We start from the raw sequence: 288,358 nt of genomic DNA on the forward strand, positions 1-288,358 counted from the left end.
AAGTATCAATATGTCACTACTTTAACATTCTTCTTTTGTAAATTACGATTTAACAATTTGTCATGTTACAGAATTAATTATTTTTTCTTAATTATTTTCTTTTTCTTTATTTTTGTTCTTTCATTCGGCTTATACAAAAATAAAATTCGAATGAGTTTTTTGGTCGAACTAACGTTATATACGTACGTATATAATATAATCCAAAGTATTATATTTATTATTATATAATAACGATAATAATAATAATAATAATAATATTTGTTCGATTTTATTACCGAGCATTCGTTTGTTCACTTATTAACCATTCTAAAAAAAAAAAGAAGAAAAAAAATCTGAAGTCGATTACAGGGTGTATATAAAATAAGATTACTTAATCAATATCGAATAAGAAAAGAAAAGAAAAGAAAAGGACCAAAAAATACAGATGTGAAGATAAATAAAAAAAAAAAGGAAGAAGTTTCAAATCAACTAGGGTGCGAAAATAAAACGGGTAACTTATGCGGAAGTCAAAATCGAATTAGGAAGAAGAAGAAGAAAAAATACACACACACACACACACACACACACACACACACATACAAAGAATAAGTAAAAGAGAAAGAATAAGAATAATAATAAGAAGAAGATGAAGAATAAGAAAAGGGCACTTGGTTGGTAGGGTGTCTGTAGAGTGTCGGTAGTAGGGTGTCGGTAGGGTGTTGGTAGGGTGTCAATAGGGGTAGTGGCGAGATGTGGCCAACAATATGGCCCGTGCTCGGTACAATAGCTCTCGCATTATGGTTGCAACACGGCAACACGGGAGGAGATGGGACGAACGCACGCTAAGATTACATTACACAACACAAGAGAAAAGAAGAAGAGAACCCGGTTGGTTCTTTCCTTCGACAAAGCGGACTCACGGTTCGACGAACAATATACTACGAGAGAGAATGAGAGAGAGAAAGAGCGAGAGAGAGAGAATAAAGCGACCACGTGCTAGCACCCTGCCCTCTTCTTCTTCTTCCTCTTCTCCACCTTTTTCGAAGGTAAACGGAGAAAGAAGAAGAAGAAGAAGAAGAAGGGAAACGGCTTCCAGCTTCTCTGAGAATATTCCCACGTTCTCGTTCGTAGCACGAGCCAAGGAGAGAGAGAAAGAAAGAGAGAGAGAGAGAAAGCACCTTATATACATGCTTGGAATTTTGATGTCTGCCAACCTTTCAAATATTGAACTTAAATGGTACTTAAAAAAAAAAAAAAAAAAATAAAAGAGAAAAAAGAAAGAGGATTTAAATATTAGTACGGAAGAAGAAAAGTATTTAATCTGATTAACTAAAACACAGAGTCGAAAGGAATACGGTATAATTTTCAAAAGATTACTTTTCCTCCTCCTCTCTCTCTCTCTCTATCTATCTCTCTCTATTCGTCTCGTAATATTCCTTTCAATTTTTAATTACGTTTCGAGAGATACGTAATCGTTTCCACCGAGCAAAACACAGAAATTGATTCGGATTGACATTAATGAGACTCAAAGGCACGTATAATACGCACACGTACGTATTAAGTATATGCTTGTATTCGTTATACGTACCCTTTTCCTCTTCCTCATCCTCCTCCTTCTCCTCCTCCCCCTCCTCCCTCACGTTTCTTATCTCTCTTTCTTTGGTAATGTTACGAAGAGAGTTGTTACTTGATCGAAAATACTCGATCGTATTAACGAAATCCAATGTAATGATCGTTTATGACTGACACACGAATATCATTAATTCATTTATATATATATGTATATATACTCTCTATCTCTCTTTGACGGAAATCGTAGCTTTCGATCAAAAAGGCACACACCGATTGGGATATAACGAGTTGTTAACGCTGGTAATAATATGTAGCTGGTGTCCCGGTGTGTTGCACCGGTAGCATGCCCGTGTCTGCATGCCCGCGCGGATAAAGCTCGTTTTGTTGCATCCAATGGCGTGTGCGCGAGTGCAACAGAACCAGAGATCAACGGGAAAAGAGTATGTGTGTATGTGTGAGAGAGAGAGAGAGAAGAGTATCGTGCGTGTGCAAGCATCCGGCTCGGATGACCAATCAGTGTAATTATTCTGCTGCTCTCTGCGAACACACATACACACACATATACACATACTATTGCACATTTACATTCTCTCCTACGTAGATACCCATTTTCACGTATATATATGTATATATGTATATGTATATACAATTTGGTTACATTCGAACAACCTGGGGGATTCTCCGTTTTTTTAAACATTGAAAGAGAAAATGATATATATATATATATATATAATGTTATATATAATGTTGTTAATCATTGGAACAACAGCAATAAAAAATTGATTGTGTTAAATGCATTCTTACAAAGACGATTAATTGTTTTTTCTGATCGTTTGAAATTGATTAAATCAGTTTTTATGAATTTTTATTATTTTGTGCATTGTATTATATTGAAAAATGTTTTTATTTCTTTTTTTCGGTATAATATATCGTATAGTAATAGTTTTCTTTCAATAGGAATAAATGAAAGAGAATTCGTCAAAGTTTCGTTACTTATTTTCGATGGGGGAAAAAACACTAACTGACAATTCTAAACTAATCTCCGATATACACCTGATACACGTATATTAATTCGTCACGCTATCTCCTTTTTAAAAAAAATTCCAAGAAATAATTTAATTTCTTTTCGTAACCCCACGTGGAAAGAAAACAAAATCTCTTATTTTAAAGGAAATTCTTGCTGACGAGTATCGAACTTAATCCCCCTACATCTGAAACGAATAAAGAAAAACTATCAATAGTCAAAGATATTTATTATCCTTAATCCTATTACAATAGTTGCCCCATTTCGAAGTTATTTATTTTCAACAAACAGTTCTTTTTGTCATTTCGAGAGATTTGCACCTGTGCTGACAATAAAAACAAATCCACACCAGGAAAACAAAATAAAAAGGGGGAAAAGTAAGAACCCGAATCTCACTGAAAAATTAACAAACGATTATACTTCCGATAGTACATTAAACATCCGATCGAATTAAAAAAATTATCTTACTCACACTTTTAGAAAAACAATATAATTTTCGCCAATAATATATTCGAATGTAAGGTACAAAAAAACAAAAAATAGAACAAAATTATCCGCAGTTGATATCTCTCTATTGAAAGGAGTAAATTACAGGATTTTTACAGGAGCAACAAAAAATTCAAACAAGGAATGATAAAATAAGAAAATGTTACGACTTGTGCGTCTGTTTTAGGCCTGGAAGGTCATAAATACCATGAGCGTAGTCTATTCAGAGGCCCTCGTTTAGGGTATCACCTTCTAAAAGGACTAAACACCTTGTTAAGTCCCGTAAGCAAAACCTGTCTCTACTACCTTCAAGAAAAGATAGAGAAAGAAAGAAAAATAAATAAAGAGAAAGAGAAAGAGATAGGGATAGGGATAGGGAAAGGGGTGGGAAGGGAGTGAGGGGGGGGGTCATTAAGATCCTACGTTTAATTCGAAAAATCGACCTACGAACGCGACTCGATCCCAACGCAGGAAACCGGTTGTCATGCGATCACGAAGAGATGGGAGAGATACGTCCGGTCTAATACGACGACGGTAGTAACGTCGCTTCTGCATCTCGAAATAATCCGAGCAATGCAGAACAGAACAGAACAGAAACAGTATCTCGCCAATTCGTTAGGCCAATACGGATAAAATACGTTAAACGTTATTTCTCAACCTTGAGTGTTCCTATTTTTTCCCTTGGAAGAAAGAAAGATTCGTTCCATTTGTAAAGAATACGAGTATAGATTTATAAATGTTCATTATAATGAATTGTAATACTCAAACACATTCCGATTACAGCTAAATATAACTTATAATTAATATATATGGCAGGTTGTATAAAAAGAAATAAGAGTGAGGAGGGGATGTTGAACGTCCCTGACACGTGACAAGATACAAAAAAAAAGAAAGTATAATAATGATAAATAGGATAGACAAATATTATGAATGAAAAATAGAATACGTATTTTCGAAAGTTTACGTAATACTAAATATCTATCGAAAATTACGAATGAACGAACGAACTAACGCAGATATCTACGTGTATAAATATATAACCTATATATATGTATAATGTAAAAGGAAGAGGGAAGGGGTGAAAAGAGGAAGAGGAGAATGAGAAGTAGGAGGAGGAGGAGGTGGAGGAGGAAGAGGAGGGGGAGGGAGAGTCACGAGAGAGGCACGAGTATCGTCGCGCGTCGTGGCGTGTGCTAGACGGGCTCTCTTTTCTTTCTTTTATTTTATTTTTATTTCTTTTTTCGTTCTCTTGTCCCGCGTCTCACCAACCAACACACACACACACACACATACAGACACACAACTGCACAAACAGCACACGTAAGAGATACGACACGAGTTATGCATGCAGGTGTGCATGTGTGCGTGTGTGCATGTGCGTGCGTGTTGGATAAAAAGTCCTGTTCTCTGGTGAGGCTCCCGCTTGCGGGGTCCTACTATACCTCCCCTCTATCGATTCAATGTTTGGGTCTTGCCGAGGTTCTCTTGTGGCCTTAGACTCTTTCTTTGGCCTTAGGCTGGCGGCCTTAGGCTGCCAGGAGCCACAGGCAGGCAGGCAAGCAAGCAAGCAAGCAGGCAGGCAAGCAAGCAAGCAAGCAGGCTCCCGGTCTGTGGGAACGCATCGGCCCGCGAGCTTCCCACGATACGTTCCTCCGGCTGCCGGCCGGCCGGTCGTCCGATCCGCCGCCGCCCGTGCGCCGTACCGCGCGTAAACTCTTCAGGAAAAAGGCAGTGGTGGGGGAGATTGGAGAGGGCACGTGACGTGCCGGGCCCAGCCATCAAACGAGTGGTGGGGGATGAACCTACAAATACGGCATACACGCGCTCCTACCAACTCAGAACCGTCATAAACACCGACGCGTTTGTATCGTATTGCCATATTTTGGAAGGCATACCGAGAGAAATATATAATCACGATACTCTGTTTTTAATATCTTACACGTAATAGTGTTATCACGCGTCAACTTTTTATACTGTATATTATATGGTATAAAGAGAGACAGAGAGAGAGAGAGATAGAGAAGAAGAAGAAGAAGAGAGAGAGAGAGAAAGTGTTAATTGGACGATATAAAACGAGTGTTGAGATAAAATCAAATCATGGCACCGCATACGAGTTATGCACCTATCACCAGTATGGAATACGAAGAACCGGTATCGAGGACCTATCAATATCGAAAAATTACAAAACCGTTGCTGGAGAGGAAAAGAAGAGCGCGTATCAATCGATGCTTGGACGAGTTGAAAGATCTCATGGTTGCGGTACATCAATCTGAAGGTGAAAACGTGGCGAAGTTCGAAAAAGCTGATATACTTGAAATGACAGTTCATCATTTACAAACGTTAAGGGCCGCTCATAGGCTAACTTTAACGCCAGAGAACAGTTACGCCGACAGATTCAGAGATGGTTTCACTCAGTGCGCGCAAGAAGTTTCTAAATTCCTCTCAAGTCCGGTCGCAGCTACGGTTCATCCGAATGTCGGTGCTCAGCTCATGAGGCACCTCGGTGGATGTCTTAGAAGATTGGAAGGTTCTCCTACATCGACGAATTCTAATTCCATTTCGTCTAATTCTACCTCACCGGTTCCAAGTACCAGCAAGGGTTATAACGAACCTTTGTCATCCCCTACTACTACTACTACAACGACGGCGTCAACTATGATGACTGTTTGTGTACCACAAAATATCTATACACCACCTCACAGTCCTATAAGCGTTGTCAGTTCTTCTGGGGAATCCATGGACTCGTCTGGTGCTATCTGGAGACCTTGGTAAAGATCATCGATCGATCAATCTTCGGGATCATCGACTGTTATTGGTCCCTGATTATAATACGACTACGGATTCTAGTGGATTCTTCGTGTGTTACTCGGACGAGTATTCGTTTCCGAATACTTCAGCAGCAATAAATCAACTTCCTCCTTTCTCGATGAACGATAATATAATTATTATAACGAAAAGGGAGGAAAACGACGAATCACCGTCTTCCAAATATTATTATTATTATTATTATTATTATTATTATTATTATTATTATTATTAATATTATTATTATTATTATTATAATTATTATAACGAACGTATAATTGTAAATACTCTTGGACATCGTTACTGTCCAATTTATTTCTGTTTCATTTTTTTTTCTTTTTGTTTTTTTTTTTTTTTACTTCTTTATATCATGATCTAATAGTTGCTTTTTCTTCTACATAGTGAATAGGTGATAAAAGCTTTAAAAAGATGTCTGTGATAGGGATCCATTTTGTACCTGAAATAATAACTATTTTTTTTGCTCGCAAAGTATATCGATTATTATATAATTATGTTAACTTGTTATGTTTAAGATATATCTTCCTTTTTTTTTTCTTTTTTTTTCCCCCTCCCCCCTTACTAGACATTAAATATTTTTCGGTATATCTTTGTTAAATACCGCGAAACATTTTATTGTGAGATTATTATAATAAAAGATATTGTTCGAGCATTAATTCAATTATTTCTTTTTTTCTATTTCACCTAACCATCCGATCCTTTTCCTAAACATTTACCAACGATTATAGAAATAAATCAACGTAAATGATATGATTCTTTTTCTATGTTTAAATAATTATTAATTATAATCAAAATTAAAGGAAACAAATATATCCGTATTTTTTTTGTAAAACGATACTAACGTTCGAAGATAAAACAGTTGTCAAGGTAAACGTTTATATGTTACGAGATTAATTGAAAATTCTTAAACGATCTCGGAAAAACAATTAATCATATCTAACAATTATCAAGTCAATTTTATTTTTCTTCTCTTTTTTTTTTTGTTTCAAATTATTGAAACTACAAGGCCATTTTACAAATGTAAAAAATACAAATGTCGATATTTTTTGCACAAGTAATCTTAGGGAATTTGATCAATGATCTTTCAATACAATATTCCGCTATCCTCTTTTCCCTCGATACATTTAATTCGAACAAAAGATGATATTTTTAAACCTAAAAGATTCATCGAAATAATGGAAATACACGATGTATGTGTTTGTTCGATTTTCTCACATCAGTTGTATCATATATACGTACATATATATATGTACTTGTAATTAACGTGATTGTACTTATATCTAATGTAAGCTATTTAAAATGCCAGTTGTTCTCTTTCAAATACAAAAAAACATTTGTTTGATCGAACGTTTCGACACATTATTTTGTTAACTGTTCAACTAAATGAACTATACTTACACGAGTTCTTTTAACGTACCGTTCAAAAAAGAAAAAAGAACCCGTTATTTCTTTTCTTTTTTCTTTTTTAATCTCAAGTCAAGATTTTGCGAATATCTATAAAAATATGTACAAAAACAGTGACGCGAATAGTTCTTTTCTAATGTAAATGAGATTTCGATTAGGTATCTATAGTAATGGAAGTTTAATTGCTTCACAGATCACTTCTTTCGATATTTAAGTCAAAATGCAAACTGACAACATTTAACTATAGACGTAACACAGACGTCAAATATCGTTTTAACATTTATTTTCGATAAATTATTAATCATTCATCAGTTTTCATGCACACATCTCTGTATATATATATACAATTTACAATTATTTCATTCTAATATATTATAATATACAATCTGAGAATTGTTAACATAAAAATAATAAGAGTTTATTATTTATTATAATCCTACTATTAATCGTTTGATCAAGTATTCGTTATTGAGTTGAAAAATGTTGAGTCTAATTGTAAAATAGATAACAGCAAAAAAAATTTCTCCTTTTCTTTTTATTTTTAATTAAACATTTTGTTCTTCGTAGTTATCATAACTTATCACAAATTTTCTTTATACGTAATTGCATTCTTATTATTAAATATAAATGTTTATATTGATAGTAAATCTTTTTTATTGTCTGTGTGTGCGTGTGTAACACGCCATCGACGTATCATAGACGTTATACAATCATTCACGTGCGAGAATGATTGTATTAGCAATTAAATAAAAAGACGTCATATTTGATGACCGCATCGTCGATCATATATTTACGTGAGCATCGACTCGTGGCGCGTAATCATCTTTAATGCAAATATTGTCACTAGATAATTATAATAATACTTGTGTTTTACGCGTGCACTTTATATGATTTATAGAATTATCTATCTTTCTTTCTTTTTTTGTTTATTTTCCTTAATCTCTTTTTCCTTCCCACACTTTTTTGTTGTTTTCTTATTCTATTGATTTGATGAAATATCTCGTTTGTAATTTTCTGTTGCAGTTACTCCTCCTGCCAACGTCAAAACGCAATGTTCACTGCCAATCATTTTTAGGTACGACAGGTGAGAGTATCATTTATTTTTCCGATCTTAATTAAATTCATAAACAATTTTCATATTTTTCGTAAATTAAAAGAGACATATATTTTCGGAACGATCCCATCAGAACGATTTACTTTTATTTGTTTATTTATTTATTTCGTCAATATTTTTCAACATTTTTAATTCTACATTTTTTAATAATTGGTAACTACTTTTATTTAAATACCTTGATAATATTTTGTTTTTAATTACCGATGTAACACTGACCTATTATATTATATAATATATGTATATATTACGAAAACTGACTAAAAATGTTGAGAAACATTTTACAAATTTAATTATAATCATCCTTATATGTGACTTTATAATATTATCATTTATTAACGTACATTCGATGAATATTTATAATCTTAATTAAATATAAAAAAAAAAACGCATATTTACTCCCAAGAAAGATTGTACTTATCAATTATCGACGCGAATGATCGATGAATTTCTTCGTGAAGACCATGATTTAATATAAAAATAACGTTCGTGTTTCTCTCGAATAAAATTAAATAATAAATTAAAAAGAACGTTTTTTGTAAATGTGTGTACGTGTGTGTGATTTTTTTTTTAATTGTTTTTTCTCTTTACAGATTCTATAGAGATGGACGTGATCGCTTATAATCATCATCGCGAGATCTCGAGTATAGTAAATGACATAGACGAGGGTGATCTCGAAGAGAGTAGTCAGTATGAAGCAGAAAGCGAAGAAATCGAACCTTATTTAGATATCGATCGGAATTTGTTGACTCTAGAAGAAATAAACGATAATGACGATGATAAAAAGTACAAGTTTCCGTTCAGGAGAAGCCTTTTTGACAATGTACCACCATACATAGCGTTCCAATCGTTTGATGGTAAGGGTCTGCCGTTACCCTACGAAGTTAGGAAACACCTGAAATGGCAATTAAGTACTATAACACCGTTCATCGTACGCCGTACTCTCGTAAATTCCGGTTTTCGGCTGATGAAGAAGTCCCGCGACTGGTCCGGTACTTGGGGCAAATACATGAAGTCAGTTTCTTACAAGAGCTTGAAAGAGTATCAAAAGGTCAATCACTTTCCCGGTACCTTCCAAGTTGGTAGGAAGGATCGTTTGTGGCGTAACGTCAGTAGGATGATGGTTAAACACGGTAAACGTGAATTCGGTTTCGTACCAAGAACTTATTTGTTGCCGCAAGACTTGCGTTGTTTTCGTCAAGTATGGGAGAAATCGTCGGGTAACAAGGAAAAGTGGATAATAAAACCACCAGCCTCGGCTAGGGGAAGAGGAATTCGTGTGGTACATCGTTGGGCTCAGATACCAAAGAAACATCCAGTAGTCGTCCAACAATATTTATCCAAACCTAAGCTGATAGGCGGTGCTAAATTTGATTTACGTTTGTACGTATTGGTAACGAGTTTCAATCCACTTAAAATTTACCTATACCCGGACGGATTGGTACGATTTGCTTCGGTAAAATACGTCGATGACATTAATTATCTAAGCGATCGTTTTATGCACTTAACGAATTATAGTATTAACAAGAGCAACTCGACATATAGGAGCAACGATAAGGCCGATTCCTGTACCGGACACAAGTGGACCTTGAGAACATTATGGTCCTATTTCGAGAGAGAACACATTAACGTTTCGAAAATATGGTCGAGCATGAAGGACATCGTTATTAAAACTATGATATCGGGCGAATCGTCGATCAATGCACTCAGCAGACCTAACATTCAATCTAGATACTGTTGTTACGAATTATTCGGAGTCGATATAATTTTAGACGAAAATTTAAAACCATGGTTGCTCGAAGTCAACATATCACCGTCGTTGCAATCTTCATCGTTGTTGGACAATGCGGTTAAAGGTCCCTTAATAAAGAATGTCTTCAATATAGTTGGTTTTCAACTACCACGTACCGTACCTGCAGATGACCTAGACAAAATATCACAAAAATATCAAATAGATCCGGTTTGTATAGATCTAAGACTTCACAGGACTACATTGAGTTATCAGGAAAGACACAAACAATCGTTATACGCTAATTTACGGGATCGCGAGGATTATATCGATGAAATTATCGACGATTTAACGCCCGACGACGTTCGTCATTTGATAGCATACGAGGACGAATTAACGCAATTAGATCAATTCGAAAAAATCTTCCCAACTAGTACCAGCCACGAATACATGCAATTCTTTGACGTACCAAGATATTACAATATGCTTCTCGATGCATGGGAATTTGCCTACTCCGATAACCGAGAAAAGGGGATCTCAAGATTGCAAAAACTCTGTCAAGCCAATTATCATCTCGAGCAACAAGTTGTTTATTAAATTTTTAGATACTTTTTTCATATTATTGGAATCGCGTGTACAAATTTAAATTTGAACAGTACGAAACTTTTTGATTTGTTTTTTAAAAATCGATTGTATAAAACGTCCTTTATAATATTATATACACATATTATGTGTATATATATATAGCGTATTCGTATCATTATTGTGTTCCATCGATTTTGCTTAAACGTAAGAATAAGCAATTCTAATAACGTGCCTTTGTAAATTGACGATTACGCTGACAAAAATTACTGTTGACAAAAATGATTGTAGACAAAATTTGGAAATTTAATAAAAATGTTTTATTTTATCCCTTTTTCTTTTTTTTATTCCATGAAACAACGTTTCCAATTCTTTCTTAAAACAAGTAATTTATATAAAAAAAAAACTCCTCCACGAGAAGAATAAATTTGCAAGTATTTTTTAGATTCCATTCTATTGGTTCTCAGATTAAGGTACGTATACAATCCAACGAGTATTCAATCAACAAAAATCTACATTTTCATAAACCTAAACACATAAACGAATATATTCTGTTCTATAAAATTAACTTAATAATTAACACAACCAACAGAATGATTCATAACATCATACTAAAAGATTCCTTCTCATTGGTTTTCAGATTAAGGTACGTATACAATCCAACGAGTATCCAATCAACAAAAATCTACATTTTCGTAAACCTAAACACATAAACGTATATATTCTGTTCTATAGAATTAACTTAATAATTAACACAACCAACAGAATGATTCATAACATTATACTAAAAGATTCCTTCTCATTGGTTTCCAAATTAAGGTACGTATACAATCCAACGAGTATCCAATCAACAAAAATCTACATTTCCATAGGCCTGAACACATAAACGACTATATTCTGTTCTATACAATTAACTTAATCATTAACGCAACCCGTCACAGAATGTTTCGTCGCGTCATACAAAATTTTCCGTAAGAGAAAAAAAAAAAAAAAAAGGAAAAAAAAAAATCGGTAGAATAAGAAACGAACGATGTAAGCACAAAAGCAAGCGCATTTTTAAAAACACAAAAGGTAAGGTAAGAGAAAAGCATCGAGGAAGAAGTTTATTATGAGGATACGTAAGAAGAAGAAGAAGGACGTCTCGACGGGTACCAGCCACGGCAAATTATGGAGGAATGACGAGTTCGAAAACGATGAAGGGTTCGAGTACGATGAGATAACCGAAAGGCTTTTAACGTTGACGATGACCAGGATACATACAGCTCGAACTAAGTTGCTGGCCATCGATGGCGATCGTTCCATCGAGACCGATCAGGTTGACAAGAAAAAGTCGAAACTACCGATGCGAGATAGCCTCTTTGCTAACGTACCACCGTACATCATCTTCCACTTGTACGACAAGAACGGCGCGTCATTACCTCAAGAAATTACGAGACACCTGCTATGGTGGCATACCAAGAACTTCTCGCCGCGAATGATACGTCTGACGGTTCTCAAATCGGGATTTACCATGACCGACAAGTCGATGGCCGATTGGTCCGGTACTTGGTGCAACAACTTGACTTACCTACGCACAGCTAACAGACTCAAAAGATATCAAAAGATCAATCATTTTCCAAATTGTCGACAGTTAACGAACAAGATCAATTTGTGGAGTAATTTTAATAGAATGGCCAAGAAATATGGTAAAAAGTGTTACGATTATATGCCACAATCTTATATACTACCTAAAGAGAATAACAAACTTAAGAGATTTATGGATAGGAAAAGTGGTACTACGTGGATCCTAAAACCAGGAGATTGTTGCGCCGGTCACGGTATTCGTTTGGTGTCCCGCTATTACGAGATCCCGAAAAGGTCTTCCTACCTGGCTCAACGTTACCTTTGCAATCCGAGCTTGATAGACGGTTACAAGTACGATTTACGTTTGTACGTCCTCTTAACGTCCATTGATCCTCTTCGAATGTTCCTTTACACGGAAGGTCTGGTTAGGGTTGCCACCGTTAAGTATCAGAATAGACTCGATAATCTTTACGATCGTTTCATGCACCTGACCAATACCTCGATCAACAAACTCAGTCCTACATTTCGTGGAAACGACGATCCTAACAAGCAACAGGGTAACATTTGGTCATTGACCGCTCTATGGGATTATCTTCGTTTGAAAGAACGGGCCGATATTAATGAGATTTGGGACAAGATTAAAAGTATCGTTATTAAAAGTATTATTTCAGCTGAATATTCTCTCGTCAGGGGTACGAAAAAATTTAATAATCTGTCTAGTTATAACAATTGTCAGCTGTTCGGTTTTGATATATTACTCGATGTACATTTGGAACCATGGTTGTTGGAAATAAACGATTGTCCGTCGATGGAAACTGAGACAACTTTGTGCGCGATTGTTAAAGGACAACTCGTTTGTGATTTTTTAAATCTCATTGGTTTCCACGTGCCGGATATTTTGACGGCTAACGATTTGAACAATTTAAAAGATATTTCCGATGAAACATTATCCTGTTACAATCGTTATCTTTACGATAACGTATTGACCGATATTGGTAAAACGAAAAAACATTTGTACGAAGATGACAATACCGATCGTGCTAAATATTTAAACGTGATTTTAAAAATCCTCACGCCCGACGACGTGAAAGTGTTGATACGACACGAAGATGAACTCTCGCAGACCGGCAGATTCGAAAAAATCTTCCCCACGTGTAACACGTACGAGTACTTCAAGTACTTCGACAACGTAAGCTACTACAACATGCTTCTCGATGCGTGGGAACACACGTACGGTAATGATAGGCTTCAAGGTATAGACAGGTTGAGAAAATTGTGCGAGAAGAAATATCACTTGATCCAAGGCTCGTTACAAAATATTCCGGAATTAATGAATACTTGATTACTATCTAAACCGGTCGTTTACATTTTTCATATTTTTATTATCAACAGTTTTAATGGTCAATACTTTATATATACTCGATATATGCGACATTCAACGCACACCTAATCGATAATCTAAAAAATCCGAGTACCTGTCAACAATTTTAGGTTAAATTTATCGTTAAATTGAAAATATACGAATTACTAAATATATTGTATTATTTACAAAATTAATAATTCTCTATTCTTCTCGTTCGCGTGAATACAAAAATGTTAAAGAGAAGATAAAAAGATTAAGCAAAGGGGAAAACGTTAAAAAGAACAAGCAAGAACTATGAACGTTTCAACGAACACGACAAACGGAAGGTTAACTTCGTTTCCTTACGAGTATAGCGAAGAGAACGAGGAAGATTTGTACGAATTGATAACGGAATATCTATTATTATCACCCTCATCGTTAAAAAATAATAAAATACCCATCGGTAATAGGATAGATTCGAAAAATGAATTGCCACTTCGTGCCAGTTTATTTCCACACGTTGCACCGTACATTGAATTTCAATCGCACGACGGGAAAGCCCGATACTTTCCCCAGGAAATTCAAGGACGTTTGCAATGGGATCTGACATCAACGACGCCAAATATCGTACGAAGAATCGTAAAAAATACGGGATTTCGATTGTCAACGGGTTGCGTCAATTGGTGCGGCACCTGGAACGAAATCATGTACACTTACAGTTTTTCGAATTTAAAAAATTACCAAAAGGTCAATCATTTTCCTGGATCATACGAGATCGGACATAAAGATCGTTTGTGTAGAAATTTTGCGAGATTGATGTCACTTCACGGCAAAAAGAGATTCGATTTTGTACCGAATACATATATATTACCCAACGATTTAGAATATTTATTAAAAATTTGGGGAAAAACGAATAGAAAGTGGATAATAAAACCGGCAGCATCGTCACGTGGTCGTGGCATCAAAGTTATCAGCAATAAAACACAAATACCTAAAACACGAAATTGCATGATAATACAACGTTACTTGTCTAAACCAAAATTGATAAACGGTAACAAGTTCGATCTGAGATTATACGTACTCGTTACGAGTATCGATCCATTGAGAATATATTTTTACGAAAATGGTTTGGTCAGATTTGCTAGTAACAAATACAAAGACAGTTTGTCGACTTTGAACGATCGTTTTATGCATCTCACAAACTATAGTATCAACAAGTACTCCTCGGATTACACCAAGAACGACAACGTGGATTCTTGCAAGGGTCACAAATGGTCTCTCAAGTGTCTTTGGAATCATTTTGAAAAACAAGCGGTTAACACGACTAATATCATCGAAAGGATACACGATATGATCGTTAAGACTATAATTTCCGCGGAAACTTGCGTTAATAATTTTTCTCGGGTTTATGCTAATTCCTGGTACAATTGTTACGAATTATTCGGTATCGACGTTTTACTCGACGAAAATTTGAAACCGTGGTTATTGGAAGTTAACGCTTGTCCTAGTTTACAAATTTCCTCGTTGTTGGACGAAAATATTAAAAGTTCACTCGTCAGGGATACATTGAATTTAGTTTGCTATCAAATACCATCGGAATTATCCAACGATTCGTCGCGTCGCGTTACGACGAAAAACGAGCGTTCAACGATTTGTCACGATTTTCGATTATACGAGAAAACGTTGACCAACAATGAAAAATTCAAACAATTACGATTTTTGTCGAATACAAAATTACGAAGTCATTATTTGAACGATATATTGAATGAATTAACGTCGGACGATGTAAGACGATTGATACAATACGAAGACGAATTAAATCGATTAGGTTCTTATAGAAAAATCTTTCCCACAAAGTATACTCACAAATATTTTAAATATTTCACTTACTTGAGTTATTACAATCGATTGTTCGATGCATGGGAGACAGCTTATGGTTGGAAAAGGAACGAGGCTGTTCACAGATTGCGTGAATTGTGTAACAAGAAATTTCATTTGAAACGTCACGATGATTAACGTCATTCTCCTCCTTATTCTTCTTCTTCTTTCTTGTCATTTTAATTTTGTTGTCGAGTTTTAACGAAATCTTCGTAAATTCGTAAGTGTTTCGAGGTAAAAAGGTTCTACAAAAAAAAAAAAAAAATATAAAAATTCATCTAAACACGCCACCTTAATCTTCGTGAAGCAAATAATGAGTTTCATGTCTGTAACAGTCAAACCCCCGGTTTAATAAATCTGTACTGACAATTTAATGTCTCTATTGTGACCGCGACGGTCGACTCAGTACTGGCAACTGAACTTGATTAAGTTAATACGAAAGGGGACCAGATTTCTTCGCTTCCGCCCTTTAAATTCAATTACTAACCAGTTCTACACTAGTTAAAACATCATATATCAGTTTTATACAGAGGAAGTACGGATTCGATGGGATTCGTTTATATATATATCTTCATCGTCCCTCAAAGGTCACCGACTTTCGGTTTTTTTTTGTTCTTTTTTTTTTTTTTTCTTTTCTTTAATTATACGTACCTACATGAAAAATTTTGTTTGTCAATTTTTCAATCCAATTATAATATTTTTTTATTATAAATAAATTATAGATATATTATTGCAATTTTAATAATTGTTAAACGAAGTATCTGAAATGATCAACTTTGTATAAATATAAATATAAATATAGAACGCGTTATTTAATATATTTTATATCTAATAGAAAAAGAAAAAAATATACGAGAATGGGTTAAAAAATGTTGCGACGATCTCTTTTACATCAACGAAAACTTTTCAACCCATTTACGTATAATACAAAAAAAAAATTGCATTTATGCGAGAGAGAAATTGTGAACAAACAAAGAAAAGAAAAAAAATGAAATAAACTAAACCAACTAACATTCTAAACCATGATCTTCAATTTATCAAACCTTGACGCGTACAAGACAAATATGTAAATCTCAATCTTAGATTCCCCTTTCAACAACCACTCCTCATTACTTTCTTTCAATTCACCCAATACGTATAAATTCTATCACACACACACACACACACACATATATAAAATTTCGATTAGAATTCAATAATTCGTTAACGCACAATAATCATTAAAATTTATTTAATTTTTTTTTTATAGACAATTAGACATAAAAACAAAGCCCCAAAAAAAGAAAATCTATATTAATAAAAAAAAAGTATTAAATATTTTAATCTCGAAAATTAAAAAAATAAAAAAAAATAAACCAAGTTATCATCGTGCGTCGTGTCATGGGTAACACAAAACATCGTGTAGTGCGAGATCATGCGTTCTTTGTAACCATGACTTATATACGAGAGGCAAATGATCGTTCGAAGACAATGGGCTCGGCACCAGTGCCGCGACGGTCAATGAATTGATATCGTTATTGTAACAACATAATAGACATATTTTCTTATTGAGATTGCAGTAACGTCGTACGTATGCGTGCTGCTACGTAAGTACGTGCCGAGCCGGCATCGTCTTTATGAATGTACTCATTCATACGCGAAGACTTCACGAGTGTGTGGTGTTGCGTAACAAACACGTAGCCTTCTACGTGTGTAAGGCTAAGGACCTCTTCTTCTTGACCGAGAGAGAAAGAAAGAAAGAAAGAGAGAGAAAGAGAGAGAGAGAGAGAGAGAAGTGGTACAGGGTGAAGAAATGACTTGCACTCTTGTAAGAAAGAAATGACTTTTAAAAACAATGGAAATATATATTCTTCAAACCCTTTCAAATAAAAACTTTGTCCTTTTAATTTCTGTTGTTTTTCTTTTTCTACTTTTCTTTTTTTTTCGTAAAAGAATTATTTTAGATTTTTTATTTTTAATTAATAGTATATAATTAATGTATATAATAAAATATATAAAATTTAATATATATTATAAAAATAAATATAATATATATATACTAAAAGTTCGTGCATTTATTGTGTTGAAATTTTACTTCGAAAATTCATAATGGATTGTTTTTGTAATATTTATTTTGAAAATATTCATTTTAAAAACACACGAACTTCTGATTTACTCTAATAATATAAAATATATATATATATATATTAGGGTGTTTCATTTTTAGGCAATATTTTTTTTTCATCTGTTATACCAGAAAATCTCATACTTTATGGAAAATAAAAAATATTGCCGCTGGGTAAAAGGTTTTAAGTCGAATAGCGGCTTAGCTCATTCAAAAATTCAATTTGCCATTTAAATAACACAGGAAAAAATTTTTCTTTGTTTTAATTGAATTTTTCACTGTCAAAAAAATTTTTTTCGAAAAATCCTTTTTATAGCTTTTGAAGGAAATTAAATTTTCTACAAAAATGTTTCATATGGTCGAAACCGTACGACCAGTTATTTCGGAGTTATAGCGCGTCAAACATGAACATATTTAAAAATAGAGATTAAATTCTATTTAATTACCAGTTTATTACATTTACATAAATAATTTAATTATATTATACATTTTAGAGCATGAACATTTTAATTTAACTATTGTCTCGTTTTATTCAAGCAATCGAATTATTATTATTATTATTAATTAATTGTAACTACTGTGAAATAGTAACACCCATGTACGGAAATCATATTTTCCCGCAAATTAAAAGTATTGTTAGTTCGAGATTTTATTGAGATTGGCGCTGTTTCCTATTTTTATCGATCTCTGCATTTTAATTTCCTTCAAAAGCTATAAAAAGGATTTTTCGAAAAAAATTTTTTTGACAGTGAAAAATTCAATTAAAACAAAGAAAAATTTGTTCCTGTGTTATTTAAATGGCAAATCGAATTTTTGAATGAGCTAAGCCGCTATTCGACTTAAAACCTTTTACCCAGCGGCAATATTTTTTATTTTCCATAAAGTATGAGATTTTCTGGTATAACAGATGAAAAAAAATATTGCCTAAAAATGAAACACCCTAATATATATAGTTAATGTATAAAACATTATATATAAATTATTATCGAAAAAGGGTAAAATCGTTTGACGTTTTGTATCATATAAAATGATAATCAAAAATGATAATCACTTACGTTTAAGATTTCTCTATATAATATGTATGTTTCGTATAATTACGTATATATATATATACGTATAAAACAAAGAAAGTAAAAACGATTAATGATTTCGACTCGTATTATTTGCAATTCGCGTGAGGATCGTAGATTTTTTTGCAGGTAAGATTAATAACGATCGTATATGATAGCAAACGAGAGACAAAGAGAGAAAGAGTTGGAGAGAAATCGTTGAAAACAAACAAAAAAAAATATTAAAAATGTACGATCCCATTTTCAAAGTATCACGGTCGAACCCGTCAAAAACTCGTTTCTAAATGGATGTTACCTTTTGACAGATACAAATTCGTTGGCTAAACGACCGATAATTATGGAAAATGTTGGAAGTAGGTACGCGTCCTACAAGCATTTGCTGACATACGTTGGCACATTTGCTTTGCTAGGAAGCAAAGTGAACGTCGAGAGCAACATTATTACTGTCTACTTTGTCCTGAGAAATAGAAATAGAAATAGAAATATAAATATAAGAGAGAGAGAGAGAGAGAGAGAATCATTTGAAGAAAATATATTGTATATATATACTAGCACATATGTCTTTCTGTGTATGTAATTAGCCTTCTTCATGCATTTATATCGTGATTATCCGAACAGTGATCGAGAGACTGGCTGTGCATAGTATGAACACTTTCAAGGTTTGCTTTCAACTCTATTTGTATCTCTAGTTTTTCTTGATTTTTATTTTTTTTATTTTATCTTATAATTTTTTTTTTCCTACATAAAAACATATCTTCGAAGGAAAAAAGAAGATCTAAATCGCATTAGCAATTTATTTACGATATTCGTTTGATCTTTTATCGAATATGCTATTTATTAAATCAGTATTTCTCAATTATTTTCAATGTATATTTTATTTGTCTCTTTTAACCCTTTTTACGAAACAAGAACGTTAATTATTATTTATTATTCGATAACGTATAATATATAGCACACGGATGACTGGAATAATTTTAAAAAATTATATATATTAATAATAATAGTGTAATATATTAATATAAAAATTTATATATAGATATATATATTTTTTTTTTATGTTGTAGAAATCCAACATCGGTATGGTAAAAGATTAAATCTTTCTCTCGTATGTCAATTATTTGTAAACAAATTATACAAATTTAAACACATATAATAATACATACGTACAATATAACGATGAAATATGACATATTTATATATATCAATTACCCCAGCAATATACACACACTTGCGCACACATGCATAATATTTGCATATTAACAAAATATGCACCACGCGTTTTATATACGGAAAATAAATTTTATACCTATCTAATATCGTTCTAACATCTTTCGTTGTTCGAATAAAACTAAATACGAAAATAACTAACGTATACACTCGACGGGGAATAACGAACGAATACGAAGGTTAACGTGTTTTCAAGTTCAACGGATAGATACTTAATAGAATAAAAACAACATACAACACACGCCTGAGGGAGTGGGGTTTGTATAGATGTATGTATGTATGTATGTATGTATGTATGTATGTATGTATGTATGTATGTATGTATAAACAAAACATTTCGATTAGTTTTTAATCTCTACTTTAATTTTCCCTTCTCAGCTTCCTAGCTTCCGGCATGACGTCTTTTATACGTGTTCCTAATTTAATTATTATACATTTTTTCATTTTTTTATCTATTTTATCTCATTTATCTCTTCATTTAGATTTATTAAATGCAACGTTTCGAGATACAATATACTATTTTATACTACATTCATTTTTACGTATACATCTTTATTTTCTTTTTTGCTCGTTTATATTCTATTGACATTTTAACAGTGATTAATTTAAATCATTTTTCTTTATATATTCGATCTTATTGCGTTGGTTATTTCTGCGAATTATCGACGATAGATAAGAATAAGACTCAAGAATTTTCGTATATTTTTAATTAAAAAACGTTCATCGAATTTTAATATTTCAATTATGTACGTTTATGCATATGCATGATAAATATCATGAAAATATTTCTATACAATATTGTTTTCTTCGAACATCTAATTATTTTTATTTTATATATATACATACACTTTAACGGTTACATATTATACAGATATATATAAATTTGTATACATACTACAACGTTAAATCATATATTTCAATTAAATCTTTCAAATTCTATGTTTTATGCATAATACTTAGACATTATTTTGGAAATCGTATAAAAATAATTAGATTATGCATACATCAAAATGAATAATTTGAAAAAATAATAAATTTATATTTGAAATTGTACATAATTACTTAACGAATAAAATGAGTTTATAATTAAACTTCTATGCTTCTTGGTGTTAACCGTAATTCGAAAATAAAAATATTAAACCTTTCTTATTCTTTATACATATAAATGAAGTAATACATATAAATGAAGTGATTTCAACACCTTCAATAACAAGCGGATACGAAAGTAAAGAAAAAAAGAAGTCTTCTTTACTAGTTAGATCGGTTTGATCCATTAATCTATCGTCCTCACGTTATATCAATATTTATAGTCTCTCTTCTAATCTCCAATAGGAAGTACCAATGTTAGTATACGTCGTATGGTGTATCGTGTAACAAGGATAAACTATTTCTACGGAGATCGCGTCAAGTATCAACGTATATTATGTACGTAAGTACAGCACTAAACGATGCGGGCAGATGGGTAGAAATCCTTTCAATACCCAACACCTACACATAACACATATACATAAGCATGCATACACGTATACACATTCATTATATGCAAGAAGTGTCGGATAGAAGAACCCACTCTTTCTCAAAGGCACACACCACACTATAAGATCGATATCGCATTGAATTTACATACAAGAAAGAGAGACACGCGTAAATTCTCCCCTTGATTTCTTACGCTTAGAAACTTTCTTGACAATCATCGATCATTCTCTACCTTCATTCGTTTAATCCTACTTAATCATAGTTTTTTTTTATTTTAAATCGATGTATAGAAAAATATTCGAATTAAAATTCGTTGCTAATTTATTTTATTTTTTTTATTAATTTATTTTATTGCATTTTCGTTTAATATATTATTATTGGATAGAATATTTAGTTTAATAATAATATTTATTTTTGGTATATACTTTTTTATTATTATAAAATTATTTATTTATATAGTTGTTTTATACATTAATGTATGTGTTGTTGTATTGTTAAAATGATATAATGAAATAACTTTGTAATTAAAAGATAATTTAAGAGTAAGAGTAAAAGTAATATGATCTATTATTTATATATAAATTTATATCTATCTATCTATCCATCTATCAATTAAATATAACATATATTAATATTTATATAGAAATTTACGAATAAATCAAAAATTTGATAATATTTAAAAATATAGAAAACAAATTTGAAATTGGAAACCAATAGAAAATTTGCATAATTCTCTATAATTGATTGTGATTTGATTTAATGTAATATATAAATTCTAATAGATAAGAACGAAATTTAAATAGAATAATATTTTGTTGTAAATCTAACATTAAATAAAATCTACAATAAACCAATAGAAAATTTGCATAATTCTCTATAATTGATTGTGATTTGATTTAATTCAATATATGAATTCTAATATATATGAACGAAATTTAAATAGAATAATATTTTGTTGTAAATCCAATAATAATAAATCTAAAATAAACTAATAGAAAATTCTGTATTACACTGATAACAAATATGCTTTAATAGATATAAAAAAAAAATCAAAAGAAATGAAAGAAAAAATGTTAAATGCTTGCTGAATTCGGCAGCGGTGGTGGTAGTGGGAGGTTGGGGTGGGGGCGGGGGCGTGCACGGTCTCTCGATAACGACTTAATAAACCACTGTGTAGCTCGAGTTGGAAAGTAAAAGAGAGAAAGGAACAAAATAAGAAGAATAAGAAGAAGAAGAAGAAGAAGAAGAAGTAGAAGAAGAAGAAGAAGAGTAGAAGGAAGGGTCGAGGGCACGCGTGGGGTAGACAGGCGTGCGCGCGCGCGCACGCATGCGAGAACCGAGCACACGAGCACACGAGCACACGCACGCACGCGTTTATTCTCAGGTGCGTCGCGTGCCCCCCATCCACCCCACCCACGCGTCCCACGTTTAGTATAACCAACACTATACCAAGCGTTCATCGTATATATATATACATTTATATGTATATGTATGTATGTATGTGTGTAAAATACGTATCTACTTTCTCGTAAACTTTTGTGTTATCTTTCCAAACGAAAATTAACTTATGAACGAAATTGAAATTGTTAATGTTTCAGAAAGTTGTTAATGTTGTTTTTAAGTCTCATTAACAATAGATAAATGATAGTTTAGATAGATAATACGAAATGGCATTAATTGTTGATTGAATCGTGTTTAATTGAAAAAATAATTAGAAAATAACGTGAATAAATTTATTTCGAGATCGAACTGATCTCGATTAATTTTTCGATGATTGGTCGAATCGTTTCGCGCGATACTGAAGAAACACGAAAATAGCAAGCACGTACGTACGATGACAGAGATTTTAAGTACAGTAGAAAACGCGTAACCGGAAGCTTCGTTCTACGTGTAATAAATAATGAAACGAATATTATACGATGGGACGTTCGGAACACTTGTAACGTAACCAATGCTCGAACACTATACATATGTATCATTCTTGTTACTTATTATATATTTACTCATAAACAGTTAAGTCTCTTTGAAAATTCTTCTAAAAAAAAAAACAAAAGAAATAGAAATAACTTTATCTTTGATCCATCCATTCCTCGTCTCAAAAAAATATATACTTTTACTTATTTTTTAAATATTTTTTCTTCAAACAAATGAACAATATAATATCGAGATAATATTTTATTCGTTAGAAACAATTATCAAATCGCAACTTGGCCCAATTTACCGACAACAATTTACATTATTAAATATTGATCTTTTGTTATAAAAATTCTCACAAACTATTGCTATTTACGAATACTTTAATCAAACTTTCCTATTAACACTAAACCTATCTCACGTGAGGTCAAATTATCGCGTTCTGTAATTTGTAAAAAAAATACGCTAAAAACGCACAAAATGTATGTTATTAATTTCTAAATAAAAAAATGTATAAAATCTTATTCTCTTATATCAGTACATATGATAATTTTAAACGATCGTTTGACCATTTACGGTAAAAATAAGTATACACGAAATATCGGTAGGTTTAGTTTATAACATTAAACTTCCTTATATTACCTAATAATATAATATTTTATTACATAAACAACTAACTCAGAAATAAGTATACTTCATTTTAATATCTAATTATAATCAAACATATATATATATATATTCTTCTACATACTATATTTAAATAAAATACTCATTTAATATCAAATCATCTATATATATATATATATAAAACGATTACAATTGGATACATTTATATCAATACATATCATTCATTCCCAATTTCTTTATTATGCTTTTGCAAATGAGTGTACCTACCTACACACACACATAAACACACATATATAGAACGTAAGAGAATGTCGAATAGAGAATCCCAAGAGTCGCGTGCGACGCGGCACGCTTGCTTTTCCTACATCCTCCAACACTCCTCTCTCACTCTCTCTCTCACTCTCTCTCATTATTTATCTATCTTACTGTCTCTCTCACTCTAATCATGATTCTTAACGTGCTCGTACATACAAAATAGAGAGGCCATTGTTTCAGCATCGTAATAATCCAGCTCGTGACGTCTATCGTTCTTTCCACGTACGTGTGTTATACTCTCTCTCTCTCTCTCTTAAAACTACTTAATTTCATTTTCTTTTTCTTTTCGTAGTCTATCCTGTTTCTCCTAGCAAAATCCTATGTGTACTTATTTCTTCTTGGTTGTTCCTATTTGCGTGTAAAGACGCACGTCTTGAGGCTGCGTCTCGGGGCCGAACGCTCCTACGAATCTCAATCAACTTCCCACATACTTTCACGGTGCCTCCTCGTTTCAACTCGTAAAGCGAGCTTTACTGGTTTTATCGGTGCGAACGATGAATATTGTCACGCACCTTATTCCCATCGGTATTACCTATGACGATGCTACCCTAACACTCCCTATCCCTCCCCCCCTCCCTCATCCACCGGACGTCCATTTTATTTTTATTTTTATTTTTATTTCTTTATTTTCTTCTACTATTTTATTTTCTTCTTTCAGTTAGATACGTCGAATGAAAAAAAATCTATCTGAGATATCAAGAGAAGAAAAAGAGATTTTAATTATTTTTTTTTTCTACTTTTATAAGATAATTATCATCGGCAAATTAATTTTACACAACGTATACGTAAATTCGATATTAAATACATTTTTCAACGATCTATCCATCAAACTCGATATTTTCATACTAGATTTACTTTAAAAATCATCATTTATTCTAATATTATAAATCGAATAGAAAAGAATTATTAAAATCTAAAATATATCTCATACATAATTAATGATTTGGAAAATGTTCTAAACTAATCTAAAAGAATCCTTGATCTCACGTTAAAAAAAAAAAGAAAAAAAAAGGAAAAGAAAATAGGAAAAATAATATACCGGGAGGATAAATTTCTTGGGTGGAATATTATAAAGGGTATAAAGGGGCACGAGGGTGCCACGAACACACCACGCGCTTAACGTATATAGGAATGCATAAAATATATACATGTACACATATATATCTACATATGCGTGTGCGATGCACGTGCAAGCGTGTGCTCGAAGAAGCGTGAAGGTTGTAGAGAAAAATTCCTATGGGCTTCTTCGGTTCCCACGAGTAGGGTGCGTCAGGTGGCGAGCGTGGGGTGCGCACGGTCCTCCCCTCCCCCTCCCCCTCCCCCCTACCATCCCCGTCCTCCCCCTCCTCTCTTTCTTCACCCCTGTCGAAATAGATGTAAAACTCTGATCGAGATAGTTTACTCTCTCTTTCTCTCTTTCACTTTTGGTTCTATAAGCTCCGCCCTGCTACCATTTTCGGCACGCATCCTGCACGTGTACTACGCATTTTAAAAGTACGTAGGACGATTCTACGAAATCTTTTGAAGTAAGAGCTATTCGTCAAAAGGCTTACCGTTCTCGTTTCTTTTTATTTTTCTTGTTCTTGTACTTTTTCTTTTTCTTATTTCGACCCTTGGCAATGTCACCCCTCCTTCTTTCATCGTCGTTCTATCAACCCCTCGTATCTTTTGTAACACGCGAGAAAGGGACGGAATGAAATAAAAGGTGGAGGGGGTGGTTGGGTAAAGGAATGCTTTACGTTTTCTTAAGATTCTTCTTTTAATTTTAATCAAAACGTGTGTTAGATTAATGGAGATGGGGGTTAGGGGTTGGGGAAAGTTATTAAATCTCTGGCTGACTTTTAAATAAGGGTGAGTCTCGAAAAACTAGATTCCATTGGAGGGGAGAGGTATTACTAAATCGTATTTTCTCAATTAATTATCCGTTTTAAAAATTAAAGACGACCTGACTGACTATTATGACTTCCTTCCCTTCCCTTTACTTCCCCCTTCTCGTAAAGTAATTAAATCAAAATGACGCGGCTATTTGTAAGGATCGTCAAGCTCGGTTAATTAGGATCGTAATCGAGAGTATATTACGTTGATATTTGTTTTTTGTATTTTGTTCGAGTAGTGCATCAACAACGACCACCTAGTTTCGTATTCATGATACTTTTTTTTCATCATTTTTAAAATCAAAATATAAGATTGATATTAGAAAGATAATTATGACGAAAATTTAGAATAATAAATGATGTAAATAACAAATTTGTCGAACAAATGTGTCTCGAATAAATAAAATTGCAATTAATGAATTTTTATTTGTTGATAATATTTTTTACAATAGGGAGGTATCCGTGAAGAAAGAAATAAAAATAAAAAACTAAAAAGACGAGGCGAGAGAGAGAGAGAGAGAGAGAGAGGGGTGTAACGAGGTAAAAAAATCAGAGGATGTAACTATTTACACACATTTACATGGATTTACATGGATTTAAAGCGTGAAATCATTGTCGTCGTAGTTTCGTTAGCAAGTAAGAGACAGATTAGAAAACGTTCTCGTTCTCATGAGAGAGAGAGAGAGAGAAAGAGAGAGAGAGAGAGATCATTTCGGTACTGGCAGACGCGTTTTTGTACGACGGCGGATCGAACCGTGCGGCCACAACGCGGGGGAGCATTCCCACGAGAGAAAGACACCAGACAAAATTATTATTAACGCTTGAAGAAGTCGTGCTTAAACTCTTATGCACGTCTTATTATCTTTTTTTCTCTTTTCCCCTTCTTTTTTCTTTTTTTTTTTACTTTCGTCTTTCGCGCTCTCTTTCGTTTCTTCGGTTGCAAACGTCACCGATATCAACTAATTTTACTTACTTTCTTTTTTATTAATACATAATATATTTGTATATAAGTATATATATTTTTCTTTTCACTCGTCGTTACACTTATTAGAAGAATTTGAAAAAAAAAAAGAAAAAAAACATTAATCAGGAAATTTTATATAAAAAAAAAAAAAAGAGAAAAGAAAATACGACCTGATACTACAACGATCCGTTTGATTTCCCTTTTAGATTCTTTTTTCTTCCTTTTTCGTGCACTTAAGAAGAGGAAAAAAAGATGTAAGAAGTGTAATTATAATATTTAAAGTATTAAGTAATCTAGCCCCGCCGCCTTATAATCTTTTTCTCATGTTTCTTTTCGATATATTTTTTTATTACAATCGATCGAAAAGAAAAAAAATCAAAAAAACAAAACGAATAAATTTATACCAACGAATAGTAGAAAAACAACAAAAAATTAAATCCCAACCTAGGAAATAATTATCCAAACTATTACAACATCGGATCGAATTGTTAAAAGTTGGTAATAAAAAAAGAAAGAAAAAAAGAAGAAGGAAGGTAATAAAAAAATAAAAAAAAATAGAAAAAAAAAATGAAGGGAAAAGATCATCTCACCTATTCTCTGACCGGGTAGCTCCGGTAGCAAACACCACACACCGGGTCCCGCCGCCACCCAGAAAAGTTGTCATGGGTTGCAAGTAGGTAGGTAGGTAGGTTGGTAGGTTGGTTGGTTGGTTGGTTTATTGGTGGGGGTAAAAAAAAGATCGGATCGCTAGTAAAGAAGCTCGAAATGCTTCCCACGTAATCGAAACGTGCTGAAAGCGTGCTGCTCGCGTGGCCGTTACACCAGAAAGAGAGAAAGAGAGAGAGAGAGAGAGAGAGGAGAAGGACGCACCCAAAGAAGACGGAACCTTTCTCACGAACGAGAAGAGGACGTCAGGTGCAGGACCTCCTTCAGGAAGTACAACGGTTCCCTTTACAGGGATTCGCGACTTCTTCTACCTTCCCACGCTCCTCCAGTTGTAACGGCCAGATTCGGCTTGTCCTCTCTTAAACCTACCCCCCCCCTCTCCCTACCTCCCTCTCCACTTTGCCACCGAACTTCTTTCCCCCCACTCCACTCCACCACGAAACCCATCATACTCCCATCCCTTTCTTTCTTTTTCATACTACTATCCTTTCCTTCTTCTTCTTCTTCTTCTTCTTCTTCTTATTCTTCTTCTTCTCCTACTTCACTGATATTTTTTTGTGCGTGATGAACGGCTTCGGAACATCGGAGATGATCGGGATCTTAAAGGGGGGAACAGTGGGGAGGAGGATAACCATCCTTATGGACCAAGCCAACGAAGGAAGGCGCCCATGTCATTATTCCTAATTACAGGAAATGCTTCTTCGTATGTTTTCCTTTGGAAAAAGAACTATATATATATATATATACTCTTTTTGGTTTCTTTGTAAACATACACACACGCGAGTGCAACTTCGATATAGGAATTTTTCTTATTTTATAATAATAATAATGATAATAAGTCATATGTTTCGTGCACCAATTAGACGTACTGAGAAAAAGGAGCTTCATTAGTCGCATATATTTACGAAAAAGGAATAATATTTGCTCTGGATAGAAATTTCATTGTAATGATATTAAAAATACATATATATATATATATATTATATATGGATACGTAGAAAAATGATTTGTTTTTTTAAGTAAATTAAAGTAGACACCCAGGTACTCTTTCTTCTACAATCGCGTGTTCTTTAACGAGCATAGTTACCAGTTGCTAAATTATTTCCGCTTCGAGAAGGATCCCTCCGTTCTCTTATTTCCCCTCACCCACCCCCTGCCCCCTCTCGACTCCTTTATACCAAACCGGATAAAAAAATATAAAAGAAAAAAAAGAAATGGTCGAGAGTCGATGCAAAAGTCGTTTACATTGGCAAAACGACATTTCCCGTTTTATCTCGAAATATATGTGTGTATTTACGTGTAAATATAGATATGTGTCTGTGTGTATGTGTATATGAGTTTACGCAAAAATATATTTTTATCTTGGCGAAGAACTAATGATCGGGTTGCGATCGGAGAAGAATTTTTTTGGTGACTCTTTCGTTGAACGCCATTTATGTCCTACCGTTCAAACCTTCGTACCTTGTCATCAGCGAGAAAAAAAAAATACTTTTAAACACTTGATGTGCTTCTTTAACTACTTCGCAAGAAGATTATAGTAAGATCAACGAAATTCGTCTCTCCGAATTTACTTTTACACTTCGATCTTCCGATAGTAGGCAAAATTGTGTATACGCGTATATATAAGCAATTATGTAAGAATCGTATAACATTTTTTTCGTAAATCTTTATGTCACACACTCTCTTTTTCTTTGACTTTCTCTCCAGGACGTAGATTGAAAGAATATATATTTCAAATTTTTATATTTTTTATTTTATTTTTTCATTCATTCATTTATCTAACGTCGCATTAACCATCCTATTCAACGATCAAAGAAATGATTTATAATTTATTATACAATGATATTGTAAATAAATTAATTAGTGAATCGGTAACAGTATTAAATTGTCAAAAACAAATTCAAATTTTATTTTTTATATATTTTATTTTATTTTTTATTTTATTTTTTCATTCATTCATTCATTTATCTAACGTCGCATTAACCATTGTATTCAACGATCAAAGAAATGGTTTATAATTTATTATACAATGATATTGTAAATAAATTAATTAATGAATCGGTAACAGTATTAAATTGTCCAAAAAAATTCAAATTTATTTTTTCTATATTTATTTTATTTTTTATTTTATTTTTTCATTCATTCATTCATTTATCTAACGTCGCATTAACCATCGTATTCAACGATCAAAGAAATGATTTATAATTTATTATACAATGATACTGTAAATAAATTTATTAATGAATCGGTAACAGTATTAAATTGTCAAAAACAAATTCAAATTTTATTTGTTATATATTTTATTTTATTTTTTATTTTATTTTTTCATTCATTCATTCATTTATCTAACGTCGCATTAACCATCGTATTCAACGATCAAAGAAATGATTTATAATTTATTATACAATGATATTGTAAATAAATTTATTAATGAATCGGTAAGAGTATTAAATTGTCCAAAAAAATTCAAATTTTATTTTTATATATTTTATTTTATTTTTTATTTTATTTTTTCATTCATTCATTCATTTATCTAACGTCGCATTAACCATCGTATTCAACGATCAAAGGAATGGTTTATAATTTATTATACAATGATACTGTAAATAAATTTATTAATGAATCGGTAACAGTATTAAATTGTCAAAAACAAATTCAAATTTTATTTGTTATATATTTTATTTTATTTTTTATTTTATTTTTTCATTCATTCATTCATTTATCTAACGTCGCATTAACCATCGTATTCAACGATCAAAGAAATGGTTTATAATTTATTATACAATATGATACTGTAATTAAATTTATTATTGAATCAGTCAATAATTGTCAAAACCAAATAATATTAAATATTTTAGAAATAATAAATATAATAGTTACGATTATTTGACGGTTAAAATATCGAACATTGCACATACGATAAACTAATATAAAGTGTAATATAATTAACCGACAAGATAATGATAAATATAAATAATTTGTTGTTTCTCTTAATCTCGTTTTCTTTCTTTATTTCTCTCTTTTATATTCTTTCATTAATATTACTTTCCTCCGTCAGCCAGCTGGAAAGGATATTGTCGAAAGCAGACGGAATACGCTTATTCTCTTCGCACCTCGATCAAACTTGTCCAAATTCTCTCTCTCTCTCTCTCTCTTTTCTTTTTCTCTTTTTATTTTTTTTCATTTCTTTTCTTTTCTTTTCCCTCCTCGTTTCACTCGATATCGTGGGAATTTCGTTTGGCGCTTCGAAATATCGAAGATTCGACTCACGAGCCTGAAAACGGAATCGACCTTTCGTCCCACTTTCATCTTAACCACGCGACAGACACGCTTTCGAAGAGAAGAAGAAGAACCCTCGGACACGACGCATCGTGACTACCGTTTACGACGACGAACAAAAAGGAACGTATTCACATACACACACACACACAAAATATATATATATATAATCAAGAAGATAGTACAAAAACAAGAAGAAGTGAAACGAATTACGTTTGTCTCTTTATTTCATCGAATCTTATCAACGAAAACAAAAATTCATTCATAATTTTGTCAATCCCATTTACTTCGAATTTTTCTATTCGTTTTCTCATTAAACGGGTTTAATGTTATATCACCATCGTATTTGGGTGATAAGTATACTTCCATAGATGAAGGGGGGTCATGGGGGATACGGATGAAGACATTCTTCTTGTTCGAGTTAAATCAAATTTTCAATTGATATTTGAAAAGGAATATTAACATTAAACGTATCGATATTTAATTTATACCTATTTTTTTATCGTGTTACAAACAAAAAACACATATATTTTCATATAGAATGAGATTTTAATTCAATTGTATAGCGAACAATCTTATTTTATTTGGAAATGAATAATACAGATTTTATGCGTTTATTTTGAATTGCTTGACGTTTTCTTTGGCCAATCATGATACGTTTAGTGTTAATTGAATAAAAACTGAAATATAAATATACAATATACAAAAAATAAATATATTATATAATTTGAATTAATTTATATTTATTAATTTATATTACGTAGTTCGATGAAAAATTCATCCGAATCACGGTGGACGACAAACGTATTCACAAAAATAACAAATTAAAATATTGAAATATAATGAAAAATACGTTATTCTATAAGATATCATCTAAATGAATAATAATAATAATAAGACTCCTTCTTCATCGAACTCGTTTAGTATACGAGATCATTATGATACCTCGTTACGGTACATTTGTATAGAGCTGAGTGAGTCATTGAAAGGTAAACAAGAATTTACCGTTCAACCACCGAGACAGTTAAGAGACAGAGAGCTATAACCATTTAGGTAAAACATCTATTCAATACCTATATTAAGAAAACAATACTCACTATAATCAAACGCCCCTTCAATTATTCAAAATAGAAAATACAAGAACCGTGTCATAAAAATATCATTAAAAAAACAAATCTGATCTATTTCACAATATTCTCTGCCTCCTATTAAACAAAAGAACAACAAAATCTCTTTAATAGAACAACAAAATGTGATAATAACAATAATAAGAAAGGAAGAAGGGAAGAAATATATTGTAAACGTGGATAAGTTAAATCATAACTATAGGTTTCTTCTTAAGATGAAGGCATTGGCAATGAAGAAGATGACTTGAGAATAGAAAGAGATTGGAAGGGAGGAAAGGGAGGAAGAAAAGGAAGAAGAATAAAATGAAATAAAATAGAAAGAAGAATATAAGAATAAGAATAAGAAGAAGGATCAGAAGGATCGAGATCGCTAGGTTGAAACGTAGCTGTTCGCGAGCACGCGTCGGCCACGCTCCTGGCGCGAGACTGGTAAGACAGGTATTCGAAAGTACGTGTGTGTGTGTGTATGTGTGTGTGTGAGAGAGTGAGTGAGAAAGAGATAGAAGTTGCCGATCGGATCGGATCCGATCGTTAGCACACCATCCGGTCGCGTACCTACGGCCAAGGCGCGGGACAAATGGAGCCTTTGGCTTCTCTTAAGGGTCCGCAGAAGGCTTAAAGGGAACGGGGCTAGGGGTATTTGAGGTTGGGGGAGGAGGAGGAGGATAAGAGAGGAAGAGAAGAAGAGAAGCGGGATCCGTGCCCGGTTTTATCGTGGGAACGAAGCGGCCGTCGGCGGTGAAGCGTTTCAGGAAGCGTTCTTCTTCTTCTCCGAGTGTTCCGCTCTCGCGAACACTCGGTTTCTGCTAGCTAGTTTGCGTTAGTTTGACTTCTCTTTTTCTCTTTCGAATCAGTTCTCTTTCTCTTTCTGTGTGTGTGTGTATGTGTTTCCTTCGAGACGACGCCCACGCACCAATCGGATGCCTCGAAGCACGAGAAAATGGGCCCGTTTCATCATCAAACCATCCACGAGGATTCTTCTTATTCTTCTTCTTCTTGTACTTGTACTTCGTGCTACCGTATTTTAACGTCGTGTATTTTTTGTTGTTCTTGTTGTTGTTGGTTTCTTTTTTCTCTATTAAACTATCTCTATTCTATCATCTTTTTCCATTATTATTTCATTTAGCTTATAAAATATCAAACGTGTTTTTATTCGACACAACCGATTACTATTACTTGCTTCTTTTTTTACCAGTGCCGTTTATTCGACCGAAACTCAACGGTCAATCATTTTTGTTCGTTGCGCATTATTTCGCGTTTCGTCAATTATTTATCTTACTTTTTTTTTTCCCCCATTTTTAATACAACTTTCGTCGATTTTTCTTTTCTATCTCTCTTTCCTCATTATCTCCGGGTAGATTTATATTTTTCGTTAGAACTTTTATCGTTAGACCGAAACTGACTTGGACTCGATTTTTTAGTTTCAATTTTTAATAATTAGTTTTTTTTTTTAATTCAGATATGCTATATTCTTCGCGAAGAGAACTGTGCTTGTTCGACCGAAACCACCATCTTACATTACCCATTCTTGTTTGTCTACTTTTTTACCTTTTTTTACCTTTTTATGTTTCATTTTCTTTTATTTTCGTAGTTTGCAAATTTCTTCCGTTTTCTTTTTTACTACAAATGCATTATATATATATACATTTTTTTTTTATTAAAACTGTTACTACTCGGACTCATCAAGTACCCGATTATGTTTTACCCGAGTAATCTACCCGTAGTACCCGGATATTTACTATGTTTCCGGTAATTTATATTTTTATACGAGATAATAAAGGTACGAAACAATGAATTCATTTTCAATTAGATATATCGTTAAATCAAAAATAATTATAAATAATGACAAATATCACGAATTCGTTAATTCGTGATAGAATTAATCCATCACGTTTAATACGATTATAAAAATTAGTAAATCGTATTGTCTGCAATAATAATGTGTACAATATAAACAAAACTTTAAAACCAATAAGATTTGTATTTAATAATAAAAGACTTGCTAGACGGAATAATTTCGAATCTTATAAAAATAAAACCAAATACTTGAATACTTAATACTTAAATATATGAAATATCCAAATAAACCCAATAGCAATAGTTATATTTTTCTTTACACGAATGTAATAAAATATACAATACGCGTTTAATAATATATCCCTAATTAAATTGAAAATAAAAAAGAAAGGAAAAAGGAAACTTAAAAAGAAAAACACAATTGTACTCACGTGGCAAAGTAATAGGCATATTCGCGTGCACGTTTCTAACCCATAGAACATAAAAGACTATAGAAAAGCTGTTCGCGAGCAACAAGAAGAGAAGAGAAGAGAAGAGGAACGAGCCCGGCGCCGGATACAGGGATCGTAGATTAGCAAGTACTCTTACAAAAAAAAAGAAAAAAAAAGAAAAAAGAAAATAGAAGAAGTAAAGTAGGAGAAATGGTCGATGGTTTATTACCGATAGAAAATACGCGACTTTAATGCTTTGCCTGTTGAACAGCAACGGTAAGTCTTATTGATAAATGCCGACAAAGAAAGAGACATTACACGGTATCATCAGTCCTATCTTCGAAAGATGTGAATTTGTAACGTTACATATATTTTTTCTTTCATTTCTTCATTTTCTTCTTTTCGATTTATATTTTCTTTTACATTTTATTCGATAACGAACACGCATATTATCTGATAAGACTCGATTAACGATTTCCGTTGAATCGTACCACAAACTACTTGTTAGTTATTTAATTGAACTACATATCACAACTGTATATATAATAATATAAATAAAATAAAAGGAAATAAGGAAAAAAGAAGGTTAGATGAATTTTTGTCAAGAACGTAACTACGTAGAATATTCTTGGTCACGATTAATTATGTATACGCGTACGTGGGATGGAATACCAATCAATGATCACCTAATCGTTTATAATTTTTTCTTTTTTTTTTAACAGATTTATTCGATCGATTAATCACAATTCACGTGGGTGTGTGCGAGTGTGTTGTTGGGATACTAACGTAGATAGAAAATGTCGGAATAATAATTCTCCTTGTTAAAATTAATCGATCTTTGTGTCAATGTATAATCATAGCAATACTAATCGAGTCATCCCCTCCCCCCATTTGCCGAAAAAAAAAAAAAAAAACATTATTTACCGTTCGTTCGAGAAATTGAAAATTTTTCACGTCGAAAACTTACCGACGATTATTACGACACTAAACAAACCAGTTTATCAAAGGGTTACAAAAGACAGAGAGACCAAAAAGAAAAGATCGACTTACGAGTAACCCGAGTGAGAAAAAGAAGAAAGAAAAAAAAGGATAGAGAAAATGATGGTGTCTCGACATTACTCGAGAGTCCCCGCACGCGATATTTTTTCACGTCGTCGTGGTTTCTTTTTACCAAACGAGCCAAGACGAGGACGAGGACGAGGACAACGACGATGAGGAATGTCATTGTCGAGAAGGAAAATGATATATCGAGTGGTCAGACTCTGTAGTTTCGTCGTTCTTTATCCTCGAAACGCGACCACGAAACTTTGATCGAAATAAGAGACGAAGAAAAAATAAAAAGAAAGAATACTTCCGTGAAACGCGTGGATCGTGTAAAAGTAAACCTGGTTATTTTTTTTTTTTCTTTTATCTCTTTTATTTCTATTGTTTCAAATGAGAAACCTACCAAAAAAATTCAATTTCAATATGGTAGAGATAGATATTAATTGATTCAATGATTTGAATTTTTTTGGTTTTATTTTATTCTTAATATAAAAATCTTAATTTGTGTAATATTTGGTTATATTACAATTTCTACAATTTTTGATCCAATAAATGTTTAAGTTGCATCGTAATAATATATATTTCGAACGAAAAATCATAAACTAATTAATTTCTAATAATATTGAATATCAAATTATCGAATCATTTTAATGAAATCAATTATAAGTATCAATATATCCTACAAATAACAAACTAATAAATTACTATGCTTTAGTAATATTTTTCTATACACCTAAACCAATGATAATTTTATTTCATTTAATAACAAAAAAAGAAAAGATTAGAATACCGATATATAATTTTGATCTTTAAACGTAGATGAGTCAAAAAAATTGATTAAAAAAAACCATCTCGAGTCAGGTGTGTATCCCTTTATCTTACTCTGTCAGATTTAGGTAAAACGTTTCTTCCTTTTTTCGTGTTCATCGTTTGTTGTTCCTCCTCTCTGATCTTGTCTAACTTTCGTTGGCGCATATTCTCACGCAAAATTTCAATTTCCGGTCCATCGCGGAGAACCCGGAGAGAGAACGCACGTAGAAACTTTGATCACCAACGTCAATGACCGGTCTTTTTACGCGTGAAATCATACGTTTCGTTTATTCTCTTTCACGTTTTTTGCTCTCGCGAATACGAAAGAGATTGTGTGTTACTTTTTCTTCTTCTTCTTCTTCTTCTTCTTAACCACTTGAATTCATTTCTTTCATTCTTTCTATCCTTCTTTTTTTCTTTTTCGAATATACAAAACGTTGTATTATATATTTAAAAATCAAAACACGAAAAGAACGTACACGCGATTCGGTCAATAGTTTTCTTGAATGGAAAGCTTACTTTAAAAGTGAACGTTTGAATCACCGATCGCAGAGATGAATAAAAGAACAAAAATTAAAACTAAGAGAAATGGGGAGGGACAGGGGGAGGGGAAAGTGCGCGAGGAAGAAAGAATTAAGCAGGATTTACGCGCGACGTACGTCACCTGGATTCTTTCGAATACATATATACATATTTATATTTATATATATATAAATCTCAGGACAACAACTCGTGAATCTATCTTTCATTGTTGTTTCATGAATATTCAAGCGTAGTAGCATTATCATAGTAAACCGTTTCGGCCGAGCGCGCGTGTTTCCCTTTAACTATATAAAATCGTGGGAATTATGCGATCTATTCTCGATTCATAAAAAATAATCGAGCGTGGGCATTTGGATGGTGTAAACGAGAGAAAAGAGAAAAGAAATAGGAGGGAGGGGGGAAAAAGAGAAAAAGAAACAAGAAGAAAAAGAAAAAAAAAATTGTCGATATTTGGGTCAGGAGACAGGTGACTAAATCCTGTGAACCAAGCTTTCGATGATTTCCGTATATATAATTTTTGTATACGTAATGCGCGCATACGTATATTCGAATTATCGCATGTTAAGCGTTATAATGAGAGAAGTTTTACGTAAGTCATCGAGAAATTCGTAATTATACGATGAAAACATAGTAAGACGATTGACGATAGCGTTAAATACATGTAAATAACTTGATCTCCGTAAAATATATTTTTGCCTGTGTAAAATTATGAACGAAAAATTTCCCTCGATCGTGACGTCCTTCGTATTTTAATAACAAAAATTACGCCGCGTTGAAAGAATATCTTTTTAATTTCGTATAAATGGACAAGAATATCGGATAAAATGTAAAAAACGAAATGGTTAGGGAAAAATAATGATTAAAAAAAGATCACATAAAAAAAGAAAATAAGAGAGAAAAAAGGGAAGGAAAAAAAGTAGACGGAAGAAGAAAGATACGCGTGCTCGGTACGTTATATTATAAATCGAGAGCTTGGGATAGATCATGACATGATAATTTTGAAATAAAATCTAATTGGAGTCAAATAGAGTAGAAAGAAAATTCTTTTTAAGTTGACCGACGTAGAGATTGAGAAAGAGAGAGAGAGAAAGAACAAAAAAATAAAGAAAACAAAAAATAAGAAAGAAAGAAGGGAAGAAAAAAAAAGTAGAGACAGGAGAAGGGAGACGCGCGTGCTTGGCACGGCGGACGCGTGCACGCGAGAGGATAAGAAGGGAAAAGAAAGGGAGAGGAGGTGTGGATGGTGGAAGTAGAAGAAGAAGAAGAAGAAGTAGAAGAAGAAGTAGAAGAAGAAGAAGAAGAAGAAGAAGAAGAGGAAGCGAGAGAGTAAGTAAGCAAGCAAGCAAGCGAGTAAGCAAAAGGGGGGCCCCTGTCGGAGGCTACCGTGAGAACGAGGCGAGGCCTCGCGTCCCACACGCTGCTCCCTCTCTCTAACGCGTCGGTAGCGTCGCCGGGCCCCTCGCCGGGCCCATCGGCGTGCCCCTCGGGTAACTTCGCCGGCGGTGCCACTACCGATCGGCGGCACGGGACCCCGCGGCCCGTGCGCGACAGAGACAACGACAGGCGCGAGCCCCACACGCGACTCGCACACGTCCCGAGCCAACAGCGCAAACCGCCTTTTCCTCTTTCTCCTCCTCCTCCTCCTCCACCTCCTTCTCTTCTTCCTCTTACTCTTCCACCACCTCCACTTCCACCTTCACCATCACCTCTTTCTCTTCTTCCTCGTCTCTCATCGATGATACTTAAGTAAGTAGTACTTCTTTTCCTCTTCCTCTTTCTCTTCTCTCACTATTTAACTCTAGCTTTTACATTTTATCATCCCCAGAGGTTGTTAGTTTCTTAACACGTTGAACGCCCCCCCCCCTCCAGTCACCCATATCTGAGTGACGTCTATGTTTATTCGGGGAGGGGGAAGAGGGCCCAATTTTCTTCGTCCAATTAAAATAGAATTTTGGGAGATAATTTTTTGTAGTCATTTTATTTGTAACACAATTAGAACGAATATACTAGATATAAAATAATAATATAAATAATAAAGTTAATAAAAACATATGTTACAAATATACTTATGGTAACCAATTAAAATTATACTCGCCTATAACATTTTATATCAGTAAAGATGATATTCGTTAAAATATAATAAATATAATTGAGGTGTATCGTTGTTGTGCTTCGTTTAAATGATTAGTATAGAAAATAAATGTAGGAAAGAATAATTTTATTTTGGGATTATATTGATAAGAATATGATTTTCCGTTTCTCTTTCTTCTGTTCGAAGACAACGACGCTTTTATCGTAACCCTCCGTGAAGACATATTTTTCTTATGCCTTTGAAAGCCAGACGAATGGCTGGATCGTGCATAGGTGTAAAACCGCGCTATTCTCGTATCGTTCGTGGAAGACATTCCAGTCGTTGCTATAAGCATCCGCGATAACACGATAGCTGCCTGCTAAACGCATCGATTTCGTAGCCGACACCAAACCAAAGAGATAAAAACTTTGACAATTTCCTTTACGACTACTTCGTGATATTTATTTATACAAATAAATGTATGTATATATTGTGTCGAGAGCGACCTATTCGAAAATTCCGAAGCCGGAATTTGACTCGTTGTCTTAACTACCGAAGACACGCTTTGTTTTGCAAAGATTCTTTTTCCATGAGTCAGTATTCTCGTATAACGACATAACAATGCGTTTTATTAATTTTTTGTTTTTACGTGTATTTTTATTACATACGTACAATATATATATATTCACATTTTAATATCCAATTCTACACGATAAAGAGAAGATTTTTATCGCAAATATTTATATAATAAAAGAAAAAAGAACGAAAAAGAACGTTTTAATTATAAACCATTTTTCGATAAAAATATGATCAAACATATCGAAATAAAATAACGATTAAATACAGTCCCGACACACGAGTCGAAAAGTAAAAGAAGGAGCAAAATAAATAAAGAAATAAATAAATAAAAATAAGTTGGGGTGTATTAAATATACATAAGAATCGTTGGCACGAGTGACGTAAAGTTGCTTCGAAAAAGGGCGGGAGGTTTTGAGTCAACAAATCGGCCAAGAGAACCGCATTCCCTGTGCTCGCGAGCCGTGCTCTGGTAAGGGCGAACGGAAAATAAAGAAACACACACACATACATACTTACATACGCGAAGAGAAAAAGAAAAGAAAAAAGATTGAGGAGAATAAAAAGAATAAAAAGAATAAGAAGAAGAGAAAGAATAAGAAGAAGAAAAAGGGCACGCGTTTGTATATATCCTCGGCGTCTTAAGCGAGAGCCACTGGCTCAGCAATCAGACGCGATAAAGCAAAGAGAAGGAAACGGTGGCTACCACTTTTTACCTGCACGCGAAAGACGATGTACTCTCTCAACTCGTAAACCGTCAAGTACCGAGAGAGAAAGAGATAGAACATCGATTTTCTACCGTGAGCATGCGAAACGACACGATGAACGTGAGAGAAGGGCTAAAGGGAAAGAACACTCTCTTTCTCTCTATGGAAAAGAAGAAGAAGAAGAAGGAAAGGAGGATGAAGAGGAGGAAGAGGAGGAGGAGGAGAGAAAAAAAAGAAGAAGAAGAAGAAGAAGGGCAGTTGAACGCACGGTTGTAAGAAGAGATATAAAGTGGCGCACGAATTGAAATTCTTCACCGACTGTACTTTATGCCTCGAACGAAAATCGTGAGTCGCCTAAGTACGAGACTTCAAACTTCACTTTTTTTCTTTTTTTTTTTTTTTTATATTTCTTTTCTTTCCTTTTCGTTTCTTTTTTCAAGAATAAGAAGAAGAATGAAGGAGATCATCTTCGTTTCTCTATACTCAAAAGTCTCTTCTTCTTTGAAGTAAACTACCACCTTTCGAACGACTTCATTTTATTAGTGAATTGGTATAATTCGCTTTTTAAGAAAACATGTATATATTTATTTATGTATTCGTACGAATCTTTCAACTTCTCGTTTACGAAGGATCCTTCACGAAACTTTTTCACACACACACATACACATACACACGTACACATACAGACACTGGGACAGGCGTATCTGTGTATTATTGAAGTTCAATTTTTAATTAAGATATTAATCGATCATTTATTACACAATCTTATATCGTATATTATTAATTATATAAATGTATATTGGAAATGAGTATGCTGAAAGCTCGTTTGATGCTATGCCGACCGATCCATCTAGTTTTTTTACACGAGATTAGAAAATTGTCAAGATGCGTATTGAATTTTTTCTACATCGAAATACCTCTCTAATATCAATTTTATTTTCATTCATTCGTTATACATAATATACTCGTTTACCATATACAATAATTTAATTGTCTTCGATAAGATGAAAAACAACAAGAAATTTAAAACTATTATATAATAATACACTAATAATAATCAACGTATTGAAAAATACAATTCCGAAAATATATAATTCTAATATATAAATAAATAAAATAGAAAAATGACTTCGAAAGAACGAGTTAAAATTTGACATGAGAAAATACGCAATATATTATGCATAAATACGTTTACGTTAATACATTTTGTTGTTTGTTCTTTCGATAAACGAGAAACACCAAATGGAAGAAGAAAAAAAAGATTAAGATGATAATGGGTTCGGATGTCAAGGAGACAGACGTCTGCGTCTATGAGGACGAACGACGTCATGGGTTCCCATTGACGCCTACGTGGCGTCAAAAAGAAGCCCGTTGTAAGACGACTCGTAAACATTCGCACGCTTTTGGTCGTTTAGTAAAGTAGTATGTGTGTATATGTGTGTATATATATGTACATTCCAGAGAGTCTTGCGATAGGATACGATATACCATTTCCCTTCTACGGACTCTCCACCACCCTTTTCTCCTTCCCTTTCATCATCACGAGTACGCGATAAGGACTCACCAAGGATAAGAAGAACTTCGAACGTTTATGGTGACATCACTAATTATTATTTTCCTTCCTAGTATTCCAACCGTGTCAGTTAAATGTCTCATCCCACATAACCCTCGTCAAAGTTATTCGAGAATTGTGAGACTTTTTAAGTCGAAGATAATAAATCCTTGAATAATTCACAATGGTTTTTTTTATTTGTATTAAACGAATAAATTTTAATATAATTTATCATATAAGGAGATTTTTTTTATTAGAAAATTAATTTATCGTTTAGTATTAATTTATATTTTGTATATAATTTTAATGTAATATTTTTAACGAGGAATTTTGTATATTTTTTTTTTTAATATAAAAAAAGCAAAAGAGAAGGGAAAGTTTTACGAAATTCGATTTAAAAAAAAAAGAAAAAGAGGAAAAACTTGTAAGGAAAAAAAAACAAATTTTATAACGAAAGGATAAAATTTGATCGTGTCAAGTAACGACTTGAAGAAAAGCATTGAATGAACTTCTAAGTATCTGCCGAACACCGACGAGAATAAGATAATCTTAATGGAACCACGTCCGGCCTAATATTCTCTCTTATCTGACACGAAAAAAATGCACGAGAAAGGTCGAAAGTGAAAAGAAAAAATGAGAACTTAAAAAGATAAATCTATCTTTCGGTTTTCGTCAACCTTTGATCAAAGTGACAACCTTCCACAAATTATAACACAATTTTAATATTAACAAAAGAATGAATATATTGAAAAAAAACTTCAATATATATATTTATTTATATTATATTATAATATATATATATATATTTTTTCCTAATATTAGTAACATAAAATATAATTCGATACTTTAAATTTTAAATTGAACACGTTGCCGTTAATAACTTTGCATCTATAATCAATTAATTAATTAATTAAATAAAAAGTTAAAAAAAAAAGAAAAAATACACGATTTTGATATGTTCAATAGAACATCGTCATATATTTATTCGTTATCCATTAATCATAATAAGATAAGGAAAAAAATAATATAATATATAATCCACACACACACACACATATACACAGATATAAATATACGTGGATAATATTCTCATATTATGCTTAAGTCGTCTACAATAGAAAGTCCCTTTCGATTATTATTTATCTTCGTAGGAGGAAGAATAAGAATAAGAAGAAGAAGAAGAAAGTTAAACGCTAATTCAGCGTATCAAAATGAAAGTTAAATAATGCGTGTATCAATGCCTTGAAGATATGCAATCACAAATGAAATTCAAATCGATTTTAATATTATACAACTTTGTTAGCTAACCAAGAAACCCCGTAGACACGTTACTCTTATTACCGTTTATAACGTTCGCGATATATTTTTTAAACAAAATCGACACGCGCCGTCAGTTAAAGTATAATACCGCAAAACGAGTAATTCGAGTAGGTTTCGTTTTAAGCGTCTAGTCGTCTCCATTATCGCGAACTAAGAATGATTTCCTGGAGAACGGGAAGAGAAAGAAATAGAATATATTTACATGTTAGTATAATACACATGCATAATGTTAATAATTAAAATAAAACAAAAAAGAAAGAAATTAAAAACTAGTCTATGGTTTTTTGAACTTACAAGAAAGAAATAGAAAAAAAAAACAGAAAAAAATGTGATTTGTATATTTTTTATATTTTATACAACAATAATTTGTTAATATTATACAACAAAATATTCAATGTTATTTATACTGCGGATATAATTTTACAACGGTGAAAGAATTGTTGTTAGAAAAATTTCGTCATTTTTTATTTTTTTATTTAATTTAATTTTTGGGGAAGAAAATTTTCGAATGTTTTCCCCTTTTTTTATTTTGCATTTGTATTTAAACAAAAAGATAGAGGAATAATGTAAACGACAAGAATCGTTTGATATATTTTTATAATAAAATTCATAAATATTTAAAAAAAAAAAAAAAAAATAATTCAACAAAATAAGGATTATTACATCCTACGGTAAAAATTTTCCGATTCTTTGGTTGCTCTTAATTTCGAGTATCAAAAAAACGAACAGGTGATAAATAAAAGAAAAGAAACCACGAGTCAAAGGGAGGGATAAAAAAATGGGAGATTGTTTATTCAATCGAAAAAAATACGGAAAATTGAGTTAGTTTGGTAGAGCGAGAGGTTTTATTTGAGAAAGTGCCTTTTACCAGGGACGGTTCCGGAGGGTTCGAAGTTGAGTGGAGGGTAAGCATTACAAGGGGGGAATGCCAAGAAGAGCTGAGAAGCATTCGAGTCAGTTCGCGTAGGGACTCGAAGCCGTGCACCAGCATTTTCTATCTCTCTTTCTCACGAACACTTATTTTCTCACTCTTATTCTCTCCAAATTTTTTGTTTCCCTTTTTCGATCCAATCGCGAATACTCGTATCGTATTATTTCCCTCTCTTTATTCTTTTTTTATTTTTTTTTATTTGTTTATTTGTTCTTATACTTGGCACGCATGCATCCAACGACGTATACGAAATTAAAGTCAATCGTAACCTCCCCACTCACTCCCTACTCCCCCCCTCCCTCCAACAAAATAAATCAAAAACTGTGTTTTCTTTTCCGTCGTCAAGATTTTAATTATAAAGTTTAACGGTGTCGATAATTTTGCCGGATGCAGTTGACGATATTCAAGGATAACGCGAAATCGTGCAATGATGTCGTACGATTGTCCGCATCCAGTTTCGAGAACGTATCGATACAAAAAGGTAAGGAAAAAAAAAAGGGATATTACGCGCGTATCTCTGGGTTTTATTTTTTGTTTTATTATTAATATTTTATTCCTCCTTCGTTGATTTGTTCTTCTTCCTTTCTTTTTCTTTTTTTTTTACCTTGTCGTATTGTTTTACAGTTTGAAATTAATTCGAATTAAATAATTTTCGAATAATATTTCTTCGATTAATAGTAATAATAATAATTCTTTGTTTTTCATTAATGTACACAATATAATATACATGTGTGTGTGTATTGTGATATGAAAAGAAATCAATTCGAATATGTCATACTCGAGTGCTTGACGAGGGGAATAGTATTATAAGGATACATTTTTGATTATGTATTTATTTCTTAGAAATTGTGATCAAGCATGATGACTGTACGAAGAAATTAATCGCACGAGAACCAACGAAATCGCGTCATGCGATAAAACACGTAGTCGAGAATCGTGACTCGATTATTCGCGTGTGTAAAAGAGAGAGAGAGAGAGAAAGAGAAAAATTAAGAAAATAATGATGAATGAAACACGCGTCATGAACTAAAGAATTAAAGTTTTTTTCTTATACAAGGTGTTCAATAAAAATCTAACTATAGAAATATAATATATCGTACTAGAAAAACAACGAATTAACTTTATTTTTTTCTTCGTTTATTTTATTTTATTTTTTTTTTTTCTAATAAAGTAGACTAGATCGAAATAAAAGAATTGATTTATTTTATATTACTATTATTTAATATTATTTTCCGTAATTTTTTTTTCTTTTTCTTTTTATCTTATTGTTAGAAAAATTATTATATATTTTGTTATATATTTTATTATTATTTTTTTCTAAATCGTTTTTATAGTATATTTCGGGGGTGGATTGGAATAATATTTTTTTTTTCTTTTTTTTTCGATCAAATTCAACTTTATTTTTCTACATAGGTACGTCGATACTTTTCAAATTTTATCCTCGTTTAATTATTATTATTATTATTTATTTGTAATATAATTATTTATATTATAACGTAAATCTACAAAAATTCATTATTTTAATTTTTTTGTCTTAGTTGACTATAATAATTATCATCACAAATATATATATATATATAAATTGTTATTAAGCATATTATCAATGTTAATTTTTTTCAGATAACGAAACCACTATTGGAACGAAAAAGACGAGCACGTATAAATCAATGTCTCGACGAACTGAAAGATCTCATGGTGGATGCACACGAAGTGAGTAGGATCGTGTAATGTTAAATATTATTAAGAAAAAATAAACAATAATAAAAAAAGAAATATATATATATACAATATAAAAAGAAAACTAGTCTATCATCATGATCTTACGGTATAATATATCGATGAACGAAAGCTATGTAAAAACATTTAAAACTTATATCCAGATATTCTCTAGAAACTCGATTCAAACGATTTCTCTATTAGTCACAGTCGAAAAACGATATAACGAGTGTCGATTAAACATCGTTTAGATTCATTCATGCGTGCGACCGTATAAATTAGAAAACTAATTCTAATCAAGAAGACTTTAGATATTTAGCAGATTTCAATATTAATTTTACTATTTTCGTTTTGTTTTATTTTTTTATTTTACAAGAGTTATTTATTTTATCATATATTTTTTTTTTGTATTCTCTAAAAAAAAATCCTTACATTATTATTATTTATTATTTATTAATAACAATTCCTGTTCAAAGTTTAAAAAATGAATACAAAGTTTACTAAATATATAGATATACGAAGGTTGAGATGAAAAGTTTTGAGCCTCAACGATAAACCCCGTCATTGTTTCTTTTTTTTTAATATAAAAAAAAAAATTGTTCCTATTATAGAAACTCAATTACTTTTTCAACCCATTCGCATAATTAAACGTATCCATCTTATTAAACAAAATTATAACACTTCTATATTATATATTATTATCTTTATTATTATTATTTATTCTTTATGTGTCATTCTATTATTTATCTATTATATGAAAAAATAATCAAATATATGATACGTTATCGTAATAATTATCGTTGATTAAAATGGAATACCTATTGTTAAATGAATGTTAGGTGTATTTATGTTTGACTCAAATAGCACGTGCGCTCGGTGCGATTTCTTTTTTTCCGTCCAAAAAGTAAGGCGTCTTGTTTTTCTGTTTTTCTTTTTTTTTTTCAAACTTCGCACGACTCTATTTACGATCTCTCCTCTGTTCTGCAATTTTACGGCTCGCGCTCCTGGCAGGAAACGCATTCTCCAGCCGCAACTACGCGTGGCAATACCATTTTCCTCCTCTTAAATATATTCCAAGGACCGTGGGAACTCGTTGAAATGTCAACGACATTTACTGTTGCCACGACAACTTCATTAATTATTCGAATAAATTTATCGCTATCTCTCTCTCACTTCTGTTAGTATTTCATATTTCTCTTCCCCCACCCCCCCTCACCCCCCCACCCCTACCTGTTCGTTCGTTCTAATTATTTTACATTATCTTACACAATTTCGAATACCGATATCCGCGCGGTTTTCAATATAAAATATTAATATAAGCATTTATTTTTGTTCATTTATGCGACGATATTTATTTAAAAATATAAAAAGATGATGTACGCTTATCGATTAATATATTTAATTATTGTTACAAATTGACATACTATCTCTCTCTCTATTTCTCTTTCTCTTATAAATGTATGATAAAACAATATTGTTGTTGCATGTTAACCCCGATAGAAGAATAATCCTTGATAAAATTTATTAACAAATATAAAAAAAGAAATCACGTTTTAAGATTCAAAGTTTTTCGATTAATTTTTTGTTTCCGTTCGGTCTTGTTTTTTAATAAAAATAATGAATAGTACGGAGATATACCGTAGGTAATATTATAGCTAAGATAATAGGATTGGAAAAAAATAAAGTCTATCGCGTTTCGCTTTGAAGATCAAAGACCTCAAAGAAATTTACGTGACTTTGGATTTGAATTCGTTTCGGTAATCAAACCGATCCATTGCTCGTCTTTCTATAAACCAACAAAAGGAACGTACCGTGTCCGTAAGGAAAAAGAAAAGGATTTCTTCCGTGATTCAGTCATGCACGACTCTCTTCATCAAATGAAAAAGGATCGATTCTCGAATCGTTCGTCGAGTTTGATCGCTAGATCGAAGGTAACTGCTAGCTCGTGCGAGCGAATCGAATCAAGAATTAAACGAAAAACTAAGATTACACTTGAGATTACGATCTTTAAATTCATCTAACACAAATTAGAAAACTATATGCGTGCTTTTAAAAAATATTTAAACTTTTACATTGTAAATTGTTTCTATTACTGTTTCTACATATTAAACACATATTGCATTATATTAATTATTAAAATGTAACATTACTTATATATTATATCTGTAAAACGGTATAATTCTTTATTTAATTAGTTTGATTAAATTTATCTTTTAAGTCTACGATTTAAGTATAATTTAAATTACAAAAATTGATCTTTGTGCGCTTTTTATTTGTATTTTTTTTTTTTTCTATCGTACACTAATTTTATCTCCACAAAAAAATAAATCATTACTCTTTACAAATCAACAGAGAATGTTAAAAGAAAAAATTCATTTGTCAATATATTTATTTATTTTATTTAATATTTATCTATTCAATAATCAATTTTATTTAATATTTATTTATTTTATTTTCTAATTCGTTCAAAATATGCTATACGATCATTTTCATTTAGATTAAAAGAAAATAGTTACGATAAAATTTCTTTATAGACGGAAGGTGAAAATATCAGCAAATTGGAAAAGGCAGAAATTCTAGAATTGACGGTACGACATTTGCAAAGATCACAAGCTGCTCGTGCCGCCGGTTTGTTTTCTGGTATTTTAACAACGTCAACGGCAACGGTAACAACAACAGCAACAACAACAACAACAACAACAACAGCATCAACAACTACAACAACAAGAATGACGACGATAATGAACGACGAAACTACTGCCGAAAGCCGATGGCAATCTGGTTTTGGACATTGCGCTACGGAAGCTTGCAGATTTTTAGCTGCACTTCCTGGCAAAGCAGCGGAAAACTTGGCCAGGCATCTAGCCGTAGGTCTTCAGAATAATTCCAAGATCAACTCGTTAAACGTGAGTTTATATCAATTTTTATATTCTTCAGAATAATCGAAAAAGAAAAAAAGAAAAAATAAAAAGATGAAACATTTTGTTTACTTTTTGTGTTTCAGATCAATCCTAATCTTTCAACGACGTTAATCGATCTGGATCATAGTACTTTGATCTCTTGTCCTTGTCCGATCAGTCCAATTTCTCCAACCGACATGAATATTCCAATTTCTGTTAATAAAACGGATCATTCTATCGATGTTAAAACAGGTACTTTTAAAAGTACTTCTAACGTAATAGAAACAACGATTGGCTCGTTAGAAGATTGTAAAAGATATCACGATAACGATCAGATTAAATTAGCATTGACTAAAGAAAATCGTAAAAATTCTATGGTCAAACGTAAAACAATTAATCCGCAAAGAATTAATATGGAAGAAGAAGAGGAAATTGACGTTGAACGGGTGGATGATGATGATCTCATGTGGAGACCATGGTAGCGAGAAATTATTTTTTGTTATAAATAATATTTGTATAATATTATTTATTCGCTTAATCAATTGTGATTAGTTTTACGTTGTATTAATCGTTAAAATCTTACGATATAAAATAACTTTAATATTAAGCAGGATTATAGTATTACGATACTATTGATCCTTATTTTGGTATATGGCTTTAATTCCGTAATTATAGTATTGTACGATTCATTCTTACGATATTATTTTAAGTTAATCATAGTTAGTACTATAAGAAAATGTGACAAAATATTACCTCCAATTATTTGTAAAATCATTTTAAATGTTCAACAACGAACTATACTTTTACTGTTCGTATAGTTTAATCGTATAAAACTTAAAACATTTGTTGAAGCATCGAATGAACGATTTGAAATATTGTACTTTTATATATTGAATCTTTAATCTTTTCTTTAATTATTATTTTACATTAGATTAAGTTTATCTAAGAGAGAAGAACATTTACGACAAATCATATCACTCATTATAGATATTTATTCCAGTTTTCATATAAATATTAATACTTTGTGTGTGATTAACCTGTGATAGCAAAATGAAAGTTACAGTTATACTTAAAACTTTATTTTATACTATTACGAGTCTTGATATTTTAATAAAAATATTTTATGCTTTTTATCTATACGCTTATTTACTTTAAATCAAATGAAAAGACAAATTTTGATATTACCGACAAATGATACAGTAAAACTTTATGTTATATGATGTCGATAAATAAAAATTAACTCCATACATGCATATAGAAGTTCTCAGGTCCCCTTTTTTATCCACCCAGATTCATCATAGTTACTACCACGGAACCACCAGTGGGCGATAGTAGGTACTTAATGATGACGGTGAAATCTATCAAAGAATAGATATATTCTTTGATAGTATATATAGTTATATTATATAATAGAATATTATATAATTATATTTAATTTTTAGTGTATAAACATGTGTGTGCCTTCAGAAATGCATTTATACAAATATTTAAAGATGAAGCAATTTAAGACACTCAAATAAAAAAAAATTCAGATGGTTCGATGATAAATCCAACGATGATCACCTGTAACAAGAAGAAACTATATTAATCATACAATAAAGTGATAGAATAGCTTAACAGATAAGTAGTCCAATTTACAGATGCACTTTTCATTTGAATTCCCTATTTAATTTTATCAAATCTCTATTCACCGTTCGTAAAATAAAATTAAATTAAAACGTTTGATTTAACATTATAAAATATAATTAATTAAGAAACAGGAAAAGTACAAATATTATAATAAGTTATTAATACAAAATATTATCCTATTAATTATTATAAAATACTTTTAAACTACTTTATATAAAAAAGAAAAACTACAAATTTAATAAAATACAATAACAGTAAAAAGTCTTAAAGACGAAACAAGAAAAAAGAAATGACTGTAATATTTACTGAACGTTATTCAAACTTCTAAATTTAATAATACGAGAATTTTAATATTTTTGACTCTAACTAACTAAAAACTTATGCACCTTTTGGACAATTTAGACACAGATTTGACGTGCCAAGGAGATGGAATGGTCCATCATCTCCAATTACAACTACAAATTAATGACGAGCAAGCAAGTAACATAATAAAATAAAAAATACGACTAGAGAACTATTCTCAGAAAGTTCGAACTTGCTGTTGAATCTTTGAAAATAGCTCAATAGTCTATGTAGTTGCCCTCTTCAGCCACATTTAAGTGGGGGCCTCTTCGGCATTAGCCTCTTCGGCATTTAGCCTCTTCTTTCTTCATACCTGAAAACTGCATTGGACATTTCCTACGTGCATGTAAGATAAAATCTTTCATACTACTTTTGCAAATAAGCTCGTATTCTTTGATGATTTTAATTCCCAATTATTAAAAAATTAATTTATATTCTTTGCTCATTATATTAAAGCTCGTGAACCATCAATGAACTTAGAGTTCATTGACATATACACGAGCACAATTAAACGAATGTCCAAGCAGATAATAATCGATGACCTAATAACACGTCGCATTTTTAATGTTAAAAAATAAAATAGAATTGAAATAAATAATGCAATAAATGTTATGCATTTTCTTGCTATATTTTCATTTCATTCATTCGTTATGTTGAACTATATCAAATATTACTAGTTGAGAAAATCGCGATAGTACGAAGTGCTAGTTATAATACTTAAAACTAAGTATCAAGTTAATCAAAGTATTTGCGAATTTGTTCTAGTCTATCTCGATCAAGATAGAATCGAAATAGAAAGGAATCTTTCAAATCGTTGCGAATCCCTTAGAATCTCATGATACATAATAAAGACTACAGAAGAGTCACAAAATAAGTTTACAAAGCAAGCATAATAGAATGAAAAAAGAAATATTTTGCAACAATTCTGTATAAACCAGTAGGCGAAATTTCCTCTCCGGAGTGGAAGCAAACCTCGTGCCTTTCCTGGATCCTACCTACTTAAAATTAAAATGTTCACATTCGCTCAGAGAAGTATGCTACCTGCCCGCCAAATACCCGTATTTAACAACAATCAAGTTACAAAACAAACATACATACCCACCCACTCAGTCCACGATTCTCACACATACCACCAGGGTGCAAAAGCCTAAACTAGAGAGCATGCCCCGGGGCACCTCCGACACCCTAGTTCAAACGCGTGTTTTCTAAAATTATGGGAGTACGTACCAATGCTGTAATCGACTGCCAAGGCTAATGATTATTTCATAAAAGACTAAGACAAAAATACTGGTACATACTAGTATATATGCATACTAGTAATGTACAAGTATATCAAAGTTTCCACAAATAAATGCGGTAACTCTACTATTCAAAACGATTTTATATATTACCAAAAAGAAATGAGAAAAATTTAATATAAATAGAAAAATACAACCATGTGTATTTTTCATATCACACCTAACTCTAGGTTTGCTATACTAAGTAGTATTCTAAGTGATAAATAATGCATTAATTAAAAAGTATCGCGAAACGATGTACAAAACACTCTACCTAATACGCACACACAGGTGTAAAGTACATCGTGCAATCACTAGCACAATGACAGCCGCCAATAGGGGGAGAAAAACTTAAAACTAAACCTATACTAACCGTTTCTCACCCATACGAGTAGCACCTGGGCACACGCATAGATGAGAACGCAGAAAGTATAGGGGGGAGAAACGGGAGATTAGTACATTAGAAGCTGAAAATCCTGATCTAAAAAATATGATTAAAAACACATATATACATAAAATATAAATACATTTTTATAAAAATTCATCTAAGCGGCTAAGGACTCTACAATTTATTTAATAAATAATAACTTTGAATATCTTTTAATATCTTGTATTATATTTCAAAACCTGGGACGACTCCTTTCATTAAGTTGGCTGTTCTAATAAAAGAACTGGGCTTTGAGCCACCACTTAATTGCTAGAATCTATCCGTCGCGAATGAGTTTGTCTTCTTGCTCATTTATTTATAATATCGAAGTATCGATATATTAAAATTAATCACGATTAGATAAACTAAGTACGAAGCAATGCATGTAAGACATTTATTACATGCTTTTCTGGACGAAAACGAGTAAATAAATGCTCGATTTCATCACTACTAACCACGAACACATCACGTAATTAAAAAGAAAGTGCATTAATCAATTGCATTATTAATTAAATGAATTTAACCGGTGAGACAAGAAAACCTATCCTGAACTAATATAAAATATACAATTCAATATACAATACAATATACAATTTTCATGAGTAACTTCTAGAAAGGAATTACTCATGTGCTCGTCACTAATTTATTGAAATAATTACAACCAGTAACTCGTGCCGATCAGGACCTTTCATCCTCGACATGATTGAGCACCGGAGGGACTTTAAACTTTTTGACTCACTGCGTAAGAAGTTCTACGATGGCTCCAAAACACTCCTACTTCGCAGCAAGTATTGTAGTCTGACGATCGAAGAATGCCTCGATTTGGTATTGAAGAAAATCCATCCAAGATCCATCGAAGATCCATCGAAGAATTCATTCCACATCTTTGCAAAGTAAGGAAATCCATCGTCTTATCTGTAACATAAAATAGAACATAACGATAAATTATCTGCAATATAATCCAAAATCATATTAAAATAAAATCGAATAAAATGTAAATAAAAATAGATACTTACAATGCATTCCAATGGGATGAAATTCAATTGCACCATGGCGATGCACCTCGCGTGAATCTAAAAACGCGGTATAAACGAAAATAAGAAACTATAGATGAGTTTCTTATCGCGAAACCGAAATTTTATTATACGGCGAACAACACTGATTCTTATTCTCGTTTGATTTTAATTTGTTTTACGCCCGATCACTGATTCTACACAACTAATTCAAAGACTGCTTTGCACACAGTCAATGCAAGTAGAAAAATCTTCATTGATGCACTGGCTCTAATACGCGAACAGTCTGTGCGACTGTTTAAAGATAAAAATACAACTTTACTCGAACAAACTCTAATGCAATTACTGCTTTGGTCGCAGTTAATTTAATATGAAAAATTTCTAATACAATCGCGTAACACGAACGAGTTGAAATGAGCGAACGAACGTGCTTCTAATTCGTGATTTTAATTATATTCAATCGATACAACACTCCCGTATATTGCTTCGCGCACGATTGCAATCTGAAACAGAAATAAAAAACAATACTATTAATATCATTACTATTACTGAAAACAATTAAAATGTTTGTTGAATTATTAAATACAAAAATATACTCACTTTGTATATACATCGATGAATGCACGATGGGTCTCCTACCCTTAGGATGACGATGAACACATGTTAAAACCGAATGAAAGAAACTTGCGAGTTTCTTAACCGAGCAAACGAAACTTTAACATGCGACGATCAACACTGATTCTACTCTTTCCGACTTTTTATATTTTATTTTATCGATGCAACACACGAGTATTTCATTGCCTACGCGCTCGATTGCAATGATGTTCTGAAACATAAAAAGAAAAAGAACAATTAATATCATCGTTATAATAAAAATCCATTAAAGTTATCATAGAAGTGTTTGATAGAAAAATATACTTACTTTTAGTCTTCATTGATGACTGCAGGATGGGTATCCTACCCTTAGGATGACGATGAATAAAATAAAATTAAATAAAACTCTGAAAAGCTGAAACATACTAAAAATTATATTACAATATTTCCTGCGAATCATTCCTGAAGGCATAGCACACTTTAAAAAATATTCTATCATAAAGAATCAATATAAATTCAAGCAATATTAATTGCCTTAATCTCACTACTTGTATAATATTACATACAAAGTATGTAATGTTATTTAAAATATTTATTGAAAATTTTTTAAGTTATAATATATAACTCAATAAAGAGTAATCTAAAAAATAAAACGTTTTTATACTATTTTATCTAATGAAAAACTTATTAAAGTATTTAATGTTAGAATGTAGAAGTATTAAACGTTAGACAACGTTAGAAATAAAATCAATAAATAGTTTAATACGTCACGTTCGTTAGATCTTTACTCGTTGAAGGACGGAAGGGGAATGGAGATCTCTCTGCGTATATCTCCTAGAAGTGTCGAATGCTCGGTGCTCGGCTGTTTACGTTTCGTATTCGGCGGTTATTCTTCTGTTTTCAGCTCGAGAAATTCCTGGAAATGTACACACACATTCATAATTGCCTGTAGGACGAATGTATTGTTTTCTTTCTCTCTCTCTCTCTCTCACTTTCGTTCTCACTCTTTGTATATATTTCTATATGGGTTAAAAAAAGAATAACGCTTACCTCGATGAATATGAAGATAAAAAAGAGTAAACACAATTGTTAGACTGAGTATATGTATTCATGCTGGGCTCTGTTAATGCTCTGTAACCTAAAAAAAGAAAAAAAAAATTACATTAGTATAATATAAAGAAAATCAAATATATGAGTGTGTGTGTACGAGCGGTTAACCTATACTTATGTATATATGCCTGTATGTGTGTGTATGTGACAGGAATCGAATTTAATACGAAATACGATCTTTGAATACATAATTATAAAAAATAATTAATTAGAGCATCATTAGAGATGGTAGTAAGTATCGATACCATGAAAAAAGCTGGAAATTAGAAGAGATATTGTTAAGTAACATTGGTGAGATTTGGTGGAACGTCGAGATATATCGATGTTACATTGTCACAGATATCGTTCGAACTTTTCAATATTTCGTTTTGAAAACACTCACGTATACAAATCTTGTGTCTAGCTATCGTTTGATATATAATAGAAAGGTGTAAAATACTTTTCAATTACCTGAATTAAACGAGATAACTCAGTATGCTGGAACATATACACTTGACAGGATTCCAATATGGTGGCAGTGACGTATTACGAAAGGGGTCCACCCGCAAGGAAACGTAGTTACATCTGATGGTATCATGGCTGCTTGATATTTTTGAATTTTTTCCATCTATTATAGAAAAATATCGAATAGTCAAAAATAGTATATAGGAACATAAAAATTATCGAAATATATACTTTATTAATCAAAACAATCAAAATTGAACATTATAGGTCGATATCTATAGAAATGATGCCGTAAAACAAGATATATACATAATTGCCTAGAAAAATGCATACCAATGTACATGGAATTTTTTTCTACACAAATACTTTTTATCCTCGACATTATCGTAATCTTTCGATTATATCATTTGAAAGTTATTTATTAGAATAATCGATTTGTATATAGGCAAATTATTTACGTTAGAAAATATATTTTAATTACTTGAGATTAACGGGACGACGAAGTATCCGTGCGATCTCCACGACGGCCAAGAAGAAAAGAGCGCTGATTCGCTAATCATCTTTGGTCTTACATTTTGGACGTAAAGTGACCAATCAGAAATTCCCAATTACCATATAGAAATTTCACGCAAACAAGCTTGCCCCGTCACACGTACGTAGCTCGCCTTTCTTCATGACCACGCTAGTCAAGCTAGATATGATAATTTATTTATTAAATAAATAAAAAATTTATTCTATTTTTCTATTTAAGGTACAAGTATCTTGTTAATATTTTAAAAAAGTAACGAAAAGAATAAAGACAAAATGCACTATAAACCTTATCACACCGCACAGAAGAACATACATAATTTATTTATTACATAAATAATATACATGTTTTGTGTATCAAGTACATACATTAAAGAAGAGTTTAAAAGATTTTAAAATGAATCCAGGCAATTTTTTTATAGTTTTTAAACGAGCAAACACCCCAGCTTTCTTCCATCATAATGGTAAACTTTAATAATTCACATTTTCCATTAGTATATGGTTTATTAATTGTTTGAATATATGATTGTATAATTGTTTAGAGAAATGTACTTTCTTTTTTCATTTACGTATACGTGTACATTACGTATACATTAACAATTATTTTAATACACTAATAAGAAAAACAAATGTACTAATGCACTTCTCTTATATTGCAGCTAAATTTTATCCTCGAAGTCATCACTGCGCAAGAGCATTAAAATAATTACATAAAAATTAAAAGAATACTAAGATGAGAACGATATAATCTTAAATTTATGGATTAGATGGATTATTCACTTTATACACATGCGCAACGTTCGCAAAGTCATATAAACAACATCTAATAAAAGTACTTTCATAGAGGACAACGTCTCGTTTCAACGGTGGATTTCGAAGGGGACGGTACATAGATCATATATTCCGATCTTTTAGACAACAATAGACATTCCTATCGATTATTTAACAATTATTTTAATATTCTAATGCAATCTCTTTATATTTCACATTGTTTAAACACATATGTACTGGTTTAAACATTACATACTTATTAACATACTTTGAATATAAAATAATTTTAATGTGATATTTTTTTGGATAAAATTTTATTATCCAAATTCATCATTGTACAGGGATGTTAAAACAAATGTATATTAGTTTAAACAATTACATAAAATTGAAGGAATGTTTATATCAAAACGTTGCAATGTGATTAAGTTTTTAGTGTATATTGTCTTTATCTTACTCCTTATTTTTTGAATATTAACAAGGAACGTAGAAGCCCGGATAGCTCAGTCGGTAGAGCATCAGACTTTTAATCTGAGGGTCCAGGGTTCAAGTCCCTGTTCGGGCGAATTTTTTTTAAGGTAGCATAGTCCAGTCAACGCGGGCCTTTTCCTCCATGTCTCAGGAAAGAGGGTAAGAACTTGATATAAGGGTAAATAGACGACGCTGAATCGAATGGTGCTAATTTTTTTGCGGTAAGAAGTGCCGTTTTTGAGTAAAAGGGTAAAAAAGGATAAAAATTGGTAAAAAATGGCTTTATCTTAGAATCTAGGCATTTAATCGAAAAAAGTTTCAAACAAAAGTTGTAGAGAATTAAAATATACATAAAAAATGTTCTATGAGTTATCTTCGTATTTTCAAAAATAAGCGAATAGAATTGGATTGAAGATGGGAAAATAATTGTAAGAGTGGGGAAGCAAGTCCCGCCTCTCAGTCGGCTTTTACACGCGAGCGGGCTAGTGTGCGTGCGAGCGTCCGTGTGCACTAATACACAAACGAAGGATCTTCGGCAATCTTCGGGACTCTCGGTCTTGAATGAAAGTGCGAGTGAGAGAACAAACCAATATTTCTCTCTTTTTATTTATCATGCGATAACGAGTATTATTGTCCTTGGCCATCGATTGTTGAGCGTTCTGATATTTCTCTTTTTATATTTTTTCTTTCGGTAGCGAGAATTTTACGTCTTGGCCATCGAGCGTCGAGCGTTTTGTATACGAGTGCGAGTGAGAAAGAAAACCGATATTTCTCTCTTTCTATTTTTTCTTTCGGTAGCGAGAATTTTTCGTTTTGGCCATCGTGCGTCGAGCGTTTTGTATATCTATATATATCGGCGTATAAGCGCGGCATTTTTAAATCGAATCTTGATGCTTATGGCACGCCGTTTCTTTATTTATTGTCAAAAATAATGAACCTTGAGTAAAAAAAAAATAATTCATTTTAACAGAAACTATTATTATTTAGTTGAGAGTAAAAATAATGAATTAATTTTGTGTCTCGCCATAAAATTAATTAGAATAATTAATTGATATAAATTCTTTGCCTCACAAAAATTTATTTGTATATCAAATTGAATACGTATTCTCTTTAAGACGAAATTTAAAATTTAAATATTTTTCCTATTAAATTATGTATTTTATAAAATTTTAAATTACTGACTTTTTGTCTCGTAAAAATTTATTAGTGTATCAAATTAAATACATATTTGAAAAAGAAGAATTTTATATCCACACATAAAATTAATTCAAGATATATATGAAAGGATATTCTAAAAACGTGGAATTTATTTTTTGTCTATACATAATTTTAATTCATTTTTATTATGTTATAAGAAAACAGTAATGCATTCTGATTCATCTTCGAAGTCTTAAGAATTGTACGAAATAAATTGAGCTATTATCAAGTGGTGCGTTAGCGTAAGTAGTAACGTCTTCGCTTCTCGCGCTGGGTATTTAACGTTCGATTCTTCGTGGGGGAATTATTTTTTTTATAAGTTTTTCTATCCTTAACAAGGAGACGGTCAGTGAGTCCCACCTCAGATTTTTTTCAAATTTTGCACTAACGATATAAAATTTATTAAGAAATCAACATTATTACGCGAGTAATAAAGTTACTAATTATAAATTAAATAATATCCAATAAATAACAAAAATTAATTTTTAACGTGCCGAAGCGAGACATTTTTAGGATGATATTTACAGGATGAATTTGTAATTTAAGTAATAAATCTTCCTTTATTTGTGCAAGATGTAAAAAAATTTATTGCTTTTAATTTTTTTGTAATAATTTTAATTTTTTTCTATATATAATTAGAAATTAGGAAATGTAAAAACAATTTATATAACCTAAGGATAGAAAAACTTATAAAAAAATAATTCCCCCACGAAGAATCGAACGTTAAATACCCAGCGCGAGAAGCGAAGACGTTACTACTTACGCTAACGCACCACTTGATAATAGCTCAATTTTTTCGTACAATTCTTAAGACTTCGAAGATGAATCAGAATGCATTACTTTTTCTTATAACATAATAAAAATGAATTAAAATTATGTATAGACAAAAAATAAATTCCACGTTTTTAGAATATCCTTTCATATATATCTTGAATTAATTTTATGTGTGGATATAAAATTCTTCTTTTTCAAATATGTATTTAATTTGATACACTAATAAATTTTTACGAGACAAAAAGTCAGTAATTTAAAATTTTATAAAATACATAATTTAATAGGAAAAATATTTAAATTTTAAATTTCGTCTTAAAGAGAATACGTATTCAATTTGATATACAAATAAATTTTTGTGAGGCAAAGAATTTATATCAATTAATTATTCTAATTAATTTTATGGCGAGACACAAAATTAATTCATTATTTTTACTCTCAACTAAATAATAATAGTTTCTGTTAAAATGAATTATTTTTTTTTTACTCAAGGTTCATTATTTTTGACAATAAATAAAGAAACGGCGTGCCATAAGCATCAAGATTCGATTTAAAAATGCCGCGCTTATACGCCGATATATATAGATATACAAAACGCTCGACGCACGATGGCCAAAACGAAAAATTCTCGCTACCGAAAGAAAAAATAGAAAGAGAGAAATATCGGTTTTCTTTCTCACTCGCACTCGTATACAAAACGCTCGACGCTCGATGGCCAAGACGTAAAATTCTCGCTACCGAAAGAAAAAATATAAAAAGAGAAATATCAGAACGCTCAACAATCGATGGCCAAGGACAATAATACTCGTTATCGCATGATAAATAAAAAGAGAGAAATATTGGTTTGTTCTCTCACTCGCACTTTCATTCAAGACCGAGAGTCCCGAAGATTGCCGAAGATCCTTCGTTTGTGTATTAGTGCACACGGACGCTCGCACGCACACTAGCCCGCTCGCGTGTAAAAGCCGACTGAGAGGCGGGACTTGCTTCCCCACTCTTACAATTATTTTCCCATCTTCAATCCAATTCTATTCGCTTATTTTTGAAAATACGAAGATAACTCATAGAACATTTTTTATGTATATTTTAATTCTCTACAACTTTTGTTTGAAACTTTTTTCGATTAAATGCCTAGATTCTAAGATAAAGCCATTTTTTACCAATTTTTATCCTTTTTTACCCTTTTACTCAAAAACGGCACTTCTTACCGCAAAAAAATTAGCACCATTCGATTCAGCGTCGTCTATTTACCCTTATATCAAGTTCTTACCCTCTTTCCTGAGACATGGAGGAAAAGGCCCGCGTTGACTGGACTATGCTACCTTAAAAAAAATTCGCCCGAACAGGGACTTGAACCCTGGACCCTCAGATTAAAAGTCTGATGCTCTACCGACTGAGCTATCCGGGCTTCTACGTTCCTTGTTAATATTCAAAAAATAAGGAGTAAGATAAAGACAATATACACTAAAAACTTAATCACATTGCAACGTTTTGATATAAACATTCCTTCAATTTTTATGTAATTGTTTAAACTAATATACATTTGTTTTAACGTCCCTGTACAATGATGAATTTGGATAATAAAATTTTTATCCAAAAAAATATCACATTAAAATTATTTTATATTCAAAGTATGTTAATAAGTATGTAATGTTTAAACCAGTACATATGTGTTTAAACAATGTGAAATATAAAGAGATTGCATTAGAATATTAAAATAATTGTTAAATAATCGATAGGAATGTCTATTGTTGTCTAAAAGATCGGAATATATGATCTATGTACCGTCCCCTTCGAAATCCACCGTTGAAACGAGACGTTGTCCTCTATGAAAGTACTTTTATTAGATGTTGTTTATATGACTTTGCGAACGTTGCGCATGTGTATAAAGTGAATAATCCATCTAATCCATAAATTTAAGATTATATCGTTCTCATCTTAGTATTCTTTTAATTTTTATGTAATTATTTTAATGCTCCTGCGCAGTGATGACTTCGAGGATAAAATTTAGCTGCAATATAAGAGAAGTGCATTAGTGTATTAAAATAATTGTTAATGTATACGTAATGTACACGTATACGTAAATGAAAAAAGAAAGTACATTTCTCTAAACAATTATACAATCAATATATTCAAACAATTAATAAACCATATACTAATGGAAAATGTGAATTATTAAAGTTTACCATTATGATGGAAGAAAGCTGGGGTGTTTGCTCGTTTAAAAACTATAAAAAAATTGCCTGGATTCATTTTAAAATCTTTTAAACTCTTCTTTAATGTATGTACTTGATACACAAAACATGTATATTATTTATGTAATAAATAAATTATGTATGTTCTTCTGTGCGGTGTGATAAGGTTTATAGTGCATTTTGTCTTTATTCTTTTCGTTACTTTTTTAAAATATTAACAAGATACTTGTACCTTAAATAGAAAAATAGAATAAATTTTTTATTTATTTAATAAATAAATTATCATATCTAGCTTGACTAGCGTGGTCATGAAGAAAGGCGAGCTACGTACGTGTGACGGGGCAAGCTTGTTTGCGTGAAATTTCTATATGGTAATTGGGAATTTCTGATTGGTCACTTTACGTCCAAAATGTAAGACCAAAGATGATTAGCGAATCAGCGCTCTTTTCTTCTTGGCCGTCGTGGAGATCGCACGGATACTTCGTCGTCCCGTTAATCTCAAGTAATTAAAATATATTTTCTAACGTAAATAATTTGCCTATATACAAATCGATTATTCTAATAAATAACTTTCAAATGATATAATCGAAAGATTACGATAATGTCGAGGATAAAAAGTATTTGTGTAGAAAAAATTCCATGTACATTGGTATGCATTTTTCTAGGCAATTATGTATATATCTTGTTTTACGGCATCATTTCTATAGATATCGACCTATAATGTTCAATTTTGATTGTTTTGATTAATAAAGTATATATTTCGATAATTTTTATGTTCCTATATACTATTTTTGACTATTCGATATTTTTCTATAATAGATGGAAAAAATTCAAAAATATCAAGCAGCCATGATACCATCAGATGTAACTACGTTTCCTTGCGGGTGGACCCCTTTCGTAATACGTCACTGCCACCATATTGGAATCCTGTCAAGTGTATATGTTACAGCATACTGAGTTATCTCGTTTAATTCAGGTAATTGAAAAGTATTTTACACCTTTCTATTATATATCAAACGATAGCTACACACAAGATTTGTATACGTGAGTGTTTTCAAAACGAAATATTGAAAAGTTCGAAGGATATCTGTGACAATGTAACATCGATATATCTCGACGTTCCACCAAATCTCACCAATGTTACTTAACAATATCTCTTCTAATTTCCAGCTTTTTTCATGGTATCGATACTTACTACCATCTCTAATGATGCTCTAATTAATTATTTTTTATAATTATGTATTCAAAGATCGTATTTCGTATTAAATTCGATTCCTGTCACATACACACACATACAGGCATATACATAAGTATAGGTTAACCGCTCGTACACACACACTCATATATTTGATTTTCTTTATATTATACTAATGTAATTTTTTTTTTTTTTTTAGGTTACAGAGCATTAACAGAGCCCAGCATGAATACATATACTCAGTCTAACAATTGTGTTTACTCTTTTTTATCTTCATATTCATCGAGGTAAGCGTTATTCTTTTTTTAACCCATATAGAAATATATACAAAGAGTGAGAACGAAAGTGAGAGAGAGAGAGAGAAAGAAAACAATACATTCGTCCTACAGGCAATTATGAATGTGTGTGTACATTTCCAGGAATTTCTCGAGCTGAAAACAGAAGAATAACCGCCGAATACGAAACGTAAACAGCCGAGCACCGAGCATTCGACACTTCTAGGAGATATACGCAGAGAGATCTCCATTCCCCTTCCGTCCTTCAACGAGTAAAGATCTAACGAACGTGACGTATTAAACTATTTATTGATTTTATTTCTAACGTTGTCTAACGTTTAATACTTCTACATTCTAACATTAAATACTTTAATAAGTTTTTCATTAGATAAAATAGTATAAAAACGTTTTATTTTTTAGATTACTCTTTATTGAGTTATATATTATAACTTAAAAAATTTTCAATAAATATTTTAAATAACATTACATACTTTGTATGTAATATTATACAAGTAGTGAGATTAAGGCAATTAATATTGCTTGAATTTATATTGATTCTTTATGATAGAATATTTTTTAAAGTGTGCTATGCCTTCAGGAATGATTCGCAGGAAATATTGTAATATAATTTTTAGTATGTTTCAGCTTTTCAGAGTTTTATTTAATTTTATTTTATTCATCGTCATCCTAAGGGTAGGATACCCATCCTGCAGTCATCAATGAAGACTAAAAGTAAGTATATTTTTCTATCAAACACTTCTATGATAACTTTAATGGATTTTTATTATAACGATGATATTAATTGTTCTTTTTCTTTTTATGTTTCAGAACATCATTGCAATCGAGCGCGTAGGCAATGAAATACTCGTGTGTTGCATCGATAAAATAAAATATAAAAAAGTCGGAAAGAGTAGAATCAGTGTTGATCGTCGCATGTTAAAGTTTCGTTTGCTCGGTTAAGAAACTCGCAAGTTTCTTTCATTCGGTTTTAACATGTGTTCATCGTCATCCTAAGGGTAGGAGACCCATCGTGCATTCATCGATGTATATACAAAGTGAGTATATTTTTGTATTTAATAATTCAACAAACATTTTAATTGTTTTCAGTAATAGTAATGATATTAATAGTATTGTTTTTTATTTCTGTTTCAGATTGCAATCGTGCGCGAAGCAATATACGGGAGTGTTGTATCGATTGAATATAATTAAAATCACGAATTAGAAGCACGTTCGTTCGCTCATTTCAACTCGTTCGTGTTACGCGATTGTATTAGAAATTTTTCATATTAAATTAACTGCGACCAAAGCAGTAATTGCATTAGAGTTTGTTCGAGTAAAGTTGTATTTTTATCTTTAAACAGTCGCACAGACTGTTCGCGTATTAGAGCCAGTGCATCAATGAAGATTTTTCTACTTGCATTGACTGTGTGCAAAGCAGTCTTTGAATTAGTTGTGTAGAATCAGTGATCGGGCGTAAAACAAATTAAAATCAAACGAGAATAAGAATCAGTGTTGTTCGCCGTATAATAAAATTTCGGTTTCGCGATAAGAAACTCATCTATAGTTTCTTATTTTCGTTTATACCGCGTTTTTAGATTCACGCGAGGTGCATCGCCATGGTGCAATTGAATTTCATCCCATTGGAATGCATTGTAAGTATCTATTTTTATTTACATTTTATTCGATTTTATTTTAATATGATTTTGGATTATATTGCAGATAATTTATCGTTATGTTTTATTTTATGTTACAGATAAGACGATGGATTTCCTTACTTTGCAAAGATGTGGAATGAATTCTTCGATGGATCTTCGATGGATCTTGGATGGATCTTGGATGGATTTTCTTCAATACCAAATCGAGGCATTCTTCGATCGTCAGACTACAATACTTGCTGCGAAGTAGGAGTGTTTTGGAGCCATCGTAGAACTTCTTACGCAGTGAGTCAAAAAGTTTAAAGTCCCTCCGGTGCTCAATCATGTCGAGGATGAAAGGTCCTGATCGGCACGAGTTACTGGTTGTAATTATTCCAATAAATTAGTGACGAGCACATGAGTAATTCCTTTCTAGAAGTTACTCATGAAAATTGTATATTGTATTGTATATTGAATTGTATATTTTATATTAGTTCAGGATAGGTTTTCTTGTCTCACCGGTTAAATTCATTTAATTAATAATGCAATTGATTAATGCACTTTCTTTTTAATTACGTGTTTTGTTCGTGGTTAGTAGTGATGAAATCGAGCATTTATTTACTCGTTTTCGTCCAGAAAAGCATGTAATAAATGTCTTACATGCATTGCTTCGTACTTAGTTTATCTAATCGTGATTAATTTTAATATATCGATACTTCGATATTATAAATAAATGAGCAAGAAGACAAACTCATTCGCGACGGATAGATTCTAGCAATTAAGTGGTGGCTCAAAGCCCAGTTCTTTTATTAGAACAGCCAACTTAATGAAAGGAGTCGTCCGAGGTTTTGAAATATAATACAAGATATTAAAAGATATTCAAAGTTATTATTTATTAAATAAATTGTAGAGTCCTTAGCCGCTTAGATGAATTTTTATAAAAATGTATTTATATTTTATGTATATATGTGTTTTTAATCATATTTTTTAGATCAGGATTTTCAGCTTCTAATGTACTAATCTCCCGTTTCTCCCCCCTATACTTTCTGCGTTCTCATCTATGCGTGTGCCCAGGTGCTACTCGTATGGGTGAGAAACGGTTAGTATAGGTTTAGTTTTAAGTTTTTCTCCCCCTATTGGCGGCTGTCATTGTGCTAGTGATTGCACGATGTACTTTACACCTGTGTGTGCGTATTAGGTAGAGTGTTTTGTACATCGTTTCGCGATACTTTTTAATTAATGCATTATTTATCACTTAGAATACTACTTAGTATAGCAAACCTAGAGTTAGGTGTGATATGAAAAATACACATGGTTGTATTTTTCTATTTATATTAAATTTTTCTCATTTCTTTTTGGTAATATATAAAATCGTTTTGAATAGTAGAGTTACCGCATTTATTTGTGGAAACTTTGATATACTTGTACATTACTAGTATGCATATACTAGTATGTACCAGTATTTTTGTCTTAGTCTTTTATGAAATAATCATTAGCCTTGGCAGTCGATTACAGCATTGGTACGTACTCCCATAATTTTAGAAAACACGCGTTTGAACTAGGGTGTCGGAGGTGCCCCGGGGCATGCTCTCTAGTTTAGGCTTTTGCACCCTGGTGGTATGTGTGAGAATCGTGGAGTGAGTGGGTGGGTATGCATGTTTGTTTTGTAACTTGATTGTTGTTAAATACGGGTATTTGGCGGGCAAGTAGCATACTTCTCTGAGCGAATCTGAACATTTTAATTTTGAGTAGGTAGGATCCAGGAAAGGCACGAGGTTTGCTTCCACTCCGGAGTGGAAATGTCGCCTACTGGTTTATACAGAATTGTTGCAAAATATTTTTTTTGTCATTCTATTATGCTTGCTTTGTAAACTTATTTTGTGACTCTTCTGTAGTCTTTATTATGTATCATGAGATTCAAAGGGATTTGCAACGATTTGAAAGATTCCTTTCTATTTCGATTCTATCTTGAACGAGATAGACTCGAACAAATTCGCAAATACTTTGATTAACTTGATACTTAGTTTTAAGTATTATAACTAGCACTTCGTACTATCGCGATTTTCTCAACTAGTAATATTTGATATAGTTCAACATAACGAATGAATGAAATGAAAATATAGCAAGAAAATGCATAACATTTATTGCATTATTTATTTCAATTCTATTTTATTTTTTAACAATAAAAGTGCGACGTGTTATTAGGTCATCGATTATTATCTGCTTGGACATTCCTTTAATTGTGCTCGTGTATATGTCAATGAACTCTAAGTTCATTGATGGTTCACGAGCTTTAATATAATGAGCAAAGAATATAAATTAATTTTTTAATAATTGGGAATTAAAATCATCAAAGAATACGAGCTAATTTGCAAAAGTAGTATGAAAGATTTTATCTTACATGCACGTAGGAAATGTCCAATGCAGTTTTCAGGTATGAAGAAAGAAGAGGCTAAATGCCGAAGAGGCTAATGCCGAAGAGGCCCCCACTTAAATGTGGCTGAAGAGGGCAACTACATAGACTATTGAGCTATTTTCAAAGATTCAACAGCAAGTTCGAACTTTCTGAGAATAGTTCTCTAGTCGTATTTTTTATTTTATTATGTTACTTGCTTGCTCGTCATTAATTTGTAGTTGTAATTGGAGATGATGGACCATTCCATCTCCTTGGCACGTTAAATCTGTGTCTAAATTGTCCAAAAGGTGCATAAGTTTTTAGTTAGTTAGAGTCAAAAATATTAAAATTCTCGTATTATTAAATTTAGAAGTTTGAATAACGTTCAGTAAATATTACAGTCATTTCTTTTTTCTTGTTTCGTCTTTAAGACTTTTTACTGTTATTGTATTTTATTAAATTTGTAGTTTTTCTTTTTTATATAAAGTAGTTTAAAAGTATTTTATAATAATTAATAGGATAATATTTTTTATTAATAACTTATTATAATATTTGTACTTTTCCTGTTTCTTAATTAATTATATTTTATAATGTAAAATCACACGTTTCAATTTAATTTTATTTTACGAACGGTGAATAGAGATTTGATAAAATTAAATAGGGAATTCAAATGAAAAGTGCATCTGTAAATTGGACTACTTATCTGTTAAGCTATTCTATCACTTTATTGTATGATTAATATAGTTTTCTTCTTGTTACAGGTGATCATCGTTGGATTTATCATCGAACCCTCTGAATTTTTTTTTATTTGAGTGTCTTAAATTGCTTCATCTTTAAATATTTGTATAAATGCATTTCTGAAGGCACACACATGTTTATACACTAAAAATTAAATATAATTATATAATATTCTATTATATAATATATAACTGTACTATATATACTATCAAAGAATATAGTATTCTCGCATTAAGTACCTACTATCGCCCACTGGTGGTCCCATTGTAGTAACTAAGATAAATCTGGGTAGATAAAAAAGGGAAATATTGATCTTTATATCTTCTGTATTCTTTGTGTGGTAATAACCTATCGGTAATGCAGATCTAAATGTAGGCAATACGTTATTCATAGTATGGGCATGAAGCGGCTGCTTTGCTCTTCTAAAAAGTAATTGTCGATTGTTACACTTGGTATAAACAAATAGCTATTTGGAATTTTTAGAATTAAAATCAATATTCTCACGATTAATTATTGTTGTTCTCATTTTCTTAGGTAACAACGATACAAATATTATATAATCTTGAAGACTTTTAGTGAATTATATTTGAAGTGTTATTATTTTTTAGGTTACGTGCAATACAAATTAAGAAGTTAATATCAAATTTGTGAATTATTTTTATTTAAAGTTAGTTTATATTTAAAATTGTTCACTTTTACGATACGTCCTGGGTAATCAAAAGCTGATGAAAGGTAATTTGTCTTAACACTCTTGAGAGTTTAAATTAGTTGATAAATATTGTAGGTTATCATTATTTTAAAATGGAAATGTGTAGTTCCGATGCCTAGTGTCAAAGATGAATCAGAGCCAGAAGGAGAAGAAATGTCTCACGATAGCAATGATAGCAACCAAAGTTCTGCGTCGTGTGATAGTAGTGCAGAACACAGTGACAGCGATGATTCCTCGGAGATGGATGAAGATGAGTGCGAAAGAAGACGTAATGAGTGTATGGAGAATTTAGTTGATTTAGAAAGACAATTTTCATTACTCAAGGAACAGTAAGCATAATGTTATAACGAAGCCAAAGTAAATGCAGTGTAATTGCAGCGGCAACATTTAGTAATTGTTTCATATTTACAATTAATATTAATTATGATATATTTCGTTCCTATAGATTGTATCGTGAAAGAATAACACAAGTTGATACCAAACTTGGGGAAGTACGAGTTGGTAAATCGGAAGAATATTTAATACCCCTAGAACGTTTAAAAGAAAATATGAAAACCAAAACAGAAGTAGCTGGGATATTGAAACAATACAGATTGCAAAATATACAAAATAAATTTTTAGCAGAGGAACAGGCTGCTTTACAAAATTTTGAAAGTGAAAAAGAATTGATTTGGGATTATATACATAATGATCTTCAGGAGAAAATACGTAGATTAGAAGAGGATAGAAATAATGTTGACATTCATGCAGATTTATGGTTAAATTCAAGTGGTAGAAGACGTAGGAACCATACGGAGAGAAGAAAAGCAGTTTCCGTAGCAGGACCATATATCGTTTATATGCTTAATGATTCTGATATTTTAGAAGATTGGGCCGTAATAAAAAAGAGTTTAACTAGTAGAAAAACAGAGATAATTTAAAACATAAATATGTAAATCAACTTGTCTCTATGTGGATGTACATTAATGAACGTGTAGTGTTACGCTGCAAAATTAACAAATTATTTTCTCTTTTAAAATTGACTGTGGCAACAGTTATTTCTGATGCAATCATCTTTTTAAGTTTCCTTATCTATGATACTGTGCCTTTAAGTGCAATGAACTAAACAAAAATTAAAGCCTCCTTTGCATCTTGAGGAACTGTTAAGCGCAATGGGTGGTTAAAGTGTAAGTCTAATAGAACAATATCTCTAAAGTATACTGATGCTATACTTAAAAATAAAAAAATTCAGAAGATCTTACTAATTGTACATCTAAATTTTATATTGTGATATAATAAAGATATTTAAACTAATTTATTCTAACAATAACAGTTAAAGTATAAAATAACAACATCATAAATAATGTGTAAATAAATTACGTTCTCATAGATTAAATAAATTTAACTTCATACATACACATAATTATGAGAAATTGAATATTATAACTTTTTACTTTTTTTTCCTTTGAAATCATGATAATTACATTTGTTATTTTTAATGATATTTAAGACAATTTTTATTATATTGCGTATAAATATTTTAATAAATATTAAATTCGCTTATATTGTATTCTAATACTTTATAAAACACCGATTAACTTTGTAAAATAGTACCCGAATCTAGATTTAATTCTTTATTCAGTTACTAGATGACGCTAAATTTCATTTAAAACAAAGTTGCTTCAAGATCAAAACTAACCGTTATACAAAAGGTCAACAACGTGGTTAAAGTTCGAATTTAATTTGTTCGGTGCAAAAATTACATACAATTAAAAAGGTAAATAAAATATATATGCATATATATATATATAAAATATATATGTGTGTAAATAACTCTTATTTTTAGTATTTAATTTTTTGAGCAGCAAAATCCCTGGCTTATATAATATCTGAATCGATGTATAAATTTATTAGAGGTTATGATTTTTTATATCCTTTATAACTTATTCACGGAAATGGCCGTTATCATAAGAAATATTAGAAATATTTAAGTATAATTAAACTTAAGAATAATGAAATAATCGATATTTATAGATTTTTAATTGTTGTAGATGTTCTCAAAGAGTGAACAAATCTCTGCATTTGCAGTATATACAAAGAAACGTAAACATTCAGCGACTTCATTACAGTTACAGAAATTTCAAAAGAAACGCTCAAATATGGGAAATAAAAAAATAAAAAGAACGGGCAATATAACAAAGAAAAAGATATCAAAGTCTAAATCAATTAATAAAAAACAGAAGGATCCTAAAGATCTCCCATCGTCCAGAACTGATGATGATACTTCTACTATCTATGAGTCCAGAACTGATGATGATACTTTTACTACCTATGAGTTAAAGAACAACAATATGGAAGTATCGGTGCTTAATCTAATGGACAATGCAGAAATAAACCAGCTATTATTTAATAGCCATGCCTTTTTCAATAACGCAGAACCTTCTACCACTACTGCAATAAAGAATGATACTCCGATATTAAACCTACTTAATGAAGATAATAATGAGTCAAAGAAAAAAGTCAATAAAAAATCAAAGAAACAGAATAATGATAAATCAAATACGACAGAAAATCAAATTATATGTAATGTTAAAATTAATAATATATTTATGCAAGATCCCGTATTTCAAAGTTATATGTTATTTGAATGGATGATATATCCTCTACCTTTTGAAAAATTTTTTAAGTATGTATTACAGAAACAGATAAATTGGTAATAATATTTAAGCGTAATATTTAAATGTGTGTCTATATATATATATATATATAAAAAACATATTTAAAAATGTATTTATTTTAGTGATTTTTGGGAAAAAAAGCCTGCATTTGTAAAACGGACTAATGCCGATTACTACAAAGTTCTTATGTCAACTCCGATACTTGACAAAATATTAAGAGATAATAATATATTATTTTCAAAGAATATTGATATTACTTCATACGATAAGGGTGTAAGAGAAAATCATAATCCTGAAGGTCGAGCTTTACCTACCACTGTTTGGGATTATTATAGGAACGGATGTTCAGTGAGAATGTTGAATCCACAAACTTATTTGCCTAGGATTCATTTATTAAATGGTAAAACAACTAAGACTTTATTAATTCTGTTATTATATAAATGCTATTCTGTTAAAATGAATGAATATTAATTTAATATATAGCAACTCTTCAAGAACTTTTTGGATGTTTTGTTGGTTCAAATAGTTACTTGACACCACCTGGTAGTCAAGGATTTGCACCGCATTATGATGACATAGAAGCATTCATATTGCAAATTGAAGGAAAGAAAAGATGGAGATTATATAATGTAACGGATCAAAAAGATTATTTGCCAAGATATTCATCAAAAGATTTGAAAGATTCAGATTTAGGTGATCCTATTTTTGATAAGGTATTAGAAGCTGGAGATATGTTGTATCTTCCACGTGGAACAATTCATCAAGGAATGACTAATATGGATTGTCACAGCTTGCATCTTACTTTGAGTGTTTTTCAAAAAAATGCTTGGTGTGATCTCTTTGAGAAATTGATTCCAAACGCACTTGAAAAAGCAATTGAGAGTTTTCCTATGTTTCGTGAAGGATTACCTCTGCATTATTGGAGACACTTTGGTTTTGCACATTCTGATAATACACCTGATGATTTTCGAACATCCCTTAAACATTCTGTAAATTTTTTAATGGATAAAATTAAAAATTATCTTGATATCGACAAAGCAGTCGATGAAATGTTCCAAAAACAAATACATGATTTCTTGCCACCATTCCTTCTAAAAAATGAAAAGATTTGTACTTCGATCTTGGATGGAGAAAGAATGATCGCAGAAGGAGTTGTAGAAAATCATGCAAACTTAGAGCCTTCTACGAAGATACGATTAATAAGATCTCATTGTATAAGGTAAATTATCTTTCCAATTAATCTTTAATATCAAATAATAATATTCTATTACACTTGAAGATAACTCTCTCTATTATTTTATACAATTAGATTAGTACCAGAGAAAGATGGTCTATTTAAGATATATTATTCTTGCGATAATTTCAAAGAGTATCACGGAAACGAGCTACAGTATTTAGAAATCGATGAACTATTTATACCAGGTATAAAAGAACTTATCCTTAAATATCCCGAATTTATTAAACTTGCAGACCTACCTATTGAGGATGAAGATAATCAAGTAAGTTTTTCTTTTCTTTCTTTTCTTTTTTTTTTCTTTAATAAATTATATTAAATATATAATAATTCGTAATAATATTTTTTTTGTTATAAACACACAGTATCAATTGGCAAAGGATCTTTGGGAAAAAGGTATTATAATGACAGAATCACCCCTAGTTCCGAATATTATGCGAAATGATAATTAAGCTTTTTTAGAATATCAATTTTTTTTTATATATACATACATATTTAAAATGATGTTTATTTTATTGTTAGACACCAATTCCATGTGTTATCTCGGATTTTTATCATAAAGACTGATCGAACTTTTCTATATATTGTTACATAAAAAAAATTATTGATTATAATATTATCTATTTACTGAAAGTAGCATTATTGTAAATGTATAATAGTTTTTGTTAAATATTATTAATTTTAATTTTTCTTCTGACCATATTGAAAATTATATTTAATCTTACAACAGGTATAAAGAGATAAACGTGAATCGTTAGCTTTAAAAAATATTGACAATTAATAATACTGTATATATATATATATATTATATGTGTGTGTATATAAGTTGACTCTCTTTTAATTTTTAATATTATTTCTAGCAATCCTTTTTGCTTGGGTAATATGATCCTTTCGTCTTCCCAAGACATACTCATCGTATCCTAAATAACCATCATTATTCGAATCATCTTCTTCCAATACTCTGTCTATAAGACCTTATATAAAAAATATATATATTTTTTTTATAGAGTTACAAGAACAATTAAGTGCAAAAATTGTCATATAAGTTTTCATCGTCCTTTGCTATTCTTACCTACGAGACGTGGCAATTCGTCCTCTTGTATTTGTGGCTCATCCTCATCCATACTTCTACCTTCGTCGACCATATTATGTTCGTGAAAAGTATGTTGTATGGCATATAGAATTTCAAGGCCATCTAATTTAGTATTATTATCGATATCATGTGCTCTACAATGAAGAGATACTAATCAAGTTCTCCTACAATTTGTCTGTGACTGATTTAATTAATTCGAAATAATTCGAACAATCATACTTGAAGTAAAGGAATTCGACCTCCTGTTCACTCAGTTTTGAAAAATCAAGCTGGGACGCTATCGGTCCCATGTCTTCTTTCAAGTGACTAAAATAATAAAATTTGTAAGTATGCGTATTACGTGAATGGTTTCAAGAAAACTATCCAAATATTATTTTTTAAAAATAGAATAAGAGATGAAAAACCAACGTGGCATCGTGAAGCAATTCAGTATCCTGCGTTAACTTAACACCTTTCTGAGGCGAGTAATGATGATGGGAAACGGAACTTCTTGGATGATGTGGACCACGTAATCCAACCGCAGAAGCGATACATAAGCCGAGGAAAAATGCTAACACCATTTGTCAATCTGAAAGGACTACAACAAAAAAGTAAAATAAGTCAACGATCATTTGAGGAAAAAAATGTCGATATTCGTTCAAAAAATAAAAAGCATCGCTTTAATTACATCAATAGTTTGGATAGGTGAGATCAGTTTCGATCATCGTTCCTTTTCTAATGTTCATTGATCAACAAAAGTTCATAAGAACGAAGGAAGGGTGGAATCAGAAATTGAACGACGACATTCCGACTACGTCTAAGCGACAATAGGACCTGCTGGGTCACGTTCATCGGGCATGTTGCCCTAGAATCACCTATTGGCTCTTGGAGGGGTCGAATACCCCCTTGGCCAACGACAGATGGACGGTAGGGGGGGTCCCGATAATTATTATGCGATTACCCACAAGCCCATTGATTTAGTTTTAACCCCAGGGAATATACTGTTCGGTACTTGTACTGAACAACACTAGTCGCGTCCTCTTCTCATAAGTTACAAGTAAACTTGAGAAAACATTTTTTTTTTAAATTAAAACACTTTTTTTTTTAACGTTGACAAAGAAAAATGAAGAAAAATGAAGAAGAAAGATCGGACGAGAAAAGAATATCATTTTCTAAATATTATTATCAACAATATATCAGCAATATTAAAAATACGATTTAAAAAATGTAAAATAAGAGGAACATTTTGAACACATCTCGAATTCATCAGTTTCTCAAATTTCATGTACTTCGCCTTCTCCAATAGAGCGTAAAGCCAATGGGCGTAGGTGTTAAGAGAGACACACGAGCAGGCACGAATCTAGGGTATTTAGGAATCAATTTTATAGAGAGAGCCGAGTCGGTGGTCGAGCGAGAGTACATATGTTGAGGGGGTGCCCCAAGGGGTTTTCGATGCAAGTGGACCCCCGGTGGTTGTTCACTCCCCCTTGGAGTTTCGAACGAAACACGTTCTTACTTTACTCTACTCCGAACAACCCTCCTCCGGAGTTGGAGCCGTTTCAGCTTCGTATCTAAGGGTACGGGTGTCGAAATCTATAAATAATTTATATCATTTGGTCCATTCATCGAGGCGGCCCATATGTACCTGTGTCGCCTTACAGGGGGACCTGTACTACTGTGTGAGCTACAAATCTTCCTTCCTACTGCACAAGCAACATTACAAACTATTCGTCTGTCTCTAAGTCGGATTGATCCAAAGCTAATAAAGTACGAGAGAGAGAGAAAATATGTGTTATGTATTCTACAAGAGTATTTTTCACTTATCTCATTCGTAACATCAACAAGTTGATATTAATAAGAGTAGATGATAACTTGAAAAACTAAAAACCCCCGTGTTTGAATTGAATTATTCATTCTACATGGTAGGGGGTGATAGTACATTGAAGTTTTTTTGGTAACTCGAGAAGATCACTTATCTATACAAATTCATTTTTAAACGAGCCGCTATTTGTAACGCTCGAAAACCGTGACTATCGGCGCTTTCTGTGAACTCGATCTTAACCCATATGGAAGAGAAGAAGAAGGGTGCCTACCCTTTTCTTGTGTTTCTATCTATCTCTCTTTCTCTCTCTCTCTCTCTCTTACTCTTTTACTCTTTCTCGTTAGCTTGATATAATCTACAAAAATAAAGGATCCTTCACAACATCGTCAGAATCACCACCACGCAAACGCAGGAAAATCGTCGTGATATATACATACACATACACGACTAGAAGTCGGTCAACCTATACCAAAAAACTCTGTTTTGCGAGAAATATCGAAGGAAAGACTATGTTTAAAATTTACCTTTAGATGATACGTTGTTAAAATAATATCTATTTAGATCGCTTAGGTGTGCGATCCCGTTAACGATAAATTCGATCCACTTCCTTCGATCTTCCTCTCTGTCTGTCTCCTCTCGTTGACGATGATCGTCCAGATTTTCCCAAGAAAACACTCTTCTTTGATAACGTACGAAGAGCGCGTGACACTTATCGACGTTTTTCCATGGAGTTTGCGCCCTAAACGAGTTGCTCCGAACTAACGCGCGTCACTCTTTGACTTTCCATAGCCTAAAACACAACTCGCGAACAACTTGGGGGGATGATCACGTCGAAGATAGTTCTTTTTTTTCCTTTTTTTTTCTTTTTTACCTTTTAATCGACAACTTGGCGATATCGTTGGAGATGATAAATACGTTTTAAAGTTAAAAATCAAACGATAATTTGCGTTTTATAATTTAATCGTTTTGTAATAACGATTTACGTAGGAAAGTAATACGATTTCAAGATATATTATGAATAATTATTAACAAGAATAATATTGATTGTTATTGCATAAGAGAATGATCATCATCGATGCTTCGTTGTGAGTGTTCAATTTTGATGCTTTAGATTTTTATCATCGCAATTATTCCAACAAGATAATAACAAGGCTCCAAAGTAGTAGGACTGAATATTAGCTTGGATAGATGTATATATAAATAACCAAAAGAGAGAGAGAAAGAGAAATAAAAAAAAAAAGCGAAAGTACTTAAAAAACTTTAGATCATTGTTAATAAATAGGACTGATCATTTTCGCTAAACAATAATCGTGATTACTTCTTTACACATTTTCATTGTTAATGGTTCGAAGAACAAGGAATTTGAAGCTTTAGTAGAAACTCATGGTTATATTACTTAATTCCTCTTCGGTTATTCGAACAAGAGAATAACAAGGCTCAGAGGTAGACCAAATCCTTGTGCTATGGATAGATAGATAGATGGTTAGATTGTGTAGAGGTGATGCACCTGTACCAAAGGTATCGCTTTGACATGTTAATTTTGTACGATACAAGAAAGGAAAAGGGAATTACCTTGAAAAGTCAATCGCCCCGAGATAAGAAGAATTTCATTTCTGTTTGGTGGGTTGTTCTTTGGGTAACCATAGGACATGTGACACTAGGACATGGGTATGATCACTCTAAGGGAGAAGGAAGGGTTCTGTTGATCCAGATTCGATAATATTTTATGAACTTCAAATTGAATGTGTAACGGTAACCGGAGGGCTCTAACGAACTTAGTAAACGAAAGAGAGAGAGAGAGAAAGCTTAAGGACATTTCTCATGCCAATAATTTTGATTAGTTCTACTCTTGGAAAAGTCGAGGATGCGTAGTACAATTTAGCGAGTACCAACAGCAGTAGCAACAGCAACAGCAACAGCAGCAGCAGCAGCAGTAGTAGCGGATGGTAGGCGGATTCAACAAATTTATTTCTTTTTTATTTTGTATTTTTGTATTTTTATTTTTCTTTCCTCTTCTTCTTCTTCTTCTTCTTCTTCTTCTTCTTTTCTAGTCTACTTTCATCTTTTTCTTTTTTTTTCTTTGCGATGTATCGGGCAAACGGGTAGTAGGAAAAAGGGGGTTCATGAGAGAAAGAAAAAGAAATAAAAGAAGAAAGATGGATGGATGGATGGATGGATGGATGGATGGATAGATGTTACGAGAGAGGGAGAGAGAAAGTGTGTGTACTCGTGCATGGACGCGCAAACGTGCTTGCGGAAGAGAAAGAGAAAGAGAGAAAGAAGGGGTGCGGATGGGGGATGGGGGTTGAGTGAAGAGAAAGAGGAAAGCACGATAGGAGAAGGGGAGGAAGATGAGGATGAGGATGAAGAGGGAAAAGAGGGGAAGGATCGAGGCATAGATGGATAGATAGAACGAGAGAGAGGTTGCGAGTGAAGAAGGGGGGCAGGGTGGAGGGGGAGGGGGGTGAGCGGATGGGTCTCTCGTTGCTAGGGCAACCAGCGTAGCCTAAAGCTATGCTTTTATTGATTCCAAGCCGCAAACAATGTACAGGAGTGGATGTTTCGCTCTGTTCTCTCTCTATCCGTCTGGATAGTGAGGTATTAACACACCCCGAAATACCGATACCCATGGGCACGTGTCCCGGAAAAGCAGGCTGGTGGTCCCATATACTGAGCGAGAGAGTATGTCATACCAAGAGTAACAAAGAGAGAATTTCAACAAAGAGAAAATGATAGATAGATAGATAGAGAGAGAGAGTTAAGGGGGGGAGGAAAGGGAAGAGTTAAAATGAGATAGAATGCATGTAATAATACAGTGAGTTACAAGATATACGTGTAACATCGTAATCTTTGTCATCTTTGTTGTTGTTGTTGGTAGTCGTGAACCAGATACTCTTAATCATACTAATCGTTCGATATAATAATCGATTACGATATCTATTTAAAGTTTACTTCCTATACCAAATAATTGGCCCCCTCCAACTACCCCCCCGCCAGCTACCCCCTATCCACCGTACCTTCGCCTTCTCCCGTCGACACTCGATTTCTGTGTTCATTATACCTTGAACACGGAGAATAGGCGTGCATGCGCCAGCTCGCGCGCGCGCGCGAGCGAGCTAGGAACAACAACAAAACAAACAACGAAAGAGGATTTTATTCTCATTGGAGAGATCGAAAGTTTTCTATTCGGAAGGACCGTTCTTCTCTCTCTCTCTCTCTCTCTCTCTTGATTCGCGAACGTGGCTAGCAAAATAAAGGTTTTACACATACAGAAAGAGAGAGAGAAAGTGGTTTATCAACCCTGGATAATATCGATAATATTCTTATTTCTATTTTTTCTTTTCTTTTTTTTTTTTTTCTTTTTTTTCTTTTCAATGAAATTTCCCTTCGTGAAAATTCGATCCTGAAAAGGATAGGAGGAAAACAATGTTGAGAAATGAACAATTAGAAATCGATTTTATTACGATAATTAGGAAGATATCGAACCGAATGATACCTATGTACAGAGTCTAATAATTTTTTTTATGTATATATATATATATATATATATGTATATATGTGTATAATTAAAAAAATATATCGACAATGTTAATTTTTTTTTCGTTTTTTTTTTTTTCTTTTTATTTTTTATCATTTTTAGTTTAAAAACGTTTTATCCTAGCAATAAGAGAGACCAATTCTCCTGGCCGTTGTTTTTCGAACGACCACGACAATAGTGATAAATTAGCAGGTAGAGATTGACAATTAACGTAACTCGCAGAATAACCAAGGTAACATGGGACGATGATGAATTTTTTTTTGTATGTTACATGTCAACAAGTGATTGGACGACGTACGGACATCGAGGAAAAACCATGCGTGGATCATCTCTTTTATATTTTTTCTTTTTTTTTTTTTCCCCCGAACCGTCAAAATTTATACTACTTGAATCGACAACGTATTTCAATCGGTATATTATAATACGTTTGAAAAGTTTCTAGTTTTATTTGTTATTTAGATGAAGTAAAATGAATGAAAAATAAGATCTTTAGGTTCTAAGTTTAATTTTCTAACTTTTTAAGAACAATGATATTAGTTGAATTTATATATAACGATAGTATTCTAAAAATTTCATTCATTCTGTAAGATCTGTCAGCTAATTCGTCAATGAAACAGAAGAACATTCGTATTTTCTAGATAAGAGTTTGAAAGTAATAGAAAATGATCGAAAGTATACACCGGACGGGATTGGACGTAATAAAACTTGTTACGTTTCATTTTGCATTCGGTTTCATGTAATCCTCGTTACATACCTCGAAGAATATTTACACGACGAGGAACGAACCTTCCTATTTTTTTATTCTCGCGTAAAACGGACGGAGAAAAAGAATATCGATGAAAAAGAAGTTTATTCGATTTCTCAGGATCGTTAGAGCCTATCGTAACAAATTAATTAATCGTTACGACAATAAATATATATTGGTAAAAAATATAATGATAAAAAAATATATTGGTAAAAGGATCACCATAAATATATCATATGACATCATTATTTTTAATTCGAGTATCATGAAATTGATAAACAAAGATTACGATATTGGAACAAATCAAAGAGAGAGTATTAAAATATAAGAAAAATGAAAAGAGATCAAAAAAGTGGCTACCAGGGTCAAACGTGATTGTAAGGGTTTAGCAGTATTTTAGTTCACATATAGGGAATCGGAACGTACCGGCAAATCTTTTTTTTTTTTTCTTTTCTTTATTTTCTTTTTTTCTTCCTTTCTTTATTCGAAACCACCTATTCGTCAATCGAATCAACAACAATGAGCGGAACTATCGACGCGAAAGTCAGATCGCGATTGAATTTTCTACCCGATTACTGCCTACGAGACCACCCACTGAGTTAGATAGGACGACGAATGAGTCTTTAAACTAGTATACTACTCAAGAGTAAGCGATTTATTCGAGTGTCGTGCATTGAAAAGCTTCTTCTTTTTCATCTCGAGAAAGAGTAAGACAGAAAGCGGGAAAGAGATAAACATTTCATTAAGTTTCTCTATTTATTATTAGATCAACAACATTTTTAAAAACATTTGATTACGATCAATATATTGAATAAATGATTAGTATTTTTAGAATAAAATTCAATAAAAGTGATCACACACACACAGTAATAAACGATTAATATTTTTCAATTAAAATTGTTAATATTTTAAAATCAAATACTAATTGTTATATATCTTTTTACTTACATCGATTTTATAAACCACGAGGAAAATCCTTAATTCAATTTCTATCCTATATTATAATACAAATATCGATCACTTGTTTAAAATTACTAACAGATTATAATATAAAATCAAACAAAATATATCAACATATTGAAACATTAATTTAACAAAATACATAATACCGACCAAACCCCAAAATATAAATAATTATTTTATTAAAGAAAATGTTTCCCTCAAAAGAGCCGGTGGGGGGGGTATACAAAAAGATAGCATTTCCCTATGCAGGGAATAATATTTACACGTGTATAAATTATTATATAAAAGGAAGCATAAGCTCATGATATTATAAAAAATAGTTGTAATAAATAACTTCAAATTTCTAATCTAGGAAAAAATTCCGTTCGCTGCGATAAACAATCCTTTACATTAAACGGAACACTAAGTTACTCTAACATTATTTACAATACGAACTACAATTATATTAGAAAAAAAAAATACTACGTTGAAAAGGGATTCAATCGGGGTTTAACTTCTTTATTTTATTATATTTTCAATATAAACGAATTCATAAAAATTCCTTTTCTCTATTACGAATGAAACAAATACGAATATCATTCAAACTTCTTCGGAAGATGCGATATGAGAAAAAGAGAGAGAGAGAGAGAGTGAGAGTGAAACAAATAGAGAGAAAGAGAGAGTGTGTGTGTGACAGTGAGAAAGAGACGAAAGTATAGAAGGAGAAGGATGAGGAGAAGAAGAAGAAGAAGAAGAAGAAAGAGGAGGAGAAGGAGGATGATCGATTATTAGAAATTATGCTGTGAACAACCTGTTGGGCCTTCTTATTTGCCAGAAGAGGAACCAAGGGAACAATGTTATCGAATCCAAACGACGCTCGTTTTACGAGCGAACAAATCGGATCATATTTCGTACATTTCCACGTTGAACGATGATATTCCGGTGGTTAACGTACATCCTATCTCTCCCTCTCTCTCTATCAATTGGTATTTTTTTTTATACCTCTCTCTCTCTCACTCTCTCTCACTCTCTCACTCTCTCATTCTCTCTCTATTTCGATGGCAATCGTTCGATCGAGGCGTGTCGTGCTCTGACGCATGAAAATGGCCCAAAGGGATGCGCCAACCATGATCGATGCTCCTCCATCCGATCGGAGTCTACCGAAACTGCCCGTCAAATAATATATTCATAGCTTCCGGATGGTTGAACACAACTCTCAAACCCCCGCCATATACTTCCCTTCTACCAGCTACCACCCCCGCCCCGGCTCCCCCTACCCCCCTACACCCATCCGGCACCCATACATACTCGTGGTGCATCGCACGGCACTCCGAGGTCCACGCAAATCGCCGTTCGAATAATTATCGAAAATACACGCATCTATATCTATCTATCTATCTATCTATCTTTTCATCTCTGGCTATCTCTTTCTTTCTTCTTCCCTCTCATTTACTTTTTCTCTCTCTCTTTTTCTCTCTCTCTCTTTATCTCTTTTAATAACATTCGTCATTCATGAATCGTACATGCGAGATGAATCTGGGATGCAGATCTGATAATAAATGAAAAAGATCCGTGAGATTATCAAACAAAACATAATAACAGGGAAAAAGAGGGAAAAAAGAGATTAATTAAAAGAAAAGAAAAGAAAAAGGTAGAATAATAAATCAATTCGATTATCTTTCGATGCTAATTCTAAACCAATCGCCCCACCGCCCACCCCCAATTGTTCTCGAATTTTCCCGTTCGTTGAGAAAAATATTGAAGAGGTTGAAAAAGATAAAGTTACGAATAATAATAATATTAAAAAAAAAAGTAATATTTCGATACATACAATATTTCAATTTAATTCGATATCGTAATCTTTTTGGCTCCATTATATTTACCGATCGATTCGGCAAAAATAATCGATTACGAAAAAATTACGAATAATATAAGAAAAGAAAAAAAGAAATATTTTAATTAAAAGAAATATTTAATTAATTTTTTGTTCTCATACTTACATATTAGAAAATATGAGAGAGAGAGAGAGAGAGAGAGAGAGTTTAATTTATGTTAAACCATAAGAATCATCCTATGTGGTGTCTTCCTCTTATACGAGGGATAAACGATGCTGAATTTCTTCTTTCTTACATTTATTTTTCTTTTCTATTTTTTTTCTTTTCTTTTCTTTTCTTTTCTTTTCTTTTCTATTTTTTTTTTCGCCACGACGCTTTCGTTAGAAGCGATCGAGCGTGGAAGAAAGTTGTATCCTTCTCCGATCGTTCGTGATGACCGTATCCGATCGAACATTATCGGAGGGTGTATAAAACAAAGGGCCGAGAAAGGTTCGGGAAAAATGCTAGCCAGTACGCTTCCTCCACCCCACTTCACCTCACCTCACCCCAGCTCAGTTCACCTCACTTTCCACTTCTCACTCGTTCTCTCTCTCTCTCTCTCTCTCTCCTATCTTTTTTTTTTCTTTTTTCGTTAAATACACGCAAGGGAACGAGACGTGGAGAAAAAAGGGTCCATAAAACGCGTTATGCGTTTCTTTCTTTCTCTCTTTGTTGCGTGAGCGTTCGGCCTCCCCTTTCCAACCCCCAACACCACCCCACCCCACCACCACCACTCCCACCTCCGTTCGCGTTGCTTAAAGAGCGGCGAGTAGAGTTAAGTGCAAAATTATTTTAAAAATATTTTCTTAACCGCGTTAACTTGAAAGTTGAGCCCCTAGGCGGTGTTCACTGCGTGCCTGCGTGCCCGCGTGCCCGCGTGCGTGCTGCTTGCGTGTTCTGAAACGAGGGACCCAAAAAAGAAAAAAAAAAAAAGAAAATAAAAAGAAGAAGAAGAAAAATCGGGAATGCCGCATCCGCGGCTTTTTTCTCAACTCGTCGCGGTTTCCCAACCCTTTTCTTCTTTCTTCCCCGCCCCCCACCCCGCGGAAAAGAACCCTTCCTCGAGGAACCCCGATACCTTTTTTTTCCCCTCTTATTTTCCCTCCACCTCTTACGATTCATCAGGGTTTGATCTTTCGGGGCGGAGAGACGGGGGTGGGTTTGTAGTTTACCCCGAAGATGTACGTTCATATTTTTGAAAATGGCCGGTTGTTTCCACTCTGACCCTTAAACTTGTGGTTCACCATCGCCACCACTGATTCCGTGTGACAAAAAAAAGATCAACAAAAAATATATATATATACATGTAACACACAGAAGGGTGTTACAACTTTCATCCCCCCCCTCTTTTTCGTTCCTACACTTTTTCTTTTTTTTCTTTTTGGTTTTTTTTTTTTTTTTATACGAGTATACGACAGCTTCATCGAATCACGTTCGTTCATCGTTTGTTTCGTTTTTAGATCACGTTACTTTGTGGAACCGTTATTAGTTTTCCCCGTAAATTGTTCCTTTTCCATCTTGAAAACTTTCCATCGCGATGAGAGACGTTTTCGATCGATTTCGATTCGACTATATAGACGAATAAAGAGATAAAGATAAAGAAAAAGAAAAAATCAAAGAGAGAGAGAGAGGGAAAATGAAAAATAAAATGAAAAAGAAAAAGAAAGCTTTATATAGAGTAGTACACTATCTATACACGCCCTTTTGCACACTTTTCTGTCCCAGGTAGTTTTAAGCCCTCTTCTCTCTTGTAAGCACCGCCCCCCCCCCTGCCCTCAACCCCCCTCCCCCCGTACCACTTCGATGCTTTTTACGAGAGAGCACGATTTTCTTTTATTTTGAAGCTCTCTTCTTCGTTGATGCTCCTACTCTGACCAAGAGTTTTCACTCGAACGTTACATAGAAGAAAACGTTGAAGTTGTTTCGCAGAATCCTTTTTCCGGGAAAAGAAAAGTATAATATAGGAGAAGATATGATAAGAAGAAATAAGTCGAATTTATTGGACTTTTGCCGAATATTTTTTCTCTTTTTCTTTTTTTTCAAGAAAGAAGAAAGGGAGATAAGATTCTTTCTTTTTTTTTGTATACATTTCGTGTTGTGTTAAATAATCTACGAATCGTTTTTATATATCATAAAAAGATTAATTTTACTATCGTATTTAATTAATATTACAAATGTTTAATATTTGAGATAATAAATGGTATTATTATTTACAGAGTATCCAAAAAAATAGGGGTTCGTTTTGTCGAGGAATATAAAACAAAAAGAAGAGAAAGATAAAGGAGCACCGGATATTATATATACATTAAAGTAGAATAATATTATTTAATTATTTATTTAAAAATATATGTGCCCATAATTATGAAAGTGGTATAAGCCATATATCTCTTGTTTCGAAATATTTAAAAACTTACATTTGAACACTAAATGAATTCTATATAATATTGAAATAACATACACATTCTTTCATTTTTGACAATATCGTGAAAATTATATTCAATATAATTTAGTTTAAAATAATGTAGTGTGAAATAACTAATAAACTGATTTTTTTTTTTAATTTTGACTTAGACCACTTTCATAATTATTTGCACCGTGCCATTCGCATAATAATTGTCAACAAGATAATATTCAATTATTCCAGTTAAATCTAATAAGTTATAAATAGTACAATTACCTTTTAGATATAAAACTATCAATTTTCTCTGCTTTATTGTTCTTTTTTTAATATACATATATAATTGTGCCCATAATTATGAAAGTGGTCTAAGTCATATATTTCTCGTTTCGAGATATTTAAAAAATTACATTTGAACACTAAATGAATTCTATATAATATTGAAATAACATACACATTCTTTCATTTTTGACAATATCGTGAAAATTATATTCAATATAATTTAGTTTAAAATAATGTAGTGTGAAATAACTAATAAACTGATTTTTTTTTTAATTTTGACTTAGACCACTTTCATAATTATTTGCACCGTGCCATTCGCATAATAATTTGTCAACAAGATAATATACAATTACCTTTTAGATATAAAACTATCAATTTTCTCTGCTTTATTGTTCTTTTTTTAATATATAATTGTGCCCATAATTATGAAAGTGGTCTAAGTCATATATTTCTCGTTTCGAGATATTTAAAGGATTACATTTGAACACTAAATGAATTCTACATAATATTGAAATAACAAACACTATCTAACCGTACATTTTTGACAATATCGTGAAAATTTCATTAAATATAATTCAGTTTAAAATAATGTAGTGTGAAATAACTAATAAACACATTTTTTTTTAATTTTTACTTAGACCAATTTCATAATTATGGGCACAATTAATGAAACATTGCGAACATTGGTAACAATCCCATTAAAATAATTTGTTAACTTATACCTTATTCGTTTTAGATGTAGAAATAATCGAAATATATTATCATAGTAGGATGGAAAAAGAGAGAAGATAGGTAGATAAGTAGGAGGAGGAGGAGGAGGAGGAGAAGGAGGGGGGTAGAAGAGGGGGAACGTAGGCAATACTTGATCCATAAGCTCGATCAAAATATCTCCGTCGAATACTTAATTACTTCGATATCTTGTAGATAGGTTCGTTCTAACGGTACTACGTAGTAGGTACATTATATACAAGGAAGACTTATGATGGGGTTCCAATTTGCCGCGGGGCGCCGTCAGGCTGCGTTTAACAACTTTTTAATGGAGGCCTGGCGACCATCGTCAGCTCGACCCACGACGAAGAAAACGACGACGAAGACGAGGACGAAGAAGACGACGACGACGACGTTGTGAACCTTAATTCTCTAACGGATGTCGTAGTAGAAAATAAATTACTCTTTATTACGAAACTTTTCGTAAGATTCGACTTAATTGTAAATCTTTACAATTGCTTTGCCTCACTACCACGTCCGTTTCTTTACTTTTTATACATTTTCCTTTTTTTTTTCTCCCCCCAAACGTTTACTTATTTTCTTCTTATTCTTCATATATATATATATATATTAGGATGGTCCTTATTTGCATCATTTAGGAATTGTGTTTTTTCCGCCCCCTAAATATCTTCTAAATATATAAGAAAAAATTCCTGTAAATTTTCGAGTCCTCTTAATTTTAATATTAACACGCTCCTCCCCATAGACGCTAAAGTTTTAAATGGAAAATACACGCAATGTTTTTTTCCATAATGCTTATCAAAATCATAAATCTGGTTAAAAATTGATTAATCTGTTTGAAATTTGATACAATTGTAGGTTATACTATTCGGAAAGAAGAAAAAAGAAATGAGAATATTTCATCATATTTATTGACTTAATATAACAAGGAATTAATGAACTTAAACATTTTTTATTTTGACATATATATATACATGTATATATGTATATATGTATATATCATTCGTATATAATTATTATCGCAAATAGAAATTCATTATTTTCGCTTTGCATTAATCTATACGATTTGCTGACAATTATAAAAGCACCTTCCAATTCCGGGCTAAATTTTAACGGCTAATTGTTTTGCGTTATTCGCGAAATCGTATCGCGATACGATTCATTATCATAACGATCACCACCACCTTCCCACCTCCTCTTCCCCCTCCTCCCCCCGCTATTCTCCTTCCCTTCCCCCGTACCCTATACTTCAGCCGCCCTGATCGTTTAAAATCCTACGCCATTTAATCGATTGTATGTAGTAGTATATTGGGAATACCAAAAACGATAACGAAACTCGATGGCGCGTGTTGCGAATATTTAAAAAAAATAAAAAAAATAAAAAAAAAATATAAAAAGAAAAAAGAAAAAAATTTTTTAAAAGAAAGAAACCTTCCCACCCCCTACCTTCCCCCAAAAAAAAATAATTCTAATTCTTGTCTTTATATTACCGACGATTACGTCGCATTGCGAGTAGATAACCGCAACAACAAAAATTATCTTTACATTTGTTTCAATTAATTAATTACATTTTAACGAGTTGATTTAAATTCGTATTATCGTATACACATAAGTACGACGATAAAAAAAAAAAAGAAAAAGAACACACAAAAATACTATTCACCTAATATTAGGGTAAACCAAAAGTTCACTGTGCGTTTATTGTGTTGTTTCAGATAGCGCAATTTTTTTCACTTCAATAAAATTACTTCTATATGCGAGAGTGAAATATTAATAATAAAAAACAGCACGAACTTTTGTTTCACTTTAATATATAAAGAGTATTTATATAAAAAACAACCAACAATAACGAGCTAAGAAACAAATTAACACTAGATTTACGGACTGAGCCAATTTGACTCATTACAAAAATTTTTTTACCGTATATATATAACTTAAATATTATTTTTTAAAAACATATGTGTTGGTTTTTAGTTACTTAATTAAATATACGTAAATATTAATTCCTCCCCTTTACTCAATCCTCCATTCAAACAATGTTTGTAAGTCATTAGAAAAATAATGAACAAAATATCCGTAAATCTAGTGTTGTCAAAAATAAGAGAAGAGTAACGAAAAAATAATATAACAATAACAACAATAATATTAATAATAATAATTAATAATAATAATAGAAAGAGTGAAAGACAATGGCCGATAGGTCAGAGTATTTTTCAAATGGACACACAGAGAGTATCATAGATAGCCGCGAGTTCGTTCGTCGAATCGGTACGATCGATTTTTCGTGCACGTACATCCGTGTCGACGTATGTACCTACGAGAGAAAGAAAGAGAGAGAGAGAGAGAGAAAGAAAGAGAGAAATAGCTCGCTTTCTCGTGCACGCACGCACATACGTAGGATACGTGAGCGCACATATACACGCGCATACACGTATAACGCACACACTCATTCATCTCCACACGTACAACGTTTCCTCTCTCTCTCTCTCTCTCCCTCTCTCTTCGTTTCTCTCGTTGGGAAGAGCTATCGCTCTGAGCCCTCGCAGAATCTCCTACGAGCCCGTAGTTTCCAACCCTCTCGACCAATCCCCCTTAACTATCTCTATCTATCTATCTTTCTCTCACTCGCTCACTCACTCACTCTCATTCACCCACTCACTCACTCAGCCCCCCACACCCACTCTTTGGATCTCCCTCCAAGCCCTGATAAGCGGCCGCGTTCCTCCCTTTCGTGCGACCGCCCTTCTGGCACGAATACCTCCGTCCCCCCTACTCCACCACCATCACCACCACCACCACCACCACCTCTTCCTCTCTTCTATCTTCTCCTCCTCTTCCTCCTCCTCCCACCTCGTCTCCGTTTCCTCCCTTTTCCTCTTCCACCTTTCCATCTCCACCTCTTTCTCTACTTCATCCCCTGTCTATCTCTCTCTCTCTCTCTCTCTCTCTCTTCTTCCGTTGGGTTCGTTCGTTCGTTGGTTCGTTCGTTGGTTCGTTCGTTCGTTCGTTGGTTCGTTCTCGTCCATCCAACCTAGCGCAGCATCCGCGTTCTGGAGCTGCTCTCGCAGCTCTCGTAATCGCATTTGACGTCGCTACGTTTTTGTTTCAGAGCAGTACGTGACGCTTCCGCCGGTGAGGGGCTCTTGGCAAAACACGCGAAAGAGAGAGAGAGAGAGAGAAAAAAGAAGATGAAGAAGATGAAGAAGAAGAAGAACAGAGAAAGATAGTGATAGAAACTATACGCATAGCATAGACGAGAAACTGATGGAGGAGGGAGGGGTTGTTCGAAATAAATGGAAGTGGAAGAGAGATGAGTATATACTGAACTAAGAGATAGAGTAACAAAGAGGGAGAGAGAGAGAGAGAGGAATAGGTGTATCTAAAATTCGAGAGAATGGAAAGCTTAAGGACCTAACCGGGGGTGCAAGCGATGATCAGTCGAGGATCGAAAGATCGACTAAGTTCGACAAATAGAAATAATTCTAACCACTCTCTCAAAATATATATATATATATATATAATATTATTAATATTAAGGTGTACTAATAAAAGAAAATGACTGCAATAGGAATCACAGTAATTGATAATTTGTATTAATTTTCTACATTAGGATTTTTAAACACCTTTTTGTCGATATTTATAAATGAAAATTAGTACTCAATATAAGTGCATTATAAACTGTAATGAAATAAAAATATATACATATATCTTTTTTTTATTAATATTAAGGTGTACTAATAAAATGACTGCAATAGGAATCACAGTAATTGATAATTTGTATTAATTTTTTACATTAGGATTTTTAAACACCTTTTTGTCGGTATTTATAAATGAAAATTAGTATGCAATATAAGTGCATTATAAACTGTAATGAAATGAAAAAATATATATATATCTTTTTTTTTATTAATATTAAGGTGTACTAATAAAATGACTGCAATAGGAATCACAGTAATTGATAATTTGTATTAATTTTGTACAATAGGATTTTCAAACACCTTTTTTTCGGTATTTGTAAATGAAAATTAGTACTCAATATAAGTGCATTATAAACTGTAATGAAATAAAAATATATACATATATCTTTTTTTTATTAATATTAAGGTGTACTAATAAAATGACTGCAATAGGAATCACAGTAATTGATAATTTGTAATAATTTTTTACATTAGGATTTTTAAACACCTTTTTGTCGGTATTTATAAATGAAAATTAGTATGCAATATAAGTGCATTATAAAACCATAATAAAAATAAAATTATTATATAAATATATGATCAATAATCATATAATAATAATAATGATACAATAACAGTAATGTAACTATGAGACAATTGTACCCTAATCGTATATATTAATTAATTATTATTAATACTTAACAAAATTATTGACATATACATATATATTGATAATTTATTTGATAAAGGAGAACAATCAAACATATCAAACATATAATGGAAATGTTTTTGTTAAATTTTGTATCGAAGAAAAAAAAATAAGAAAGAAAGAATAAAACGATTTATTTTGTTTTTAGGGTTATCCCAATGATTTTGGGCGAAAGTCAAGGAACGAAATATATATTCATCCAAGAACAGAGAAGCGACTTATTTCCGAGTTTCAGCGCGTAGAATAAACACGCTCGAGTAGCTACCACTGTAATCTTATAATCCCGTTCTCATTACCTTTCCGAGTAGAGCAATTCCCTCGTTCCCTATGTATATATATATATATATATATGTATATATATGTATATATATATATATGTATGCTAGATGAAATTCTTACGTTTTCGCCCATGGTTCTCGTCGTAACGACTCTACCTTCCACAAATGGGCGGGCTCGTAAAAGTTCGTCCAACCGGTAACACGATGAAAGCGACGAAAGTACTTTTTTTCTTTTCTCTTTTCTCTTTTTTTTTCTTTTTTTGTTTTTTTTTTACAACTCAACGTTATATAGTATTACATATCAAAGAAAAAAAAATAGACGAGTTTTGGAGTAAGAATTTCTATAGTAATTTTCATTATTATTATTATTATTATTATTATTATTATTAATATAATAAGTATAATTATAATAAGTATAATAAGTATATTAATAATAAGTATGACGTATGTGGATATTAAATAAAAACATTCAGCGTAAAATGATTATTTCAATTTCGAATTTGAAAAAATGATTCGTAAGAAATAGACGATCAATTATTCGATAACACACGTGGTAGTATATTAAAGAAAATAAAATCAAATAAAAAAAAAAGAAGAAAAACCCCTGGCAAGTTTTTTAGTACGCGTCTTTTATAAATATAATAAATATAATAAATTAATATAATAAATATAATATTTATATTGCATACTAATTTTCATTTAGAAATACCGACAAAAAGGTGTTTGAAAATCCTAATGTAAAAAAAATAGAATTTTTAATAATTAATTTAATTAATAAAATCAAACAAATGTGTTTGTTTTATTTGAAAATTATTCCCCGAATGTATATAACAACAAGTATATATTTTTCATACACAAATTGATTTTTTTGTTGTATTTCTTGTAATCGTCTAACGAAAATACGATTAATTAATACGATATGATAGAAATAATATAATATTATTCGTAATAGAGAAAAGAATCGGAAGAGATTTGTTAAGCAGAAGTATCAAAACTTTAGGTAGGTGAACCAGAGATAGAGTACGAGCCTGTTCTCTGGTTATATACTCTCCCTTGAGTACACCCTCTCTTGTATACTCCGAGGACTCGTTTCTCTTGTATATAATCTTACACTACTAGCTATGTGTTATACCACCGGTCTCTCTGTTTGCATCACAGTTATTATGTACTATACGAAAACGATATAGAGTGATCTTAATCGTGTAATACTTGGAAGCAAAAATGAAATAACGGATTAACAAGGATCCAATTAAAAATGATTAAAAAAAAAAAAATAAAAAGAAAAAGAACACACAACAATAATATGATGATGGTTATACTTTATTTTGTTATTTTTTTTTTTAAGTAAGCAAGATAATATCACGTAAAAATAAATTACCTATTCACTTACTCGTCTATAGTGGAAAAATATATTTTTCATAATTGTAAATAATTTTAAATCGGTCATCGAATTTCATAATCGTTAAGCACTTAACTTATCGTCTCTCTCTCTCTCTCTCTCTATCTCTCGTTAGTTAGTCGCGGCTCGTTTCAAAGAGAACATTAGATCCGACGTAGGGATCCTGCGTTAATTGCTCGTTCTAATTCAATTCCGTTGAGATTTATAAGGTAGTTTATCTTGTCAGTATTTAGAAATTGAAAATAAGATGTGAGATCTGGAGAACGTTAAACTATCTAAAGATAGGTATGTGTTTAATGATTTTTCGTCAAAATATAAAAACAAAAAAGTAATTTGAATTCGATAAGAAAAAAGAACAGAAAAGAAAATAAGATCTGGAGAACGTTAAACTATCCAAGGACTGGTATGTGTTTAATGATTTTTCGTAAGAAATATAAAAACAAAAAATTAATTTCAATTCGATATAAAAAAAGAACAGAAAAGAAGTATTTTGCAATATAAATAATCAGTATAATATATATAAATATTTTCTTACAGATACTAATAATAATTTATTTATATTTATAATAGGAACAAAATCTTTTTTCATTAATCAAGATTACGTATTTATATAAAGTATTGCAAAATATTAATCATTTATTTAAAATATCTATGATTACGTTAAGTAGTATCCACAAAAAAATATCGAATCAATTGTAATATTTGGTTAGAGTAATCATTTTTGTAGGAGCAGTTTAAAGTACGGCCCTTCTTCTTGGTACCTTTGGTTTGTTGCTTCAACACGCTCCACTACAAAAGTTCGATTGGCAAGCACGTGCTTGCCAATTTGTTCACCGCACGTGCCACCAATAAAACCACGTCAAAATATTGTACATAATTTGAATAGGCCAATTATTTGGCCTCGCATCGGGTAACGCCCATCTTTCGGGAAAGGACAAGTCGTCGTCTATCGAATCGGTCATCCCCTTAATTTATTGGTATTGTGTTTTACACCGAACCATTTGAACCATTTCGAAAGTTATTTCCGGTTGTAGGTTGGCAACCATCGCAATCGATTTCGACTCCATTTTTTTTTTCTTTACCAAACTTTAGGTCAAATTTGACAATCGCGAAGAAATTGTATCTCGTGTTTTTATTTTTTCTTTACCACCAATCCACCCCCAACCCCCCTCCCCCCATAAAATATATATATATGTTTTATTCTTCTTTTATTATCGTACAATTTTCAATAACGAATAACGCGAATCGTCGAGTTAACAGAGTGAAAAGTATCGGTGACTTTGATCGTTATCTCTTATTCTCGATCTCTTTGGTGATTCGCAAAGAAGTGGAGGAGGAGAGAAGGGAGGAAGAGGAAGTGGTTCCAGGCGCGCAGATCAAAGACAAAAATTGTCGATGTTCCAGGTCCAGGAGTTAGAAGGGATCTAAGTCCGATCACGAAGGGTCACCATATCGGTTGGGCGTGGTCGAAATCTGTCACACTTGCCGACAATAAAATCGTGTTCCTTCACGAATTTCAGATCCCCCTCTCTGAATGCTATACCTTTATGTAGAGAACTTTTCAGAGAATTTGTCAGATCTGCAATACGATCCACATTCTATTTTTATTTATCTCTCCATTATATAATATTCAATAATATTATTAACAATAATTAAAAATATAATATAACATCAGATATTATTAGGATATAATTTGTAATACGATCAATAGGCATATTATATACATATATATACTCATATGCACATCTGTAGGATGAAGAAATTAATGGGGCGGATTTCCCATCTGTATAGAATAAAATAAGAATACTAGGACAACTTGATCATTAAAAGATACTTCTATGATTGATACTTACGTGTTAAGAATCGATACAACAACAACAACAACAAGAATTATAATTAATTATACAATTTAAAACAATATACATCCAACATTTTTAACAGTAAACTAAATGTTATATTTGTTTGTTTTAAATAATACTATTAAAATAGAGATTATACACGACTCGTTGTTTTTGATTAAAAAAAAAACAAAAAGGGAGATCGACCGAAAGAAGATGATAACGATCAAGATCACTCATAGAAAATTCAACAACCTGCATATGGTCCATGTAGAGGATACTACTGTAGTATAAACTACCGTATAGTAGGTACCTATAGTTGGTGGATAAAATTTAATCTAATACTTAGGATCTACCCTTTATAAATTAGATCGATCTCGAGCGGCTAGCGAGTCGTGTACAAATAGCGGTTTGACGTTACATGGAAATCCACGTGGAATTCAAGAGCGGCGCCAACACGATGTTTGTACAATATGCACACTCGTACCAGCATGTACCTATACACACACACACATACACATATATATAGAGGATACATTGTGAAACGATATCGAGTTATCTAAGCATCGATCATTTTCTCCCCCTTTTCTATCCCCCCCTCCCTCTTCTCCCACGTTGGACAGAAGCAAATCTACATTACTTGTATCGAATGAAAAAGTAGTTCTGAATTTCTTCCCATTTTTACGATAGATACCTTCAAATTTATGATTATTATTATTATTATTATTATTATTATTAGGTCGCAGGATACTTCGACTAAAGCCGCGACGAACTTTCGTTCGAAAGTTTAGTCTCTCCGGGGTAAAACGAAGCGAATTTAAACCGTGGGTGTTCGCGCGCGCGCGCGCGCGTGCAAACGCACGACAGGAAATAAGAGAGAGAGAGAGAGAGAGATTTTTAGACAAATTTTTATTTAAGTAAATAACAACTCTTTTATGGTATGCATTCTCATAGCGAATGCAATAATACTCTGTATAATAAAAAAAAAAACAAGGAAAATGTAATTGTCGCGAAGAGAAGGGACGTATCAATTATACTTAGTTATTTATGAGTGGGGGCGGAAATCGTTTGAAATTGTTTACGCGCGCGCGTTAATGAGATAAAAATAATAACAAAAAAAAAAAAGATTCTATTATAATATTTAGGAATATTATTCTATTTTTTTTTTTTTTCTAAAAAAATAATAACTTTTATAGTATACACTGCCGTAACATTTATCTCATGGTAAATGGAAGAAAAATGTTTCCGTATAAAAAGTTAGAAAGTGTTTGAAGATAAAAGAAAGAAAAAAAGAAAGAGAAGAAAAAAAGAAGAGGTGGATCGAATCGATTATGGTTCACCATGGGAAACCGGTTCGAAATCGGGCGTGACCGAATGACGACAATAAACGAAATCTTAAATAAAAAAAAAATGAAAAAAAATAAAAGAAAGACTTATGGTCGTAGAAATTGGCCCGCTTTTAACACCGGTACGAATGGTGTACGAATAATGTGCTGTCTTTTTTTTTTGCGTTCACCACCGTCAAAATTATAGACTGGGTACTATGTATGGGGTGGTTGGTAAGGGATGACGCGTGCCAAGAAGGGGCGTGTTATATTTTCGCGAGATTGACAGAGCAGTCGAAATAAATTCGTTGAAAATCTCTTTTCGCGCGTTTTGTCCGATCAACAACGACAAAAGCCATACGATGATATAAAAAGATTTATCCAAGGACAACTCTCTCTCTCTCTTTCTTTCTCTATTCGAAACGTCATAATTTCATTTAACTAGAGATCGTTCTCTCTCGCAACGTATAGATGATATTTATTATTCAAGAGCTTATATTGAATTTTCTCTTTATATTATTATTCGGATATTAACGAATACCGATGGCGGATCCTTGATAAAACAAATAGAATAAAATTGAACATGAGATTAATCGAAGAAGAAACGAAACGTTTTCGATAAATGATCGAAGTATATACATATATACATATATACGTGTATATATATACATATGTATATATATATGTATGGTAATGGTTCAATCTAACGGACCCCATTACTTTGGTAGAAAAATAAATAAGCAAGGCCATTGGGTGTAGGTGGAAAATAGTGGTACACGGATTATCTTCCAGGCGCAGGTGGGTCAGAGACTTGGGGTGTACGTTACAATCAAATCCCGAAAAAGGGGAAAAGAATTAAAAAAGCTATCTGCAGCGCGGGATGATAAAAAAAAAAAAGAGAGAAAAAAAAAGAAGAAAAAAAATGGAAAAAAAAGAAGAAGATAGAAAAACGTAGTTCGGTAGAGTGACGAGAAGAATAAGGAGGGTAAGAGGAGGAATAGGGTGGAACAGGATGGATGGGTGGGTCGAAAGAGAAAGAAGGGAGTTTCAAGTGGGAAAGACAAGGAGGAGAAGAACGACAACGACGACAACGACGAGGACGAGGACGAGGACGAGGACGACGATGATGAAAGCGTGAACGAGGATGGGGATGACGGCAGTAGTGGTAGTAGAAGTTGTAGTAGTAGTAATAATAGTGGTAGTGGTGTTGATGGTAGGAGTAGTAGTATTAGTAATGGTCGGGACGATGGCGGTGGTGTTGGTAGAAAGGCACGAGCGTCCCTTTATTCTTTCCTCCGAGGCACGTCCCAGCACATCGTGTCCTCGGTGTTGGTGAGGACGGTGGTGCGCGTCGGCGCGAATGTGTGCGCCCTGTAAAGTGCGTTGGAAAATGCTCGTGTAGTAACGGCAGAGGTGGCTTGGTGTGTAGTAGGGTGGGAAGAAAATCGCTCGCAGGCTATTTTCCAGTGGAATTTTTATTGGTAGGTCCGCCATTTTGGGTAACAGAGTGGGGGTAAGGCGAGAAGGCAAAGAGGAATAGCGATTGGCCGTTGCCGGAGCAACGCATCCCCCTCGCGTCCAATCGTGCTCTGGAGAATCTCGTGGCTGGCAACTCGCGAACCGGGGGGAGGGGGTGGAAGAACCGGCCGGTGGAAGAGAGAGAGAGAGAGAGAGAGAGGGAGAGAGAGAGAGTGCTTCGTCGCTTCGTCGGAGTATAAGGGTGTTCGCGCGAGGGTGTTCTCTGTCGGTGCCACTATACTATTACTACTACTACTACTACAGTACATTTCTATCACTATCACGCGAGCATCCTGGTGCTAGGCTCTACACCGATACTACGCGCTCTCCTCCTCGTCTGTTCCTCTCCTCCTCGTTTTGCTCCCCGCGCGAACTCACCGGGATAACTGCATTTCGCGGACAGAATCCCACAAGAACTCACGGCGAGCGGTCGCCCCACTGCGCCTGTCACGGCCGACACTCTTCTTCTTCGTCGTCGTCGTCGTCGTCGTCGTTGTCGCCGTCGCCGTAGTATCGTATCCCATCGGTTTTCGACTTTTCCCTTTCCGCGTAAACGTTCCCGTCCGACGCACGGGACCTAACCCCCGATAGAAATAAGGAGTATAACGAAACCAAACGAAAACTAGGAAAGTCTCGCGTCCGTTACGCGCCCGTTACGCGTCCGTCCTCTCAACCTTTTACGTCCACTTTTTCAATCATTCGATCCTTATTCTCTAATCCAGTCGACGAGAGAGTTGTTCTTCTTCCTGGAGAATAAAAACTTCGATTAGATACTCGCCCCCCTTTCCTTCCCTCCCCCTTCTGATAAAAATTATCAAACGTTTCGGTCAAAGATTATTTCCATTTTCAAGGCCGCCAACCAACCAGCAGCAGCACCACCACGACGAATCCCTTCTCCTCCTCGACCTCCACCGCTCTTCTCTTCTCTTCTCTTCTCTTCTCTTCTCTTCTCTTCTCCTCCGTCGTCCCAATCTCTTCCGCTCGTTCGCTCCCTCCTAATTGGATCCAGGAGATAATAAGATTTGAATTTCGAATCGGGGTCATATCGCGATAAACCGACCGCGTTTCCCGTAGACGTTCGAGATCCTACATCCTCTCTTACACTCTTTTCATTTTTCTTCTTTTCTTCTTCTTCTTCTTTCTTCTTTCTTCTTTCTTCTTTCTTCTTTCTTTTCCTTCTCATCCTTTTTTGTAATATCAACTTGTAAAAACAAACAATAAATAAAAACAAAATTCGTCCAACGATAATTCATAAACTCGTCGGTACTCGCGTACACCGTTGTCGCATATCGAAGTTAACCAAACGTTAAACGAGAAGAAACTTTTATTATTCGCGAGACACACAGAACCAATACATGGAACTCTCGAATAACATCAATATAACGTTGTAAATCAAGGATCGAAAAAATCAAATCAAGGAGTTACAGTGATAATCATCAACAGTGACAAAATAACGAGGCAAGATTATAAGGAAAGGGGTCAACATCCAAAAGGTGGTATTATTGTGTTATAAGGAATAGAAGAAAAATCATCCTGTCATCTGGAATGCCAAATGTTGAAATAATTGAAAAAGAGGAATACGTATAAAATAATCATAAATAAGGGAATAAAGAAGGTCTCTCTTTCTTATTTATCGAAGAAGAAAAAAGGAATAAGAAGAAGAGGAGGAAGAATCGAGGGGGTGTCATCAGCCGGTTCGCGCGCAAACAAAAAAAAAAAAGAACAGAAAAAGGGGACAACAGAGGCATGCAGTGTTAGATAAGAAAGCGGGTGGTTAGGTGGTGATAATAATCGCAAGAGCTCACGAAGGAGCTCGGTAAGGTCGCCCCCGGCATCAACCTGGCTAACGACCTGTCCGGAGGTAGCGGTGGTCCCGGTGCGGCCGGCGTCGGCACCGTCGGTGGGACCGTCGGTGGGACATCCGTCGGCGGCGGAGGCGCCGGCGGGACTGCTGGTGGTGGTGGCGCTTCATCTTTACCAACTACAGCACTTAGCCTCGATCATCAGCAATTCAATATATTCCCGGCTATATTTAGCCGACAATTAAACTTTTCTGCCAATTGCGGCCAGAACAAACTGATGGACGAGCTAAGGCCAAATCTCGGCCTACTCGGTGTTGGCCTAGTCGAAAACGACAGCTTCCATTTGAATCATAATCAAGAAAAGAGGAAGTGTAGCAGCGCGAGCTCGAACGAACAGGACTTTGGGCTCTACGGGGTGCACCAGGGACTCGAAGCTAGCCCGCCGACGCCTGCGGCTACACCGGGAAGAAGCAGCGTTGGGGCCACCACTACCGTCGGTTCGTATTACCATTTTTATTATATTTTATTTTGCATAAGAGAGAAAGTTTACGCTATTGGTTATTGAATAAAACGATAGGTAGCTTCTCTTTGTTTGTTCGTTTGTTTTTTTTTTGTTTTTTGGTTAATTTCATTTAACCTGTTAACTGGGTATGACGAAATATTTCGTCAAACACGGGAACCTTTTTTTATTATAAAAAAGAAAGTCCCCATTGCGAAACGAGTTGAAGAAAAATGTATTCCCCGGTTAACAGGTTAACACGATCGAACAAAATTCTATTTCGATTTATTAGAAAAAAGTTACGAATGATCGTTTTCGCTTCGCGATAAAAGTGTACATCGGTGTGGTATAGTCATCGAGATAGACAAATTTTCCGCTTGTTGAGCTTAGAAGAGAAAAAGCAGACGTGCGTGCGTGCCGTGCAGTGCGGTGGTTAGACGCGTACCCGAACGAACGAATGAACGAACGAATGAACGAACGAACGAACGAAAAGTATCGACAATAAAGGACACCCGGGTAGACATATGGTACTACCTGTTCTATGGGCTATTATTATGCGCTCATGGGGCTTAAGAGAGCTTAACACTAGGGGTTCGCTAATGGGGTAGGCTCGAAACATCGGACATGAAGCGAACGCGTGTCGAGTCTTGTCATCCATGTCTCTCGTCGAAAGGGCTTCACGAGTACTCTATGTATCTCCATCCCCCTTTTTCCGCCCTTTCTATGCCCTTCTTCTCTCTTTTCAATCCACGAACTCGATCCCTCGACTTTTCACACTTACACGATCCTTTATAAATAATATTTATATTTACCAACGTTGTGTTCTTTATTTTTATATTTATTTTTATGTTTATTTTAGTTTTATATATTCCCCCACCCTCGACCCTCCCCACCGACAAATAATACAAGAAAGAGAAGAAAATTTAATCTTCTCGAATTAATCGTATTTTTCAAAATGTAATATCGCTTAAATAAATTTATTCATTAATTGTAAAATTTCATATTTAAAATCACCGGGATATTATTGTTAGATATCTAGTAACTTTTCTATATACGAAAGCTTTAGGATCTAGGATTTTTAGAAAGGTAATCTTAATCCCTTGACCAGATGCCGACGGGCAGCTGAAAGACGTATACCCATAGAAACCCAAATTTCAACTATTCGTCGAACTGTCAACGCCGTAGCGTACACGTGTCCTCTCGTTAAAATCACCGCTAATTATTACTTCGATCGTAGGAACTTTGGTAATAGGAAAGATCATTGAAAGCAGATGTTCATTCAAACGGCCAGACGTTTTTATCTTCTTCTTCTTCTTTTTTTTCTTTTTTTAACAACGATTATCGAGTAAAACTTTGTAATATTATTAAATTAATTTCATTCGAAAAAGACACGTAATTCAAAATGCACACTTTTTCCTTTACGAATATATATACAGATTGATATATATATATTTGTTCTTCATAACAAAAATTATCGTCAAACGTCGAAATAAAAAATGTAATACAATGAAATAAACATTTCGTTAATGACAATCGAAAAACAAACAAACAAACAAACCAAAATTACGAACGTACGGGGCTGCGTTTTTCTTCGTCATTCAATTGTTCGTTGGGGGTAAAGGGAAACAAATAAAAAAAGAAGTATCGTTCGTTAATTAATGGGTCGGGAGAATATCGTTAGGAAAAATGAACAATAGTTAAGGGGTAGAGTAGAAGAGAGCCAATAGAAAAAGTCGTTTAGTTTGACGAGGCCTTTTGTCTTCTTTGATGAACTTGACCGAGTTTCCCATGCTCACCAGGTAACGAGGGAAGGTATGTAAAGTGGACAGCATTCATCTTTGAACATTGAATCAGCATGTAACATGATTAGGTCATTAACGCCCTAATCAAGTTAGCATAGTGCGAGGGACTTCGCTCGCCACGGTTACACCGGCCGCACGTCCGTCGTTCGTTCATAAAGCCAGAACCCCCATGAAATAACTAAGACGGTCATGGACTCTGTTCTAAATCACAATCAAGATTTCTCAACTTGGAACTTTGCTAAATAATTCGATTGGATACTTTAAGATTAACCTAATACACCTGAGAAAGAGATATATACAACGCAATCACAATTTGTCGTTGATTGTATTTTTCTTTATTTTTATAATTGTTTTTTCTTTTCTTTTGTTTTTATTTTTTTTAAATAACTCATTATCCTTTGTTACACCCATTTTGCAACATTCCGTTGAATAAATGGAAGAACGGTTTTTTTTAATTGAAAAGTTTCGTTCGTTTGAAGTTTTCTCGAGAAGAAGAAGAAAAAAAAATAGGCAAATCTAATTGTTTATTTTTAATTTTTATTTCATATAGTTATAGTCGCGAAAGGAATTATGTACGTTGAAGGAAATAAAAACGTTTTTAGAGTTTTATATTAACGCGTTGTAAAAAGTATATATGTATGTGTGTATGTATGCAAAATTAAATATTGAAATGAGATATACCGACGAAAAATATATGATATTGTAATTTATACTCTTCCACGCGTTGGTAGGTAGTACGTTTAGTATTATTTTACTCGGAGGAAAAAAAAGAAAAAGAACAAAAAAAAAATAGACAAGATAACAAAACTTTTTCTACGTGTATTACGTAGAGACATATATATATATGTAAACACGTGCATCGCACGTTAAATATTAACTGAACTTTGAGAATGGCAATTTTATTTCGTTGTCTTCCATGAAAATAAGCTTATCGAGTTATTTAATTGTAAATGAGGAATGTGCAACATCAAACAACTTCATATTCATATTTCAAAATTGAAGTTCGGTAATTTATATTACATTACCGCTATAACTTTGCCTATCCGCTGTCAAATTTTCAAAATGAAAATGAATGTGGCATATTTGCACGCCCATGGACCAAATGTAGGTACGCGTCAACGTTCGTTCCGATAAATATATATATATATATTTATATTATATATTATACAAAACGTCATTTTGAAGTAACTTTCAAAGGACATTTACATTATGCAACTTTAAACGTATTACTTATGCCCGATCATTCGTCGATGCGAATAATATCCTTATTTTAGAAAATTGTCATTATATAAGCGAGAATAAGAGAGCTTACCGTTATAAAAATAATATTCCTATACATTATTATGTTAATTACTTTTTCAAAATAATCTTCTTTCAAAGATATTTTTAAATGTCAATTAATTTTTGTTCAATTGAATTTGATTACCTTTTATAAACATGCTAAACGGACCAAACAATGATGCTCGTTTATTGATTTTTGTTAAACACATTCATTCATTATACGAGAATATATTAACTCGTTTACTTATCATTATAAATTAAATATATTAACATAAATATAATTAGGAGACATTTAAAAAAAACGTTTACACAACAACCGCTACTATAACCCAACGCGTTTTCTAAATTCATTATAACCACCCCTCGGTGTAACCTCTAACCATTTTTTCCAGATTATATACATATCCTAATCCGGTTTTTCTTCGTTTCAGGAGCCGAAGGAGCTTTTAAAAAATTAAAACCAGACCCTTGCGCCTCTAGCCCTCACATTGGCCACACACCCACCACCGCGAGTTGTCCTACACCAGCACGACGTCGGCACAGGACTACCTTTACCCAGGTACGTCAAATTCAAAATTCCTTGTCTTGCATTTGTCAACGTCGCGGTTAACAACATTTTCGCAAAATTTAACTTCCTATTCCCCTCTTTCCACCAACCCCACCTACCTCTCCCACCTAACGAAACACACAAAAGGAAAAAAATAGGGCCAGTGTTAGATTCAAAAGCTTTTTTTCCCCGATCGATCTGTACAAATTTCCTCTGATCGAACCAACACGTATCAATCTTTACTATAGCCTACGATTGTTTCGCAGGAACAGCTGGCAGAATTGGAATCGGCGTTCGCAAAATCTCATTATCCTGACATATACTGCAGAGAGGAATTGGCGAGGACCACCAAATTGAACGAGGCTAGAATTCAGGTAAGTCTATATTGTGTGTTGTTCTTCCTAATTAACGATTAAATGAAATCAGATAAAAAAATATATAGAATAAAGAAATAAGATTAGATCGAAATAATTGAATTTTATATATTGTTCCTGATAAGTTTTATCAAATTGGAAAGAGAAAAATCGTGTCGATGAAGAAATTGTAGGAAAAAAAAAGTGTTGATTGAAAAGAAATAAAAAAAGAACTATTACAACAATGCCGAGAAGTTTATAAAACGAAAGATAGAATTCACGTAGCTATCGTTTCGGGGATGACTCACTTGGTAATCGAATCAAAGACGCATGCGGGGGTTACAAAATGAAGTTACGAGCGCAAATGTCGATCCAAGACACCCCACGTTCTTCCAAGGGGTTGATCGATCCGCAGGATCAGAATTATTTTGCATAGGGAACCCCTCGAGTGTCTTTCGGTCGACCATCGCGATGGAAACGTTCTTCCTTTCTTCGCGGTATTATCCTTTGTTCGTGAAATTATACTATTTAAACATGTTTGTAATTTCAAAAAAAAAAGAAAAAAAAACTCAAACGGAATAAGCACGCGCAAGGTAATTACAACCTTGGGGAAAAAAATTAGACAAAAATTGATATAATTGCGATATACGTTAAATAAATCGTAAAATCCAATGTTAACAACTCGTTGATTCGGTATAAGAGTTGGGCTGCTAAAAATTGTACAGGATCATAATAACCAGACAGAAATAATTTTCGATATAATTCAGACATATGAAATAATTGTAAAGGGAGGTAGCAGTTGGTAAACGAATACCTGAACCGTCGCGGTCACCGTCGGTGGTTTAAGTTTTTGCCGACATTAGAAATACCCTGAATAAGAGTTGAAATGAGAAAATTAGAAAGATAGAGAGAGAGTGAGTCTCTCACGGGGTAGAAAATCATTCGAATGTCGTAGGAATCAACTGGCAGCACGCAAGCAACAGTACCAACCAACCAACCAACCAATCTACCTACCTACCTACCTACCTACCTACCAACCTACCTACCTAACAGCAGGGCAGGGTAGAGCAGAGCCAGAGCAAAGCATTGCAGAGAGTTCCAAGCGGTACATATTAAAACAGTCCGCCGGTGCGTTTCGCTCTTTTGATATATAATGCAAGGGAGTGTTGTTTCAGTTAAAAGCCCGGGAACCGCTGCGACTTAACTCTGTTAAACTGCGATGCCAAGTAAAACGCGGTTTGCTTTTAGTCGCCCGGTTATAATCCATGCACAAAGTGTCCGAACTCAAGCGGCTTCACCGTGTCCGTACAAGACTTTCGAACCTGTTGGTTTTAACCTCAAACGCAACCTATCCTAGCATTTTTTTCTTTCTTTTTCTTTTTTTCTCTTCCAAATGTAACTTCTTTTCCTTTACGTTAAGAAGATTTACATTCATTTACATTCATTTAGTAATTAATTAATTACCGCGTTAAGACTATAAATTATTATTATTGATTGATTTCTATAGATTCGATTACTCAAACGTATTCAATTTCAACAAAGATCAAAAGACAGAGAGAGAAAGGGGGGAAGTTCAAGTTGGCTATGTTATATCGACCAAGAGGTCGTAACAGTAGAGAAGAAGAGAAAGAGAAAGAGAGAGAGAGAGAGAGAAGACTAAATCTCGGTAGATCATTTGCAGTAAGTTACAACCGAGTTTGTGATCAGCCACGAGAAGTACTACTACGTAGTTCACAAGTAAAGTGCTTCGCAATAGATAGTAGTATAGCTGGTAGTAAGGCCGATGAAACCACGTGGGCTGATTACCGTCGGTCCAAGTAGTAAAAGTCGGTGCTAAGTCGAACGAGATATTAGGACACGTTTTAACATAGCAAGATCAAAGTTTCCTAACCTAACTTTCTACAATCTTTGCTCCAAATGAAAACTACACCGAAGATTTCTAACTAACCTAATATTTGTTATGCGAAAAGTATTATAGAAAATAAAAGAAAAAAAAGAGATGTAGATACTTTAACTCGTTCGTTAATTTTCTTTATTATTACCAAAGCATATTATTAAATAAACGAGAGATGGAAATAAAAGAGTAAGAAAGTTGGAGCGTTATGTTAGAGAAAGAGGAATGCTTAAAAATGTTACCGCGATAGTTACGGCATCCTGTTTCTACAAAGATGGCGATACGCGGGGTTTTAGTTGGCAGGAGGATGAGAGAAAGAGAGTGAAAGAGAGAAAAAGAGAGAGAAAGAGAGAGAGAGAGAGAGAAAGATAGAGATAGAGAGAACGAGGGTGACAAAGTTGAGATGAGTTGGAGGTGGGGTTTGGGTGACGCTGTACCGGAGGCTGCCATTATATCTGAGCCGCCATTTTAAATTGAATTTTCTCCACCCTAGATAGATCTGAAACGTCTCGGCCTTGCGGGGTTCTTCCTTCCACTGCGCGACTACGACGAGACGAAGAACCCGAGAGAACGAAAGATAGATAGATGTGAAGAGAGAGAGAGAGAGAGTAAGAGAGAAAAAAAAATGAAAGAAAAACGATAGGAGAAGGAGGAGGAGGAGGAGAAGGGTTCGGGGCCCCTTTTTCTTCGCGACGCTACCTTCGCTTCTCATTTTTATTTTTTCCTTCCTTCCTTCTTTTTCTTTTCCTTTTTCTTGTTCTTCTTTTTCTTTTTTTCTCTCTCTCTCTCTCTCTCTGCTCTCTCTCTCTGCTCTCTTTTCCTCTTTTTCCTTATTTTTATTTTTATTTTATTTTTTTTTATCCTTAGCCTATTTTTTTTTTCGCGTCGGATAATCCTCCGATAGACTTTCCTATCGAGAATTTTAAGCGCATCGTTCCAAGTTTTACGCGAATAAAAACTGGTACCTTCGATCGTACGTTAAAAGAAAGTAAAAGAAAAAAGAAAATAACGCGTAAAATTGTAATTGAAAGATACCGGATATATAAATAATATGAAATTGAAAAATGACGATCAAGTGTGAATTATTATAACCGAATGAATTATCATCTCGTTCGGGAACGTCATTTAATCGACGAATCAAAATTCAAACGACAAAGGAAGGAGAAGGACGTGAAGGAACGGTTGTTACCACAAGGAATCCACAAGGATAAAAAAAATTGAAGGAAAAAAATGGAAAAGAAAAAAGAGAGAAGTTAATAAATTGGAAGTAGGTACCTGGGCAAAGTATCCGAAGAGAGAGAGAAAAAGAGAGAAGCGGGTAGTGTTTCTTCGTTAAAGAGCCAGTAAGAGGATATATGAAATGTGCCAGAAGGATAATGTAAAAAGGGATAGTAGTGGCACGAAGAGTAAGAGAATAATTCTCGAATCAAGGCACGAGAAATCCTATTATAACGCGGAGAAGAAAAAGAAAGAAAAGGAAAAGCCGAGATATTGAGTTAGCCGAGTTTTCATTTCACCTTTTTACTTCGATTCGACTTCCGATCGAAGCCTACCTACCCACAGTACCGTACCGTACGTACGTCTCCGAGAAAATCTTCGAGCTTCCTCGTCTAACCAGGAAATAAGGAAAATCACTTTTGGAAAAAAAGAAAATAATAAAGAGAGACAGAGTGAGAGAGGAGGAAAAGAAAAAAAAGGACGAAAAGGTACAAATCGTTGACTCACATCCCTAATTCGCTTTTTCACGTTATTTTCGTTCTGGGGATAACGGATGGATTGAATGGTACGGGGGAAGAGTGATGGGGCTCGATACAGTCTATCGAATAATTGAATATTAGATAAATTCTATTCTTTATTTTTATTATTTACTCTCTCTCTCTCTCTCCCTCTCTTTTTCTAGATATCTGCTTTTTGTAAGAATAACAACTCAATAATTATGTTCAATTTACGTCTTTTATATCATCAACCCAGCAAAAGTTCTTAAAAATGGCTAAAAGTTTATGGACAATTGGAAAAATCAATTTAAGCTTTTTCTTGAGGTGTTTTTTTCTTTTTTTTTCGAAACTTTATACAAGTTTGCAATTAGTCTTTTAGTATCGCAAAACAAGTCTTGTTGTATTTTATCATCTGAAAGCGGAAAAAGAAAAGAAAAAAAGAAGAAGAGAAAGAAAGTAGCCATTAAAAGTCTCTCGAAAATATATAAATAGGATAATTGATTTAAAAAAAGAGAAAAAAAAAAATCCCAATCTTGGGGAGAAAGTAGTTTCGACTAAAAAGGAACATTTCATTTACATTATACATTTGTTTTTTTTTCCCGCCTGCGTTCGTGAATTCGTTGAAATCGAAAAGAGGAAAATTCATCGAGTTTCTTTTCGAGAAAAGAAACGAAAAGAAAAGAAAAAAAGGATCATCCTCAAACCTTTTTCCAAGACACTTAAAAAAGTTCTTTCAGTAGAAAAGTCGCTATCAGAGTTCATGGTATTCTCTTAAGAGTGTGAGAGAGGATAGTTTTCTTCTTCTAGTTTGGGGTCCTCAAAGTAACAGAAATTTTGAGCTTCCATCTATCTATTTATCTATCCTTATCTTTCTTTTTCTCTCTTTTACTCTTCCTTTTCACTTCATCGACCTATCCGTCTCTTCGTAGCTCCTTATTTCTGACTCTCCCTTCCTCCCTCCCACCCTTATCCACCCTCTTCTTCTTCTTCTTCTTCTTCTTCATCCTAGGTCCCTTCCCCCTTCCCCCTCCTCCTCCTCCTTCACCCTGGTTCTTCTTCCTTACCACCCTCCTATCTTTCTCTAGGGCAGAAACGCTGGAGGGAGAGAAAGGGAGAGAACCGGAGAGCACGGTTATTGAATTACGAACTCTTAGCTTTCCAGTTCTTGCAGGGTGCGCGCCTTAAGGGACGCGCGCAAGTATGTTCTCTCAAAAAGCTCTTCGGTAGAAGAGCAGCAAATAAAAGGAGTCGACCTTTTACCGGCTCTCTCCGTAAAACCTATCTACCTACGTCTATCTACGTAAATGCACACGATATATATATATATATAAATACACTTACATATATACCGTACATATATATATACAAACACTAGTACAGAGAAGAAAATACGCATAGGAATAATGAAACTGGCTTCAAAGAGACAACTTATTTCTAACGAAGGAAAAAAAATAGAAAAATTGTAGAATAGAAATTTAGAATTCATTTGAAACATTTGCAATTCGTTGTGTAATACGAAAATTTGATAAAATCGAAAAAGATTAGACGGATTAATGTTTCGTATGATTAACGACATACGTAAATTGTTCATAGATAGTTTACTCGAACGATTAATTATCGATAGTGTTCAACAAATTCGAATGCCTCGAGCTTTAATCGAGTAGTAATAATAGTAGTAATAGTAATAGTAGTAGTTCGAAGTTCCGCGGGAGAGTATATAATGCTCAATTTCGATTCAGACCAACAAGTTTTATTCGTCGTACATGAGAAAGTTAACTTGTAATACCTTTGACGACATTCTCAAATAAATACGTAACTGTACTGTAACTAAAGAGTAAATTTATACGTAAATATATATATATATATACATATAGTATGTACGTTCTTTTAAAAAACTAAAAACATAGTGAATATTCCAGTAAAAATGTTTCATGAATAGTAGGGTAGAAAATACTTAAAATCTATCTTTCAAAAAGACATCTTATTATTATTATCTATCTATCTTTACTATTTAGTTTTCTTTAGTGTCCTTTGAATGCACGGATAAAAAAACAAAATAAGACAAGACAAGAAAAGAAAAGAAAAGAAAGGAAAGGAAAGGAAAGGAAAAGATATAGATATTTTTTTTTAAAAGAAATGCGAATACTTAGCAATGATAAAAAGCGTCTGGCGATAATTCGCGAGTCGTTTCTATCATAGCAAGTCGCCATGCTTTCACACGAAGCGCGCAACTCCGTTCGAACGGGCTCGCGCGAGCTTGCGAGAAATGTCGATAAAACGTGGTGGCCAATGAGCGGGCGCGTAGTGACGTCACGGCCGTAAGATCGGCCAATCGCGTGGCACCGCTGACGTCAACACGAGGGTGGAAACAACCGAACAGCGGAACGAAGCCGCAGGCTTTTCTCTTTCTGGGGGAGCAAGAGGGATCGGGAGGGGGTACATGATGAAAGAAGAGTAGGAGGATAGAGAGAAAGAGAAAGAGAAAGAGAGAGAGAGAGCGAGAGGAAAAGGGGAGAGGGAGGAGAGTAGAACGACGATGGTGTATCTCTCGTTGGAAAGAGGGTTTCACGGTAGGCAATGGCGAAGGGTGTAGAAAAGAGGTGGTGTTGATGCTGCTAGTGGTGCTGGTGGTGGTGGTGGTGGTGGTCGTGGCAGAGACGTTTGAGGGAAGGGGAGAATAGTAGTAGGAGAGATTCGCCAGTGGCGGCTCGGGCAACCCCCAATATGGGTTTACTAATCCCACGAAACAATGGAAATTGCCCGATGCAAAATGGCGATAGGTAAACCACTCTCTCTCTTCTCTTCTCTTCTCTTCTCTCTCTCTCTCTTATTCTCTCAAGAGAAATAATAAAAAGAAAAATGTAATATCTCTTAACTTAAGAAATAATAACTGTAACAAGGGATCGAATAAATCAGTCACTTTTTCTATTATCTCATTTGAAAAGCATACGACTATATCCTTTAGGATTTGAATGAATTATAAAAATGTTATCTATGTAATATATATATATATATATAATATATAATACATATGTGTACAAGCACTAGGTATCGATTCGCTCGATTTTTGCGCAGGTCTGGTTCCAGAACAGAAGAGCGAAATATAGAAAACAGGAGAAACAATTGCAAAAGGCACTAACTCCGATACCAGCGTGCCAAGGTGCTATGATGAGGAACATATATCCTGGTGCTAGCAGAGGCTATCAACCTTATCCACATCCACACAACAGTATAAACGGAATTAATCGTTATCCTCAGGTGATTCTTCGAATTATCCTAATGATATCTATCTACCTATCTATCTATCTATCTATCTATCTATGTACCTATCTATAATATATATTAGTATTAGTTCTCTCTACTTAAGAGAATCCTATTCGCTTATTCATTCTGTAATTAATACGTAGTATTAAGAGAGAAAGAGAAATATAGACGATAATCCGAATGGAGACGCGATCCATCAAATCCGGATGGTGGATCGGATGGCGGATCGCGTCCGAGCAAATGAATTCGATGCGTTTCTCGTTAATGATTTTAACCGAGGTATTAAATTGGAGTGCAGCTGAGCGTACGTCCGGCTGAGCACGGCTACATCGGTCGATGTAGCTAAATTGCATTTTAACTGATTAGTTGGGTAGGACGGATTAACGAATGCCTACCGCTTTAATTGAACCAATAAATTGTCAAACGTGTGCGGGGTATATACGTATACAGGGATAAAAAAGATTCCCTCCCCCCACTCCCCGTAGAAATTTTAACATATAGATATATAATATATAACAATAAAACGTGCGACACAAATCAATCGAACGATTGATCGTAGGAATTATTTTCCACGATCAATGGTTTTCCTTTCCTTCAATTTTCTTTCTTCAAATTTTCCTTTTTTTACTTTTCAGATGGGCACGACGTCTTATCCTAGCATGACCCAACCCTTCTCTATGTCACATTCGGCGTCAAATATGTCGGCGGTTACCGGTATGCGACAAGACGCGATGGGTAAGTTTAAACAATATTTTATTTATGTTTTATTAACTTGGTCAATAAGTAATGTCGACATTTTTGTCGATACAATAAAATTATATCAGAGAATATTCTTTATTTCTATAGAAAAATACATAATGCATATTATTTTCAAATGTAGATTAGTAGTAACACTCGAACGTTACTTATTGATAAAGGTGACCATTATTTCTAGACAATAAATACTCTACATAAAATTAAATTATTAAATAATGTTGTAAACACAATAAATATCCAACTTTGTATATGAAAATCTATTCAAATATGTTTGATTAGAATTGGACCAAAAAGTTAAGCCAAACTTATTAATAACTTAACACGAACATTTGTTTTACTTTCAACAACATTACACAATTCTAAATTATAAAGAAAAAATATAGAAAACAGTTTGAATAAATTAATATTGATACTTTTCGATACTCAATTGCATATTTTCGGCAGTCTAAATGTTATTTAATACAAAAAACATCCTTTACATTGGTGCGTTATACTCGGAGGGAGGGGGGTGTGTAGATATATAAAATTATATTATTTATAATAGCCAAATTTTGATTACATTTCAAATATAGTATAAAAAATACCGTACGAAGGGTCAAATCCCAACTTATTAGCCAAGCCAATGTTTGAATTTATTCCAAAAAAAAAAGAAACTATTGTACAAACAAAAATTCTTTTTTAAAATTATATTCCCCGAGAAAATTGATAGGAGGAGGTGAAAAGTTTCTTTTTCGAGCATATCGATTCGATCTTATCGAATATGATTTCGTAAAAAGACCGGACCGGAAATGATGCGCATCAGACGAGGACGAGAACGAGGACGAGAATGAGGGAGAGAAAAGGGGGGTAAAGGGGGAATGGTGGTGGTGGTATAGAAAGAGAAGGAACAGAAGAAGGATGGTTTCTCTCTCTTCCTCTCTCTCTCTCTCTCTCTTTCTCTTTCTGTCGATCTCTCGAAGACGTTCCTCTTTCCATTTCCGGCGCAGCACCGTCTTACACCATTTCCGGGCCGAGATGGAATATCGCTTTTAAATCGAATCAAGACTATTCGCGAATTGCCTGCCGGATCTTGGAATCGTTCGAAGGTTGCGACGTCTCGCGAGTAGTCAAGTCCTTCATCGAACTATTATTATATATATATACATATTATATATATACATATATATATATAGTAACCTGGCCAATATCTTTGTACCTTGTACTATATAACGAGTTAACGCCTTAATGCGACGGTAAATCGTTCTATTAGTCGTCTTCTCGATTGAGCTTCTTAGAAAATCGTTAAATCGAATCGTTCCGTACCTATCCCCCCTTTCCTCAAATACCATTCAACATCCCCCCCCTCTTCACTTTTATTTAACGAATCTCGATAATTCATTTCTTTGTTCTTTCCTTTCTTTTCTTTTCTTTTCTTTTTCTTTTTCTTTTTCTTTTTTTTCCATTCGTCCCGTTCAATTTCTTATATAGACATTTGTGATTGGAAATATTCTTTCCATACGTTGCAATTTATATACGGTCGATATTTTGTAATAATTTTTGATACTTAAAATATTAGTATGTAATATTTGGTGGTATTGAATTGGTCGAGTATAAATATTATTATACCGATTGAATTCAAAAATTGTCGATATTTTTAAATGAGTATTATATAATAAAATATGAGTATGCACATGCTGTATTAATTACGTAACTTTAATGTAACCTTGCCTCTTTTATTATAAAATACTGACAAATTATTATTTATATTAAAGAAAATATATTCATATATGCTATAACTACATTGATTTTACAAAATATTGACCAAATAATTACGAGTGGTTTCTTTTTTTTATTTATTTATTATTTGAGCCAATAATAAATTAATAATTGTCGATAATAAATAAAACTATAATTTTTATTAAAGACCAATCGTTTGATTTGTTTCAACATAAATAATATATCCTGTAACTAGTGGTATAAACAAACACACACAGATGGAGAGGGGGTCGGATGTGATTCTAGACGAAAAGTTAAATAGAAAATGTAGAATGAAATTTGTTCTACTCTTAATGCTTATCGAACAAGACTTTTAAGGTTCTTAGGTTTCCAAGGTTTCCAGGATTGCTAGTTCATTGCATAGTCAAGTGCAAACGTACACAATAAGTTGTACACAACACAAAATCTAATATGAACAAATTTCATTCAACATTATCGATTTAGTTCGTCAAGTATAATCACTCTCCTGTAATCGTTACATATATCATACAACTTAGCCCCATAATTAATATAATTATGATAGAAAAATCACACCACCACACCACACAGAGAGAATAATTTTGTTTCAACAAAAAGAATGATTTAGTTATCCCTTTTGCAGGCATGTCAGCGGAGGACGAATGGTACAACAAGAGTATTTCAGCCCTAAGAATGAACACGGCCCATCATCCTAATCTCGCCGCACCGATGTTGCAATATCAAACATAATTGTAAACGTTATACCGTTGTAAATGTTAATAACCGATCGAATAATAATTTAACTGAACACGTCATTGGACTACTATATTCATCGAGAACGGACGAGAAAAAATGGCGGTCCTTGTTGATCGTTGCCTAATTTGAAAAATTACAAGAAAGAAAAAGTATTTAAAGAAAGGAAGGAAGGACGGGGAGAAGAAAAAAGAAAAAGAAGAAGAAGAAGATAGAGTCGGTTAAATTTCTTTGCAAAAGAAACAAAAACAATAAAATAATGTTTAAAACGATAAACACGCGTATACAAATGTATGTATGTACGTCGTGATCGCCAAATGATTTATCTCGTTCGAAAAGTAACCAACGCGTTATTAATTCTCGAAATTAATCGTCCATAAAGCCACGGAGATGCTAATCGATAAATAAATAATAATTAATTTATATCGAGGACCGAATAAACTCGATACCGTGTATCAAAACTTTACGACGCGTATGTAAGAAACGATGAAGATTTTCAAAAATAATCTTTTGAAATAGACGTCGAGAAAGAGAGAAAAATACAGTGCAAGAAAGAAAGAAAGAAAATAAGAGAGAGAGAAGAAAAAAATAAATTTAAAAAAAGATCATCATGGTGGAAGCACATTTAGCGCAAATAATTTTATATACGTACACGAGTTTTCCTATTCCATTATAATGTACAGTATATAGAGCTTCGGTGATTTTTTTTTTTCCGTTTACGTGTTCGCTCACGATCGCGTAAAGTTTCGTTCGAAAAAAAGAAAGAACGAGAGAGAAAGAAAGAGATAACGTGAAAAAAAAACACATATGAAAGAAAGAATGGGATAAATGATCGTATGTATATTCGTTCGAATTTTTAGCTTATAGAGACGTATTATGAGCGTACACGAGAAACGTGGGAACGATTTAAAAAGAAAATTTAAAAAAAAATAAAAAGAGAGAAAGAGAAAGAGAAGAAAGAAACAGAAACAGAGAGAGAGACAGAGAAAGAAGATCTTTCGTTAGTTTCTTAACAACGAGATTAAAAAAAGACAGACATACGATTGAAGAGATGATTACTCTGAGTTATTGTAAATACAATGCAGAGATATACATAGATATTATTATAATAGCGTAATCACAACAAACAGCAGAATATTCTAGCGTATGCGATTTTTCAATGTCCTTTTAAAGAAAAAAAAAAATTAAAAAAAAAAAAAAAAAAAACAAGTGTAAGCGTACCCTTAGTAAAATATTAGGGATTGATTTGTGTGCTTATGTTGACCGGGATTTTAAAGTATCCGACTATGATTGATAATGACGACGACGACAATGATGATGATGATGATGGTGATGATAATGATGATAATAATAATGATGATAATGATGATGATGATGATGATGATGATGATGATGATAATGATGATGATAATGATGGTTTTTTCAGTCGACATAAGGTCAAAGAGTTGAATGAGTGTATAGAGGAGAAATCACTTCTATTTATTTGATCAGTAATTTTAAACATCGTTGGTCAATATTTTGTAAAATAAATGGTCAATATATATATATATATATATAAATATTTTGTTTAATATAAATAATCGTTTGTCAGTATTTCAAAGAAGTGATCCTAATATTTATAATAGAAATAGTATTGTATCAAAGTTACATATTGATACAGAGTAATATTATAATACATTATGATATTGTATTATAAATACTTACCGATCTATTTAATATAAGCTAATTCATCTATTTAAAATACTGACAATTTTTGGTTATATTAATCATGTATATAATACTGACCACTTATATTACATACTGACAATTTTATTACAAATACTCTGATCATTTATATATTTGAAAATACTGATCCAATAAATAGCGGCAAAAAGAACAATGGCGAATAATATCGGCAATGTCGTGAGTTCGAAATTTGAAAGGCGTCAGGTATTGATGAAGTGTTTTTAACGAGACAACAATGAAGTGTCATTCAAATGAATTATTATAACAAATAATTATATAAAGTTAATTAAATGATTAAAAAATTAACAAGAAAAAAAAAAGATAAAAAAAAACAAAAAAAAAAGAAGATCGAACGATAATGAAGAAAACGATTCCGTTCCAGTAGAGCGAACTTTAGAAAGAAGGAAACACTTTGACGATTCGCATATGTATTATGTACTTTCTCCTAACGCCTTTCGTTCGTCATATTTGAAATCTGTCCGATCAACAATCGTCTATATTGGTGTCATTTTTCAAATAACTGTCTAATCAATATATCGACACGAGGGGGACGAAGATGCAACAGAAAAACAAAATCACATTGTTTTCTGTGTAACTTCGCTTTCGACCTCACATTGATATATATCGCGCTCGCGCAGTTCCACGCGAAATGTTCCTAAAAAAAATTTGTAACATATCACACACGAACACATACACATACATATGTATGAATGCATGCGTACGTGCATGCGTGCGTGCATACATTTTACATACGGCGTTCGAATAAACGCGGGTAAACACTTTACACACACACACACACACACACACGTAAGATACAACATTTAACACACTTAATCCCACATATGTCGAGATAAAAAAAAAGAAAACAAAAAAAAATAAAGGTTTAAATTTAAGTGGAAATACATACACAGCGGGCGTATATAGTTTTAAGCAAGGGTCACGTATTGTACGTATGTGTTGTACATAGCCTAAATAAAAATTACATTTAAAACTAATTTACGTGTATTAGTATTTTATGATTGCATGTTTAAATGAGAAATATCTTTTCGAGAAATGAATAATTCAAAGGAACACCATAGTTATTTCTTAATATGTAATTCTAACGAAATTATGAAATTAACTCTATAAAACAATTTTAAATAATACTATAGCTGTAATAAATATGACCACGAAATTTTAATCAGGCTTTTAATTAACGAAGAAAAAATAAATTATTAAATTTTAAATACGTACCTAATATTGTTTTAAACGTTGCACAATTAACAATGAGTTTTGTCCAAAAATATTTCAATTAAATAAATAACGCCTGAACTTTTATACTTTCCCTCTAATGCCATTTTATGTACGTCGCGCATTCTAGCGGTCGGAACGCGCAACGCGAACAAATAAATTTAAAATGCGCGCCAAATACAAATTCCTTTTTGAATGCTTCTCGTGAGATAGTTGATTAAATGAATATTTCAATTTTTGGAAAAAAATTGAAAATTAATCGAAGGATTAGGTATATTGAGATGGATCATCTGTTCAAAAAATGAAAATATCAAATATTAGATGTCAAAGTTTTATTTATAAGTCATTAAATTTAGCACATTTATAGTAAATCTGTTGTCACAATCTCCTCGCCTAAAAAACTATATATGATGAATCGCCAGACTAAAATACACTTAAAACCCGTACTTCACGATTACGTTTCCACATTAAGTTCGTCATAACATCACTTGGTCTTTCACAGCATTTTAAATCGAATCGGATATTTTACTTTCGTACAATTTTAACTACCCAGGTGCACAGTTCATTAAGAGCTTTTCTTCTGTTCTAAAAATCGTTATCGATTATCAATTTGTGTGGTGTCGTTTGAATGTTTTTTTTTCTTCTTCTTTTATTCTATTTTATTTTTTTACTTTTTTTTTATTTTTTCGTTTTATTTCAAATATTTTATTTACGTTTAAAATTTTTTTTTCTGCAGGTATTATAATGCATACAACGCCAAGGTTTATTATCAGAAGAGATCAATGCCGATATCGGCGACAAGTAAATTTTTTTTCTCACACTGACACATTATTCATAAAATCTGTAACGGTCACTTCGTATCGACAGAAAAAAAAGATTTGATGTGCTCCTTAATTCTCTCCATTTTTATCATTATTATTATTATTATTATTATTATTATTATTATTATTATTATTACTATTATTATTATTATTATTATTATTATTATTATTATTTATTTTTTTTTCATTTTCTTTTTTTGTCATATACGTTAAACGTATATAATGAGTGGTTTCATTGTGAGGCTTATAATGCAACAGTTTTTGTACATATGTACTATTTTAGCCATGAATTATCACGATAAGAGATTAATAAAATATCGAATAAATATTAAGTCACCGATTTATTAGCATATTAGTCATCTCCTCTTTTTTTTCTCATCTATGTTCTAGTTCTCTAACATCCTTTCTTTCTCTCTCTCTCTCTCTCTTTCTCTCTCTCTTTCACACACATTATCTCTCTTTTTCTTTCTTTCACCTTTAATCTTTTCTTAATTCGTAACTTATTTGAATTTGCATTATCTCACGATCACCGTTTTGCTTTTGTTGATCTTAATTCTTAAATACTAACAGAAGTACCATATAACAGCATTTTTGGAATATTACCAGAGAAAATATTGACTTATTGTTAACGTAATCAATATGAACAGGGGCACCCTTACAGATATATAAAGATTTTGTCGACTAAATTTACATTAATTCTCTAGCTACTACGAGACTAATTGAGACTCTTGTCACTTTTCAGCTTATGTGCAGATAAACGAAAATGAATTGTTAAAAAGAAATGTGCATCAAAATAAACGCCTATCAAAACAATTAATAACATATTATTCGGTTATTCGTACAATACACATAACTTTTCAAACAATGAGGAGATAAGTTTAAAAATGGTTTTGTTTAAAGCCACTATATAGTAGTGCTTCATCCCATAAAATGACTTACAGGAAAACCACTTTACTGATGTTTAGTAGCTAGAGGATTGGTTAGTTAATTAATAAGCAGCTTAAAATGTTATATATATATTACGCTAATAAATTTTTAGATTGTTCGCATGTGGCTAATTGCATACAGAGCATATATTACGAGCTAATGCATCTCATGCAAGGGTCTTCCGATTCATTTAGTATATGTAGATGGTGTCTGTCTATCATAGGTGTAATGGTGGATACCTTTTATATACTCTGCTTTGAGATCTCATCTTGGCCGGTTTACATAAATTATTATTCATATGTTTTACATTTATTCGAGAATATACTATAATATAATAGTAATTTGGATATTACAACAGCGATTTAATATAAGAGGTATTATAAGAGATTGAGCACTTTATCGAGAGATCTTCTATATTTTTTTTTGGAACTCTCATGGTCAAATAATAAAGAAGCGAAGATCATTTTAATTTATGCATATCTATTAAAAGATTTATTCTCTTTCTTTCTTTCTCTCTCTTTCTTTCTCTCTCTCTCTCTCTCTGTATATATATATATATATGTCTAATGAGGATCTATCTAATCACATATTTAGACAAAGGAAAAAAAATATGATAGAAATTTAACTTATGTAAAAGCCACGTAGAATAACACAGACAATTATGGTTTGATTGTTTACTTATCTTTGAAAGGATATATCGAATTTTAATTCTATAAGACAATGTCGCGTTAACAAAATTCTTTTATAATTTATATGTTAGTTCATATAACATTAACACGTTAGGTGCGGCATCAGTAACTGAAATCAACACTAAAATTTTCATTTGAACGTACGTCGGTTCCTCGAAAGTGACCATTCCTTGTTTACCGATGTAGTATTGAAGTTATAAAATAAACTTGGTAGTTTATAAAATATGAAAACAATGTTTACACACTTCTTTCATATAATTTATTAAAATATATTAAAAATAAATAAGGTTTAGTTTCATCAGATATATTACAAAATGTTAAAGCTTTTTTGACAATATTTCTGACTACTCGGTTATCAAACAATTTTACGTTTATATTGTAACATCCATAACAATATCTTCAAATTTAATGTGCTTTTCTTTGGTTTTTTTTTTTCGAATCGGTAAACACGTTTTGGAATGACCTGAGTTGAAAATCTCTATTAGATAGCTCATATATTGTCAGTGAAGCAATCAATTCTTTTTTTCTTTTCAATATTTCAATGAACTTTTTCTGTCAGCTTAACATAAACCATATCGAAATCGGTTCCGCACTTAATGCGTTAATTTCTGTAAGAATTTCTCATATAATATAATAATTACAATTAAGATAAAAAATAATAATAATAATAATATAAAATATTAATAATAATAATAATAATGAAGGTACATCCAGGCAAACAGATAAGGTTACAAAAATCATCAATTTCTTGAAACTTCTTCAGCCATACGAAAATTAATCAACACACCATAACATTACAACTATATTGTGGCAAATGACCATAAACCGTTGGGTCCCTCCCTTATTTTAAACCTAATAACTTTATATAAGGCAGAAAATAATGGTAAATAATGCTAATTATAGTACAACAATGATAACAGAGATTATTAATACATTCACAACAAGGCCTAAATTATTCTACCATGAATATAAACCCGTCGTGAACGTATTAACTCTCGAAGTGAGTGTAATACGCATATTTCGGTAACAGGGTCTATCGTGACTCAAACCAATGTTCTACTAATTATACTTGCAAGTCCCCCACCCTGTTATTTCACTGCCGTCACTACATTCACTGCTAGAGACTCTAAAACTCGCTACTTTTTCCGTCTCCTCCGTTTACATATCCGTTTTTTTACCCATATGTTTATTTTTTATTCGATATATCCGTTATAAGCATTGTACAGAATTCTTGTAGCTCTGAAGGGGATGAAAGCCTTCAACTTCTTGTCGTTAATGACATACCTCCATTCCAAGGAATATCAAAGTTAGAAATTTAAATAGACTGAGAGAGTATGCAAGAATTCTCCTTTGAAATATAATAGCATCCGTTTTGGACGGGTTGAACATTCCAATTTATGAATTGACTATGAATTTGACAATATTTTTGAAGAAAGATGTGGAAGTTGGTACTCGAATTAGAAGTTGGTAGTCAGAGCAGAGGAAGTAGCTTTTAGCGTACTCACGGTATTTACAAGTTTTTTGCTTGTCAAGATATGATATCTGCTTTTTTTTCGTGAGAATGACGAGAGTGGGTGTCACTTCCATCCTGGTAGTAGTTTCAGAAGATGAAAGGCTTCTAACTTTGGATGATAATATAGCAAAATGGTCAGCAGTCCTCTTGCTCTCTTGGATCACATAAGGGTTGACGAATTTACGAGGATCATGCCTACTTGATCTTGACTGGAACGGTCCTGAACTATCCAGACTTTTCATTAGTTAATCACTACACTCTTACAAAAGTTTATACGATTACTTGTGGCACAGAGTTTTTAAGAGTAAACTCATTCACTCACACAGAATACAATTGAGATTATGCACTGCTTGAAACATTGAGCTGCTGAGAGTCGTCCTTAACGAGCACATGCTATTCAAACGAAGAAAACGTTTACATGCTATCCATTTATGCTATAGTGATAATTATCTCCCATTCTGTGCGGAGGTAACGGTCACTTTACTACTACCACATGTAATTCATCACTCATCAAAAAAGACGAATCTTCAGAACCCCGTTACCGAAATGAGGATTAAAATGATGCAGATTAATTAAGCAATGTTATTAAAACCTCTCATTGTGGAAATGCACTTTGGTTGTTTTTATACAAATAATTTTCTAAGAAAAAATGTCAGTCCTAAATGTTTGATATACATTCCATCCTTATATATTCTTACAACATATTATTTTATTTTATTTTATGACATTAAAGCCAACCTTTTAAAGTTTTATTTTAAAGTTTCAGATTAATATTGATCGGTAGTGATTCATAATATACTTTTCGTTCAGGCCACATCGGTCACCAGTGGTAATTATTCTTGTATATTTTTGCGGATGACGGATTATTGTTAAAAAGTAGATAGGGACAGTGTGAATCTCGTTAATCCATTCATGCGCATTTCTAATTAGATGACGAGTCATAGTTACTCCCGCCTTTTACCGGCGTTTGCTTTTTTCCAGATGACAGATTATTGTGGCCTAAATGGGATGGTGGCCTAAGCAAAAGGTTCGAGCGCTTTCCGTATTGAACACTTTTTTGCAATTACACCAATCATTCTTTCTGTATTCTTTTTTCTTTCTTTCTTTCTTTCTTTCTTTCTTTCTTTCTCTCTCTCTCTCTCTTTCTTAGTTCATTTTCTCTCTGAATGATCTCTCTTTTAGTTTTTATAACGAAGTTTACTAATCTATATGTATATATATATATATATATACATGCATACATACATACGTACGTACGTACATATATATACATATATGTGTGTATATATATATGTATGTATATAAATTCTTGTTTACTTATTTATTTGTTTATACCAATTTATGTGCATATATGTTGATGTTTTATTGCGAGTATATTTAGCGTAATGTATATTATGTAGCATGCCTTTATATTTATAGCCATCATGTCCTATACATATACATACATATACATACATATACATACATATACATACATATTATATATTGTATATATATGTTATATGTATATATATATAAATACATACATTATACAATTAGATATATATATATGTACCTTCTTAACACTAATTTAATTAATTTCCCGGCATTCCAATAAGACTCCAACAGATATAATTAGCAGTACTTTCAGTAGTCTGGCTCCTACTTAAACCGATACTTATAACGATTTCATGAGCTTGCCTTTTTTTAATACATCTCATCCCTATTTGTATTACAGACTTATTTAATTATTGTGGACAACCCCGAAATATTACAAAACAACTTTTTTTTCGAGCTTCACCATTTCATAATATATAATCCACATAATACAATTACATTGTTTAGAATTTCGGAGGTCGTTTTATATTTGAATTCTAAAATTCGACCTTATTGTTTGCCACGTCGCGGACGAAACGCCAGGCACTTGTAGAGACAAGGATGAACTATTATTTCATTGGTATTATTTTCTTTGCTCTTTTTTTTTAGAACGTTATACAACGACGGGATCTTAATTATAGTACATCAATCGACAATTTTATATAATTTTTTTTTGTTATTTTGTTCTTTTTTTCTTTTGCCCCTTTCAGCGCCCTACACAACATGCCAAAGACGTTATTTTTGTCACAAGAGAAGATAATGGATTGCAAAAATTCATCACGATAAGAATTTTCATGAAGAAAACTATAATTATTATACTACTACTGACGGTGGTGATATAATTAATATTTAATATTTAATATACGGTGCTATAATTAATATGCGCATTTAAAAATCACAATTTCGTAAATCGTTAAATCATGGAATCTTTTCTTTTTTAAACATAAATACGTAGAAATTTGTTATGCACAATGTTAGATACACTAACAAGGGTCCGATATGCTACATAATAATTATTAATTTTGCTATATATATATGTATATGCTGGGTGTTCCAACTGAAGCAGAATTATTATAAATATTTCCTTCGTACAAGACGTAGGGTTCCGATATCTGCTAAGAATATTATTGATTTTAATATTTTAATGTGATTTTACATTAATTATTTATAATTATTAATCATAATAATTATTAATTATTATCGTTTGTTCATCAAATGGAATTCTCTTTTTCTCACCATTTTCTATTAGTTTATTATCAAATCAAAAGTGAATTTTTCCTGAACAACACCAAATTTATTTTATAAATTTTATTTAATATTTAAACTAATTGAGAGATTATTAATTATGTGTGTTTCTTTCAGGAAGTATTACTTGACTTTATGACTCATAGCAGAAAGCTACGAACTAACATCACTTTGAGCACTTAATAACATAAATAATAAGTTCGAATATTATCCAGATAAACTACTCACACTTTTCATTTCTTAGGAGAGAAATAAAGAAAATATTTATAATGTATCTGCATCACAGCTGAGCCAGATGAATTTATTTTGATACACACTAAACGGCAACGTGTGCAAATACCAATCACAGGGTTGTGGATTAATTTGTGATATGAATCTGGTAAAGATTTAATAAAAAGAATAGAATCAATTTTTTTCATATATCGCCTCATTAGCTGCATAAGACTATTATGGTAGTTTACTTCAATATCAACTTCATCAGCCCCTAAGAAGATAAAGTTTCTTCTTCCATTAAGATTTAAATTCCATTAAGATATAAATAGCTCATAATTCGTTAATACTAAATTATCATATGCTTTTTATATTTAAGCGTTTCTTTAATCTATGGTTCTGCATTTTTAAGCGTGCTTCAACATTTTTATGTCACCAAGGAAGCCAAGAAGATAGCAGACGTGAAACGAATTACACTTCAACCGCAACATTCTTTCTATTTTTGAGATCACTCAAATCTTTAATTCGCTCAAATTCTGATCTTTAAATCTTATGCATCCTTAAAGTAACACATTATAACAAAAGGCAAAAGAAAAAATTATTTTAATTACATTTAATGAAATACGTACTAAAAATTAAAACTCATTATAAATTATTATTTAACTGAGAAGACTTATTATAAGGTGTTACTTTTACAACATATGTCATCCCCAAGTCTTAAACTTACTTTAATTTTAATCATTTTTTAACATCTTGATCGTTCATTATAATATGGAATTGGGACTTTCTTATCACATCCTGTAGAATTCATTACATTATTTAATCTCAGCATCACTAATGAATATAACTTTTGTTTCTGACTCAAACGCTGCTGGCATTGGGAGCCATACATATACATCTAATAAACATTGCAGCAGATGCTTAGATAAGGCGATAAGTAATGGGAATAATTTCTCTCTTCCTTATTAGTATGTACCTCTAGAGCCTTCATAAGAACGTTCATCTTAATGATGATTAATTAAAAAAATTTGATTTGTATTAAAATATTTAGCAAATAATATACGTTGTAGTACAAGACAATGCAACAACACATTCAATGCTTGAAAGTGCCCAGCCCAAATTGTAAAGTCAAAAGTAACTAAACGTTCTGCTTATTTTCTTCTAACAGACCGCTTTTGAATGAACGCTATAGTGACTCTTGACATTTTTGGATCTAGTCTTCACAAAAATGTGTGCACGGGGCACAAAAATGATTAATAAAGAATTATGAAATTCGCACTTATAGATCCTGATAGACATCATTAAGTTTCTAACAGACATCACTATGTTTCTCTAAAAATTTCTCCTCATCATTCTCTCAATCAAAAATTAATAAGAATCAAAGTATTCTCTTAATCCACCACTTTACATAATCGACTTTTTTAAAAATATTTAAAAACGCTTCCTTGTACGCCCATTGTTTACCAATTATTTGTTCATTTGATATTGATAGATTTTGAAAAAAGTTATAATGTTGCAAGAGTACAAGGCCTTCGATGGCACTTCATTATTCTTTTTTCTTTCGATTATTTTTTGTTTCTTTTACTTGTTTTACTACTTTTTTTTATTTTGTTTTTGTTTTAAAAACCCCAGTTAATAATACTGATTGATAATTAACTAAAATCTTGTATAAATATATAAGCGCAACTGAGAAAAAAATACCTCTTGAAAATAAAAAATCTTTTCATAACATAATCATTGTATAGACGTATTAATTCTTTCCGGCCGTATGTTTACTCTTAATTAACCCGTCAACTAGTATACCTTAATGCGAGCGATAGATCTTTATTTTTTTCTTTATAAGTAAGGCAATTAACACACGTGAGCGATAATAAATACAGTAGGAATAGAAAGTACCCGTACACCAATCAATTTTAAACATAGCTTTATGAAATTGTCGTTTATTAACTAATTTTTTATAAACAAAGAATTATGGACATATTGTTCATATTTCTTTTCTGCTTTTTTTTTCAAATGGATTATCTATCCACGTGCTAACGATGCCTATCATTGCTTGTCTTTAGTGATCTAACAAAAACTAGTATTCCAACGTATCTAGGCCGTTGACTATTATTCCTTGTTACAAACATTTAGTTAATAAACAATAATTTCACAAAACCTTATGTAAAATTGATTAATGTACAAATACTTTCTACACCTACTGTAGAAAAAATGATGCAAGGCTTTTTTTTATCCCACTCCTGATAATTGTAAGGAAGAGGCTTCTAAAACACAAATATATAATCTAAGCTCTACTATTTAATTCTAAATTATTCTAAGTATAGATATTACACGACGCAATGATTATCCTTTCTGTGTTTTAGTTCTCAGAACTTGAGTCTTTCTTTCCCCATTATGTTTTCTTTCCCCATTATGTTTTCTTTCTTGGTGATATGACCCACACACGCGCACACACAACACACAACTACTATAAGGCCTACACCTATCTACTATGAAGGCATATTATCCTATAAACCCTTACAACACAGAAAATACAGAGCAATCGGTCTCCTCAAATCTTACAATGAAAATAAAAATATTATTGCTAATCAATTTACTGTTTGAAAAGATATCATGCACGAAGATTAACCACAGTAAATTTTTCCACGGGTTCTAGGGTTATAGAAACTAATATTTCTCTTTGTTTTATGAAACCTATAGATTTTTCCAAATTATTTACAAATTCATTGCTTGAAAAAATGGTATTAGAAACAAACAGATATGCCGAAAATAGAATAAAAGATCTCAGTTTATCTAAACAATCTGTATGGAATAACTAGCAAAAATACGACCGGAAAATATTTAAACATAGTGGGTAAATTGGTCACATTATTAATCACATTATCCTATCTCATAGTTAGATAATATTTCCCAATATATGGTATTCCATCTCTTATAACGCCCTTCTATTCAATTATTGTGCTTCACTTATAGCTTACCCGAATAGAGACCAAAAAACAATAAATCTTGAATTCTACCATACCTGGTATTATCAACAAAGCCCCAAATTTTCTAGTCGTTTCTATATTTTCCTGCTATCACTCATTGATAAAGTATAATAACTGATTATTTGAGTTTATGTCATTTTGGAAAAGAAATCTTATTTAGATGACTCAATATGATAAACTTTTCCAGATCTTAAAATTTACATACAATGAGGGTTCAAACATATCTTATCATGACTACAATTATTATATAACTAGTAGTAGCTCAAGTGCAATCACTTATTATACTTATTTTGATAGTTTGTGTTACGTTACTAACGTTCGCTACTAATCGAATAATGAATCGCACATGAACATAATATTTTCAATATTGTACAAAATTTTATTTGCTTCATGGTACGTTTCATGTTACGCTTCATTAAATCTCTATCACGTAAAACGCAATATATACGTTCTTTGTAGAGAATGATAAATAACGATGTGCAACAATTAGTCGCAGTGACTGAGCTACGAATAACTCACCATATATACTACACATTTCGTGCGAAAGTGCGTCACAAAAGGTTAATATCATCGATACTAACTTTTGCATGCTATCTTAATTCAGACAGCGTCAGTAAATGTGTGTATTTAATTAGAAACAGATTATGTGCCACATAAAGATAAAAAATAAAAATAAAGACAATAAAAAAAAAAAAGAAAAATAAAAGAAATATTAAAAGTGATAACTATAAAATGAAATACATAGAACTGGTGCATTTATACATTTTCAAAGATGAAATTGCTTAAATATTGAAAACAAATTATCACATATTACCTATATCGCACATATAGATAAACGTCTCTTTAACAATGTATTTAATATGCTGTGTGATTTTAACTCCCAATTAGTTTTCATAATTATTGCAAACGGTGACATTAGATTTAGACTTTAAATCAAAATTATGCCATATATAAAAATGGCAATTTGTTATTAGTTAGATGTGGCACAATGTGATTTATGACATTATAAGGATTACTTAACAAATTGTTTCCTCGTAAGTATCAGTTATCACTCCTCTCCTCTCTCTCTCCTCTCTCTTTCTCTCTCTCTTTCAATCTTATTCTAGTAAATCACTCTAACTTACTTTGCTATTAACTAGCAATTAATATTTACACAATGTCTACGCATAATCGTTTAAGTGCCACCAAGCGGCGCGATAGCGCTCTTCTGTTCAGTGTCTAAAGTTACCAATACACTAAACTGCTGTAGCAGAAAATAACAGTTTAAGTATAATGTATAATATAACGTTTAGATTATATTCTTATAATATAAGTAGTGCAATAATCACGCTGCTTGGAATTTGTTGACACGGAATGAAACAAGTGCTATCGCATTTTCGATCGGATTTTTGCCAAAACCCGTGGCACTTAAACTGACTTCCAAATCATTCATCAATTATCTATTCAAACTTCATAACTTGAGGTGGCCAATTTTTTTTTATATTTTTATACATTAAAGATTTTTTAGTAGGTCCCAGAGGTTCACACTCTAAAGCTGCTCTTTCTGACGCTGCCTGGACTCTTATTCTCTATACAATTTTTATACAATTCTTTTCTCCCATTTTTATTCTATTTGATTCTTTTTTTAATTATGATTATTTTTACGATACCTTACATCTTTTCTAATGTACTTGAGTCATTCGTACTTTATCATTGCCTTATAATTTCCTAATAAAGTCCAATTAAATTACGTGTAATCTTTAATCGAGTTTCAATCTTCTCTTCTTCTTCTTTATACTTGTACTCGCTGTAACTCACTAATGCTTAACATAATTATACTCATATGTTAGTTATATCAGAAATTTCATTAATTGGAATCTAGTTGTATTTCCACAATTATTGATATTTCGACTTCACTACAAATGATATTTAAACGTCTTAACAACATCGCTTTAAGCGATCTATATAATTATAATCGAAAATGTTAATTCCATGGAGTTAAGCTTATAATGTACAAACGTAAGACAGTTCATGGACGTAATACCTATTATTAGTCAAATCGTTTATTTAAATGTAATCCTTTTTTTAAATCGTATCGAAACTTCGTCGTGCAACAACCAATTGGTTAAGCTGCAAATCGCTGCATTTTAATATGAATATCTGCTCGTACTTGATCCGCATCTTTTAATACGAATATCTGTTCGTACTTGATACGCATCTTTTAATACGAATATCTGCTCGTACTTGATCCGCATCTTTTAATACGAATATCTGTTCGTACTTGATACGCATCTTTTAATACGAATATCTGTTCGTACTTGATACGCATCTTTTAAAACTTATTTTCTAAACTATTTTCATGAAACCCTAAGTGAAAACTCATAATACAGATCTTTCACTTTTATACTATGTGTTGGTTATTACGGTATGTTCGCTCTCGCCGAATAGGCTTATTATAATTATAAAAGTAAAAAAAAATTGACCACTCAAGAAGATCATTCAAGATTTTTCAGTAACCTGTTATGATTATCTATATGATCATTACCAGATATGATAATTACCAATTTTGAAGCCCTCAAATGCTATGTTTAAAAAACAACATATGGCGTTGTTTTTTTCTATGGTGTTTTTATCTATGGTGTTTTTATCTATGATGTTTTAAAAAAAGACAATTATGCAAAATACATAACCCTCTTTGTGTCCGCGTGAACCGTAATTGCTCGTGCCATTGCACCTGGTGTCCTATCTTCACTACACCCTGATTGATGAGATCCTTCCCCACTATAAATACATATTATAAAACATTAATTATTTATATATATATATAACTTATACTCTTATTTACTATTATAATATAATAATTATTTAATATAAATTTATATATATACCTATCATGTTCTTTTTCTACTAAATGATATCTTGCTCTAAATGCCACAAGATGGGCATAATAAGCAGGTGCCGGTATACTAACAGATCTAGTACATCTTACATACGTATGACATAATTGATACGTAAGACACTGTAATTCATCACTTTCAAAGTGATTGTCATCCCACAGAACATGATAATGAGACGGCCTAGATGTTCCCTGAAATCAAATATAATTATTATATAATTATAAGGATCGCTAAAATTCATAAATCCCACTTCTGACCATACGAAACTTCAACATGCTCTTAAACGCAGAATATACTATAAAACCTTACACGATATTATATAACACACTGTAAATTTTATAAGTAACGACATACATCACGTAATATTAACTCACCTGAATACCTTGATGACTGCAGAGATAAAAATCAAATTCTGTTGGGTGAGTTATACAAACGTCAACCGTTGTACCAGCTGGAATATTACCACTTTTTCCACTCTGTTCTTTTTTATCTGCACAGAACAAACGAGTGTGATGTCTTTTTTGTACTACGATGAAAGTAATGCCAGGCCTATAATCAGCTTCGAGTTTAATGCAAGCTTCGCGAATGGCAGTTAATTCATGTTGTAAAACGTGTAGAAATTGTCCTTCCGATACTCCGTCGCGATAGAGAATTATTCTATGTGGTTTGTATCCCCCTGTACTCTTATAAAACATTACCAATAGTTCCCTAAAAGAAAGTAATCTTATGTTAGTAATGTATTATGAAAATATATTAACGAATGTAAAATTGTTCATTGTTTATAATGTTGACATACCATTAAAATGGTAAGGATGGCTAATTCTATTTTTGATAATTTTGTAAAAGCTTTATATGAATGGAGAATGTTAAATTTAAAGAAAGAGGTTAATTATAAACAATGAACAATTTCATAATCGTTTTTAAATTTTCATAACTCTAATTTCAATAAAATTTTTATAATATAGTATTGAAAGCACTATACCATATAACTTACCTGACCATTGAACTGAGTTCTTGTATGATTTCTTGCCGATGTTGTTGTACTCTAACTGTAGCTGCATATCTAGACGGATGAGCATCCATACTTCCTACGACAGCAGCTATACTGGGTTTTTTATTATCTCCAGCAGGAGGATGAGTTACATCCGCTCCAAGAAATATAACAGGCTCATTAAAAACTTTTGGTCTTATACTTGGTACTAGAATGCTATTGATACCACCTAATTTTACATTAATCTTCAGACATAAATTAGACAAGGTTTGAGGAGAAGTCTTATTAACATTTTTTGCCTGTACACATTGAGTTGCCATTCCTAGTAAAGTATCTCCAACTCGTTTTACTTCAGCTACAAACAAATTTTTTATAAAGGAAAAGTATATCTTCGATGAATATATTTATTTAATCATTATCATAATTACCATACACAGGAGTTTTCCCAGGTAGTACCACACACACTAGTTGTAATGCTTTGAAAGTTGCTTTTAAATATCGAAACATAGGTTCTACTTGATCTGGCCCAGTAGCGTATTTGCAGAAACATGGTTGTCCAACAATAGGCATACCAGCATCGTTACTGATTTTTTGCAATTGTGTTGTAAATGTACGTAATGCATCTTCTCGTACTGTTCTTTGTGGAGCAAAGCAAGCTATTGCCCAAACTCTTATTTCAACTCCTGTGAAGAATTGTTTGCCTCGCATATCCCAAACACCTTGATTGGGCATTGCTTGTTGCTTCGTCTTTAATAGTAAAAACAATAATTATTGTAAGAGATTAAATTGTGCTTGTGTTTAGAGTAAATATACAAAAATACTAAGAGGATAATAGCACCAGTTTTAATGTCAATCTTTTTCATTGGGAGGGAACTAGCAACTCGAAACGATTATTAATACAAATTAACGTATAAGGATATTATAGTTTCCAATTTTAATTATTTCTACATCTTAAAAAATACAAGAGATATATTTTACTATGATTATCTAAAAAGTGGCACTAACACATATATCGAATCTTATCATGATTAGGAAGAACCCCGAGAGTTCCCCTTATTAAAAAAACCGCACTGACTAATTGGTAACTGTACGATATAAATCTTACTTTCATTAAAATGAAATTTTCGGAAATATAAAACAGTCTTTATAAATATGTGATTTTTCTAGACTTAACTAATTAAAATTTATGTTTCTCACGTTTCTCACCTGTCCACTGATGGAACTTACGCGCCCTCCGTACTGTAGCTTGGGTGGAGGTAGTACACGTCCTCGAACTTCCATCATGTTGTTTGATATACTCAACCCAAACTCTTGAACATAAGAATCATTGTTGAAGTCAGCCCGCCTAACTAAATTATTAATTTCTCTTTCACGATCCGGCGCTGAACGTGCCGTTGCTTTTATCATAGTAGATGTTTGCATGTCAGTTAATTTTTTTATACAACGTTGTCCAGCTACAATATTACATACCTAACACAATAAATTAATATTTAGCTCTAGCGTTCTTATATATTTATATCTCTTATTATATTTCGATTGCCTTAATTTTTAATCTTATTGTTGTATTTCCATATCCTTATTCTTTAAAATTTCATGTAATTAACTAACCTCAAGTGGTAAGTAAGTATGTTTATGTTCTTGTCCTACTTGCAAACAAGGAAGATGCGAATAACGCAATTTCATCTTGTATTTGTCCAAAAAATATTTTGCAACAGTACACTCAACTGTTTGCCCATTTTCCAATTGTAATGGAAATCTTAGATACATAATTTAATATATAAGTTTTTATAGAATAACATATAATAATACTAATCTTCGATTACTTACGATTGCATTTGTGCTGGTTTACGTGTAACATTACATACTCTATATTTTCGTCTCATAGTCCCACAATGAGTTATTTCTATTTTGAGCCCTTTAATTTCTTTGGTAAATTTAACTCGTTGTGAATCTGTCAATGGTTTTCTCTGTTCGTTTACATCTCTAATGTCTAATACTTCACACATAAATTCTATTACTGGTTGTGCTTTATAAAATGCAGTTGCAGAAACTGAAATGCAATTACAGAATATATAAAATATATCAAAAGTTATTAAATTCTTTTACTTCTACTTTTAATATTGAAGAATTCTAATACTAAAATCATAAATAACATACCATCAATGTTTAACATCATTTTCCATTGTGATGGCCTAACAGATTGATGAAAACCAAACCATACTTCTCTGCCTCCACCTAATGGATGATAATATCCATCTGGACTACTAAAAAATGATCTTCCAACCGGTGTGTAAGTCATCGATGGTAAATGCCTCATCACAACATCTAATGCAAGTATAGCGTCATATGGAATTTGTCTTGTACGCCCTTCAAGTGCTTCTTCTAAGGCAAATAATGAAACTTGAGCTACCCATTTTATCACAACTCTGAAAACTCGATCTTTACCCTCACCAGGCAGTGTTACCTATATTTGCAAAATATTGTATTATATATTTGACAAGGACAGCATTAAAAAAGTCAATAAATGAAAAATTACCTCTAAGTCTATTTTATCAGTTCCGATAGGTAAAGGATCTCTTGTATACAAGTTATTTCGTCCATCAAACACAGGCTTAAGAGTTCCAAAAATTTTACTATATGCATGAACCATTGTTTCTATGATTTCTCTATTAACTTTGCGAGGGCATTTATCAGGTTGTATATTGATTTCATAATGGTGCACATAACCTCGTGGCATTGTAATTTGAAAATGATTTGCTCTTAATCCAATCGGTCTACCTTCGCGTCCTATGTTGGGCCTTCGTGGGCATGAAAACACTGTAAAATTAACTTTTATTTTATGAATATTTTATACGTTTCTTACACAAGTGTACATTAGAGATATATTCCTATTATTTATGAAAAACAAGTCATCTCACTTGGCAGATCTGGAGGTTGAGGTGGAGTATGTGTTTGTTGTGTGGGGACCAGCCCCAGAGAACTTGGAGTAACGACATTGCTCCCAGTTGCTCCGGCTGTTCCAACGGAAGTGCTGGTTGTTGGTCCAGGTGGGGGGGCTAGAAATTTTTAAAAATGCACATGAAAACACCACTAATTTATCAAATATAGTTCACAAATTAATAAATTACACGTAAATACAGAACCAAAAAAAAATACAAAATACACCTATTTAATGGCAAATTGCAAACAATTATTTCCTCTGTTAATGTAAAATGTTTAAACACAAATATTATTCAATAATTTTTAACAAGTAAAATACAAACGATAGATGACACAATAGCTACATGAGACAATGATAACAAAAAACAATCATATAATACTATGATCAAAGTAACATAAATACCTTATAAATTAAATGTAATAATGAAAATATTCCTATGGAAAGAATTGATTTCTTTTGTAGAAAAGAATATAATAATACAAAATATAAAATAAGCAATCGTTATAAGATAATATTAAACAATAAATTTATAAATAGAAGAAAATTTTACAGGTAGTATACCATTTTCATTAGAAGCATATTATCTACTATAGATATGTGATATGATGAATCAAATGCAATATACGACACGTCGTGCCTGTTGAACTAGGTTTATTAGAGAAAGACCATTATTGTAATTTGACATTCAATTTATATACGTGGATCCATTGCTAATCAAATTTTAGTAATATAGATCAACGTGCCACTAATCACAAACATTTTTGACTTTTTATTTTTTGTTTTTTTTTTGTTATTAACATGGAATAAAGAATAAGAAACCACTTGAGCGATATTCTAATATCGACCTAGCAAATGGAGTAGATCTATTTAATAGCTTTTTCGAGCATATTAAAGTAAGCCTATAGCAATAATATACTTACGCTGTCCTACGGGGTACATAGTTACAGCCGTTGATTAAAAATACCAGTTAATCACTAATAAATAAGTAAAAAATTCAACATAAAACCCACTGGCCGAACAACTCCATTTCCCCTCGACCACATAGTATGAAAGACTACCTTCAATTCACGGTTGCCAACTCTTTAGTGCCAACTGTTTTAATACAACTAATTGGTGGCTATGCTCGGCCAATCCGCGCTCTTATTTTAAATTTGCGACCAGGTGAATAAAATGAATACATTAATTCGAAATATTCTATTTGGTCATTATAAAAATTTATTATTTCATCTTAGCTACCTTATATGTACATAATATTTTATATTTTACGTAATTAATTAACTTTATAAATTTTATATTTAAATAATTAACGTCGATGAACGCAATAATAACCAATAAATATACACACTTTTAGTAATATCTACTTATCAACATGGTACTACAGTTTAAGACAATTTAAAGGTTATCACGTAATACTACACGAATATTTTAAAAGTTATTAAACACACGAATATAATAATTTAATAAAAATCACAATACAACGTATTATGAAAACATACTTTTCCCCCTTGCGGCATTATTAATTCACACCTTAAATGTGCAAGTATTAGGTCATTAAATATAAAACATCTGATTAAATCCAATTCGAAATTTGAAGTTCCTGTTGTATTTGTAATTCACATATGCGTTGAAGCATGTATGTAATACTTGCTCTGTATATAGTTGATAATAAAAGAAACCTGTAAGGGTAGTAAAAGAGCAAGAGATGTTAGCTTGCTCCATTTTATCTAGCTTTTAATTATTTTTATGACATAGTCAAAGAATTTTTATATTTACAGTGAATATACTATAGTATGAAGATTATTTTTCCTAAGAAAAAGGCACACAACAAATCCAAACCTCTGACTAGGATATTCTTGAAATCCAAAAAATAGTTTCTTGGCAGCATAGTTTTAATTCAAAACTGATAATGGGAAAAATATGTTTCACAGTTATTCTTCAATTTAAAAATAAAAGAAAAGAAAAAAATTAATTAAAATGTCCATACCAATATTTTACCGATCATTAGATTTCTGCTAATGAATAAAAGTACGCAGATGGATATAAAATTATCAAACAGGAATTTTTTCAATTCAAATTCGTATTCCTTCCTTGTTTTCTTCTTGGCTAAGCACGTTACAACGTAAGTACACTACATATATATGTTGTGTAATGTCGATTTTTTCTTTTTTTTCCTTTATTATGGCGCATATTAGACTACGCTTACACTTGCTTCCCACACACTTTAAATGGCTGAATTACTACTAACTCCACCTGATGGCGAAATAGAAAACTTCATAAAAAAAATATTCCCTATACTTGATCGATTGTATCCTACATATTGGTAACATTGATATGGTAATTTTTATTTCAGAAGATATTCGAAGAACCTAACCGTGCAAGTTATTAATGATAAAATGGTGTGATACGTTTTGTTCGTCGTGTATGTAATATCGTATTACATTGTCTGTAAAATGTCGATTCCTTATAGCGGAGCGCTTACCCGCTCTCGCGGTTTAATAAGTTCTATTGCTAAAGAAATGAGAACACTTAATTTCAAATTAGTTGATAAGATCGTTGTACAGTTTGATCCCTTTCACAAAAAAGTTAAGGAAACGAGGTTAGTAAATCTTGTTATTTTTTTCTTTTTTAAGACCATTTAAAAAAAAACCGGATTAAATTATTTTGCATTTTTGTACATACATTGTTATCGATGAAAATTTTCAAGAAAATAAAAGAAAAACCAAATATCGATAAGTTTCACAAGTCGATATATCGAAAATTTATCGATGTTTTAAACACGAGCCCATATAATAGTTTATTATGAATGATATGAGTTAGAGATTAGTTTCATTTAGATTTTGATGTATTTGATGTATTAACTCTTTATATAAACGTGCATATGTATATATACGTATGTATATATGTATGCTGTCCGTAAATCCGCTGTAGCCGTGTACACGATAAATAAGTCGACGCTTCCCATGTCAGACGATTGCAATGACGTCGATAATGCACGCATGCGCATTGTAATTTCGGAGCAGACAGCATACTCTACTCCGTTATTTTTAGTAGCATATCAATATCGTTCGAGTGTTTACTTGTTCGTGATAAAAGAAAGTAAAATAGTAAAATTCTAAAGATATAATTATAAATGTTCTTATATATGTGTAAAGAGTAGAAAAAAACATATGTGTGTAAAGTGAAACACTTAATTTTTCAATCTGTTATAAAAGTTCATTTAATGAAAGTACGTATGTCATCTATACTTTTAGAATTTCCACTACTATTTAAGTAATCTTGTAAATGGATAGTTTTAAATTTTTATTTTAGTAGATAACGGTTATTCATTTGCATTTGCCATTATTTTAAAATTTTATAACGTTAAATAATAATATTATATATTTCTTGAAAACACTATACTTATTTAATATTTATAAATTAATATTGTTTAATATTTTGATAAATCTTTTAACTTACCACTACATTGTCCACATCCATACGCTTTACCAAGCATAGAAACTGCCGTTGTTATGCGAAGAGTACTTAAATCCGGCACAGGTATGGGTAGTTGCTGCTCCATTTGAGCCATGGTTCTCCTATAACATAATATTTCGTTATATTTACGTGTATTTTATATCTTATTATCATATTAGTTTCAATTTCCTTCATATATTTTGTGTGATCAATTTTAATAATTACAATTAGTAAAAACTCTAAAATGAAATGTAATAAACTGCTAAAATAATTTTTCTTTTTCCATAGAAAGTTTCTTTCTTATATATCAAGCCCGACAGTTCAAAAAACAAATCCTCTCTACGTATTAAAAACCAAAATTGTCTGCGATCAATCTGAGCCTATCGTTACATTTGATCTTAGTGAGTATTAGACAAAAAAATTATATGAAAACATAATTTCTTCTTTTCAATACAAATAATCAACGTTATTTATAAATTTGCCTATATTTTTCAGCATCAGGAAACAAAGTAATATTCAAGTGTGGAAATTTGAATGCTTTGAATATTTTACAATATTGCAACAAGCATATCAGTTCTTTAGTTCCACCTCCAGAAAAGACTCCTAAAGAAATATTGCTTGAGGAGAAAAAGAAACAGAGAAAGAAGAAATGGAAGAAAATAAAACCATTTTCTAAAAGAAGAGGTGTATTTTATTAAAATTAAAATTGGATTAAGCCAGAGAATATTGACAAAAGTCTTGTAAATCATTTGATTATATTCAAACTTTATTGAATATTTTATGAAAGGAAATGTTTAATTAGAAAATAAAATAAATAGAAGAGAAAGCAAGCGAAGAACAAATATTATCACTTCATTAAGACATCGATCAAGTTTTATCCTATTTTTCTTTGCTTTAATAAAATCAAAAATAATTCAAACAACCTACATTGTCAATTCATAAGAGAAATAGTAATCGTGTATTTACTGCAAAGAATTTTTCATTTTTAATTCTTAATATATTATTTAATATTAAATATATAAAGCTGGATATATATATTTATATATATAAACGATTAAATAACTTCACCGTAAAGACAATTACTTGCAATATTAGAAATTTTGTAGAAACACTTATTAAAAATTAAAGCTTGTCTATTTCTTAACATCTTGGTATATAATATCTCGTATATAAAATAAAAGTTACATTTAAATTTTTTACTTTAATTATATTAAAAATATATTCAATTAAAACTACAACACATCTATCTATTTCGCATTGTATAAAGTATTCTACAAAAAAAATCTTTTCACCATGGCGAGCCATGTTTCGACTAGCAAAAATTATAATATGAAAGTAATCGATACCCTTTACAATAAAATACCAGCTTTTACTGATCTATTTGACGAAGAAACATGGTATACTTTTGTTGCTTGTTTCGTAGCAGGCACTTTTATAATTGCATTTATACTTTCAAGATTTATTACATTACACCCAGTCGATTAAAAATTTCATCCTAATCTAATATTATATTCTTATTCATGCTTTAAAAAATATGTAATATAAATAAACAAATATGTAACACAGCATCAAACAAATGTGGCAATAAAATCTTTGTATCTATATATTTATAAAGATTGAAAAGTTTTTCATACTCTTTTATTGTTTTGTTTTCCATCCAAAGATGGGAATTATTTTTGTTAGAAGTACTAAGATTTCATCTTATTTATTCCTTTTTCTACTTTATAAACTGAAAATATTTTATAATATTCTGTACCCCATAAGGATCAATAATCCAATAATGTTCTAATATAATACAACATTCTAAAAAATATGAAACATTAGATGTGCCTTAATGCTATCATTAATATCATAAAAAGAACTAATTTTCTCAATTAAAAATGGTATAAAATAGAATATTAAAAAATTACAGTTTCCTATAGTATGTATACATCAAAGAATATAATTGATTTTTCAATTAAAATAGAATAAAACAACAATAACTTTCCCTTTATTTCCTTGATCAAATATATCTGCTGTTGTGTTATAATGCTACTATAGATCTCAATTTAATTTTATTTCACGCATGCTCAAATATCTCGTATTCGTTTCGATACATCTTTATTATTCTATTGAATAACTCTTAACATTTGAAACAGTAATATACATAAGAATTTTACTTTTTTTTTTTTCTTTTTTTTAAACTATAATAAAAGATTATCATTTTGATTTGAAAAAGTAAGCAGAAAAGAAAAAAAAAGAAATACCTAAATGGGAAATAATAATAATAAACGGATGATAAGAGCATATTCTTTTTTAATAAATGTAATGGACAAGACAAAGGAAAAGAAAAGCTACTTATTAATATTAGGATAATTAAGTGTATATGTGCTGCCATCTAAGAGCGAAGAACAGAAGCGTTTCGAAGAGTGGTGGAAGTTAAGAGCACGTGCATTTGACATTATTTTTATTTTGCCTTTGTACAATTCAATATTATAAAATAAAGACGCGAAAAAGATGGTTTCGTGAGTTTCGCGATCGAATAATCCAAATTTAATATTTCTTGTTGTTATATTTTTTCCCTATCTTTATTTTTTTTAAACTTTTAGCTTCGTAACTGTACCCGAGTGATTATCATAATGTGTGTGTACGAATAGAATTATACTTACAGATTTGGCCACCTGATGTTCATTCTTCTCTTTTAAGGAAAAATAAAGGTAATACACACACACACACTTACACACGAGAAAAAAAGAATGAAAAATTAATAGCAGCAAACACGCGCGGAATAAAAGCCTCACCCAAAAAAAATAATTCAAAGTAGAAAAAAAGAACAGGACACGTGTTCAACACACAACGATAGGAAACTTCCTCTTTATGGGATGATGAGATCATGAAATATTTCGAATAATATTCGATGAATGTTTTAACTTATTAGCAGTCTAATAATATTTTAGACTAATAAACATTTTTACTTTAAAAGTGCATTCACAAAAGCGACGTATTCAATCGCGGTTTTACTTATAATTAAATAAAAATCACGATCGATATTTTTAGTGCATCGTCATGTCTAACGGAGCACCATACACTAACAAAGATGGTTACACGTGAAATAGGGCATACACATGCACAATCGTAAAGATTTTTTCTATCGATTTTTATACATTCAAAATTATCTTCAATATCTTTGACAAACGTTGATAATCGACAATGTAGATTAAGTTATATCAATTTGACGTAAGTTGTAAATATATATTATAATACATATTGTAAATAGAATATCAAATTACTATTTAAGCAACCCCCCCCACAAACAACCAATACCCCGCTCCCACACACCACACACATACACACACAAAAGCGAGCATGGTGGGAGTTGTTGAGACTGTGCGTGGTGCTATACTATGCGTACCTCTATAAACTGAACTTACAAGGGGACCTTACACTGGGATCCCCACAGATCTTAACGAGCTTTGGTATATTAGTAGTATACTTTTAGGGTGTTATCGTGGTAAAGGGTTTTTTCAAAATGCGCAGTCGTTATTGAGAAAAAAGGTTTTAAAGTTTTGACTTTTGTTGTATATATGTTTATATTATTTTAATTTCGACCGTGTATCAAGTGACGCGTTAGCGTCAGTAGTAGCGTTCTCGCTTCTCGCGCGGTTAGTCAGTGTTCGATCCTTCGTGGGGGAAGTTATTTTTATTAATTTTTTTTCTTTCTGTTTTCTAATTTTTTTTTCATATTTATTAATTTTTATATATATACAGGAAAGAGAAAATTATTTATTACAAAAAAATTAGAAATAATAAATTTTTTAACATCTTGCGCAAATAATAAAGGAAAATTGATTACTTGAATTTCAGTTAACATTTTATTTTTTAACAGGTATATAAAAATGGATAAATCTTCAATATACTAACAAATAACATTCGTATATATTCTAATCATTAACAATTTCATGTAGATATAATATTAAGTTCATGCCTTAATAAAACCAAATGAAAGAGAAATATTTTTAAACGTTCATCAGGTTGGTTTTCAAACAGATCTTTTAAAAAGTCGTTGTTTATGTAACAAGTCATCTTTCATTAATTGCGCGAGATGTGAAAAAATTTATTGTTTTGAATGCTTTTACAATAACTACCACTCTGGAACCTGCGTGTATTAAATAATAATAGATGTAAAATAAATGTTAAAACTCATAGAAATAAAAAAATTATACATGAAATTGTTAATGATTAGAGTATACACGAATGTTATTTGTTAGTATATTGAAGATTTATCCATTTTTATATACCTGTTAAAAAATAAAATGTTAACTGAAATTCAAGTAATCAATTTTCCTTTATTATTTGCGCAAGATGTTAAAAAATTTATTATTTCTAATTTTTTTGTAATAAATAATTTTCTCTTTCCTGTATATATATAAAAATTAATAAATATGAAAAAAAAATTAGAAAACAGAAAGAAAAAAAATTAATAAAAATAACTTCCCCCACGAAGGATCGAACACTGACTAACCGCGCGAGAAGCGAGAACGCTACTACTGACGCTAACGCGTCACTTGATACACGGTCGAAATTAAAATAATATAAACATATATACAACAAAAGTCAAAACTTTAAAACCTTTTTTCTCAATAACGACTGCGCATTTTGAAAAAACCCTTTACCACGATAACACCCTAAAAGTATACTACTAATATACCAAAGCTCGTTAAGATCTGTGGGGGTCCCAGTGTAAGGTCCCCTTGTTAGTTAATGTTAATGTGTTATTATGTAGGACCCACTGTTATTTATCGTAGGAGAAGATTATATTATGTTTAGACAAATATTCGTAGAAATGTCCACGAAAAATCTGCATCTTTTGTTCCCTATCGTATCGGAAGATAAACGGATTTAAAACAAAATATTTTATTCCTGCATTATATTTAAAGTATTATGTTCAATGTTTAGGAATTCTTCTGTTTCCGACTTTGTTTAAAGGCGTTTTGCATTGTTGACAATACCTAGGAACTGCTAGCAATGGCGGATTTTCAGCTTTAACGGTAACATATACATATTGACACTTTACCGACCGATAGCCTATTAATCGTTTTTTTTATTGACAACGCTTACTGACCGATAGTCGATGTTAATCAGTTGCCATGGCGATAAACAATTTGTATCATTATATGAACAGTAATTTGTTATTTAGTATTGAGATATGTTGCTTAGTTGCGTTAGTTGCGTCGCTTCATAACTTCCCACATTTGCAAACTGTTTTGAACGATATTATGCTTTAAAAAATATTAATTCTTATTTGTAGTATAGACAACCATGTAGTAGACAACCACTGTAATACATAAAATAAATATAATTTAGCATTAATATCATGAGAATAAAAGATTTTATTAAATCTAATTTTATCCTATAATAACAGAAAGGAGACAATTTTATTTGAGCATACGAAACGTGGCTGAGCAGCCAGTCGGATCTGCGTATCCTGTTGAAACGCTAGCGGTCGGTAAAGTGTTAAAATATACTTATATATGTAATATAAAATTTTAAATTATTCGAAACACGTTTATCGATCGTATGTGAAAGGACCTTTATAGTAAAAAAGAAAAATATGTGTGTGAAAAGACACACGCACGTACATATTAAACTTTACGAACACGACGTAAAATCATGACAAAGTGAACACAATGAACGAACATTATATGCATAAAAGTATATATGTTTGTAGTATGTAAACAAGTAATATATGTATACAGTATAAATACACATTCAGTTTCGCGAAGGAAGATGCGTTGCGTTTTAAAAAAGCGTGTTATTTTTTTCCTTTGGTATATACCATTGTGTGTGTTATGTATATGTACGTTAAAATCGATCCTTGACAAAGGGAGAGAGGTCCAATTTTTTTAAGCAGTTTTATTCCTCGAGAAAAGAAATATACTTTTATATTGAGAATCTTCAATTACCTTAAAAAAAAATTTGCAAGCTTTGAGAAAGAGTTTCGAGTATCTTTTCTTTTTTTTTTGTTCTTAATTTTTCTTTTTTCATTCTCGCGTGTCTCGAACAATTTTCGACAATTCTTAATGGGGAAAAAAATGATAAAAGAAAGAAGAAGAAAAGACCAACTTGAGAGTCAATAATTTCTCGTCGAATATAAAATATTAAACAAAAGTTATAAACGCATATATTCAATTTTTCTACAAGATATTTTATAAATCTGTAAAACAATTATAATTATATACGTTTTAATAATTTTATTCTTTTTTGTTTGTTACATATATCCTTCTCAAATCTAAAATTTAATTATAAACTGTTATGAAAATGAAATAGATTACAAATACCTGGTAAACAAATGTGAAAATTTTGTAATTCGATAAAGTAACTCTTTTAGGAAGATTTTTATTTTACAAAAATAAAAAAAGAAAAAATAATGCATATAAATCTTTGACCTTAAAGCAACACATCGAAAAATATCTACACATTACGTAAGAATCTGAAATAAAAAATAAGCTCCTACTACTTCTTCTTCTTCTTTTTCTTCTTCTTCTTCTTCTTCTTCTTTTCCTCTTGATACAACTAGAAATATTTTAACCTACATTTGAAGTCGCTCGAAAGTAAGAAAGAAACGGATATGCTTTAAAAGAGCAAGAAGGAAGTATATAACATATACCCATACATATATATATCATATAATACCACGCATACAGGTGTTCGAGAGGAAAACTCGACTTACTTACTTACGTGCCTATTTGCTATCGTTTGAAAATAAAATAGGAACGATAACCGCAAGAATAACGGAGTCACGAGTTTTGTAAAATAAAAAGTTTATATATAAAGTGTACGAGTATAACACATAATTATCAGGAAATACATATACATACATACATACATACATACAGACATACATAAATACATACATACATACATACATACAAACATATGTATATATTTAAGTTCTAAAATGAAGAAGAAAATGAGAAAACGATTAAAAACTATAATAGAAACATGTAAAAACTCACCTTTGATATATTTTCTTCTGGTTAATCCGTAAAACGTCTCTTGACTTGTGTGTCGTTTTTTAATGCAACACAACGTGACGTGATTGATGGATAACTTTTTTCACAGTAGAATAACGCGTACATACATTATCGATGAAGTAGAAGAGACGCGCGCGTGTTTCCTCGCTCGCGCCTACTATTATATCTATTTTATGCTCACGTTTTTCTTTTTTTCTCTCTCTTTCTTTTTTACATTTATTTTTGGTTCTTGAAGATACTGTCTATATTTTTACTTGTTTCTTCTTCTTGTTCTTCTCCTAGCATTGGGGAGAGGAGTCTCTTCTATCTTCTCTCTTTCACGCGTGCCAAGTTACATATTTTTCTTTTCGATTTTGTCACATTTGAAACTAAATAAGAGAAAAAGAAAAAGATAGAAAGAAATATTTCTAGAGAAAGAGAAGAAGGAGGGCTAGGGAGGGATAAGTAAGGGGGAGGTGGGTGGGGAAAGGGAATAAAGAAAACGGATGAAGTAAAAAAACTACATTGTTGCACACACGCGTGAAGGACCGTAAAGACGTATGATTCACTCGGGGAAATAAAATGTTGACAAGGCAAATAGATGCGGAAGAGGTTAAAGAAATAGATTAGGAAAAAAAAAAAAAGAAAAAAAGAAAAAAAAAAAATAAAGAAATTATTTTCTAACTAACTGTTAGTTACACGAACGTCAGTTAGTTATTACACGTGACGATGGTAAATCCTGATGTGTTACTGCGAACTCGACAACAAGAGAAGGTATAATACAACGACAAGTTGACGAAGTTGACAACGTTTACGTCGCAGATAACGACGATAATGATGACGACGAAGACGACGACGACGACGACGACAACAACAACGACGACGACGAAAACGACGATCAGTAGTAGTAGCAGAAGCAATACCACACTACTACAACTACACTATTATACCCATAATCACTAGTAGAACACCGCGCACAACGTATTTATACGTAGTAGTTCTGACCGTGAATGAACGACGAACGGTGGTTTGAGCGCGCGCGCGCGCGCGCGCAACCAACCAGGCAAGCTCTTTTCTTTTCTCTTCTTCTTCTTCTTCTTTCTCTTTTCTTTCTTTTTTTTTTTCTTCTTCTTCTTCCGGAATCTTTTTACGTGTTTTCTTTCTCACTTTGATCCATCTTGACATATATATTTCCTTTCTTTATTGCACATTTTCTTTTTTCCTTTTTTTTTTTCTCCCCTTCACTTATCCGAGACCCCACCGCCGCCACCGCCAATCGTCTTACTGCAAGCTGAAAATCAAAATAAAATTCGTTATTTTATTTTATATTAACGCATTATCCTTTCATCATTGCTTCGAGTTTATATTAGGACATGTTTTTTGAGATTTAATTTTTTTTTAACAATATTTAGATATAATTTGAATCAAGTTTGTCTTCTATATAGAGATTGTGTCAATGAGAGATATCAATTTTTTTTTTTTAAATCGATACGATAAGTTAAAAGGGATAGCTAATCAGGAGAATCATTGAGATTTGTTTGCTTTTCGATGATCCGTGTGTGATAGAAAGACTCGAACGTTTTTCCACTCGAACGCAAAGCATTCGATCGAAAACACACACCTTTGTCTTATCCGAGTTTTTTTTTTTTATTGATTGATAAAGTTTTCATTTATCTCTTTTTCGTGCCGAGGAAATATACGTGTGACAAGATCCAGACCGATATTTTTCTAACGATGTTAATGACGGTGGCGATGATGATTATGATTATTATTATGAATCGAAAGCAAACTGTAAAATAATTTAGATCATTTTATCAAGAAAACGAAGAGATTACAACACATGGTGCATCTTGTCGCGTCGATAAAACACGATAAATAATCAAAATTTTAGGTTAAACGTTTACATACCACTAACACGCACTATTTTCTTATTGAACTTGATCGTTTGGTCGTAAAAAGAAAACAATTCTTCCAAGGATAAATCGAAAGAGAGAAAAAAATGCGTAGCAAATATATCAATTTGATTTCCTTCGCAAAAAAAGTTGCAGGGATCTCTCGGTTATCTCTCGTCATCGCGATTGGCCGATATCTATTCGATAGGAAAGATACCGTATATTTGTGCGTAGGTACATATACATATATACATATATACTTATATACATATATATATATATATATATATACGCTGTTGCGAAGAAGAGAGAAATAATCGAAGAAAAGAGAAGGATGAAAATACCACTCGCTCGTCCTCTTTCTCTCTCTATCTTTTCACTCGTACATCTTCGGAACCGTTCGTTTAAAAAGTTCGGTAAAATTTGGCATTGACTTTGAAGGCGCGCGAATCGGTATTATTTAAACATTGAATTGTGCCTCGTTCTCCCGCCATTTCTAATTGCCTCCCGAAAAGGAAAAAAATTCAAACCAAAGGAAGACGATAAGATTAAAGTTAAAGAGAAACTAATTTAAAACCAAAAAACCAAAATGAACATATTTTTATCGTTATCGTAATCATCGACGTATTCTAGGGATAACCGAGGAAGAGTAAAGAAGTGGGTCGGTCATGCGGCCGTCGACGTTATTGCGAATCGCTCGACGATGATTCACGCTTCTTGTCGTCTCCTCTTCGACGGCCATCGACCGGGGCACGAACGGAACAAACCTTGTCGAGGTTTAAGAACCTTCATCGACGTCCGTAGAACGACTACTCCGATGACTATTAGAAATGCAAAGATGACCGGTGAACGCGTGAGAAAATTTTCCCTCGCGAAAGATCACCAACGATAATACGGTTTACAATTATGAACACGAAACTAAACAATAAAATATACTGAGAAACTTTATTATCCTGCTTGTGTCTCCTCGCGTGTAACTATTGTACGTATATACAATATATATATATAAGTTGCATACAGGATTATCCTTTTCGCGCGTCTTTTTATTTATTTATTTTTCTTACAGAACAGGAAACAAAAAAAGAAAGAGTAAGTGAGCGAAATGTATATATATAAAATATATATATATATATATATATTTATATAGAGGCAGGAGGAGAACTGGAAAAGGAAAAGAAAAAGGAGAGAAAGAATGGAAACTTTCACTTGCGAGGCCTTCGCCAGAGAGAAACAGCAAAGAGAGAGAGAGAGAGGAAAGAAAGAGAGAGAGAGAGAGAAAGGGAGGAATATTACGGGAGAGACGGTCGAGAAGAGCGGCACGGGGCCGCCAAAAACGATCACCAAGTGTCAAGGTTGCTATTCTACGCAAGCGACGTATATATATGTGTATATGCATGCGCGTGTATGCGCGTAGGAAAAGGCGCTCGAGCGCGCTTGCTACGTGGTCCGGTGTCGTTCGAGCGCGCGCGCGCGCGCGACCGACCGAACGCCGTTTCTCTCTGTCCCTTTCTCTCTTTTACTCTCGAGTTAACTCGCTTACTCGGCACGCACGTAGACGGAGCTGTTAGGAAGAGAGAAAGAGAGGGAGAAAAGAGGAGAGAAAAAGAGAGAGAGAGAAACAGAGATAAAGCGAACCCACGTCTTCGGTCGCGGGTTCCTTCGTCTCTCCCGCCAGGCAGCCTTCCTTCTCTCACTACCACACCATCTACCAATCTCTATAGGTCTCTTTCACTAACACCTACCTATGTATATATCTAGCTATCTACAGAGTGGCGCTATCACAACAATGCCATTATCGCGGGGTATCCGTTTCCCTCTGTTACATAGAATGACACCGAACAGCCGCGACAACGCGACTCGAATTGAACGAAACACGGGAAAAATCCGACTGGATTAGCGATCGTCGAGGATCGACCGAGAGACGCGCACAATTCCGACGTAAATTCGACGCGAGAGTTTTTAGTGAAATTCGCCGAACGCTTCGACGATCAACATTTGCGAGTAGGGGATCCCCCACCACGCTACTTGTTCGATTCGAATGATACTACGCGTGCGCGGACCCCTCAGGGGTGTACTCTAAATATGTGCCCCTGTTCTATCGTTTTTGTTACTAGGGCGCCGCTTGTTTACAAACACCGTCACGATAGACGAAGACCGACGACGTTTTCTCGCGCTCGCAATCCGATGCGCGCTCAACCTTTCGAATAACTTACGTGGCCGCCAAACGTTCATTCTTTTTGCTCCTATCTTTTCTCCCATTACAAATTTTATATTTTCTGTATATATATATATATAAGTGTGTATATATATATTTATATCGGACATTATTTAGATATTTAATATTTTATTTTCTTAATGCATAGAATTTCATCACTCATATGGCGTCCGCCATAATACGTTCTTTTTCTTTCCTTTAACCATGATTTACTCCAAATAATAATCTCTTTATACATTGACTTGAATTTATTAATCGAATTAAAAGAAAAAGATATATCGATTATTTGTTAAAAGCGAACTTGTTATACTAATGAATTCAAAGTAATCATTGATTAATATGCTGACTAATATTTTTATATAATACCTTAAATAAAACATATCTTACATTTTACATACTTTAAATAAAAGATCCGGTGAATTAATTTGAATTAGAATCGAAATTTCAATTACTACCTTATATTGATCCGATACTGAACAATGATATAATCGACTGACCAATGAAGCAGTTTCTGTAATCACATGCGCACCACTTATCATCTCACGCGGTGTTCTACAACATGTAACAAAATTCGAAAATTCATTATTTTCATGATATGCAGAATTATAAGACTTTAGTCTTTATTCAATATATTATTGATTAAAATTTATTTTGAAATCGAACATTTACTTACATTGTATTTCCGCAATTAAAGGTATGGCATGATCATAAAATTATATGATATATATCATATATCGATTGTAACATATGACCAATACCGTTGTTGTGCGTGTTAGTTGAAAATGTTTCATTGGTCACCATTTTCCCGCCTTTAAAATGGATTCATTTAAAATGCGATAACTTTATCATAAAAAGATGAATAAGATAAGTGATGCATTAACATGTTTCTAATTGATTCTTTTTGGAAGAGGAATAAATAATAATCAAATATTTCCATTTATTGATTATTAAATTGTAAATATATACGTACTCTAAATAACAACGGAATATAAGAGAGAGAGAGAGAGAGAGAGAAAGAGAGAGTGCTTATTAATAAAGTTGAACTATTTATTAAATTTTCATATATTTGTACAAAAGCAGATATTTAAATGGGTAAATATTAGAAAGTGTAAAGAATAAGTAAATGTTTAGTTAGTGCAAGTAATTCGTAGAAATACAAGTTTATGCTTTTAAAATCATAGAAGTTCCTTTAATTAAATATCCCAGAATGTAATCAAATTTAATCGTTGAAGAAACGTTTATTGTACATAATCTCGACTAATACACAACATATATCGAATTTCTGAATCACGACAAGAAAGTTGATAACAAAAAAAACCGACATAAATAAACGTTTATTGCTTAATCCAAAGGCATGCCGTCGTCGTCATCTTCTTTTTTGCCAGGACTATCGCCTGGGGATCGTTTCTTCTCATCTTGTCCCTGTTGCGTTTGTCCTTGCCCGCTCTTAGCTTCCGACTCCAAAGCGGTGACGAACTCTTCGATGTTACCACTGGCGGCTGCATTGATTGCATCAGTTCCCAAGCCAAATTGACGGATGACTGGGCCCGCCTGGCCCGACTGCAAAGCAGACCAGAACATTGATAGCGCCTGGGAGAACTGGGGAGATGATAGCGTTGTACACAGGTTGTCTCCAGGTGGTAAATGCGTGGAAATAGCACGTTCCAGGCTTTCCGTTGTTGTAATCGTTGTTGGGATGGCATTCGTCAGCTCTGTCGCTATGCCCCTCTGCTGGATAATAAGCCGTGGTGTAGCTGAACGAAAGCAACAAACAGTCCCAGAGAAATTCCCCCAACTGCTCAACAGAGCCAGTGTATCCGAGAGCCAGGAAAAGTTCATATGTAGAATTGTATTAAATAACGAAAATACCATGCCAATGTCCTCCTCTTTTTTTTCTTTTTTTAAATGTTATATTCTCAATATGCGTATAATGTCTTAGTTACAGACGATACCGTAGGTTCTCCGACATGAAGAAATTTAAAAAAATGACTAAACCAACCTTTGTGCATAATGATTATTTTGTGATCTTTAAGACAACACTGTAGTTATTGAGCAATTGAAGTAAACAATCGTAACTTCATATCACAGACCAAAGGTATCAAAGTAACACAAATAACGTATAACATATAAAGCACTTTTCACTAAAAAGATCTCTTTGAATAATGATAATCTAAAGAGACGAAACACTGGATAAAACAATATTGATACTATAGTTGTTAGACTGTGTGTCTCTCTCATAGATTATTAAAACCTTACAAAGTCTTGAAAGACGTGAGTAGCATTCTGTAAAATTGTATAGCATGTTGGCTTCTATTCACATATGACTGCTAATAGTATTATCCACAGACAAATATGAACTAAAGTAGTTAATGAAATAAATGTGAAACACCACTGTACCACTAATACACTATGCATAAAATTTTACATTAACTTTACACTCCTAGATTTAAATATCACTAATATTTTTTTTAAAACAACATATGCAACGAAATAAAAATATTAATTTTTATATCGTTTTAGTCTATTAGTTATGAAAGTATACTATCAAGGCTTTAAATGCAAAACGGACTGTATTTACTAGACAGGTTGTATTATCAAGAATAGCACTTTATATCCCTGATAGTGACAGAGTTGTAAAACAGATATAGTTAATATCAAGATAGATAACTTTTTTGATGAGAGTCACTTAAAACGTTCTATACATATAAATTTCTATCTAGGAGAGCGTAAAGCTTTATAAACAAGCATTCTTAACAAAAATATAACTGTATTAATAAAGAATTATTAATATTGTACCTATCTATGTGCCTGAAAATATAAATATATTTTTCACAATATTTCTACACATTTAAATAATAATATTTCTACATATTTAGTCATAGAATAGATTGTACATTTTTTATAGAAATATAAAGTTGGTACTAATTTTTATTAAACTTAGAAAAATAAGTTATATTCAGAAAAACATTAAATTCAAAAAGTAATTGAAAATACATTGGATTATCTTTGACTAAATATGCAAGTCATACTTGTACAAAGATATCAACCTAATAATATAATAATCAAGCTGATAAAGATAAGTATTATGATATTACCTGAACAACAGCTTCTGCTCCAGCCGGTGTTGGTATTTCTGAGAGAAAACTTTGTAAGTCGCTCAATTGAATTCTATTATTAGAAGCTGAAGTAGTCACAGGTGTAGATGGTGCTGTTGTTCTTGGCGATGACTTACTATTACCTAAATTATAATTAAACAAATACATTAAAGAAATATATTAAACCTATTTTAATTAAATCATATTTTTACTCACTGGAAGATTTAGTAGTTTCAGTTACGGTAGAGGGTGCTGGAGTTTGTGACACCGGTGGCCTGGCAACGCTTGTTGTAACTGGTGATGACGCAGTTGTAGTAGATGCTCGAGTACTTTGGATACCATGAGGTCTGCTCATTGTTCCCAATAAGCTACCAAGACCAATTTGTCCTACACCACCAAACAATTGCATTAATTGTTGTTGAGACATATTATTTAACAAATTATGAAAATCCCCATCTGGATTCGTATTGCCACTTCTTTGAGAACCAGGTGTAGGTGGATTATTTAAAACTTCATTAATTTTTCTACAATATTCTTCATCCTTGTCAGTCTTTAAATCCTATAATATTTACAAACTTTAAATAAAATGATGGGTACAAATTATCAATTACAATTATTTACCTGTAGCCAAAAGAAGAACTTTCTACTCGATGACTTGAATCGCAACAGATATACTCTACCAGTTTTACATGCTGGTACATGCTTAAATTCACAGTCATCTGGGAAAATAATGAGATCCTGAACAATGATAAAATGGTATTAGGAATAATCACAAAATTATATACAAAATTATATGAAAATATATATATATATATATATATATATATATATAATTTATATTTCTAAGAAATGATTAAAATTTTAAAAATGACATGGTAGAAGTCTTACATCTTCTACAATTCCCGTTGTACGATCTTTCCAACAAAAATGCATTAATTGATCGTCAGATTGGTGAACGTAAATCTGTCCCTTTCGTGTATCCGGATAAACCATTTTCCCTTTCATAGTCATTTTTCCTGCTTTGAATTCAACCAAATTTTTTGACGCATTTCGCGAAGGATTATTTCCAAATAGGGGACCCATGTATGTAACTTGTATAAATCAGGTTTTGTGTAAAAAAGTTTTTAAAACTGCTTTAACGTATCTCAACGTTACAAATTGAATATACTTGTCAGCAGGTGTACGTACTGTAATCTGTTGAGAGGGGGAACATTGACTACTATGACAGTCATCTCAAAATGGCGGTCTCCTATTAAGGCTGATTTTTATATTTCTATTGAAAACTAAACATAACCCTGCGAATATTATTGCTAGTTTTTTTCTTATTATATATTTATTATTATTAATAACAAAGTTTGTATTAAAATGATAATATAATTTGAAAATGTTACTTTACCCAACTCTAACCTATTTTACATATATTTTTAATCTGTGTTGTATAAAATATATTATTAATTGTAATTAAATGAATACAATAGCCTCGTGTAAACATTTAATGAGTACAATTATTTTCACGCCTTTAAATATTGTCTATAGGGATTAACTAGATTGAACTTGATTAAATTGAATTATAAAAGTATATCCGGTGTTAAATTATTTTTTGTTGTATATATTTAGTTACTTATAATCTAGAAATGAAAATTTTTAAAGTTATTATACTTATAAATCATTATTTTTAATGTATTTATTTATATAAATTATAGTATGCACATGCTTGTAATGCGCGCGCACGCGCGTGCGCAAATGGTCATAATTTTGAAATAATAAATTTGTTAGAGTTGGTAGAACTGATTTTAATCATGCGGTTTTAACGTTGGTAGTTTTAACATGTGTATAACCTCAACAAATTATTATATTTTTGTATAATGGTTTAAGAATATTATTAAGATATAGAATAAATATGTATATGTATATTACATAATATGATTTTATTAATTAACAATAAACTTAATAGTTTGTAAAAAAATTAACAATTCATTTTATATAAGTGAAATATTAAATAAAAATATGGTTTTACCATATGCAGAGGTTGGAGACATTGAGGATATAGTATCCAAAAATGATATTACTCCAAAGGAAAGATATGGTGCGAGAAAATATGTCGTTGTACGTGCGAAACGTAAAAAACAAGTAGAGGAATTTCCAGAGCCTACAATATTATCGAGCATTATACCAGGAACACAAAAGATTTATGTTAAGACATGGGGATGTACCCACAATAATTCTGACAGCGAATATATGGCTGGACAACTTGCAGCATATGGTTATCAGTTAACCGACGACAAGCTTGATGCAGATTTATGGCTTTTAAATTCATGTACCGTTAAGACACCTGCAGAGGATCATTTTAGAAATGAGATTGAATATGGAAGAAAGAATGGAAAACATATCGTTGTCGCAGGGTACGATATCAAATATAAAAAAGTTAGTCTTTTTCGATGAGAAGAGAAATAATGTATTTATTTTTATACTTTTAGATGTGTTCCTCAAGGTGCACCAAAATCTTCGTTCTTAAAGGGATTGAGCATGGTAGGAGTACAGCAAATTGATAGAATTGTTTCAGTAGTAGAAGAAACGCTTAAAGGTAATACCGTAAGGTTTTTAAGTCAGAAGAAAGTACAGGGGAAAAAAATAGGAGGTGCATCATTAAGCTTACCAAAAGTTCGAAGGAATCCTTTGATCGAGATTATAGCCATAAATACCGGTTGTTTGAATCAATGTACTTATTGTAAAACTAAGCACGCCAGAGGTGAACTTGGAAGTTATCCTCCTCAAGAAATAATAGAACGTGCTAAACAGGCTTTCGAAGAAGGAGTATGCGAAATATGGTTGACGTCTGAAGATACTGGAACTTACGGCAGAGACATTGGAACTAACTTACCCGAATTATTATGGGAATTAGTGAAAGTTATTCCTAATGGTTGTATGATGCGCATTGGTATGACCAATCCACCTTATATAATAGAGCATTTAGAAGAAATGAGTAAAATATTAGATCATCCCAGAGTCTATAGTTTCTTGCATATACCTGTGCAATCTGGTAGCGATCAAATATTGGTCGATATGAAAAGAGAATATTCCTGCTCCGAGTTTGAATATGTTGTTGACTTTTTAAAATCAAGAATTCCAAATATTACTATAGCAACAGACATAATATGTGGTTTTCCAACAGAAACAGAGAATGATTTTGAAGAGACTATGAATCTTTGTAAAAAGTATAAATTTCCAAATTTATTTATTAATCAATTTTTTCCAAGACCTGGCACACCAGCAGCTAAAATGCGTAGAGTCCCTACACAAGAAGTTAAACAAAGAACTAAAAGATTAACAGAATTATTTCATTCTTATCAGCCTTACGATCACAAAATTGGACAAATTGAAAAAGTATTAGTAACAGAATTATCTCACGATAAATTACATTACGTAGGACACAATAAATTTTATGAACAAGTTTTAGTCCCCAAGCAAGAAGAATATTTAGGAAAAATGATATCTGTTAAAATTGTTCGAGCTACTAAATATTCGATGGAAGGTCAACCAATAAACGAAGAGATCTGTCATCTACGAGGTTTATCTTTAATATCATCAAAACTTCACATTATAAAATCTAGTTATACATTAGAAAAGATAATGTTAGGGATGTGTTTTGTCTTCATGGCTAAACTTTTATGGTCATTTTTGTGAAATTCGAAAATAAAACAAAACAAATATATTCTTATTCATTTGACGAATATTTTTATATTTGAAAAAAAAAAATTAAAAATGAAAACGAAGTAATAATAATAATAATAATAATAATAATAATAATAATACATTTTTTTTATATAAAAGCTTGTAATGTTATAATAATTAAAGAGTTAAATTTTCAATTTGTGTAAAAATTATATTTAAACCGAAAATACAGGAACGTACCCTGTGAATAAGGGTTTTATTACATCAATTGAAAAGGATAATACAGATACACCAAATTCTCCAAATATTCTCGATAAAAAAACGTTTATAATTTATAAAAACATGAATCAATGCATTAAAAATAAGACTTGTTTTTTAATTGAACATAAAAAATAAAATTTAAGACTTAACGGATATTAATACAGAATGGAGAGTATTCTTGCATATTCGGTGTATCATTTGCTGAGCAATCAATTGTATTACAAAAACTTACACGCTAAGCATTAAGATAGTATAAATCGCTAGAAAAATATAATGTTTTGTTTAACTAACTGCATCGAGACAATGCATTTTATTTGGCATCACCCTTTCATCGCTAAGGATTTTATAAAGTATCTTACTCTAAAAAAAAAGAAAAAGGCATTGGTTTCCCACACAGAAGTATCTCCTGAGTATTTTAATATACACGGGTGAAAAAACGACCCAAGATAGAGAGCAAAAAAATAAGGGTCCAAGCCATTTCGTATTCGCGGAAAGGATCGATGTGTCAAGACGAAAAGATAACTATTATGTATGTACGTATGTATATATGCTGAAAAAGGTATGGCAATTCTGAAATATTTCACTTTTGGTAACAGTTGCAAACCTGAGGTATGTTCGGTCTAAAATCCTATTTGTATTTTGAAAATATTAAAAAAAAAAAAAAGAAAAAAATACAATAAAATAAAAAAATACATAATAAAAGAACATACTATCTCTTTGCATGCGTGCGCGCATAATAAACTTACAAAGGTTGTAAAAAATAAGAGAGCGGTTTTAAACGTAAATCTTTAAAAATCTATGAGCTATCATTTTATAAAGCACATTATGATTCGTTGTTCTTAAAAAATTATGAAACAATACTATAACGCTAACATTTTAAATTAATATTATATCGCACCTAGCACATTGAAACATTTTTTTTTTTTTACAAACTATTTCGACATTTATGTATAAAAATATGGCTCGATGAAGCTTAAGAAAGAATAATTCTTCATAATCTTCACACACTTAAGCATATTTGATTCTCTCATTAAAATCTAATTAATTAATTGGTAATCCATACTACCACGACCGCATATAAGCGAAATTTATTAATTTGAAACGAGAATTATTTTCTTTTTTTCTTTTTTTTTTCCTTAAAAGTCTCGCATTTCTTTTTTTTTATTCCAATGCAGAGAAAAATTTTTTATCATCCATCGTTGAACGAAATAACGATAAATAATTTATTATATTATTATACGGCCTTATTAAAAATATACTATATATCTATTTACAAAATTTAACAATAGTTTTTTGAGCGATGGATTGGCTTAAACAATTAAATACAATTTTTCTTGTTGAACAAATAAAAAGGAAGGAAGAAAAAAAAAACATAATGCACACAATCGAATAATGGTAGCATCTCTTATCACAGAAATGTCTCGTGCGTGTGCCGCTCGCATTTATAATTTGAGATTCGGCGAAAAGACAAAATAAATACGATCATTTGAATTGATTTTTTCTTTTTTTTTTTTTTTTAAAAAAAAAAAACATACTATCTCACGCGAATAATATAAAAAAATGTCATGAAATCAAATTTGAGAATCGCATATGAGAATCGCATCGTCTAATTAACGTTTATTATATTATTGATTTTTTTTTTGTTCGTAAGATAAATCATGCGAAAAAAATTGCAAATTAAAAATTATGAATAAAAGATGAGACATTCTTTTTTAAAATAAACATATTTGCTAAATACTACGATAATTTGATAATTTGCTCACAAAGCGTGTATTCCCAGAGAAACGTTCGTTGACAGCATCTTGTTGTATATGTCCGGAGATTATTAAATATAAATATAAATATAAATATATATGTATATATATATATATTTATATTGTAATATATATATATTAATATATACATATACTGTATACTGTAATATATATATATATATATGTAACATATATATATATTTATAAATATATACATATTCGTATAATGCAGACGTTAAAAAGAAACGGTAAATACTATTTTTAAAAAGTACACGGAGAAGAAACAATAAAATTACAAAGAAAAAAAAAAGAAGAAAAGAAAAGAATATTACTTATAGTATCTATTCCTTTCTAATGGATATCTCTTAAATGCCAATACACACACACACAAAATACATAAAATATATTACTATGCGCTCGGTTATTTACAAGCAGTCTTTGCGTTTCCTGCGTTATATATACCGGTACGGAGAAAGACCATTTCTTTTTTCTTTCTTTCCTATTTTTTCTTTTTTTTTTTTTTGTTAACGAAGAAAACTAGAGTCGCCTTATAAAAATCTTAGCAAGAGTATACACAGGGATAGAAATAATAATAATAATATATATATATGGAAAAGATGTTTTTAACGCATTTCCAGTAACGTTGATGTATCATCGTTGTAATGGAGAACAAATATGGCGGCTCTCTTACTTAAGAACGGAAATAATGTTTTCCAACGAGAGATGTCAATATTTTTTCACAAGTTTTCCTTTTTTTTTTTTTTAAAAGGAACAATCGAGAACAAAATATAAAGAAAATAATATATATATTATGGCAATGATTATGGCGCAAGACTTAAAGAAATGTCAAACAAACAAAAAAATAAAGATGGCACACAAAAATGTACTTCTCCTACCGGTTTCCCATCCAAAATATCATTTTCAATATGGCACTCGAGTCTTTCTCAGCACGATCTAATTCTTTCCCCGTTTCTTTTCTCTCTTTATTTCTATATTAATATATTTTCTTCTATTTTATTTTTACAATTACCTCTTTCACATGACATAAATTCTCTCTCGGTATAATGTAATACTTTTTTTTGTTTTTTTTTTTTTTAATTTTATTTAATTTTATTTTTATTTCCAATCGTAAAAAGTGCAATCCTACTTTCCTCCCGTTCGTTCATATATTTTTGTTTTCGTCGTTTTTTTTTTATTACAAATGAGATTAGAAGTATATTACTTGATCTCATATATATATGCGTGTAAAAATTAAAATATTATACTCCTATTCTTTTCATCTTTGTTTTTTCTCTCTTTCTCTTTCTCTCTTTCTTCTTCTTCTTTATCTTTCCTCTTTCTATCCTTGGAGTACGATAGTTTAACAGAAATGAGGAGTAAAAAATTTCTAAGTTGAAACATTAATGGTGGCAAAAGTCGTAAAAGTTAAAATATTTACGCCCGGAGTGTGGTGGTACCTTCGTTTATTTTCTTCGACAAATTGATGCAACGATTATAATACGAGGATAATGACACGATACATCCTCGAGGAATGACTATACGAAACGAGTGGTTTGGCTCGTCGAAGGGATACGCATACAGCACACACACACGCACACACACATACACGTTTAGATAGTTGAATAAATTTGTCAAGTAAACGAAGGAACCGGCCAGCCAGGACACGTTTATTTTCAATAGATAAAATATTATTTCACGCGGCGAGTGACGTGGGAATGAGAAGAGGATGGACACATTACTTTTATCTCGTTTTCATCTTTATTTTCATTTTTACGTTTTTTCTTTTCCCTTATCGAATAGGAGAAAAATTGAATAAAATTAGAATATCGAATGAATTACTGGAAATGGGAATGAACAAAAAAAAAGTAAATAAATAAAAAATACGCGTATTTTAAGATAAAACAACACGATAGACGACGAATTAAAATGCGATTAACGAGCGAACAAGTTTTATCAATAATCGTCGATAATATTAAAAAAAAAAAAAAAAAAAAAAAAAATTAAAAAACGAAAGGAGATATGAAATAGGACGATAAAATATATTTGTAACGATGAGAAAACGTCGTGTTTAAAAAGAAAAAAAACACAAACAAACATGAAGAAAGAAGAAGAATAAGAAGAAAGTAATCCAAAGAGATTATATTATTCGTTCGCATAAATTGTTCGCGATGAAAAGAAGAGGGAGAGGTCGAAAGGCGAGAGGGGAGGAAAGAAAAGCCCTATAGTAAGCGGAAGAAGGGTGGTTGTGGTGGTGGTGGTGGTGTTTTCTCGTTTCTCGATCGGCGAGCAAGGTGATCTCTTCGCTGTTCTCCATTAAGAGGAGGTATTCGTGTACCGGCTTCTTCTTCTTCGTCTTCGTCTTCTTCTCTTCGTTAAAAGAGAGTTTGTTCCGAAGTGCGTCGTAAGAGTAAGAAAGGGAAAGAAAAGAAAAGAAAAGAAAAGAAAAGAAAAGAAAAGAAAAGGAAAGAAAATAAAGTAAGAAATATCCGGGGGCGCGACGAACTGCTGCTTCTACCCATACCATACCATAACCATACCATACCATACCATACCACCATACATGCACCATCCCATATCCCATCCCCTTGAGAGGAGAGTTTTACGACATTGCTTTATGGTTTCTCATTTTCGCTCTTTCTCTTTTCCTTCTCTTGGTCCATCCTTTGCTAATCTCACTTCCTCTTTCTCTCTCTCTCTCTCTTTCTCTCTCTCTATATTCGCAAACAACCACCTCCCTACTTTTTCTTCTTCGACGAAAACGACAGGGGCCCTTGCAACTTCGCCGATAATAATGAACGGAGGAGCAGGTCCCAGAAGTTGCCGAGGCTCAGGTGCAACGGTGGCTTCTGCTACTTTTGAGAGAGAACGCAACAGTACAAAAAAAGAAAGAAAGAGAGAGAGGCCACGACTCTTTCTCGCGTAAACGTACTACATACATACGTGGTACGAGGAGCCGACAAGCCATGGGCTCTCGAATACCTTTCTCGATCAAGGCCGTAATTTGAGGTTGAAACTTCGTGCCGCTCCTACGATTATCCTTATATACCGTGATATTACAGGAGAAGAAGGAGTGCTTGATAGTAAAAGCCAAATTCTTTTTTCATCTTTCTTTCTTTTCTTTTCTTTTTTTTTTTCTTCATGATCGAACACACGCATACCAAAAACCTCCGGATCGATCCGGGGGGATCATTGATCGGATATGAGATCTTATTTTGATTTCTTTTTTCCTTTTATTTCTCCCTTATGCAGAACGGCCGCGACTTTTAGACGACGAGGAAGAGTCTTCCACACGAGTTTCTTTTTTCTTCTCTCTCTCAAACTTTCGTCCATTTCTTTTTCTTTTCCCCATTATTATCATTATCATCATCATTATCATTATCATTATCATTATCATTATGATTTTTTTTTCATTTCCTCCTCTTCTTCTTCTTCTTATTCTTCTTTCTCTGCTGCTGCTGTTTCTTCTTCCTTCTTCTTCTTCTTCTCGTGATCTTCGTTACAACCTTCTGAGGTTTCGCTTGCTCTGTCTGGAACCAACGACGAGCCGCTTATTTCTCTTCGTTGGCGTGGCCAAGAGGGGCGTCTTGCAAGGACCTGTGTGGGGCCTCGAAGAACACGACGTGCAAAACTCCATCGAGCAACCCTGCCTCGAGCACGTTCCCACGTTCTTCTCACCGTCGACGTGGCAAGGAAAAGAACATCTCGGACATGGTAGTAGATGCTCCCATGGTTCGAGTGTACGACTAGCCTAAAAGAGACAAAAATAAACAGGAAATAGAGAAAATATGTCAAATTATGTGTTTTTAATAATTTTTCATTAAATTAAATACGCACAACTGAACTTTTTTTTTTATCGACCGTTCGATACAGGAAATTAACAACAATCGGTAAGGTAGGAAATGTTGTCTATTCCTGTCGATAGAGTCGAAAACTACTATTACGACTGTTATCTTTGCTAGATCGGTATTTTGAACATTTTTTTTCTTTTAAATAATAAATCGCGAAATATTCTCTCCAAATTTTATAATAGCCAATATTCAAAAAGTTTCAAATTAGAGAAATAAAATATATTTCAAATATTTTATATAAATATTCTGACGCACACAAGTAATATACATACTTAAATACATAGATGTAAACGGGGAGGGGGAGAAAAATCATGAAAGCGATGAATCGATTAAACAATGATGTAAAGGGAAGTTTCATTGGCCATCTTTGTATTCCATAATAATTAATGGGATTAGTTACGGCGTGTTGCACCTGCGTGTGCAAACGATCAACGAAGCCCCGTACTCGTTTTCTCGGACTACAAGATTATAAGAAGAAGAAGAAGAAGAAGAAGCTTTTGCCAGGTCGCGTGTTCGTGCCTAACTAACGTGTAAAATTTTAATGTGCTCTTAAAGGATCGATTATCGAGGTTGTTAAAAATGATATTTTTCAATAGATTTATAAATAGAAATAATTGTATTTATGATATATATATATATAAAGAATACACACATAGTATCTTTATTTCGTGTGCTAGCAAATAATAATATTCATGCACGCTATGCAAAAAGTTATCTGAAAGGATTGAACCGGTAAACGTTGGGCTGGCAAATGTTCGTAATCTGCAATACATACGGTTCTTCTTAGAATTGATATAAGAAAGAAAATATATCGCAGCTTGTCGATAGAGAAAACACAGCAAAGGTGCAGAGATAAAGAAAAAGGGAAGTGCAGATGTGTTAACAAACCTTAACTCACAACCCTACCCCCCCTTTTTTTTTTATCCTTTCTGCGTGTATCATCATTACACTTACTTTTATAAAAATCCAACGAATGATTTAACGAAGAAAATTGAAAAATGAAATTGAAATTTCACAGCCCTTCTACGTATAAAATAAAAAAGAAAAAAAAAAGAAAATCTTTTCAGATTTACAAGGAATGGGTTAAGAGAAGGAACAACAGATTCGAAAGCTGTCCTAACGAAGTGAAATTCGAGGATGACATATACAATAGGAATAGTAGGGGGTTGCTTGCTTATATACGTAGGAATAATAAGAGTCCCCCCCTGACCCTTCTCGTCGTCTTGTTCTCCCTTCGACATACTGAAAAGAAGAAGAAGAAAAAAAAAACCTAACCGAATTAAGTATCTCGAAGAATTTATACAGTTGAAAGGAAATTTACAGAAAAGGGTAAGTAAGTAAGTAAGTAAGTAAGTAAGTAAGTAAGTAAGTAAGTAAGTAAGTACTTGCGGTAAAGAGAACCGTAGAAGAAAATTATCGTCTTCTTCGTACATCTCGTTCGCACTTGGTAATGGTACCCCTTTTACAAGTTAATGATGATAGTTATCGAGGCTAGAAAATATGAGAAAAACGATCGTTCCGCAACGTTGTTGAATTTCTAAGAAGATCGATTATTATTATTATTATTATCCCAACAAAATTTGGTTTTATTTTTTCTTCTCAATCTTTATCTATACCGTGTATAAAATTTATTTCGATTGTTTCCACATACGTAATCATTAAAATATATATCCCTTTATCCCTTTGTTCTATTTTCTTCTTCGATAAGAGAATGAAACAGAAAGAGGGAGAGAGAGAGAGAGAGAGAGACAAATACTAGCAACCAATCAACATTGAGCGTAAAAAAAAGAAGCGAGAGAGATTGTATCGAGGAAAATTGTAACTTGGGTTGTGTAAATAACATGATATAGAGGAAGTAACAAGCGATAAAAGAAGACCTACAAACTGTTCATATTTTAAATTTCTTTTTTTTTTCTCTCTCTTTTCTCCTTATAGAGAGGAAAGAACGACTGCCTAGTAACCGGGTTGAAAGAGAGAGAGAAAGAGAGAGAGAGCAAATGGTTATCAAGTAGAAGAGGGAAATGTAGAAAGAAAAAACTAGGGAGATGTGTGTGTATGTGTGTATGCATGTGTTTGTAAATCCTTGCGTGTGTGCGCGTAAATATTCGTATAAGTGTGTCCTATGTGTACGTGTAGGCGTAGAGACACAATGTAGCATACATTTCTCTACTAGAGACCCTTTCTTCATATATTACATAGGGAAAGGTTCCTAGGTGGCGTTTATACCTGCTATTTACCGAACTCTTTCAAAATTCTACGTTCTAACACGTCTGCTGCTTTGTGAACGACGAGGGAACAAAGTAGAAATAAAGAAGAACTACGACGGTAGAATTTAACTGGAAAAATTATTTCATTTCCGTTAGTATTATTATTGTGTCCTTTAAAAAACGAATAGAATTAATGAATGAATCTCTACGTAAGACATCGAATAAACAAGTTTTTTGTTTTTTTAATATTATAATGAACAATATGTTAATAATAAAATATAAAATGATATATAACGTGTTCGTATCTACCATTTTGAAACTTTTAATATTTTTCGATATAAGTATACGTGGAGTTTTTATTTAAAATATTAAATTTGACATTTGACACGATGTTAACAAAAAGAAAAAGAATAATTTTGTTATTTTATAGAAATAATTTTCAATTGTTCTATATTTCGATCGATTCACTAACGCAATCCCAGTAGCACAACGTGCTACAACGTTTTTCCCATGATGCATGCATGCGTGTACGCGTGGCTGCTGCTGCTATGGTTTCTGATGGTGTTCCTCTTCCCAAAATGGAGGGCAATTGAAAGAAGTTATTTTCACAAAAATTGATTTCTTTTTTTTGATACATTAACATGCATTTTTCATATGTATAAATATTACGAATAAAATATATATATATGTGTAATATAAAAAAACATAATATAAATTTCAAAATGGTAGATAAATATTGTTACCCCCCAATTTTGTATATTAATAACACATGCGATAATTAATTAGGTAGATGCGATAAGTGTGTATATCACTTCCTTCCTGGCCAGCTTCCTTATGCTTCTTTTGCGAGAATGTTACATAGTACACATTTTGTTTATTCTTTATTCTTCCTATTCTTCTTATTCTTCTTTATACCTAATTTTATTCTCAATCAAAATAATCGTAGATATTTCTTACAATTAAATCTTTTTTCCTTTTTCTTTGCTTATAGCTGATCTCAACGATTATCTACGAACCACATTTTAAAAGATCCATCAAACTTGATAAAATTTACAAACGTTTATCCCGATTTCGCGTGTAATCGGGCAAACATCTCGCTACAAATTCGAACCGTTTATATATATATATAAAAGAAAAAAAAAATCCTTTTCCCTTTTGAGCCATCGCATCGTATTAAGGCATCCTCCGTAATTCGATATCTCTATTTAAATTTCCTCCGTATTGGATTACCTTTACTCTCTAATTTCGTATTACGATCCAGTCGACTTGACCCGTTCAAAAGAAAATTCAGATTATTCATATTCTTCCTATTCACCCTTTATACTCAATCTAACCTTTTTTTTATTTCTATCGATTCCGTTACGAACCAAATTTCAAAAGAATACAGAAAATAATAATAATAAATTTAATAATAATAATAATCATCTTTTAGTTTAGTTTGAAATTATTATTATCATAAATTAAAATAAAATAATCCATTTATCGTTAGCGGTCAAATTTTAATTCAACTTTAATATAATAAACGTTAAGGTTTACAGGATGTTATATTATCTCGAAACCACTATCACCATCGCGAACTATTTAATACTCGTCACGTTGAAGTCACGCGTTTGGAAAAATGAGTTTGCGGTGAAAATGACCACCACATTCGCATAAACACATATTTCCTTCGACCCTTCTCCTCTTCCTCTTCATCTTTCATCACCTTCTATCAATCCCCTTCCCTAAGTTACTTTGAAACGAGAAAAGATACCATGGAATAGGAGGATAATCCTTTTTACCATAAAGATTTAATCATTTAACATTGGAAGAATTTTTAAATGATCTTAACGAAGGAACGAACGAAGAAAAAAAGAAAAATGAAGGTGGTGGTAGGTACACGTTTGCCATATGGCAAACCTTTTTCTTTATTCCTTTCCTTCCTTCCTTCCTTCCTACCTTCCTTCCTTGCATCCATTTTCCTTTTCAAGAAAAAGATTAAAATGAGAGAGAGAAAGTGTAAAGATTAATGGCAATGTTGAAGAAGACGTGCTTTTTTTATTGTCCTTTTTCGCTTTGACTTCCCCGACGATCTTCTCTTCTAACTTAGATGTCGGTAGGTCGTTATCGAACAAAGCAATACTCGTTACGTCTCATTACTCAAGAAAATTGTCCGCTGCTAAACCCATCGTCGTACCGATTGAACAGGTGCCGGGTGAGTTAATCTTGACCTTCGTAATACCTCTTTTATCTACGACTTGACCTCTCCCTCCCACCCCCTGTCCCTTACTCACTCGTCACTCTCTCTCTCTCTCTCTCTCTCTCTCTCTTTCTTTCGTCCAATCACCAATTCTCATCCAGATAAGACCTGTGAAAACCTCAAGGTCGTCTTAGAAAAGACCATCATGATGAGTTTAATGTGTTACTCAAAGGAAAAGGTACAAAGAGTGAAGTGGGCTTAACTAACTAGCTATTACTACTACTACTACTACTACTACCAGTTACTGTTACTATCTTTTTTTTCTTTCTTTTTTTATCTCATTCCTTTCAGATAAATGTTGGCCTCTTTTGTCAAAGTTATTACTTTTACTTTTACTTGTGTGTGTCAACCGATTTCGCTACTAATCGTATCGTTTGTAAGTATCGTTTTTTCATACTGTTTCTTTTCTCATCTAATTGGAAAAATTTGTATGCATTGTGTTACGAGTGATTGAGAAATTATAATATCTAATATTATTAGAAATGTTTGGAATTTTCGTAAAAAAAAAAAAAGAAGTGTATAAGTATTTACTAATTTGTATTTCTTTTGTATCTTTTCTTTCCGATAAAAATGTCGATGGTCCTTTGTTCAAATATTTACATATATTTTTAGTCCCAATTTGTAAAATTTTGAAGAAGCGATTTAAACGACCCGATTAGAAATGCTTTCTACGATCTGTAATATTGAAGTTTTAATTAAAAGGATTTATATTTCGAATTTTTCAAAATTGACGAACGTAGAATTGACATATGCATTGAAACGAAGTGAACGAAATAGAATAGCTGAAAGATGTTGCGGTGATGAAAGTTGTTGGTGGGTTCGGTCGAGACGGCGAATAAATGCTGTCATGTTCAGTAACGCGATCCATTTTGATTATATTTCTTTCCCGTTTGGAATGAATACATGGGTCTACTTCGCTGTTTTGATAAAGGAGAAAGAAAGAAGGATCAAAATTGGATGATAGAAAACATTGAGGGAACGTGAAAAGAACAATGAAGAGGAATACATTTTGAAAGAATTCTTAGTACCAAGAAAGTTCTCCCTGAGATTTCTAAATGGATAACTTCTTCTTCGGCAGGTATAAAAGCACGCAAAATTTCTTTGTGTTGATCACGTACAAAATGCAATAAAGGAATAGAAAGAATATACAAAAAAAAATAATAATAATAATAAGAAGTAGAAGAGAAGAAGAAAAAGAAAAAGAAAAAGAAGAAGAAGGAGAAGAAGGGGAAAGGTTGGATCGTTCACGTGCATTTTGCGTGCCCTATCGAAAAAGTCATCCCGCTACTACCTCGAACAACGTCATTGGCTTACGTCATTTTCTATATTGGTATTATTTCGATAGGATAGATTTTAATTTTATTAATTAATTCTTTTTTCTTTTTTTTTTTATTCCAATGGTGCAAATTCGAAAGGAATTATAAAGTATGATATAACTACGAGTTGACGTATAATAATAATAATAATAATAATAATAAGAATAATAACAAAAATAATAAACGTTAAATAAAAAAAAAAGAAAAAGATAGCCCGGTGGAAAGTTAAATGAATTCGTGGCAGGTGTCGCGTCTGCTTGCTCCTTTCCACTTAGCAACAAAAGTAAGATTTCGAAAGTTCAAACCACGAATCTTCGAAGCGAGGGGAAAAATATATGTAATAAATATATAACATATCATACACACGCGAATATATATGTAAATAATATTTAAAACCGAAAAGAAAAGAAAAAAAAAAAGAAAAAGAAAAGGCAAAAAATTACAATGTTACGCGTGCAAAAAGAAAAGAGAAGAAAACAAAACAAAAATGGCGGATTAGGAGAGTTCGGTTTTCGAAGTGGGCCAGAAAGAAGGCGCGTTTGCGCGCGCGCACGCACAAGCGTCAGATGTATGTATCCCCCCATTATCTCAGGCTCACTGTTGCTATGCAATTAGAGTCCGTTAATCGTGATCCCCACCAGAAGGACCGGGGGCCAGCGCGCCTTTCGTGACGTGACCATACACCGGAGAAAGGGTAAAAAGAGAAGACGAAGGAGTGGGGGTAAAAGAGACGGCCGTTCTCTTTTAGTAGTGGGGGGGATTGAACCGAAGTACAGACGAAGACGGCGATAACAACAATAACAATAACACCAGCACGTGGTGGACGACGCGACTTCCTACTCTTCATTCTTCCCCATTCTTTCTTTATCTCTTATATATTATTATTCTTCTTCTTCTTTTTATTTACTTTTGTTTATTTACGTCAGGACGTTGACTTATTATTCGTTCTTCCTTTTCTCCCACTCCAATTACCACTCCCACTCCAACTCTCACTTCCACCCCCACTCCAGCCGAATTATTGAATGCGAATTTTTATTCGAAAAATTATTTTCTTTTATAACAATATTGTGATAATATAATACTCGTCAAACATTTTGGTCTTAAATTCAAAAAAAAAGAAATTATTTTCACTTTTAATTATCACTTTTTCGCGTTATTCGTTTCGCAAGAATGGGAAAGAAAGAGAGAGAGAGAGAGATCAAAGTTTAAAGTCGTATTTCGTTGAACATTAGAGAAATCGATGAAAGATCATCTCAGGTTTCACTTTTTCCTATGACATCGCGGAGGACGATCGCGATGCAAGGACGACGGTGACGCTCCCTCTTCCTCCTCCTCCACCACCGCCACCACCACCTCCTCCTCCTCCTTCTCCTCCTACTCCACCTCCACGGCAACGGGACGCTTCCCTCGCGTTCATTAAGATTTGCATGGCCTTGAGAGAGAGCGTCACGAAAGGTTCTGCGCGCGCACACCTATGGAATGCGCGGGAAAGCGAAGCGGATCGTCGACCACGAGGTTTCTCTCGGTTCATTCAACGAGAATACTCCTTTCCTTTGCTTTTTCATCCCTCTCCATCTCTCTCATTCTCCTTCATGTCTTTACGTGTCGTGCGTGCGTGCGTACGTGCGTGTATAGGTGTCTGTTTTTCCTTTTTATTTCAATTCCTCTAAATTCTTTTTGTCTGAAAATTAATATTTTATTATTTCAATAAATAATTCTTATTACTTTCCATTCGTTTGTGATCTCAGTGTATTTTTCATTAATTAATGATAAATATTTTTCATAAAAATAAATCACATTTAATTAAATTAATTTGACATATTTAACTATAATAATGCATATTAATACTTTATTATCAATACTGACGTTTTATTTTCAAATATTTCGAAATTTTTGATCTTACATTTAATCAACTATATAACATATCGAACATTTGTTTAAATAAAAACATTGACAACACAATATCGATCCATATTACATTATCATTTTATTTGCAAGAAAAATTTGTAAGAAATCTTCCGTAGTAATATCTCGTTTCATTGTCCTTCGTCTATATGCTAAACGAGATAAAACGAATGCCAACGTGAGACGAAAGAGCAAAACACCACCACCACCACAGCGGACGCTCCTAGTTAAATGGTTTAATTCCGGTCCTCCTTATAGCTTGCTTTCGATACCTCTCCGTTTAAATGTGATTTGCTGGTAGCCTTTCTACGACGTAAACGCGCTCGTCTGTCTCATCTTTCTTGGAATTAACTCTTTCGGATCTTTTTCGCAAACAGGATGCGCCTTTTATTTGTCAGAAATGAGCAAGATTCACACGTCATTACTAAAAAACTAGCAGCAGCAGCAGCAGAGTCGAGACGAGATGAGATGAGATGAGATGAGATGAGATGAGATGAGATAAGATGAGATGAGAGAGAACGTAGTTCAAGGAAAAAGACAAGAAGATACTTCAAGTTTCGTGACTGATTTGATAAATGACGAAAAAATAAAAGGAACCACACACATCTTTAAAAATATTTCATTAAATGCGAACTCACGACGAACGTTTATCTTCGATAAATACTTAAATAGACGCATTTTTACTAAACACCATTTACGTTTATAGAAGGATCACGCTAATTAACGATCATTAACGTTGGCTAACACACGAGGGTTTCAAGTTTATTTAATTTTCTTCTTTTTATTTACTTTTATATTATGACCGTTGTTAAAATAAAGTCAAATCAGACGTGAAAATAAATCGTCATTTTGGGATGTTTGGTATAGGGTTTGGTAAGATTTTAATTACTGAACGAATATGTATGTACCCGATGCTTGATTTTTGTTCCTCTCACAAGACAACAAGATCAATAAAAATGAATATCAAAGTTGAAGAAGGTTGATGGTCGATAGACGGACTACGAAAAACAGGATCGAGAGCGGGCCAGGATTCAGGATATCTGAACGATGACGTGACTGACTTCGTCCAAGGACAACCAAGCAAGCAAGCAAGTAAGCAAGCAAGCAAGCAAGCAAGCAAGTAAAACTCTTTCGAAGTCCTGTGCGAAAGATCGCAAACGAATGCCGAGGACGATGGAGGTGCCGATAAAGACTTACCACCACTACTAACCACCATAACCACCCCCACCATGAAAAGAACGGCCAACCATGCTACTCTAAACTTCTCACGAAAAAACAGAAAGGCGCTAGGAGCTCGGCGTTAAATGAAAAAAAGGAACCAATAAAAAAACATAAAAATAAAATAAAATAAAAGTAAAAGGAATAAAGACCAACGAAAAATAAATAAATAAATAAATCGTGTGCTACTGCTATAAGCCTCGGGGACCTAGGTTTTACATATACATATACATATACATATACATATACATATACATATATATATACATAAAAATATATACCCAAAGCAAGAACGTCGTCTATTACACGTATACATTATTCAAAGCAATCGCCAAAAAGTCTCGTTGCGAATTCAGCACGATGCACCGTAACCGGGTAGCAACAGGACCCGGCAACAGGCTCTCTTTCTCTTTTCTGTCCCTTCTCTTCTCTTCTCTTCTCTCTTATATATACCACGACTCTTCTCTCCGCACTCTTTGCCACTCCTTCCCACCCTCCCTCTAACCCTCCTTCTCTTACTTGCTTGCTTTGCTTGCTTGCTTGCTTGCTTTCTTACTCACTCGCACGCTCGTTCGACAGCCTATGGCCATCTCTCTCTCTCTCTCTTACTCTTTCATTTCATTCGGACTAACACACGAGGAGGAGAGGAGACCACCGTCACCGCTTTCTCGTCGTTTAACGACGACGCTACACAACACCAATGCCGAGAGGAGGATGCCACCTATCTCTATCCTCTTTCTTTCTTTCTTTCTTTCTTTAGCTTTCCTCTTCAACCTTCTGCTCCTAATTTCTTTTTTTGTTTTTGTTTTTTTTTTCTTTTCGGTTCGTTCCTCTTATTTTCGCGTCCTCTCGGAGACTTCATATTTTTTTGACAGCTTTCTTTCTTTCTTTCTTTCTTCTTCCTCTTCGTTACCAACCCCCACCCCAACATACTTCACCCCACCCCACCTCCCCAATGTGAACAATTTTTTATCGGCAGGAAAGTTCGCGACGAAAGATGATGTTTGTTAATATGCGAATAATTTCAAAATAACATCACACGATAATTTTGTCATATCTGATCAGGGTGAAAGCAAAAGTTTCCTGAGTTAAATATTAATATTTTCGAAGTAAATTTTCCAACAAAAAAAATCAATCAATCCGTTATGCAATTACAGGGTAAAGTTTCGAAAGCAAAAAATGCACGAAATTTTTGGTTCATCCTAATATTTGCGTGTCAAAACGAATGGGGTAAAACTCCCCCTCCCTCTCTCCAATTTGCAAACCACGCGACGCGAGTCAACGTAATAATGCATATTATTTATTAACTTTTTGTTCGTTCCCCTTAAAACAAGTATTCCCCCTACCCCCTCCACCTGCTACCCCATATAAATTAATATATATTTTGCGTGATATGAGACAATTTGTTTTCATTTATAAATTTAGCGCCCAAGGAAAGAAGTTAAAAGCTCGGAAGACGTTCTTGATATAAAGAGTAAGAGAAACCGACTGACGATGATGATGATGATGATGATGATGATGATGATGGTAGTGATGATGATAATGATGATGATGATGATCGAGAGATCGATTCCATGTACGTACGTATGTATGCCGACGCCGAAGAATGTAACGCCGTTCGCATACCGAGGTGCCATTGCAACGAACGACCTCACGCACGATTCGATATGCGATACAACATATGCAACGTGCTTTCACGCATACCAAACCAAGTATAATATGTATATATATTTATATAAGTATATATATATATTCGAAGTTTCTATAAAATTTTGGCAAACATTTCATCAACGTGTGTATATATATATATATTTAATATGACGTTTTGAGCTTATGGGTTTTTTCTTATCGTCGTTTAAATTTATCCCCGTTTTTAATAACAATAATAATTAAGTTTATTGTCTATTAAAAAAAAAAAAAAAAAGGTATTACACTTTTATACGATGGTTATAAAATTGAATAAACATTTTATTGTCATTATTAGGGTGTAAGTGGAATTCAGGTTCATATTATAGCTTTATAATCGTGTCAACGAGTTTAAGGGTTGTGAAATGAAATGACTTCAACGTCCGCAAAAGACAAATTCCTTTCTTTCTTTCTTTCTTTCTTTCTTTCTCTTTCTTTCTCTCTGTGCAAAAGTATACGGTAGGATATATAATATGTCCATGGAGAAGAATTTACGACGACGTTGCAAATAAAAAGAGAAAAAAAAGTACGAGAAAGATGAAGATAGAAGAAGAAGAAGAATAAGAAGAATGATGCGAGGAAAAGTTGAAGAAGAGATAGTGAGTTCAACGTAAAACCCTTTTTTTATTTGGTTTTGCGAATTATTCATTTCGATTATCAGTAACTCTTTTATTCTCGTGAGAATTTAACAGTGGAAACTAACGTTGTTGGGAACACCCAACGACACCGAAGAAAGGGAATAAGAAGAACAGCAAGAGTTCCTTCTTTATCTGTTCTCATTATCGAAACCGTCGTTAGCCATGAACTTTGCCCTTGGATCGTACCTGTTCTCGCGGTACGGCCCACCATCGAGGGTTTTTCGATATCTACCCCGAACAGAGAGAGAAAGGGGTTCTTTTTTTTTTTAGAAGGAATCACTAATTGCTACTACCCTTTTTCTTTTCTTTTTTTTTGACGAACACAAATATCGTGTTCAACATTTTTTGATTATTTTTCAATTGTCATATTATAATACTTACATTACAGAGAGAAAGATTCAATTATATCGATGTGATCGTAATACAGTGATCTAATTGTAAGTTATAATTAAAAAATAAATAAATTTATCAGTTATTTCACACCACATTATTTGAAACTAAATTAATTCAATGTAATTTTCAATGTAATATTGTTAAAAATGAACCGTTAGATAGTGTTTGTTATTTCAATATTATATAGAATTCATTGAATGTTCAAATGTAATCCTTTAAATATCTCGAAACAAGACTTATACGACTTACAATTAGATCACTTTCATAATTATCAGCACACATCATACATATATATATTTATGTTGAATATTTACGAGATATTTTCTTACACTTTCAAATGTTTTATCGAAGAGAGAAGAGATCGTTTGTCGTCGTCGTCGTCGTTTCATTCAGAAAACAAGGAAGCCAGCGAAAACGATGAATGAGTGTTGTATCTGTCCTGCTGGCTTACTTAGCTCAGCAGCCAGACCACAGTCGTTGGAAAGAGTAATGCAGGTAAAGGTTATCGAGAAGTTAGAGAGCTAGTATAGTAGAGCTATTACGCTTGAGAGAGGCCGGTTTTATCCTTAGAAAAAGAGAAAGAGAAAGAGAAAGAGAAAACAAGGTTCTAATATTACTTACGAGTTATGCGCCACAGGTATTACTGTGCGCTTCCTACTATCTTGCACCTTTCAATTATACCTATTAACGAGAACTCTTGTTTACACCCGTACCTTTTCCCTTATATCTTCTTCTTCTATCTACCCGGTATCTCCAAACGGGACACCTTGCTCTACCGATAAAATTACCAACTCGATCTTACCTACCTGCTACCATGTTTGTATTTTGCTATGTACTTTTCCTAGTGGCGTCTATGTGTGTGTGTGTGTATGCTACATATGCTGTATGTGTGTATGTGTAGTACGAGACACGCTCTACTGCTCTACTAATCTGTTATTACCTCGGCAGCACAACCATTTATTACGGATCACATTGATCTAACGTTATTTTGTTTTCTTATTGTTAAGCTTCAAGTTTCTAACGGTTTTATTTTATTTCTTTATAATAGTTTTATATATATATAATATAATAAATATATATTTATATATTTATGTATCTTATAATATTATTAATAATGTTATTTTGTAAATTTGAATAAAATTTTGTTGTTCATGCGATATGATTCCAACAGAGATAAATTTCACCGATGAATCATACTAAATTAGATTAGAAGGTCTCGACATCGTACTGATTAATATGCATTGATGGTTTCCTACCTACCTGCCGAGCAGGTATAAGAAAAGGATTGCCACCGGTTATTGGTACTAATAGGAATCAAGTAAGATTATACGATGAGAAACATTCGCAAGACTTACGGGGATACATATCTTTGGTATTTTCTTTCTAATACAATAACATTTGAATGAAATCTTTATGAAAAGTATTATACTCTATGAGAAAGTTTGAATATTATTAATGTAAGCTATTTGTAAGCTGAAAACAACGTCAATGCAACATCGTGTTTTAAACGTATAGAGTACTCGCACATTATACGTGATTATTGTTCGAGTTGAGCATTGTTATGTTTTAATCGTCCTGACGTAAATATGTATGTAGGTACAACCATGTCATAATTCGTTTATGGGGTTCCTGACAATGTGAAGAGAATAATTTATTTGATGGGCCTACCGCGAAAAAAAAAAAAAAAAAAAAAAAAAAGAAAATGTCCGACGATGTTAACGCATCGACGTTTCTTTTATGGGACCGGATTGTTCGATGAAAGATTTTAGTCACGCAAATCATCACAGGAAACGATCAATGTATTTTGGAAATACATTGAGGTATTTCATGCGAAGGACGGTGTTATGTTAAAAAGGAACGTTACTCTACAATGAGAGACAATTATTTCATGGTGTTTCGCTAAAGAACGGCGTCCTTCATAAACAGGCGTAGAAGATGAAGAAGGAAAAAAAACAAAGCGAACGGAAACGGAAGGTAATTCGTGCAGAGTTAAAGGACGTTAACCGTATTACGCTCAGCAAAGGTAGATCCATCAAACGAAAGGCGATTTAAATCTTACGGTCCGTAGTAGCAGAGAGAGAGAGAGAGAGAGAGAGATAGTGTGTGTGTATGCGTGAGAGAGAGAGAAAGAGAGAGAGTCGTTACACTTTGTTGCTCCCGTTACATCGGAACGTTTCAAGCGCATCGAAGGAAGCATAAACGGCAAGGACGTTCGCCTGAACACGCCGGTATACATACAACATATATGCTGTAACAGTGTATAAACGCATCCTCTTCCTCCTACGTGTTAATCTCGCGTCACACAGGGATTTACTCGAGCCGAAATATTGTCTTAGGTCGCGTTAAAAGCCGAGGGCGTTTGAGAGGAGGCGTTTATAGGAATGTTGACGCTACTAACTTGGATTCCGTGGGAAGAAGCGTGGGAATTTCTCTAGATCGATATGAATTTTACGACGTAATAGTTAGGAACGCATCAGCAGCCCTCGCCCAGCTGTCCCAACCCCCGCCCGACCGCCCACCAAAAAAAGGAAAGTAACACAAACAAAACTAAAACAAAACTAAAACAAATTTCCCGCTAACCGGAAGAATAAAAACAGGAGAAAAGAGAGAGGTTGCTCGGTGGGTTGTATTTATTGGTCGGTTCGTTTGGTTGGTGGTTCCTTAGAGTTCAACGCAACGAAATATCCTGCGACGCAAAAGAAAGGAGACCGAGAGTCGCGAAGGCTTTTTATTCGACGAGGGAGGGGGTAGAAGAAGAGAGGACGAAGGAGGGAAAGGAGGGAGGAGAAATTGGGAAGGGGGATTGCGAAAGCTTCGAGGTCGGTCTCCTCGCGAATCAGCGAGCGAGCAGCGGCAGCAGCAGCAGGCGCAGGCACCAGGGGCACGGGCATGGGGGTACAGGGGCACCACGGGTATAGGGGTACAGGGGCACACGGGCAAAGGCAGCGCCGGAAGGCTCGCGTTTTTCCTTCTTTCTCTTTCGCACTCTTCTTCTTCTTCTTGTTCTTCTTCTTCTCTCAGCGGAGGCTGGGTAACCGGCGCGGAAAGCAGCGACCTGTTGCCAAGGGAAGCCTTAAAAGTAAACAAGGTTACGACATCGGAGTGGGCCCCTGCTGTCGCGAGGTCTCGTGCCTCGAGAGAGTCTCTTCGCGCGCGGAAGGATCGCAAGAGAAAGAGGATTATACACCCCTTTCCTCATCTCACCTCGCCACTCTTCTCTTCTTCTCTTCTCTTCCCTTGGTTCGTTCCTTCCTTTGAAAGAGGAGCGTAGAAAAAGCGGCCAGCAACGGCACGAAACGAGAAGAGAGAAAAAGGAGAGAAAGAAAAGGGGGAAGGGGAGGGGAGGGGGTTGAAAGAAGAGGCGGCTTCCCTCCACCACCCTGGCGGGCCGGCCGCCGCCGCGCGCACTGGTTATTCGGGCCGCGAATAATAATCATAGCGTTGGTTCTCTTCTCTTGGTCGGTCGGTGGGTCGTCGCGCTGCTTGCTGCTCTCGAGAGAGAAGTCCTCCCCCTCCACCCCCACCGGCCCCCTCCTGCACCACCTTTTCCTCCTCGTCCTCTCTCTCTTTCTCTCGCATGGGATCCTTCGGGCCGACGGCTGCATAGCAACAAGGACCGTTCTCTCTTTCTCTCCCCCACTCTGCCGGGCCGGGCCGGGCCGGGCCGACCGTCGTTCGAGACGACGACGACGACGACGACGACGACGATGCCGCCGCCGACGACGACGACGACGACGCACGAGCGCACGAGCGCGCACGAGGCCGGAAGGCATGCGGGAGAAGAAGAAGAAGAAGAAGGGGAGGGGGACGAAGAGGACTGACTGGAGGGGACCGATAGTCTCGCTGCTGCCAGCTAAGAGGAGGAGGCCAACGCTGGCGGAGAGTGGGGGAGGCGGCTGGCCGTTTTCTCGGGGCCGCACATTCGGATCCTCTCCACGCTCGCGCTCGCGCGCGCGCGCGCGTGCACGTCGCGTCTTCGTCTAGACGACGCGACACATACACGCATAGAACCGATGCTTAATGTGTAACTATGAATATACATACATACGCGCGCATGCATTGTTATTCTTCTCTATTTCTTCCCTTATTCATCCCTTCCCAACCCCTCTTCATTATTTTCTTTACCAAATTCTTCACTACTTTCGACTTTGGCTTTCTTCTTCTTCTTCTTATTATTATTCTGCGTTTCATGGCCCACCCCAACAACGCGCATCATTATCATCATCATCATCATCATCATCATCATCATTATTATTATAATCATGATTTTGTAGCAAGGGAAAAAAACATTACAGGAACCTCTTATTCTTCTGTATAACTCTCTACTATCTTCTCCTGTCTGGCGTACACCAATAAATGAGCGAATGAGGGTTGGTCGCTGGTTGCGCTGTTCGCCGTCCAAGATTCTACCGCCATTATTATCCTTCTCAAATCGTAAAATGAAAAAATCTGACAGGGAGAAATGTTGCCGCCGTTATTAGTACACTCTATTTGGAATTCAATTCGTAGATGGAGAGAGAAAGAGAGTGAGAAGAAATGAGACGAGGACTATAACGTTACATTCAAGTTATTCTTTGCAATTTTACAACGCAACAGAGGTGGTGACTAGTTCGTTAGAACGACGGAAGGACCGAGTTTACTTCGGGACGTATTATATACTGCTGCGATGAGGGAGGAGAATGTCGTTTTTTTGTAATTCTTTTGCGAGCTGTAAATGCGGGTGTACAACGAGCTCGCTCACTCTCTCTCTCTCTCTCTCTTTCTCTTATTCGTTCGCAATAAATGTTCCAGCAGCCGGAGGAGAGCAAGTGCGAAAGGGTCGAGCCCTTATTATCCTTGTTTTTCTTCCACACTCAAGTTCCGCTCTTATACCGATTAAACAATGGCGGTTTTATACGTCAACGATCTATATATATATATATATGTGTAAATATATTCTCGAGTGGCAGGTTTTAACATGGTGGATGTAAAATGCGTGGGCGACACACACACCATCCGATTTCGAGTTTCGTATCGTTGTCAAGATTTAATTGACAGTCGGGGATAGAATATGTATAAAAAAAAAAAAAAAGAAAAAAAAAGAAAGGTAAGAAAGAAGGAAATAATAAGGAAAGAAAGAAATGAATGAATGATAGAAAGAGAGAGAGAGAGAGAAGGGAAAAGAATTCTCCTAGACGAAAGAAAATTATGATTCGTCATTCGTCTGATATTTCCGCTATTTAGCGGCTTAGATATTAGATACACGTGTACGTAACTACAGATAGACATAAAACGAAATACAACAGGAGACGCGGGAGTCAGTCAGGTCCCAAGTTCGTTGAAGATTCCCTCGGCGTTTTAGCGGATCAACACATCTCTCCCTGTCCCTCTCTCTTTCTCTTTCTCTTTGAGTATGACGTTGTGTTACAAAGGCTATTGTACTTACTCGTTTACCCTTCTAATTCGCACGAATACGTCACACGAATGCGCGTACACGTTTGAACATCGTCATCGTCATAATCATCGTTCGACAGAAACAACGAGAATTGTTCGAAAAATTCTACCGATCGAAGAATCAAAAGTATTTCTTTTGCAAATAAATTTCGTACATTTCGCTACTAAAAAAAAAGAAAATAGAAAAAAAAAGAAGGCAAACAACTTATGGTAATCATTAGAGACACATTAGAGATCGTCCTTCCCGAATGATTTTACACCTAATCGAGATTTATAACGCCGTTTTACCGTACGCGACATTTATAATTCAACGTGAGTGATCGTCACACATACGCGATATCTAAGATTCGTTGCACGTATCCTTCTTGCTGCTGCTATGCTTATACATATATATATATAAATATAGAAGCGTATATGTGCATAAACATAAATACATACATACATACATACATACATACATATATATATATAAATGTAGTTATATACGTAGAATACTTTCAAGACGCGTTTCATTTCGCGCCGGTAACACTAACTTCGCCAACGTACGTACATAAATCTCTTTGTCGGAATGCGTGTACGTAAAGCGACGCAATTAATGCCTCTAGACCGTGCATAAATATCGCCCTTAATAGCGTGCCATCGATAGCCAGGCTCTCTAAGATAAGAATACGTTTGGGTTTTGGTTTGGTAGGCGTTTCCCCGTGTAATATAAAATCATGAAACCACCATAAGAGAAAGAGAGAGAAAGAGAGAGAAAAAAACCTAGCACATGTATAGATATATGTGTAGTACGTATGTAATACACATATATGATCCGTTTGAATATATATATATATATATAAATGTGACGTAGCAGAAAAGAGAAGGATTAAAAGAAAATAAAAAAAAAAATAAAAAAGAAAATCTGTGGGTGCTGCAGCAGCTGCTGTGAAGGACCGCCAGGAACGGTAAGGTTTGGTTTATGCTTCTAAGCAGGGGAGGTTTCCTCTCCCTCTAAAACGCGTTTGTTCGTTCTCTTCTTTTCTTTTCATCCCCACTCTATTATCGGACCAACAGGGCGGCACCAACAGCAGCAGCAACAACAACAGCAGCAACAGCAGCAGCAACAGGAGCAACAAACACACACAACACGAAACGTCGTCTATGTACGACGATGATGTATCATATATATATATATATCTTCATCTCTGTCTTTCTCACGTTCTCACAGTATATTGGGTTACTATCTCTTGCTAGTGACACGACGACGATGACGACGACACGACGCCAGGGTCGGAGTTTCAAAAGCAAACCTCATAGGGATATAGGGGCAGCTGTTGTACATTCCTACGTCCCTATCTTTCCTTGGCCCTTTCCTCCCCTCACCTTCCCCTTCTCCCTCGTCTACTAACTCAGATCTACTATCTTTTTCCTCTCTTGCTTAACTTCTCTTGAATATTCTTTATCCCCCCTTCCTTTCCTTTTCTTTACTTTACTTTGCTTTGCTTTGCTTTGCTTTTCTTAACTGCAGAAGAGGAATCGTAGTGACGCCGTATAAGTAGAAATAAAAAAGAAAGAGAAACAGTGAGTGGGATCCATAGAAAAAAAGGTGGAAAAATAAATTCTATCCACCATCGATGGATCCTTGTTCATATTTGAATTGTCTCGTCACGACAATTGTTAAGATTATTAGAAATTATTCGTTAGAATAATATATCAAGTATATATAGATAATTAATTGCTTATTGCAGAAGAGGAAAAGAGAAAAAAAAGAAAATTAAAAGTAAACGACAATTTTTATATACTGATATTATCCTTATCAATAATTTAAAAAAGTTTCTCGACAAAATTATTCCAAATTTTCCGTTCCAAAGAAAGTAAAAAAAAAAAAAAAAAAAAAAAAGAAATAAACGTATCAAGTAAATCTAATTCAAGTATAGTTCCTCAACAAATAAATTAAATATTACATTTAAAAGAAGAAAAAAAAAAAGACACAAGTGAATTAACATCGAGATTGTAGATTTTCCATAGAAATGTAAAATCATTGAAATTTATTTCAAGTTAGATTAGACGATGTCACTTTAATGATGTAGTTAGTGCTATCTACTCACAAAAGGGTTAAAGGGTTTCAGAGCGGTAACGGAGGAGACACGATTATAGTTCGAGTATACGAAGTATACAGGACAGAAAGAGCAAGAGAAAGAAGAGAAAAAAAAAAAGAGAGAGAGAGAGAGAGAGAGAGACCGGTTGTTACTATGCGAGATAAAATCCTTCGAGATAGAGTGGAACTCAATTCGTATCTCCGCCGGAAGTAGCCGACCCCTAGAGGCCGTGGGCACACAGTCAAGAAAGTTTCCTCTTAAACGGGCCGCCGTTATTTCGATGCGTTGCATAATCGATTAGGAAGATAGATAGATAGATAGATAAATAGATACGTTTTTATACCGATCATCTAACTGTAACTGTGAATATAATGTATGTAAAATAAAATGAAAATTTTCGAGTTGGGAAATGTGATCTACATAAATTCAATTGTTATCTAGCGTGGAAAATAAGAATAGAAATAGTGGCGCCTGCAAGCCTTTTTCTTATTCTTATTCTTATTCTTATTCTTCTTCTTATTTGACAATGAGAGAGAGAGAGAGAGAGAGAGAGAGAGAACTTTTTACAAGCATCCCATCGAGCTACATTGTCGGTGAAAGGAACGCAAATTCGTTCGAGACGAGAATGCAAAAGGGCCATTCAATTGACGAAAGAAATTCGATGCGCTGAACGAGATATAATTACGCGCTCTGCTTGCATTAATTCATTTCGAAGACGCTATGCACTTAAAGCTTTTTATTTAAACCGTTCAAACTACTATCGCCAAACCATTTTTCTTTTTTTTTCGTTTCTTTCGAATTTAACGAATTGTTTGATAAGAAAGAAAAAAAAAAAAAATAGAACGTTAGTAAATATAATGTACGATAATATTTGATTTAAAAGAAAATTTTATAATAATTTTACCGTTACATCGCGACTACTCGTCGTACAACGTCTCCGAAAAATAAGAAGAATTTATAAATAAAGATCCAATTTACCTATATAAATATTGATTGATATTTTATTTGCTTAGAATGAAAATACGATACTCGTATGCACCGATACTCCTGTGATAAGATTATTCGAACGATAGTAGAATAATTTCTGATCAAAGAGCGCAATGAGAGAAAAAAAAATATACGTGATATTCGAGAAGAAAGTAAAACAAAAATAAGAAAAAGAAGATCAATTTTATAAACTTATAACAAATCGATCGACACTATCGACTACCGAAATTGAAAAAAGATCTCGTTAGAATTTGAACATCTACGTAAAAAAATCGATTAATTTATCTGAATGTTTTCAACATTTATACATTAAACGATAGAACAAGAATAAGACGAGAGAAATATCTTTTGATATGCGGGCATAATAAATTTATTTCAACAATCGTATTATGTATATCAAATTAATTTTTCTCTTGAAAAGATAAATTTATTTATTAAAAAAAAAAAAAAACAAAAGAAAGAGAGTTAGGGAACTTTTGAATTTCTTTTGTCTATCTCCAATATAAAAAGATAAGAAAATAACGTACAAGATAAATCATTAGTTAGTTACATGGTTAAGTTAACTAACGTAATAATATTCTTCAAAAAGGAAATGCCACACACACACATATATATGTATATATGTATATATATGAAGCGTTCTTTCGTAGCAAAGCAAACGATCACTGGGCGAGCACTATCGTAAATGCTAAGGGTTGCCGGTAAAGCACGTACCGTGTAAACAACTCCGTCTGGGTTTCGGTAAACCTTCGTGTCTGCAGTACGCTGTTGCTTGCTGCAATCGTTGGGTGTCTTGACGCGAAGCACGTCTTTTAAAATGCAGAAGAAATTTCTTTGAACGAGTACGAGTAAAGAGAGAGAGAGAGAGAGAGAGAGGGAGACTTTGAACGACGACTATGACGACTATGACGAAGACTATGACGACTATGACGAAGTTGATGCTTTATGGATATACAGATCCTTTATTTCCTTCGTGCGGGTAACGAAGACCTATTCAAAACCTTCTTCTTCTTTTTCTTCTTCTTCTTCTTCTTCCTCTCTTCACCGCAACCGGAAGAATTCAAGAGTCGAATTTTATATCGGCGCGTTGCACGTTAAAGAAGGTGCATCCAACGTATTTTCTAACCGTCACGAAGGTGGAACTAAAACACACGACGGAAAATAAAACACGCACATGTTGAAGACACTTACGTATACTTTTGATTGTATGTATACGATATGTACGTTCCCTGTTTCCCTTTTTTAAAGAAAGAAGAAATTAAGAGAAAGAAAGAAACAACGAAAAAAAATAAATAAGGGAAAGAAAAGAAAAGAGAGGTAAAAAAAAAATTACATTACCCACGGATTAAACGGCGGAAATAGGTTAGAAAGCAAGCACCTGCAAACGAACTACTACTACTACTACTACTACTACTGTCTTTTCACTGTCTTCTACGGATTGTTATCAACGGTAGATCTTTCAAAAGGGTGCCAGCTGCAACTGCTTCAACGATCGTTCAACCTGATTGCCAATTCGATTCGGAAATATATGCTTCGAATTTGTTTCTTTTTTTTTTTTTAACTATTTTTACAATTCAACGATATCCAGATAGAAAGGCAAGATAAAATTATTTCAACCCTTAAATTGTCTCGGATATAAATTCATTTCGAAAATTTTAATTATGAATACAGAAATAGTGTTTTATTACCAATTTAGTTATATCTCATTTCATTTCGCATTTTTAAATGTTTCTTTTTTTTTTTTTAATTTAATATAATAACGAACAGAACAATTAATTTTGCAAAGGAGAATAAAAAGTAATACGAAGTAGAAAGTTGAAAATGTTTCGATTACTTGTTAGGTTTTAGTAATAATAGCGAGAGTCGTTTTATGGGTTAATGAATTTTTTTTTTTATTTTGCGAAATAAAGATCACGTAATTATAAGATTCCTTACTGCATTTGATTTCAAGGACGACTAAGTTTCTGCATAACACTCGACCCAATTTGACTCTACTATAATCATTTAAAAATTGATAATATATTTTTAATACACAAAAAATAATATAAAATGTGTTTTTTGAATTGAAGATTCATTACTGCATTTGATTTCAAGGATGACCAAGTTTCTGCATAACACTCGACCCAATTTGACTCTAATATAATCACTTAAAAATTGATAATATATTTTTAATACACAAAAAATAATATAAAATGTGTTTTTTGAATTGAAGATTCCTTACTGCATTTGATTTCAAGGATGACTAAGTTTCTGCATAACACTCGACTCAATTTGACTCTACTATAATCATTTAAAAATTGATAATATATTTTTAATACACAAAAAATAATATAAAATGTGTTTTTTGAATTGAAGATTCCTTACTGCATTTGATTTCAAGGACGACTAAGTTTCTGCATAACACTCGACTCAATTTGACTCTAATATAATCATTTAAAAATTGATAATATATTTTTAATACACAAAAATAATATAAAATGTATTTTTTGAATTGAAGATTCCTTACTGCATTTGATTTCAAGGACGACTAAGTTTCTGCATAACACTCGACCCAATTTGACTCTAATATAATCATTTAAAAATTGATAATATATTTTTAATACACACAAAATAATATAAAATGTGTGTTTTTTGAATGAAGAATAATTTGGTATTAAATTAACCGTCAATTTTTGGTATCTCGTGCAAGGGAATATCGTCATAGCATTTTCTTACGAAATTAGAGGGGGAACTTGTTCAGATATATACATAGAAGAGGAAGAAGAAATACGGTAAAAGGGGGAAAGGTGTCTCTCTTTGACCCGGACCACGAATAAGGGCAATTTTTTTCGTTATCCTTTCCTGCGACCGTTGACAACGCACAAGTCCGTGTTTCCTTCCTTCGAAGGAGTTACGGAAGGGTGAACACCTGCTCCTCGCATGACTGTTCTTCTTGATAAATGAAGAACCTATCCTTAAGGATATTTTACCTACGTAATCCTCTTTGCGGATTAATAATCAGATAAGAAACATACGGGTTGAACGTTAAACACGGTTTTACCATTAAGTCTAACAAAAATATTCCAAGTATTATTCTATTATTACTTATATATTATATTAATATATTAATTACACTATTTATTATAGTATTCATAATTAACAAAAATTATATATAAAGTCAATATTAGTTGTTTATCGCGTTCAAAAAATAAAATTATTAATAAAAGTGTCGCAGGAAAGTGTTGGACTGGTTAAAAATCTTTTAGAACGTTATTTCGATTTTATTGAACGTTGCGTCCCTTCATTGGAACGAAATGAAGTATTGTATTGTAAAAATACATATGTATTTTTCGAAAAAGTCATAATAAAATTTCAGTTGCTGAAGAAGTCCCAATGAAGGGACGAAACGATCGAAATAACGTTCTAAAAGATTTTGAACCTGTCCAACACTTCCCTGCGACACTTTTATTAATTATATATAAATTAAATTAATCAATCGATTAATTTATAAATACAAAGTAGGTAGAAATATTAAAGATAATATATCAAAATATATTGTATCCCAATGTATGCATGTGCGTGCGTGTAATAAAAAATATATTTATTTATTCAATGAAATTATTATTTTTTCTGTAATCAATCGATATACAGTAGCTAAGAATACACATAAAATAATAAATATTCAAATTCAATATATAATATAGGATAATCATTTATGTATCGGAAAGTTTCTTTAACTATTAACCCTGTCAAAATTTGATGACCAAATCGATAGGAATTTCACGCGTGATCGATCAAATGAATAGTCAGTCAGTGAGTAAGTCAGTCAGTCAGTCAGTCAGTAAGTCAGTCAGTTGGATAGAGAAAGTAAGAAAGAAGGATACGAAAGAGAACGTAGTTACAATCTTTCCTTGAGAGTAATGAACGACAAGATCTACGATAGGAATACAGCTTCTTCTTCTTCTTATTCTTCTTTTTCTTCTTTTTCTTCTCCTTCTTCTTCTTCTTCTTCGAACGTTTCCTTTACAGAGTGTACCTACCGCATCGTTTAATAACGATATCATGCTTTTCATTTATTCATTCAACTTGAATACGTTCATTGACGTTTCTCACGCTACTCGTATCAAAGGCAATAAAATTTTATCACTTACATATACTACTTTCTTGGAAATCAAACATGTATGTAAGACATCTAAGAACTTACAATTAGATTATTATATTATTCATTCATCATATATATATTTTTTTTTCATTTCATTATTAATCACATATACGAAAATTTCGAGGAAAATATATAAGGGAAAACTAAAATCAAAATTATTGATGAAATTATTATTTGCAAACGAACAATTGCAAACGAATCAATTTGATTTAATATATCTAATCAAAAATAATAATTATTATTTTAAATGAAGATAAATAATGCATAATATTCAACAATTTATTCCGTATATTTATCGAATAAATATCTATTAAATAAAAAAAACAAACCATTAATTTTACAATTTAATATATCATATAAATAATTGCAATATAAGACAAATAATAATATAAATATTAACAAAACGATTAAATCTAATTCAACTGTAATGAAAATAATCTTTCATTATGAACTTGGATTAAAGTAATAATTTGTTGCTTCAAATTTTCTTAATCGATTTTGATTTCTCTGTGACGTTAAAGGAACTGGTAAGAAAGAAATAAATAAATGGAAGATTAAAAAAAAACAATAAGAAAGAACTTAAATACATTTCTCGCAGTAGGTGCAGCAGGTGGCACAACGACACACGAGTTTCTTCGTTCGATGAATTTTTCTCTCTCGATTAAAAGTGCAAGACTTTAGAGATAGAGAAAGAGGGGGTTAGGGGTAGGGGTAGGGGTAGGGGTGGGGATGGGGGTGGGAGTGAGGTGGGGGTAGGTAGGCTCAGCTCTTCGGAAAGTCCTCGTTCTCGTCGTTGTCCTCGTTGTTGCAGTCGTTGTTGTCGAGTATCTCGGATGTACAATGTAATGCGTTTATCGAGCTATCGAGACATTCCAAGTCTTTTTGCAGGAGCCCCGAGATGCCGATGGAATCGTGGGACCAAAAGGGAGGAGGTTTGTTTGCCGCGAGACTCAAGCTCGTTACACGCACGCCAACCTCCTATATCCTTCGAAGCTTCGAACGTATTTGAAAGTGGAAAAAGAACAGAATGAAGAAAGAAAAAAGAAAGAAGGAAAGAAAGATTCACGATACCGATATCGATCGAATTCGATTTAAATCGATTCCATTCCATTCCACGTTCTTTAGTTCGGAAGAAAATAATTTTGTTTTTGTTAGAAAATATATAACTAAATTTTCGAAATTTTGTCCATTCGAAAGGATTCTATTACTATCATTTTTTCTTCTTTGAACAATAGAGATTAAAGGGTATCTTTTGGAAATGGCAAGAATTGTTCTATTCTTTTGAAGTATTTTATTAGAAATTTTTGTTTACCCAGGTTGAATATTTTTTTCCCTATTTTCTTCCTTGATGAAAAAATTTTGTTAAGCTTTCAAATTTTTAGAAAAGACTATTCGAATCAATACGTTGCCGAAATTTATTTAGGAACAAACAAAACAAATTTGTTATACTATAGCAGAAACAGGTATATATACGATCTGTTATATATTTGATGGAAATGCGAAAAATTTCGTTTTTATTTTTATTTTTCTTCAAGATTTAAAAATGTTCGCACAGTATATTACAATCGATAGAAAGATTGTTTTCTTTTTTTTTTTTTTCCGAAAAATGTAGAAAATTCTTGAAGATTTATCACTGTCAATCGAAATAGAATAAATAAAGGGAAATAATGAATAACTTCGAATTATTATTTTAATCAGCAAAATTGTGAAAGGTGTACCTTTGAAAAAGATAAGTTTATGAACGTACGTATCTATCCAAAGGAAATTCAAGCTGCTGGGTATGCTTAATTAACCTCATGTCACTCTTCGTATATGCGAGTCTCTTTTGCATACGTTCACCTAATAGACTCGCATATTAAATGGGTTTTCTGCTTCAAACAACCCACGGAGCCGAGACGATACATCTGCCCAGGTGCTATATTGTTGGGTCAATATAGCCACGCGAGTTCTCCCACGGAAGTATTACTAAGGAAACGATATAATCATGCTACTATTACTACTACTATTATTATTATTATTATTATTACTATTATCGAGTACAGAAATTAATAACATCTAAACCTTTCCCCAGTCGTTATTTTCTTTTTCCTTGGAAATGAAAATTAAAATACTAGAAAACATTTTGTTAATAAAATCCTATTGAAAAGTATTTGCTTATTATTACTATTCTATTACTAATTATTATTATTAACTATTATTAACTATCGAATAAAGAAATGAAAATTGAAATACTAGAAAACATTTTTTGTTAATAAAATCCTATTGAAAAGTGTTCGCGGGAAAATAAAAATAAATAGCACGAATTTAAAAACGATACAAATATTCTTAGTTATCAGATACATCAGATAATCAATTTATCGTTTACTTGAAATACTCTGACAAATTATTATTATTATTATATATATTAGTCGATTTATTTAATAAAAATGGTGAATAAAAATATTGTTAAAAATACTGATCAAGTAAATAGGAACTATGTTATAAATTAGATTCTTGATGATTTTTACAAGTTTAGGAAGTTGGTATATTTTTCCTTTCTTGAAAATGTTCGAAAAGACCGACCCTTAACGTCGAGAACGGATCGGAGTGCAGCACATTGAGGGAAAAAGCTGGCAGGCTGCGTGTCTTTCGGTGCTTCCAAGAATGGCAGGGGACCCGTCAGACCTGATCCAACAACCGTACCCACCGACTAAATTTTCAAGGAACCACCACCACCACCACCACTACCACTATATTGGAAAAGGAAGAGAAGTGCACTTATCTCTTCCTCCTTTTACTTCTTTTCACGGTAGGATTTTACCCACCCTAAAATTCGAACAATTATTATAGAAAAACTTGAAAGGATAATTGAAGAAGAATATACTTTTATTTGTTTCCTTTTTTTTCTTTTTTCTCCTTCAAACAAATTATACTAAATTATATTTTGAAATATATTTTACTCCCACGCGTATTTTACTATTTATATCCGATTTTATTTTCAAGATGTCGCTTTTAATATCGAAATGTTTTTATTTCTTTCCTAGGAAATAAGGAATCGTTGGAAAACTTTAGGATATCATACCCTTCTATCGATTATTTTGATCATCGAAACAAAATAAAATGGTAATACGAAACACAGGTGTGAAAAAACGTTATGCATACCAATCACCAATAAGCTTTTGTTCTCACGGAAAAAAGATAGGATGATATCCTATCGTGATACCGACCGCGAACGGGATTTTTCTATACACCGCAACAAGGTCGTTTGAGGTTAAAAATTCCATAAGTTTTTTGAACGACGAAGTTGAGAGAAAGAGAGAGACAGAGAGAGAGAAGCAATAAAACATTCTTGAGGATGCTCAAATTTCTTGATTCGATACGTCGGCGGCCTAAATATAAGAAGAAGGAGATGGTCGAAAAAAAAAGGTAACTTTACCTTCGTGGATTCTCTCTTCTTTTGGCAAAATCATAATAATAAAGAATAAATAACCTAGATAATAACTTAGGCTACCTCTCCACAAAATAATCCATTTAAATATATAATATTTTTATTTTCCCAATCGATCAACGATGCGTCGATACAAAAAAAAAAATAATCTCGCGTCGTTCGAAAAAAGCACGAGAAAAATTAAGAAAAAAAAAAAAAAAAAAAAAAACAAAAGAAAATTAAAAAGTAAATAAACAAAAAAAAAAAGAAAAAAAATAATAAAATTCTTTAATATTCGAATGTGTTCTCGTATAGTATATATCTTCTTCGTATGACTTCCCCTACAATCACTTACATTCGTTCCTTATTGTCCTGGGCTCGAGTGCAACCCACTCCGCATGATTTACAAACGTTAACCTCGGCAAGAAAGGATACTTTAAACGTTCGCCCCCAAGACTCTTTCGGGCGTTATTTTGTTGCGGCCGAAGATTCGGGCTTTATGTACCGCACCTGATGCGAAGAGCCCTCGTAAAAGACGGGAGAAAAGGGGGCAGGGGGAGGGAAGGGCCCGACCACCACCGACCCTCTGCGTTCCTCCCGGCCGTTCTTTGTTTTAATGCACGAGATACGATAATATATTCCGCATTGTTCTCTACACAAGAAGAGGAAGAGAGAGAGAGAGAGAGAGAAGGCCGGTTTTCGCTTTCTGAGGCGGTGCGTGCCGGCATAAGCTACTCTCTCTCTCTCTCTCTCTCTCTCACACACACACACATATTGCATCTTCTACAGCATCCCCCATCTCAATAATGGACCAAACTCTTCCCTCTTCGGAGATTCGTTCTGATATATTATCGACCAGTCTTGCACAATATAGTTTGAGAGAGAGAGAGAGAGAGGGAGAGAGAAAGAGAGAGAGAGAAGAATATATTATGTCTCGCGAATAACTTGTGTTCTAGTGCCCGTTAACACGTGCTAATTTTTATGTTATGACACCCTGAGCATAACGGCAACTCATTCCTATTTTCTCCCAGCCTTCCTCCCGCTCCCACCCTTCTAACTTCTTCGAAGTATTCACCTAACGTATCTTCATTCGTTGATCATCTCATAAGGCCCCGTATATTTACGAGTTTATTTTTCTTTTCTTTTTCGAGCGTGTGTATGTGTGTGTGTGTTTTTCTTTCTTCTTTTTCAACTTTTTTTTCGTTCAATTTAGATTTGTTACCCGTTGGAAAAGAAATCTAATTAGAATTGAAAGATTTTAAGATTCTTGTGTTTTAGTTATAACTCGAGTGTCTTAATTGAAACTAAAAGATAAAAATCGTGAGATAAAAATTAGACGTGGTCGTGTTAAGTAATATATTTTAAGTCACAACAGCCGGTTATCTTCTACCGAATGACGATTATACCTAATGCAAGCCAGGTGTGTGTTTCGAACTACCCTTCGCTCCGTTTTCCTTTTACTCGTCCCCTTCCTGTCCCTTCTTTTTTTTGCTTATTTGTTCGAATCGACAAATACGTCCGCGTAGTTCTTTCTTTCTTTCTTTCTATCTTTCTATCTTTCTATCTTTTATTTTTATTCCATCTTGTCGAAAAATACGAGAACAGTAATATACGATAAAATATTATCTTTATTTTATCAACATTTCTATATATTTTTTTATCTCTCAGCGTATATAAATATTTTATTTTAAATAAAGGATCACAGTATTTTTAATACCGTTCAAAATTCCGTGAGAATTATTTTCAAGATATACGAAAGCGATATATCACAATATTTCGATCTCAACGAATAAAAATATTATTTTTATTTTAGACTCGAAACTTTTCAAACCACCCCACGTATATCGATGCAAGATATAAATACTAATATTTATTTAAATATCAATAACGTTTATTATTATCAATATAATACCGATCAAAATATTCCAAATATTAACTAAAAAAAAGAAATCTCTTTAAAAATATTAATTAACAGTATTTATTAAATCAATCGTAAATATACGTAGAAGTAATATTGATCCTTTTAACATTAGAAACATTATATTCTTTCCCCGTTTAAAACTTCAGTTTTATTTTACGACATAATATAAAAACTTTACCCCCCCCTTCCCAAAACTACCCCCTTTATAGTATATATATTTACTAATATAATATATTTTATATATAATTATGTATCGTCAAATGTTACTAATGACCTTGTTATTGATGTGACTATAAACTGATTATAAAAAAAAAAAAAGAAAAAAAAAAATAATATATTTTATCGTTTGATACATTTGAAGATATAGTTTTCGTAGAAAAAGATAGAGAATTGCGTTAGTAAATAAAATAAGATATCCTACTGAAAGGCTTACAACGCCTTTTCTTCGTTCCTATACATTTCTCTCGTGGAGGGAACGATTAATCGTAGGAGTAGTGTACGCATTCAGCGTAAGCGCGGCATAACTTTTCTTATTGCAACTCGAGGAAGGGAACAAAGGATCCTGAGACATCGCGGCGGCGCATCCGCTATCGCAATCCCATACGCGTAGGAATGCATCACACGATGTTAGCAGAGAAAGATGGGGGAGAAAGAGGGAGAAGGGGAGTAAGAGGGAAAGAAGGGAAGAAGGGAGGAAAGGGCGAAGAAAGAAGAAAAGAGAAGAAGAGGAGGAGGAGGAGGAGGAGGTGGTTGAGGATGGATGTATAGGAACACTGATGAGAGTGCGCCGTCTGATTGCGAGAAAATCTCACCTCGCAATACAAAAATGTATTCCTAGCAAAAGTAACTTCAACATAATTATACAGCGTTACGTTTAAAAACGTGTACGTTTAACCACCAATCTAATCGAGATAATAATTAATATACCTTGCTATATATATATATATATTTTCATTTTTATATTACATGCTTACTTACTTCGGATCGTTTGGTAGAAGATGAATAAGAAAAAAATTTGGCAATAAATCATAGTCATAGAAATGAATCATTGACCAGCTAAATAATTATCTGACGGTACCTTACAAAATATAATGATATATATATATATATATTACTTATCTGTATATATCAGTGGTTAACAGGTAGCTAGCTATTTGGTAAAAGGAAATACTCGTTGACCACTTTCGAGAATTAGGTACGAAGAGATTATCGGCATCGATTATTATTTTCAGTGTTTTTAACGCGTGTATAATAGGACCTTTAGCTGGTTATGAATATAATCGGTAAATGTGAGTGTATGTGTGTGTGTGTGTGTGTGTGAGAGGAAAAGACGGTAAAGCCGAGCTCAACGCGTCTTAATTACAGTTTAGATGATGCCTGACGTAATCCAACTCGGATATCTTTCTTTTTTCTTTCTCTTTCTCTTTCTTCTGATACTTTTGATACAACAGCGCACCGTTTCGCGATTAATCGCGCGCGTAAAGACACACTCGACGAAGAGAAAAAGAGAGAGAGAGAGAGTAGCTCATTATTATTCAATTAAAGTGAGACAACGTATTAAACGGGTAGCGTGAAACCACCGACTATGTGAAGTATGTAAGTTTCTCGAGTTCGTTGCGGTATATAACAAGGACGAATGCGAGTAAGCGGTATCGCGTACCAGTTTCGAGTAAATACTAGGAGGACTACTCTGAGAAGATTATTTGTCTCTATTTCTTGGTGAGAATGCATTCCTATTGCAATCAGTGACCGTTGGATATCTAAATTCTCTTTAAAGAAATACGAAACGTGAAAGTTACTCTATCACGTGGATGATGTTTTTTTTCTCACGTTTGGAATAAGATATTTAGAGTTAATTACAAAGAAGAGATTTTTGGTTTTATCATAGCTAAGCGTAGAAAGGAAGAGGATTATTAAGAATTCAAGTCGTGCGACTATTTTTCTTAATTCCTATTCGATATCCTAATTGAATAAGTTATGACCTTACCTTAACGAAAGAGTGGAACTTGACTTTGCTCGGTGACACAGGCGGACTGTTGGGTGGTCTTTGCTGTGACGAATTAACTAAATTCTGGACCTCTAACAAACATCCTTTCCTGACGTATTTATTCCTAGGGCTGCTCTGAGTATCCATTTCCATCTTGACTTTCTTTATTAATTTCAAATTTTCTTTAGTATTTTGTCTGAGTATTATATGGCTTAGTCTTCTCGTGTTGGCTCTTGAATCTTCTATGCAGATTCTCCTCCACACTTTAGAAACCATACTTATTGAACAAAGATCTTGCGGTGCTAAATAGGATAGAATTTTAGAAATTATCCTCCAATGATTACTCTTTTCTCCCAATAGCGCAAGAAGATCTACGGTCTTTCTTCCAGTGTAATCTGGTTTAACTTTTGTACGATGTCTTGCCAAGGAAAAAGCACGATGACTAAAATCCAACCTTTTAGGTTTGATCTCTGCTATAGAAGGTATATCAACGATGCAAAGTTTACTTAGCAATTTTGGACCTTCAGCCGAAGATAGATTGTTAGTTTTCCTACCGGTAGGAGAACATGCTATGAAAGGAGTTATAGTTTGATAATTAGAATTAGTTTCCTGGGGTGTACTCTGTGGCATAATGACTAGTTTCATTTCCACATCTTCTTCTATTGGTTCTGAAGCAATAAAGGAAGAAGATGGTACCGCCAAGGAAGAAATTGCTGGAGAAGGTGGTGGAGAGAGAATTTGTAAACTGGCAGATGCCAGTGTAACAGGCATTGTAGTTTTCCATGCTCCATAAATACTACTAGTAGATCCTTCGCTAAAATCTTCATAAGTTAAGTTTAGATTATGAGAGGTGCTACATGGACTGGGATGTTCTAAACTGTGACTTTGGTTTGTGATACTCAAGTTTGATGTTCCTAAGGAGGAGTATGCACAGTCTTCATTTCCGGAAATGACAGGGTCCGCATTACGTGTGCTATTGGGCAACTGATTAAGCTTCGAGCAATAACGTTGTACACGATTCGATTGATAGAAATTTTGACGTATCCGAAGATGCCTTTTTAAAGGAGTGACGCGTGATTTGTATCTTGCAGTTATCGGAGTATGCAAACTTGAGCGTGGTGTCAAGGTTAAGTAACCGCTGTCAACACTGTCATGAGAATCGTGCGAATTGTTTTTACTTATATCGAAGGTAATCGGGTGAGCCGGTAGCTCAAAATTTATATTACTTTCTTCCTCCATTATTGCCGATTTTTCTTCTTCCACTTCTTAGTTAACTTTTTATAAAAAAAAAAAAACAAAACTTCTCACCAGCCACAGAAACTACCTCTTCCTAGAAACGATTTCTAAATCGTATAAAAGCACCATATTACGTATGTACCGCTGAACGACGCGCGTGTCCTCAATGTACCGACTTACTTACGCACGTATACACAAATATTTCAAACTTTAGTCGCGTCGATCTTATATTCGGCTACTTTTTTTTTACGCATTAGTATACCGTTGACAACGTCAAATCCATCGTTGATTGTGGAACGGCACGTACATATTTATTATTTCTTAACGTTGAAATAAATATTTTCTCTTTTTTTACTGACTTATTATTATTCTTCTTCTTTTTCTTGTTTACGCGTTGCACTGCTATTTCTTCTTTCTTTCTTTCTTCTATATCACGTGTTTAGCGCGGGAAAAAGGACGCACGATATCGATAGAGAGCGGGAGAAAGCAAGAAAGTCACCGCCACGAGTCACTCACAAGCATCCGTTCGCGCGCGTCTGTAAACAAAAGCTTCGGGAGGATCGTTAACCGAGAAGAAAAAAAAAAAAAAGACGTACATATATTTTCTCACTTCTTCCCACGATATTTTATCCGAGTCAGAATATTAAAATATAATCGTGATCCCTTTCCTTGGAATGACTCCGATACGTCATTCCGAATTAATCGAATTTTTCACTTTCTAACTACGCACTAACACACAATATCTCTCACATACTTTACAAGGCCATAACCGATATACGAACGCTCGATATTGCGGTATTGCTGCTACTGCTACTACTGATGCTGTCTGCTGCCTGGCTAAGGCAAGAAGCGGGAAATACACGCACGCGGAACCGCTACCCCCTTTCCTCTTCTCTTGCGGATCCCCCCACACACTTTAAGGAACCACTTCGAAACTTTGAAAACTGTTTATCCCTTCTCCCACCACAAGCCGCTAGACGATCCTCCAACCAATGAGATATCTCGTCTTATCCCGCCGTTCGTTGCCAAGCGCTACGATTGGTTGCTCTCTTGTCTTCCTTCGATGTTCACTAGCAGCGTCCTCTGAAGGACGACATGGTAATACAACGTCGCTGTTGCCGAGGGAATTTCGGAGTACGCAATTGTCCCAGCTTCCACGGCGATACATTATTCAATTTTCGGAAGAATCTAATTCTCCTCAATGGTAATGATTATAATTATTTTTCTTATGTAATTTTATTGAATTTTTTTTTTCAAAGAAAATTCTTCTAAATGTTCTCCCAACGATTGCTACGGAATTATTTCGCAAATATGTCTTTAGTCTCTTTGTTCTTCGTTTGATCGTTTACGAGAACTATTTCTTTGTTCATTATTTGAATGGTTATTATATGATTTATTCGATCGAAATTCTATTGCATAGATTTCTATATTCGTTAAATTCTACGTTTATATACTTTAGGAAAATTCAAATATTTTTTCTAATATTTCGTATTTCTCCGTTATAACAATACCTAATATTTTATCGATCGAGTAACGTAGTACGATATTATATGTTCTACAAATTTTAGTTAATTTTTTGGTATATATATATTTGCATGTAAAAGGTTTCTATATATTTCGATATTTCAGAAAAGGAGTAACGGAATTCGACTATTCTTTTTTTTTTATACATATAATATATAATTACTACGAATCACGCCACCTGTATGCAAGTAACTGGTTCGATACTCGTTTTTTATTGGTCGTCGATAAACTTGTCGGTTGAGCGACAAATTCCTGTTGATACCATATTTGGATCGAGATGTTTTTAATTTCAATTATTTCTTCTATAAACATGACTTTTAACGTTCACGTTTATTAGCAGAAGAAAACTAATTAATTTTACTTTATTTCATGCTTCAATATTTGCAATGCATGTTTTATTTTTTTATATAGGAATATTTGTGCAGTAATTGCAACATATTTCAATATAAATTTGTTTTATATTTTTGTTTGTTTTTGTATGTCCTTTTAAGCGTATTATTTTTAAATTTACAGTAAGTCTCAATCAATATTTTTTCGTAATAGAATATTTCAAAGTTCTTATTATAAGATATAAGTTTAATAATCATAAAACAGGTTTCTGTGTATAAAAATTTTGAAGCTTTACATTGCAAACAAATATCAATTATTTCAAATTTACAGTTGGGATCAGGTACGAATATTTCTGTAACTCATTTTGTATAAAGTTGATTATACAAAACAATGTAAGCAATATATGTTTTTATTTACAATAAATAAATTACATTTTCATTGATAGTTTAACAGAGTCATAGAATTAGGAAGAAAAGTGATTGTAACGCTATCAAAATGTTGGCACTTTTATAATCTATAAAAAGTGATACTATTCCTTTAGTATGCTATTATAAAATCTTATAACGGTCCCATTATCTGATATATCGACGACTATTAGTCATACTTGGTTCCAATTAATCTGGTTCAGAATGAAGTTCTTAAAGATGAACTAGTGTGCCAACATAGCAAGGTATTATAAAAGCATACCATCGAAACCACTTACATATAGCAGTTTTCATCAGTTATGCGTTCTGGTAAATATTTATAAAATCTTAAAGATGTATATATCGTTTATATTACATATAAAATATCATTTGCCAACAATTTGTAAGTGTTACCTTCAACATATATGTAAAATTTAAATGATTCATAAAAATATAAGGGGGAGGAGTTTTACCTTTTTTTTTTTAGTTTAAAGTTTATAGTGTTAAATCAGATGACATAAGCCAATATTATGATGAAAGTGTAGTTATAAAATATAGTTTGACAAACAATGTACAAGTTGTAAATTCAAATTTAGTATTTAATTTTTTTTCCCCCTTTTTGTTTTTCTTTTTTTTTTCTTTCTTTTTTTTCCCTTAAGATTTTGTAATACTGAGTTTGGAAGAAGCCAAGCCAACTCGCGAAGAGAAATTTAAGAATGATTCGTAATTATCGTTTGCATAACTTTTTTTTTGTTTTTCGTTTACTATTGGATTAGATATCTTACTTCACATTCTTACATGACTTTTTTTGCATATAATTTTTTTTTTATTTATATACTACCTAGGGTTTTGTATTATATCTTTTTTTTTTACTCTTTTTCTTTTTTTGAAAATATAATTTAATATACGTATACTAATCTCTAATATAAAATATATTTTAAGTACCAGTTCAATGTGTAATTTTTGAAAGCTGCATGTATATTTATATCGTTTAGAGAAAGAGTTAATAATCTAATCAATTATTTATTACTTAATATTGTAATTGGAAACGATATATAATTTTCTTTTTTTTTTTTTTTTTTTTTTTTTTTCATAAAAACATATACATATCTTTTAATGTGATAATACTTCTGCACATTTATAAAAAAAAAAAAATTTGAAAATAAACCGAAAATATATTTGTAAGCTCAATTCAATGTAAATCTCTCATATCAAAATATTTCCTATATTCAAGATAAAAATGACGAGAGACGTGGATATTCATCATAGGAATATTACTTAAATGAATAATAGATTTGTAATGATATGTAAATGACATCTTGTCATGTTTACATTGAAAAATTTTTTTTTTTAATATATCTATAAATGTAGTTATTAAAAAATATATTATCAAGATTGTTTCTTTTTTTCCTTCTTTTTAAAAAGTCATTCATTTTATGATCACATTAAGCTAGTAAAACAATAAACTTAGCATTTATAATCAATGCTTATAGAGTTTGAATCATTTGAAATTTTGGAAGTGCATAAAAATGACGTAATATGTCTTCGATAGAACGATACCTCTCTGCGTGAAGTATTATTAGATTTTGTTGTTATTGTATCAGATAATTTTCATATTTTAATATATATTCAATTTCTATCTTATAATCTTAAGGGAAGAAATGTTGGCTTGGCATTTTGGGCACACACACACACACACATGTACACATTTCGAAAGTATACATGGCCTGTAGTTGGAGCTCAGTTAAAATAGACACACCAAATGCTACGTTAGACTATGTTACATTGATATCTTTCAGTGACAATCACTTTGACTGGACCTCATTGCATATAATTGTGCGATATACAACCTGTATTGAAATCATTTTTTAACTCAAGCACGTTTAGGTACAATTTCTGCAAATTTGAAATCTGATTATGCTATAGGAAAGACATCGTGTACTTAAGTGCTTTATTAACATTGTCTTGCTTTCTTTCATCAGACAGTTAAATATAAGATACTATACAACTGCCATTTAACATGATAAATACTTTAATTTTGAGAAATTATGAACAGAATCATTAAAATGATAAATTGAGTTATTAATAATAATAACAATGGTTAACATACATTAAGCATAGTAAATTGAACACTGTTTATGTGGTTTCTACAAATTTCATATTTTCTTTAAGGAAAAAAAAAGAAAGAAGAAAAACATATAATCTATTAATTTGTCAAATATTTTTTTCAGTAATTTTAAATTCGCAATAGTAGAATATTTAAAAGTTTCGTATTAAATTAAAACAACCGACGCTGTTTCTATATGTCATCAGTTACTTAAATCTATAATAATAACTAACACATGATATTTTTATATTATACATAAATATATACAAACGTATCTTCTCTTATTTATATATTCCAACACTTAGTCAAAACTAATATCATACATGTGTGTGTGATAACGCGCATGTGCGCTTGCATGTCGTCGTTATATGCACCGATAAGCAAGATTTCGTATTAACTCGTAACATCTGAATACTCTTAATAGTTGCACACAACATTTGCACTTTAAATACAGAATCACATACCAGTCCATTGCACGTTATATTGTTACAACGTTATTATATATAAATATAATATAATATATCAGAATTATATGTTCTTTCGAGTGATGTATTTAAAGATTTGAAGAAACATTGTAAAGTGTTAGATGAGGACTATACAAGCATTTACAATGTTATGGATTTATGGTAGAAATAAGCATATATATATGCATACAGCATAATCATATATATATAAGATATTAGATATCTTTTAAAAGTTTTCATTTTGTAACTCCTTTTTTTTTTTATTTCCTTCTTTTTTGTATTCTATCTATATTTTGCTGTTATATTAGACATAATGGTATATTATAGTTCTGTTTCCTAGTTATATTTTACGATAATTATGTACTCGTTGAAATTTTTCAAATGTTCTTTTCAAAGTACTTACTAACATGACGAGTTTAGTATATTTTCAAATTTATTGTTAGATATCTCTCATCAACAGTTAATTACTTTTGGTCAACAGTATTCACTGTACATCCATATATAGTAGATAGCAACTTTTTCTCTCTAAATTAATAGAATTTTATGTTAAGACCATAACATTTTAAAGAAATATTTTGATCACAATACAACATCATATTAAATAATGTTTTTCTTTTTTTTTTTTTCTGTCGTTTTATAGAGATTTATCAGAGTTGAAATGCTTTTATACAAATCCCTCATCTTTTAAATGGCCAACATACGTTTATGAAATATAGTATCTGTTACTGAACATTTGCCGATGTAGCAAATAATTTTGGCACTATGTATCTCCTATCTTTTGTCGGCTGTGATCTTCTCTAACGCGTTCATCTGTAGCAGTAATTTTCTTCTGAGTATTTTCTTTTTCCCTACATTTATTCGCAGTTCTATCCCCATGAATATTTGTACTAGACTCTGTTTCAATATTATGTTCAACAAAACAGTGCACTTGCAATTCATTTACATTACGCATAGACACTGGACAGACTTGGCACTTGTATGATTGTTGTAAATTATTTTCCGATGAAACTGCCGATTGATTAGCATTTTCCTTCATACCATATTCCCGTTTCTGTTGATTAAATTGCGAATTAGCAATGTGAACATCCATCATAGATTTGGGATCTTCAGTTGCAATTGGCACGTGATATGATCGAGACATTTCTCCTTCCGTCGTTGGTTTCACGGGAAACGAATACATTGGGTGTTGAGTTATAGGTTCACCTTCGTCGGAAGATGTTTCACTTCCGCTAATAGGTTGTTGACTTTGAACTACATCTGTATCCCATTGACCCATTTTATTGGGATCCTTTTCGCAAAGCCTTTGTGCCAAAATCTATTAAAAATTGAACAATATTGATATATTGTACACTTTATCTAGTTTTATTATCGATAATTTCGAACATATACTAACCTGAAGACTAGTAAGACTATTATCACAATCCGTGGTGTCGATATCATTTAAATTGATACCAGATCTTTCCATTTCGGCATATGTACCAAATGGTAATTTACCCAAACATTCCAATTTCATAATATGCATTTTACTACGTAAATGTTTAGCCAAATGACCGTGTATTCTGAAGGCGATTTTGCAATCTGTACATTTGAAGGGTCTAGGATTGCTAGTAGTGGCAGCTCCAAAAGTAGACGTCATACTGACCTATATCCCAATTATTAAATATTTATTGTATTTTAATAAATTAAAAAGTTAAATAAATCTCGAAGATAGAAAATTCCTTAAATAATACCTTATTGTGATGTGAAACTGATCTTTCGTGTTTCGTTAAGTGGCCTTTTGTTCTGAAGGAGACTGCACAACTCTCACATCGAAATGGTCTTTCGAAATAATGAATATTGATATGCAATCGTAAATGACTAGGTTTGGTGAACACCTTGTTACAAATCGCACATATACTTCGGCCGTCTTCCGTAACACTGTAACTATATACCATAGGTTTAATTCTTATAATGATTATTTTATCTTTTTCAAAATCTATTGTATGAATGTACAATGTAATATATATGACCACTTTTATTAATTATAAAAAAAATGATAAAGCTAACCTTATATAATTCGGTGCTGGTCCAGTGGATGGTTGTAGAAATTCAGCTTGAGGTTTAGCACTTCCTACAGTTGGAGATTGTGACCTAAAATCTGGACCACCTACAACCACCTTCCGAGCTACCGTGTGCTTAATACTATCCACAATATTTTGTTTCGTCATTTCTGCATTATGTTTGATTTCAGAACGATCAGCATTCTTGATATCTATATTCTGTGGTCTAGGTACATCCTGCAATTTAGGTGACTCGCGCGTAGATGATTGTATTATTTCGAAATGGCGTCTTGCTTCTTGCGGTTGAGATCTATATTCTGATCTGTATTCCGACATACGCATATCTCTACTAGGAGGTCTATTATCTGAAATAACTTGTCTTGTTTCCATGTTTCCTGGTGGGACGATCTCTTGACGTACATCCGTTGGTATTTGTTTAAATTCTGTTCCTAAAGGTTGTATCTCCTGACCACGTAATTTATAATCTTGAGTGGTTAATCGTAACTCTTGAGGTTGGGTACGATAATCTTGATTAGGCATTCTGACTTCTCTGTTAGGAGATCGAAGGTCTAGATTTCGAGGACTTTGACTTTGCATTCTAATATCCGAAGGTAATCGCATTTCTTGGTTAACTGGTCTTACTTCTTGATTCGCTACGTTCATTGTTTTAAGTATAGAAGTTCTTTCGGGTTCATTGTTACTATATTGTATCGGAACGAATCTGTTATTTGGATCGGAATGAAAATTTTTCGGTGAATGACGATCTAGAACAGGTGTGCTACGAGATGATATATCAACTGAATATTTATTTCTTTCTATGGGATTGATATTTTTATTCATTACGATGAATTCATATTCGATATTACTTCTCGGATTGTTCTCATGAATATCTCGACTCGTATGCTGCTGCTGCTGCTGTTCTTTATCTTTGTGTATCGATTCGAAATTATATAATAATCTTTCCATTGCTACGCTGTTTTGATAAATCTTTTCTCGAATTTCTGATTTAATTTCGTCCGCGGTTTGTTTTGCTGAGTATTTTATCTTAGATTGTATTAATTTTTGATGAATTTTCGCATGAACCGTAAGAATGTCACCACCGTCATCTACATTTCTTGTTTTCCCACCAGCATCTTGGTATTTAGGATAAACGTCTCTGCCATCTCCGCTCATCGTTGTATCAATTTTCGAATTTCCCACACGATATTGTTGTTTGATTTTACTATCCATAACGTGTCTCTCGGTTAGATATGCTTGAAGCATACGTCCTTCGGCATTAGGCTTCCATTCCCTTCCTTGTATAGGTAATCGTTCCATTGTCTGTACTATTGTTTGCAATACAACTGGTTCTGATACCGGTGTCAAGATGTCAGCAGGCATTGCTCTTTGTGGTACTGGTGATGGTGCAGGCTGCTGTTGTTGTGCAGTAGTAGTTTGCTTAGTCGTAAGATCCATTGGTTGAGATATCTGCTGACGCGAATCTGAGTCGGTTATCTCTTCCACTTCGATATCCGAGTCTTCTTTTTTCGATAATTGTATAACACTGCTTCTTAACTCATCAGCAGCTGTCCATTTTGAAGGGAAATAGTAACGATGCGAATGTTCATTCTGAATGAGGCTAGTTTCTTGATCGTTCGTATTATGATCGCTCGTAGATAAAGTGCTAGTGGAAACGGTTGATATGATATTCGTTGTAACTGAACTCGATGGAAAAGTCAAAGTATAAGGATATGTTGTTGGTCGACCCGAAGGTAATAATCCTGGAAATCTGTTAGTATTACGTTGCGACAGGCTGAGCAAACTTTGCGCAGCTTCGTGCTCTTCGCTCCCAGATTCTTCACTTTCGTCTCCTTCACCTTCGCTCTCTTCTTCCTCCGAAGTTGATTCTTCGGTATTTCCACCGACGGCCAATCGTGCGATAGCTTCTTTATCGATATTCTCATCGCAAACTGTTGTTGGTACTGGAGCTATTCCAAGCTCAACACATTTTTTATAATGTGCTTTTGACTTCATATGTTTCGTGAGATTGCCCTTGGTCTTGAAGCTGTTGAAAAATATATGCAAATGTATTGTCATTTATTTTTATTAATACAGGAAACATAAGGCAAACAATCGAATAGGAAAAAACGTGAATTTAAAAGAGACTAATTAAATATGAAACTAAGGGTTGAGACTGATTGTTACAATCGTTACAATGAATGTTACAATATATAAAAAAGAAATTACCTAAAAGCACAGTGCCTGCAGGTGTATGGTCGTACATCCGTATGAGTTCTGATATGTTTCTTCAGCATCGAAGGCTTCTTACAACGAATTCCACATTCTTCACAGACATATCGACCACGACCTAATCGAATCGAAACGGGAATGAATCAATTTCTTCTTGCAAATGTAAACCCGTAAAGTAACATAGGTCTTATATGACTTACCACGACCTCTAACGTAAGTGTAATCCTCGTTACTTTCAAAACCACCGTCGAAAATTTTAATTCTTTTGTATTTTTCTAGTATATCACTTTCTAAGCCACTATCCGGACTCGTTGGAGTGATAGGCCTCTGCGAAGAATGAGTTAAAATATCTTCTCGCATAGTACAAGCGGTGGTATAATTAAGAGGTCTGTTTCTAGAATCATAATGTGCCAAATCCAAATCTGGTGGTGCTTCTTTGCAAATTTTCCAATTGGAATACATAGAAAGACCGTGCTGTTGCGTAACATACATAGGCTGCGGCCTGTTAAGGGTACAATAAAATACTCTAGTTGAACACTTTAAACCTAGATATGTATAGGCGTGTCCATTTAAATAAAGTTGTCCATAAGATTTTTTTGGTCTAGGAGTTTCTGGGCTTATCAGGGAAAGTGTATTCGCCGTTGGCGTAATACCGTGATGTTTTTTTGGCGTAAACGTTCCAGGTTTTAACGGTAAAGAAGTGGGTCTTAAAAACTTATTAACACTAGTCTCTTCTTTAGCACCGTCACTAGTTTTCGGCGATTTAGCTTCAGACTTATCCGTTTTAACAACTAATTCTACGAAAGTTTTACTTGGCACTTCTGATTTGGATGAATCTAAATTCACAAGTATCATTGGGGGTGTTTGTGTAGGGGGTAGCGGTGGCGGTGGTGGTGGTGGCGGTGGTGTTGCTGCTGCTACTGCTGCTGCTGTTGTTGTTACTACTGATATTTTAACTATCGAAGGATCCAATTTTAATTTGCTTTCACCAACCGTGTTATAACTTTCGACTACCTTTCCTCCTCTCCCTTCGAGAACATTTATTTTGATACGACCATTTTCACGAGAAGGCGAAGAATCGTATTTCAGATTCGAACCATATTCCAATGTTTCGACCTGCGTTCTACCGATTTCCAGCTCCGCAATGTTCCAAGTAGAAGGCCTTTTTCTGTTCTCCAAGGTCGATTTAGGTGAATATTTGGGCTTGGGATACGAATTTGCAGAATTAACAGGTGCGTCGATGCCGTTAGAATAAGCGTAGGTCTTATCGACGTTGGGACTTTTTTCAAGAGATAATTCTCTAGTCTCACGTGGGCTTTCCATGGCTTTGTGTTTAGCATTAACGTTGAGTTTGATATGACGATCAAGTTCCGTTATTAGCAGCTCGGTGGCAGCAGATGTGAGAGAAGACATCCTACTCGTTCGATATTTGTCGGTAGAAGTATCGACCTTAATTGTAGGAACTTTGGGACTCGTTAATCCACTTCCGCTTCTCAGACCATCGCTACTAGGAGTTTTAAAGCTAAGCTTGGTCTCCTTCGCGGGACTAGCAAGATCCAATGGTTGGCCCATTATCGAGACATGTTGTTCACCGGATATCGGTCCCGGAATTCCAGGTACGTTGGGTGTTTGAATCTTGACTGGACTGGCGAGATCCAAAGGTTGGGATATCATATGTAATCCGGGTACACCTGGTATGACTTTATATCCAACTTCACCAGATCCCACACCAGGAGATATATCTATGGGTGGTGGTGGAGGTTGCGGTGGTGCCCCGGTTAGGGTATGCGGTCCTGGCATACCAGGTACATAAGGAATAACCTTACCACCGTGAAGAATACTCGTGATACCCGCTTGAGGCAACGTCAATGGATTATAAGCGGTTATGCTCGTCAATGGATTAAAATGCGGTTCCAGATAGTTGAAGCAGGACATAGTCGGTGCTATGTTTGGGGTTGATATGTTTGGTATGATGGGGGCCAACAATTTAGGAGTGTTTGGCAAAGATATGGAAGAACTCTGTTGCGTACTAGTAGGCGTGCTAGGTGGTTTGTGGACCATAGTACCACCCGAATGAAGACCCGATCTTACCACGATCGAAGATGTCTCCGACGTGACGCACTTGTTGCTTGAGATCTGTTCGCTAGTCGGCGAATTCGTTTGTCGTGGCTCGATTCTCATGGTCTTCGTCTCGCCCATATTGTCGAGTATCCTTACCTCGCCCCCGAACATTTGCAAGGAATTAGGCCTTGGATATTTGCTTAATTCCTCGAGAGATCTCAAACTAGTTGGAACCGATTCCGAGCGCTGTTTCTTCACGGGTGGCGCGTACGGGTCGACGAGTCTCGTGTTGCCTAACAAAGGTCCTGGCGAAGGAAGTGGTTGCAAAGTAGCATAATAATCGGAAGACTTAGACTCGAACTCGGATTCCCTCTTATCATTATCCAACTGATATTCCGATATCCTTGGACTGATCGGTCCCTTGCAATAATATCGTCGATGAGTCTCGAGATTATCGATACTCGTATACGGTATGGTGCAAGACGGACATACGTAACTCTCCACTATCTCCGAGGTGGTAACCTCGGTGTTACAAATATCACGAGTTTTCAATAAAAGATCTTTGATGATGGAAGCCTCGTTGGTGCTTGCTGGCGGGGTTGAATCCGTATTCTCTTGAGCGAAACTTTCACTGTAACAACGTTTCCTCGTCGAGGATTCGTCCACCGATGAGAGATTCAAGGGTTGATCGGATTGTTGCTTTATCTCTACCATACTTTGTTGTCGTTGCATTAATTTATGAAGACGCGGATCAACCGCGTCTACGATAGCACGATTGTCCGTTATTATTTTATCAATGTGTTCCTGCAACCGATCCGCGTTCGGTTTTGCAACGTTCACAACAGTGCCAATATTATTATTATTATTATTACTATTATTATTATTATTATTATTATTATTGTTATTATTAATATTATTATTAATTTTATTATTATTATTATTATTGGTCAATGGTATGGAAGAATTACTGGAAGAGTTCGTTGACGAAAACGAAGATGTGGTTTCCGCTTCATTGTTTATCGATTGTAGAGCGGTATGAAACTTTGGCTTGTAAATCTTTCCAGTTTTGACGGTCTTCACGACGGAGGAAGTCGTTGTGGGCGTTGATGTTGGCGGAGGTGGTGGAGTTCCTGTACCGTTACTAGCACTGTCAGACAGGCTGATGTCCGAGTCTTCCGAAACCTGCTTCAAAAGTAAGCACACACACACACACATACATATATATTATATATACACGCGTCTACGTTTAAAATATTTTTATCGAGATTTAACCCTTTGATTGCGAACAAAACCTTATATATATTATTATCGTTTTATTTTAATGCAATTATTGTTAGTTTATAACAAACGATACGTTAACGCAAGTCAAAGAGTTAATAATCGTATATTATTAAATAATATCTGTGATATATTAGTGAAAAATACCTTGCTGCTATCACCGCCTTCCGTTTTTAAAGCATGAGTACGAGATCTACGATGTTTGTAAAGATTCGACTTTGTTTTAAAAGCAAAACCGCATGGCACGCAAGGATAAGGTCTCTCGTTGGTATGTGCTCTTATGTGCTTTTGCAACACACTCGGTTTCGCACAGGAAAGCTTGCAATAAGGGCAAACGTATCCGGTTTTTCGCGATTCCGCGGGCTCGGTCTCGGCGGCCTCAGGTGATGCCTCGGCCTTGAGGGATTCCTTTGGTGAATCTCTGCTCTCCTTGACCGTTTCCCTTTTCTTCGCGAGATCGGTATTCCCCATTTTGTTATCATCATCGGCCGTGCTTTCCTTCTTTGCCTCGACTCTAGGCGTAACCTCCGTCGTCGCCATCTTCTTAAACTTTTTGTGCAAATATTTTGGCTCGCCATCGTTGTTGTTGTTATTGTTATTGTTGTTATTATTGTTGTTGTTAGTTAATTGTGGATCTGTCATCGCCACAGTATAATATTCTGTAACAAAGGAAAAATGATTAAAACAAATGTATAATTATATCAATTTACTCACACGCTTATAATGTAATAATATGTAATAATTATGATAATGGTGGGATATAGGAGGAAGGGCTGGGATTTAATTATAAGTCTGAACAAACAAAAATTGACAAACATTTAAATTAAATCAATTTAGTCAATTTTTTATTCTATTTTTTTTTTATTTTTTTAATCTATCGTCATAATTATCGGACGCATACTTTTTCTAGATCAAATTTAAAGTTAAAAAAATATCGCTGAAATTGATTATAAAAGCAAATAACGAGTGAATAACTCGTTCAGGTGTAATTTACTAAATATTATTTTGTTTTATGAACAAATGTACGTAATATATATATAAAAAATCGCACTTTGGTTTGCCAAGTAAATCGATCGAAAAAAGAAGAAGAAGGTAGGAAGGTTGTGGATGGATTCGTACGAATTCGATTATATCCCACTTGAAACGTTCAATATTCACGGCATACAAAAGGTCGTTCTTCAGAAATTATGCGGGAATGGATTATGAAAGCGGAAAAAGCCGAGTTCAACAGTTCAAATAGTCCGTTTGACCGTCTCATATATATATATATATATATACCGTTTACTTATTAGGAAACTTTCCTTTGATTGGATTTCCATTTGTAATCGATTGATTTTTATTTACATATATACTTTACATATACACACATTTATTCACGTATTTAACGTACGTACGAATTTTCGTCAGCACAAATTTATTACTTTTTATTATTTTGTTGTATTTTTTAATTCCAATTTTAAATTTGGCATACAATGGATTATAATATATTCGATCAAATACGATTTTTCCTTAAAGAATTAAATATCATAAGTTTAATTAACCACAATTTTACTTGGAAAGGCATTAAATAATTCATTGTAAATTTCAATGAGAAAATAATAGAAGAAGAAGTACTTCTTCGCATTGTTTGCTTTCCTATACTTCTCTTAACGTTTCTAAGAATTCTTTTAACTAATACATAAGAATAGTACAGAATTGAACAAACAAAAGATTTTAAAAGTCTCTCTCTCTCTCTCTCTCTCTCTCTTTCTTTCTTTTTACCACTTGAATTTAACTTTAATCATTAAACAGAAATATCTTAGTTTTTCCTTAGACTTAACTTTTTTGGTGACATCGTTTTATTCGACAAAGTTGTATAGCAGCAGCAGTGGTAATAGTTAGTATCCGTCTTTTCTATTTAATTATCGTTTATTTCTATCTCAGGAAGAAAGCAAGATGGAAAACAGGAAACTTTAAATGATTTGACCAAAAAAAAAAAAAAAAAAAAACACGTAGCCACGTATTTAACTACGACGCAACAGAATGAATAATCAAATAAATCAAATAATCGGCAGAAAAAAACAAAACAAATAATATTAAACATAGGGAAACACAACGATCCTTGAAAATATTCATTCCATAAAATATTAATCACGATCTAATAGTATTCGTGAAAAACTACGTTCTTGGTTTTATTTAACTATACGAATGAGAATGACTAATACAACAAATTATATACCGTTTAAAGCAATAAACAATAAGATTAAGAGTGAGAGAGTGAGTGAGAGAGGGGTAAATATAAAAATTAAAAATTGTTGAATGTATACGACGTTGATTTAAATCTTTCTTTCTTTCTTTCTCGATGTTATATTCAGTTCAATTGCGAATATGTACAAAAAAAAAAATATAAACGCCGGCGCTTGGTTCGAAGTCGTGAGAAATGAATGAATCAACGAGGAGAGAGACTACTTGCCTCCTCGTATTCCCATTCACCGCTTTTATGCGTATTCCACGAAGTTTAACAGTCGTATCAACGCTTATCACAGGACGCTCTTTATGCGGTACAGGCCGAGTCACGAGTTTATTTTTATTCTTATATCCTATACACATATACACATACATACATACATACATACGTACACACACATACATATATATATGCTTGAATATCCGCAAACTCAGAGATATCCTTCTTTTAATAATCGGTTTATTCTTCCATCACTTTTTCTTCTCCCTTTTTTTATTTTTTTTTGCAAAATTTAACGATACAAAAAATCAAACTCAAAATAAGAAAATAAAATAAAATGAAATGAAATGAAAAAAAGAATATATGCGTTCCTATATATATTAATTTTCTTCGTTATCGATAAAAAAAAAGTCTTACTTTTAAAATCGAAAAACGTTACGAAAAAAAAATTACACGTTCGCGATATTAAATTTCGTCACGACTGATTAAAAAAAAAAAAAAAGAAAAACGTTACTTTCGGTCGATGATAATAATAAAAAAAAAAGGTTCTCTCTTTACGAAGATTAAATCGTGTAATAATAAAACAAATCGAAAGAAAAGAAAAAAAAAAGGAAAAAGGAATCATTATAATTCGCCCGTTTCTTTTTCTCGAGCATGATTCTTCTTTTTCTATTTCCTTCTTTTTCTTCTTTCTGCTTTTCTCAATGCTTATTGATATTATTGTTGGGTTGCCCTCTATCGCGATAGCTCGATCCTTGACCTCATCTTCTCTTCAGTGCCATTTAGACGACTTCTCTCTTGGTTGTGTGTGCTTTTTGTTAGAATTATCGATCTTTAGATATAATTTTCGGCACGTGTATTTTGTCTTAACGGGTGGTCGGACGATGATACAACCCTTTTTTCTTTTTTCCTTTTCTTTTTTCCAATATAACACGACGAAAAAAGATCAACTATCATTATTTCTCTAACAATCTTTTAATTCATTTATTTCATATCATATATTATAATTATTTTTTAAATAATTATTTATCATATATTATATTTATTAAATTCAACGGAAATTTTCGACGAGATGAATGATCGATCCTTATACTTTAGTAACAAATGATGTTGCAATTAGTATCGTACGAAATTAAAAGAGAAACAAAGATAAATAAATAAATGAAGGAAAAATAAAAACGAATTTATTAGATATCGAAACCTACGTAAATATAATGAGATTGGGATGGAGATGATGGTAATGCTCAGAATCAGAGAGAGAGAGAGAGAGAGAGAGAGAAGATTGACCTTTGTGTTATTTATGAGAGGGCGAGGCAGTGGCCTTTAATTTATGCTTAGATTGCATCGCGAGGACTGACATCGTTTATATATATATACATACATACATGTATGTATGTATGCAATATTACTTACGTACGTCTCTATTTTTTTTCTTTCGATTGATCTCTCACGCTTGTTTTTTTTTCTTGTCACACGAGCACACGTGGCACGCACACACACTCACTTACTCATATACTCACTCATACACACGCGTATAATTCATAATCTCGAATTATATGAAAAAAAGAAATATTTGTCAATGTTTTCATTTAAAAAAAACTGACATACATACATACATACATATATATGAAACGTGGTTAAATTGTAAATATTGAACGTGTCATGACGAGATAGTAGTAGTAGTAGTAGTAGTAGTAATCGACAAAGTAATTTAAGAGGATTTAATGAGCATAGAGAGCAGCGCGTTTGGTCAACAGTGAGTCACACTTTAGGTTCGGCCTCGACCTCCCTCCCTCCCGCCCTTCCTCGCTCCTACTCTCCCCCTTCTCCCAACCTTTGATTTAACGATAGTTTTTTGTCTATTTACACTGCACGATTCTAGTGGCGTCACGGGTTTCTCGTTGATAACGTTTTGACGGGTGCCCCCCACCACTTCTTCTATCTCCTACTCCTCTTCCGTCTCCTCGATCCATGGTTTCTCGATTATTAATGGAAATTCCTTTTCTTTTCTTTTTTTTACTTTTTACAGCAATGAGTATAGAAGAAGTTTATTCGACGATGGGTAAAGGCCGAAGTACGAACGAAAACAATGGATGAATGGTCCAAGAAAAGACCGTCTCTTTACTACACCAAGTGGCAAACGAGTCTGCTGCTGCTGCGAGAAGAGAGAGTAGAAGTAGAAGAAGAAGAAGAAGAAGGAGGAGGAGAAGAATAAGAAGAAAACGAAGGATAGTCTCTCTCTCTCTCTCTCTCTTTTTTTTTCTTCCGAGATAGCCATGCGGTATAAAAAAAGAATCGTAAGGTGCTGCCATCAGCAAGGAAACGGGAGAATCCCGTACACGCAAGTGAGTCACGCGTACGTGCGCGGCTATCACTTCTCTACACACACATACACACATATACACACACATTGACGCATATAAGAGAACGGAACCAACACCGACCTGACGACGACGCACAACGACGCTTCCCCCCAATCCCTTCTTCTTCTCTTAGCGGCCAACCCAACCGAACTCTAACGTCGACGACGTTCTTTACGTCCCCTCTCTCTCCCCCTCTCTCCTACCAATAATTTCCCCTACTTTTGCTTTGCTTTGCTTTGCCAGCAACAGCGGCAGCAACCGAGGCAGCAAAGCAGCGAAGCGCCTACGGTCACCACGAGGGAGACCCCTGATCTCTCCTCTCTTCTCGCTTGGTTTGGTTTGGCTTGGCTTGGCTCAAACTTGGCTTGGCTTCTTTTCATCCCCACCTCAACCAAAGCAAGCAAGAACACTCTACTAGTGCTAACACACCATATCACTACCACGGCGCAACACATTAATAAAACGAGTAGTAGTCACAGGCAAGTATGGAAGTGTTAGAAGTATTATGTATTATTATAACTTACAAACTTCTTGTTGAGAGGTGAACACACGTATTTACGCAAATTTCACTAACGATTGACTCTTACACCACATAGCAGCTGCAACTACATCAGCAACAGCAACAGCAGCAGCAGTAGCAGCAACAGCAGCAGAGGAAAGCAAAGCAAAGTAGCAAGCAAGCAAGCAAGCAAAAGTACGATAGAGAAAACGATTGGGTCAGACACCTCATGAACGTCTACCTACTAGCCGTGTCTACCACGCTGTTAGAGTGTCTACTATGTTATCCCTAGGACGTTCACGGCCGTGTGTATTATATATCTACGGAATTCCCCCATTGTCTTCTGAACGACCTCTCTCTTTCTCTTTCCTTTCTCACTCTCATTTTCCTTCTTTCATTCTTTCTTTCTTTCTTCCTTAATCTTTAACATCTATCTCCTTTTAATATCCACTACTCTATCCCTCAAAGATTTATATCTTTCTTCTTCTTATTCTTGTTCTTCGTTCCTTTACCAAGAACCGACCCTAAAGAAAGATACCTTTTATTTTCCTCTTTTTTTTTTCTTCTTTTTTTACACCTGTTATACCTGACAGAGCAAGAGAGAGAACCCAACAAAACAGAATTGTTTTCCTATTTTGTCTTTGAACACATCATAATCGTGTTCCTTTTTTATATATGCTCTCTTGTTTATATTTTTTTAAATTATTTTCTTTTCTTTTTTTTTTTAATTTACTTTCCTTCCGTCGCGTTTATTTTCGTATGACGAAAAAATTATTTTTCTCGGATTTTCTTTTATAAATAACTCTACGTAACTCAACAATCTCTTTCTCTCTCTCTCTTTCTCTCTCTCTTTATTTCATTCTCGAAAATATCCGTCTTCTTGCGTCGTTGATAAAAGGGGGAGAACGAAAACGAGATATCTTCTTGTTCGGTGATACGATAATCGATTTTCTTTATCATCCTAATACTCGGAATTTCAGTGGATTTACGCGGAACTTTGAGGCTGCCTTTAACGAACACGAAGCAAGCTTTCTCGTACGATATAAAGTTTTCTCGGTAAAAGAGTTTAGAACAGAGATAAGCTTTTGAGAAATTTTACGGGGGAAACCTTTGTCACTTGTCGTTTATCGTCGTTATGATAGAGACTGAAGGTTGTCCTTACGATTATTTTTATTTGTTACTTTCTTTATCTCTTGTAAGTGGGAAAATCGTGAAATCTCCTACGATAACATTGAACATTCTTTTTATATCGGGTTGAAAAATCTAAATTTCGGGTGCCGTTTCGTTGCGTGCGCGTATAATTGCAAACTACCTATATATGATTCAAAATAAATTTGTAATTTCTTCTTTAAAGTCCAAGTCATTCTTTGATAAGAATCTTGATAAACAAATTTGTACGATCTATTTAACAAACGCTTAATCTAACGAATGGATTAACTCTCATGTGTTTTCAAAGAGTTCTCCTTCCCCCCACTGATATCTTTCTCTCTTCCAGTGTTACACTTCTTGTTCTTTTTTTTTTTTTTTTTTTTAAATTTCACGTTAGTATTTCTTATTACACAGGATCGATGAAGAGAATAATAAAATCGTGGATTGGATGAGAGAATTGATCTCGACTGACTACGAACGAACACTTGATAAAACGTTTCTTATACACTTTCTCGAAGTTATAATATTTGTGTTTTGAATTCCTCTCAACACTCGGGGGTATTACATAATATTTAAGCGAAAGAGAGAAATAACAGCGTGCGTTAGATCTCTCCCAGAGATTCTAGAAGATCTAGACGTTCTAACACGAGTTTACAACGAACGAACGAACGAACAAGGCAAGAAGAACTCTCAAAAGACGAAATGTATTTTGCTTGTGAAAGTAAAAACGATTTCTCGAAAAGCTGTAATAGTTTAAAGCGAACTCAATCGATTCCGGGTAACGCGTCTCTTAGATATCTCGCGACAAATTAATCGAATACCTTCGTTAGATCGTGTGAGAAAAAAACTAGCCGAGGAATTCCGTGCTCGCAAGCTTGGATTCTTGTCGTAGCCCACGCGTGACAACGAGCCTTCTACCAACCAACAGAAAGAGACTCCACCACTCACTTTACTTCTCAAAGAAGGTTCTCATCTCGAGTTTAGATTCTATCGTTAGTAGAATATAACTTGTTTCTCTTATCCAACTTTCTTTTCCTCTCTCTCTCTTTCTCCCTCTTTCTTTCTCTTTCTTTCTTTCTTTCTCTTTATAGATCAAAAACAAAACAAGTTTGAAAAGGACGAATCGGCTCACGTGACACATTCAATATGGCGGCCAGCGCGCGAAAACAACAAAGATTCGAAATCCCGTCGAAGAAATCAATGAATAAATTGAAATAATTTTGTCGAATCTCGATATGGAAAATTAAATTACGAATTTTTGTAGATAAAAAAAGAAAAAAATACGGAAACAAAAATTATTATTGATAAGTAGAGGAGGAGGAGGAGGGAGGAGAACTTTGGAAAAAAGATTTTTCATGTTACGATGAGACAACTGCGACACGATCCTAGTCGTCGTTTAAGAACGGAGGTGTCTCTCTCGTGGCGTTGCATGAAAATAGCCGAGTGTACTTGGAATATCACGCGGCCTACGCGGTAAGCATGCTAAAAGGCGTTCGTCGGGTCGCATCGGCTTAAGAAAGAGCGAGTGAGTAAGTGAGTGAGTGAGTGAGTAAGAGAAAAAAGAAAAAAGAAAAAGAGAGAGAGAGATTGTACGCCGAAGAGAAGAAAGAGGAGAAGAAGGAGAAGAAGGATGAGGATGAGGAGGCTGAGGAGAAAAGGGAGGAGAGTCTTTCTCGGTGCTTCGTGTTCGGGAGAAGGAAGAGGAAGAGGAGGTAGAAGTAGAGGTAGAGTTAGAGGTAGAGGTGGAGGTGGAGGTTGAGAAGGAGAAGGAGGGCTCGTGGTTCACCTGTCGTCATGGCAACGCTGCTTCGCCGCTCACTTGTTACTCCATCGGAATGGCTCGGCCCTCGGTCGGTCGGTCCTCTCTTCGTTCGCAGCATCCGTAGAGGATTACGACGAACGACGAACGCGAGTTACGATCATCAGTCGTAAGAGAGACGAACTCCTCTCTCGTTTATCGCAAATAGGAAGAAGAGGTTACTACTAAAGAGAAGAGGGAGGAGGTGAATAGAGAGAGAAAAGAAGGGGTATATAGGAAATAGACATAGGTAGTATTAGTAGTAATAGTAGTAGTAGTATTTCCGCAGGTTTACACACATATGTCGAGGAGAGGAATACAAAAAGAAAATAATAACAAATGAATAAATGTATAAAGTAAAATAAGAAGAAGAAGAAGAAGAAGAAGGGTTATTCTGTATCTTACTAGCTCTCGCTAGGCTCGTTGACTTTCGTGCACGCTCGTGCTACACACGCTTGCATTTTTCTTTTGCTTTATGTTTTGCTTTGCTTTGAGTCTCGCTGGGTCACGTTGAAGTGAGGAGCGCGCGAAGACTCCCGGATATACGCGGAGGACGGGAACACGATTTTATTCGAGTCGCGGCCTCCTAACTGGAGGAGGACTGAAGAGGGGTTCAAGAAGAAGCAGAAAAAGAAGAAGAAGAAGGAGACAACGCCGAAGCCGACGCCGACGACGCCGAAGACGACGACGACAGCAGCAAACGGCGCTCTTTTTTCTTCGCTCCTCTTCTCTTCTCTTCTCTTCTCTTCTCTTTTCTTTTCTTTTCTTTTCTTTTCTTCTGTTGGTCGCTCTACTACTCTCTCTCGACGCGCACTCGAGCAGAAGTCACTCTTTCTATTTTAAGCGACGTGCACTCGGACCCTCGCCGCTTCAACGCAAGCGACCGCGCATTCTCGATTTTCTACGTGTTGAGAGAGACGCGATGGACGAACAAGCTCTCTCACTCTCTTACTCTTTCCCTTTTATATTTTTTTCTCTTTGGAACTCTTGACACATTCACACACACACGTGTACACATGTAGTACGCTAAAGATTGATCTCTCTCTTTCTCTCTCTCTATCTCTTTTTCTCCCTTTTTTTATATATATAATATATATAAAAGTATGTATGTACTTACTATGTCTCCCTTCCTTCTCGTTATCCACTTACGAGCGCGTCGATCTGTTTGCTATGCAAATCCCGTCCGACCGGCGCTGACGTAGACGGCGGCAACACCAACGCAGAAACGGGTCCGTCGACGATATCTCCTACTAACACACTTAACCGCTGCGCGGTTAGTCATTGCCCGCGGACGCGCACACGTAGAAAATGTAATCGGACGACGACGATGACGACGACGACAACGACAACGACAAGGTGGTGGAAGAGGAAGAGGGGTAGATAGAAGAGTAGGGGCTGGGGGGAGGAGGGATGAGGATCAACGGCGTCGCGGGGAGTGCTGCAACACTTTCGAGGGAATCTCCTTCTTCTATCTTTCTTTCTCTTTTACTCCCTCTTTCTCTCTCGTAGCACGTTGCGTTATCACAGAACTCTCTCGCTCTCTCTCTCTCTTTCTTTTTCAGCGTTGACACACGGACACACACTGCGTGTTGCTGACAACTCTTGATGCCACCAGCGCGCACCACACCACTACTACTTCACCAACTCTGCTTTTATAACTGAACTGAACTACTACTATTACTACTACCACTCTACTACCGTACTACTACTACTACTACTACTACTATACTACTAACAGAGAGCAGCAGCAGCAGCAGCAGCAGAAGAACGACGTCGACGACACAAGCGCAACACAGAAGCAGCACGAGTGGCAGTGTAAAGCCAGCAGCAGGGAGAGACGTCGTCGTAGCGGCAGCTCGAAAATTCTCTTTCTTTCTCTCTCTCTCTCTCTCTTTCTCTCTTTAAGAGTTGCTACTGGTATTGGTGCTACTGCTTGACGTCATCGGCGCCTAATCGCGAGACGTACTTGCCACACACACCGTACGTACCCGTCTAGTATGCAAACCGTCTGTGACCGTTCCTTCTTTCTTCTACTTCTTTTTATTATGTTTCCCGTATTATATTTATCTCTTTTTCCAGGTAGAGAGTGGATGATCAGACGTCACAACGATGCGTCCTCTTCGCTCGCGCACTCCAGTCTAAGGAGATAAGCATCCTTCTCCTTCTTTCGTATAATGATGATGATGATGATGATGATGATGATGATGATGATGATGATAATGATGATAACGATGACGACGATTTAAATGATGACGATAATGATAATGATGACGACAACAACGAGGTCCACCTCCTCCTGGATCGCGCCGTCTCCTCACGTGTTGTTTCTCCACCTCCAGCTTCTCTTGATTCTACACCACCTCCCACTCTCGTCCTCGCGCGAGACGTTCGACGTCCGTCGTCGTACGTACCCACTAGATTCATCGATCGAACCACCACGATGATCTTTTCATCGATTCCTTCTACTCTTTATTCCTTGTGTTTTGAATTTTCCGTTAAGAAGATCACCAAGAGAAAAATAAGAGAAATACAAGGATGGAATTTGCAACAAAATTAAACTTTATGTCTTATTTCTCTTTCTATCTATTTTTTCTTCTCTTTATCATATATATCTGTATTATACATATACATAACACACACACACATACACACACATACACTCATATATATATATATATATATATGTGTATATCAATCTCGATCTATCTTTTTGTCGAAGAGAAGACGCAAGAACGACCAGTCGATCCGCGCGCTTCCGCCGGCCCGCTTCCACTGACTGAGCAGCTACGAAAACCACCGAGCGAGCCGTTCACGCGTACCGGTTTTCTCGCTTCGAGCGTCGACGACCGCCGAGAGAACGAAGGAACGAAGGAACGAGCGAACTAACGAACGTATGAACGAACGAATGAGAACGTACGAAACGTACGAATGGTATCGACTCTCTCTCTTTCTCTCTTTTCTCACACTTTATGTATACGTTTATTAAAAGTCAACTCGTCGTTGATCGTCGCCGTCGTCGTCGTCGTCGTCGTCGTCGTTGTTATTATTATTATTATTATCATCATTGTCACAGAAACGACATAGTTCAACGGCGACACAAGATAGTCATAGTCATCATCGTCGTCGTCGTTGTTGTCGTCGTCGTCATCATCGTCTTCGACGACTAACAAAGTCGTCTCCAAGAGGAGAACTACGAAACGGCACGCGCGCCTACTGCTGCTACTGCTGCTGCTACTCCTCTTGCTCCTCCTGCTGCCAAACAACTCCGGCGTTGTTATTGTTGCGTAACTGGCGGCTTCTCGTGTACGTGTGTATGTGTGTGGTGCGTGTGTGTGTGTTGTGTGTATGTGTATGTGTAGGAGCCTGCTGCCTCTCTGAGAGGTCGCGAGCGACAGGAATCGTGGGTGAGCCAGTGGGCGATCGACGACCATACATACGAAGAAGGGGGTTATTTTACCGAGTGCTCCCCCCAACTACATTCGCAAAGAGAATGACAAAGAGAAAGAGAGAGAGAGAATGACACACACACACACTCACACACAGCACAACACACATATACAACACATAACACACCAAAGAGAGAGAGAGTGCGCGAGCAGTGCGCCGTCTGGCGTGGCTGCCGACAGTCTACTGCTTTCCGAGAAACACGAGGTGATTCCGTGTATCGAGCGCACTCCCCTCCCCTAGCCCCTTTCACGCTCATTCCCTTCCCCCACCCTTCTTCCTTCCTTCCCTACCGAGAAGGATCCACGTGAAAGAGAGAGAGAGAGAAAGATATATCACAAATACACGGAGAAACCCTCGTTCCCTCAGGGACGACGAGCTCTTACTACTATACTCTCCTTACGATTATTGTCTTCACTCTCTTCTTTCTCCTCTCTCTCTCTCCCTCCCTCCCTCTTTCCTTTCTTCTTTAAAATTCATTTGGTTTAATCGCCGGGATCGACTAGGTTCTTATTTTCCTTTTGAGCATATATGGTACAGCACAACACACACAACACGTTCGAGGTTCCTAATCGTGGTGGTAGCTTTGCACACCCTTATTTATTTCTTTAGTCCTTCCTTCCTTCCTTCCTTCCTTTCTGAGGAAGAAGAAAAACAAGGAGGGATCATCGCGACGTAATAATCGGAGACACCCTAGGGCTATTTTGAGCGAGAATCCTCGCGATTAACGATCGAGATCGCTTTGTGTTAGCGGCGCTCTATTTTTATACGAGTTCCAGCTATTTTTGGGCTGCAAATTTGAAGCCAGAGGAAGGCAATCGTAATCTGCTTTATTTATCCTGGGGCCCGTAAAAGCCAAGGACAAACTGTTAGTTTTTCGTCTATTGGCGTTAGTAGCGTGTCGAGATTCCTCTAAACGTTCCTTTTGTCTTTTTCAAATTTTCTTTAATCGCGAATGATCAAGATTGTTTCATAAATTAGATAAATATCCGTGATATTTGTTTCTTCCCTTATCTAAGGAAAATAATCATCGTACTTTTATATTCGAAGCTTCGTTACCGAATCGGACGATGATCGTTCACGATATCCGACCGATAAATATCGAAAGAGGACACAAACATGCATGCATCTTCTTCTTTTAGCAACTCGGGATCGATCGTTCGTTTTCCTTAGAAGAAACTTTCTCTTCTTACTATTTATTTTTGATCTTTTTCATTCCACGTCTAACTTTTACTTATTTTACAAGACTGTAATCGTTAATGGTTTATCTATATTTAAATTTGACGTGAGTTTTAGAAGAGAAACGAAACGAAACGAAACGAAACGAAACAAAACCAAGAGATCTTTAACTGCGTTGTCTCTTCTTATTCTGTTACTTGGCTGGCTTGCAATAACGAGTCATTACCTACTTATGAATGGGTGTGTACTATAAGCGCCGAGTAAATTAACGTAATTTCGTTTGTAAAACGCTATATAACACAATACGCCGCGAGAGTACGAGCGTTATTTCCAAAGAATTAATAGATCGTTACTTGGAAAATTGTGAGCTGCTACATAGTTTCATTTCTATCGTTTGCTCGCTCACTCGGTTTCCTTTCTTGCTTGTTCCATATAAAATGCATACACACATACCTTTACCCATATACGTCTCGCGTTTCTTTCATTATATTATACCGGTACGAAGAGACAGGAAGAAATTATTCAAATTCATCGGAAAGATGATAATCTTTCAAACTACAATAACCATTGAGTATATTTCTATATCTTTTCATTCATTTTTAGATCATTCTTCGGCAAATCGACAGTTTTGAATTGGTAAAAAGAAGGCGCCTAGATACCACCAACCATTAACGACCGTACCTGAATTCGAGAATAGTGAATATGCTAGCAGTGTATTCGTTGAATTCCAATTTTAACCTTTCTCGTTCCACATACCCAAACGTTTTCCTTCAACTTCTTTAATCTTTGTATTTCTATTTCTCTCTCTCTCTCTCTCTAGTTTTCCTTATTGCTCTTTGAATGAGAACGGTCTTTTCTTCGTATTCTACTACGGGACAGGAGTAGGAGGGACACTTGAATGGGATCACGATTGTAGAGAAACATCTTGAACTGGCTCCTTGGCCTGGAGAGAAGTCATTGGCGAAGTAAGGAGCACATTGTTGTCTCTTCGATAATAAGAAATTCCTTTAAAGACTACGCAGAGAAAGAGAAATAGAAATAGAAAAAGAGAGAGAGAGAGAGAAGTTCGTTTTGAAAAATGACACGAGTGTATTGAAGTCGTCCAGTTGTAGCATCCGAGTCACAATCCTGTATGATGGTATCCATCTTATGTAGGAAAAACTTGCAATACCGTGTCTCGGAGGAGTCGACGATATTCCCTCGGCGACTTCCGGTATCCACCGAGGAGTAAAGTAGAAACGTGCCGAGGCTAAGCTTCGAAAGAGAGAAAAACAATGATAGCTAAAAGTACTCGAGTTGTATATACATGCTTCGTGTATGATGTATGTATAATACAACATACACACATCACACACATACGCGTTTATACACGAGAGAAAACTTGTATAGGTTTCTCGTATTGCTCGCACGGCTGCCATGTGACGTGCTCATCCAAATGTGTAAGTATATATTCTCTCTCTCACACACTATATCACACGTTTGTGTGTGTCTGGCTTCGTTCGTTCGTTCGTTCGTTCGTTCCTTGGTTGGTTGGTTGGTTGGCTGGCTGGTTGGTTGGTTGGTTCAAGTTGGCCTGCAAGCGAGAGAAAGCATATGATAGAGAAAGAGAGAGATAAAAGAAGAGACGGGAAACGAAAGGTGCTGTTGGCAACGGTAGTGGGGGTCTTTCTTGGAATGTCCCGCTGTCTCGGGCGAACGACGGTCCGGCTCCTCCGGAACTCCAACGCGCTGCTGGAACAGCCATCGGGTGGGTTTCTTTAGGGTCGACCGGTTAGCTTGTCTCTCTCTCTCTCTCTCTTTTCCTCTCTGAAACCCCACCTTCGAATCAACGGTCTGCCTCCTGCCTTCGTTCCGAGAGAAAACAACTCTACACGGCAAACTTCGTTTACCCACTAGGCACAGCCTACCTGCTTCCTTTGAAGTGGCGGTCAGGGGGGGAAGGTGGTAGTGGGGAGGGGGGAGGTCGAATAGCAAGACAGCAGCCAAAGCAGCACACACAGATCTTTCTTTCTTTCTTTCTTTCTTTCTTTCTTTCTTTCTCATCGTTCGCTTCGTCACGATTTACGTTCCCTCTCTTCGGATCCGTTCTCTGACATCCTCGTACTACCATTTCCCCCCTTCCATTCCCCCCTAGAACTCGAACTGACTCAACGAAGGGAAATTCCCTACACGTTTTTTCAACCTTTCTTTTCATTTTTTCCTTCCCCCACCCCACCACCCAGTTCTTTTCAATTGTTTACATTTAGGATAATTCTCTAAAAAGAAAAAGAAAAAATAACACCGTCCCGTTAATTACCACCCTTAACCGTAACTGACGAAGCTCACGTTGATGTTCAATATTTACAAAAAAAAAAAAAAGAAAAAAATAATTCGTTCTATTTACGGTAACAAACCTAATCACCGAATCAAAAGTGCAAATAAGTTCGTTTGAAAAATAAATAATCCCCCCTAGTTGGGGGTGCTTGTAGTGGTGTTGTTTGTCGTCGTAAAATTATCGAATCTACGAGAATATCTATTTCTCTCGATGTATAAATGATTTTGGAATTGGAAATATAAAACGTGCACTCTCGACTAGTAGTAATAGTAGTAGTGCATTCGATTAATACGGCCCTGTCCCGCCACCCTGACGATCAACGAGGCCTTCCGCCTGTTCTCCCCCCTGGCCCCTCGGCTCACACGCGGCTTCTCCACCAACACTACCATCACCACATCGGGCGTACTCCGTATCTTGTACTACTATTCTCCGCCACCCCACCCACCCCCCACCCAACCACCCAACCTCCTTCCTCACCCCACTTCCTTTCTCTCGTACTTTTGGATAGGTAGGAGAGAAGTTCCCCCTCCTCTCCTCTCCTCTCTTGTCCACCTTGCTCCTGTCCCCCCCACCCCTCCCCTCCCCATATCCCCTTACCTACCACCCTGTCTCATTTTTCCAGTTCCAAGCTTGTTCTCTGTTGCTGCTGCTGCTGTTGCTGGTATTGGTGTTGGTGTTTGTGTTGGTGTTGGTGCCTCCACCATCCTTATCCGTATCTTGGATACTTCTCGCGTCCTTTACCGCCTATCTTTTCTTGGTTATACATATATAGGCAAACGGATTTGCACGGCGCCGTGTCGTCGAACGCTCCTGTATATCTCGAATGAGACACGTCACCGCTTCGGGTAGGTTCGACTGAATGAGTATGAGTATGAGTGTGAGAGAGAAAGAAAGAGAACGTGCGGTGCGTGTGCGTGTCGCATGCATGTGCACACGCAGGCCACGCGTATGTGGCGTTTCGTCGTTTGGATTGAATGTAAAAGTGTGTAACGTCGTCGTTTACCTACACACTTACTTCGTGCTGCTGCTGCTGTTGCTGTTGCTGTTGCTGTTGCTGCTGCTTGCTAACACGCTTATCAATAATTTATATCGTATATATTTCTTTCCTTTTTTCTTTTCTTTTTTCTTTTTTTTGAATCTTTTTCTCTTTTCTTCTCTTTCCTTTTAACTTGATTTTTTTTTTTTTTTCGAACGACTAAAAAGTCACGTAGAAAGCGAGGAATTTTTAAATTCGCGGTCATCGCATTTTAAAAAACCATTCTCCCTCCTATTTCTATTTCTACTTCTACTTTTTCTTCTTTTTTTTCTCTCTCATACTCGCGCGTGTATATTTATATATCTTTCTCTCTCTCTTTTCACATTTTCGAAAGTTCAACACAATTTTGGTATCGTAGCGTGTCTCGTTTCTTTTCTTTTTTTTTTTTTATTTATTATTATTAATTTTTATTTATCATTATTATTATTATTATTATTATACTATTTCTTCTTAGTCACATCGCGTTATTTTCGGCGATACGTGTTTTTTTTTTTAAATAGAGAAAATAAAAAATGTCGTACGATTTATAGGGAAAAAAAGAAAAAAAAAAGGAGAAACGCACACAACGTTCGTCGATAATACTATCGATAATACTCTCTCGTGTTCCTCCTCGGCACTCCGCACTCCTCTTCCTCTCTCTCTCTCTCTCTTCTTCCTTCTTCTCCTCCTCTCCTCATTATTCTCATTCGACATTTTATCGTTTTGTAAAATCGCTGCTTATGCTGCTACGACGAAGACTATGACGATTACGACGAGGAGGTGAAGGAGGAGGGAAAGAAGGAGGTGGTGGTGGTGGAGCAGAAGGGGGAGGACGAAGACTTCTCGGTGTTATTTAACGCTATAGTTTCGCAATATATGCGAAGTTACACCACCAACACACAGACGTATGAGTTCACTTATATATACGTGAACAATGGTACCACGATTAACTGAGTCACTCTACTAGTATCTAATTGTAAAATATAGTATATCTATCATAGACGATTCCAATATGCTTAATCATCCTTGTCGTGTTATTCCGAGAAACGTGTTGCAACATTTCCAATAATTATTTATGATAGTATTATAAACAATAGTTATATCGGAAACGTATATGTGACGACGAATGATAATGGCTAATTATGATTGTGGAATTTAATAGACGAGAACAACAAAAATTTGTAACATTTATTTTACGATATATATATATTTTATATTATTGTTATTATATATATATTGTAATATATTTGATTTAATTATTTAATAAATTTTATAATTATAATTATATTTTGTGAAAGATAAAAGTGAATATAATATGATTGAAGAAAGTATTGTTTTTCTTAGGCTCGAAACTTTTCAACTCTCCATCCCCTTTCTTCCACCCCCTCCCCCACCCCCATGTATAGTTTGAATAGAAAATTCGATTGAAAAAAAATGATTTAATCTATGCGTAAGATTCGTTTCATTTGCGTGACTAAACGATCGTATAATAAAGCTACATTATTTATTTATTACGTAATATATGTTGTAAATTATATGAGTGTTGTGGTGGTGGAGAATAATGCTATTCGAGGCCGATTTGAATTTAAAACCATCGTTATAAAGGCCAATTTACACCGTAATTCAAACACTTTTGAATAGTTACATTGGTTACATAAGAAAATATGTTAGTAAATTTACTTCGCGTAGTGTCTTCAGTTTTATTCGATCGTGCGTTTGTTTCGAAGGGGGATTCATTTTTGTTTCCTCTTAAAAAAAAAAGAAAAAGAAAAAAAAATATGTCGTAAAGATTACGAATAAAATTTATATATAAATATAATTAAAAGATAGAGATTTTTCGTATCTTTCTTAGATTTATATACAGGAAGGAAAATATCGTAATTATCGACAGATTCGTCATCTTATAATAATAATTATAATAATAATAATAATAATAATAATAATCACGTGTCGTCTAATCATGATCTTAGTGATTGGCTTATAAGGAGTCCCTGAGAATCGAGGAAAGTAGAAAATGGAATTCCAAACTGAGTGTTCTTGGAATCCTTTTTTTAAAACTGTAAAATATTTGAATTTAACGTTTCGAGATATTTAGATAGAATTTCATTTATCTTAAACGTAATATTATATATAACGAATATTCTTATCTCCACTTATACTTTTTTTCTGTTTGTTCTTCTTTCTTTTTCGTAAGTAAAAAAGAATGTAATTATTTATTTATTTAATTGAGAATTTTGGTCAACGAAATATAATGTAATACGAGTGTACGCAATATTATATAATATTATAACAATAAATAAAAATGATGAATATTTGTAATTAATTAAATGGATGATCACAATTATTAGTAGTAATAAAATATCAGTATGTTATATTTCGTATCAATATATATAATTTTGACGTAATTCTGACGCAATTGTGGTCTTATTACAAACATTATAAATCATATATTTAAAATACTAACGAATTCGTATTCATATACCAATCTATATATTGATCGTTCAATGATCAAATAAATAGAAACACGAAACGAATATTATTTTATCTACTCAATCTTCTTACATAGAAAAACAAAAACAAAAAAAAGGGAAAAAATAATAAATAGGAAGATTGAAAGGGAAAAAAAAAACGTAATTAGTAAAGATGGCCACCGATTCGTGGAAAGGTGTAAAAGAAGGGTCAAGTATTTTCTCGAGAAAAAGGTGAACGTTGCAACCAGGTACGTAGTACTACGTTCAACATGAAAGAAAGAGAAAGAAAGAAATAAAGAAAGAAAGAAAGAAATAAATAAATAAAGAAAGAAAGAGAAAAGGTTCCTATCGTGTAACAACCGCGTGCCTGCCACGAGGAGTGGAGAGCACCTGTTGGTTGTTCCCTGTACAGCTTTTACAGGGAATTCCTTGGTCTGTTTGCGCTCGCGAGCACCGTTCGGACTTTCGACGACGACAAAGATACGAAAAACGTGTTCTTTGGTTTGCCCTTGCTTCAAACGTATATTTCATCTAGACGATGCACACACATACACACACACATCTGTATGTGTTTTCCTTTAGAGTCGTGTTGTGTATGTTGTGCATTTATTTACTTGAGTATTTACATTATATGAAAGTATAATAAGTATATATATATATACGTATGTATGTATGTATGAAATTGTATATACTTACACGTGCATCTATTAAACGTGCATCGTCTACGATAAGTGCGTAACGTCATAGATCAAATCACAGATAGTTAGGATTTCCTTTCGGTCGATTACCGTCTCTGTATAAATAATATGCATCATCATTTTTCGATCATTATCCTTTAGTTTTTTCCCCTTAAGATAAACGTGCAATTAAACAGTTTTTCTTTATTGTCGTTCGTAATGTGTTATCTTATTCTTCGATAGATGTCTCATTTGGTAATAATAACATTATATTATTATACGTAATATACGTAATCAAATGGTTTAATTGTTAAAGTTGTTTTTAAATTCGTTCGCGTATAATTTTATTCGACGTTTATTTATTCCTTTTCTTTTACGTTATTTCTCATTTTAATTCGGGGAATCACCTTTGACTCTCTACACTTACGTCGATAATTCTTCTTTTTTTTTTGCTTTCATTCTTTTTATTCATTTAACATTTTTCTTCTTCTTTTATATTCTTCCTATTAAGAATTAATCGTCATCGATAACGTTTGTTTATTTGTTTCTTTTTTTAAATCGATTCAAACATTTACATACGTAAATCGCATATTTGATTTTTTTGTTTTTTTTTTTCTTTTTAATTATGTTATTTAGTTGATCAGGAAAAGTTTGTGATAATTTTGAACAAATAACTGTCAAACGGGCGATTACTTTTATTTCTAAAAATACATATTTTATATTTATAGAAAAATATTTTTGTTTTTATTAAATATTATTATTTATTTTTTCTCTTTTTATCATCAAACTCACAAGTGAAAGATATTTATTGAAAATATTTTTAAATATACAAAATGTGAAAATCGAATGTTATGTTTTTTATTACACTTTCGATTTTCAATGATATAATTCACGTTTTCTTATCATTTACAAAATCTGCATTATATTTTTCACATTTTATCCTTTTCGATCGGATAAAAATTGGAATTTGATTTAAACCAACGTTTGTATGTGTGTGTGTGTGTACGAGAGTCTGTCTATTTATAATAGAATATAATATTAAAAATATATCAAATAATCGTTTTTATAAATAATTAATCATTGAAAAATGATATCCTTTCGTATATTTCTTTTGAAATAAATTATTGTTAGCACATTCCTGTGTAATACTAGTAGACAAAAATTGAGAAGAAGAAAATCAAAAACGAATTACGTTAATAATTATTCATAATTCATAATTCATTTTCTCTCTCTCTCTCTCTCTCTCTCTCTCTCTCTCTCATACGTACGAGATATTAATCGTAATCTGTTTCGAAATAATACTAACGCGCGTGCGAGAGGGAAGAATGACAGGGGGAGGGGGAGGTGGAGAGGTAGAGGGGGGAAAGAAAAAATCGTACGAGCTTGACGATGATAACAAAGTTTTGTAACATTAAACGATGCGTTTTATCGCGTGTCGTCAATGATATGTAATGTTAACGCAAAATACGCGATTCTTTACCCTCGTTTAAACGAAACTTTTTTTTTCTTTTATATTAATCTCACGAAGAAAATAGAAAGAAGAGGAAGAAGAAGAAGAAGAAGAGGAGGTGGAGGTGGAGGAAGAAGAAAAATGAGAATGAAAAGGTGGGGAAAAGTAAACCATATGATAATAACTATACTTATATTGTAAATTTATCCGAGAAATGATATCCTAAGAAAAAGAATGAGAAGGGGTCTGGAGAGGAGTGGGGAGGGGGGTATTAAGAAAGCAGGCTATTTAAATAAAGCACATTGTCATTCGTGTTCATCCGTTTCTAATATATTGTCTGATGTTTCTATATTTGTCTTATATCATACTATCTATTTGTTCTCATCTTCTTTCTTTCTTTCTCATTTATTTGACGGTGCATTACCCCATTAGAACTTTGTTGATTTTTATTCGGAATATTATTTTTTGGTTTGTTTGTTTTTTTTCTTTCTATTTAATTTTTGATTCGTTTTATTAAACATGTACGTATATATTTGTTTAGTGTATTTATTTTATATTCTATTTTTACTATATATTTACATAGATTGCTTATGCATACGTTACACACATACACACACACATGTTATTTTTTGAAGTTATACTTCTTTTGGCGCGTTGGGGAAATGTAATGGGGAGTGATTTTGTTCCGAGCGTCTGGAAAAACGACACCATGAAGTTTGTCGGTATTGACGACGCGCGGCAAAGCGATTTCAAATTTACAGCGTGAAGTTGTCTTCTCTTCTTCTTCCCCTTTTTTTCTCAAGCGGGTCACCCATCCAAGTACTAATCGTACTCAGCGCTGCTTTACTTAAATAATCGAGCGAGAACTAATGCTGTAACCGCGCCATGACTGTTGACGCGTGAAATAATTCGATATATCTTTCTTATATTTAGTGTGGACTGATATCTATATTTGATATTTTCTTTTTCTTTTTTTTATTCTTTCTTATATATATATAATAATTATTTTTTCTTTTTCAATTATTTTTTTTCTTTGAAGTTTCTTTTTGAAGTTATTTTTGAGGTTATTGAGGTTATATTCGTTTTGGTACGGCAAAGAAGTATAACTTCTTACGTGCGTACATAAGTACACACACCAGTTTTTTTTTTTTCTTTTTGTATATCGAAAACAAAGTATTATATAAGTTATATGTATATGCGTCTTATTGTTAGTCGATAGTTTGAACTCGACAGTCGTGGTAATAGGAATGTTACTTTTCAAAGTTACGAAGTTTTTAACGATAAAGAATGGAATACGATGAAGGAATCAGTGAACATGAGTTTGATTTTTTCGATCGATTAATTATTGGCCAGCCCCATTTTAATTTTTACACATATGGTATACGTAAATGTATTTTATATATAAAAGAAGATCAGTTTTCTTAAGCTTAATTAGGGTTCCACCTTAAATGGGGAACCACACGATTTGTTTTTGTCAATTGATTTTGTAATTTATTTTTACAATAACTCTGTCATAAGATATATTCTCTCGATTTATAATAATTTATTAGTTAATAAAATATGTATATTGATATATTCATAGGTATACTTTACATCAGAATTGAAAAATCTTTAGGGTGTTTCATAAATACCAATACATTTGAGCATATGTATATTTTACGCACTATTAAAATACAAATAAAAAATCTCATCTAAACGTATGTCCAATATACGAACAATTACGAAAGAATCCGAGTGTTTCCGAAGTTTTAAATTAAAAAAGTGTTGTTATACGAAAATCGTAAACAGCTGCGGTCACAGTGTATGTGCGTGTGGTTTTTTTATATAAACCTCTTGAGTTTTTTCTTGCATGATATCAATAAAAATGAATCATAATATTATTTGTGATTCATCGAGAAGTTAATTATTTCCTTTTTTTTTTTTTTTTTTCTTTTTCTTTGAAACCTTAAAAAAAAGGAAAATATTTTTTCGATCATCGACGACGCGCGTAATAGATACAAAAAAGAAATTTGCACGTACCTAATCTACTACTAGTGCTTTTTTCCTTCAAAGGTGCTGACGTTGAGAAACTCTTGAAAAAGAAAACGCTTTTTATTTGTACGGTCGCCGTCGTTTTTGGATAAAAGCCAAGAAGACTCGTATCACCGTAGTTGAATTTCGCGACGTTCAACATTTACTACTACTTTGCCACGTTGGGGTATCTAAATTCCTTTCTTCGGGTTTTTCTTCGCAAAAAACTGCCCCCCTCCCTCTCCCCACCACCCTCGAAATAAGACGAAACTCGTACTTTCTTTGATACAAACGGGATGTGTAAACTATCTTTCAATTCGATAAAACTTGAAGAGAGTATACGAATTTGTTGTACGAATAATTACATTTTAGAAAATCGAAACGATTCGTTTCTTTTTCTCCCTCCAAAAAAAAAAGAAAAAAAAGAAGAAAACATAAATGAACTCTATTCAATACGGTCACCGTGTAGATAAATAATTAGTAATATGTGAGATCTGATTTAATAAGACAATTTAAACGTATCTATAATATATTTATCGATGAAAATAATGAGAAAACAATTTTTTCCCCCAACGTAACACGTTGCGTAAGAAATATAATATATACTTTTCATTTTTTTATTTATTTATTAAATGAATTAATGAAAAATCTCCTAAATTAGTTTTATTACATTCTCAAGAAAATAAATTCGATTTTGAATGATGTTACATTTCCACGAACGTGTCGCATACCACCGTCAAATTATTTTCCACCATATAGGAGAGTAACTAGTAATTAGTGAAAAAATTAACTAGATATACAAAAAGTAGTTGTCAAATTTTCTAGATATTTCCCTAGATTCACTAGACAGTAGTGATTGAGTGGTGGCGGTGATAGTGGTGGTGGTGGTGGGGGGGGGTCATAAGCTAAGGCTAAAAACAGTTACCACAGTGAAAATAGGTGTCCAACGACAACGTGGATGAGGGGGAGGGGAGAGGGGAAGGGGAAGGTGATGATGCCCGCGGTGAATATTTAACAGACGACCTCGTTGGAAAACTGGGTGTTTATCCCTATCTCGTGTCTTCGCTATAAAAAGATATTTACCCGAGGATAAGTTTGCGTGTTGGAAAAAAAGTAACTGTTTTTTCCTCTTTTTAGCTTTTATCGATTTTATTAAAAAAAAAAAATCCTTTTTGTCTTTTCTTCTTTATTTTTTTTTTTGTTTTTGTTTAATTTTTAATAATATTTCAGTCAATCAATCGATCAAACAAATAAGCGTATATTAAAACTGTATCGGGTATTATTAATACCTAAAAAAATTCTTTCTTATTAAAAGAAAAAAAAAATATAGAAAAACAACAACAATTTGCAAATGCATTATTCAAATATACGATAACAATTTGCGGATAATAATAATAATAATAATAATAATAATAATAATAATAATAATATAGTCAAAATATATATATATATATGTATTTATAGCATATGTGTGCATTTAGCATAAAGATAAAAAAAAAAAGAAAAGAAATCAAGTTTCGTGGGGTTAGGTGGTTGTGTTCCGCGTTGTTGCATTCTCTAGTTGCAGTTTCCATTAGCGTTTCGGTTCCTGGTTGCTGCGTCACGATGATGGCGTCGTTGATAATATCTAATAGAGATACGTAAAATCATTCTCGTAGTATAGTAGTTGTGTGGTTGTCCGTCGTCGTCGTCGTCTCGTCGTCGGGGCCAATATGTTGCCTCGAATTGCACTCGTTTGCCTCTTGAATTATTAACACTGCACTCTTCTGTTTATCCTCACCCCTACCCCCCTTATCCCCCCTATCCCCCCTTATCACGAATGAATCACCGTTGTTGCACGTAGTTATTGTCATCTTCGAGTTTTCCACCATCATTGTCGTTACCTCGATAAGATTTCTTTATTTTTGCTTAATTTTTTATATCTTATTTTTTATTTTTACAACACGAACGAGGATCGATCGATCGAATGAATTCCCGATATACGCGAAATGATTGAAATCGTAAAGTAGTTTATCTGTTCTTTTTCCTTTTTTTCTTTCTTTTAAAAAAGAACAACACGTTCGTTTTCTTTTATCTATTGTTTTCTTTAGAAAATTTTTGTATATACTTACTACCGCGTTAGATCGATAACGTTAATTAATAATAAAATAAAATTTCGAAAAAAAGAGAGGAAGATGACGTCTGTAAATGAATAATAATGATTAATAATGATAATTATTTTATCATTTAAATTATATACGTAATATATATATATATATATGTATATTTATTTTATATGTATCTGACGTCAACTTGATTTGTCTACTCTTCTTATTATTACTTTCAAATATATATATATATTATGTGTGTTAACAAACATTTTAATCTCGTATCAAAATGTACAGTAAGGAATCTTCATTTATCTGCGATGTTTGTCTTCCGATCGTATTGATTAAATTAACTGTATTATAAATTAATTAATTTTATTATTATTATTATTATAGATATATAGATTGATATGCTTTATTATCTTTTCTTAGGATTTAAAACACTTTCACTTATATTACACATATATCAAATTACATTCCTTTATTAATCCATTATTCACTCATACTATTTATACAAAAGTATCCTAATCATTTATTCCTCTCATATTACCACCATACTCCTCCGATCGAGAAGAATAAAAACTAACCAATCATTTGTCGTGTCTCGTAATACGTATTTTCGAATTTACTACGATATATCATTCCTTCCTAGTTTTAATACCTCATCTCATTCACCCTATATACATTTTACAACCATCCTTCATTCATACTTTCATTCAACCATTTCATTCTTATTGCTCTACTTCTCCGTCATACTTCCCTAAACCTCTTTGCGACAAAAAAAAAATAAGAAATTACAAATCAATAACGAATATTGTTTTAATTAATAGACAATTTTTCAATAACAATGACAAAAGTGTATATATATATATGTTACCGTCAAAGCCGAAAATTGGCCATTGCTAGCAGTTCCTAGGCATTGTCAACAATGCAAAGCGTAAGAAAGCTGTAAGAATTCTTCTGTTTCCTACTTTGTCTGAAAGCTCTTTTGCATTGTTGACAATGCCTAGGAACTGCTAGCAATGGCGGATTTCCGGCTTTGACGGTAACACATATATTATAAAATCTTTAAGAATTTGATTGATAGGAGAGATATTTTCTATCGATAATAAATAAATAAATAAAAAAAAAAGAAAAAAAAAAGAAACAATGATTAAGTAAGATAATGAAATCTTATCGATAAACGGCGTTTTGTGTAATACGTAATCCCCTCTATCCCTCTCTTTCCCTCTTTCTTTTTTACCGGGCTTACTTTTCTTTATCGTTTTATTTACAAGCGACTTCATCGAATGTTGATGAGTCATCTTTGTCATCGACACAACAGAGGAACAGGTATGCTTCCCATATTTGTGAGATTTGTTAACTGATATATACGCATATCACGCATATAAGGTGTATAAAATTCTAGATAAGGTTATTCTTCTCTCTCGATGATGACACAGCGATGTTTTAGCAAACAAATGGATTGTAAATAGTTACGTGAGAGAAGTATGATTATTGCAATAGACGAAGGAAGAACAAAAAAAAGAGATAGAGATAACATACGGATATAATACAGTTATCTTATACGTATCATATTTACCGATGCATATATATGTATATATAAAGTGTATATATATATATATATATATTTTTTATTTTTTGTATTTTCTTCTTTTTTTTTTAACAGCTAATCCTTGATAATTATCAAGAAAGTTATCAAATAATTTTTCAAATGTTGATACGAAAATACTTCTTGGTATTAATCCCATTCATTACGGACAAACAGAAATATCGATAAACGCTAATACTATCTAAATAAAAAATAATAATAATAATAATAATAATAATAAATTTAAAAACGCTCGCAAACGTGTTTCTGGAAATTCCGAAGTAATTGAATCACGCGCAAGTTGAAGAGATGTTTAAAAGAAATCGAACAAACGCGTGATAATAAAAATAATAATAAAACCAGAAAAAAACAAAAAAAAAAGAGAAAAAGAAAATGAAGAAGAAAATATTGATAGAATGCATTTTAAACTCGATGAAGAAAAATAGATGCAAGATTTAGTCCGTCTATCTGTCTGTCTATCGTTCGTCCTTGCATTAACGTTTTGTATTCTCGTTCAACGATAAGAGTCAATTGAAACAGACAGTGGTGGTTGGAGGGGTTTGGGGGGATGGAAAGGGGGGTGAATGGATAAAAGAGCAAGGACGAGGTCTAGTGTTACCACTGACACAAGTATGCTGGATGATTTAATGACTTGGTGCTCGGATTTAAATAGTAGAACTCGGTATATGGTGCCTTGAGACATGTGAGAAGAAGAGAAGAGAGGAGAGGAGAAGAGAAACTTCTCTAACATAAGAGATATTACCCATTCGTCTTCCTTATACAAAATTGGCTTGCGCAATATAAAACGATGATTGCTTTGTTAAAACGAAAAGAGAAGAAGAAGAAGAAAAAAAAAAATAAAGGAAGAAGAACAAAATGATTCTTTATGAAGACAGAAAAAAAAAAAGAAAAAAAAAGAAAAAGTGAACTAACGTAATAACCGTAGTTTAATTAACGTTGCAAGAACAGGAAACAGGTTCGAAGTTGGGTTAATTATTTGGTGTGTAAACCGACGAAGAAAAACTCGAAGAACCTAATTAAAAATATAATTCTCTCATCAAATAAAACAAAAAAGGAAAAAAAAAGAAAAGAAAAGGAAAAAATAAAAACCCCGAAAAAAAATAAGGAAAGGAAGAAGTTTTCTTTTTAAGAAATCAGAAGGCGTTTTCCCTCCCCCTTTGTCCGAAGAATAACGTACAAATTCCAAAGAAAAAAAAAGGAAAAAATTAAAAAGAAGATTTCGCTTAGCGTGCATCGGAAAGGTCGAGAAGAGATTGTTCCCTTTGGTTTCATAAGACCCTTTAAAATGGCGGCGCCGGCGACGGGAGGGCGGAGGGGGTTATATACACCATGGGATGAGATCGAAGCCGTAAATTACGCTATCGAGATCGGCTGAAAAAAAAAGGGACGATTACTACTCCCGGTTCATTTCATCCCTTCTTTCTACCTACCTTCCTTCCTTCCCTTTTTCTCTTTTTTTCTTTCTTTCTTTCTTTCTTTCTTCCTTCCTTACATTCGTTTACCTGGCGTGGTTCTGGCTTTTATTGATATTTTCTAGAAGAGGATGAAAAAACTATTGAGAAGTGTTTAAGTTGGAGGGAAATCGTTGGTTCGCCTTACATCTGTCATGTTTCATCAAAGATGAAGAACCTTTTGGAATGAGTATAATCCACCTTTACACACCCTTAAGGCTAATCTTTCGATCAATTTTGAAAAATCTCTCTCTGGAATTTTCTTTTTTCCTTTGGAAAATTTCAAATACGTGACATCAACGATTTTAAGTCCTCCCCCTCTTTCCCTCTCGCACCCATCCCTCTTCCTACCTGTCTCATTTCTTTTCTTTCTTTCTTTCTCTCTTTCACTCTTTTTCTTCCTTGGTAGCCCTTAAAACATACTTATTCCTTTTCGTTAACTTTGTTAAACTTTCTTTATTCGAAGAGCACACATTACTTTTCTTTTTTTTTATTTTTCTTTCTTTTATACAGAAACGAAATATAAACTTGTCGATAAAAATGATGTGGCAACGTATCGTTATTAAAGTTTTTTCTTCTTATTATTTCTTTTTGAAGTTATACTTCTTTTGGCGTGTTTGGGAAAAAATAATGAGAGCTAATTTTTACGATTGCGCGCGCACCCCGACCGAAGCAAACTTCAGCTATCAACACCACGAAGTTTGTCGGTATTTACGATGCGCGGGCACAGCGATTTTAAATGTACTGCATGAAGTAATAATATACACAACACGTGTTTTATATCGATACAAATACAAATTATTTATGTGTGTTTTGAAGTTATTTATTATAATTATTACATACGGTAGTGATTGATATTACTAAACTGTGAATATCTTCAAAGATATCTTCAAAAACATTGATTATTTATGAATATTAGTAATAAAAGTCTTTTTTGAGATTAATTGAGGTATGTTTTATTATTTATTTGTTTTAATTCGTTTCATTTCTTCACTATAGTGATAATCAATTTAGGTTGAAAATGAATAAACTGGATAACATGCTGTGCGATTTTTTATGCCTTAACCATACGATAACAATTTTCTGATTTTAATCTAAGAATACCGATGAATTACAATCGTTCTCTTTATTCTGATATTATAACAAACAATAGTAAGTAGAATAGCAATATTCTGTTCAGTTAAAATACTTAACCGAGTAAAATATATGTATTATATTGTTTTTTAATGCGGCTCTAGATTTTTTATTCCAATCAAAGACCGTAACACACCCAAGAAAAAGACTCCATTCCAGCATCGGATCTATGCATATAAATTTCATTTTCCAATGGGTTAACGATATAAAGATTTCTTTTAACTAATGTCTCCTTCGTAGAGATTTTATGTGAATTATTATGCGAATAGAATCCAACCACAGTTACAAGGACTAAGCAAGACATGAATCTATTAAAAGGTAAAAATAATAATCTTGTTTCTGATAAAGAAACAAATATTATAATTTCTTTTGAAAGATATTAACTCAAAGCATTAGAAACCTTATTCTCAATCATTTTACTGTAAGAGAGAGCGCATTATTTTCAGCAACGATAAGAAGAAGCCGACTAGACTGAAATCATGAAAGATTTAGGAAGACACCGTCCTCTTTTTATTCATACTGGAAAGAAACCATGTGCATTAATATTCTATCAAAAGAATTGAAAAATGAATGTGCATCTTAGTTATTTATAAATCATTTTCTACAATAGTTCTTATTAAACTATAATCTCGTGCAGTTTTTTGACCAGTGTCAGTATACATTTGAATTTTTGTTTCAGTATTAGAGATTTTTAAAACTAATCCAGAGAAGTGTCATGCCTATTACTATTGTTATAAAAATATATCTAAAAGAAAGTATACATCACAAACAAACGTGGAACGTTGTAAGGCGTATAGGTTGTGAAAAAAAAAGGTTTGGTTAAGCAAAAGAAGTATAAGTTCTTACACACGTACATATAAGTAATTTTTTATATATATATATAAAACTATATATATATATATATAAAACTTAAAATACATTCCTTTTTAATTTATTATAGACGTGTACGAAATGTGTGCGAACGATCTTATTTCGTCTCATAGATATTTTCGTCGAAAATCGAATATAATTATAGACATTTTTATTCGTCGACTATATTTGCGTTCTAATATCAACGTCATCATAGGTCGTGACAGAGTTAATTAAGCGAATTTTTTTTTTTTTTAATTTCACCACCGCTTTCCTTGATGCATTGCGCAGATTATTTTTTTTTTATATATATATATAAGACAGGAATAGTACTTATAAATAAATTGATTTATCGATCGAGGAATAATACACCGTTCCAATAAATCGTTCGAAAATTTTAGTAATGCTAAATGAGCTATTATTAACAAGAGTATTCGTACTCGTTATTTCCCTTCCACTGTTAACTAAAAATAATTGACATTTGTTAGCAACGAAAAGTTTACAAAATTCTTATATGCATAAATCCCCGGTGCAAAGGATTATCAAACTCTCTCTTTCGAATTGATATGAATTTTATTAGATAACAAAAAATAATTTAAAAAAAGAAAGAAAACCATTTCATAGTAAGAGAAATATAATATTGATATGAGCGTTAAATGTATTCATTAGAAATGTCATAAAACGATAGTAAAATTTCTCTTGTACTTCGAGTATAACATTGTAACGAGTATATTAATTCGTGTTTTAACGTAAACACACGAATCGTTATTTTATCGGCAATTCAATTTATTTTACCAGATGCTCGTTACAAATACATATATATTTATATGATCGTACATGCATGTATAGAATTTTAAGAAGTTTCAAAAGATACTTACTTCTCACATTAATTTCTCATAAAAGATAAAAGATAACGACTAATGTTTCATTATCGATTATTATATTCGATATGTTATTAAGTAAATAAGTATTAGTACACTTTCCAAGAAATAGAAATAGAATAATTATGACAGAAAATGTTAAATCGGTAGCATTAGAATCGCGATATCTTTCATTAATGGTACGTATAATGTATTCGAAAAGTGATATGAGGGGGAGGGGGTGGGAGAAAGAAAGAAAGAAAGAAAAAAAAGTTGATAAAAGTAATAAACCGGACGCGAGATAATGAGTATCTTACTGCCGGCCTGTTCTTTATCCTGTCGCGTAGGTGGAGTTGCTTCTAGTTTTATGTGCTTCTCTTTGCTAACGTTAACGTTGTAAAAGTATATATATGTGGGTGTGTGTATGTGCGTGCATTGATTCGAGCCTACGTATATACAGGGTGTCTCACGTAAATGAAAGAATGAATAGAAAACCACGTATAATATATACGTTTAAAGATATATAAGTAAATACACACACATACACATATATATGTATATATATATATATAAAATAGAAAAAGAAAGAAGAGAATCGTTCATTAAAATTCCAATAGCTTTAGAAACGTTCAACTGGAACCTATCAGCAAGCATATCGTGTTGTAATAATAGCCGCGAATAAAAAGCTTTTTATTTATGAACTATCACGCTCGGTAGTGTAGGTACCTTTCGAAAGGCCATTTGTATTTTTCTCAGGAGTTACGTACATATGTATATATGTATATATGTATATATATATGCAAACGAGACTCGTACAAACGATCAGATCCATAGATTGGTAGGATCGTCAAGCGATTCATTAAAATACACTGTGCGAACGTTTATGTTCGTGAAGGGAACTATACTACATCATGATCTCAAGTCTCGATCGTATACATATAATCGAGTCGTATGAACGTTAGCAAAACGTATATCTATGCACTATACGTATGCAAGTGTGTTCTCACTTCTTATTGTTAGATAGGATAGAAGACGATCTCTTTCTCGAATTAGACACTAAAAATACATTTGTCACCGACTAATAATCCTTGCAAATAATACGCAACATTTTTTAACGAATCGCATAAATCTTTCTCATTCGATCGAATACGTGTACAATTTCTTTATTACATTTGCATCACGTGAATCATACTTTTTATTTTTTTTATTTTTTAACAGAAATTCTCGAACAATGCTACTCGATTGAAAAGAAATAATAGGAAAGAAAAAAAGAAGCTGTTGGAAGATCGGGTTAGGTATGGTGATGGGGTGAAGGGGTGAAATGGTGAGAGGATGAGGGGGGGGGATAGAAGAAGAAGAAGAAGAAGAAGGAACAGGGTGGATCGACTCCGCAGAAAGCCAATGGGTGGGAGGGAAGAGATGAAATAAAAAGAAGAGGGGATCCTAGAAGGGGAGGAGGGGGGACGATAAAGGGGACCGGGAGAATAATAATAAAGAGACAAGGAGGGAAGATAATGTACGGCGCCGTTCTGCCGTCCATTCATGCTTTTTACTCGTTAGCGGTCGGAGGAACTCGTAGACCCGGCCAACCTCGTCTCACTTTGCCTCACCTGTCGGCCTCTCTCTCTCTCTCTCTCTCTCTCTCTACTACTTTTATCTTTTTTTCTTTTTCTTCTTCTTTTTCTTCCTTTTACCCCAGTTCCCCCTCCTCCTCTCCAACCACCAATATCATCACTACCTCTCTCTCTCTCTCTCTCTTTCTTTCTTTCTTTCGTTTTATCTTCTTTGGTCGATCTAATCGTCGAACAACTCGTCTGCATGTTCAACTGAAGCTTCCTGCACGTACAGGTAGCATTACGTTTGCATGTGCAGGAAATACTATCGTCTAAACTAAACTTCGTGTGTACGTGTTAGAGTGTATATTGATTTATATTATATATATGTGTGTGTGATACACTAGATACATAATATATATACGTAAGTTTATGGTTGTGTTTTTGCACATGAAATCTTTTACGAACAAGGGAAACAACTTCTACGTATGCAGTTTTACTTTTTGGTACATAGTTAAATGCAGTCGACCTCCTCACACACACACACACACACACACACCTAACTTTATTCTTTATATTATATACGTTACATGTATATATGTATTTACTACCTGTATACTCGTTTCTATGTATGATATAAAACGAGCATACACACACACACACGCACGCACGCACACATCCTTGCTTTTATTCAACACATTTACTTCGATAGAAGAAGGATCCAGTTCGGTCTGAATTACGTGAGAGACAGATGATGACTTAACACCGTCTTTCTCTTTTCTCTCCCCCCCCACTACCCCTCCCCACCCATCCCCCTCTCCGCCACCTCCTCCCCAACTACTTTGACTTTTGTATATTTTTCTTTCTCCCTCGAGTAATCGCTTAATCCCTCTTGGCGTTTTATTAGATGTTAAAGTGTACGTTAAGTACAACAGAGATAAAGAAATAGAAACTACAAATACACTTTTTCATTCGCGTATCGAATCAACGAGATGAAAGATGAAAGATTGTAAAATCATTTACGATATTTAAACAGAGAGAAAGAAAGAGAGAGAGAGAGATTTTGAGAGAGAGAGAAATTTTGTTAAAGTAATAAAATATTTATTATCCTTACTCTGAATTAGTTAATTAGTTAACGTTGTTATTTCTCAATTATTTTGAATATCTAAAAATATCGTAAATCAATTACATTTAAATTTAGATTGACATCTCGTTCGAATTTCTATATTACGTAACATTAATTCACACAATTGACAATAAGTAATAGATTTTATAATCTAAATTAAATTTGATTATTTAGAATAAAGCATATCGATGAATGTATTATTAAAATAATGAAAACAAAAATGTCAACGAACAATTATTACGATTAGATATTTTCTAACATTAATAATTATAATTATAATCCTGATAACACGAAATAAAATCATAAAACAATATATATATAACAATTTGTTCATTTTAAATCTATTTACTTACCATAATTATCGTAAACAAATAAAACGTAGAAAATGTAAAAGTGTACGCGTGCAATAATAACCAAAAAAAAAAAAAAAAGAAAAAGAAAGAAAAAGAAAAATCCCAAGAAGAAGAAAAAGGAAGGAAGGAAAGGAAGGAAAGGAAGGAAAGGAAGTAAAGAAGGAATGAGAAGGTAGATAGCACGTAGGGATTGGATGGTGGTGTGTCAATGTGTCAGAGAAGAGGTCCTCCGCATCGGAGTTGCCTTTTATGTCCAGGTAAGTCGTCGTCGGTATGGTGAGGCCCAGGAGAAGAGAAGAGAAGATTGGTGGTGATGATGGTGGTGGTAGTTGTGGTGGTGGTGGTGGTGGTAGTGGGTCCGGGTGCGGTGGGTCTGTTGTATCCCCACCCTTTGACCGGTTCACCGTCACCAGTAGGCCGCCGCCACCACGCGTCCTCTTCTCCCTCCCTCCAATCTTCTTCTTCTTCTTCTTCTTCTTCTCCGTTTGACTCTTCTTCTCTCATGTGGCGAGGACGCTAACAGCACACACCACCCCATTTGGAGCAAGCCGGTATTATCGCCGCGTATGGAAGAAGAACCGGCCGTGCATTCGTGCACCAGTGGAATATCAAGAAGGAACACTTCTCTTGGATGCGACAGCGATGCCACCGTTGTTGCAAGAACGCTTGAATGGAACGACAGGAAAGCCAGTATTCCAAAGTGCTCTCTCTTTCTCTCTCTCTCTCTCTCTTTCTCTCTTCTCTGATTCTCTGATTCTCGTCTCGTTGACGGGGATAGCCAAAGGGGCCCTCGTTTCGAGGAAGCAGTCGACGATTGGAAATCGTAACAGCAGCCCGTTTGAATGGAACCGATCTCTCTCTCTCTCTCTCTCTCTCCCTCTCTCTCTTATTTTTTTTTCTATTTCTTTCTTTCTTTATCTCTTTCGTATGCTAGTCGTCCTTTTTCTCAACCCCTTTGTTTTCACTTACTCTCTTTCTCTTTCTTTCTTTCTTTCTTTCTTTCTTGCTTTCTCTCTCTCTCTCTTTCTCTTTGCAAGCTCTTACTACTTATGCGTCGTTTTGTTCGCGATACACGCCCCGGTACAAAGAGGCATTTTAAAAACAAAAAAAAACAGGGAGGATACAGTAGCGCGTCGTTTGAAGTTTCAATGCTCTCCTCCCTCGTTCTAACTCCACTCTTCTTCCCTTTCCCCTTTCTCTTTCTATCTTTATTTCTATCTCTTGCTTTTTTTTTTTATTTTTCCTCCCCTTTTACTCGTGATAGATCCACGACGACGACGACGACGACGACGACACGTTTCACGCGAATATCTCGCGCACGCCGTGCATCTTGATTTTGCGGAAGGACAAAGCCCTATTCTCCTCTTTTTCTCTTTTTCCCTTGCTTTTATTTGTTTTTTTTTTTTCCTTTTACTTTAGTTTCTACGATGGATAACTTTTGAGAAATTGTTCATGTTCATTAAAGCGATTTTATTCGATTAATTGTATTATTTGATTATTCTTTAATGAAGATTAAATCTATACACTTCGATTGATTATTATTCTTGGTATATGATTTGATTTCGTATATAATTGTTAAGAAATTTATCAAACATACCGGAAAATAGTTAAGTGTTTTTTTACTTTTATAGTATTCGGAGATTATAATAAGGATTGTAGATGTCAGTTATATTTTGCCACGATAAAAGTACTGACGCGTCTTTAGGAAGAGATACATAGAACCCTTTTTTTTATATCCAGCTATTACATTTCTGTAGGTAGAAAAAGTTCAGATAGGTAAGTACTACTATTATTATTTCTCGCTGATACAGCAGAAACACATTTTTTTCGCTTAGAAACACCCACCATCAGCACTCGTAAAGGGAGTAAGGATAAAACCCTTTCTTCTTATTAGAACTAAAGGTACCAAAGATAAAAAGAACAAACCTTATTATTCCTCTTTCCTTTCAAAGTCAATTCCTTCTTCTGTGTAATACGAACTTTCGCGAATTTCGCGAGTGCCGAAGAAACCTTTTCGTTTCGTGGAAACGACGAAAAAGGACGATCGCACGATTTTGTCGTCGTGAATTACTAAAGTAGCGATATACCCTTACCCTACCCTTTACCTTACCCTTTACCCTACCCTACCTACCTTTCCTACCTATCTCTCTACCTGCAGGAATCTTTTCTTCTTCATTTCGTCCTTTTGACCAACTCGCGGAATAAGATTTTTTCCCTAATTCCATCCGAACTTGATCGTCCTTGCTTGAATTCCATTGATCGTTGTGGTATTTCAACTATTCGATTCCGAGTTGTTACCGGTAGCTTCCACTTTTGGGATTTGTTATCTGTCTTTCTTTACTTTCCTCTTTCTATCTTTATTTCTTTCTACTGCAAGTCAGTTTCGCATCGAGAATGCTTGGATTCGCGCGAAAGCAAACTTTTGCCAATCTTTTCTCTCTCTCTCTCTCGTTTGCTTTACTCGATTCGTGTTTCTTCGTATTCCACTCGGTACACCTCTTTTCAGTGCTACTGCTTTTACCGTGAAATTCCGAAAAGGAGCCAAGTCGAACCTCGGAATTCCTGTTTTATGAGAAAATTCGTTTCAACTTTGACCCCTTTGAATAACGCTTTTGATAGAGTACGTATCTAAGTACTTATGTATATATATATATATATATAGCTCGCTCTCTCTCTCTCTAAATGTAAAATGGAAGTAATATTGGAAATGAGTTTACTATCGATTTTTTCAATACCGATTTTGATTGATTATTATTTGTTATTCTATTCCTAGAGAGATTGGATTGATGTTCCTAAAAATTTCTTCAATGAACGTCAAACTCGATGGGATATTTTCAAGGATTCGAATGAGAACTGTGTTACCTTCGATATGTTTATTTTTAAATGGTCTCATACGTATTTCGCGGTTAGATCAAACGTTTACTTTACGCTTGTCAACCTTTTTGACGAAATTTGACGTAGTCGTATAATAAATAATAAATCAAAGCCAATATTCGAGGAAAATGTTATTTTTTTGAAGTTATACTTCTTTTGGCGCGTTGGGGAAAATGTAATGGGGGAGTGATTTTGTTCCGAGCGTCTGGAAAAACGACACCATGAAAAGTTTGTCAGTATTTACGACGCGCGGCAAAGCGATTTCAAGTATACGGCATGAAGTTGTCTTCTTCTTCCTTTTTTTCTCAAGCGGGTCACCCATCCAGGTACTAATCGTACTCAACGCTGCTTTACTTAAATAATCGAGCGGGAACTAATGCTGTAACCGCGCCATGACTGTTGACGCGTGAAATAATTCGATGTATCTTTCTTATATTTAGTGTGAACTGATATCTATATTTTGATATTTTCTTTTTCTTTTTTTTATTCTTTCTTATATATATAATAATTATTATTTTTTTTAAGTTATTTTTTTTCTTTGAAGTTTCTTTTTGAAGTTATTTTTGAGGTTATTGAGGTTATGTTCGTTTTGTTACAGCAAAGAAGTATAACTTCTTACGTGCGTACATAAGTACACACACCAGTTATTTTTATTCTTTCTTATATATATAATAATAATTATTTTTCTTTTTTAAGTTATTTTTTTTCATTGAAGTTTTTTTTTTGAAGTTATTTTTGAGGTTATTGAGGTTATGTTCGTTTTGTTACGGCAAAGAAGTATAACTTCTTACGTGCGTACATAAGTACACACACCAGTTTTTTTTTATCCATATGTGTGTGTGTGTGTGTGTGAAATTTGAATAGTCAAATTGGCATTGATCGATTCGACGTTCTATTAATTGCTACTGATATTTCGTTGAAAATTAACATTTAGATAAGAATCTTATCATTAAATCGATCTCATTTTAATATGCACAAAATTTGAATTGTACTCAAGGTAAATGGTAATAGTAATAGTAGTTGTAATATGTAATATATTATTATCTCGCGTATTTCTTACTAACATAAAGACAAATTTTTTTCTTACATTTTGTAGCATAGATATTGCATTGAACTCTACGTAACTGACCTTTTGACCTTTTGCTCGTACTTTGGATAGATATCGATTATTTCATCGTACGGTAATAGGATTATTAAACTTCTATCGTGACCGAAGTACCGTGTATTTAATTGCACTGGGAGGGGGAGAGGGCAGAGGGAATAAACAAATATATCTACACGTTGTTATTACTCATGATTCTTAACGATTAATTAATGATATAAATAATCATTTTAAAATAAGCGTAATGATAATAATAGTAATGAAACCTACATAATTTTTGGTATTATTGAAAATGTTTGATCTGATTATTATAGATCAGTATTTATAATAGAATAATTATATATAGGTATTATATCGATTAATAGAAAATTATGAATAATTTGGAAAAATAAATTGTCGGTATATTTATAATTAAATATTAATATGTTCAAATTGTTTTATACACGGGGGTGTTTAATTCGTTAATGATTTTTTTTTATGCTAATCCGAGTTATTGCTGGTCAAACAAATTATTTTAACGAGACTAATAACAAGTTTGAGAATAATTCTAAACGAATTGTAATTATAAATTAAATTAAACAAAATTATATATATATATACTGATCGTTTACTGATTAAAAAATACAGATAAAAAATATAAATAATATAATCATAAAAAATACGATTAGAAATCGCGATAATAAATATAATAAGTTCTAAGTATTAAGAACGAATCGTTTGTTCTAAAATCATAATAAGTTCTTTCTTAGGACAGAATCGATTGAGAGTGAATAATCGAGTTGGTTGATTTCATATGATGCGTGACACGATTAGGTCGGTGAAATGATTTCATTCGGAGAAATGATCCGATGTGGTCATAGATCTCGCGAATGACATAGCTCTCGTTGGAATGTGACCGATTCTTGGAAAGATCTTGCGAAGGTTATCGAGCTACGATCATCAACATTTTTTCTCATTTTTAATTGCATCGATTTTACGGATCAATCGTCATCGAGAAGTCATCAGACTTCACGATTACACCTTTTGCGTTATAATACGATCGAATCGTTGATTAATTCCTCGAAGTTTAGCAATTTAATTATATAAACATAAACTTATACATATTTTACATTAAAAAAAATATTTAGATTAGTATTTTGTTTTATATTTTTTCGTCTTTACATTTTTCTTTGATCCAATTCAGGTAAATATTTTCAAATAAATTATTTCAAATTTGTACAAACAATTAAAATACCCCATTAATTATAAAATTAATAAAGATATTATTTTATTTTTATCATATGAACATCGAAGTTTATTTTTAAACGATTAAATTTATCATTAAATAATAGAAATATTCACAAATTTATATGTTGATAATTAATAAAAAATTAAAGATAGAAATTAATATACATCTTTTAATTTTTCTATACGAAGTATCAACGATTTAAACGATTAAATTTGTTTATCAAACAATATATATGTAATGAGTTACGTGTAAAAATTCAAACGGACACGTAAATCGTCAAATGCCTTTTTGTTTTTTTTTATTTTCCATGATAGATCTTAGAACGTTACGTGTTCTCTTAGACACACGCACACACACACACATACACATACACGTATGCATTGATCCTCAACTCATTCTACAATGATTCCTTTCACGCGTCAATTTATTTATTCTTCTCCACACACTGAATGCTTTTTTTTCTTCCTTTTTATCATTTTTTTTTTTCGAACAGATAGATCGAATGATCAAACAAGCAAGCAAGCAAGCAACCAAGCAGGCTAGGCGAATGGATTGAAAGTTTTTCGGTGAGTCACTTCATTCGTTCGAGAGAAGAAGAGTGCAGAAATACGTAATAGGTCGTAATAAATAATTATATACGAGATGAATATTTAATTTGATGAAACTATAATCGCATATAGAACATTACATATATGTGTATATACAAAGTTTAATGGTAAATATCGAATATTACGTAAAATAAGTAAAAGTAGAAAGAATTTTTACGATAGTTCAACACTCCGTCCGTTTCTCTCCTACGATCTTTTAGCAATGCTTTATACTATTTCTTATTTCCTCATAACTTTTATTTTATTCCAACATTGATTTGCTGTTACTACCGTCTCACTTCGAACAGAGAAAGAGAAAGAGAGAGAGAGATAATAGCAACCAATCGAGTAAAAGACGTATATTAGATCGAAAGAATTTCTTGCGAAGTTGGCAAAGATACATAGGTAGATTTTTTTTGAAAAAAGAGTAAGAGAGAAAGAGAGAAAGAGAGAGAGAAAAAGAGAGTGGGTGTAAAAAGAATGCGTGCCACGAATCGAAATGTTTCAATCCTTGTCAGCTTCTAAGTATAACTGAAAACCTTTCCAAAAATATCTATAGTCTGAATTTGATAACTTCTTCATCTTCTATCTTTTTCTTTAGCACAACTTTATAAGGTATTGGACCTTTTGCGAAAATGGCAACGTGGCTACTCTCATCCGTGAAAAAAAGATGATGAAAAAATAAAATAAAAAACTTATGTGTGTACTTATGTATGCACGTAAGAAGTTATACTTCTTTGCCGTACCAAAACGAACATAACCTCAATAACCTCAAAAATAACTTCAAAAAATAACTTAACAAAGAAAAAAAATTTATTATTATTATTATTATTATTTAAAAAAAAGGAAAGAAACATATTTTCAATCGATCGATATATTATATATATTAGAAAGAATAATAAAATATCATAATATAATCAGTATAGTATTAGTTCCCACTTCGATCATTTAAGTAAAGCAGCGCTGAGTACGATTAGTACTCGGATGGGTGACCCGCTTGAGAATAAAAAAAGAGAAGAAGAAGAAGAAGAATAGAAAAGACAACTTCATGCCGTAAATTTGAAATCGTTTTGCCACGCATCGTAAATACCGGCAAACTTCGTGGTGTCGTTCGGAAAAAAATCACTCCCATCACATTTTCCCAAACGCGCCAAAAGAAGTATAACTTCAAAAATAAAATCAAATCAAATCAAATCAAATAGAGCACCCAGCCAAATTTGTAAATCCACCAGGGCTTCCGGTACTTGCTAAGAAGATGACAAACTACGAAGGATATTTGTGATCCGTGGACCAAGTGGAACATACGGAGAGAAGGAACCATACACCACCACCACCACCACCACCACCATCCCTGAGCTATCCCAAAATAAGGCTCGTGAGAATCAGGGAATTCCACTCCCACGTTTCTCCGGTACTATGTGTCGAGATGGAACGCGATGCCGTGGAACTTTGCCAAAGTGACGTCAAAATTGTCTTGAGAGTGCACTTATTCTTCTTCATTCGGTTCTCCTATTTCTTTTGAGTATCCCCCTCTTCTTCTTCTTCTTTTTCTTTTTTTTATTTTTTACTCCTCCGGTTCTCTCCCTCTCTTTCTCTCTATTTCTATCTTTACTTTTTATTTTATTATTATTCTTTTTATTTATCCGAAATATTGTTAAAATTTCGTCGTAGGTGATAAGAATAATGTTCGCAGTGTTGTATGCGTTGTTGTTGTTGTTGGATTTAATTGTGTGTTTTTTGTTATTGAAATATTTTATTTATTTTTCTTTTTTTTTTTTTTTATTATAAAATGATATTGAACTTTTCCAAAAATCGAAACGTTGAGATATTTAATACTTTCGTATTAGAATTTTCTGTCGTAAGATTAATTTTGAACGAAACAAAATCGTACGATTAAAACACATTCGTGATATGATTTTTTGAAAAGATTCTACTCTGTACTTATTTTATTTTATATTATCACTTATTATACTAAAACCTATTATTTTTCTTTTTTTTTTTTTTTATTAAAAATGATATTGAACTTTTCCAAAAATCGAAACGTTGAGATATTTAATACTTTCGTATTAGAATTTTCCGTCGTAAGATTAATTTTGAACGAAACAAAATCGTTAAACACATTCGTTATATGATTTTTGAAAAAATTCTACTCTATATTTATTTTATTTTATATTATCACTTATTAAATTAAAATCTAATGTATTGTAAAGATATTGTGATAGTATTCAAATAAATATGATTAATATGTGTTTTCCAATAATTTAAATTCGGTTTATCCCTTTTTCTATGAATAAGATAAAACAGTTATGGAACTTTCATTGTAACAACCCTCTGTTATATGAACTGTATTTTTATTCAATATTTTTATTGACGAGTATTCTCTCGCATAATCGTTTCACTTTGCCGATACAATTAAGAGAGAATACTTTCTTTTAAAAAATGATCTCTACAGCTAACTGGTTAACAAACAAACAAACAAAAACTAGAAAAAAAAAGAAAAAGAAACTAAAGAAAGATAAAAATAACGATAATCTGGTGTAACAGGCTTGATGTCATGCATTACTCATTAAAAATGAAGGTAGATAGAGGAACAGGTCCGTTGCAGAGATGCACATTACTCACTAATGTCATAAATGCAAAAAGGAGAGAAGGTCATCCGTGCACGGAACATATGTTTTTTCTTTCCTTCCTTTTTTTCTTTTTTATTCCTAGTAAATACTTCGAAGAACTCGAGACTAACCGATGTCCTGACAATATTTTTTTTTTCTTCTTCTTCTTTTTTTTCGCTCCCTCTAGATTTTTTCTTTTCTGTATTTTTTTTTTCCTTCCCGAACAGACGTCACGGATGGTCGAAGCTTAAAGCTTGAGTTACCTCTTCGTTCGCTATCGATTGCTATCGAGTTAGTGTGTGGGTATTAGTCGTGGGAGGAAGGATCGAAGTAACGGGTCGTAATAAATCGGTTCGTTAACACACACACACACTGAGGTCCTTTTAAATTCCAACAAAGATATAGGATTTCTTTAGGTTTTTATTAATAATACGAATTTTATTAAATAGTAATTCATTAGTTAGGATTCGTGCTAATATAATTCTACTTTTTATATATTATTTTATATTTGTTATATATTTCTTATTCCTAATTTTTTTTTTTTTTTTCTTTTTTTTTTTTTTTAAACCATATGTTTATTGCTTTGAACCAATACTACTATACTACTATTATAGAACTATTATACTTTTATTTATTATTTACTATTTTCTTTTTACATTTATCTACTTACTGTGCGTTACTACTAATATAATGATAAGTTTAATAATAATTACATAATTTTAATTTTTGTTTTGTTTTATCTATACATTACATTGTACTATACTGTAATTAATGGCCTTTAGGGAGCCTAGGTTCTAGGGTCAATAAAATATTATTAAATAAATAAATAAAAAAATAATAATAATTAATTAGTTAAGCTTCGTACTAATATATGATCTCACTTTTTATATATTATTTTATATTTTTTATATATTTGATTGTGAAAGAATCTAAGAAACGGGTTGTAATAAATTGGTTTGTTAATACACCGAGGTCCTTTTAAATTTCAACAAAGATATAGGATTTCTTTAGGTTTTTGTTAATAATACAAATTTTATTAAATAGTAATTCATTAGTTAAGATTCGTGCTAATATAATTCCACTTTTTATATATTATTTTATATTTGTTATATATTTCTTATATAATAATAATTAATTAGTTAAGCTTCGTACTAATATATGATTTCACTTTTTATATATTATTTTTTATTTTTTATATATTTCATTGAAAGAATCTAAGAAACGGGTTGTAATAAATCGATTTGTTAATACACTGAGGTCCTTTTGAATTTCAAGAGATATAGGATTTCTTTAGGTTTTTATTAATAATACGAATTTTATTAAATAGTAATTCATTAGTTAAGATTCGTGTTAATATAAAAAAAATTCTCTACTTTTTATATATTATTTTATATTTTTTATATATTTGATTGAAAGAATCTAAGAAATGGGTTGTAATAAATTGGTTTGTTAATACACCGAGGTCCTTTTAAATTCCAACAAAGATATAGAATTTCTTTAGGTTTTTATTAATAATACGAATTTTGTTAAATAGTAATTCATTTGTTAGGATTCATGCTAATATAATTCTCCTTTTATATATTATTTTCCATTTTTTTTATATTTGATTAAAAGAATATAAGAAATAGGTTGTAATAAATCGGTTTGTAAACACACCGAGATCAATTTAATAAATTTGTAAATTTCCACAAAGATATAGGATTTATCTAGATTTTGATTATTAAGAAAAATTTACTTTTGAAAATTTTCTTTTTATATATTTGATTGAGAAAGGGTATCTAAGTAACTGCTCGTAATGATTCGATTCATTAACATAACAAAGCGCTTTAGAATTCTAGAATGTAGAACTTTCGTGATTACTTCGAACACCCTTCACATTGCTGTTGTAATAATGTAAGTAAGTAAGTAAGTAAGTAAGTAAGTAAGTAAGTAAGTAAGTAAGTAAGTGTATAAGTACTTACTTCCGTCTATCTTAGGCAAATTGTATGAGTCGGTATAGTACAAAGGACTTTGTAAGAGTATGTATAGTATATATAGTAGAAGAGATATACTTCCAAGAAATTCTCTTTTTCCTTGTATCGAACCATTAGATTCAATGCACAACCTTTTACAAATTCTCTCTTCCCCGATATTTGTGGTGATTGTATTTTTTATTCGAAAAAAAAAAATAAAAAAATAAAAGACAAATAAGAAATTTCGTCGTAATTAAATATAACAAAAACAATTTACTCTTTATTTAATATTCACCGAAATTATATCAAAGATATTTATTATCAAACATAATAAAAAAAAATTTTAAACGATAATATTTAGATTAAAAAAGACATTTCATTTTTAAATACTTGTCTCGTAAAAATAATGAATCGTTTTTTTTTTAATAATAATATAATAATATAATAATAATAATAACTATTTATATTTACCAAATGAATGATAAAAGGAGTAATTTGAAAGATAATCTGAAAGATAAAGTAGTATCCTCTTAGATAAAAAATATCCCCTATTTGAATTTGGAATTTCACGAAATTCTCGTAATAGCGTAGCCATTTAACTTGAAAGACAATTAAGATGAAATTATAATTAAAAAAAAAAGAAAAAGAAATAATAGATGTAAGTAATATAAAAATAGGCGTCATCGTTGATAAATTATCCTGTAAAACGGAGAACTTAATGACATTTCCAAGAATTTCTTGTTAACCAGGAACACCGTACGATATTATGATAAAAGTGAATCACCGCTTTTCGTTTCATTAACATCGCGTGTTTCGTTAAGAATGTAATAATGTATCTTACGAAATTATGTTTACCATTTATCGATGATGAAATCTTTTTTCTTCTCTTTATACAACTAGCACATTTGTGTGACATGTTTTTCTCGATTAACTACGTAGTAGATGCCATTCTACGCATCAACAAAACAATCTCAATCTCTCTCTCTCTCTTTCTCGAATAAATTAGGATTGTATTTTAATTAATATATGAAATATTATCGTCATAAATATTAGACACATAAAGTATGGTATTTTTGTTTTCTTTTTTTTTTTTTATCGAATTAATTTATTAGTTGAAATTTGTAATCAATCGTTTAATAAAATGTTCAATATTCATAATAAAATATAAATATAGTAATACAAGTGTTTTCTCTCTCGTTATAACAAAAGTATCGGTACAGTAATATGAGTCAGTATTAATATCCAAAATTATTATAATTAAATTGAATTAATATTGAATTTTTATAAATTTACGGTTTCGTAATAATTCGATTCGTTAACACACATTGAGTTCCTTTTTACATGTTTCTTAATAACAAGAATTAATTAAAAATATTCTTAGATAATAATTAATCAGTTAAAATTGCTGCTAAATATAAAATTGTACTATTTAAATATTACTTTATATATATTTTTATATTTATCCGATTGGAATAAAAAATTTCCGTAGAAAAACATTGTTAGATTATAATTAATTGATCAATTGGTATGACAGAGATATGTTAATTTTAAATAATCGAAGGAGTAAGATAAAAATGAGACAGAGGAAGAAAGCAAAAGAAAAGAAAACAACAAGGCACCTTTCGCATTATAATCCTTAGGCGATGGTGAATCACGCGCAAAAATTCAGGCTTGCTCCTTACAACTTGTGGAAGGAAAAGGAAAAAGAAAATCTCGTTCGAACGGATTCTAATGACCTCACCGTGCAGAAACGGTCGACTATTCGTTTGCCTTTCCAGGAAAAGATACGTCATCTACGAGAAAGTGTGAATCCTGCTAAATACCATCGCGTGCAAAAAATATCTAACATAAGTATATATATGTATATAAATGTTTACTGAACAATCAGGTACGTATATACCTGTTTTCGTCATCGTTTCATTTTATTATTTTTATACAACGATTTTCTTATTATCATAAACGAACGTCAAAACGCGTAATCGATCAATAATTTATTAGGTATTTATGTTTATGTCCTGTATTTATTTACTATTTCTTTCCTTATTATCTTAAATAAAATCCTATAGAAGTTAAAGAAAACAAACAAAAAATGCATATCGTATTGACGCAAATCGTTAATAACGACAACGCGTGATTTTAATTGACGATTAATCGTTAATGAATCCAATAATTTATTTTCAAGTTCATCGTTAATGAATCCAATAATTTATATTCAAGTCCGAAGATTGGCCTATTATCGTGGAACATTTGATTGTCCAACGATGTTTGAGATAAACTATAATGAATCGACGTCAAAATTTGATAGTTTCAAATAGTTTACATTTTATTCGCGTGGAAATAAATTTCAATGAAACGTCTTCGGACGAATTATTTTGGCAAAACGACAAATCCGACCGAATAGTTGGATTCGAATAGTTACCGACGAAATTGGTTAACATAAGGGAGCTTGTATTAACGTTGGTAAACGAATTTTGATCTTATTGAAATATTTATACGAAAAGATCTCTGATGATTCGTTTGTCACGTGCGACAATTGTGTATGTGTGCGTGTGTATGATGGATGCACTATCATAAAATATTTGTTGTATGGCACTTATAGTTTCGTACGAACGAATTTATCCTGACGCACGCATTTTGTTCGTTCGAAGAACTCTCCCAATAAATTCGAGCTTTAGTTGTTTAACAAATTCGAGAGGCCCGGGATTCGAACTCAGGATCTTTCGCATACTGAAAGAACGCTCTACCACTTGAGCCACGAAGACTTATACGAAAGAATTTATCTAACATGATTTTATTTCTTCGATTTAATTTTTTCTAGTTTCGAAGATAAATTATGATGCACCGACAATGAAAGAACGTACAGAAAGAAGCACGTTGTGAATAATTATAATCTATGGGTTTCATAGAAAAGATCAATTCATACCATATATATATATATATAGTATATAGTATAATTACAGTTTCTAGTCGGTAAAAGAAGGATCAGAGCTCAGAGAGGGATATGATAAATATTTTCTTAGAATCGGTTTACTCTCAACAGATGCAACAGTGACTAAGTTACTGAAAATAATTTCTAACGGAAAGCATGGATTGCGTAGTTACTAGAAAGCAACCGAATATGGCGGACTAATAATTTTTTGTTTTGTTTTTTTTTTTTCATTTAATGAAACTCGACATGCTGCAACCGGCGTGCAAGCTCAAATCCAAGAAACATATACACGCACACTCATGCACAAGTAATTTGCATATATATACGTTCGCGTATTTGTTTCCGGAAATAGAGTTGTTCCAAGAAAAACGTCACGTTCATTCGAAAGTGTGAATCCCACGGAAACGTAAATCGACGATGACAGAATTGTATGCACACTTTTTGGAAAGTGTACTAATTTAGATAATTTTTTTTTTCTAAGACACCAATACACCCCCTTTTCGAGTATATTTGACGTTTGCGATTTAACTCACGTTCTATTTTGTTCATTTTATTTTTTTTTTTGGCACGTCCTTTTTCCAAAAAAAAAAGAAAAAAGGTAAACGAATAGTCACGGTCAGAGAATCCTCATCTGTCTTCTTACATGAAAATTCTACTAAACTTTGTAATAAATATCTAAGAGTAGTTTCAAAGTGCCAAAATGCGTTTAGTTCGCCAAGATCGTTTACTTGGCATCAATTTATGTCGTTTTAATATTGTTACCAATGTTTCTACGAAAGTTCTTATAAACAAGACTATAAAAGATGATCTAATTTTATTTTTATAGTGATCGTATAAAAAAGGAAACGATAGAATTTACAATTAAGAATATTCGTAATAATTTCTATGACAATTATTTACACAGTAGTATTATATTATTATTATTTAGACGTTATTAAAATATTTTGAAATAATTTTTTAATTTTCGGACGAAATTGTTGGACGATATTTTTGGGACATGAGAAAAATTAATTTTATTTTTTCGTTTAATCACGGGATTACATTTTTCTACTTTGCAATAGTTTCGTTATCGTCAGAGTCTTTTTTCTATTCGTTAGACAAACAGATGGATGGTGACAAACGGAAATCGAGTTTGGATAATCGGATAAAAACGGAGACAGAAATAGAAGAAAAAAGAAAAAAGGAAAGTTTTCTTTTTCTCGAACGATTCGCCACCCTTCGGGTTTGTGGGTCCCGTACAAGATTTCTTTTTATTTTCCTTTTTTTTATTGTCTTTATGCGTCCCTTCGAAATACCATTGGTAAAAAAAAGAAAAACCCGAGTATATCAGAAAGGTACGAAACTTTCCTTTCCATTCTAGTTTTCTTCTTCTATTTATTTTACTTCTTCTTCTTCTTCTTCTTCTTTCTTTTTATTTGTTTTATCTCACAATCAGATCTTGCAAGTGTAAGATTGATAAAGGAAACACGTTTCTCTCGTTAGCCCGTTAACCAACCTACGCCTTACAACATCGAATATCGTTACATTTATCTTCGTGAGAATTGAATTGAAATAAAAATGAAAAAAAATAGAGAGGAAAAAAAAATCACGAAATAAAAGTGCGTGTGTAGGAAAAAATTAAGATTAAAAAAGAAAAAGAAAAGCAAAAAAAAACCAAAGTTATATTCTTTGACAGGATGTCTTAAGGACCCTTACCACCTCCTAGCCCGTTATACACCGTGGGCAAAATAAATCCAGTTTGTTAGGTGTTGGTTGGGTTCACTTTGCGAAACGAATATAAACGTTCGAAATTTTTTTGTACGATAACAAGTTATCGTTCCTATCTATCGTGCTGTCACGTTCGTGATCATTTCGGTTAACGTATACCACTTCGTTTCTGTATCGAAAAAGATGTATCACCAATTATTGGATTGGTCGATAAATCAATGCGAGAAGTTTTGTAGTAGTTTCAATTATTTAAATGTATATATAACTGTATAATATTTTTTTAACATTATTTATATTATTATAAAATTATATCAAACGATATATGAAAAAAAAATGGAACGTAGAAATAGATACAGGATAATGCAATGTTGAAAAATTATTAAGGAGAAAAATAAGTTTCGAAATTTTGATAATAAATGTAAACGATTAGAACAAATTTCTAATAAGATGGAAAAACGTTTATTCGATTTTCTCGAATATTATTTTAAATTCGATAACCCTTTGACGTAAGAACAATGAATGTTGTTCGAAAATGGATTTTAAAGAATCGATTGATATATTAAACTATGATGTATGTTAATAAAAACATATGTTAAATACCTGTAATTATGAGGATTGTAAATATTAGAAAATTAATTAATAAGCGACCATAGTATGGAAGTATTGGAATTAATCCTAATTCTAAATAAAGTAAAATGAAAATTACGTAAAAAGTATTCTTAATTATTCCTTTTGACATTTGTAAAAATATACAAATTATAAAAAAACATTATAATGTAATTAGTTTCAATAAATAAAACGGATAAAATGGAATCAAGGAAAGGAATAAAAAAATATGACATTAATTATGAAGTTAAAAGAAACTAATTACATATTATAATGTTTATTGTAAGCGGTCTTTGGCTAGATTTTACTTGCAATGGAATGTATAACATATAAAAATATGTTAAACATTATACTGAAAGTAAAATACCATTGCCCAGGTCTAACCACGAGGAGGTAACCGCTTCTGAAGACCCACGAGGGATGTGCATCCTGAAGATGTCCACATCCGAATTAAATTGAAATCAAAGAAAATGAAAACCTTGAGAACGTTTTTTAATGAGCCCCACTCTTAGGCCCCACCCTAAGAGTTTAATTCGGAAAATCCTTACCATTACTATCGAGAATGAAGAGAAAAGTGGAATACTAAATAACAAAATTAATAACGACGAGTGCATCTAAATAAAATTGAAGTAACGTCGGTGATTTTATAGAAAAGTAACACCCCATAGTATAATTTTCAATATATGCACATACGGAGATTAAAAGTTACGAATATTTTATATTTAATAATTTCTAATCCACCTAAAGTATAATTAGCACTAATCCATGGTACCTGTAAAACATGAAAGTGCATTAACAATGATTTTTCTTACGAGAGAGAGCAATGCAATATTAAAGTAATTAACATATTAAAATACTGCCGTTTACCATAATTCAGTCGCCTTCTGGTTTCTGTTTCACATAATTCATCCTACCAACAAAATATTAAAAATAGGATCATTTGGTGTGGGTGGAATTTTAGGTAAGGACATGATTCTATCCTTGGGAGTAAGATAGAATCAAGGCTCGCGTGGGCAGGGTCGCATCCCTGAAGTAGACCTTTCTTCGCAAAGAAAAAATCTACCCGCTACCCATTGAAAAAAAATACTGGAAACGAATCTAAAACAGAAAACGGAAAGATTAGTTTAGATTTGCGAAGAACCAATGAATGCATCGAAAGCATGTTCCTTTTCTAGATCAAAATCCAATACTTACAAATGCATTGGAATTAATCATGTCCTGAAACCAAATAAAATGAAAATTAATTAAATATATAATATAATAATTGAATAAATCTTAATACCTAAAACAATAAAAGTGACATTAAAAAACATTATAAGATAATTAGTTTCTACGAATGAAATGAAGAATGAGAAGTGGGGAAACTGTGTGCAATAGGAAATTAAAAAATGATATGATATTGGAGCGGGAATTCGGGAATGGTATTGTACTCTATCATGATTTTAAAGTATTTTCTATCTTTTAAATGAAATATCATTTAAAATCAAATTTTGTTAATACTCGATTTATTTTAAGGAAAAATTATGTTTGGTCTTTGGTGGGTGGTATGGCAAATCCAACGATGGTCACCTGTAACAAAAAGAAAACTATTTTAATTATTACCATTCTTAATAACCATTATAAATTATTGACGAGCAAAACAAAAAAATAAAACAATAAAAATATCAAATGACCAACGAGCTATTCTCAAAAAATTCAACCATGCTGTTGAATTTGAAAATAACTCATTAAGTCTGTAGTTGCCCTCTTGAGCCACAATTAAGTGGGGGCCTCTTCGGCTTTTAGCCTCTTCTTTCTTCAAACCTACTGTCGGACTTTTACTATCGAGTAATATAATTTAATTAAAATAAAAATAATACTAAAAATGCAATGCATTTCTTTGCAATATTTTTATTTAATTTATTCTTTATATTAAATTATATGAAACATTTCAAAGACTAAATAATCGCGATAGTGCGAAGTGCTAGTTATAATACTTAAAACTAAGTATCAATTCATCAAAGGTTTTGCGGATTTGATTTCGACTCTATCTCGTTCGAGATACAATCGAAATAAAAATGAATTTCTTAAATGGTTGCAAATCCCTTTGAATCATGATACATAATGCATATTACAGAATTGTCACAAAAAAGATTTACAAGTCAGCAAGATAGAATAAAAAGATATAATTTTGTGACAATTCCGTATAAAACCCGGAGGTGGGACTCGCACTGAAAAGTGCAAGTATACCACGTGCCATTCCGGGGTCCTACCTACTTATAATTAAAGTTTCACATTGCTCAAAAAATACACATGCATACCCACCCACACACTCCACGGTTCTCACACATACCACCAGGGTGCAAAAGCCTAAACTAGAGAGCATGCCCCGGGGCACCTCCGACACCCTAGTTCAAACGCGTTTTCTAAATTTATGGGAGTACGTACCAATTGCTGTAATCGTCTGTCAAGGCTAGTGATTATTGCATAAATGACTAATGCAAAAATACAAGTATAAACTAGTATATATGCATACTAGTTATATACGAGTATATCATAGTTCCGCAAATAAATGCGGTAACTCTACTATGCAAAACGATTGTTAAAAAAGAAAATTTCGTATCGTACGCGTGACTCTACAAGTTATTTTTATTCAATAACTTTAAAAAATAATAAGCGCGGTATATAGTATCGCGAAACGATGTACAATGCACATTCCTAACGCACACACATGTGCAATGTACACCGTGCAATCACTAGCACAATGACAGACGCCAAATGGGGGGGAAAAACTTAAAACTAAACCTATACTAACCGTTTCTCACCCATACGTGTAACACCTGGGCACACGCATAAATGAGAACGCAGAAAGTATAGGGGGGAGAAACGGGGATTAGTAAATTAGATGCTGAAAATCCTAATCTAAGATTTGATTAATATATAAAAATGTTCTCAAATAAATCTAAGCGGGCTATGACTCTACAAGTCATTTATAATGACTTTTAAAAAGATTTTAAGAATTTAAAAAAAATAAAAATCTCGGACGACTCTTTCATTAAATGGCTGTTCTAATTAAAGAACTGGGCTTTGAGCCACCACTTAATTGCCAGAATCTATCCGTCGCGAATGGGTTTGTCTTCTTGCTCATTTTTTTATTATATCGACAAATAAAATCGCGATTAAATAAACTAAGTACGAAGCAATGCATGTAAGACATTTGTTACATGCTTTTCTGGACGAAATCGAGTAAATTAATACTCGATTTCACCACTACTAAACGCGAACGAAACACGTAATAAAAAGAAAAGTGCATTAATTAATTGCACTGTTAATTAAATGAATTTAACCGATGAGACAAGAAGACCTATCCTGAACTAATAATATAACATACAATAAAATATACAATTTTCATGAGCAATTTCAAAAAAGGACTAATCCTTTTTTGGAATCACTCATGTGCTCGTCAATAATTTTTTGGAATAATTACAACCAGTAACTCGTGCCGATTGGGACCTTTCATCCTCGGCATGATTGAGCACCGGAGGGACTTTAAATTTTAACTCACGACCTGCTAAATGTTATATTACATATATGTGGCATTTTAAAATAAAATGACGCATGTATGCAATATGAACAATTAGCATTAGAAGTTCTGCGATGGCTCCAAAACACTCCTACTTCGTAGCAAATGGTCCAGCTGCATCCTCGTCCACCAGACCCATGGGAGAATTCCTCGATGCACTTTTCCTCGCACTCCCGTGACTCTAATACGCGGTAAACGAATATAAGAAACTATAAAAGAGTTTCTTATCGCGAAACCGAAATTTTTCTTATACGGCGTACAACACTGACTCTACATACGCGAACGATTTGAATTTAATTTACGCCCGGTCACTGACTCTACTTCGCGATAAAAATGTTACTTTAATTATTCGTACAAACACTGACTCTACAACTACTACAAAGACTGCATTGCACGCAGTCAATGCAAACAAAAATTTCACTCCCGATACGCGGTCACTTCACTGATGCACTTCACTGACTCTACTTCGCGAACAGTCTGTGCGACTGTTTTAAAATTAAAAAACTATAACTTTATACGAACAAACTCTAAATGCAATTAACTGCATTGCTCGCAGTTAATTTAATATACAAATCTCAAAAATACGCGAACACGAACGCGAACGCGAAACGCGAAACGCGACCGAATTTATTGTTAACGATCGAACGTGCTTCTAATCTGTGATTTTAAATTATATTTATTAACGATCAAACACTCCCGGTACATTGCTTCGCGCACGAATTGCAATGATGTTCTGAAAAATAAAAAGAAAAGGAACAATTAATAATCATCATCGTAATAAAAAACCATTGAAATTACAATAGAAATGTTTGATAGAAAAATTATACTTACTTTTAATCTTCAGTGATGAATGCACGATGGGTCTCCTACCCTTAGGATGACGATGACCGAATGCACTGACTCTACTTCGCGATTAAAATTTTACTTTAATTATTCGAACAAACATGACTCTACTTCGCGATAAAAATTGTATTTTAATTATTCGAACAAACATGACTCTACTTCGCGATAAAAATTGTATTTTAATTATTCGCACAAACACTGACTCTAATTTTTACAACTGCATTGCGCGCAGTTCAAAAATCAAACACCAACACTTGCTTACCTTTCTGTAAAGAGAGAAAATAAGAAAACTATTAGTATCATTGTTACCATTTAAAAATTACAAGTAATTATTAAAGAAATGTTTAATAGAAAAATGAATTTACCTTCTATCTTGATTGATGAATGCCCGATGGGTCTCCTACCCTTAAGATGACGATGCCGTAGACGGTTCCAACGAAAATCAGAAACTTACGTGTTTCTTATCGCGACCACGACACTGATTCTAATTTTACAACTGCATTGCACGCAGTTCAAATATCAAACACTAACACAAACACTTAGCCTTCTAAAAAGAGAGAAAAAAAAAAAGATTATTAGAATCATTGTTATCGTTTAAAAATTACAAGTAATTATTAAAGAAATGTTTAATAGAAAAATTAATTTACCTTTTATCTTCAGTGATGAATGCCTGATGGGTCTCCTACCCTTAGGATGACGATGGCACACGTATAAACCGAATAAAAGAAACTTTCGGAGTTTCTTTAACCGAAAAATTTCCGATTTTTGTTTAACGATGCAAACACTCGAGTACCTCATTGCCTACGCGCTCGATTGCAATGATGTTCTGAAACAGAAAATGAAAAAGAACGATTAATATCTTCGTTCTAATCAAAAATTATTGAAAATTTATCATAGAAAATGTTTCATAGAAAAATTATACTTACTTTTAATCTTCAGTGATGAATGCCCGATGGGTCTCCTACCCTTAGGATGACGATGGGTGGACGGTAACGAAAATAAAAAACTATAAAAAAGTTTTTTATCGCGAACACGAACGCGAACGCGACCGAGACGTGCTTTACCGACCGCACTGCACGTCAAAAACGTCTGAAAGAATGCACAAGATTAGTGTTCCTAGAAAATAAATCGAGTATTCTAATGTGGGATATAATATGAAGGTAACATTAAAGGGAAAACAATGAAATGAATTGTAATATGATATTAATTAGGAAAATGAAAGAAACTAATTATCATTATAATGTTAATGGTAAGCGGTCTTTAGCTGGGTTTTACTTGCAATGGAATGTATAACATATAAAATATGTTAAACATTATACTGAAAGTAGAACACCATTGCCCGGGTCTAACCACGAGGAGGTAACCGCTTCCGAAGACCCAAATTTCAATAAATATTCATTAAATTTCAATTTCAATTTTCAAATTAATATTCATTAAAATTCATTAAAAAAACATAAATTAATAACGTATCAAAATTGTTTTTTATTCGAAGTACTTTAATAGGTATGTAATGTTAAAAACAATGTATATGCGTTTAAACTAATCTTAAATATAAGTAGAGTATATTAGAATATTAAAATAATTGTTAATTAATCGAAAAAAATGTCTATTGTAATTTAGAAGCACCGAGTATATGTTTGGAACTCCGTCCTCTTCGAAATTCGCCGTTGATCAGAGTTATTGTTCACTGAAAAAGTTCTTTTGGTAAAAGTTGTTTACAGGTCCTTCCGAACGTCGCGCATGTGTAAGAAACAGAATAATTCACCTAATCAATAAAATTTAAGATTATAACGTTCTCATTTTAATATTCTTTTAATTTTCATGTAATTGTTTAAACTAATGTACATTTTCTATAACGTTCCTGCGTAGTGGTGACTTCGGAGGGGAGGGGTAAAATTTTCATCTATTAAAACATAAAATCGAAATTAATTAATATTCAAAGTACGTCAAAAGTTAGGTAATATTTAAATAAATATATATGCGTTTAAACAATCTTAATTATAATAAGAATCCATTAAAATATTAAAATAATTATTAATTAATCGATGCAAGCGTCTATTGTTGTCTAAAAGCTCGGAGTATTTGTTCTGTGATCCCTCCTCCTCGAAATCCACCGTTGATCTGAGTCATTGTTCTCTAAAAAAGTTCTTTTGTTGAAAGTTGTTTACAGGACCTTCCGAACGTTGAGCACGCGTATAAAAAGAATAATACAACCAATTAATAAAATTTAAGATTAAAACGTTATGATTTTCGTATTTTATGTAATTATTTTAATGCTTCTGCGCAGTGATGACTTCGAGGGTAAAATTCTGCTGTAACATAATGAGAGTGCATTAGTGCATTAAAATAATTGTTAATTAATCGATGCAAGTATCTATTGTTGCTTAAAAACTCGGAATATATGTTCTGTCAACCGTCTTCCTCGAAATTCACCTTAAAACTGGCACTTTCTCTTTTATGAAAATTTTTTTATTAAAAGTTGTTTATATGACTTTCCGAACGTCGCGCATGTATATAAAAGAAATAATCTACTTAATCAATAAAATTTAAGATTATAACGTTCTCATTTTAATATTCTTTCAATTTTTATGTAATTGTTTAAACTAATGTACATTTTTTATTAAGTTCCTGCGTAGTGGAGACTTCGAAGAGGGGGAAATTTTCATCGAAAAGAATATCATATCGAAATTATTTAATATTCAATGTATGTTAATAAAAATGTAATGTTCAAACCAGTACATATGTGTTAAAACAAGCTGAAATGTAAAGAGAGTGTATTAGATTATTAAAATAATTGTTAATTAATCGATAGAAGTGTCTATTATTGTTTAAAAATTCGGAACATATGTTTGGAGCACCGTCCTCTTCGAAATTCGCCGTTGGACTGGGTCGTTGTCCTCTAGAAAATTACTTTTATTGAAAGTTGTTTATATGACTTTCCTAACGTCGCGCATGTGTAAGAAACAGAATAATTCACCTAATCAATAAAATTTAAGATTATAACGTTCTCATTTTAATATTCTTTTAATTTTTATGTAATTATTTAAACTAATGTACATTTTTTATAACGTTCCTTCGTAATGGAGACTTCGAAGAGGGGGAAATTTTCATCGAAAAGAATATCATATCGAAATTATTTAATATTCAATGTATGTTAATAAAATGTAATGTTCAAATCAGTACATATGTGTTAAAACAAGCTCAAAATGTAAAGATAGTGTATTAGATTATTAAAATAATTGTTGATTAATCGATAGAAGTGTCTATTATTGTTTAAAAATTCGGAATATATGTTTGGAGCACCGTCCTCTTCGAAATTCGCCGTTGAAATGAGACGTTGTCCTCTAGAAAATTACTTTTATTGAAAATTGTTTATATGACTTTCCGAACGTTGCGCATGTGTATAAAGGGAATAATTCAACTAATAAATAAAATGTAAGATTAAAACGCTCTGATTTTATCATTTTTACATTTTTATGTAATTGTTTAAACTAATGTACATTTTTTTTTAAGTTCCTGCGTAGTGGAGACTTCGAAGGGGGAAATTTTCATCGAAAAGAATATCATATCGAAATTATTTAATATTCAATGTATGTTAATAAAAATGTAATGTTCAAACCAGTACATATGTGTTAAAACAAGCTGAAATGTAAAGATAGTGTATTAGATTATTAAAATAATTGTTAATTAATCGATAGAAGTGTCTATTATTGTTTAAAAATTCGGAATATATGTTTGGAGCACCGTCCTCTTCGAAATTCGCCGTTGAAATGAGACGTTGTCCTCTAGAAAATTACTTTTATTGAAAATTGTTTATATGACTTTCCGAACGTTGCGCATGTGTATAAAGGGAATATTTCAACTAATAAATAAAATGTAAGATTAAAACGCTCTGATTTTATCATTTTTACATTTTTATGTAATTATTTAAACTAATGTACATTTTTTATTACGTTCCTGTGCAGTGATGACATAGGAGGGAGAAATTTTCATCGAAAAGAATATCAATTCGAAATTATTTAATATTTAATGTATGTTAATAAGTATTGTAATTCCTATACTAGTACATATACGTTAAAACTATCTGAAAAATAAAAAGAGATAAAAACCTATACGTAACTGCTCGTACACATACACTCATATATTTGATTTTCTTTTTATTGTACTAATGTATTCTTATTTGTTACCTATTGTAAGTTTCCGAGCATTGGAAGAGTCCGGGACGAATACGCATACCTAATCTTATGAAGTGTAATAGAAAGAGTGTAAGAAAAAAAGCAAGAATGTGAAAAAGGGAGAAGAAAGAGAAAAAGAAAGAAAGAGAGAGAGAGAGAGAATAGGAATAGTAAACATTCGACATATAAACACATATTAACGCACCTCTGTGTTTTTCAGCAATGCTCGATCTAACAATGAGATAAAAACAACACAGCCAAAAGTCGTTACTCTGAAAGGTAAACAAAGAGAGAGAGAGAGAGAGATGCTCATTCCTTTTCCGTCCTTCGACTAGTTAAGATCGATAAAAGTAACGTGACGTATTAGATTATTGAATAATATTATTTCTAACGTTAATTTGAATACTTTAATAACTTTTTCATAACATAGGATGGTACAAAAATTGTTTGACTTTTTAGATTACTCTTTATTGAGATTGTTGTTATAGATATTGCTTTGTTTAGACTATTTTAAAGATTTTTATTAACAATTTTTAATGACATTACATAGTTTGTATACAATTACTGCCTTCAGAAATGATTCGCAGGAAATATTGTAATATAATTTTTAGTATGTTTCAGCTTTTCAGATTTGTTTTTTCATTTTATTTTATTCATCGTCATCCTAAGGGTAGGATACCCATCCTGCAGTCATCAATGAAGACTAAAAGTAAGTATATTTTTCTATCAAACATTTCTATGATAACTTTAATGGTTTTTTATTATAACGATGATATTAATTGTTCTTTTTCTTTCTCTGTTTCAGAACATCACTGCAATCGGGCGCGTAAGCAATGAGGTACTCGTGTGTTGCATCGTTAAAATAAAATATAAAAAAGTCGGAAAGTAGCATCAGTGTTGTTCGCCGTGTGTAAAAATTTCATTTGTCGGTAAAGAAACTCCGTAAGTTTCTTTTATTCGGTTTAAACGTGTGCCCATCGTCATCCTAAGGGTAGGAGACCCATCATGCATTCATCACTGAAGGATAAACGTAAGTCAATTTTTATATTAAACATTTTCTCAATACTTATAATAATGTTTTTATATCAATGGTCTATATAATCTTGTTTTTATTTTTGTTTCAGGTCATCGTTGGAATAATGTTACAAATTATTAAATTAATTAAATTCAATTTATTAATAAATTAAATTCATTTGGAAATTCGTTTAACACTAGATTTTTTCATTATTGTTTCGTTTACTATTTTTTAAAAACTTACAAAAATTGTTTGCATGAAAAAATGAGTAGAGGGGAGGAATTAATATTTACATATATTTCATTATGGTATTAAAAATCAATATATATTTTAAAAAAATAATATTTAAATTTTATATATATGTAGCATATGTAGCAAAGAAATTTGAAATGGAGAGTCAAATTGGTTTATTGTTAGTCCATTAATCTAGTGTTAATTGAATTAACTGCATGTAATGCAGTTGTAGAATCAGTGTTAGTGCATTGTCATCGTCATCCTAAGGGTAGGAGACCCATCGTGCATTCATCGATGGAGATACAAAGTGAGTATATTTTTGTATTTAATAATTCAACAAACATTTTAATTGTTTTCAGTAATAGTAATGATATTAATAGTATTGTTTTTTATTTCTGTTTCAGATTGCAATCGTGCGCGAAGCAATGTACGGGAATGTTCGATCGTTTTATAATGATATAATTAAAATCACGCGCGGGATTAGAAACACGTTCGTTCGTTAATTTTAAATTCGATCGCGTTTCGCGTGAAATATTTTTAGAAATTTATATATTAAATTAACTGCGAGCAAAGCAGTCATTTGTATTAGAATTTGTTCGATCAAAGTTGTGTTAGTATCTTTAAACAGTCGTACAGACTGTTCGCGTATTAGAATCAGTGCATCAATGAAGATTTAAAATTGTTAACAAGTGTGAAATTTTTGTTTGTTTCAATTGTCTGCGTGCAAGGCAGTCTTTGTATTAATTGTAGAATCAGTGATTGGGCGTATAATAAATTAAAATCAAACGCGAATTAGAATCAGTGTTGTTCGCAGTATAATCAAATATCGGTTTCGCGATAAGAAACTCATCTATAGTTTCTTATTTTCGTTTAAACGTCTAACTCATCGTCATTTTACGGATTGGAGATCCATCGTGCATTCATCGTTGAAGGTAAAAGGTAAGCTAATTTTTTGTTTTTAATAATAACGTATGATTTTGAAAAAACGATAACAATGATTCCAATCGTTTCAATACAAAAAAATAATTTGGAAGTTATTTATTACCTTTCAAGGCGTTTATTCGTTATCATCCTAAGTATAAAAGACTCTTCGTGCATTTATCAGACTAAATGACCAACGATAATACTTTTTTTCGTTAGTATAATTTGTTAGGAATTTATATTCTGACTAACGACTGAATCGTTCTCACTTAACCAATAATTTTATTTCAGGAGAAACACTTATAAATTAAGGAAAGAATAAATATTAAATGACGAGAATGAAATAAAGAATATTTTTGTTAAAAGTCAAATTTCGTTGGAAATTATTCGAGATAGTAAGAAAATTTTCCAACAAAGTTTTTACGTACTATAATAAAATTGTTTATTATAGGTCACGTGGTGTTTCCTTTCGCGTCGAAGGTTTTTCCATTATGAATGATTTCAATTTGTTGAATTCTATCGTTTTACGTCTTTGCGGTAAATTAAAGTGCACGGCTCGCGTATATACTCGTTCTATGAATATACGTAAATGATGTTAGATATATCAGATCAACGATTAGTCGTCTAGCCTTCATAAGACACGACGATTTACAGTTAGAATATGCAGTTATGCAGTAGGCCGACTTCATCATCCTCATCATCATCGTCGAGACATTCTAATTCTCTTAGATAGTTATGTTATCTAATAACATAAGAGTTTTCCTAACCGATTTATCTGTGTTATCGATTAATCTATTCTAAACACGACGTAACGTAAATGAACTATTAACAGCACTAATGTATCATACTTAGAATTTTGCTTAGAGATTTTCATTTTTGATTAGACATTTTTTCTTTCCTTTTTCTTTTTCTTTTTTTTTCTTGTCAAAGCTTATACATTATTAATAATATACTTTGGTCTTTATCTCGAGATGAATACAATTAATTAAGCGTATAAATTATTTCATTTTGAATACTTGATTTTCTTAAGCTACAAGCGCGTTCAGTTTTTTTTTGTTTTTAATATATATATATATATATATTATCTGTAATATTAGTGACTAATGCGATAAATTATTTAGCCACCTGTCGCGGTGTTTTAATATCGTATCATATGTTTATTATTCGTGTATTTATCATATAATTTTATACCGATTAATTAAATAAATATTTTGAAAATATTCTCGCGTTTCACGCAGTTCGATGTTACGCGAGGAATTTCAAAAGATTACATCAAATTTTTGTCGATTATTTCATTTTATGAATAGTATATAACTGTGTTATGCATAATAATGGAATTTGAACTGCATAGATATATTCGCATGGAAATCTCGAAGTTCAATTTACGATGTGCGTCGTTTCCTTTTTATTAGTCAACGCGGCTTCTTATCCTAGAAAGAAAAGAAAAAAAAATATAACGAATGTGTACGTGCACGTTGTTTTGCATGACTCGTTACAGTTTCGCCTATTACCTAAGTTTAACGTAAGTTTTTGTTTTTTCTTTTCTTTACAATTAGTTTCTTTTTCTCTCCAACACCACGAGAGTCATGGACATAGTCATGTTTACTGAAAAATAATGTTGATAAAAGTCGTTCTAATCATTTATTTGAATACGCACGAAGTTGGTCATTGTGCATCTGATAAATGCATCTAATGAAATAAATAATAATACCAAAAATTATCATTAGAATTCAATATTTTATCTTAATGTTTAATCATGGTACAATACATTTTTATATATTAAATAATATTTAAATGGAAAAAATATCTTACACAATTTTTAATTCAGCACGAAATGAATACAAACAAAAAAAAATCTGCAAATTTCAGCCCTTCGTTCATACTTTGTTTTTTTTTTTACATCTAAATTACCTTGAACACGTTTAAATGCTAAAACATGAACATTATTTGTTTTCATTTATACCGGAATTGAAAAGTAGCGATACTTATTCATACAAAATTTCTTCGAAAATTCGAATAACGTATTACTCAAATACAAACGTAGAAGATTTCTTTCTTTTCTTTGTAAAAACTAACGAAATAATAAATCATATTAATTCATCGAACTACCGCAACGCTGACTAATCGCAGGTTTCTCGTGAAAGTTGCGTTTTTTTCTTATTAACGAACGTTTCTCGACCGAAGTAAATACGCAACTCATGAGTTAGCTATGTCTCTTCGCATAATCATCGCGATAGAATACATTACGATAGAATACGTTAGTATTACACGTACAAGCATACACATCTAATACGCCTACTTAAAATATTTTTTAACACTACGTCGTTATCAAGTAATATAAGCAAAACATATCTAGGAAACGTTGGAAATTGGTTATGACTTACAAATTTCTATCTCCATAATTAATAAAATCATTTTTAAATTCGATTCGTAGGAGAAGAAGGAAGAAGAACGGAAGAAGGGGTAAAGGGGGGTGGGTGGGGTTTATCGTATATATTATTTTCTTGTTTCTTTTTTTATTTGTATTTTTTAACATTAGTTCGTGACTTCCGTGCTTGAGTACGTTATATTGTTTACGTTTGTGCACGTGTTACAATATATATCATAGTAATTCATGTAAATTGTCGTATGACTCGACAAGGCTATTAATCGAAATGACTATGTCTTTCTTTGATGACCAATTCTTGGGAAATACGCGGCAAAAATCGTTTGATGAAAACGTCGTTTCAAGGTAAACAATGTTTCACATTATTATTACTCGTGCATATATATATATATATATAAGATTCTTGACAAAAAGAGAAAAAAAAAGAAAGATTATCTTACGTGGTTTAATCAAAGTACGAATGGATACAAATCATTATGTATTTATTAAAAAGTAATAAAATGATCGAGTATTAATTAAAAGAAACACGTCGCGCGATGATCGATGAATTATATATTTATTTTTTGTTATTTCTCGTGACGCAAAAGTTTAATCGTAGTCACCTTGTCTCGTTGACTTCGCGAATGAAATGTCATTAATGTTGATGATGAAAATCGTTTAGATTTCTTGGAAAAAGATATTCTCCTTTTTATCAAATTTTTTCACCGTCCTTGCAAACGAAATGAGAGAGAGAGAGAGAGAGGGAGAGAGAAAGAGAGAAAGGGAACAATTATTTGAATATAATTATTATTAATCGATTTGATTATTGTTATAAATTTTAATTCACATTTATACGGAAAAATATGCGAACGTTTGTTTTAAAATAAAGAAAGGGCTATGAAATAGAATAAAAAATAAAAAAAAAGATACTAAATTCGAATTCGTTAAACGTTCACGATATTTTTTTCTAAACATTTCGAAATATATTATTGCAATAACGAATGCAAAATAAATACATATATATTAAATATTTTAATAATATATGTATTATTATTTTATTTATTATTATTATATTATTATTATTTATTATATTAATATTATTAAATATTTTAATTTATTTTAAAATTTTATTTTATATAAATAAATATATATATATTTTATTTCTGATCGAATTAATAAGACCATAATCATGAGAAATATTACTCGACTATCTTGTAGTTATCTTAGAAAAAGGTAGCAAGGTAAGATTCGTAAAGGTGGTAGTAGAGAATCGTCCTTTGTACATTCCAAGCAAGGTTGCTATAGCGTATAGATACTTTCTTGCAGCAATGTAACGTGTAGTAGTATGCCGCGTACGTGTGTCTCGATAAAGCGAATGCCATCACGACGACCAACAGTCTCTATGGTATCGTGTTTGATATATACCTAAGGCGGTCACTGCTAGCAAAACTCGATTTATATTCATTTGATCGCGACTAGGTGTGTTGCTCGGCGGTTAGTTACACGGTTACCGACAAACTTCCTTTTGGCTTAGCGTTTACCTATTGAAAATTTACTTTTAAAGTAATACTTATTACAGTTATCTGTTAAACCCTGAGTTTCTTGATAAAAAGAGGTTAACACTTAGGTATGACGTAGTCTTGGTGTGGTCTGTCTCATCGATTTATTCCACTCATTTTCCCCACTCATCTCGCGTGTATTAGGGTTGCGTCTAAAGAGATAAAATACAAAAGAATAAGATGAAACTAATTTATTAAAGTAATAATAATGTTAAATTATCCCACATGTCAACCTCGAGAATTTGAATTATTTTTATTTATGTTGAGAAAGAATCTTCAAATTTCATCGTTTCGTTGATTAGCGATGGATTAGATTACCGAAAGCATGATTGATTTTTTAACTTTTCCTGTGTGTTGTTTTTGTTTTTTATTTTTTTCATTTATTTCTTTAACTCACCAAACCGCAAGCCATTTAAACTTCGTCTCGAACGTTCGTTACAGGATCGTACACCTGCTCTTGACATTTTCCCAACGATATATGTAGATATATAAATACATTGTATACGGGACCGATCGTATATACTCCTGCCGTGATTATAATTCTCGTATGACACGATCGACGATTTATATTAAACGTACATTTGGGATACAAGAGTTGCATATAATATATATATAGTCCACACACACACATATATATAAATATATATGACAGATAATCGATCTCTCGTTTGGGTTCGAGAGATTGCAAATAATCGAAAAGAAAAATCATTTTCCTCGTACCATAGTAAGCTCGTTGATATAGAGAAAATATATAGAACTTTCCTGACTAAAAGTTATTGCGACGTAAAGCTTCTTTTACCAAAGAAGCGTTAGATGAGAGAAAACAAGAGAGAAAGAGACAGACAGACAGACAGACAGCGAGAAAAAGAAAGAAAGAGAGAGAGAGAGACAGCTGGTATAAAAGCAGAACGAAGCGAAAGGTGGAATATTCGAGAGAAAGAGAGAGAGAGAGAATAAGTGAGAGATAGAAGGAAGAAAAAGGACAGAGAAAGAGGGGAATTCAAAGAGAGAGAGAGAGAGAGAGATGGAAGGAAAAAGGAGGAGGAGGAGGAGGACAGAGAAAGAGGGGAATTCAAAGAGAGTGAGTGAGAGAGAGAGAGAATGAGAGAGAGAATGAGAGTAGTCGGAGAAGGCCTCGGGAGGTAAGGACGGTGCGAGGTTGGTAATGCGTCAAGCACGTAACAAGAGCTGGCAGAAAGTTAACTGAACCATGAAGCCAAGGCTGGAGAGGGCAACGCAATGGCGAGAGAGTTCCAAGAACATCGTGTTTCCTCCCGAGGACTCCCATACTCGACCACCGCCAACCAAACCGACCGCCTTATTGCTTTTCTTTTGCTCCTTTCTCTCCATTTCCATCTCTTTCCGATCCTATCCTTCATATTCTTACATTACTAGTACACCTTTTTCGTCTCCGCGTTATTCCTATCTTTTTTTCGTTTCTTTCTTTACTTTCTTTATTTCTTTTTTCCTTCGATCGATCACCGATGTTGAGGGAATACCTTTCTCTCTCTTTTTTTTTTCCCCTTCTTCTTTTTTCCTCTTTCTACCTGACTCTTTTTCTCTTTCTCTCTCTCTTCTTATTCTTCTTTTTCTTATTCTATTTTTCTCTCTTTTTCTATTTTCCAATGGTAACTGAAGAAAAGCTTTGTAAGATTCGACGTTCGTATTATTCTATCGTTTTTTCTCTTCTTTGGGGAGGTTTTTTACCAACGTCCTTAACGGTACTTTCTATTCTCATTATGTTGTATTAAAATGTGTCGATAATTATAACAGTCGATTAATGTTAATTAACATAATGTAGAAATATATATATGTATATATTGATTTTGTATTATATTTATTCTATGTTAGAATTATTTTTCTATTATCAAATATATTTCTGACTTTTAATTAACTTACTTCTTCATTCCTATAATTAACTTACTCTCTTATACTTTATATTATATTTCATATTACCAATACAGTATTAAAGTGTAATATACGTATATTACATGCTCATGTGTGCTTGTTTTTTTTTAAACAAATGTTATCTCAAATCTAAACACGATTAACGGCAACAAAATTAGGATGTTCCTATAATGTAACTTTAAATTTTAAAGAAGAAAGATTATTCGAAGATTATTCGTGATTTTGTACTTTCTATTTTTACCCCATTAATACCAGCTTAATTTCACGTATACAGATACTATTCCGTTAGGTTAAACTTCCTCGTAGAGTGGAGAGAGTTGCGTCAAGTCGAATGGTATTCTTCTCTCTTTTGTAAGCAGCCATCTTTGATTTGTTCTAAGAATCTGTGAAGCCAACAGGCTGACGTCTACACCAACGGGGTCCCTTCCATGGATAATGTTCTCTCTCTTTCTCTCTCTCTCTCTCCTGCGTGACTGCCATTCTTCTTCATCCTCATCCTCATCCTCATCATCATTCTCATCCTACGTAAACGTCCCTTACCTTCTTCTTCTTCTTCTTCTTCTTCCTTCTTCATCATTTTATTTCTTTTACGTTCAAAACACTGCGCTGCTTTCCAATTCCCTTTACACTCGAATAATGTATATCCCCCGCTTCTACGAATTTCTACATGCACGAACCCATCATCCCCCTTTTCTCACTTGTTTCTCTCCCCCCTCCCTCTCATCACCCTTTTTACTTTCTCTTTCTTCTTGTTTCAACGCACTCCACCAACCAGGAACTTCTCTACTTATTACTTTCGCACCCCATTATTACATCTCTCTCTTTCTTTCTTTCTTCCTTTCTTTCTTTCTTTCATTGTTTCTACTTAAACAACGGTGAAGAATATTTTTAGAAACTGCTAACATATTGTCGAATAATAATAATAATAATAATAACGTGAAGTTAGCTCAACATATTGATTGTTTCCTATGTAAATCTTGCTACTGTGTATATGTGTGTGTGTTTTTATGTGATCTATACTTTGATATATTATTATAAATTAGAATTACACGAAAAAGAAATATATATATATGTGCCCATAATTATGAAAGTGGTCTAAGTCAAAATTAAAAACAAATAAATTTATTAGTTATTTCACACCAAATTATTTTAAACTAAATTAATTCAATGTAATTTTCGCGATATTGTCAAAAATGAACTGTTAGATAGTGTTTCTTATTTCAATATTATATAGAATTCATTTAATGTTCAAATGTAATCCTTTAAATATCTCGAAACAAGAAATATGACTTAAAAAACCACTTTCATAATTATGGGCACATATATATATATATCATTTATATTATATAATGTAAATTAATTAATAATCGTATATAGGTCAGAAAGAGAGAGAGAAATCTTATGTAGAAATATTTTTGGTTTAGTTTATAAAGTAGGAAAGAGTAATGAAAGGGGTTAACTGAATACGAAGGGTAGTGCAGTGATGATGGTGTTGCATTGTATTGCATGAGCTGGCATTCTGACGTGCGCAAGCGTAGGTTTGAGCTTATCACGTGACATCGAACCATCGCCTGCGTGTATGGTTTGACGACCAACGGTTGTGTGTCTCTGAAACATAGTGAAGTGACATACGTCTCGTTACGTAAGCTTACATTATTCATATCGCGCCTTTATGCTTCCTTCGTTGCACGCACGCACTAAGTCATTCTCATTTGACGTATCAACGAATGACCGTTTTTAACGATACTTCAACTGTATATATATACACACACACTCGCATACACACATACGTATACGCATGCACACGCATATATAGATCCAACTTAATATTTATATTATTAATTTATTAATGTAACAAGACGTGTGTTTGTCAATTTCATATAAACGTTGTTGAAAAGCTTAGGTTAATGTAATTTGCGAAAAGGTATGATTAACTATACAATTGGTTATAGAAAAGCTTGTAAATTAGTATGAGAGAGAGAGAGAGAGAAATTATGACTGATTGATTATACATTTCATTTGAATTTGACACAAATAATAGGAATTCTTTTGAAATTACCAATACATCGATTAAGGTTTCCTTATTAATGGTAAATGTCTATAAAAATTCATAATTTTTCTTATTTGGTGTTAGAGTGTATTCCTTATAACTATAATCAAGCTTTGTTATAACTATGACATCATACTTGGAGGAAAATATATATAGTATTATAGTAGTATTCAATTATTTATATTATAACGTTATCGTTGCATTAAGTAACGTTAATGAATTTTATTTATCAAATTTGATTAGAAATGTTCGTAGTTATTTCGTCGAGAAAACATCAATAACTAATAATTAAACACAGCACAGTGTTTTGGTCTCCTAATTAATTATTATATTTAAAAATTATGATCGAGCTGAGAGATGGATACAATTTTTCATTAAAATCGTTAACTTATATATATATATTTTTTTCAAAATTTCTCTCTACACGTATTAAATCAATTTTTATGAATTAATTGATCTAAATTATAAATGATAGTAAAGAAAAAAAAGAAATACATAATTACATGATATAAATATAATTCTTCGAGAAAAATTGACGTAGAAATATTTTGTCGTACTTTCGAAGTTCTTTTTATTTATTTTTTTTTGTTTTACTCGAGAAAGAAATAAAATGATAGAAGGGAATATAATAGTAGGACACAAAAGGTGGAAGAAACCACCAACGAAGCAAACTTTTTTCGTTGGCTGGCTGGCTGGCTGACTGGCTGGCTGGCTGGCTGACTGGTTGGCTGACTGACTGGCTGGTTGGCTGACTGACTAACTGTGAGAGAAAAAAAAACTGGACGGAAATATCCGTTAAATGATCGATTCCAAGTACAATTAGTCGCAATCACTTGAGGTCTAGCTACTGCCGCGTTAATTCCACGAAATCTCGGAGAAAATTGTTACGTATAGTGTGTGCTAACGTAAGAGGAAAAAAAGAATAATAGGAAGAAGAAACACATATATAATTTTAAGTAAGAAAATAATAATTACGTCAAGACAACAAAATATTATAACACATCATATATCATTCATATCCGTGTTCTCTTAAACTTTTATTTTATTCGCAAAAGTTTCTACAATTTATACAAATTTTTATTTAATTCAATTTTATATTATTATTCAATTTTATATATATTTTTTATTTTTAATTTTTTTATATATTATTTTTTTTTAATTTATTTTTAATTTTATATATATATATATTTTCCCTTGTAAAAAATATTTCTTTTTATTTATTTGATCAATATTTTTAATTTATGTAAATAAATGGTAGTTATTAATTCCATTGGTTTTAGATACTCAATATTCATAATATAATAAATTATTAATATGCAATAACATAAGCTTTCGGTAATCTTTATGCAACTTTATGAATATTTCATTTTGATTAATTTGATGATCTATGATCACGCTTTAATTGGTTATACTAATTAATATATTATATACGATATATTAATTAATATCATTTATTTTACGAAATACTTAATCAATAATACTGATCGAATAAATAAATATACACTTTTAATATCCATATAGTGATTGCTTGAATTAATTTGTTATTAATTAACTCTATTATTATAAAATAGAAAAATATTGTTCTTTTCATCTCTTACTCTTACTTTTTATCGATTAAATAAAATTATGCAAGATAAAAAAATAAGAGTGCAATTTATACGTACCTCCATTATACATTTTTACGGATATAAAATACAAAAAAAAAAAAACAAAAAAAAGGATCAAAGAAAAATAATAAAAGAAAGTCAAGGCTTAAAGCACCATGAAAAAGTTCTTTTCTCTTTTGACGTTTTCCCTGTAAAAGAACGCCTACTATCTGACAACTCGTAATTAACGTTAGACCCGAGTGTGTCATTCTTTTCTCGCGTAAATTGCGTACTATACCAGCATAAGTGGCTAACTTGAATGGAGTTTAATAGCAGCGTCGGTTTAATTCATCAAAGGTTCCGGACTTCGATGGGCTTTATTCGAATTATGCTCGTCTACATATGTAAGCCGGTCTCATCTGACGAATCAATCCATTTCAAAAGTAACAACGAAACGTCAAGCAAATTGATCAAGTAATATATATTATATATATCGTTATATATTATTTATTATTTAATAATTATAAACGTTTTATCTCTCTTTTCTTATACAGTAATATTTTATTTTAAATTTTTTCTCTTAAAGAAATTTATTCGAAATATTAGATGTTTTAATATTACAATAATATAATATTTTGCGTCAATTTATAAAAGAGAAATGAATGATTGGTCGTATTTTCGATTGATCATTTTCGTAATAGTTATCTCTGTGCGTAATAATGAATAATGAATAAATACGGAAATTGTATAGGAATGTTAGAAAACTAGACAAAGTAGTAGTATAATTTACAATTGAGTTTTTGAAAGTGTGAGTTAATAATCGTTTATATTACACATTGGGAGCTTCCCACATGCGATATTAAATTTATTACATAATGAGTCACTATTGACGATCTTTCTGCAACGTTTTTTTTTTCTTCTTCTTCTCCTTCTTCTTTCAAACATACGTAAAATTACATGACGAATAACACGTTGCCCATATTTAACATATTTTATTTTAATTCTAATTAACGTTCCTTGTAATATTATGTAATTCTATTAGTAACCTAATTTACATAAAATATCTCGTATATAAATCTTGTATCGTTTGGTATGCAATTAACATCGATATTTACCTAATTATAAATATAACGAAGCAGAATAATTAGCTCAAGTATTTTACAACAATCGAATTATTAACCACGCATAAGGAAAATTTGTCCGAATAGTTCGTTCTACGATCCAAAAAACGATAATAATAATAATAATATAGGCTCATTCAAGAGATATGCAGTCATACTAGGAATTCATGAATGACCGTGCAGTACATTATTCGTGCTAAAGATAATTGGTTTTACTTAATGGGTGTATCTATCCGTGTAAACGTATGTCATACCATTCGAGAATGTACGCGTTCCGCTAAAAATAGTGTATGTAAGAGTAAAACACATACACATATACCGGATACAATGCGGTAGTGAGTCAGGAACCTTAATCGCGATTCTCGTCACGGAGTTCTTTCGTGCTCGATGTTGTTCCTTCTTTCTTTTTCTTTCTCTATCTGTCTTTTTCTCTTTCTGTTACGCTCAATCTACGATTATAGACTATCTAAAGAATATATAGGTATATAATTATATACGTTAATATATCTTCTCTTAGGAATTATTGCCAATTTTTTAAATCTATGATTAGATTAAAACGTTCTCAATGGATATTCTCTTTCAAAGAAATTGATTTCATCTTCTATCGTATAACGTCATGTAACTTTCAAATTACGTATTTTTGTGAAAACACATACGTAATTACTGACGTATCGAAAAAAATATTAATGAACATCGTGAAACACTTTTAAAGATATTTCTTTGTTAACATTTGATAAATATAAATTACATTTGTTATATTTTGTGCATTCTCAAAATACGTTTTATCGTGACTTTGTATATAATAATTTATAAATCGAGTTATATTCGTTCAAATCACGGTTATGTTGAATTGTTGATATAGTTGCGTGATCGAATCCGTTTCTCGGTTGAATCGTGTTGTCGTAATAAACGTTGAAACGATAACGATACAAATTGGACACGCTATATCCACCTGTTGAACTCTTACACGATTAGATATATTCTTTAGATATTTCTAGAGATATACACTTGTCTGTCTTTTTCTTTTTATCAAAGTATAGTTACAGTGTATGCTTTGATCTGTAAAGTTGATATCCTCTCGATAACTAGTTTTATTCGAGTAGATCGTAACAAACGGAATAACCGTTTGAAAGTAACTATTAATTCTAATGTATATAAGGAAAAAGAAAATACCAAAAACCATATTTAATCGAGTGTTCGAGGAATCCCACGAATCGAAGAATCTCATTCATAAACTCGCTATTGCTTTAGTGGAATACAGATCTTTCCTTGAAACGATCATCACCATCGTCAATAGAAACGGTTAAACCATCTTACAATTAGATAAGATAAACGAGTTTCTAGAATAAACGGTATCTATTTCCAATGCCAATAAAACGAGAAAATATTATCTTTCAAATGAACTATCTTTAGTATAATATAATTATTAATAAAAATAGTTTATAGACAAAAATATATACAATTTTGAAAAAAGTTTGAATCAACTGATTAACTTTCTCCCTTGTACGTTTCTAAAGCGATTTTTTGTTTGTTTGAAGGTTAAAAAAGGAGATTCAAAAAAAAGATATGTAAAAGAAGTTGATTGGCATTCATCGTTTATCACGTAAACCATCTACAATGGTTGAACGATCATCGATCAATATATCCATCTCTTTCTCTCTCTCATACTCTTTCGGAAAGGAAAAAGAATACTTATATACATATAAATATATATGTACTATCAAACACAGTGAAAATGATTGAGTTCAGTTAAACGAGTTTCTCTGATTATTATTATTATTATTATATTATTATTACTTTATATTTCTTTTATTTTTCTAATTATATGTTAATATGATATAAATACTAATCATGAAGATTGATTAAAGTCTTAAAAATCAAAATCATCATAAATAAATACAATAAATCGTGAAAGTTGAAAGTATACTTCAAAATTTGGGTCTATCGTGTTAAATCAAAATTGTTGTTAAACAATAAAATGTTCCTATAAAAATGGAATAACGTATATAAATATGTATACACATATGATTAAGTGTAGGTGTAGGAAAAGCGAATGGCAAAATAAGAGTGTAGAAAAGTGTTATGCGACGGTTTTGTTGGTAGTAGTATCCTTTTACGTCGTTTAAGTCTCTCAGAATCACGCGTTTGCTGGGTCAGCGTACTTACATTAGTTAGTTAAGTAAGTACTTACTTGCAGTCACGTTTCTATCCGCCTTATTCATTCATTAGCAAGAATAATATGGCCGATTCGAACGTTCTCGCGCGTGCCAACGCTAACGCATGCGCGGAATATCAAGGAATCGTTTACTATTACGTAGGAAGTAACCTAACTATTCGCTAGGAACGATTTATCGATCTTCACGTATACGTTTTAATCGTAGAGAAAGTTTAACTCTTGGCATTAGGTATATCATAATCAATATTATTTATCTATTACGTAGATATTGGCCAATAAATCATGTCGACATATTTAATGCATACAAAATATTGCTTTTGTTCATTTATATATATATATAATACTTATTTTTCAAAATATTATTTTAAATATCATGTAACAATTAAGATTTTGGCGATAAACAATAGTAATATTATTGATATCAATTTAAAATATTACGACATTACTTATCATTCGATCAACACACACACATACACACGATTGAATGTATATTTATTTTATTCATGAAATTTGATCAAATTCATTACGAGGATAGTTAATTAGTATTTAATAGTTTATGAGTCGATTATACTAGCGACGAACAATGAAATTTTATTATCGCGTAGAGAACTTAATTGTCCTTTAGATGATCGTTTCGCCATTGGATTACAGTTTTCGTATAACAGTGAAAATACGATTATTATATACATATCATTTTATAGTTGCGATTATTTCGAACGATTTTAAATAGACAAATGGGTTGGGTCAAGATTCATTTTTATATTTCTTTGGGAATATTTATTTTTTTCCGTCCACTTTTTTCGTCAGAATATATTTTCCCCATAGGAATATATCTTTGGTATTCAAAGATTATCTAGTAATTTTCTTCTTCTACGAGGACCTATCGAATATTCAGAGAAGTATGAAGAAACATCCTTGTAGTTTTTTTTTTTTTCCCCATTTACATTAGCCACAAGCAAACCTTCATCTTTCACTATTCACTCTTTTCACTTTCGTGTTTCCTAGTATCTTATATTAGATTGTTTTTTGATTTCAAATTAATAAGAGGAATTTCCAAATATCATCATCATCATCATCATCATCGATTCAAGTAATTTAATCAATGGATAAACTTGTTACATATGTTTCTACGTAATTTAAAAGAATGATTTTATTTTCTTCGTAATATTGATCAATCTAGAGTGTTTTCTTTTATAGGGTCAAAGTAAACAAAACTAAAGACGTTGCATGTACGTTTGACCCTGATCTACTTTTCTTTTTCTTTTTCTTTTTCTTTTTTGCGAGAACAAGTAAACTTAGTTGTTGCATTATACACACACACACACACACATATATACATATACAGTATATATAAAAATCAATTGAGAGGAAGTGGAAGATAGAATAAGGTCGTTCACCGATACGTAAGAAAAAAAAATAAAAGCGTTGAATCATAGTAATAGAAAGATCGAAGTGATAGATCTGAAGTAGAAGTATATAATTTCCACTTATACTTAGTGATAAATATACGCAAGCAAATAAATTTCTTTATACAAGCATAATAAGAGTATCGTAAGATCGATTAGAAAACACTCGCGGTAAAATGTTTCGAACACGAAAAAGTATTTCACAATAATCATCGTCTTAACATCATCATCATCATCATCATAATCATCATCATCATCATCATTATCATAACGATTATCATCGAATAGAGAAGAACATTTCTTCGTCACCGTATAACTGCTGTCCCCCTTTTGCAATACAAAGTTACTATTACGTTACTATTACTCCTCCTAAGTCTGATATCAATCCACATATTCGTTATCTAAGTATACAAACACACACATACACATATATATACCCATACCTATACCTATACCTATACCCTTTTCACCCCCGCTTTAAGAAAAAAAAAAAAAAAAGAAAAGAGAGAGAAGAAAAAAAGCACATTGAACGAAGAGAGAATAAGCCATAACGACGAGAAATGAATCCCGACCCTTGGTTACGTATATATTTATACGCGCGTAGTCAGGCAGGCAGAAGTGGAGAGCCAGGCAGAACACGGAATTACTGGCTTCAAGAGAGAAAAACACTGAGAGAAAGAGAGAGAAAGAGAAAGAGAGAGAAATAGAGAAAAAGAGATACTCATATACACGTACACGTACATACAAACAAAGAGAAGAGAAGAGAAGAGAAGAGTAGAGAAGAGAAGAGAAGAGAAGAGAAGAAGAGAGGCAGACGCAAGCCGTCTCGGTTGGTGAGGTTCCTGGCGTCAGTCAGTCGGGCCTCCCGGATCCCTCTTTGCGTTCCTGCGATGCCCATTGAGTCGAGAGTCCCCCCGTCCTTCCTCTCCCCCTACCCCCCTGCCCCCCTCCTCACTTCCCTCAAACCGTTCCCTTGGACTTCCTACTCTTTCTGACCATCACGCCACTAACACATTGTAAGTAGTAGCAATGTGCACGCACCTATGTGCTGCTGTTAGTATACTCTCTCTCTCTCACTCTTTCTGTTTCATCTACGTGTACGATCTTCTCTCTTCGCGACCCTCTCGCCTCGTCATCTTGCACGATCAGTTTCACGCACATAAATACACACATATACGTACACATACACGTATATAGGATATATAGTATATGCGTATAAAATACATATCAAGCTGAGGAACACAAGGTTCACATATACGTTTGAAACACTTTGCGGACGTCGGCTGGTCTGCGTCCAAGTAGAGAGAGAGAGAGAGAGAGACCCCGATCTATTGACGTTTTCGTCACGATCACGAACAGAATACCCACTCGTTAACATCACCTTGTGTTTGTGTCTATCCCCCCACCCCATTCCTCGTATTAGCTTCTATATTCCTATTACTTTATAACAATATACCTACTTCTACTTTCTGTAATTGATGTTTGTCTCTGTTTAATCGTAGAAAGTAAATGTATATATGTATAATTTCGATGATCTAGATTAAGCATTTTGGATCACGATGATTGTCTTTATTTGTTTCGATCACATTCCTATATATTGTATATACCTAGTGGTATATAAGTTCGATGGTTCGGAATATATTGGAACGACTGGTTTATGATATTCCACCGAGATTGAATTTCCTCCTGAGATTCGATCCAACGGATGGACCTGTATCTCATTTGGGACGAGAAAAAAAAAGAGAAAAAGCTTTCCTTGAGAAGGAAGGACATGTCCTAAAATTTCTCATCGTTGTTTTTTCCTTTCCTCCCTTATGACAATATCAATTAACGATATCATTTTCTTCGGGAGCAAATAATTTTTGTCGTATATGTTTGAGAATAAAATATTAATTAAGATTAATAATATAAATATCGATGAATAAAATCGATCGATCGGTTAATCGATCACGCATTGAAAAAGGTTAAAAATATATGTTTATTTGTTTGCTATATCTTATCTAGAAATGCGTATTGGTCTTTGGATTGCGAAAGTTTCCTCGCGTACAGCATGCGTGGACAAGTGGTGTGCAATAAAGCGGTTAAAGATCGCAAGGCAATGTCTACCCACGCGTAATCGTGCTGCTGGGGCTCTCTGTGTTGTAAAGCTTTACCATCGTATTTTCTCGTTGACCTTTTTTTTTTGTCCTCTCTTTCTCTCTCTCTCTCTGTCTCTGTCTGTCTGTCTCTCTCTCTTTTTCTCTTGTATATCACGAAAGAACGTCCCATGAGATCTCACCGGAGTTCAATTCTCTTCGTGACGTAATGTAACACGAACGAAAAGGCCAATGCCTTTTACGAATCTTCCTCAACGCAAAACGGGATAGTTCGTGGGTATAGGTAATGCCTACGTGTGTTTGTGTGTGTGTTGTGTGTTATGTTGTGTTATGTTATTTTTTTTATTTTTGGTCGTCAATGAAAAATTTTCAAAGGTACGCCGTGGACTCGTCCTCGCAGAAAGAAAAATAAAATAGCCGATATCGGATCTCGGACGAGAATATTATTATTATTATTGTTATTATTATATATGCGCGGTTCGAACGTTTCGAATATTTTTTATTCGTTCATAATTTTCCGATAGCTCGATGAAATATTTGTTTTACTCCGTTTCTTCTTTTTTTCTTTCTTTCATCTTTTTAACAAATCGTTCTTGATCGATTCGTTTAATTTGTTTAATTATCATTAATTATCATATTAATAGAAAATAACTAATAGTAGAGGGATTAGAAAATATTTTATAGATGGACCCGATGACACGATGACTATTGACGATACTACGACTATCATCACGCATACTATTCGTTGTATTGTAGTTGTGTGGTGTAAACGTCGAACGAGAGAGGTTCCAGTAACTCGTGTTGCCTATCAGCAGGTGCATTGAAAGTACGATGTATATATACATATACGGTTACACCATAGCAACTATACAGATTTGGAATTTTCTTTTTGTTTCGATACGTTGCTGATAACTCCTATTATTATTATTTTCTTTTATTTTATTTTAATCATATAATTAACATTAAACGTACCATGACCAGTTATTTAAATAATCGCGTGCTATAATTTGTAAAAAATTAGATAAAATTACTCATTTCTGATTAAAATAAAGATATATTATTAATTATCTCCAATTGGTTAAAATTTGATTTTATGTATTAAATATCTCTACTCTTATACGTTTATTATTAAAAAAGGTAAAACAAAAATCCGTTTAGAAAAAGATAATATTGAAAAGATTGATAAAATCGATTTAAAAGTCGTTGTACTTTATCCGGAAACGTTTGGGTTGAACATTGGAAAAGGAGGTTGGAGGGTGGAAAGAGGGGTAAGCAGGATAGCTGTCATTCGGCGACGTAGTTTCGTGGAAACGAAACTACAGAAGAGATTTTTTCGTAGAAGAAGGTCGAGAGAGAGAGAGTTGGGCCAAGTCAATTCTTAAATCATCCGAACGATCACAGGGTCTCGAGAGTACGTCGTTCTCAAAACTACTATACCACAAAATAAGAGGGGTTTCCTTCCTCTTTCCTTCCCACCAGTAAGTTTTCTTTCTCTTTCTTCTTCTTCTTCTTCTTATTCTTCTTCTTCTTCTTCTTACATTAGCTGGTCTTCGTTGTCGCCCGTTCAAGCATGTGCCGTTGACAAGGCATCAGAAATAGCAGGGTGAAATGAGAGGTCCAGCAGCCGGGTAGTCATCTTCTCGAAAAAGAACAACATTTTTTTCTTAACAAAAGGATAATAAAAAAAAAAATAAAAGATTGATCAAAATTTAATCGATATTTAATTCAATTTTTTTTCGTTCGAATATATGGATTAATTTACGCTATCATTAAAGCGATAATTAAATGTATGAAAGAAAGTTTAATAAAATTTAAAGTATCGTATAATAATAATTAGGAGACCGAGTTATATGGATTTAAAATATTTCAAAAAAAAAATGAAAATTACTTAAAGCGTTGACGATTATAATTACCAACCTATACAACAACTTCTTGATATTATATTATTACGCATAAGAACAAGTTTGTAGTTCCAATATTTTGGGGATTATAAATTTAAAGAAAATATATATAAATATAATATTAATATATAATATAATAATATATAAAATTAATATATAATATAATTGATAGGTTTAATAATAATTACATAATTTTAATTTCCATTTTGTTTTATCTATGCATTACATTGTACTATACTGTAATTAATGGCCTTTAGGGAGCCTAGGCTCTAGGGTCAATAAAATATTATTAAATAAATATTAAATAAATTAATATATAATATTATTCTCCGACGTAATTATTAATTTACAAAAAAATTAATAGAAACAGAGAGCAATCCCTTTTTTTTAACTAAAATTCAAATATCCGAACGAAACTTTGAACAATTTCGAATCATCGAATATCTCAACGTAAAATTTGGAATCCGATTGTGTTACAATTATGGAAAGAGAACAAAAGGATAATAAAATAAAGAATATATACTAAATTATTTGATGAGAAACAAAGGGACAAAAGGTCGAGGTAAAATATGAGGTTAGAAAAGGACGAAAAAAGTTAGGACAAAGAAAAAGATATAATGGTAGGAGGGAGGGAAAAAGAGAGGGAATGGTAGGGGTTGAGAAAGAAAGAATTTCTTTTTTCTTATTTCTTTCTTCCGTAGTCACTCGGATAGGCGTAGGAAGAAGTCAAAAGGCGGAGGCTGCTGTCCTGGGGATTGGGAAAGCCCTCTCGATTCTCGGTTGTGCAAAGTTATTCTTAGGTGTCCCGGGAATCAGAAATAGAACTCTCTACTCTCTCTCTGCGTTTCTTGCTACCACTTCTTCTTCTTCTTCTTCTTCTATCTTTCTAACAGCTTTCCTTTTCTTCTTCATTTTCTACATCTTCGTCGTCATCCTCCTCCTCCTCCTCCTACTCCTCCTCCTACTCCACCTACTCCTATTCCTACTTTTATTTTTTCTTCTTTTTCTTCTTCTCGTTTGATTCCTCCTCTCTGCCTCCCTCTTAGATTCTTCATCCTGCATCTATGTTGAATGACAAACGTCGAGGATTTACCTCAGCATCCATCCATTCGTACCTTTATTCTCAACCTACACTCTCTTTACTTTCATTCTTCTCTCCCCATTCAACGTTTTTGTCCCCTAGAATCGTATAGAATTTTAGGGTTAGAGAAAAGATATTTCCCCGTCTTCCTATTTTTTTTTCTTTTTTTTCTTTTTTTGTAGGAATCATTTAATTTCACTAACAATCATAGATCGATTAAAAAGATAATTTTGTCTAAACATTTGTCTTGATTTTTGATTAATTGGATTCGCTTGAAATGAAATGATTATTAGGGTGAACCAAAAGATCGTTCGTTTCTATTTTTTTTTTTATTAATATTTCACTTGCATATAAAAAAATTTTGCAAGAAATTGTGCTATCTGAAAGAACACAGTGAACAAAAACACGTACTTTTTTGGTTCATTTTAATAGTATTCTCAAGAGTATGAATTTTTGAGTATATATTCGATTGAAAAAAAGTTAAAATAATAGAAAATGTCATTGAATTGCATTGAATCAAGCAATAAACATATATCTCGTTAGAAATCAAAGTGGTTGAACCTCTCTCAACCGTCATTCAAAATTCTTCCAAGTTCCTATACTGCATTCCAATCGTTCAACGTGTATTACTTACACGTATATACACACATATGTTCTTTTTTTCTTTTTCTTTTTCTTTTTCATTCGAATAATCACCCGTAACAGCGTTACAAACGAGCGATACACCGGTTATTTCAAAGCGCGATATATTATAAAACGTGGCAGACATTAAGAATAAAGTGTTAGTACCGACGCGTACGTGCATTCGCCTACGCGCATTCTAATGCTAGAAACAGCCCTGGTAACGTCAAAGAAAATGGAAAAGAAAGAAAAAAAGAGACAGATATATATATATATTGTCAACATTTTTCATAATCCAAGTATATCAACTCATTGTACTCAATTATTCTTATTGTTAGATTTTAATCCTACTTTTGTAATCCGTTATAGATAATAAATTTTATATTCAACGACAACCAAAAATATAATCAACAAAATTAAATCGAAAAACTGGTGTGTGTACTTATGTACGCACGTAAGAAGTTATACTTCTTTGCCGTACCAAAACGAACATAACCTCAATAACCTCAAAAATAACTTCAAAAAAAAACTTCAAAGAAAAAAAATAACTTAAAAAAAAATAATAATTATTATATATATATATAAAAAAGAATAAAAAAAAGAAAAAGAAAATATCAAAATATAGATATCAGTCCACACTAAATATAAGAAAGATATATCGAATTACTTCATGTGTCAACAGCCATGGCGCGATTACAGCATTAGTTCTCGCTTCGATCATTTAAGTAAAGCAGCGCTGAGTACGATTAGTACTTGGATGGGTGACCCGCTTGAGAAAAAAAGGGGAAGAAGAAAAGAAAGACAACTTTATGCCGTATACTTGAAATCGCTTTGCCGCGCGTCGTCAATACCGGCAAACTTCATGGTGTCGTTTTTCCAGACGCTCGGAACAAAATCACTCCCCATTACATTTTCCCCAACGCGCCAAAAGAAGTATAACTTCAATAATTAAATACTAACGCGATTTAAATTTATACATACTCTAATGTAAATACAATTACAAGATAGATATATTAAAGTAATAGTGTAATATCATAACAAACTATTAACTCTCCTATAATTGTATAGTTTAATTAAACGTTATAATAATTCCTATATCGCATAACTAAAAGCTTCCGACGTATTATTTATCTAATTTATATATTAAATAGAATTAATATATTACAAAAAGACAATGAATAATATAGGAAATATAACGTGTTAGACGATTGATAGAATTTTTAGATGATAATATAATACAAAAAAATTACATTCAAAAAAAGAAAGAGAAAAAGTAAAAAATTAGATATAAAAATAGATAAATAGATAGATAGACAAAGATAGATAACGTGTAAGAGGGTGAAAGAAAATCGAGAGTACAAGTTGGTCTCTTCGAACGGTCGTGTTTGTCGGTCTTTCTTACGCAAGCAACCGGCAAATAATGTGGCGGTCGAACAAGAAAGCAAGCAGGTACGCAAGCAACTAGCCAGGCAGGCAGGCAGGCAGGCAGGTAAGCAAGCAGGTAAGCAGGCAAACAACAGGCAACTCCGGTATTCAGGTGCACGTGGGGATTCCTCGTAGCGCCGGTCGTCTGGCACGTCTCTCCGTTCTCGGAGCCACAGACGGAGATTCTCGTGGACCAACGAGATATAAGTATATATATATATGTCTCTGTATATGTGTGTATGTGTGTGTGTATATTACATAGATGTATATTTGTGAATGTTGCGATATATGTGCGTTGAATGCGTTGGCGTTTCACGTTGGAATTGCTGTTGGTGCTGATGTCGGTGCTGGTTGGTGGTACTGGTGCTGGTGCAGTTGGTGGTGTTGCTTTTGCTGCACCTATCGAAGAGGCGGCAAAGAAGGTGTTGGGTTAGAGGAGGAAGAGGAGGAGGAGGAGGAGGAAGAGGGTGAGGAGTGCTTGGATGCTGAGTGACGCGCCAAAATCTTTCCTCCCTCTCTTTCTCTCTCTCTCTCTCTGTCTGTCTCTTTTTTTTCTCACAAATGCGTTGGCACTAACCTGTCTCTCGTGGTATGCCAATGATAGTCTCGCGCGTGTCAGGCTTCGTATCTATTTTAAACTTATTCCGTCCATTATCGGGAGAGAGCTAATGGACGCGCAATCGTGATGGAAATATATATTTAATAGAAAAAATATAAATCATTTTTATATATATATATATATATATATTTTATAAATAATTGTCTCCTTTTGTTTCTTTTTTTTTAATTAATATATAAAATATATATATTTTCTGGTTTTTTTTTGTTTGACACGTATATATATAGTTGTATAAAAGTAATAAATGAAATAAAATAAAAAATATGAAAATTCGATGATAGAAAAGACGAAGAAAATATTTGAAATAGTAATATTTTCATTTCTATAGAAATTATTGTTTTTATTTTTTAATTAAAAAAAAAATATATATATAGTTATATAAAGTATATAATAAATAAATAAATAAAAAAGAAGAAAAAAAAAGAGTAGAATGGAATTTTGATGATAGATAGAAAAGAGAGATGAAGAGAAAATAAAAATATATTCAATGCACGAATACGAATATAGCGGCTAATCTCGACATACTCGTTTTTTTGCAGTCAGGATAGAAGCCGGAGTAACATCGACTTGGCAGCCATTTACCGATCTACAGATTCTATCTATTCTCGGAGAACGGGAACGTAGGAGACGACGAGTCCATCGAACGTGCTAGCTTTTCCCCCTTACGCGAGAATCTGCTGCTGCACTCATGATCAATTGATTTTTTTTTTTTTTATACCCTTTCTCTCTCGCACACTCTTGTTTCCCTCTTTTCTCTTACGACAAAAATCGATGACGTATCTATCTCACCTAAAATATAATAATTATAATAATAATAATCATCATCATCATCAAAATGATATCTTTGTTTCACTTACACGATTTATTCGACATATACATATATAATATTTTCTGGTTCGATGATATTTAAACTACTACTACTACTACTACTACTACTACTACTATCAACAATCATCATATATAAATTACATACGTAATAACGCGAATAGATTGCCCAAAAACAATGGCTTATCGATTACCTACACAAACGATTATCATCTCATCTGTCTGGAGTTAGAGTTGAATTGTAGTGGGGGGGGGAGAGTCGAGGGGGGTGTTTAGGTGTAATCAATGAACCGTAAAACGTGCGTTATATTCTCTCTCTCTCTCTCTCTCTCTCTTTCTCTTTCGAAACGAATCATCCTCTCAACGATATTATATCGTGCATGCTTGTAATAATAATAATAAGCCAGGTTTATATATTATTCGAGAATTGTTAGCGTACTGGCGCCTAAACGGGAGCAAGCAAACGTTTTGGCATAATCCGATGCGAGAGAATTTGCATTTCCTACCAGGCGTGTGCCGGTGCCGTGCGTGGTGTTCTCGTTTCGTTCCCAATCTAAACCCAACCAACAGTACCCCCCACAACCCCCCCTTAGTCCCTCCTTTCGATTACCGTTCCCGTTGCCGTTGCTGTTTTATGGAAAACGCGCGTGACCGATCTTTATCTGCTGCAAGCGTGCTGCTCGTACGATAAGCATGGACGATTAACTGTGTCGCGTTTGTTATACGTTTAACCTTCGAAATTGTTCTTTACGATATATTATGTATTTTATACGTACATCTCTTTTTCTTTCCTTTTCTTTTCTTTACTTTGTTTTTTCTTCTTTTTCTTTTTCTTTTTTTTTTTAAACTG

General features: G+C 32.9%; 16 protein-coding genes, 6 long non-coding RNA genes and 2 other non-coding genes across 38 annotated transcripts; 17 read left to right on the forward strand and 7 right to left on the reverse strand.

Annotated features, from left to right (window-relative positions):
• Nucleotides 1–4,853: 4,853 nt before the first annotated feature.
• Nucleotides 4,854–6,540, forward strand: LOC122520271 (enhancer of split mbeta protein-like). Its single transcript, XM_043640353.1, has one exon. It carries the CDS (start codon nt 5,159–5,161, stop codon nt 5,831–5,833), a length of 675 nt encoding a protein of 224 aa, XP_043496288.1. The 5' UTR covers nt 4,854–5,158; the 3' UTR covers nt 5,834–6,540.
• A 1,538-nt stretch (nt 6,541–8,078) lies between these two features.
• Nucleotides 8,079–10,781, forward strand: LOC122520270 (tubulin polyglutamylase TTLL4-like). The gene is made up of 2 exons (XM_043640352.1): nt 8,079–8,372; nt 8,993–10,781. The coding sequence occupies exons 1-2, from the start codon at nt 8,279–8,281 to the stop codon at nt 10,723–10,725; spliced, it is 1,827 nt and encodes a 608-aa protein (XP_043496287.1). The 5' UTR covers nt 8,079–8,278; the 3' UTR covers nt 10,726–10,781.
• Nucleotides 10,782–11,818: 1,037 nt separating this feature from the next.
• On the forward strand, nt 11,819–13,615 carry LOC122519395 (tubulin polyglutamylase TTLL4-like). Its single transcript, XM_043638800.1, has one exon. The coding sequence runs from the start codon at nt 11,819–11,821 to the stop codon at nt 13,613–13,615; it is 1,797 nt and encodes a 598-aa protein (XP_043494735.1).
• A 681-nt stretch (nt 13,616–14,296) lies between these two features.
• On the forward strand, nt 14,297–15,754 carry LOC122519399 (tubulin polyglutamylase TTLL4-like). Its single transcript, XM_043638804.1, has one exon. It carries the CDS (start codon nt 14,321–14,323, stop codon nt 15,629–15,631), a length of 1,311 nt encoding a protein of 436 aa, XP_043494739.1. The 5' UTR covers nt 14,297–14,320; the 3' UTR covers nt 15,632–15,754.
• Nucleotides 15,755–44,337: 28,583 nt separating this feature from the next.
• LOC122519605 (enhancer of split mgamma protein-like) lies at nt 44,338–49,016 on the forward strand. The gene is made up of 4 exons (XM_043639177.1): nt 44,338–44,399; nt 45,539–45,628; nt 48,169–48,540; nt 48,639–49,016. Exons 1-4 carry the CDS (start codon nt 44,346–44,348, stop codon nt 49,014–49,016), a joined length of 894 nt encoding a protein of 297 aa, XP_043495112.1. The 5' UTR covers nt 44,338–44,345.
• Nucleotides 49,017–57,158: 8,142 nt separating this feature from the next.
• Trnak-uuu lies at nt 57,159–57,231 on the forward strand. The gene has a single exon. It is a non-coding gene; the product is annotated as a tRNA-Lys (tRNA).
• A 3,209-nt stretch (nt 57,232–60,440) lies between these two features.
• Nucleotides 60,441–60,513, reverse strand: Trnak-uuu. The gene has a single exon. It is a non-coding gene; the product is annotated as a tRNA-Lys (tRNA).
• A 7,388-nt stretch (nt 60,514–67,901) lies between these two features.
• Nucleotides 67,902–69,552, forward strand: LOC122519510 (breast cancer metastasis-suppressor 1-like protein). 2 transcript variants are annotated; one of them, XM_043639001.1, is made up of 4 exons: nt 67,902–68,071; nt 68,146–68,269; nt 68,322–68,575; nt 68,692–69,552. In XM_043639001.1, the coding sequence occupies exons 3-4, from the start codon at nt 68,358–68,360 to the stop codon at nt 69,164–69,166; spliced, it is 693 nt and encodes a 230-aa protein (XP_043494936.1). In that variant the 5' UTR covers nt 67,902–68,071; nt 68,146–68,269; nt 68,322–68,357; the 3' UTR covers nt 69,167–69,552. The 2 variants fall into 2 exon arrangements, with proteins under 2 accessions (XP_043494936.1, XP_043494935.1); XM_043639000.1 differs by having other exon boundaries at nt 68,353–68,575.
• Nucleotides 69,325–72,729, forward strand: LOC122519508 (ribosomal oxygenase 1). Its single transcript, XM_043638999.1, has 7 exons — nt 69,325–69,412; nt 69,868–70,002; nt 70,277–70,911; nt 71,026–71,303; nt 71,387–72,122; nt 72,213–72,402; nt 72,503–72,729. The coding sequence occupies exons 3-7, from the start codon at nt 70,277–70,279 to the stop codon at nt 72,587–72,589; spliced, it is 1,926 nt and encodes a 641-aa protein (XP_043494934.1). The 5' UTR covers nt 69,325–69,412; nt 69,868–70,002; the 3' UTR covers nt 72,590–72,729.
• A 93-nt stretch (nt 72,730–72,822) lies between these two features.
• Nucleotides 72,823–75,766, reverse strand: LOC122519511 (multiple coagulation factor deficiency protein 2 homolog). The gene is made up of 5 exons (XM_043639002.1): nt 75,556–75,766; nt 73,639–73,807; nt 73,450–73,536; nt 73,210–73,364; nt 72,823–73,111 (listed from the first exon to the last, which is right to left on the reverse strand). Exons 2-5 carry the CDS (start codon nt 73,788–73,790, stop codon nt 72,975–72,977), a joined length of 531 nt encoding a protein of 176 aa, XP_043494937.1. The 5' UTR covers nt 73,791–73,807; nt 75,556–75,766; the 3' UTR covers nt 72,823–72,974.
• Nucleotides 75,767–88,516: 12,750 nt separating this feature from the next.
• On the forward strand, nt 88,517–88,716 carry LOC122519512. Its single transcript, XR_006304306.1, has 2 exons — nt 88,517–88,549; nt 88,649–88,716. It is a non-coding gene; the product is annotated as an uncharacterized LOC122519512 (long non-coding RNA).
• A 9,225-nt stretch (nt 88,717–97,941) lies between these two features.
• On the forward strand, nt 97,942–112,808 carry LOC122519924 (homeobox protein unc-42-like). The gene is made up of 6 exons (XM_043639730.1): nt 97,942–98,582; nt 102,099–102,226; nt 102,481–102,588; nt 109,252–109,434; nt 110,076–110,175; nt 112,553–112,808. The coding sequence occupies exons 1-6, from the start codon at nt 98,363–98,365 to the stop codon at nt 112,657–112,659; spliced, it is 846 nt and encodes a 281-aa protein (XP_043495665.1). The 5' UTR covers nt 97,942–98,362; the 3' UTR covers nt 112,660–112,808.
• Nucleotides 112,809–126,454: 13,646 nt separating this feature from the next.
• On the reverse strand, nt 126,455–143,724 carry LOC122519925 (protein argonaute-2). Of its 7 annotated transcripts, none has more exons than XM_043639733.1 (14): nt 143,340–143,724; nt 142,622–143,007; nt 135,630–135,748; nt 132,151–132,288; nt 131,769–132,061; nt 131,390–131,696; nt 131,060–131,282; nt 130,841–130,988; nt 130,439–130,702; nt 129,661–129,979; nt 129,236–129,587; nt 128,616–128,949; nt 128,233–128,432; nt 126,455–128,125 (listed from the first exon to the last, which is right to left on the reverse strand). In XM_043639733.1, the coding sequence occupies exons 3-14, from the start codon at nt 135,739–135,741 to the stop codon at nt 128,017–128,019; spliced, it is 2,799 nt and encodes a 932-aa protein (XP_043495668.1). In that variant the 5' UTR covers nt 135,742–135,748; nt 142,622–143,007; nt 143,340–143,724; the 3' UTR covers nt 126,455–128,016. The 7 variants fall into 7 exon arrangements, with proteins under 7 accessions (XP_043495668.1, XP_043495667.1, XP_043495670.1 ...); XM_043639732.1 differs by having other exon boundaries at nt 143,324–143,724; XM_043639735.1 differs by having other exon boundaries at nt 131,769–132,049; nt 143,308–143,724.
• On the reverse strand, nt 133,609–134,636 carry LOC122519930. The gene is made up of 2 exons (XR_006304402.1): nt 134,158–134,636; nt 133,609–134,073 (listed from the first exon to the last, which is right to left on the reverse strand). It is a non-coding gene; the product is annotated as an uncharacterized LOC122519930 (long non-coding RNA).
• LOC122519928 lies at nt 134,533–136,548 on the forward strand. Its single transcript, XM_043639743.1, has 3 exons — nt 134,533–134,769; nt 135,915–136,027; nt 136,122–136,548. The coding sequence occupies exons 1-3, from the start codon at nt 134,624–134,626 to the stop codon at nt 136,322–136,324; spliced, it is 462 nt and encodes a 153-aa protein (XP_043495678.1). The 5' UTR covers nt 134,533–134,623; the 3' UTR covers nt 136,325–136,548.
• LOC122519929 lies at nt 136,650–137,231 on the forward strand. Its single transcript, XM_043639744.1, has one exon. It carries the CDS (start codon nt 136,920–136,922, stop codon nt 137,109–137,111), a length of 192 nt encoding a protein of 63 aa, XP_043495679.1. The 5' UTR covers nt 136,650–136,919; the 3' UTR covers nt 137,112–137,231.
• Nucleotides 143,725–147,751: 4,027 nt separating the features above from the next.
• LOC122519927 (proteasomal ubiquitin receptor ADRM1) lies at nt 147,752–151,060 on the reverse strand. 4 transcript variants are annotated; one of them, XM_043639740.1, is made up of 5 exons: nt 150,709–151,057; nt 150,442–150,558; nt 150,037–150,379; nt 149,821–149,963; nt 147,752–148,453 (listed from the first exon to the last, which is right to left on the reverse strand). In XM_043639740.1, exons 1-5 carry the CDS (start codon nt 150,901–150,903, stop codon nt 148,067–148,069), a joined length of 1,185 nt encoding a protein of 394 aa, XP_043495675.1. In that variant the 5' UTR covers nt 150,904–151,057; the 3' UTR covers nt 147,752–148,066. The 4 variants fall into 4 exon arrangements, with proteins under 4 accessions (XP_043495675.1, XP_043495674.1, XP_043495677.1 ...); XM_043639739.1 differs by having other exon boundaries at nt 147,752–148,456; XM_043639742.1 differs by having other exon boundaries at nt 147,752–148,285; nt 150,709–151,056.
• A 694-nt stretch (nt 151,061–151,754) lies between these two features.
• LOC122519219 (threonylcarbamoyladenosine tRNA methylthiotransferase) lies at nt 151,755–153,542 on the forward strand. The gene is made up of 2 exons (XM_043638552.1): nt 151,755–152,222; nt 152,298–153,542. Exons 1-2 carry the CDS (start codon nt 151,828–151,830, stop codon nt 153,502–153,504), a joined length of 1,602 nt encoding a protein of 533 aa, XP_043494487.1. The 5' UTR covers nt 151,755–151,827; the 3' UTR covers nt 153,505–153,542.
• A 5,411-nt stretch (nt 153,543–158,953) lies between these two features.
• Nucleotides 158,954–192,994, reverse strand: LOC122520061. Of its 2 annotated transcripts, none has more exons than XM_043639974.1 (2): nt 190,914–192,989; nt 158,954–159,255 (listed from the first exon to the last, which is right to left on the reverse strand). In XM_043639974.1, exons 1-2 carry the CDS (start codon nt 192,150–192,152, stop codon nt 159,004–159,006), a joined length of 1,491 nt encoding a protein of 496 aa, XP_043495909.1. In that variant the 5' UTR covers nt 192,153–192,989; the 3' UTR covers nt 158,954–159,003. The 2 variants fall into 2 exon arrangements, with proteins under 2 accessions (XP_043495909.1, XP_043495910.1); XM_043639975.1 differs by lacking the exon at nt 158,954–159,255 and adding an exon at nt 166,768–166,798 and having other exon boundaries at nt 190,914–192,994.
• Nucleotides 192,995–193,156: 162 nt separating this feature from the next.
• On the forward strand, nt 193,157–209,213 carry LOC122520065. Its single transcript, XR_006304436.1, has 2 exons — nt 193,157–193,353; nt 209,061–209,213. It is a non-coding gene; the product is annotated as an uncharacterized LOC122520065 (long non-coding RNA).
• Nucleotides 194,397–214,924, reverse strand: LOC122520062. 4 transcript variants are annotated; one of them, XM_043639978.1, is made up of 8 exons: nt 213,958–214,924; nt 204,733–205,244; nt 201,447–204,492; nt 201,244–201,364; nt 199,025–201,061; nt 198,709–198,901; nt 198,372–198,620; nt 194,397–198,293 (listed from the first exon to the last, which is right to left on the reverse strand). In XM_043639978.1, the coding sequence occupies exons 2-8, from the start codon at nt 205,225–205,227 to the stop codon at nt 197,739–197,741; spliced, it is 6,696 nt and encodes a 2,231-aa protein (XP_043495913.1). In that variant the 5' UTR covers nt 205,228–205,244; nt 213,958–214,924; the 3' UTR covers nt 194,397–197,738. The 4 variants fall into 4 exon arrangements, with proteins under 4 accessions (XP_043495913.1, XP_043495914.1, XP_043495911.1 ...); XM_043639979.1 differs by lacking the exon at nt 213,958–214,924 and adding an exon at nt 212,829–212,853 and having other exon boundaries at nt 198,709–198,895; nt 201,447–204,489; XM_043639976.1 differs by lacking the exon at nt 213,958–214,924 and adding an exon at nt 212,829–212,853 and having other exon boundaries at nt 201,447–204,489.
• LOC122520063 lies at nt 211,455–212,274 on the forward strand. Its single transcript, XR_006304434.1, has 2 exons — nt 211,455–212,034; nt 212,134–212,274. It is a non-coding gene; the product is annotated as an uncharacterized LOC122520063 (long non-coding RNA).
• On the forward strand, nt 214,730–215,393 carry LOC122520064. Its single transcript, XR_006304435.1, has 2 exons — nt 214,730–214,820; nt 214,920–215,393. It is a non-coding gene; the product is annotated as an uncharacterized LOC122520064 (long non-coding RNA).
• A 66,890-nt stretch (nt 215,394–282,283) lies between these two features.
• Nucleotides 282,284–282,709, forward strand: LOC122519844. The gene is made up of 3 exons (XR_006304379.1): nt 282,284–282,304; nt 282,376–282,514; nt 282,580–282,709. It is a non-coding gene; the product is annotated as an uncharacterized LOC122519844 (long non-coding RNA).
• Nucleotides 282,710–288,358: the final 5,649 nt, after the last annotated feature.

The sequence above is a fragment of the Polistes fuscatus genome, unplaced genomic scaffold (genome assembly GCF_010416935.1).
Source record: "Polistes fuscatus isolate 324 unplaced genomic scaffold, CU_Pfus_HIC Scaffold3, whole genome shotgun sequence".
Lineage (NCBI taxonomy): Eukaryota > Metazoa > Arthropoda > Insecta > Hymenoptera > Vespidae > Polistes > Polistes fuscatus.

Coding starts and splice junctions, on each gene's coding strand:
- LOC122519929 (XM_043639744.1), top strand. CDS start 136,920: ATGGCGAGCCATGTTTCGACTAGCAAAAATTATAATATGAAAGTAATC.
- LOC122519510 (XM_043639000.1), top strand. Junction 68,576..68,691: donor TTTTCATTACTCAAGGAACA/GTAAGCATAATG, acceptor TCGTTCCTATAG/ATTGTATCGTGAAAGAATAA.
- LOC122519924 (XM_043639730.1), top strand. CDS start 98,363: ATGGACGAGCTAAGGCCAAATCTCGGCCTACTCGGTGTTGGCCTAGTC. Junction 102,227..102,480: donor ACAGGACTACCTTTACCCAG/GTACGTCAAATT, acceptor ATTGTTTCGCAG/GAACAGCTGGCAGAATTGGA. Junction 109,435..110,075: donor GAATTAATCGTTATCCTCAG/GTGATTCTTCGA, acceptor TTTACTTTTCAG/ATGGGCACGACGTCTTATCC.
- LOC122519925 (XM_043639733.1), bottom strand. CDS start 135,741: ATGGCTCAAATGGAGCAGCAACTACCCATACCTGTGCCGGATTTAAGT. Junction 132,289..135,629: donor TGGATGTGGACAATGTAGTG/GTAAGTTAAAAG, acceptor AAAAATTTCTAG/CCCCCCCACCTGGACCAACA. Junction 130,703..130,840: donor ATACTTACTTACCACTTGAG/GTTAGTTAATTA, acceptor TTATTGTGTTAG/GTATGTAATATTGTAGCTGG.
- LOC122520062 (XM_043639976.1), bottom strand. Junction 198,621..198,708: donor CAGTTTCACATCACAATAAG/GTATTATTTAAG, acceptor ATTGGGATATAG/GTCAGTATGACGTCTACTTT. Junction 198,294..198,371: donor ATAGTCTTACTAGTCTTCAG/GTTAGTATATGT, acceptor AATTTTTAATAG/ATTTTGGCACAAAGGCTTTG.
- LOC122520061 (XM_043639974.1), bottom strand. CDS start 192,152: ATGGAGGAAGAAAGTAATATAAATTTTGAGCTACCGGCTCACCCGATT. Junction 159,256..190,913: donor AGTTCCACTCTTTCGTTAAG/GTAAGGTCATAA, acceptor TGTCTCTTTTAG/GCTAGTCGTACACTCGAACC.
- LOC122519928 (XM_043639743.1), top strand. CDS start 134,624: ATGTCGATTCCTTATAGCGGAGCGCTTACCCGCTCTCGCGGTTTAATA. Junction 134,770..135,914: donor AAAAAAGTTAAGGAAACGAG/GTTAGTAAATCT, acceptor CTTTTTCCATAG/AAAGTTTCTTTCTTATATAT. Junction 136,028..136,121: donor TATCGTTACATTTGATCTTA/GTGAGTATTAGA, acceptor TATATTTTTCAG/CATCAGGAAACAAAGTAATA.
- LOC122519399 (XM_043638804.1), top strand. CDS start 14,321: ATGTACACTTACAGTTTTTCGAATTTAAAAAATTACCAAAAGGTCAAT.
- LOC122519927 (XM_043639739.1), bottom strand. CDS start 150,903: ATGGGTCCCCTATTTGGAAATAATCCTTCGCGAAATGCGTCAAAAAAT. Junction 150,380..150,441: donor AGTTCTTCTTTTGGCTACAG/GTAAATAATTGT, acceptor TAAATATTATAG/GATTTAAAGACTGACAAGGA. Junction 148,457..149,820: donor GAGCAGAAGCTGTTGTTCAG/GTAATATCATAA, acceptor CTTATTATCCAG/CAGAGGGGCATAGCGACAGA.
- LOC122520270 (XM_043640352.1), top strand. CDS start 8,279: ATGAAATATCTCGTTTGTAATTTTCTGTTGCAGTTACTCCTCCTGCCA. Junction 8,373..8,992: donor ATCATTTTTAGGTACGACAG/GTGAGAGTATCA, acceptor TTCTCTTTACAG/ATTCTATAGAGATGGACGTG.
- LOC122519511 (XM_043639002.1), bottom strand. CDS start 73,790: ATGGTGTTAGCATTTTTCCTCGGCTTATGTATCGCTTCTGCGGTTGGA. Junction 73,365..73,449: donor GTCGAATTCCTTTACTTCAA/GTATGATTGTTC, acceptor TCTTCATTGTAG/AGCACATGATATCGATAATA. Junction 73,112..73,209: donor CGAATTGCCACGTCTCGTAG/GTAAGAATAGCA, acceptor TTTTTATATAAG/GTCTTATAGACAGAGTATTG.
- LOC122519219 (XM_043638552.1), top strand. CDS start 151,828: ATGGTTTTACCATATGCAGAGGTTGGAGACATTGAGGATATAGTATCC. Junction 152,223..152,297: donor AAACATATCGTTGTCGCAGG/GTACGATATCAA, acceptor TTATACTTTTAG/ATGTGTTCCTCAAGGTGCAC.
- LOC122519395 (XM_043638800.1), top strand. CDS start 11,819: ATGAGGATACGTAAGAAGAAGAAGAAGGACGTCTCGACGGGTACCAGC.
- LOC122519605 (XM_043639177.1), top strand. CDS start 44,346: ATGATGTCGTACGATTGTCCGCATCCAGTTTCGAGAACGTATCGATAC. Junction 45,629..48,168: donor TCATGGTGGATGCACACGAA/GTGAGTAGGATC, acceptor ATTTCTTTATAG/ACGGAAGGTGAAAATATCAG. Junction 48,541..48,638: donor CCAAGATCAACTCGTTAAAC/GTGAGTTTATAT, acceptor TTTGTGTTTCAG/ATCAATCCTAATCTTTCAAC.
- LOC122520271 (XM_043640353.1), top strand. CDS start 5,159: ATGGCACCGCATACGAGTTATGCACCTATCACCAGTATGGAATACGAA.
- LOC122519508 (XM_043638999.1), top strand. CDS start 70,277: ATGTTCTCAAAGAGTGAACAAATCTCTGCATTTGCAGTATATACAAAG. Junction 70,912..71,025: donor CCTTTTGAAAAATTTTTTAA/GTATGTATTACA, acceptor TATTTATTTTAG/TGATTTTTGGGAAAAAAAGC. Junction 72,403..72,502: donor TTGAGGATGAAGATAATCAA/GTAAGTTTTTCT, acceptor ATAAACACACAG/TATCAATTGGCAAAGGATCT.